The 288,358-nt window shown below is 41.3% G+C and overlaps 1 protein-coding gene and 1 non-coding gene across 23 annotated transcripts; both read left to right on the forward strand.

Moving 5' to 3' along the window:
• Positions 1-1,428: 1,428 nt before the first annotated feature.
• CYRIB (CYFIP related Rac1 interactor B) lies at positions 1,429-157,336 on the forward strand. 22 transcript variants are annotated; one of them, XM_069465977.1, is made up of 14 exons: positions 1,567-1,765; positions 37,034-37,086; positions 98,780-98,818; positions 121,297-121,379; positions 122,292-122,374; positions 129,290-129,411; positions 135,072-135,177; positions 141,203-141,339; positions 142,403-142,480; positions 144,871-144,987; positions 145,784-145,863; positions 147,821-147,947; positions 149,387-149,457; positions 154,740-157,336. In XM_069465977.1, exons 5-14 carry the CDS (start codon positions 122,302-122,304, stop codon positions 154,801-154,803), a joined length of 975 nt encoding a protein of 324 aa, XP_069322078.1. In that variant the 5' UTR covers positions 1,567-1,765; positions 37,034-37,086; positions 98,780-98,818; positions 121,297-121,379; positions 122,292-122,301; the 3' UTR covers positions 154,804-157,336. The 22 variants fall into 22 exon arrangements, with proteins under 22 accessions (XP_069322086.1, XP_069322085.1, XP_069322077.1 ...); XM_069465985.1 differs by lacking the exons at positions 1,567-1,765; positions 122,292-122,374 and adding an exon at positions 1,429-1,520 and having other exon boundaries at positions 98,750-98,818; XM_069465984.1 differs by lacking the exons at positions 1,567-1,765; positions 122,292-122,374 and adding an exon at positions 1,429-1,520.
• LOC138382280 (small nucleolar RNA SNORA25) lies at positions 131,771-131,897 on the forward strand. The gene has a single exon (XR_011233369.1). It is a non-coding gene; the product is annotated as a small nucleolar RNA SNORA25 (small nucleolar RNA).
• Positions 157,337-288,358: the final 131,022 nt, after the last annotated feature.

A 288,358-nucleotide genomic window follows, 5' to 3' on the forward strand; every position in this document is an offset into this window, starting at 1 on the left:
TCGGGCTGTTTGAGGATGAAGTGATATGGACACAGTGTTTGGTAGCACTTCTAAATGCTCGGAATTATTAATGCCCATTTTGTAACTGGCTCAGCTCTGATTCCAAATCATTTTCCTGCTTCTCTTCAAGTTCACAGTTCAGGACCCAGCTGTTTCCAACCTACTTCTCACTGCCCAATGCAAGGCGGGCATCAGTTTCCCTCCTTTAGGGGTTGGGGCCCTGATGCTCACAGCAGCTTAGAACCAGCTCAGAGAGTCCTGTTGAAATGGCATCATTCCAGTGCCCCCCACCCCCTCCTAGCACCTGGCATGGTCAAGACAAAGGGCTCAAGGCACCTTTGTTAAAGAAGCGACTGGATTGGAATCAGGTAACTCAGCATTCACTATGATTTGGGCACACCCCGCAGCCCCCATAGCTGGAGGTGGAGGGTGGAAAGGCAATGTAAACTTTTGATGTAATCCTTTTGATGCCTGTCCAGAGGACAGAGGAAAAGATTATTCTAGAGAACACTGTCTATATTCCTGAGAAATGTGGCTGAACTGCAAGATAATGATAGGATGTGCGGAGGGCCAGGGAGCAAGGCAGAGGGAAGAATATCAGTTTCCTAGGCACGTCCTGTTCCATGAAGAAAAACGCATTCTTTGCCTTTCTAGACTAGGGGAAAGATGGGGTCTCCCATAATATCGAGAAACTGGAATTAGAGTGGGGAGGTCTTTATCCGGGGATTTCTGTACTAAATTAAAAGTCCTTGTAGAGCCACTCAAGGTAGCATAGACAGCCGCACTCTCTGTCCCCCATCCCGTTCTATTTTTCCTCCTGGCACTCAGCACCACCAGACCCACCAGATATTTTACAGTCTGTCCCCTCCCCCCCCCCCGCCCCCGCCCCTCCCAGGCAGGGTTTTTGTTGTGGTTCCCAGCTGTGGCCTAGAACAGCCCTGACACTTAGTGGGTCCAACAAATATCCGTAGAAGGGTTGAATGAATGCTCCGACAGCACATCCTCTTACTGACCCCGCTGCGAGGTGAGCCGGGCAGGGACTGTCATCATTCCCTAAGTCCAGCTGAACGGGAAGCGCACCCCGGGACAGGAACCTGGTCGACCTGAAGCCCTGGAGCCTCGGGTTCGAGCTGGAGCCCTGGCTGGCAGGCTGTGACCTTGGGGGCCACCCTGCGCCTCCCAGAGCCGGTTTTAACCGGATTTCCCCCTCCACACCAGGAGGGCGATGACTCCCCACCCCCCAGCGCGCCCCACGCAGCCTTGGCCGGCCTGCTGTGACTTGCCCAAGGTCACCACAGCCCCGAGGCCTCAGCTCCCCGGCTCGGGTGGGCACCGCCACATGGGCGCCGGCACCCCGGCCGCGGGTTTTGGGGTGGGGGCCGGCGCGGGGCGGTCCCGGGGCGCGGCGCGCGCTGACGCGGGGCCCCCGCGATGCGGCGGGGACGGGGCGCGGGGGGAGGCGCGTCCGCGAGGCGAGCGTCCTCCTTTTGTGCGAGCGCCGGCGGCTCGGCTTCTCGAAGGTAAACAGCGCTTCCTCTTCCTCCTCGCTGAGCCTCTTCCTTTTATAGTTATTTCTCGCCTGGCACTCGCCGGGGCCGCTGCTGCTGCTGCTACCGCCGCGGCGGGGGCAGCTCGCAAACCTGTGGCGGTGACGTGAGACCCGCCAACCCGGAAACGGCGGCGGCGGCGGCGGCGGCACCGGAGGCTCCGAGGCTCCTGCGCTCCCGCGCCCGCGCTCCCCTCGCCCGGCCCCCCGGGCCGCCAGGTACGTGCCGGGGCTCCGCCGGCGCCTCCGCCCGGCCGCCCGGCCGCCCGCGCGCGTGCCCCTGCAGCCGAGGTGCGCCGGGGAGGGCGCGGGGTGCGCGCGTGATGGGTGCGGGGAGAGCTGGGGGTGCGATCCGGGCCGCGCCGGCCGGGCGCCGCTGCGGGTGCAGAGGGGGCGCCGCAGGACGGGGCCGTCCAGGCTGGCCAGGGTGGCCGGCGCGGGGGGCCCTGAGGAGGCACCTCGGGTGGGCTGGGGGCGGCGGGGAGACGCGAGGGGAGCACGCAGCGGGGCCGCCGCCCGGGTCCACCCAGCTGCAGGGAGCGCGCAGGGGTGCCCGGCGCAGCCGGCGCGTCCTGCGCCCCGAGGCAGGGGGCGCTCTGGTGGGGGTGGCTGCCCCTGGGCAGGCCCTTGCCACGAGCCAGGTGAGGGCGCAGGGACTGACCCCGGCGCAGTGCAGCCCCCAGCTAACTTCCAGCAGGGATCGGGAAGGCCGGTGGCTGTAGAATTGAGGAACTAGAAGGGGTGAACAGACTCTCCGCTGGCCTCAAGACTTCCTCCTGGGGTAGCCACCCGCCTGTGTTTAAAAAGCACTTCCTCTTTGCCTTTTATCTTTTAATCATCTTTCATTTCAAATGGAAGTTCAGTGTTAACGGGTGGATGCCCTTGCATCCCGCAGGGCTTTCCCACGTACACACACAGTGGGTCTGGAAGGAACCTGTGTGTCCTTTGAAACCTGAGTCCTGTGTTGGGGGCAGGAGGAAAGAGGAACCGAGGACTTCCCTTACTGGAGCGCCCCCCAGCCCCCTTCCCCCACCGTGGGTGTCTTTGCTTCCCTCCCTGCTGCAAGAAATGGAGGGGTGGGGAGGAATTGAGTGGGAAGGAGGCTCTGAGGGGGTGTGTCACGTGGATTTTGCACCTATCTTTAATTCCTGGCCCTGCTATTTACTAGCTGTGTGACCTTGGGCAAGCCGCTTACCCTCTCTGAGTCTGAGGCTCCTGTCAGTAAAATGGGCTGCTGTGAATGGGGCCTTGAGAAAATCAGCATGGATTTCCTGGCTTGGCCAGCGTGCGGTGATGGAAAGTGTCATTGCCAGTCACCTTGAATTTCTACATCGCCAGCACCTAGAAGGGGTGCCTGGAGCACGCAGGAGGCGCTCTATAGATATCTATGAAATGAATGGGTGGGTGGTGAATTTTGAGAAGTGAGCTGGTGTGCTTCCACATTTTTGCTTCCTAGCTCTGTAACATCCATTCACCATCCCCAGAAAGCCACATTTGCCACCTGGGCTTGATGGACTCCACCCTTCCCCCAGGAGAATGGTCTTGTGAAAATATTGACTCCCTGTGAAAAGGAACTTAAACCCTGACTTTGAGACTCTCCCATTCTTGAAAGAGTGCATGGGGGGAAATAAAAGGGAAGCAGCTTTTTGGTTGTCACGGCCAGATGACTGGCTGAGGCTGAAATGGTTTCCCAGGCATGGGGGGTTCCTGAAATGTGGAGGAAGGTGGGAAGAGGTGGGCTTCCTACCCTGGTGGGCATGCAGGAGGGGTCAGCTGGCCTGAATTTTCCTCCTGGGGAGGTGTGTTATAATTTGCATTCTCTAGATCCTTTTTGGGCTTTCAGCATGGGGAGAGGCAGAGTGTGTGATGAAAGAGGTTAGAGTGGGTTCATGTACAGGGACACTTGGAAATGGCTTTCAGATAAAGGCCCAGTATGTGTTTCTGCAGGTCGTTTTGGGAGATTTTCAAGGAATTTTGCTTTCTCTGACAGCCATCCCTTCTCCTCCTTTCCCAGCTCCCAGAGTCTCCTGTGTACCTCTCTTAGGGTCCTTAGCTATGTGGGTACACCGCTCCCCCACCTCCGGAGGGCAGGAGTCTGGGAGCTACTGTTATTTTTAACAGGCAACAGCAGGCACCTCTGTGCAGTGACAGGCTGCAGTGTGAGCATGTGCGGGTTCATTTTTAACTCATAGAGTGGCCACCGTTACCTGTGAAGGGGAGATATTATTCTCATTTTACCGAGACTGATTGTCTAGGAATTTGGCACAAGACCCTCAGCCAGGAAGGGGCAGATTCAGGGTCCTCACCTAAGTCTCAGCCTACCAAGCTCAGACCCTGCTTCTTTCTGAACGATGTTTGTGCTTCCCCTGGCACCTGACAGGCTGCCTGGCACATGTCGGAAACTCAGTACGTTTTTTGACAGAATGAACAGAAGAGCAGTGGGTTCCCCTTTGCTCTGTGTGGGTGTACATTCCGTTTCCTTCTCAAGGTCAGCACACTGGCCCCTAGGTGACCTTGAAATTGTTCTCTGGTGGTTCCTCCCTGCGTGGAATCCCAGTCCCGGATAGCTCTTACATCAGGGTCCAGAGACCGATGTTCAGGAAGGATGCCGAGGGACGCCAGTGCCAGGAGGTTGTGGCCTCACTTGTGCTCAGCGTTCCTGCCATCTCTTTGATTGAAGAGACCATCATTCATGTGGCTTTGGCGGTCTGGGACTTGGCTGTCTTCAGCGAAACCATCCTCCAGGGAGCATTGTAGGCAGTGTTGTATAGGTGAAAACTCAGATGTAAAATTGGTACACTTTACCCACTGGCCATGCAGCCTGAGAGGTCGCTGCCCTCTCGGTACTGACTTTTCCTCATCCATAGACAGGCAAAATAATCCCCACGCCCATCTGTCTCACAGGGTTCCTCAGTAGGAGACTAACATCCAAATTCAACCTTAGTTTTCTTTCTCGTTGTTCACGTGCATGAAACCAAGTTTCTTCACCTCTCGGAGCCTCAGTGTTCTCATCTGTAAAATGGGGGAAATATGTCATGGAGTTGTGTTGCTTATTGCAATAGTGTAAGCAAAGCCCTTAGCATGGCCCTGGTTCCTGTTAGGCAACCAGAAAATGGTGATCACCATCAGTGATTATTATTATCATCTTCAATAATAGTGACAATTGCTGTTTCCTTGGCCAAAGTATAGGCATTTCAAAGGCCAAAACGACGTCTTTTATTTAACTTGAATTGGAGCTTCTTGAAAGAAGTAAATTGGGGGCACAAGGAGATGAAAGGGCTAATTTTATTCTTTTTTCCTCTCCCAAAAAGGGACATTTGATAAAGTCCTGCTGAAGACATACTTCTCATCTTGTTTTTCAAGCATATCTCAGGGTAAAGGGTCTCCCTGCCCCACCATCTTGTAAGGTCAACTCTGTGTGCCTGTGACACTCATTTCACATCTCACAGCTTCCAAGTGGACTCCCCTCCGCTGAGGCTCTCCTCCTTCCCTAGGCTCTCAAAGGGCCAGAGCTCCCGTGGCCTTGGTAGAACTTTGGGAGTTAAGTCTTTGATAGTCTTAAAAGGGGTGATTGGCCTCACCAGGTTGAAAGAAAGATAACTTTGTAGCCAAGGATGCTTGAGGTTAACAACAGTTATTATTTTTTTTTTTTTGTCTTACTTTTTTCTACTTTTAGAAGCAGTGAGGGTTTTGGGGCCAGACTGCCTGGGTCCACACCCTGGCTCTGCCATGTACTAGCTCTGTGACCTTGGACAAGGTGTTTCCTCTCTCTTTGGGCCTCCTTCATCTTTCAAATGAGGAATAATAGTTGCCACTTGGAAGTGCTGTTGCGACACTCGAGTCTGAGGTCGTGTGGAAAGCCTCCCAGGAGAGTGCATGGCACATGGTAGGTGCCCAGCACACGTCTGCCTCCCATGATGCTGCTTCTGTCCCTCCACTGGTCCCATTGTCCTGTCCCCCCAACAGAGCTCCAGTTCCCCTTGGGAATTGAGCCCTTGGCTGGCAGGTTATTCCTAGATTGAAGTTGGAGCCTCCGAGCTTTCTGAAGTCCAAGTGCGCTATTTTAATCCAATTGTTGACTGGGGGTTGTATGGCGCTTCCCCTGAATGGAAAGATAATTGTACCAGAGCTCGTCAAGAAGAGTAAATGGGGGAGTCATCGAGTTTACATTCTGTCCCATTGATTTTTTTTTTTTCTCCTTTTTGAAGACTTACTAGCTGCCATCTGGTCCTTGAACATCATGTTCATAAATATATAAATAATCGAAGTCGACGAGGAGGTTTGCTTAAAGAAGTGTTGCTGAGAGTGATTTTTTATAAATATTTAAGATAATCTGAAATCATTAAAGGAATTGCGGGGTTTATTAAGAAACTGAAAACGTGTTTTGGAAAGGTTCCTTTTCTTCCCAAGTTGAATAAATGTCGAGAGTAGAAGCACGAGGGAAGAGCACTTTCTGAGCGTGGACAGGACCCATGGGTGTGGGTGGGCAGTTGGTCTGTCTGCCCCTGCTGCCCGGGGTGGGCAGGCGTGCGGTCACTCGTTTGTGGTTGGGGAGACGGGGGAGGGTGAGGGTCTCCAAGTCCCAGGGCAGAGGACATGCCTCAGCGTTTCTGAAAGCGAGGCAGTGAGTAACATGGGCCAGGAAGCCCCCTGGCGGCTGCACATTTCACATCCGCCTTGTGAGGAGTCAGTAGCAGGCTTCTAGGAAGTTCCTAAGGTGAATCTCCTTTGGTTAATGATGGGCTACATTTTAGTGAGTCCTGCTAAGGCCCCCAGTTTGGGAGGCTTCTAGGTGCTGAAAGCCAAGGGATGGAGGAGGTGGAGGAGTTGCAGATTCTGAGTGGGCCTGGGTGGGCGATGCCCCTGGTTCGTGGAGCACACTTTGAGTAGGGTGGGCGAGGAGATCATCTCCTCTGACCCCCTCCCCCTCATCCATTCAGGGTGGATGCTGAGATGCAGATCTGAACATGCCCCTGGGGGTTCCTGTCACAGCTTAGCAGAAGGGGCAGGCGCGAGAAACACGTGACATAACATCAAAGGCCTAGGGTAGACTTCAGTACAGGTGACAGTGGGAGCACGAGACCACCTTTATCTGCCAGCAGTGCTCAATAAGCCCAGCAGGGCCCAGGCACCTGCTGAGGTGGGGCTGGTGGCAGGGAGGGGTGGGGAGAGGCGGTGTGAACTGCATAGCTTTCTCTCACGTGATTGAGGTCTGGAAGGTCTGAGTGGGAACCTCATGCCCGGAGTTTCAGGCTTAAGCATCCAGTCCTCTAATGTAAACACATGAGGGAACTGGGACCCAGAGGGGGAAGCATCTTGCCCAAGAGGCAGAGTCAGGGCTGGCGCACCGATCTGCTGTCTCCCAAGCTGGCTGTTCCCACCGCTGCGTGGTGCCTGCCCGTCTGCACCTGGAGCATGCTGGGGGCTGGAGTCCTTCCCCAGCTCAAAGTGAACCTCTGCTCTTGCCCTTCCTTTGGTAGGGGACTAAGTCCTTAAATCCACAGTGGAAAAGAAGGCCTAACATGGGGAAAGTGACAGCTTTGGAACCAATACACAGCCTGCCGGGGACTAACCCTCTCTCCATCCTCTACCCCTCCCACACCAGTGTCATTTGCAGGGGAAGGGGAGGACTGTGAGGGCAGAGTCATGCAGAGGAATTGAGGATGGGAAGGGCACGGGCAGCTGGAGGAAGGAAAGCTCTGTCCTTTCCTCATCTGCCCAACAGTGGCTCCTGCTTCTGACTCTGTCTGGCCACTTTGAGCTCTTTGGAATTTACACCTAGTGCCTACTCAGCAAATCCTATTGCATTGCAGAGCTGAAGGAACCCAGGCCCCCCTCTCAGCACCAAGTGACCTTGGGCAAATCACATCACCCTGCTGAACCAGAATTGCCATTGGTGCAGCTGGGCCAATATTACCTGGCTCCCTGGGGTGTTTAGAGGATTGAGTGGGATAATGTGTATAAAAGCACCTGGCATGGCCTTTAGTAGAAACTCTCCCCACGCTCTCCCTTCTCATATTCAAAGACGGGAGGAGGGCGAGGTGAGGGGTGTGAGAGCTGGATGATTTGTCCAGTGCTAATTTTTGGCCGGGGCTATCATTCTTGCAGAGATACAGTATACATTTGTTGTGAGGGGCATTTCTTTAAGATGTTTTCAAACTGCTGAGGTGGCTTTATGCCAAGCGGAACACTCTGCAACCTTGGTGGCTGGCACCTTTGAAAAGGGACAGTGAGAAGGTGGAGTGAGAAGCTTGGACCTTGGAGCCATGTCTTGGTTCAGACCTGACTCCCTAACTGCAAAGTCGTTTGTGCATCGTATAACCTTCCCTAGCATCTCAATGCCTGTTTTCCAGCTTGTTTTGGCTCTTAGGTTGGAAAATGTCTGAATGTGCCTGGTGTAGGATCTGGTGTTTAATAGGTGCTGAGTAATTCGTTCCCAGTCCACACAGCTTCAGGGCTGGGACCCAGGGCGTGGAGAGTGTAGACTAAAGGAAGTCTCTTTACAGGCCCCAGCTTTGTTCAAAACCAGAGTTGAAGTAGAATGCAGAAGACGACGTGAAAGTGAAACTTGGGCAATCACTTCCTAAAATGTCTGCTTTGCTCCCCTGAACTCTGCTTTTGTGTACTGCCCTGTGCTCCTGGGGCACCGGAGACCAGCCAGCGTGCAGACAGATCAAACAGGCTTTCGAATGAAAGAACCAAATAGAGATTTCTGAGTATTCCGAAAAGTGGTATTTTACAGTCATTCCTGAACGTGACTTCCTAGCACTCAAGTTTTTAGTTCACAAGGGAGGAAGGAACAAGATCCCCCCTGCCATTCAACAGCAGCCATTAAGTGAGCACCTACCGTGTGCTAGGCCCTGGGATGGATCCATGTGGGGAGTGAGTACCACGTGTCCCACGGCCACCCAGCACACGTCCCTAAGAGGCCTGAGCAGCTTACAGAAGGAAGGAGCGTAAGTTTGTTTTCTTGGGCTAACCCAAGCCCAGCCCTCTAGGACCGTTCTTCTCACTCAGGAACCAGAAAAGCTTTCTTGGCAGGTTTGGCGGTGGGATCGCAGGGAGAGTCATCAGACACCACGAGGGACACACCAGCAGGTTGATTCTCGGGAGAGCAGGAGTCAGGGAGCGAGGCGACATTCTTGACCACCTGTGCAGGTAGTTACAGCCCAGGCAAAAAGCCGCTCTTTGCAGGGTTCCCATAAACATCATGTGGTGGGTTCCTGTGACTTTTGGGGTTGCTTTCTTAAGTTTTGGTCTCCTTTATAGTAATAATAGCTTTCCCTTATGGCACGTGGAGCACATGCCACGTGCTTTGTATATTTTATTTCTTACTGTCACGATAACTCTGCGAGGCAGGTAATACCCCCACTTTACAGACGAGGAAACTGAGAAAACTCAGAGTCTAGTAAGAAGCAGAGCTGGAACTCGGATGTCCCAGGCCAGCCTCAGTGCATCTACCGTGTTCCCTACCTCCCGCGGGTCAACCTCCGACATACCTGGAAAAGTCTCCGAGTGGAGTTGTTTACCCAAGAGCAGACACTGCTCCTGCTGGACGTGCTAGGAGAGGGGGTGGTTTCTAAGTGGGCGTCGCATAACGACGGGCATCTCAGCAACCCTCATGGCCAAGGACCACGGTGCTTTTTTTTTTCACTCAAAAAACTTTAAATAATGTAAAAGTGTATTTTGCCTATTGTATCTATTTGCATTTGTTTCTTTTTTTTTGTATGTTGTACATTGTACTTTATATTGTCCACTGCTGTTTACATCATACATTGACTTGATGTTACTATACAATTTTTTATTGTATAGAAAAAAGATGAAAAAAGTGAGGGTAGGATGTGAGCCTATTGTATGTTGTAATGCATTGAGGACATCTTCGGAGTGTGCAAAGTTGTCCTGATACCCAGGGGTGGGTTACATAAGACGCAGTGGGCAGGAAAGAGATAGCTACTCTCGGCCTAGTGAGGCCTGATTCAGTTAACTAATTAATTAATTAATTAATTAAAGATAGGGTCCCGCTATATTGCTCAGGTTAGCTTTAAACTCCTGGGCTTAAGGGAGCCTCCTGCCTCAGCCTCCCAAGTAGCTGGGACTACAGGCATGTGCCACCACACCTGGTAGGTTTTTTTTGTTTTTGTTTTTTTTTAAATAAAAGCCAAGTCTCTGTGGTCACAGCAGCACCTAGATTTAGGCCTTTGACCACTTTGTCACTGTTGCTGCTCATCTCAAGTCTGTGGTTGAATGCCCCATCCTGGAGTTGATCTCGAAGGGCTTTGGCCTCTCGAGCCCATGGGGGACCCCCCGCCCCCCTCCACCTTTGCATTTGACTCCATCGTCCTTGAGGCCCTACCTCCAGGTGGAACTTTCTGGAAGCAAATGAGGGATAAACTAGCTATGACCTTTGAATGTCCCTTACCCATTTCTGGACCCCCTCTCCCCTGTGATTGGGCTTGTGGTTGAAAAATGCCTCTCCAGATAAACTCATCTTTCTCTCCAGACCTTGGACACCTAAAACCGAAAGAAGAGGAACCTGATCTTTTGTTCCTCCATTATCTCTAAATAACTGTTGGGGGAGGAAGGAGGGAGTATTTGGTTCCACCTGGGGGCTTATTCTCGAACTTATTAAGAGGCTCCTCTTCAGCAAGGAGAGTTGAAAAGTGCCTGAGATTGCACATGCCAATGTGCGGAGACCAGAATGTTCCGTGAGTGCTCACTCTAGAGAAAACCCAACAGGTGTGCCTGACCGCACTCCATGATGCCTGTGAAAGGTGTGTTGCCTCCTAGCTGCTGTGAAGCCACCATGTGTCTTCTTGCTGGTGGCCGACAGGGTCCCTGAATGGCCCTTCTGGGCAACTGTGGCAATTGATGTCAAGGGACATGAAGATCTTCATAACCTTTGACCCAGTGAACCCACTTTTGGGAATCTCTCCTAAGGAAACAATAAAAAATATGGACGAAATGTTGCACAAAGATCTTTAGTTCAGTTTTTTACAATAACAAAACAAATTGGAAATAACCTAAATGTCTGACAGTCATCATGCACTTAAATCAGTTGTGGTGCAGCCACACAGTGAAATACAACACGGCCACGTCAGGGCCATGGAGGCCGTGAGGAGACTTAGGAAAGCCGTCAGTCATTTATAGGAAGCAGGATGTCAAGGAAAGACACCAAAACGGTGTCAGAGGCTGTGTTAGAGGATGAGAACATGGATGCTTTTCTCTCCCTTTCCCTCTTTTGCACATTTTTCTGTAATGTGCTTATGTTACTTTTCCTGGAAGAAAACCTCCTCCTCTCCCCTTCTCTCTTCTCTTTTCCTCTCTGTTCCTCTCTCCTCTCCTCTCTTTTCTTTCCTTCTTTTCTAAGAAACCTAGTACCCTATTGTTTTCAGGGAGGGAAAGAAAACCAAAGTTTAGATCACTTCATAAACTATGTACGACAAAACAGATCAATTAATAAAACTTAGGCCCAGGCATCCCTGAGGTAAAATAAGGACAGGTGGCTGGGTACGGTGGCTCACACCTGGAATCCTGGCATTTTGGGAGGCTGCGGTGAGAGGATCGCTTGAGGCCAGGAGTTCGAGACCCCATCTCTACACACACACACACACACACACACACAAAAGAAAAAAAATTAGCAGGGCATGATGGTGCGCACCTATAGTCCTAGCTTCTTGGGAGGCTGAGGCAGGAGGATCGCTTGAGCCGAAGAGTTCAAGATTGCTGTGAGCTGCGATCACACAACTGCACTACAGCCTGGGTCACAGAGTGAGACCCTGTCTCTAAAAAACTTAAAAAAAAAAAAAAGTACTGACAGGCCCAATAGCAGACAGGGAGCAATTCTTTTTTTCTTTTTTTTTTTTTTAATTGTTTTCATCATCTAGTCCCAAATGTCAAGCAATTCTTAAATATAATAGCCACCATGAATCACACTCTCCTAGACCTATACAGAAGACATTATTAATGCCATTTTATAAATGAGGAAACCTGGGGTCAGAGAGAGGTCATGAGATTTTTCTAGAATCTCATCACTTCTTCCCAGGGAGCAGCAGATGGGATTAAGGAACCTAGAGACACCTAATACCAGTAACTCTGTTCAAGTCCTAGAGAAATTATTTTCTGGAAAATGTAAGAAGAGCAAGAGCTACTGATGAATGATGGCCAGGTGTTTTCTGTTTGGGGACATCGTGTAAATTCCAAAGCGAAAATGCACTTCGGTTCGGACGGAGGGAGCCGCTGCCGTCCAGTGTGTTCTCAGTGGAAGATGAGCGACCTCATGTCTGCAGGCACCTGAGTGTTCCCCCAGCTCCTGCCCGCTGCCCGTCCAGGGGTGGGGGAGAGGGACCGCTTCTCAAACCCCCTGCTTGTGCTCTGTGGCTGGGATGCAGGGCCAGGGAGAAATGGGTGCATCCGCCTCTGAGAAGCCCTTAAGGAGCAGACAAAGGCGCCTCAGCGGGTGGCTGAGCTGTAACCGTTTATGGGATTGCAGATTTCCAGACAGTCTCTGTGGTATTTAAAATGCCGTCTTCTCTCGAGTTCTGTGTCTGTGATGCGGCCCACTTGTCATCTTTGCCTGTGTTTTGCAAGGATTCTGATTCGAAGCTCCTGGGCCATTTTTTAAGGGGAAGCACAAAATATCGAAAGGTACCTGGTACGTAGGTACCAAACGTATGTTTGATGAACGAGCGTCTGGATTTCTTTTTCTGCTTTGGGTGGACAGTTGAAATTGGCCTCTTTTTAAATATCTATTTCACACCCCAAGATCTATCATTTTTAGGTGTGTATATTTGTGATTCTGTGATTAAATGCAAAAGGGGGACACATCTCAGCATCTCAAATAGGTGTTTATTGAGTGTCCAGAAAATCCCTAGGTTTGCCCTTTGCCCCTCTCTGCCCCTTCCTTACCCCACATCTGAGCTCTATGGCAACAGCGGGTCATGCTGCTAGGATGAATGAATGAAGACCGAACCTTTAGCTACTTGCTGAGATGGGCCCTGGGCTCACCGAGCCGAGTCGTGCCTGTTCTTGTCCTCGCAGTTTTGAGGGTCAGAGGAAGAACATAAAGGAATCAAACACAGCTGAATACGCTGATGGTAGAAGTTTCTGCCAGGCATACATCATCTCACTGAATTCTCATCAGAACCTTGCAGGAGATTCAGTTCAACCCAGCAAGTCATTGTGGGCGGCTCGTCGTCGTCAGGTGTGAAGCAGTTCTGGTAAAAGGTTTGGAACTCAGGAGGAGTTGAAACCTGTGGCAGCTCCAAGATTTTAATCACCTGAGGGTGTTGGTTCCATCTGCTCCTGGGGTACTTGGCCCACATGGGATTAGTCTCTGCATTGTGTTAACAGCTCTGTTGCTCTGGCGTGTCATGTCACTTGTCTGAGCCTCCCTTCCTTCCCTGTGGGACAGGAGTCCCCAGAAGTCCTGATGAGGTTCCAGCTGAGTATCACAGGAGGCCCTTGGTAACCAATGTCTTGGTGGTCCCTGCCTTGTGGTCCCTGCTGACCACACTGGGGGGTGCTGCTGCCTTCCTGCCCGCCCAGAGGGGTGTGGCTGCTCTCTGTGTGGTAGGTGGGGTCTTTTCTAGGTCTGTCCCTATTTTCCTCTGCCCCGCCTGCTTCCCAGCCCCCCACCCCCTATGCTATTCTCAGAGCATGGGACAATTCCTCTGTTAGGGTGAATAATTGAGTGTTAACTCTAGGAACAGACATCTATGAATAGATGTGCGGGAAGAAAGCGTTTTTGCCAAGTTTGAGCTGAGCTGAGTATTGTCAGCGCTGAATTAAAGATGAGCTTCCTGGCTCTCTCTGTTCTACTTAGCATTGACCAAGCACCATGTCTTGAATCTTTAAAAAAAAAAAAAAAAGAGAGAGAGAGAAAAAGAAGGAAGGAAGAGGAAAAAAATCCAGAAAGGGCTTATGTGATAGAAAATAAAGTATAATAACACTACCTTACAGCTGTAGAGTACTTTGTGTTTATGCTTTGGCCTTGCTCCACTAAACACTGTCGATCCCAGGGCTGGGCCATTTTCTGTTTTAGATCCACCGGCCAAGCTCACGGTAGGCCTGTCTCCAAGACAGTTTGTAGAGTGCATAATTTTTTTAGAAAATTGAAGCCCAGAGAGGTTAAGTGATTTGCTGCACAGTTGCACAGCTGGTCAGGACCAGAGTTGGGACTTATTTTCTCAGCCCTGGTTCTTGTTAAATTCCACTTGCAGATGCACTTCAGGCTGGCAGAGAATTCGAAGGTCAGAGGACACATCTTAATTCATAAAAAGAACATTCACTGAGGCTGCATCCTGCCCTTTATTCGGAAGCCTGGTGTTCCCTGTACTCTCAAAATCAGCCTGTTCTGGTGGTGGCCACATAAACTGTCCTCCCTTCCCCTACCCCACCCCTGTGTACTTAAGCATTTTCTCATTTGTATGACGCCCGCTGGGTTTCCTCCAAAGATCCCAGAAGCCATATGGGGCTGTATTATTGAGTGAGTTGAAAGTCAGGGTGGGGCTAGGGCTGAACGAAAGAAGACATTGGTCCTTGATGAGTGAACAGTCTGTGGCTCTGTTAGGCCCCGAATCGAGTCTCCTCTGGAGCAGCCATACTTAGTTGTTCCAGCCTTTCCGTTTTCTTGCATGTAGAAATGGCCATTCGTTCACCAAACCCGTGCAGCAGAGACCTCGCTGTGTGCTGGGTGCAGTGCTGTGGGTGCTGCTCCTCACAGTAACGCTGACGCGTCCCACCAGCTGGCCCGTGGTGTCGTGCTTGGGTGCTGTGCACCTGCAGCCTCAGGGTGCCGGGTAGGTGGGCTCCACCAGGAAAGCCCCTGCACCCTCTCCCTCCTCCCTTTTTGGGCCTAGTGGGTGAAGACCTTGCCCTCGGTGTTTTCTTGTCTTTTCCATTTTCAATAAGCATGTATGAAGCATGCACTCCGTGCCAGGGTTTGGGTTAGGTGCCTGGATGTAAAGATTAACAGGATGCGAGCACTGCCCACAGGGGGTCCCAGACGGTGGGAAGAGATGGACATAAAAACAAATCGTTGTGTTAATAGGAAAAGTGTTAAAATTATGAAAATTTTAAAACATGCAATCCTGTGTAGTGCAAGTATAAAGAAATGCACAGAAATGATAAATACCAAATTCAGGATAGTGCTTACCTCTGAGGATTGGAGAGAGGGGTATGATTGGGGTACCCAGGAGACTTTGTTTGTATTCACTAATTTTTATTCCTTAAGCTGGATGGTAGATCCAAGAGGTGGTTTTATTATTCTTTATGTGTTTTTCATATACCTTAAATATTATACAGTAAAAGTTATAAAATAGAGTTGTGAGCAAGAGGTTATTTGGAAACTCTAGTTTGGAGAGGTCTCTAACCAGATACGGATGTTTCTCTTTGTACTTCTAGCCAAGCACAGGGCCTGGCAGGGCTCGTTCCCTCAGGAACTGCTAACTGCCTGGAGGAGTTGGGGAAGGCCTTATAAAGTAGGTGACAGTTTGAAGTGAGTTTTGAAAGGAGCAGCATTTCAGACAGAGGGCACAGCAGGGGCTAAAGCAGGCAGGCAGACAGCATTCACACCTGTGGGTGTGAATGGCTCACTTTGGAGCAGTCCTTCAACAGTCTGTTTTGCCCTTGACCATTTATACTCAGAATGGTTCAGAATCCAGGTTGACTTGCAGTTGACTCAGGACGGACTCCACTCTGGTATTAAAACCAAGCCAGTATCCAGACAGCGCTTCCATGGTTATCGGGGCTTCAGCACTGTGAGAGATTGGTCCAGCCCAGGGAGATTGGCTTCAGCACCAAGCCCAGAAAACCCTTGGTAAACCAAAGGCTCCAATAAAGCAGTAGGACCTGCATGGTGGGAAAACTGGTGAGAGAGATGGTCTTGCCCCAAAAGAGCCAAGCCTGGGCCCACTGAGTGTTGTGAGGTTGCTACTGTCTGACATTAAGGACTCATCTGGGAAACCTTGGTGGGGAGGAGGCAGGAGGGCCAAGCTCTCTGTTTAGTGGCTTGGGGAATAATGTATATTCAAGATGATTTTCTCTGAAAACTTGCAAAGCCAGCAAACTCCCAGGGGAGCTAGATGAAAGCACCAATGTGGAATTTCATCAGCAGCTCTTAATCAAAGACATTGATTGTTTTCTGGGCCCCACTGGTGGCTTTCCCATTGTTGTCCTTAATTGTGGAAATTTGTTCATTAGGGTTTCATTAAGGCCGGCCCCTTTTGATCTCTGGGAGGTCATCCACTTCCTTGGGGGGACATCCTTAGGGCTCCCGGGATCCTCTTGCCTTTGTCGCTCATTTTCAAATTCAGGCCATACCCTCACTCATGTTTCAAAACAGGGGTGCTCCTCCGCACCCCAGGTCCCTGCTTGGAAGAACCTAGTGTGGGTGAAGCTGTGGTTGGAAGACACCTGAGCCAGTGTCTAGTGCAGTGGCCAGGTGAGGAGACTGAGGCCCTGAGGATGAGCTGACAGTGAATGTTCTGGAAGAGGCAGCCTCAGCTTCTGACACCTCTGTAGGTACCTCTTGTGATCTGAGCACAGGTTCTTCCTTTGAAGCCTTTCCCCTGTGAACCCGAAAATCCACAGCGTTTTTAAATGCAGTCTTGACAGGCTGGGTGACACCAGTGGCAGGAGGGGGGAGGGGAAACCACATTAGCTGCGTCGTGATCTCTGGCTCAGCCCAGAGGAACTTAGCACGTATCCCCCACCGGGGACCAATTAATTCTGCAGGAAGTTATGGTTTACATTTCACCCTGGAAACTCAGGCACTGCACACATTTATTTGCTCGGCCCTCAAAGCGTCCTCCTGAAAGTTTTGTTTAATCACAGTCGTGATTGAAAACTCACAGCATTTCCCCCTGATTTTATTAGCTAGTCCTTACCCACATTTCATCTGCTTTCTCTTAAACACTCTTTTTGGGTCTGTTTTTATGGACCCTGAATAAACACAAATCCTTGACTTTAATTAGGAAGCTAGCAGTGGCCAAAAAGGGAGGCTCATTCTGTTTCTCTTGTACTGTGGATGTTGAAAGGAGAGTGAAGGGGAAAAGGGGAGCCCCCAGTAGAAAATGGAGTGGTCTAGGGGTGTAGAATTGTGTGGTTTCCACCCAGCACCCCATCTCCAATAGACCACATGCTTTGCGTTAGCTTAAGTTACATCTTGAATAGATCACTTGGCATTCCTTGCAATTTGTTCATTCATTCATTCATTCAACACAGGGACACCAGCTTTTCATAACACCATTTCGTGATCGTACCTCAGAGGGCAGCAATTTTGCCTGTGTTCACTCCTGTATCTCTGTGCCTAGAATAGAGCATGTTCAGTACATATTTGTTTAGTGAATAAATGAATACCTGACATTCCATCATTGGAATCCATTTCCTTCTTTTAACCACAGGTTTCTGTCTTCAGAGTAGCTTTAAAAAAGTACCCAGGGGGAGGATACATTAGGTCCCCAACAATAAGGTGATCACAGGAAGGCAGATGGAGCTCTGTGGGCCCTGGGGAAAGGGAGAGCTAAAAGCTGGCTGGGATGGAGAGAGTTGGTTTGGAAATTGGTATGAAGAGAATGAGATTAGAGACTCACCTAGTTTTGCTAGCATTAAAATGTTGGACAAGTCACCCAAGCTCTCTGAGATAAATTTTCTAATCTGCAAACTGAAGGAATGATAATGCCAGATTCTTACCCTAAGAGTAATTACTCAAGACAGTCATTCTGCTCCCAGTGTGTGCCAGGCACTGTGCCCTGGGGATGCAGTGGTACAGGAGGAGGATGAGTCCCTTCCTCATCTGCACCAGGGGGTTGGCACTGAGAGAGAGCGAGCCCTGATGCAGAGTGCTGTGGTGTCAGGAAACCCAGGCTCCAGCTGGAGAGATCACAGAGGGCTTCCCAGAGGAAGTGGCATCCAAAAGGGCAGGCGGCTGTGTTTTATTACTCTTTAGATTCCTGGCTCTAAGCAGAGTGCCTCACACACATCCGGCATTCAGTGTGTGAATGATGAAGGAGCAAATGTGTGTAAGAGTGTTTCATGAGCCAGAAAGTGTGGTGCAGACGGTAGGTGTTGGTGTGATGATTTGTGGAGGGCAGAGTAGGGGCACCTAAGACAAGCTTCATCCTCTGGTTTCCTGAGGACCAGCTGTTGGCCAAGAGCTAGGGTCTTGCCCTTGAACACAGCCAGCTGGGTGACAGCGTCAGCCTCTGCCTCTGGTTGCCTCACCCAGGGAGGCCAGCTGGCCAGGGCTTGACATCTTCAGCCAGTCCAGTAGCCCATGGCTCTTCCTAAGAGGGTCCAGCTTTGGACACCCAGGCCTAGTTCTCAGGACTGTTCTAGGGCTGGTGGCTGACCAGGGAGGTGACCCACTGGGAGGAAGCGTGCGTGTGTGTGTGTGTGTGTGTGTGTGTGTGTTTGTGTAGAGAAATGGAGTGATACCCAGTGAATATTAAAAAAGCCTGGAGCACATACTCACATTGGTAACCTCCAACCCTCCATTGAACTTGCTGTCCCCAAAGCAAAGCTGGCTCTGTTGTTATCTTCTTCTGCAGCGACCGAACTTCTGGAGGTGAGGGACAGCAGTAGATTCATCTCTGTGACCCCAACAGCCTGCACAGGGCCTGGCACATCTGAGTCTTGGGACAGTTTACTGAATGAATGAATGACTGAATGAATGAGCTTCAGATAATGGCAATTAAGTTATCCAGAATGTATCTGATGCTGAATGGCTTTATGCGGTAGGAGAAAAAGGATGTTTCTGGAAATGACCTTTTGCTACTACTTTCGATCTTTTGCAATAGCAGATGCTTGAAATCCTGCTTCACACTTGCTCTCTGTGGTGAGATGAAGAAACACTTCCTTTGTTCACACTTGGCTCTGGGGCTGTGTAGACATGCAGAGACCTCTCCCTCACTTCCGCCCGCCTGGGAGCCCCTGAGTCAATCCAGGGGACCCAGAGATAGTGAAATGGGGCTCATGGATCTGCATTTACTTAATTCTATGGTTTGGTGGGTTAGCAAGTCTCACGGACACTTTTTGTATTTTGGGGTGTGCAGCATCCTACCCAACACCCAGTCTTGGAGGGAGGCAAGGCTTTGCCTCCCAGTGTGGAAACTGAGGTGGACCAGATATTCTTTCTTGCAGCCTCTTGGGCACCAGCATATGATGCCAGCATGGCCACATGGGCACTGCCACCTTCGGCTTCAACTCTGGACTGAGTGCTACACAGACACAGGGGCACTTAGAGGTCGTTCACAGCTCAGAGTCCAGTGCAGGTGGCAAGGGTCCTCAGCAGACATCCTGTGGCATGGCCATGGCCACCTTTTCCCTCTGTCCAATATCCCTTGACCCCTTGTCCAAGCGTGGTTCTCCAACTTGCCTGTTGGTTCTGGGAATACCTTATAGCTTCTCATCCAATTCATTTTTTTTCCATACACTAGTCATAGCTGATTTCTCTTGTTTGTATTCTGTACTCCTGACTGCTGTGTTCCGCTGAGGCTGTCGTGAGGCACCCTGTCCCTGCCATGGTCACGTGGTGAGACAGGGGAGCTTGCTTTGGGTGCTTCTCTATCTCCTGACACCCACCAGCCTGATGCCTTGAAAACCCAGGCTACTGTGGTTCCATTCAGTAAACATTGAGCCACCCCCTGGGTGTCAGGCACTGTGCTAAGCACCAGGATGCAGAGATAAAGAAGCCTGTGTGAGCTTGCTAGGGCTGCTGTGACAAAGTGCCACAACCTGGGAGACTTACAGACATTTGATGTCTGAGATCAGTTCTTGGCAGTCCATCCCTTGGCAGGGTTGGTTCCTTCTGAGGGCTGTGAGGGAGAACCTGCCCCTCTCCTAGCTGCTGGTGTTTGTGGGCAATCCTCGCTGTTCCCTGGCTTGTAGATGCATCTCCCGGATCTCTACCTTTATGTTTACGTGGCGTTCTCTCTGTGTGTGTCTGTCTTCACATGGTTGTTGTCTCATAAGGACACCAGTCATTGGATTTAGGGCCTATCCTCCTCCACTGTGACCTCATCTTAACCAATTAGATCTGCAAAGACCCTACTTCCAAATAAGGTTACATTCTTTGGTGTTGGGAGTTAGGACTTTAACATATGAATTTTAGGGAGACACAACTCAACATATAAAATTGATAATTCCAGCCCTTCAGAAGCCTTCAGGCCAGAGGTGGAGACAGACACACAGTTGGGTCATTCTTTCCAGATTGGTGGGAGAATAGGGGTGGGCAGAGGAGCTGTGGTTTCACAAGGAACTCCTCACCCTGACAGGGGACCCCTAAAGAGAGGTGATGCCTGAGCCAAGGTCAGTAGGGCACAAGGAGTGGGCTAGGCAAAACGGGCAGCGGTGAGGGTGTACCTGCAAGATGGCTCAGCATGATCCACCAGGGAGGCAGTGAGTGCTGGGTGGTCACCTGGAAGGGAAGGCAGAAGCCAAAACGTGGATGACTGGAATGTCAGGGGTTTGCCAATTTTTTCTGTAAATAAGAAAATAGACTTTGGTGGCCATATGGTCTCTGTTGCATCTATTCTGCTGCACTGTTGTGCCTAAGCCGCCATCAGCAATCCATAATGCATGGGCATAGCTGTGTTAAAATAAAACTTTATTTACCAAAACAGGCAATGGGCCTGAGTCGCCTGTGAGCTATAGTTTGCTGACTGCTGTCGTATGCCATGCTGAGGAGTTTGTACTTTATGTTGAGATTATAGTGAGTATATGTACTTATGTTTGCTGGTAACAGTGAACTCAACTCAAGCTGGCTTAGCTAGGAAAGGGAACTCATGGAGATGTATAATTGAAACTTCCAGGGGTAGGACAGGCTTCAGGTGGGGTTTGATCCACGTCCTTGCTCATTTCTCTGCTGTTCTCTTAGCTCTGCCTTCCTGTGTGAGTTTTATCCTCAGACTGCCTCCCTCATGGTGGTAATGTGGCTGCAGCCATTCCGAGCTTTACATCCACATCTCCTGCCCAATTCCTGCTGGACCAGCTTAGGTTGTGTGTGTACCCTGGAGCCAATCCCTGTGGCCAGGACACTGCCTTGTGCCGATTGACTTCTGGCCCAGGTTCCCTTTTACTTGAACTGCTCACTGGCAAAGCATGAGGACTAGAAGACTTGCCTTAGGCCAGCCAAGGGCTTAAGAGATATATGGATAGTCCTGCCCAAACCACGTGGCTGATCCCCACCAGGAGACAGTGGGGTGTGTCTGCTCTAGGGAGGATTGTGCGCAGAAGAGTGATGCAGTCCGGTTTATGATTTCTAGAAAAATCACGGATGTTGTGACATTGTGGAAGAGAGGCAGGCTAGAGAGAAAGACGCCATTAGGAGATTGTTTCTAAGGGTGTCGTAGCAGCAGTAAGGCAGCGGTGCTGGACATTGAGAAGAGAGAATGGATTCAAGAAGTACCGTGGAGATGGAATTGACAAACCTTGGCATCATTTAATGTACGTGTTGGGGGGGAAGGAAGACAGAGTTACCAAGAAGTGCCCATGTGTAGCTTGAGAGCTAGGAGGCTAGATGAAGAGCACATTTTTACGGGAGGACGTTGAGTCCTGTAATGAACAAGATGAATGACAGGGTGCCTGGACCCACCTACCCTGCTCACCCCAGCCTTGCCCACCCAGAGCAGGCCCCATCTGTGTTTTTAAGAACTTAAGGACAGCCAGGAAATGCTGTGTTACCATAGAGGAAAGGTTGCTCTTCCTTCTTACCCTGAATTCCTTTCATTAATGATGTCTGAATCCGTGTTATCATGGGGTTGTTTCTCACTCTTTGACAAATGGGCAGGATGCCGAGGAGATGTTTCCCTGAACTCTCCATTTTTCATATGGTGCCAGATAGTTTAAGAATGTAAATAGGATCATACCATCCCTCTGCTTAAAACCCTCAGTAGCTTCCTGCTGTTATTTAAAAACTAAACAAAACCCAAGGTCCTGAGATCCCAGCCCTTGCCTTCCTCTGAGCTCTCTGCCCTTCCTCCCTGGCTGCAGCCCACTAGCTTCTTTCTGTTCACCGGTTTCATGCTGTTCCCTCCACCTGACGTGTTCCTGACTTTTTGCAAAGCAGCCTCCTTCATCCTCAGTTTCAGTCTTTCCTTCTCGGAGAGTCTTTCTTGTAGATCTCGCCTTTACTCCATCTCTGTTCCTTCCCTTCAAAGCCCTCCTCTCGATGTGCATGGAGTGTGTGCAGTTTATTCCCCTCTTTATTAGGTCTCCTCCCTGGAAGGCAGGGACCGCATCTCTCTGGTCCCTCCCACGGCTTCCCAGAGCCTGGCGTGGTCCTTGGTGCTTGGTAAGTACTTGCTCAGTAAATGTTCACCAAATGAAACTAGGCTGGCTGTTCAGCCATGTCTTAGTCCATTTTCTGTTGCTTATAACAGAATACCTGAAACGGGGCAATTTATAATGAAAAGGAATTTATTTCTTACAGTTACGGAGGCTGAGAAGTCCCAGGTCGAGGGGCTGCATCTGGCGAGAGCCTTCTTGCAGGTGGGGACTCTGCAGAGTCCCGAGGCGTTGAGGGTGTCACATGGCCAGGGGGCTGAGCGAGCTCACATGCTAGCTCAGGTCTCTCTTCCTCTTCTTATAAAGCCACCAGTTCTCCTCCCAAGATAACTAATCCATTAATCCATGTATTGATTAATCCATTCCCAAAAGCAGAGGCCCTATGACCCAATGACCTCTTAAAAGACCCCGTCTCTCAATACTGCCACATTGCAGAGTAAGTTTCAACATGAGTTTTGGAGGGGAATCCATTTGACCAGTATTTATTGAGCACATACTAAGTGCCAGGCAGGCACTGTGCTGGGGCCTGGGGATGCAGTGAAGAACGAGAGAGACACAGCATTTGCCCTCCTGGAGTTTTCATTTCAACTCCTCAGCCTGTTCTGCCTTTAAACCATGTTTTGTTCTCACCTATTCATTCAGTCATATTTGCATTCATACATGTATGTATGTTGTATATATTATGTATAAAATAGTTATTTACTGAAAACCTATGTGCTATAGGTAAACATGCTTATATATTAAACATGTCTATATATAAACATATAAATATATATGTCTATGCCATGTATATATAAAACAAGCATTTATTGAACGACTATAGGTTCAAATAAACATGTTTCTATATAACAACGTGCACATATAGTATGTGTGCATACACACACACTCACACACACACACACAGTGTTTGTGGAACATCTACTTGGTGCCCACACTGTGCCAGGTGCTAGGGAGAGCACAGCCTAGTAGACGAAGTGGAAAAGAAAACACTGTCTTCATAGACTGAGCAGTGCCCTGATATTGGTTAGGACAAGGCAGAGAGGTGGCCCTCTCACTCCCTCTGGAAGATAATGGCGTGGACTAAGGGTGGATATCAGGCCCACGGGGTCCTGAACACATCCTGCCAGTAGAGTGGGAGCGAGTTCTGGTCACTCCTTACAGATTGATCGAGGGGCTTGGCAAAATCAGAGATTGTCTGGGGACCAACTTAATTTGAGTTCTTTTAAAATAAGCAGTGAGATGGAAACTTCAGACCACCAAGAACCGTCTAGGTCCACATTAGGAAGTAGAGACTGCCTTTCATTGCACAACCTGCAGCTGCTGTCTGTGTTGCCAGTGTTGGCAATGTTTACGGGTAGTCTAGAGGGTGAGAAACCACATGAAGTCTAAGGCCAGAAAGGCTCTCGTGGTTCTGCCAGTAAATACAGAGACCCTGTTTTTCAGAGACCCACTGAGATACAGTGCAAAGAGTAGAAAATACATACAGAACTTCTCTGTGGCTTACGTTTTTAAGTGAGTGTGTAATTGATGTTGTAATAAAAAAATTAAAATGAAGATATATAAATGTTAGGGGGGAAAAGGCAGAGAACCTGGTTTTTTTCCTGGTTACCTCTGCCTCCTAGCTGTGTGATGATGTTGGGCTGAGATTTCACTTCTCGGAAGCTCAGTTTCCACTTCTGTAAAATGGGAAGGTTGTACCAGAAGCTCTCCAAGGTCTATTTTGAAATCAGCTCTCTGTACATTGCAATTATGATTGCAGTCAGTTTATGTTCAGTGTCAAGAGAAGTTTTCTTCATAGACTTTTTCTTAGGGCTCTGGCTGAAATTTACACAGGTGGCTGTTTTTCAATTTAAAAAAAACTCCCACTTTAATTTACATAACAAAGACTTAAAAAACTCAGAGCCATTTTCTATCTGAAGTAGGTTTTATAAAGCTTGGGGGAGGGCTTTGATAAGCATCCAGGGCTGCAGTCCCCACCCCTAGGCAACCCCTGGGCAGCGACCCGGTACCTGTCCGTGGCCTGTTAGGAACCAGGCCACCCAGCAGGAGGTGACCAGTGATCAGCTGGCCAGCCAGCAAATGAAGCTTCCCACCTGAGCTTCCCACCGCCCCCGGGGTCTATGGAAAATTGTCTTCCATGAAACCTGTCCCTGGTACCAAAAAGGTTGGGGACCGCTGATCTAGGGGTAGAGGCTGTGTTTATGAGGTCCTGTCAGCATTTACTTAATCCCCATGGGGTGCAGGGGCTTCGACCTAAGTGAACAGGATGTGGGATATAGAACATGAGGGGTCACCCCAGTCCTCCTCACAGAGGTTACGGTGCATTATTACAGTGTAAACTGGGATTGTATTATAAAAACACCTGGTGTTTGGAAACACTGTTCAGATCAGGTAGCATGAGCAAATATCTGGAGATGAGAAGGATCTCAGTGAGGTCAAAGAACGTTCACAGGTCCATGTGGCTCAACCAGAGGGTTTGTGAGGACGTCAGGGCCAGGGAACACTGGCGCCGTAAGCTGTGTTAAAGGAGCTTGCATCACAGTCTGCAGGCCCTATGGAGATTCGTGTATCAGGAAAGGTGGCCGGTGGGAGGTGGAAGGTGAGAGACTGGAGGTCTGCAGTGAGGGAAGAATGTTCGGTTGCACAGAGCAGAGGGGTGGGGCCTGCAGCCAGCCTCCCAGGTGCCATCCACAGCCGGACCTGAAATGGTAGCTGGGGCAGGAAGTGGGTCCTGCCTGGTAGCAACCAGCAGCCTCTCATTAACCCGTTGAGCGTTGTATCAGTCAGTGCTCTGGGTTGCAAGTGGCAGTAACCAAACTCTACCTGAAGTTTAGAAAAGATAAGTTACGCATCAAGTAACTAGCCAGTTAGGCCTGGCTGACCCAAGGTCCGAAACCATGTTGACCAGCTTTTGTCTCCCTGTCTCCTGGCTCTGCCTTCCTTCCTCCTTGTTTCTCATCTGTCTTTGAGATGTCAAGAGGCTGCTGGCAGCTTGGATTCAGGCTTCCATCGGCTCATGTTAGCAACTCTGGGTTGTGTTGGGGGAAAGGTACTCTCTTCCCAGTGGCTTCTGCCAAAGGGCTGAGGAGGTTAGGGTCCCATGGCTGGCTTTGAATCATCCACTGGTTCTGGATGGTTCCATGCTTTGTCCGTTCTCTTCTAGGTAATGTGCCACCCCTGGAGCACATGAGAGGACTATTAGGGGATGCCCCATAGGAAAACTGGGAGCCGTTACCGGAAGGGGTGTGGAGGGCGGGCAGGCAAGATGTCAGCTGGGCAAGGCAGGGAGCACAGCGCCCTGTTTCCTTTTGCCTGATGTCCTAGTCTGTTTTCTGTTGGTTAGAACAAATTATAGGAAATTGGGTAATTTATAAAGAAAATGAATAAATGTCTTACAGTTATGAAGGCTGAGAAGTCCCAGGTCGAGGGGCTGCAGCTGGTGAGGGCCTTCTTGCAGGTGGGGGCTCTCTGCAGATTCCCGAGGCGTTGAGGGCATTACATGGCCGGGGGCTGAGCAGGCTCACATGCTAGCTCAGGTCTCCCTTCCTCTTCTCGTAAAGCCACCAGTCCCACTCCCATCATAACCCATTTATCGGTGACTGGATTAATCTATTACCTCCGACCACCTCTGAAAGGCCCCACCTCTCAGTAGTGCCACATTGGGGACTAAGTTTCAGCATGAGTTTTGAGGGGGACAGACATTCAAACTATAGCACCTAGGGAGGCTTGTGTTGCAGTGGTGAGCTGAGCTGGGACGGAGGGAGTGACCTAGAGGGAGGAAGGTATGGGCAGCTCTGCGGTGTGTCTTGGGGCCACTGCCACGTGGACCAGTCTCCCCTTCTCCCCCTGCCCCACCCCTCCCCCTCTCCCTCTCTCTTCCTTCAGCAAGCAAGCACTGAGATTTGTCCTTCTTCTCAATCTTTTGTTTGCATTCTTCATGCCCCTACCTGTGGCCAGGGGTGAGGGCCAGAATATTAACACTGGGCACCAATCCGCCGAGTACTCTCTGGAAGCCTCCACAGAGCCTGACTTTAATTCTTTTCTTGCTGGATCCTGGGGGAAGGTCTGGCAGTGCTCGGGAAGAGGCACTTGGGGAGGGGGCCCCTCTGGGCAGCAGCTATTTCCCAGCCTGTTTGGAAGCATTTCAGTATTTTAACAACTGGGACAGCCGTGCTGGTGGAAGCAGCTGAACGCTGCCTGCTGGTGTGAAGGCCCTCGGGGTGGGGCTGGGTAGAATGCCCCTCACTTCCATCCCTCCCCCACCCCTGCTCATTTTCAGCGGGCCTTTCAATTTTCCTTTTTTTTTTTTTTCTTTCGTGGAGGTCGATGGAGAAAATTGGAGGGCGATTGCTGTGGAAATGGCGGCTCCCCAGGCCGGCGGGCGCTGTGCGGTTGGTCGTTCAGGAGTCGCCGCCTTTTCCTCCAGGCCGGCCACCTCTGCCACACTCGCTCTCTTTGCTCCTGAGCATTTGTTTTTCTGGGAGCAATTCAGGTTTATAGGCCTTGGAGGGTGTGCAAATATTTGATTTTAATTAAGGAAGTCTGGAATGGGGAATAGAAAAAGGTTACTTCTCGTTTATTATTTCTGGGGGTGGGGGGATGTGGTGCCTCCGGCCACGCGGTCGGTCATCATTGCCTGCGGGGTGGACCAGACACCCAGGAGGGGAGGCCAGGCAAGGGGCAGTGGGTCAGCTGGCCCAGGGGCCTGGGGGAAGACAAGGGGGTGAACACTTTGGAGCTTGGGTGGGCCAGGATGGGGCATGGAGAAGGCGATGAGAAGGTACTGCCACCTGGGTAGTAGTACCTGCCGCCTCTTAGTACGTGCGAGCCCGCCAGCTGTGGTGCCCATCCCATCCCTTTGCACAATCTCACCTAGTAATCCCCAGCACAACTTTTCATGGTAAATTCCATCATCTCCACTTTAAAGCTAACGAAACTGAGCCCAGAGAGGTTAAGAAACTTGTCCTAGTCACTCAGCTACTACGTGGCAATCCTGGTATGTCAGGCTCCAAAGCTGTGCTAAAAACCACCACCCTGGAGTGCTTGGAGGGCATTCCAGAGGACCCCAGGGACTAGTTTGAGGAGGATAGGTGGGGTCCTATAAATTAAGAATCCTGGCATATGAAATGAGGTTCTATCCTGACCAGCAGAGCCTGTTTGTTGGCTGTAAGGGGGAGGAGAAAAGGGTGTTGGTGGGGAGGGAAGTGGCAGTGTCCTGGGGCACTGGGAGAATGAGCCAGGAGCCCAGAGTTCCTGCCCCAGCCCTGTCCCCGGACCATGGGGCCTTGGGTAAGCCATCCCACCTCTAGAGCTGGCTTCTTCTCAGTGACAGGAGGGTAACAACCACAATAGTAGCATTGAGTGTGGGCTTCCTAAGTCCCAGGTGCATGGATTAGGGCTCCTGTCCTTGGATGGCCAGCGTGTGGCGGGGGAGGAGGGCTCCCTGCCAGCTCTGCACATGGGATGGGGAGGTCTCCTGGGGACCTGGCAGGTGCTCAGCCAGGTGGGGCAGAGCAGGGAAGCAGCTTGTGTCCCAGTCTGGCTTCAGGACCCTGCAGCCTTCTGAATGTTGTCCCTGCAAGCCAGAGTGAGGGACCTGCTAAGAACAGGACTTCTTGGCACAGCCCTGCGCAGTGCTTCTCTCTGCGGCAGTCCTCCTCATCTTGGCTGTCAGCAGGATCACCTCAGGCATTCAGAGGAAAAATAGAGTGTCTCCAGCTGTGCAGCACCGGCACCTGGGAGTTGTCTGCAAACACCGGTTGCCAATTCTGGGGAATGGTGTTTTGAAAAAGCTCCCCGGGTGATTCTGATCAGCGGCTGGCTTCTCCTGGGACCTGCTGCCGGTTCCTGCCAAGTGGGGGATGTATTTGTTAGGGCCCAGGAGGGGGCCGGGGAGGACTGGCCTCAGGGGGCCTCGCAGCTGCACCTGCCTGCTGGAGGGAGGGAGGGAGGCTGCCTCTGGTGTCCTCTGCAGGCCAGCAGGGTCTAGCAGGGTGGGGCATTGTGCTAGATGCCTCCCTCCCGGGCGGTCCCCAGCACCCCATAGTCCCCAAGACCCCAGAGCTGTCAGGGAGCACAGGTGAGCACTGGATCTCTGCCCCTGGGGGCGTGTGGGGCCACGCTCAGGGTGACCTGGTATGGTAGCTCCCACCCAGTGCCTGCTGGCCCGTGCTACCATCTTTGTTTGTTTTCTTTTTATTTAGCAGGGTATTTTGTATAATTGATACACAAAAATTGCACATATTTAATGTATACATTTTGATGAATTTGGACATGTGCATGTTTATTACCTAGATTGTGTTGACCTTGGTACCTTCTGATGGGACTTGGTGACAGCCATCCCCACCCAGGCCTGGGGACAGAAATGGAGTTGTGAGGAGCCCAGCTGAATAGCCGTGATTGTTCAGAATGAGAATTTAAGAGAACAGGGATTTTAGAGATCAGCTGAAATGATGCTCATGTGTGTACTTTTGTGGTTCAAAATCAAATTTTTCTAGCATTTTTACATAAATTTAGCTTAGCTGCTTCTAGAAAAATCCTATTTCTTGAAATTCTGCTGTGGGCCACTCATTTCACTTTTCATGCTTTGTTAGTAGTAAATTTTTAAAGATTACAGGTGAAGAAATGAGCTTCCCAGGAAAGTTAAGTGCCATATTAGTAAATGAGTTAGGATTTGGAGCAAGGTTTGTCCGACTTCAGAGCTCATCCTTGTGCACGGCGCTGGCCACTAAAGACCCCGATCCCACATATGTAAAACCAGAACTAAATTGTCCTCATATGGTAGCCATTAGCCACATGGGGCTGTTTAAGTTTAGATCCATTAACATTAAATAAAATTTAAAAATGCAGTTCCTCAGTCACACTTAGCCAGAGTTCAAGTGCTCATAACCACGTGTGGCTGGTGCCACGGTGTTGGACAGGGCAGATATAGATCATCTTCACCACGGCAGAAGGTTCTGTTGGACAGCACTGAGCTGGAGTGACCCCATGGCACAGACAGGGCTCCGGGGCCTGGCCTGGCATCAGAGGATGGTTAGAGAAGGGGAAATTGCCAGCAGACTGTTTGACCCTGTTCATGTCGGGGTGACCGGCCATCCTGGTTGAGGGGTTTCCCGGGACCGGGGACTTGCATTGCTAAAGCTGGGAAATTCCCTGGCAGATGGGAGTGAGTCGGTCACGCTGCTCCCTACACACAATATCCACATAGATGTCGTTACTGTGCTCAGGGCCAGGACACAGATAGAAATGCGCACTTGAGTTACTCCAAGTCCAGTGGAGAAGCTCCATGAATGGATGATCGTGTCCGTCAGGTATAGTGTGAGGAGCATTCTGGGAGACGGGGGCACCGAGGTGGTGTGTACCAGCGGGGCGCCCCTGTCTGTACGGCAGTGTCCCTGGACTGGGGCCCGAAGCCCGGGAAGCGGTTAACCAGGTGAACTAAGGAAGTGGGGGGAAGCCATGTCAGGGAACTGGGTAGCTGGTCCCACTCTGTTGTGATCCTGCTTCTGACCCTGAGCAAGTTCTTTCCTTCCAGGCTTCAGATTCCCTCCCTATAAAATCAGGGAGTTGGACCGGCTAACCCAGAAATAATACTCTCTACAAATGTCACTTTTTCAAGTAATACTGATACATCTTTAAAGGTGACACATCCTCACACTGAGAAAGTATTTGCTACTCAGAGAACTGATGGACAGTAACTCCATTAGTGAGCTACTGTCCTTGTCTCCACTTAAAAAAGGGTGGGGCTAAATCAGTCTACCTCCTGGGGTGAGGTTTAACTGAGGAGGTGTTGGGATCTGGCACCTGGTGGCTATTCAGTGCACAATAGTGTCTTTCCTTCCTCCTCCCACCTTCGTATTATGTTTATGAGATCGATGGTGTGTTGAACTGGAAGACCACTTATTAAAGTACACAACAATTAATATTACTGTTTTAAACAGGTGATTGGTTTAAGGCTTCATAATATTTATTTTGAACATTTATCAACGTGCTAAGCACCTGCTGCATAGTTATTCCCATTCCCCTCACAAAAAATATCTGAGATTTCTTGGGGTTAAAGGCAAATTTATTATTTGGACATAGAGTTGCAAGTGCTACAGCTTCATTAAAAGACACTTTTTAATATGTAAGCAATAGATCGTAATACTGTGGAAAAATGTAAGATGTGTGTCTTAAGCTGCAATCAGCCTATGCCAGGAGAATGGTTAGGCAAAATGGTTAGAAACTGTTTTTATTTTTGTCGTGCATCAGAATTTGATTCTGAAAATGGTTCATAGCTCCGAAAGAGAAGGAGGTTTAAGGGAGATGATAATTAATAAACTCCATTGCTGTATATTATCTTTGAAAGAGAACTGCCCAGTATACCAGCAGTATCTCCCCAGATCTCAGGCCCTGGCTCTGGTAGAAAAGTGTACTTGGTGTTGTTCTTGCTTATCCTTCCAAAGGAGGCTCCCAACTAATAGTCCTTCAATCTAGAAGGTTACAATCTCAGGAAAGATAATATGTGAATAAAAGAAGCTCTAGTAGACACTTTATTCCTTCAACTGTTAGTATGGCAAAATATTTGAAATTAACCTTGGCTACTTTTGAGGGCAAAGAAAACCGAAGCCAGAAAGCTTATGGTGGACCCTAGAATCAGTTATGCTATCTGCAAAGAATCCCAAAATGTGTATGGGATTCACCTGCAGTGAAGGTCAAAAGTACTTTGTATATTCCTGGTATTAGAATTGTAAAAATTTGTTACATTTTTAAAATGCATATGTATGTGCGTGCACCCACTTTGCCAATTAGTGCTCGTTATGATTGGGAAATTAAACAGCGAGAATGTGTTTAAAGGACATGCCCCAACCCCAGTGTGTTAGCTTCTTTTCTGGACTGGATACTTGGCAAATAATACACGTTGACAGAGCCACAGAGAACCTGGCTGATATAAAAGGACACATACTGAATGGATCAAGGGACACTTTAGAAAACTCCAGCATAGGGGATGCGTTTATTTTCCAAACTACATCTTTGGTTCTTCATGGTGCTGGAACGAGTCTGTGGAGATGGTGCCTACAGCGGCGTGAGGCTCCAGTCTCTAGGGATCCTCTCTAGCTCTGTTGCACTGGGGGTTGCAGATATGGCAGTTTTTCCAACAATGAATTCAAACCAACCAAGACAAATTAGAATCACTTGTGTGAAGTCTGCCCCACAACCATCTCACAGTAGTAATTTAGTGCATGGCCGACCAGAATGTTAAATGAAAACATGAGTTAGAGAAGTTTTAATATTCAGGTAATCTGACCATCCAGCTATATAACATACTATAGACAAGGAAATTAATAGTATAGAAACTAAGATTAATACTACTAATACAAGGTGCCCACACTCAGGAGCCTTTATGCTCTCATTGAAAGAGTCAGGACAGATATTAGGTGATAATTCGGAATGGCGTATCCGGGGCTTCGGGAGGAGCGTAGGACTGATGAGAACCACAGGAGTTATCCACAGCTATGGATAACTTCCCATTTCTAATTTTCTTTCAGGCCAAATCTTTAGGGCTCCACTGTGACCTTATCCTTTGTGTGTCCTTGCCACCCTGTAGTTACCTTTGTCAGAACCCTTGTCACCCTGGGTTACGGTAGCCAGTCCACACGCATCCCTCGAAGGTGGGGACTGTCTTTCCTCCCTCTCTGCCTGGCCTATGATAGTCAATCTTTACATTCTTATGGCAGGAATCAAACCATTCACTCGCCAAAGGCCTTTGTATGATCACTTTTTACCTTGTTATTGACATATATACACATAGAGATGTGCACATCATTATTGTTTTTGGATGTGTGTTTTTTTGTTTTTTATTTTGGGACTGGGTCTTGCTCTGTCATCCAGGCTGGAGTTCAGTGGCATGGTCATAACTCACTGCAGTTCCAAACTCCTGGGCTCAAGCACTCCTCCCATCTCAGCTTCCTGAGTACCTGGACTACAGGTGTGCACCACCACACCCAGCTAATTTTTAATTTTATTTTTATTTTATTTTTTTTTTAAGAGATGGGGTCTCTGCTGTGTTTTTCAGGTTGGTCTTCAACTCCTGGTTTCAAATGATCCTCCTACCTCAGCCTCCCAAAGTGCTGGGATTACAGAGGGGAGCCACTGCACCTGGCCCAGATGTGTGCTTTTTTTTTTTTTTTTTGTTGAGACAGAGTCTCACTTTGTTGCCCAGGCTAGAGTGAGTGCCGTGGCGTCAGCTTAGCTCACAGCAACCTCAGACTCCTCGGCTTAAGCGATCCTACTGCCTCAGCCTCCCGAGTAGCTGGGACTACAGGCATGCGCCACTATGCCCGGCTAATTTTTTCTATATAGATTTTTAGTTGTCCATATAATGTCTTTCTATTTTTAGTAGAGACGGGGTCTCGCTCAGGCTGGTCTCGAACTCCTGACCTTGACAGATGTGTGCTTTTGAGTCCAATTGATTCAAAACATGAATGGCAGATTTTGGGAGATGGAAGGCCTAAAGAAATGAAACGTAGCAGAGTGTTAGCAAGTGTGAGTCCTGAACCAAGCACAGCAGAGCTTCCCATGTACTGGTTAGAGGTATGCTTGGCACTCTGCAAGGAAAGATCAGGACTGGAGTAATTCATCCCAGCAGGGCAAAGACATTGGGAAATGTTCTTAATAAAACCTCTTTGTTCTGATTCAGAAATTGTATTTTTTTCAAACAAATGTTTCACTTCTCAGAGCTGAGGGATAATGTGAATATATATAAGAATCATCTTTTTGCCCAGATACATTGCTTACACTGTAATTCTAGCACTTGGGAGGCAGAGACCAGAGGATTGCTCGAACCAAGGAGTTCGAGACCAGTTTGAGCAACATAATAAGCCCACTGCCTCACCCCATGTCTACAAAAAATATAAAATTTAGTTGGGTGTGGTCGAGTGTGCCTGTAGTCCCAACTACTTGGGAGGCTGAGGTAGGAGGATCGCTTGAGCCCAGGAGTTTGAGGTTTCAGTGAGCTATGATGTCACCACTGCATTCTAGCCTGATACAACAGAGTAAAACCCAATCTTGAAAAAAACAAAACAAAACAAAACAAAAAAAACCAAAATCACCTTCCTAATTCAAGCTCAGAGAGTTAGATGTAGGGAGAAGTTGGAACGAATGGGTAGATAAGTTACCTATGCAATGATTGTATTTAGTATTCTTTAATAAAATTATAAAAAGGAAGTGATTTGCTTAAAAGTCTATTCATAAGTTTACCCTAATAATTTTTTACATTATTGCTAGATCCTTCTAATAGTGTGAAATAAATTTCAGCCTAGTTTAGAAAAATGATCATGAATTCAGAATTAAAAGAATTCTGAATACTCATTGCAAATAGCTAATGTTTATTGCATATTTACTATATATTAGCCACTGTTCTGGGGAAAGTTTTATTAAATAAAGCGATTAATGGTGGTTGGAAATATTACAGAGCTCTTGAAATTGCATAGGATTATGGGTATAAGTTTATAATTTTATTAACAGGGATCGCATGAATCATGGTAAAGAAGAAAACAAGCGATAAACAAGCCAATAAAATTACAAGATGAATTCACTGAGGGGAAGGAGTCATTATTTAAATTTTTTTTTGTTTAATTAACATTTATTGTCTTCTGGGTAACAGGCACTGTTAGGTACTTTTACATCTGCTATTTTATTTAATTACAAAGAGTTCTTCACTTCCGGATAAGATTTCCCATGGGCTTTCTTTGACTAATGAGTTATCTTGGCCTGGTGCTTCTCGGTCCCAACTGCACAAGCAAATCACCTGGGGAGCTTTGGAGAACTGTGGTGCTGGGGTTTCATCCTTAGAGAGTCTGTTTAATTGTGCAGAGCTGGGACCTGGCAGCAGTATTTTTACACACTGGTCAAGCCAGAGATGTCATGTCATTTGCAGAAAAAATATTGACTTACACTTTTCAGCAAAAAGCAACTGTTGTAAGCTTCGGCAGTAGAAGTTTTACCTATTCCACCTTCTGCCAGGTGGAATAAGTAAACACCTGTTTTCCTTTGTCTGTTTCCCATTAAGTGGGATGTGAGAAGTGTCAGAATAATGATTGAATGAAGCAGGCTACAAAATCTCCTAAATGTCTCAAACCCAGAATTTGCATGTGCTCTTAATTTGTAGTCTGGTTTTTGCTTTGTGGTGTTTATCAGAAACATCATGCCAGTGACTTGCATAACAAAAGTTGTTTTTTTTTTTTTAAAGAAAAAAGGAAACTATTTAAGGAACTTCTATACTGAGGGTAATTCGTTTTAATAAAATACATACGTATGTCCAGAGTACAGATCTGTGAATAAAAGAGTTTAATAGGACACAGGGAATTGTAAGGAAATCTTTCTTTTGGTGGAGGGATTATGGGCAGAAATATCTTCTTTAAAAATCATCTGTGATGTTCTAATAAAGTTGTTTAATAGCAAAACATTAAAAACAAAACAGAAAGGAACTAAGTGGTTTGGGAGGCTCAACTTTTCTTTAAAAATTGTTATAGCATTAGATTACATAATAAAGAATTAACTTTAAAAATGATCTATAATTTAAAATATATCCAGTCCCTAAAAAAATTCCTGGTCACCTTTGTAAATAGACTTGCTTCAATGGGCACTTTTAGTCCTGCCTAGAAAATCCCAGGAGTTATCAGAGTGTGGTGTAATTGGAGGTCAGATAAAGGAAAGCTTCCATTAGACTTGCCAACATTAAGGGTTTTCCCCTAAAATAAGCGACGTTCATCAGGTGTAGTAGTACCAGGTGCAGGGCACACTAGGATGACCAAACCATAGCATAGCTTACAGTCTCCTGGAGGAAGCAACAAGGACACAGATAAATCCAACATTTCTCAGCTGGGTCAAGGGGCTGGGTGGGAGAAGGGCGGAGTCCATTAGAAGGCTGATGGTGTATAGGAGCCCAGGGTGGTTTTTAAAGAACCACATGACAAGTAGAGGACAGCTCCCTTCCTTGAGTCACTGCCCGGTCACTCCCAAGAGGAGAAGAAAGAGGAAAGAGGGGGTGCCCATGTGGGGTGATTGGGATTGCCCTGGAGCAGACTTGGGGACTTCAGCATGCCAGTGAAAGGGCAGTCAGGGAAAAAGGACCCCAGAGTCAGCCTTGAGAGCTGGCAGGGACCACAGAGGCTACCCTGGCAACCTCTCCCCCACCCCCCAGTATCCAGGCTCATCTCTGTTTCCACCTCATATGCTTGCTTGGCCAGGTGAACCTGCAGTCTAACCTGTGGGCTTCGCATGGGCTATTCCCTCTGCTTGGGTCCCCTCCTGCCTCTGACCAATTCTAACTTGTCTTTTAATTCTCAGCTTAGATATCACCTCCTTGGGGAAGCCTTTTGTATATAACCCATGACTTTCCATCCCCTGCTGAGTTAATTAAATACTCTTTACTGTGGTGCCCAGTACCTGTACTCACCCAGTTGCAACAGTCACCTGTAGTTGCTCATACTAATCTCCCAAAGCTCCTGGGGGCCTGGGAGGATGGTTTACTTCCTGGAATTATCTCCGTGGCCACAATGCTTGGGGATGAGTGTCCTTCCTTTGTTGCCAGCTGCAGGTGACTTTGCCAAAGTCAGATTATCCACGAGGCTGAGAAGGGCTTGGAACCCATGCTGTGAGTCTAAAGGGGAGACAAGATGTGGTTTCTGGAGCTGTAGTCCAGGTTCTCTTTGCCCGTGGCTTGGAAGTGCAAACAAGTCACCCTTGTTTCAACATGCCCACTTTCCTTCTGTCAGAGCCATACTCTGTGTCCTGGGTTTGTGTCTAAGTGGTGCAGTCATCGACTTACTCTTAGTATTCTTAAAAACAAATAAGAGTTTTGGGAGGGTGAGTTAGTGTGTTTTTTCCAATTTCTGTCACTTTGCCCAAGGCGCTAAAATGTCTCCCAAATGAACAACTTGTGCCCATTTTCTGTTTTGTAAATCTGGTCAGAATCAGAGGAAAGAAAAAACATCCTTACTATAACTGGACGACGTCGCAAGAGGAGTCAGGAGAACAGTAATCATGAGTCTGGGCGCCTGCGTGCACGTATGTGTGTGTATGTACGGTGCGGTGTGCATGTGTGTAGAGCGTGTGGTATGTGTGTTGTGTGCACACATCTTAGGACATAGCTTGCCAAGTGTGCTTAGATGGTTCTTAAATTAAACCCTGTCTTTCTTTGGCCACCGAGTAGTTCTGTAATCATTATTTAAAAGGGAATGTGAAACCACCCTGATAGAACAACAAGAATAGCAGCAAAAGGAAAACCTGTGCTGGCAAACAAAAGGAGAGCTGGCCAAAGCAGAAGTGGTTGAATTATCAGCAGACAGTGTTCTCCCACGACAATTAGACATGGCCCCCAAGCCTTTTGTGAATAAAATGAGGCTGGTTAAGTGGCTTCCGGTAGTTTCAGCACCCGATGAAAAGCAAAGACAAAACACTAAGGCAGCTAAAGATTTAATCAAAATAAAGGCCAGGAAAAAAGGCATTCTATTTCTCTTCTATCCATTAATAAGAGTGTCTAGCCACTGCAGACTTTACTCTGATCTTCACGCGAAATGTTGGTGAATGCGTTAAAATGAGATGTTTAAGTATGGTTTTATGAAAACTCTCTTTGATTCATAAGCTTTTGTTGCCATAAGAGATCTTTGAGGGTGACAAGGCTGGTATAATGTACGTATTTGTTTTCCTTTCTCTGCAAAGTAGAAACCTAAAACAGGAAGTGATTCAGGGGGCAGAATGACTAAGACCAGTTCCAGTGCAAGTTGGGCTGAGCATTTTGCTGGGACCAAGACTTGCCTCTGCAGCCTAGGGTTCCAACATCCTTTATCTTAGAATTCTGCATCTCCAAGGATAGCTCTGGCCTCACCCTCTTCCCCTGGGACGACTCAGTCCAGACAAACTGTCACTCAGTCATAGGCGTTAGGTTTGAGTCTTGCTTGTTGTGCAACCTTCAGCAAGTTACTTCTCTGAATCTCCACATCTTTATTTGTAATACACAAGACTATTTTGAGCATTAAATGAAAAAAGTGTGAAACAGTTCTGTAAACTATAATGTTTTGTATAAACGCTATTTGAAGTTGTTATTCCCAGACCACGCCTCTAGTATGGGAAAAAAAATAATAGTGGCTCAGATTTACCGGGGGCTTTTTGTGTGCTAAGGACTGTTGTAACTTGCTTAATCCCTTGTTATCCCTCTTACAGGAAAAGAAACTGAGGCCTGGAGTTTGAGTAATTCATTCAAGGTTACCAAGTTGGTAAGTAACAGAGCTGGAATCTGACCATGGCCATCTGGTTCCAGAGCCTATACTCTTAACCACTTCACTAGAAAGGAAAATTAAAGTGGATGGTAAAGGTCAGGTGATGTAGAAATAAGAACCTTCTGCCTGTGTTGAAATCAGAACACATATGCATTCTTTCATTCACTCCATGAATATTTGTTGAGAACCTATAGGTTATCAAGTCAAATTAATTTAAATAAGATCCATAATTTTGGAGGGAAAACATTTCTAGCCTGCTATCATCGGTAATAAGTATAATAGCTCATATTTATTGAATATTTACTATATTTAGACCCTATGCTAAAACTTTACCCAAATTAACTTGTTTAAGCTTCACAACAGCCCTACAAAGTTGAGGTTCAAAGAAGAGAGGTGGCCTGGTATGGTGGCTCACACTTGTAATCCTAGCACTTTGGGAGGCTGAGGCGGGAAGATCGCTTGAGGCCAGGAGTTTGAGACCAGCCTGGGCAACATAGCAAGACCCCATCTCTACAAAAAATAAGAACTTACAGGGCTCTGGTGTCTTGTGACTATAGTCCCAGCAACTCAGGAGGCTGAAGCAGGAGGATCACTTGAGCCCAGGAGTTTGAGGTTATAATGAGCTGTGACTGGGCCACTGCGCTCTGGCCAGGGTGACAGAGCTAGACCTTATCGTTAAAATAAGTAAATGAAAAAAAAAATAAAGAAGTAACTTGCCCAAGGGCACTCTGTTGGTAAGGGCTAGAGCCTGTATTCACATCCAAGCAGTCGGGATGGAAAGCCAGTGTTCTTAACCACTGCAGTCTGGTCACCTCTATTGGGACCCTCATGGAAAACCATCAACTCTTTGAGCTTGGGTGCCCTCTACCCTTAACAGGGTACTTTTATTTTCTACCTCTTCTTTTCTTGTGTTTCCTGGTCTCCTCACTGCCCTCCATTTGACTAGTCAGCCTCCAGTGAGGCTTAATCATAGAATGGGGACCCTCGGCAGAATGCTACGCAGCAGTCTCTGCTCAGGCATGCTTTTAATTTTTATTTTGATCAAGCTATAACTTATATATATTTGTATATTATCCTGTAAAATGCACAAATCTTAGTCGTACCACTGGATATATTTTTAATATGTTACACCCATCTAACCACCACCCAAATCAGGATATTTAATATTTCCATCTTTCTAGAATGTTCTCCATGCCCTTTTGCAATTTGTAGTCCCCCAAAGATAACCACTGTTCTGACTTCTGTCATCTTAGATTCATGCTTCTACCTTCTCCAGATCCAAATATACTTGCTTAACAAAAACAAAACAAAGTAGAGATAAAAACAACACTTTAGATAGCATGGGTGATCCTGTCATTCCACCCAACAAGCATCTCTCTTGGAGTGAGTGTGAATGGCAGACTTGGATCTGCTGTTCCGTCTGTTGGTCTTTGTTCCCATGGCTTTTCAGAGTGTGAGCATCTTGTGCCATCGAGTGTGTTTCTCATATTTATAGATTTTAATTATCACACAAGATGGCCCCTAAATCCAAGCCAGCTATTTCATATGGTGCTCAACCTAAGAAACCAAATCCAGTGCTGCAGTAAAAACTGGCTTTCTTGGACTTCATGAGAGATGGTCTGTCTCCAACATGAGACCTTCTTGTGGGATTTTTCAAGGGGAATTTTGATTCCTTTTAATTTTAATATTGTACACTGACTTTAGAAGCAAACCCTGGAGCAAGATGCAATTTTAATGTGACTCGAACTCAAGTGTGGGTAAGTGGTTATGTTAGATTTGGTGACCTGGAACACTTCTGGCAATGTGGTGAACTGAGCTGGTTTGTGTGAGTCCTTCCTGATACGAATGCACAGTTGATTGACATGTCAGAGTTGTATCTAGGGGAACTCATAAGAAAGGCAAATCCACAAGTGTCAAAAGTGAAGAGAGAATTTAAGCCAAATGGTTTCATGTGAGCTGAAGCCATGACCACTCCTGGGGCTTTTGTACCTAGGTATAGGCTATAGAGTCTAGGGGCTAAAGTTTTAGTGCCACAGGGGGTCTAGAAATGAGGCCTGGGCTCAAGGTAGACTTGAGTGCCGTGGAGCCTTGAAGATCTGACCTCTACATGAAAAGGGGCTAGAAAAACTCCACTGCCTGGAGAAATAGAGAGAAAGCTTGCCTTGAGTGGAGGAAAGTCACCAGCAAGAAATTAAAAACTAAGGACTGTGCCATATGTAGTTGTGGAATCTGTATCTTTATTATCTATGAAGTATGAGACCCTTCAACCTGAAAAATTAATATAAAAATTGGTCTAGTACCATGAAAAACCCCTACCACAAACACAAAATCACTCCATAGGGATATTTCAACAACCTGTACCTAACAGGACTCCCACAGAAAGAACAACCTTCGCTGAAGATGAGTTCACAATGAAAAGCTATAAACTATTCAGGAAACAAACTGCTCCAAGTGGGAAGTAACAAACACATCTAAAGGAGACTATACAATAGTATATTTAAGATGATCAGGAACTAAAGATGATATAGAAATGTAAAGAAAGATGAAAAAAGAATAGGTTGATTTGAAAGCTGCCAAATTTAAAATGAAAAATAGTCATTAAAATTAAAATCTAACAAAAGTGTTAAATGACAGATTAGATATAGCTAAAGAGAGAATTAGTGAGCTGGAAGACAATAATGATGGTTAACATTTGTTAAGTGCATAATATGTGCCACTGTTTTGTGTACTTTACTTGCATTAATTCATTTAATCCTTAGAACACAATTATGAGGAGGCATTATTATCATTATCCATATTTTATAGACAAGGAAACTAAGACATAGCAATTTAAGCCACTTGCCCAAGGTCACACAACTGGTATTGGAGCTAAGATTTGATGCCAGCCTGTCTGGTGTGGCTAGAGACTGTATTTGCAATTTACTACACTGTGGGAAATCACCAAGAGTAATCACTAAGTGATAGAAAGGTGGAAATATGAAAGAATTGTAAAGAGACAAAGAGGGTACTATTTATGTCTTCAGTGAGGGACTAATGGAGAAGCAGTATTAGAAGACATAGGATGAGATATCCTTTCAGATCTTCTCCATCCCTTAGATTCCAAGAATTTGTGACCAGGTCAGCATAAAGGGTGAAACATTCAAAGAAGGGTAGCACAGCCTCAGTTTCCACCGTAGTGAATTGATATGCTGGTAAATGTTTACAGCAATCTCTCTGGGGAAAGAAAAGAAGCCCTGATTTATAGCATTTGCTGATTCCTTTGGTGTAACTACTTCCACCGTGACTAATTTCAAACTACCAATATGATGTCACTGAACATGGAGTTTGAAAGAGATGAATACAGTCAGGACTCTTGAGCCAGTATGAACTGGCTCCAGCACACCACTGCCTTTGACATTTATTTTATTTTAAACTCTGATCTCTGGGTTGTGCATCCAGGGGTGGAATTTTCAGAAAGTAGTAATGTCACTTGTGATATCACAGGAGCAAGAAGAGACAACGGGACAGGAGTGGAGCTGTTGGTGAGAGGGAAAATTAGTACAACCTCTTTGAAGGGCAGTTGGCACTGTCTCCCAACATTTTAACTGCACATGCCCTCTCATCTTGCAATTGCACTTCAAGGATTTTGTCTTATAAATCCTGTCATTCCTATAGTTACACATGTGTGTGAAGATGCATGTTAACATACATGCATTGCAGCATTATTTGTAGTAGACCCTGGAAGCAACTTAAATGTATGTCAATAAGGAATTGATTGAATGCTGTGCCACTGTTTAAATAGTAGGTCATATATGCTAAGAAGAAATGATTTCCAGGATACGTTCTTAATTTCTTTAAAGAAGGCAATATACAGGAAAGTATATGTGGTATCCTCCCAAGTGTGGAAAAACAAAAGAGTGGTATAAGTGCTTATACATACCCACCCACACTCGTACACATGCTTGATTATCCCTTGACTAATACTAGAAGGACATTAAAAAAAAAAAAAAAAAGGGGGGGGGAACAAAGAGAATTCTGTGCTGGGAAAAGCCAAAGCCGAGGGGATTGTGGGTCTGGGGTAGGTGGAAGATTTCCTGCTGTATGTCCTTTTATTTTTTTTTTATTTTTTGAAATTTTAAGCATAAGCATATATACACTTTTTCTATTAAAAACAAATTAGTTAAAAAAAAAACTTTGTGCATGCAGGGGTGCAATTTTCAGGAAGTAGTAATGTCATGTATGATATCACAGGGGCAGGAAGAGACAACAGGACGAGAATGGAACTCTACCCTTCTATTTCCCTTGCATTTAAAAACAAAACAAAACAAAATATAACTTCCCATTTTTAAAGGAGGTCAGCACATCTCCTAGGTGGGGTTGCTAATCTCCAATGGGAAACCAACATTTACCAACCAAGCGGCAGGCACCTGTGTTAGCTGGCTTAGTTCTCACACATCCATAGCGCGGAAGGTGCCCGACACTATTTGGAACATAGAGCTGCCCAGGAAATGTGTGATAAATGATAATCCCGTTTTCAAGAAGAGGAGAGGCCTGGTGGTTGTGCCAAGTCCTATGGCATGCAAGTACAGGAAGTGGAATTCAATGCCAGTCTTAAAGGTATTTTAGAAACAGGGGTAACCCAGCTGCTTCTTAGAAATCTGAGTTATCTGGAAGGCATCTCAAGCCTTTTTCCCTCCTGCCACTAAATCCCTGGCACCTCTCTTGAGACCTCATAGAAGTATTCTGTCTATTAATTTTTTCAACTGTAAGATTCTTTGCTCTGGAAAGTTGGAGCTGTGTTTCTGGACCAAACAAATAGCTCATATGCTTAGAAACAACAAAGGCAAGGAGAATGTGTCCCGCGGTGTCCTTCTTTTTAGAATGATTTTATCTTTACAACTTTCCTGTGAAGTATGCATCATCAAAGGTCTAAGAGATACTTGCTTCTGTTCACTTGAAAATAGTGACTTTTAGGGCCTTTCTTAGCAAAATAGATATTCCCAGAGGTGCTTTTATGTCGTCGTTGTTTTCAGCAATCAGCCACGTTTCTAATCCATCGTGAAATGTTTTATAGAACCAGAGGCTTTCTCTCTTCCCTCTGCCTTGTTATCCTTTGGAAATAAATTCAGTAAGTAGGTTATTCATCTTGAAAGGGCTGTTGTTATGATGCTGTCCTGATTTGATCAACAATAATCCAAATGGGCAAGAAAAGTGGAATGAACACTTAAGCTTATAGAATCAAAATCACATAAACTGACCTGGGTATTATGTAAGAGTGTAACATCATCTGTAACATTCAGATGAACTACTTGCAAGTGAGAGTTGTTTGACCTTGGCACTTCGTTGGTCTCTTGAGATGGTATTTTGTGGGCTCCTTCAGAGAGTGCTGTTAAGCACTTTAAGTAGCATTGGCCCTATGTGCGATGTGGGCTGTAGTGGTTTTAGTTTACTGCAAGAAGAACGTGAATCAACAGTGTTATCTGACTCCTCCAAACAGTAATTCTATCTTCACTGCCTGAATAGAGATTAGAGAGTAGGTTTAAATGCTATTGCTGTGTGAGGCCTTCCCTGACCAACTCACTCTTCCTGTGCTCATATTGCACTGTGTAGTATTAATATTTAATTAAAGCAATTATCTTATTGGCTTTAAATAATTGCAGTTGTTTATAGCTATCTGTGAGTGCCTGGAAAGATGGCACAGATCGTCTTGCCTTACCTGGGTATAGCCAGTACGCAGCATATGCCACAGCACTTTGGATTTCATGTCAGGATTCTGTCCACCTCGAAATAGAATCCCAACTCACACTGGCTTCCGCAGAAAGGGGATTTGTTGGTTTATGTAATTGAAAAGTCTAGGGATGGAACCTAAGGCACGGAGGATCCAAGGCTTGCAGTGTTGCCAAGGCTTACACAGTTTTTCACTGTTTCTTAGTGCTGTCTACATTTAATTTTGGATTGTGGTGCAAGGTGGCTGTTGGTGGTTCTAGGAGGAGGTAAAAAAGACCACTTTCCCAGTAGTTTGACAAGTATTAGAATTGAGTCTCACTGTCTCTGATTGGTCTTTTCTGGGTAACCTGTACATTCCTGAACCAATCCCTGTGGCCAGGTGAATGCCATGCTCTGGTTTGCCATCCCAGATCGACTGCCTGTCCCCCTTAAGAAGCTGTGATGGGGTCTGCACCTGTGGGCACAAGGACTGAGAATGAGGGAGGGCGGTCATCTCCCAGGGAAATCAGGGAACCATTTGTGAATGGTGGGTAGGCAAAAAGCAAAGCATGTCCAATATAGTAGGTTTTTAATCAGTGTTTACTCGGTGAATGAATTAACAGATGAATGAGCAAACAAGAGCGTGCTGCTGATTCTGTAAGCTGGTTATACAATACCCGGAGTGAGGTTTGAACAGATGGAGCCTTTGCAGAGAGGAGGGATAGGACAGGGCCCTGGAATCAAGTCATATAAGGATGCTATTAAATTAGCTGAAATATTTAACAAGAAATAGGAGACAGAAGAGACACATGATAGCTGTTTCCAAATGTCTGAAGGGCATTCATAGAGAAGAGACATTTGCTGGGTTCCCACTTTATGTCATAGGCACTGGGTTAGACACTTTAATTGTCATCACCCCACTTCTATTTTCATTTTATTAGACAACCAATTTATGTTGATTATAGAAAATCCAAATATGGACAACAAAGAGAAAAAGGCAAGTCCTCCTAATTATCTTACCACCTAGGGCTAATTGCTATGAGTATTTTGGTATATGGCCTTTCAATCTTTTCTCCCTGTTTATAGTTGCATTTAAAAAATTTTAAAGTTAATTTCGTTAATTGTGTTTGTCAGAGAGAGAAACTGTGGCTCAGAGAGTTGAGTAACTTGCCTGAGGTCCCAGGCCCTGGCACTGAGGGCCTGTGCACAGGAACTCTGTTAGGCCCCGTGTGACCAAGGTGGATAGGGCTTCTGCTCCCAGGGAACTTGAAGTCTGAGTTAAATCATGGGAAGTGTGAGGACATTTTTGCAGGATCTTTCATTCAGTGATTTATTCAGCCACACTCCAGGATGTGTCAGTTAGGATGCTTTGAGTTGCAAGTGACAGAAATCCTCGTTAAATGGGATAATTAATAGAAGCAGTGAAGTGGTTCATGTAACCCGAAAGTAGAGAGGTGGGATAGGTTTCAGGCACACTTTGATCAGGGTTCCAGCTTCATTTCTTTGTGATTCTCTCAGCTCTGCACTTCTGTTCCTTGGCTTTGTTCTCAGGTTGACTTCCATCATCGTAGTGAGAGAGGAAAGAGCTACCGTCTTCTCCCCAGAGCCACTGAATAAATTTTCTGTGCTTCCTTTGGATTGGATCATCTCAGGACATACGTCCGTCTCTCAACCAGTCAGGGTGGCAGGGGAAATAGGATAACACTGATTGGCGCAGACCATTCAGGACCCGTCCCTGGAATTGGAGATGAGGTGTGCGTGAGGGAAGGATGCCTCTTGTCGGGGAGGAGTGGAGCAAAGATGTTGGCAAAGAGGCAACAACAGTCTTAGTGGGCTAGATCACCATGCAGAGATGAGTAAGGCATTACCTCTTCTCATTAGAAACTCACCTTCCAGTGAGCTTCCTGAGGAAAGGCGTTTGCATTTCTTGGATGGTAGGCACTTTGCATGTATTTTTGTAGTTCTCGTAATATCCCTGCCAAGTAAGTAAGTATTTCCATTTTCCAGATGAGGAAACAAGTCCAGAGAGGCAGTCACACACCTGGCAAGCAAACAAGGTCTGTCTGTGGCTGTGGCTCTCACACTACTTCCTCTCCTTTTTTGTGATAGTGGTAGAGAAAATAGATCTGTGGTCCCCAACCCCTGGTACCTGTCTGTGGCCCATTAGGAAAATAGGGCCGAGCATCACCACCTGAGCTCCGCCTCCCCCTACAACCCCCCCCCACCCCCGGCCCCCCGCCTCCTTCCATCCGTGGAAAACTTATCTTCCATGAAAACCGGTCCCTGGTGCCAAAAATGTTGAGGGCCGCTGAAATAGATCATTAATAGAGACCCTAAAAAGATTGGTTTAATGACTCTCCTGCAACAAGCAGGGCCTTGGGAGTAGCCACTGCTTTTCATTTCAGGCTTTTGTTAGAGGAATCCTGCCTGCTGTTTTTCTTTAACCAACTATAGATGGGAGGAAAACTCCTCTTCCAGGTTCAGGTAAACAACAGAAAATTGAATGAGCTTCTGAGAAAAGTAGAACCATTGTTAACCGACAATGCCTCCGAATGCCATTAGGTTTTAAAGGAATAGAGTAGCTATTATGCAATCGTATACAATGCTGCTTTCCCTTGGGCCCAAGTTCACTTGTGCCTTCAAAATACAGAATACTGTTTTTTTGGGTGGTTTATGTAAAGCCAGTGTGATTCCTAAATTAAACTGCCAAAATGAGGGCAAACAAGCTGGGTTTTCTGGTTCTCTCCAGACTCTGCAGAGACATAACATCTGACAGAGCAGGAAGATGATTTGCTGAAAATCGTTTGTGTGCTGCTGGCAGAATGTGTTCATACCGCTCCCTGCGTCCAGTGTGTGTGTCCTGCACTTCGCTGCCAGGTGACAAGGCTCTCACTAGTTCATAGGTCTACTGACCTCACTTACTTCCTTTCTACCCCAGCAGATATAATTTCGTCCTGGGAGAAATTAATCAAAAAGGGGGAAATCCAAATGGTGGTTGATGACAAGTTGATGAATAAGGTTTTCAACTTAGATTCTGTGCTTTTTGAGTTCCTGTGTCTGCTTTTTTTCTAGGTTATTACTGATGGTAATTAATTACCTATCCACATTTCTATCAAGTTGTCTGTTTTGCTTTGGGGCTTGGGGATAGAGAGTTGAGCAAAGCATGGTCCTAATTACTGACAGCCTTTAGTGACCCTCCTCTAACCATATTTCCCCCCAGTCTGTCCAGGTCACTATAATTTTTGGGTTCTGAATTACTCTGGGCCAGGCAATTTCTTCAATTGGACCTTGGAAAAGGTATAAAGTAAAAGTAAATAGAACATGAGAAAGGTCTAAGGGTAAAATGCATGGGCTTAAATGTCAGGTAAAGACCAGAAAAACAGGGTGACCCCTGTGGTTGTCCTTAGGGATGAGATTTAGGGGCTGTTTGTTACCACAGCATAACCTAGCTCACCCTAATGGATGTAACTGCTACTGTCACAGAGGAAGCAAGATTCATGGACCCTGGGAGCAGGCATGTGTGTGCGCATGCATTCGTGTGTGTGTGTGTGTGTGTGTGTGTGTGTATGCAATACGAATATATTTATGCCAGTATATGAATTGTGCTGCCTCTATAACACTGGTTCCCAAACTTGTCTGCACATTAGAATAACCTGATAACATACTAAATGAATTAATTCGCAAGCTCTGGGGGTGGGACATAAGACTTGGTAGTTTTTTAAGCTCCCCAGGTGATGTTCAGGAGACATTTCTCTATGAGAATTGTAATAACAATATCATGATTGTGATGTGAAGAGGAGTGGGGATAATGGTAATGACAGTGGTCGCAGCCATCACTGGGATTTACTGGCTATTAATACATGCCAGGCAGTACCCCGGGCGTTCTACAAACATTGTCACTTCTAATCTGCGCTGCACTTTGCAAGGCAGCTCCGGAGGCGGAGGCGGCTGGAGGAAAGGAAGGGGTCATACCCTTCTAACTGATGCCAGCCACGGAATTGGCTAACCCAGATTGTCAGGTAAAAGACCAGAAAGATGGGGTTGCTGGGTTTTCCTTGTTGACCCCAGAGGGACCATTGTGGTCATCTTTAGGGCTGAGTCTGGGGGTTCTTTGTTACCATAGCATAACCTATCCCATCCTGACAGATGCAGCCATCCTTTTAATAACCGCAGCAGATTCAGGAGTCCACGTTCAAAAGCGTATTTTGCAAAGTTGTAAATTGAGGCTGAGTTTCCTTTGGCTTGTGGCTTGGACAGAGAAAAGAGTACAGCATACCAGGCTATTAATCTTGGGCTGGTTGATTCATCCATCAAAACCACTTTATGTGTCTCAAGGAATCAGGTTAAATAAATTAATAAAATATTACCTTGTGTTTTTGTAACACTTCTCAACTGAGTGCACAGTGGTATGCAAGCTGCTTGCCGTTGTTAGTCATTTTCTTATATCCTAGAAGAATTGTTCATTACCTTAAGGTAAAGAGAGAAACTAAGTTATCTTGAAATGCTTATCTACTGTCCATATAATTTTCTGACTGGAGCATTGATGCGTAGGTGGGAGTTTGGCCAGGAAATGTGGGAGTGTGGGGGAAGGTGTTCCTCGCAGAGAGAATGCCATGGGCAACCGCACAATAGCAGGAAATAGTATTTACAGGAACTCTGTAAGCAGTTTAGTATTACTACCAAGAAAGATACCACTCCTACCAGGTGCGGTGGCTCACACCTATAATCTCAGCACTTTGGGAGGCTGAAACAGTAGGATCGATTGAGGCCAGGAGTTCCAGACCAGCCTGGGCAACCTAGCAAGACCCCATCTCTACAAAAAATTAAAAAATTAGCTAGATGTGGTTGTGTTCACCTGTAGCTCCAGCTACTCAGGAGACTGAGGCGGGAGGATTGCTTGAACCCAGGAGTTTGAGGCTACCGTGATCTGTGATCACGCCACTGCACTCCAGCCTAGGCCACAGAGCAAGACTGTCCCCCCCAAAAAAAGAAAAAAACAAAACGCCCCTCCCACAATTATAGGTGGTTGGGAAATCCCGTAAAACCTGCATTTCCACTTATTTCTTCATCATGCAGCACATCCATCTAATATCTTTTTAATAGTGGAAGTGATTTTTGTTTTATGAGGGCCAAATAAAGATAGTAATTTAATCGACCCCTTTTTATCCTGAAAGATCACACCAGATGCCATACCAAATGCTGCATACTGCTTATTAGTAGAGATATTTTATAGAATGTTGTTAATGCCTCAATGACCCAGACTAATTTTTGGAAATGAGCTCAGCAGTTCTCAGACAGGGTAGACATGAATCCCTTTGACCTCACCCTGGGCCCAGACTCCAGGACCGGGGGATTGTGCTTCTGTGAAGCCATCCTGGGCTCTTGGACAAGTTCCTTAACCACGTGGGCCCTGCATTTTCGTAAGCATAGAATGTTGGATTCAAGATGAATTCCAAAGTTCTTTCCACTTCTGAAATTAGGTGATTCACTCAGGAACTCTGATGCAGGCACTGATAAATACAAGTGGCCTATTAAATAAAAATGCTAAATAAATACTGAAATGGACACTATAAACATTTTCTCCAAGTCTGTGGGTTGAGACAAGACCAGAGCTTGGGCAAGATAACATTCTCCTCTTTGTCTTCCTCTGTGCATAACAACTGGGATGAAGGATGCATGCTCATTAAACCTGTGTTCTAACATGAAATCAGCACCAGGATTTTAGAGAGGAAGCTAGCTAAACCAGTTACACTTCTTCTCTTGGACCATATCGGTTATTGTTTCTTAAAGGCTCGTGCAGTGTCTTTCCTTCTGTAGCCTCAAAAAGTGACTGTGAGAAGCTAAGCTCTTGCACACTCTTAGTTCATGTTTGACTTATTCCCCTTGTTCTGTCTAAACTGTATTTAAAATATTACACTAAGTCACTCAGCTAGTGACCTGATCATTTAGGCTACTTTGGGGGGTGGGCGTTAAATCTTACCTCTTTGTGCCGATTTTCTGAGTCCCTTCTTCCAGGGCTGTAGCCGTGTTGGGGATTCAGAGTAGGATTAAGACCCTAGGCCTGTGCTGACTCGGGCTGGACTGATGCCATCTCTTTGACCAGCTGCCACTGTTTATTGAGTGCATGCCTTGTGCCAGGCTCAGTGTTCTCACTGGGGATACAGTGGTAACAAAACAGTGTGGCCTCTGCCCTCCTGGAGCTCACGGTGTTCAAGGAACTGCACAAATACCCATCCAGTTACACTAATGATATGTGCCGTAAACAAAAAGCACAGGGGCCTGGGAGCACTCCCAGCAGGGGACCTGACCTGGTTTGCTCCAAGTGGCAAAGGCACAGACATGATGAAGAGCCTGGCAAGCAACTGGGGCTGGAGGCATTCAGAGCAGTGTGCGACCCCGAGTACAAGGTGGGACTAGGTGAAGAGGTCAAGATTCAGCCCACAAACAGCACTAGATTCCCTGCGATTTGGTAAAGTGAAGAACGAGGCTTCCCTGGACATATTTTCCCTGCCCTCTCTCCCCTGCCCTGACCTCCCGAAGCTGGAAGGAACTCTTCTTGCTATTTGTTTGTTTGTTTGACAGGATCTTGCTCTGTCACCCAGGCTAGAGTACAGTGGTGACATCATAGCTCACTGCAACCTGTAGTGGGGACTACAGGTGCCACCATGCCTGGCTAGTTTTTCTATTTTTTTATAGAGACAGGGTTTCACTCTTGCTCAGGCTGGTCTTGAACTCCTGACTTCAAGCGATCCTCCCACCTTAGCCTCCCAGAGTGCTAGGATTACAGGCGTGAGCCACCGTGCCTGGCCTCTTGCCTTTTAATTTTATAGAACATACCATCTGTATCCTTTATTTGGCAGTTGGGTGTTGCTTTGTATTGGAGTAGTGTGCCTGTCATCCCCAGGAAAGGAAGGTTGTTTCCTATACTCCATGTGTTCCCCCAAGTACGTGACCCAGGGTGGAATGGTTGATCAATTGGCCAATGAAAATGTGTGACACATCAGTTAACCCTATACTTGGGACTGCTGCATCTAATGCAGCAGATCAAAAGAAGACTCAGGACTGGGGAGAACAGTAACGTGTAACTGTCCCAAGTGCCCCTTTGTGTTCAAATTCACCAAAACTTCTGTTGATTGAGGCAATTAATGGGGGAAATTCTATCAACCTGGGAATAGTTTAATAGATATGAGCTTGTACTTAAAAGTTCAAGGTAAATTGGCTTTCCTTTATTTGCATCATTATTACCTAGTTTTCTTTCTGCCTGTGTGAGTCTATTTTCATGACTAGAGTAACTGCCAGCCAGGAGCCTCTATCTGCTTCCATCCCTCCTGCCTTTTGCTGTGCTCTCCATCTGCCTCTCTCCCATCTCCCTTGGCCACCTCTGCTTCCTCTTCTCTCTCACTTTCCTCCTGTCTGCACTCTTCCCTTTTCAAATACCATCTTTCTGGACAAACAAAATGGTTTAAAATATTAAAGGAAAATAAAAAAAGAATATATATATATGTTTTTTGAAACAGGGTCTTGCTCTGTCTCCCAGGCTGGAGTGCAGTGGCATCATCATAGCTCACTGCAGCCTCAAACTCCTGGACTCCAGGGATCCTCCTGCCACAGCCTCCAGAGTAGCTGAGACTACAGGCCCACACCACCTTGCCTGGCTAAGTTTTCTATTTTTTGTAGAGATGGGGTCTTGCTATGTTGCTCAGGCTGGTCTCAAAGTCATGGCCTCAAGTGATCCTCCTGCCTTGGCCTCCCAAAGTGCTGGGATTGGAGGTGTGAGCCACCACATCTGGCCAACAATATTATTTTATCCCTAGTCTCACCCGGTTATCTTTGAAGTTTTAACTGCTCTGATCCTTTCTACCATTTCCCATTGAGGTACATATTATATATTAATTATATATGTAATTTTATATTCCATTATATATGTAATGTTATCACATATACAATCTAATATATATACATAAAATATACATAATCACATATGTAATTTTGTGCTTTGTTCTTTTGATTTAATATTCACACTTTTTCAATCAACAAATGTTAGCTGAGCCCCTACCATGTGCCAGGCATCATTCTAGGGGCTGGAGACACATCAGTGAACAAACCAGACATAAATCCCTGCTGTCATGAAGCTTAGGTCTAGTTCATGGAGAGAGACAATAAACATAACACAAACTATGTTAGGAGGTCATAACTATTTTGGAAAACACAGAATAGTGCTAAAGAAGATTGGAAATATTAATTTATAAAATATTTTCTCATGTTTTTACCATTTTCTAATATACGTAGTAGTTGTATATTATCCTTGATGTTGATGGATTATAATTGATTGAGAACCTTAGGACTATATAACTTTAAATCTGGAGAGGACTTGGGAGTCATTGAGAACAAACCTTTCCTTTCTGAGGTGAGGAAACAGATCCAGAGAAAAGAAATGACTCGCAGAAGATCATATAGCCCCTAAATAGCAATGCAGGGACATTTAAATTTTAATTAAAGTGATTTTCATTAATTCTGAAGACAGTTCTTTCAGAGCCCAACTATGCTGTTTCCTGATTGTGGGAAATTTGTTTCTGGTTTTTATTATAAATGAAATTTATTATAAATAATGCTGCAATGAGCAGCTTTATACACATACCATCTTAATGAAAGTAGCAAGTTTATTAATAACAACAATAAATAATAGAGAAAGTTAATGTTTTTTGAGCACTTACATTTGCTGGGCACTATGCTAAGTGCTCTGCATGAAATAATTTACTTCTGACAATAAGTACCATTATTTTTTTATTTTACAGATGAGAAAATGAAGGGATTCAAATGTAGGCCTGGGAACAGAGTCTGACTGTCAGCCTCTGTGGTATAGAACCTTCTGAGTTTGAATATTAAATCAGCAAATGCCAAAAAAAAAAAAAAAAAAAACCCAAAAAACAAAAATAAAACCAAAATAAAGAAAACCCAGCAAATGTCAAAAAAGCATGATAATCAGTAACATGCAGTTACTTGAGAGTTTACCAAACACTTAAGCTTTACCAAACCTTTACATATTAGGTTTAACTCTACGTAATTGCTGATTTTTAATAGCCAACACAGTTTGAATATTGGCAATTTCATAAGTTGTACCTATTATTTTAGTTAATCCTTACATTAGCACAGTGAATTATGTGATTATTGTGCCCGTTTTATAAATGAGTGGTGTAGCACTTTGGGTGGAGCTTGGACACTGGGGAGGATTTAGTTAATATTTTCAGAAAGAAAAGGAAGGGGGGTGGGAAGCAAGGCAGGTGGAGTGATTTAGACAAGACTGCTGAGACCTGGAGTAGAATCTTGGCTCTACTTCCTAGTAGCTTTGTGACCTTGGGCAAGGTATTTGAACTCTTTGTCCCTCAGTTTTCTCATCTGAAAACAGGGAGTGATAAAATCTCTTTCATAATGTTGTCTTAAGGACTGGATTGTAAATGGCTGGAAATCATTTTGTACTCTACCAACAGAAACTAAGCAATTGATCAGAGGTGTTGGTGGTAATAATTCCTTCTTGTCCTCACATTTCAAACGAAATCCTTTTCTCTTTCTTCTAACCATGGTGTTTCTGTAAAACACCCACAAAAATAATTTTTAAATGGTATTGATAAATCAGTGACCCTAAACACAATTAGGGATTCTCTTTCTCTACAGGTAAGTCTTTCATCTAATTCCCACGATGTGCTCTTGTAAGGTGGGTAGAACAGCAGAGATGAACCTTCTGTCTGGGTTTTGGGGTCCTAGTGGGGTGAAGCTCAGTAATGAATGGTCCACTCAGCCATTCTCCTCCTCGCCATTCCTTGGGGGCCACCTCTCATTTTATGGCATCTTGTCCCCTCCTTCAGGTGACCTCCCTCCTGTGCCTGTGCCCTTCCTGGTGGAGAGTATGGGACTGTCAGAGCTGAAAATGCCAAGTGGGTAGTCCTTTGTGCTGTGGAACCACACAATGGGCTGAAAGAGTTGTTTGTGGAAAGGGCAGCACATCGTGAGCATGCCCTCTTGGATTTTTCTGCAGCCGGCGAGTCTGTAAATGGAGCAATGGGCTTGGGCTGCAAACTGCTTACAACATGAGTTAACCCTGGGGACCAGTCTGTCCCTCTTGGGAAAAACCTTGTCGCCTGATAGGGCTTGGGAGGGAGAAAGGAAGGTGGGCAGAAAGTCTTTTCCTCTTTTTCCCATTTAAATCTCGGCAAGAAAGCACACTCTTCATTTCTGTCGCCTGTTATCAGCAGCAGATTCCCGATTTGAACTCCGAGGCATCGTCCTTGCCTCGTCACACTCCAGCTTTTCTGATTGCAAACAATTTTACTTCTCTAGTTGATGGGAACTCTAATAAACTCCAGGTGGTGAATGGGCGGTGGGGAGTACATTTCTGCAGAAATACAGCTCCAAAGCAGTACAAACACGGAGGGAAAAAATGGGAAGCTTGTCAAGAGGAAGTGCTATAATAAAACATTTTACCTTTATTGACATTGACGAAATCTCCCCATTAGCTGAACTCTAGCTTTATGAAATACTTTATGGTTTAGTTACACAGCCGGAGTATTACATAGCCTTTAACAACAATGTAGCTGAAGTTTCTTTATTAAGGAAGGATGATTAAGATTCACTGTGCAATGAAACACAGCAGATTACAATTCAGTATATGAACCATTTTTATAAAAATATGTCTTACCTTTACATAGATAAAGACATAGAAAAAACATTTGGAAGGGTGTCCACATGGTGTGGGTGGTTGGATCATGAGCGTTATTTTTTCCTTTTGCTCAGATGTACTTTCAAATTTTTGCTACAACATGTATTACTCATATAATAGGGTGAATAGGGCACTGGGCCCCCCCATTTACTGCTTAGGACCCTCTCCCTTTTTTACCTAATCAACATATTTGTGGAGGGTCTCCTAGGGGCTGGGCACCATGGCAGGGATTGCAGTGGGTGCAGTAGCCCCTGTCTCTGCCTTCACAGAACTGACATTTTAGTGAGAGTTTTTCTTTTTACTTTTTAGTTAAAACATTTTTAAGCTAAAAAATTAAAGTACTTATAGTTTGTGATAAGTGCTGTGAAGGAAAAAAAAACAGTGACCTGCTAGGGAGTGAGTGTGGGGATGTGGGGTTTGCCTTTAGGAAGGGTGATGGGGAGGACCCCTTTGACCCTGAAGGCCAAAAAACAACCACGTGAAGAGACCAGAAAGTATACTCAAGGTACAGGGAGGGAACAGCCAGTGCAAGGCGGTGGGACTCTTCCCTCCTTCCTGGCAAGGCTGGGGAAATGAGACCTGGAGCTGCCCCACTTCTGAGAAATGTGTGATGTTTGGAAATGTGATGGAGGCTCACAGGTAAACCTTATAACTCTGGGGAGATATGGCCATAAGGACAGCTTTATGGCTCCTGAGAGATTGGTTAATGTTTTGCTAAATAACAGGAAGGTGTTGGGTTTGATTTGTTGCCTTCGTACTTTGGGTCTTTTTGAATAGCAGCGCTGATGTCATCTTTCAATGCTGGATGAGCTTGAGCCCTACCCAGGGGATTCCCAGGCCTCTTTTCCCTGTCTTTGTCCGCTTTCATTAAATATTCATTGGCTCCTCATCCATAAGGTAACATTGGGGTCCCTGCCTGTGATGGAAATGTCTGGAAGGTGTCTCTTTCCTCAAGGATTCAGTATTTGTTCATCCTGTGAAAAGGAACAAAAAGTCATTGGTAGAATTCCCTGACTGTTCAAATGAGGAGTAAGAGTGGATACAGAGGCAACACAACCTATACTCTAGGTGCTTAAACATACTGAATGATGTATTTGAGTTAAGCATGGCAGCAAATATTGATAGAGTCCTTTCTAAGGACAACTGGGCAATGCAAATCAAGAAACCATAATAATGTTCAGATCCTTTGACGCAGTAATTACAATCCGGGGAACTTATGCTGAGGTCATAGGTTTTTTGTTTGTTTGTTTGTTTTTGTTTTTAAGGGAGAAACAAAGAAAACAAAGATGTCTATATCAGCAGTAACAGTCAATAATGACAATGTTTTGGGGCTTTGAAAGTCTAATCCTATACAGTATTTCTGAGAGCTTCGCAAAGTTCCTGTGAGGTAGATAGAATCTTAGCCCCATTTCACAGGTACGAAGTGGAAGTTTTGAGAGATCAAGTGAGTGGCCCCAGTTCTGTCTGGCAGATTCAGGCTCTGAACTCCAGCTCATGCATCGTTGGCTGGAGGGTTTGGTCAGAAACTCAGGGTACAGTGATGGGAATCAAGAAAGCGTAAGGAGGGAACTAAGACTGAAAACAATTATTGAGCTTCATCTATTCCTAGTTCAGCCCCCAATGTTTTACAAGTTTTATCCGAGTTAATCCTTGCAACAAATTTGTGGGGAAACTGAGGCTCCAAGAGGATGAATAACTTGTGTAAATTGTAGAGCAGGTTTCAGACCCTGACCACACAACATCCAGAGCTTCGAGGTGATTTCAGCTCTGCTGTATTGCCCTCTGTTTCACAAGGATGCTTTGTGGAATGAGTGAATAAAAGAATGAATTGATGAGAGGGGTTAGCACATGAGAACCAGCTCTCACAGAGAATTAGACCTCAGGATCCCAGTGGATGACAAGTTTTTTTCCACAGCTCTGCAGTTTCTACATTCAATGCAGCAATAGTTGCCCAAGCCTATCCCAGGAGAGTTGCAGCTTCTCTGGGCCTTGAGGCCACACTTTTCCAACACCTTTTGCCTAAAGCCTCTCTTTCCTGGCTCAATTCATCCCTTGAAAAATGCCCTGAGCCTAGTGAGTCTAGGGTAAACCAGGCATGGAGCGTGTGGACCTTTAGCAACTGAAGGAAACTGAGCTATTTCAACATGATGAAATATGATAAATGTGACTGTGTAGAAATATGAAAAAGTGTTGGGAAATACTTGCACATATCTGAAGATACCAATTCAAGCAATGTGCATTTACAGGGATAAAGGTTGGAATGGGGATGAAAACTGTGTAAAAGTGTTAGTATCAGACGGTGTCACACCATTCATTTAGCCTGCCAAGTCAGGAACCTCGGGGTTATGCCTCACAGCCCATTTCCTCTTCCCCCAGATTCAACTAGTTATAACCTCCTGTAGGTTCTATCAATACATCAGTAAGTATCTTAATTCTGGTGCCTGTTCTTCATCCTCACTACCAGCTTCGTAGACCAGGGTCTCATTATCTCTTTCCTCCACCCCACGGAAGCCTCTTAACTGGTCTGCTGGCCTCCATTCTCTCTACCACTGTAGCCCATGTTGGACCCTGTAGTCAGAGTGATCTTGATATAAAACATATCTGATTATGTGTCTCCTGTGGCTAGAAGCTTCTCTTATGGTTGCCTTCAGAAAGCAAGTTCAAACTCCTTAGCATGGCATGTGAGGTCCTTTACAATCTCAGCCTGTCACAAAGTCCCCTCCCTGTGGCCCTGTGCCTTTTCTTCTTGGCCCTTTCTTCTTCCTTTCAAGACCAAACTCAAAGGTCCCAACCTCTGTGAAGCCTTCACAGCTGTCCCAGGGAAAGTTGGTTCCTCTACCCTCCTAAATTATAATGAGTCACGCTGTAAGTACAAGATTACAGCCTGTCCTCTCACTAAACTCTGAGACCCTCTGGAGCAGGGACCTATTGTCTTACTGTCCTCCTCCCTGGACCCTCAGCACGGTGCCTAGGATATAACTGAGGGGCAAAAATGTGTGTTGATTGAATGAATCAATGGTTGATTAAATTTATTTTGTAACATTTTAAAATCGATTTAATAATAAAATAAGAATTTCAGAGAAAACAGCACTTAAAGAAAGTAACAGGATCTTCTGAAATTTAAGAAAGTAGACAGAGGCAAAGCAGTGTAAATGGAGAAACAGACAAACTGGGGAGGTGACAGATTGGGTTTGAATCCCGGATCTGGCACATCCTGAGCCTCAGTTTCCTCATTTATAAAATGTACAGTACTATATAGGGTGGTTGTAAAAAAGGAAAAGAGGAATGCAAGCCAAGGGCTTAGTACAGTGCCTGGCACATTGTAAGGCCTCAAAAAAATGCTAGCTAGCCACAATGATTAAATCATCACTGTGAGGCTGGTGCTCTTATGTAAACATTTTTTTGTGTGTGTGTCCTTTTGCTTGTTTTTTCAACAAAAAACTTTTAAAACTTTGTCCTCAGCTGAAATGTGATTACATTCATGCAGAATGATGAAGAAAGGATTATGGAAAAATAAACTCAGCACTTCTCCTAGGATCTTGTTTTCTGAGCCAGCTCCCTCTTTCAGGGCCTTCCCACATGGGGTTGTAGAAGAATTTACTCTTGAGTCCTCGCATAGGGTGGGAGTGGGTCTAGCGCTGAGAATGAGAAAGGTGCCTCTGAGAAGGGTATTCTACACTCCTCACAGGACTCAACCTATTTTACTAGTATCACTCCCCAGTGGACTATTTTCCAGCACCATGTCTGTGTTGCTCTCCAGAGATAAAATTAGGACCAAGGGATGAAAATTTTCGGTCATCAGATTTCTGCTCAGTGTAAAAGAAGAGGTTCCTCAGTTAGAAGAAGCTGATTAATTGCAGTAATGAGCTCCCTATCATTGGAGATATTCGAACTAAACTGGATGTTTATGTGTTGAGGATACTATGAAAGATTTTTACTTTTGGTGGGAGGTTGGGTTAGAGGTGTGTGATTACTCAGAGCTCATGGCTAAGGGACAGGGCATATGTATGAACTCGTCCTCTGGTTCAAATTGAGGACAGTGCTCTCTGTGTACAGACCCAGGTTATCTAAGATTGGATGTCAGTGTGTCAGACAAATGGAGTAAGGTTCTTGGATTATGAAGACTTTTCTATCAGCATCAATGTTTGCATAACATCAACGCTTTCTGTTTGATTGACATTGATGAAAATTATAATAGATATAGTATAGAAACTCCAAATCCTCATGACAATTAAGGTAAAAGTCTGAAGTCCAGGACTCTTTCCCTTAGTATGTGCCTTGAAAAAGCCACTTAATCTCTCCATGACTCTCTTAACATGTTTCTGTTTAACATACTGTATTATATACCATTTGGTTTCCATAGAACTCAAGAGGAAGACAAAGGCTAATAAGTAAGGTAAGGGCTACTGTCTTTGGGGGCAAGTAGTGATTTATTGGCTACATATAGTAAGGCCCAGATAGTTCTTGGGATCTTACCTATTTGACTAGACCTGCATTCATAATCAGGATTTCATAGATAGGCTCCCTTGTTCCACGAATCTCCTGAAATTGTATGTAATTTGTGTACATAAATGTATTTTCCTGGGGAGAAAAGTCCATACTTTTATGGGATTTTCAGTTCGGCCTGTGATCCCAAAATATTCATCATCATTTACTTTCATCTTGGTGATCTGCTCAGCAGTCAAACTGAAAATAACCCTGGGAGATTGTAATCTTTTACACTTTAGTGTTAAGGAAAAAATCCAGGAGTTTTATAACAGGAGTAGGATGAACTAGCTAGAGGGGATGTTTTGTTTTTGTATGTAAAGAGGGGGAGGGAACATTTATGTTCAAAGAGTGAAAGGGGAATTAGGGATATAATCAAGAGGCTGCGCCCTCTTACACATTGAAGTTCTCTGCCCACTAGACATTGCCCAGAGTCGACCCCAGAACAAGGGTCTGATTTATCATAAAGTTCTGTGCATACGCTGCGGGTCTCAAATAGTGGCGTCTGATTTCTGTTCTCAGACTGATCATTTAACACCTCCCAAGGGCGTCTGCCTGATACCATCGCAGGCGATAACGGTGCACCTCTCAGTTCTGGGGAGCCTGCCAGGCGCATCTGTCGAGTCGGGAACCGCGAGTGAGGCTTAGTACCTGGCCAGAGGGGGAAAGGCGTGCCAACTGGCCCAGCCATTTCAGGCGTGGGGGTGGTGAAATGTGGCAGCTTTCCAGGCTTCCGTCCTGCTCTGCGAGTCCCAAGTTCCAGTTCCTGCCATTTCCAAGCTCGCTGGCCTGAGGAAGGTAGCCGCCACCTCCGAACCTCAGTTTCCCATCTGTACCATGAGAAGGCTGGAAGACCTCGACCCACCCAGAAACTATCTTGGCGCGAAGGTGCTGCCCCTTTAAGGAGGCCGGAGGGTGCGGACAGGCTGGCCGCACCGCCTTCCTCTCCGCGCGGCGCCTGGCCGACCACCTGTCTCCTGCCTCGCCCCGCCCCCTTCGGAGGGGCGGGGAGGAGGGGGCGGAGAAGGAAGGCTGAGGGTTTACCTTGCGGGGCGCGCGCGCGGCGCATGCGCACGGCCGGACAGGTCCGCGGCGCCCTCACTTCCTGGCATTCTACCCTCCCCCTCCTCGCCGTTACCCTGTACATCCGGGTCACTTGCCCTCCCCACTCGGAGCCGGAGCCGGAGTCGCTGCCGCCGCCACCGCCGCCTGGCTCATCGCGGCTCCGCCACAGGGGCAGGTGCGGAGGGGCTCCCGGTCCGGCCGCCGCCGCCGCTCCCCCGCTCCGGGCCCGGGGCTCCCCCTAGCGCCGCTGAGGAGTCGCCGCTGCGGCTCGCGGAGGGCTCGGGAGAGGGGCTGAGAGCGCCTGGAGGCCCGAGCGGAGGGTGAGTGATTGGCTTTTACCATTTTATCCTCTTTACTCACACCCCTCGCCGTCCTGCTTCGCGACCCCATTTTGGCGGAGAGGCGCGTGCGGTGGGGCCCTCGCCGGCGCTGGGCTTCCTCCTCCCCTGGCACGCTGGGCCCGCCCCCGGCCCCGCGGCGCCCCTAACCCTTCCTCCCCGGCCTGGCCCCAGCACTCATTCATTCGGATCTTCCTTTCTTCCTCCCTTTCCATCCCCTTGCACCTCCACGCGCGTGCTCGCTGCCCCCTTCCACCCCCAAATCCTGCCGCCGTCCCCGACTTTTGGCTCCCCAGTTTGTCCCCCTCGCGTCGACGTTTGCCCCCTACCCCAGCTTCTATCACCCCTGCCTCCACCATCCCTGCCTCCTCGCAGCTGCTTTTTCTGCTTGCCCCCTCCATGTGCTCGTCCCCAGATCCACACCCCCTTCTCCCTCGGGCTCGCCACGCCTCACCCGACACCCAGCTCTCTTGGTCACTGGCGTTGAAGTTGGTATCTTTACTGCTTCCCATCACTTCGTTTTCCACCTGCGCGGCCAGACTTCCAACTTACGTACTGCGTTGACCTTTTAATTCCCAGCGTTTGAAGTCCAGATTCTGAGTCTTAGGGTGTGGTCTTAGTGTGTTTCCAAAACACACAATTTCTACTATAATTACCCAAATCTATGACTGTCAAACTTTAGTGGAGGTGGCAGTTGCTGTGGGGATTTTTTTTTTTTCCTAACCTCATGGCTATGCTGGGCCACACTAAATACCTTTTTCTTTTCCTTATTTTCCCCCCTGGAAGAGTGTCTGTGATAGATTAATTTTTCTCTGAGTGTAAAATTTGGCAGAAAATTGTTATTTTTTTTTACTCCTCCAGATTCCTCATCACTGGTTTCCTTGACTGATTTGCAACATTACCTGTTAATACTTTGCTATAATGTTTGTTGGTGAGACTTTTTCTTGTCTCATCTGTCAACATTTATTGAGTGCCCCCTGTGTGCTGAATACTGATGAAATGCCTGAATATGTGCAGTACCACAAAGTGCCATTCTGGATAAGACAAAGATTTTTGGAATTTGCTTACACCTTTTTTCCCTTTCTGTAAGTTTGAGTTTGCCACCTTTTTTACTCTTTAATCTTTACGTGAAAAATGTGTATCAATCAATTTTGTGTTCTTTTTAGCCTTACAGTTTGGCAGACATTCAAGAGGAATGTTTTATACAGCTAAAGGAATTTCAGTCATTTGGGTGTTTGGTGACTTACTATTGCAAACCATTTTTGACTAATGTACCTCAAGAAAAACACACTGATCCGTTTAATTCTTTAATTGTGTTTAATAATAGAAACAGAAGCTTTGTGTCTAGAAGGACTTGATAACTGGGGCTTATTTGATAGCCCATTTGTGAACTGTTGCAGTTAACTGAAACTGCCTAATCGGCATTCATAAAATGAAATGACAGCATTTTTTTTTCATGTGACTTTCATAGTCCCATAATATTGAATCCAAGGGAGGTTCTTACTCCTAAAGCACACCTGCTTGCATGATGATGCTATTGCTGTCAATATTTATGGTAGCATTTTTTCTGGGGAGCTAGGTATTAGAAAGGCACTTGCTGCTTGTCTCCATTTAGGTTTTGGATAACCACTGAAAATTTCTTAACTCATAGTCAGGCTTACTTTTTTTTTTTGGCAGAGCTGTTTTGCTAAATAATAATTAAAAACATTAAAAAAAAACTTTAGTAGTGATGTAGTTGTTTTCAAGGCAACTCTTGTTTTGTATAATGTTGTAGGATGTATAGTATGAACTCTACTTTAGGTTATATAATTGGATAGAGGCTATGTTTTTCTCTTCTAAGAAAGTGATCATTTGATCAAAGGGAGATGTGATTAGTAAGTTGATTCTAGTTGCCCCAGCAAAAATATAACTTCAGATCCTGAGTAAAGCTAAGTCAGTGCAGTTTATTTTTGATAGATGACAGGTGATCTTTAACTTAATTGAACTCAAAATTCATTTGTCTGAAATTTCCAAAACTAAATGGGTTAAAAAATTACATGTTAATAAGTAGTGCTCCTCCTTAGGTTATTGACTCATTTGAAATGGTCATTTATCTTTACATAGCAAATAACAGTTAATGGAGAAGTATAGAGAGATGCTTATTTTACTCCTAGTCTCCTTGGGAAAATACTGGATTGCCATTTATGACATTACTTAATTTTTATTAAGTCTTGATGCATTCAACTAGTTTAAGAGCCTATAATTTAATTTGCACTGTTTAAGGAAAACAAGACTACAATATTTGGAAATATTTAATTATGTTGTTAGTGGCATGCTTCCTATTATTTTTGGTCTCTCCTTTTCTGTAACACCAGAGTTTAACACAGTGCCTGCCTGGTGTATAGTGTATTCTCAGTAAATGTTTTGAACAATTGAATGAATGGTAAGGTCAGAGAGTTAGACTATGACAGCATTTTGTGATTATGTGGCAAAAGTTTTGGAGAAAGATGTTGATTGCTCTGAGCTGCAGTTTTCTCGAGTATCTTATATATTTTGAAGACTGCTGTATTGGGTTATTTAAATTGCTTTGAGATCTTTGGGAGAGAAAGTACAATAGACATACCATTTTGTATTATGCTTTAGTTCATAGAATGGATTCATTTATTTAGAATGGGTATTTTATGTATATATCTGGTCAGCATTCATGAACAATAGTCAATTCAGATCATTTCTTATGCATTTAAAGTTTCTAAAAGTCAGCATAAAAGTTTTTGGATGTATGAGCTCATCCTATATTATGATCAATTCACTAAATTAACCTGGCTCTTAAATATTATGCTGTAATATTGAACACCTACTGTATGCCAGGTTCCTTATTAGATTCGTTTTATGACAACCTTGCAAGGTGTAGATTGATTTCTAGTTAATTCCTAATTAACATTAGGAAAGGAAGGCTCAGAGGGTAACTTGTTCAGGTACACTCCCAAGTGGCAGATGCTGAAGACTGGCATTTTAACCCAGGCCAATATGACTCATCCTCTTTACTTACTATTTCAAGGTACTAATTTGAGGTCTTCTGTTTTATATTTATTTAGAGAGCATATTAACAGATCTCAAAACTTTACTTTTTTTAGTCACCACACAGGATAATGTTCATTTGTTCTGTACTCTCCCATGAGCACGTACAAGATTAAAATTTCCTGCTCACTAGTCACAGCTTCACTCCTTTCCTACTCATGCAAGTAATTGGAATGCAAATGAGTTACATTTGTAAAACTTTTTAAACAAGGAAATCTTTCTTAGAATTTTGATTATTTAAATATATACATTTCTTGTTACACACCCTCACATCTGGATAATGGTACCATGGGTGAGAATGATTGTTTTCAAGGATACTGTGTGATTTTAAGTGGAAGACCTAATGCAAAGATATATTTTTATAGGTGTTAAATTTATTTTGACAAGATGATCTTCAACATAAAGGTACTATTGTATGTGACACTATGAAGCTTTGACTCCTGTACAGTTATTTTCTGGTATGCAGTAATCTCTATTTGGTGTATTCTAGTTGATGCATTATATATGGTATATGTTAAATCCGAGACTGATACACACTCTTTTCACTGTGTCTAGAACATTTCTTCCAATCATATATTGGCATGTCCTTGTCCTTAGATAATCCAGATTATACTGAGTACTAATTTAGATCAGACATTTTCAGGAAACATTTGGTAAGAAAAAAATTATGACATGTTCCCAGATAGTATTATTTGATGATTACTTACACCATTTCTCTGTTATTAGCGAATATAATGGAGAATTGAATGCATTAATTTAAATGAAATCTGAGATCTGCTATGTCTTGAGGTAGACTTTTGTAGTTTGTTGACTTGTACTCTTATCAAGAGATTCTTCTCATTGTAAAATTTTACTGTGTATTGACAAAAACATTGCATTTAAGTCCTGGCTTGCTCTTGTCTGCTATCGTGAAGATCTCAGAGTATAAAATGGGAATAATAATGTCTCTGTTACATGCCTCATAACATTGTTGTGAAATTTTTGTATTAATTTCAATGCAACCTAATAGGGAAGGCAAGATATAATTTTATTAAAGTAATGCATTTCTAAGTCAAATGATCATTTAAAATAATATGGGTTTTGATCATCTATTTGTTTGACACCTGGCACAATATTGGGTATATGGATTGCCATTAATTACCCAAATAGTTCTTGAGCACATAAGCGGAATTATATAACAGTGAATAAATCATTTATAATCCTTCCTTGCGGTGGAATAGAAGGTAGAGAAAAATAGTGTGAATTCAGTGATATGTGATACATGGGTACCTATTCTTATTTTAAGGAATCAGGATAAAACCCCTGTTGTAAAGCCATCTAAACTAAGACCTGAAGAGTGGATCAGTCAGGCAAAAGGGAGAGTGCATGGAGCTAGAGCGAGGGGCAAAAAGCCTGAAGATAAGTGAAGTCATGTTAGAAACTACTGGTTCTGTATGGCAGGATCGTATTATAGAATACATAAAGGAGAGGTGGGAAAAATGAAGCTAAAGAGGTAGGTAGACAAGAAGTAAACTGTAAGGTCAGCTGCATGAGTCATGTTAAGTTCAGTTCAGTTTGGACTGAAGGCAATGGGGAAACTATTATAAGATTTTAATGGAGAAGAGAGAGTGAAATATGTCTTTTCTAAAGATCATTCTTACTCGGCTTTTGGAGAATGGATTGAAGGTGAAGTAAGATTGAATACAAGCAGACAAACTAAGAGGCTGTTACTGAAGTCTGGGAAAGAATTGATAGTGATCTGTGCTTGAGTATTGGCAATGGGGGGGGATGATATTAAATCTATAAGATTTGATAACTTACTGAATGTGGGCTCCATTGAGTCACTAACTTTGCTTCCAGTGGTAGAATAGGGAATAAAGTTTCTCCCAAAGGGCTAGGTGCAGCTTTTTCATGTAAAGTTGAGATGTTGCCTAGGGCTAAGGCTAAGCCATATGTGTTTTCAAATAAGCATTTTTCCATTGATTTACCACATTCTTAGTCATTGAGTATGAGCTGACCCACCCTAAAATAGGAGTATCAAGCTGGAGACTTATGAGGCCTCCATGAATCAGGTATTCGGTTTCTACAAGAGCCCAAAAGCAAACTAATAGCTACTTTTCAAAAGGGGTAAACCTGATAGCTGTGTCAGGGAGACAAAGTGTCTAAAACACCAGGGGGTACCTCCGGGTGGAGACTACTTCCCTTTGCCAAGTGCTCTAATCAGTAAAATCATGAATACAGAGACTTGTAGCTCAAAATGGTCATTAGGATTGTGGGGCCTCAAAACTACTAGAACTTCTTTACCTACAGCCCTTCTTAATTGGAAGAACTCTCCTCTCTGGCTCTTACGGGATAGGGAAGTACAAGCATATAACAAATCAATTCCTACTATATGTTAAGATGTAGAGGCAACAAAAGTACATTGAAATGGCCCAAAGAACTCCACTCATAAGTCATACTCATTTCCCTAACCCACTGTAACCCCTGCCCAGACCCTATCAACTGTATCTGGGTGTCCCCTCCCCACTGCAGGACTAGAAAGGATGGTGACCTGGATGCCAGTATTCAAGAGAACCATAAAATTTTGAGTCCCTCCCTAAAGTTATGTGGGCTGCCTCAGATGGGTATGTCTGGCCTTAAGTTCCTTTTGGGGATCAGGGAGACCTCAGCTCCATCTCTAACCATCTTTTTCTTTAAAGCAGAAGAATTTGGGATACAAGTGAGAGATCAACAGGTATGGAGGAAGAGAGCAACTTGCTGCCAGTAATCAACTTGGTGGCATTAAATTAAAGTGAAATATGAGAAAACCACCTTGGGGTATAAGGTGTGAAAGTACTTTGCTTTCCTTATATCCAGTTACAGTTCTTTACATTCACTTTTGATCATTCCCTTACAGTTTGACTAAAGGAACTTTTAATGTTTTTGGCCCACCAGAAGCTCTGTAGTTGGCAGCAAAGCCATCCTTTACTTACACCATCTATTTTAGCTGGGGTTGCGAGGACGTTCTTGGCTAAGCTGCCACAGCCACATTGCCTTCCACCCTGGGGCCATGGAGCTTGTTGCCCCGTTGTCATGATACATCCCTTTTTCCACTAGTCCAGAGGAGAATGAACAACCACCAAGGCACCATTTGAGTGGCTAATTTCCTTCTTGCTTCTCACTGCTCGGTTTCTAAACATTAATTCAACTCCTGTTAATTAACAAATAGGACAGTGGGGGAATCCTTATTCCCACCTTCTCCTTACCTGCCACTAGGATCACTCTCAGATCCCAAGATGTCTTCTCATTTCCCAGAACTCAGTCTGCTGGGCCTTTATCTTAGAAAATCATGGTTCTGTCAACATCCCATCCGTGTTGCCCCAAACTGTCAAGAACCATGAAGGTCTGAGATTTTATCCTATTTGCAAGCTAATAAGTTACCCTGTCACATTTTCACAGATGCTGATAGAAGACATGAAACTCCTGTGTCAGAGATGAAGGACAGTTTATTATTCCCTGTTATGGCAGTTAGCCAGAGTGTTAGCATTTATGCTGGTTTTCTGATCCTCAATCTCTACAGGATGACATGAAGAGGGCCAGGTAATACTTGGACACAGTGAGTTACGTTATTGGAGAGAAGCCTTCAGGGAACCCAAATCTTTTCTAATGGGCAGTAAGTATGCTTGCCCCTTGCTCTGGAAGGATACATTGTATTTATTATACTGGTCTGTAAGCATGCCTGTCCTTTGGTCTGGAAGGAGAAACTATCTTCATTTTTTGAGGTGGTTTACTACAGGCATCCTTGAAAAGAAAGTCTACAGCAAAGAACAGTTGGTACCTCTGCTTGTAACACACATGCAAGAGACCAGAGTAATGTTTCCCAACATCTGTAAATTACGTATCAATCTGGCCTGGCATGTAATAAGGACACAATAAGTCTTACTATTGGTGCTGTTCACGTCTTTGCTCCGTTTTTTGGGGCAAATCTGTATGTAGTGACCTTGGTGGAATTTTGAGGTTTTCTCTAAGTCGGCTGCTCTAACAACATTTATTCAAAAAATAATGACTGACATGTTCAGACATCTTTTGGTTGAGAAAGTTCACATGTGGTCTTTTAAGAATTTCAGGGACATTAAATTAAAGTTAAATATGAGAAAACTACCTTGGGGTGTAAGGTATGAGATTACTTTGCTTTCTTTCTGTCAAACTCCATTTCCCTACTTTAAATTCTCCCAAATTCTCTTCTTTTTTTTTTTTTTGAGATGGAGTCTCGCTTTGTTACCTGAACTTAGAGTGCCATGATGTCAGCCTAGCTCACAACAACCTCAAACTGCTGGGCTCAAGTGATTCTCCTGCCTCAGCCTCCTGAGTATCTAGCATTACAGGTGCATGCCACTACGCCCAGCTAATTTTTCTATTTTTAGTAGAGACAGGTTCTTGCTCTTGCTCTTGCTCAGGCTGGTCTCAAACTCCTGACCGCAAGTGATCCTTCCGCTTTGGCCTCCCAGAGTGCTAGGATTACAGGCGTGAGCCACCACGCCGGGCCCTGGCAAATTCTTAGAAATGAAGTAATATTTGTTAATTCAGCACGTTTTTAAGGGTGGCTTCTTCCCCTTTATATAAAGGGGCAATGTAGATGTAAGAGAATAAGATAGGCTTGCATAGTTAGTGAGGGGGAGGTTCAAACTAGCGATTTATTTTTCTTTTTTTCTTTAGGGAGCAGGGCTCCATTTTATCTATTATCATTTTATAAATTTGTCCTTCCAGTTATTTTCTGTAAACAAGTATTCTAAAAATGTTATTTTGAATGCTAACTTTTCTTGCAGAAGATTATTTGTTACATTTTAATTTTTTTTGACTTAAATACCTAATGTGTTCTGGTTTATCAAGTTGTTTTAAAAACTACAGAGAAGTCCACTTCATTTATTCCATTCATTTGGGTTAAAGTGTACATGAATTAAGAGACTTGGAATCCTAAAATCTTCTAGCTGTGGTGGAGCCAGCTCTGAGTTGCTAGTGGGTAAAAGCAGGTGGATGCCTAAGGACGGAAGCTTTTTCTTAGTAGTCTTTTTTTTTTTTTTTTTTTGGTTTGAGACAGAGTCTCACTCTGTTGCCCAGGCTAGAGTGCTGTGGTGTCAGCCTAGCTCACAACAACCTCAAACTCCTGGGCTCAAGCGATCCTCCTGCCTCAGCCTCCCGAGTAGCTGGGACTACAGGCATGTGCCACCATGCCCGGCTAATTTTTTCTCTATATATTTTTAGTTGTCCAGCTAATTTCTTTCTATTTTTTAGTAGAGACGGGGTCTCACTCTTGCTCAGGCTGGTCTCGAACTCCTGAGCTCAAATGATCCACCCACCTCAGTCTCCCAGAGTGCTAGGATTACAGGCGTGAGCCACCGCGCCTGGCCTGAAAGTAGTCTTTTTGATAATTGGGACTTCTATATTAAAATGTGAATATAGTTAAACTAAAGCATTTTCTTTTTATTTATAGAACAATATGTTGAAGCAGTAGTCAAAATACACAGCCTGGGGTTGACAATTCTTTGAAATGGGTGTGCCAGAGTTCCATTATAGTGTGTGTGAGATGGTGACAGCTGGCCAGTGTTCTGTCTTTGGTATGTGGCACTGACCTCTTAGTAGTCTGTTAGCGTGTGTCTTTTAAGAACTTTGTTTTAGCTGATTTTCATTGTTCTTGCTTTATAATCAACTTTTAAAAATAAGGTATATTGTTTTATTAAAATGAAATTTAATTTTTTTAAACCATTCTCAGTTTGTGTAGTTTGGTTAGGTAGTCTGTATATTTGAATATTTTTAAAAAAATATTTAAGCACATCAGAATTTTTCCTAGTTGTAGTCTACAAGCTAAACTTTTTGTGAAGTTCTTTTACTTCCTCTCTCAGATCCCTTCTAGGAGGGATACTGTAAGTCATCTTTTCAAGAGTTAGTTGAGAATAGTGGAAAGGCAACCACCAGGAAAGATTTCACTCACTACTTGCCTTCGAACCCCTTCTGTTTAGATATGACCATGCTGAATTTCTATCCAAAGAAGGTTCCAGAGCAGACTCTGGATAGTTCTGCTTTCTTTTTTAGCCTCTGGTATAGGAATATACATATACATAACATATGTGTATGTATTTTTGTTTCTGTGTATTTATATTCCTGTTACGATCCTGTATAGCTGGCAGACGTAATGGGGAAAAAAGGCCATAATGTAGCCTTTTGTTTTTTAAATCTTTCTTAGTAAAGATGTGGGGCTAGTAGTTAATCAGGTCAAAAAGATCTATTCTCATGACCCTTAGAAGTATAATACTTTAATAAAAAATAGAAATCACCTGTAGTACGGATAATAGAGATAAGTAGTATATATGCTATTTCGTTGTGCCATTTTAATGTATACTTTCATTCAATATGGTTTTGTTGTTTCACTGAGTTTTGGCTTTGGCATCTAGAAAAACCCAGTAATTCCTTCAATAAACATAACTACTTACTAACTTTTTTTCCACTATTTTTTTTTAAAAGCAATTTTATGGGGTTATACTTTACATACTGTAGAATTCAACCATTTTAAATGCACTAGTCAACGACTTTTTAGTAAATATACTGACTGAGCTTTGCAGCCATTACCATAGGTTCAGTTTTAGAACTTTGTCTATTAACTCAGTAAGATCCCTTGAATCCTATTACAGTTTATCTTCATTGCTACTCCCAGCCTCAGGCAACCACTTACCTATCTCTATAAATTTTTCCTTTCTAGGAAATTTCTTATAAATGGATTCATACAATATATAGTCTTCTGTGTCTGGCTTCTTTCATTTAATGTTTTTTGGGTTTATCCATGTTGTTGAGGGCACTAGTAATTGTTCCTTTTTATTGCTGAGTAGTTTTCTTTTGTGTAGATATGCCATGTTTTGTTTATCCATTTATCAGTTGATGGACATTTGGTTAGTTCTGATTTTTTGGCTGTTATAAATAATGCTGTGAACATTTGTGTGCAATTAGGTGTGCAGCTGCTGTATATTTTCATTTCTTTTGGGTAGATGCCTAGGAATGGAACTATTAGGTCATATGGTAAATTTATATTTAATTTTACAGAAATTGCCAGACTATTATCCAACTGTCAGTACAATTTTACATCCTGCCAGGAGTATATGAGGATATCAGTTTCTCCAAATCCTCCCAACACTTGTCATTATCTTTTTGATTATAATTATTGTAGTGGGTATGAAGTAGTATAGCATTGTGGTTTAAATTTGCATTTCCTTCATGACTAATGATGTTGAGCATCTTTTTAAGCCATTTTATATAAGCCTGTTTTAGTGAAATGAATATCAGATCTTTTGCCCGCTTTTAATTGGGTTGTTTTTTTTCTTATTGAGTTGTAAGAGTTATATATATATATATATATATTTGTATATATATTCTGGATCCAAATCCTTTATCAGATACATTATTTGCACATATTTCCTCTCAGTTTGTGGCTTGTCCTTTTGTTTTCTTAATGGTGTCTCTTGAAGTGTAAGGTTTTGAATTTTGGTGGAGTCTAGTTTTTATTTCTGTTAAAAATTATGCTTTCTGTGTCATATCTAAGAAATCTTTGCCTAACCAAAGGTTGTGAGGTTTCTAATTTACTCCTATGTTTTCTCCTTTTCCTTCTTCTGCTTCTCTTCCTCCCACCCCGCTTTTTAGAGAAGAGGAGGTGGGGATCTCACTCTGTCATTGGGGAGTTAAGTGGCACAATCATCCATAGCTCACTGCAGCCTCCAACTCCTGGGCTGAAGCTACCCTCTGTCTTAGCCTTCCGAGTAGTTGGGATTACAGGTGTGAACCACTGTGCCTGGCTATTTTCTTCTAAAAGTTTTATAGTTTTAGCCCTTACATTTAGGTCTGTGATCCATTTGTAGTTAACTTTATGATGTGACTTAAGTTTTGAAGTTCATGTTTTTGCATGTGGATACCCAGTTGTCTCAGCAACATTTGTTGAAAAGACGATCCTTTCCTCTTTTTGTATTTTTGTTGATAATCATTTGACCACAGATGTATGGGTTTATTTCTGTACTTTCATGTCAGTTTCATTGATTTATCCTTCTGCTAGTACCACATGGCTTGATTACTGTGGCTTTCAGATGAGATTGGGCGTGTTCAGGGTGGTGTGGCCGTAGACTACTGTGGCTTTCATACCATATTTTAATAATGAAAATTCTTATAAAAATATGTGCTCTTATGTTTATAAAAAATTGAAACAATATAGAGGAGTAAAAGAAGAAAGTAAAAATCACCATCTAGGTAGTGATTGTTTTGGTGAACATCTTTCCAGGCATTGTCACACATATATACATGTTATATGAGTACACACACGCTCCACATTTATACATAAAGATATATCAGTATTTGCTCACGCTCATTGTTATTGTGTACTTTTTGAGTGAATACACTTACTGTCAACTTTCTAAGAGATAAATGATTATTTTTCTTACTCTAGGCACCTTTGTAATTCTGTGAGATTTTACTGACATAAATTTCTGAGAAGACCAAAACCTCTTTGGGGTAAGAACTACGAATGCAGTTTTCTTGGTAGCATGTTTAAATGAAATTTACTTCTCACATCATCTGCTGAAAGATGACTTTAAAACAAATTTTTATATGTGTGCTCTGAGAACGGATAGCAAACTATGTGTGAAACTTTGACAACATTAATTCCCAAATCCAGTTTTAAACATTTAGAGTGTTCATAAATTTACTCTTGAGCATTAGATTAACTTTTTGGCAGTTGGTGATAATGAGTTTGGAGCCAGTAGATATATATGTGTGGTGATACAGAATTTTATTTGCTGTTGTATGAGGACTAATCTCCACTGCAAGCTTAATTTTATTGTGTTAATAAAGGAATAACAATCTTTGTTCTTTTACACTTTGTGAATTCAGCCTTGTGACCCTTGATGAAGCCAGAATCTGAAATACTTTCAGCAGCCATCTTGGAATTGTGACTGAATTCTGAAATGCTTCTCTTCTGCCAGTGTAGGTTAAATCCCATTGTTAGGAACTCCTCTGACATTCACATTTTTGTTGTAGTATGATTTTATATGATGAATACATAATTTAAAATCACATTTAGAATTGTAACAGCTGTAGGAGACTATATAGATTATGCTTAATTTTTAAAAAGCTGAAGTTTAATCTCTGGCGGTGGGGAGCCAGCAAAGGTTTTGGGTTTGGGAGTGACATAATGATACAAGGTTTTAGAAAGACCATCACATTTGGTTTAGTGAAAATTTGTGCTAGATAAAGGGATGCTTAATTTAGGTGAGAAACTGGATTACTCAATGAAATTATATAAATGAGGTAAGTGTTTTAATACAAGGTTTTTAAAAGTTCAAACTTGAAATAAATTTTTAGATGACAAATTAACAGAATGGAAAGTGTTAACACTGGCTAAGTCTGGTAAGATTGTGAATTTTTATTTTCTTCCTGCTTTTTATGGAAAATTTAGAAAATATATGTAGTAGGATGCTAAAATGGAACTCTTTTATTCTGGATTTGGCCCTCAGTAGATTCACATTTCTAAAATGAGTTGTAAGAACACAATGCAGGTCTTGTAAAAGAGAGCCAGAAAATGGATCTTGTGACTTCTGATACCTACCCCATCAGTTGGTATAAAAGGATCAGAAAGTTGGAAATTAGAAAAGAGTTTTTGACCCAAATTGTTAGAAATTGGAAGAGTTTTTAAAACCCAGTGGTGGTATGCTAGGAATCTGTCCTAACCTCACCCCCATTTTTGTGGGGGATGGGGAGTGCTTCCCCTCAAGTAAAGGGGAAGGGGATTTATGGTGTCTACTTGAAGAGGTTAATGTGTAACTCTTGCAATTTGGGGGACACAATGGATTGATGTCTGTCTAATGCTGGAAAATTTAAAGGGTGAAAAAGAGACTGACAGTATGGCAAAGCGAGGTTGGGGGCGGGGGGGGGGGGGGGACTGCCAGTCCTTCCAAAGTTTTTTGGGCCAAGTGATCCATGTTTCCCATAGACCACATGATGGCTACTAGTGAGAGAAAGCCCAAAAGAGAAGGTGGAAGGGTAGTGGGATGGGGCTGGATTCCCAGAGGGGATGCATTGTCCTGTATCACAGGAATTATAGTTAGAGATCCCCACGGGTAGGGTGAGTGAGCACCTCCAACCTCCAAGGAACCCCTGAAAGTATTCTTTGACATAATCAGCTTTAAACATTTTTTGAGCCATGAGAGTGTCTAAACCCTCTAATGATAAATAATTGCCAAACCCAGGGCTAGCAGGGTGAAAGGGAGAGGGATAGAAGCACAGTCGTCTCGTGCTGCACAGGGCTGTCCTGTAGCAGACAGAGCCGAGAAAGCAGAGACCTGTGACCTTGAATGAAAAATTTTGACAATTATACTGTAGATCCTTCAGTTTCTAAACTCAGATTAACTTGAAAGTGACCAGAAGTCATGGTTACTTGCTTAACTAAAAGTTCAGGGACATTATTGCTGCAGAGTAACTTCAAAAGACAGTGGTGGACAATAAGTTGCTTTTTATGGTTTCAGATTCTGCTTGTTGAGTTTAATGGTTACAGTTGTTTTTCTAATAAGAAAAATGTCAGTGAAAATGAACTTTTATGATAAGAATGTGCTCATTGAAGTGTTTTCTTGTGGATAAAATGGCATCAACTTTGGACATCCAGATCTGTTCTGGAAATAGATCAATCCCTTGTTAGCACGTGACATGAGGTAAAATTTTTGAGATTTTCCTCATCTACTTTTTATAAAAGGAGTAACATCACCTGTTTTGCAGTGTTTGAAAAAAATTATGGTCTGTAGCAAAATGTGTGATACATAGTAGGTATTTACATATATTAGCATCTTTTCTTCATCTTAAAGCAAATGTTTCCTATAATTTTAAGTGTTTTTGTCTTTTTTATATGTGTTCTACTTCCTCAAAATGTGTTCCTTAACAATACTAAATAGAAGTGTAAGGGGTTTAGTATGAATACAGGATGTGCTATCAAGGATGTAAGAAATGTTCTTAGTATAGCCAAAAGTTCAACTTTTGATTTGAAATGTGAAAGATTTTCAGAAAGCATAAAGACTAGTTTTACTGATGTGTTTGTGGGAATGTATGAATTAAGGGACTAAAGAAAAGGTAGACCCACGTGGAGAATATTTTCATTATTGTACTTCGTTGGAGTAATTTGGAATACATAAAACAAAAGAAAGATCTTATTGCAAAGAGAACACTTTGTAAAAACCAGTATCTTTCTTCTGTTCTTATATTCTCAAAATGTGCTTCATTTTTCTTTTTCTAGAAAATTTTTTCTTTATTTGATATTTTAAAAATAATTTTGGTGTTTTGTCATCTTTCTGGGTATTCTATTTAATATTCACATTTTATACTTTGAAACTTAAAGTTTTCTTTTTAATGATCTAGGTACCCCTTAAATGTCTCAAGAAGCTGATTTTTATATACCATCACTAAGTTTTGAGTATCTTTATTGTTTATATCTGTACTTCAGAGTTACTTTTGTAACATAGTTACGTTTTGCTTATTTGTAGGAATGGCTTTAAATTAGGAAGAAAATTATAGTTATTTTTCTATTTGAGTCCAAGATATTCTTTATAATTTATACAAGGGTCCTTAGTTTCAAGTAGCAGAAACTGACTGGCTAATTTGGATGGAAAAGGAATTTGTTGGGATGATAACAGTTTGCCCACAGAATTGGTGGAGAGACTAGGGATCCAGAAATGAACAATAACCAAAAAAGGCTCACCAGCAGGAAAATACAGCCCAGATTATGTTGCAGTAACAGTCTGGTTAGGGTACTGTGGCCACTGGTCTCTTATTGCTGCCACTGTGAGTCATTTTTCAAGTGTCTTTGGTCTTTGGACCATTCTCTCTAGCTATTAAGTGTTGGAGTGTAGCTGTAGTATGTGTGGTCTGACCTTGTTCCTGAACTCCACACTTCTGTATCCACTGCTTTCTCAACATCTTCCATTTGATGGGTTATGGGCCTCTCAAATTTAACACGTTCAAAACTGAACTCCTGCTCTTATTTTAATCCCCACACCTGCTCCTTTCCATCCAGGCAAGTTGTCTTATAGAATGTTCCATAATCTATCTGGGTTTGTCTGTTTTATGTTTCCTCATCAATAGAGTCAGGTTATACATATTTGACAAGTATATTACATAGGATAATGTTGAGTTCATCCCATTGCTTCATATCAGCAGGCATATAATATCTGTTTGTCACATTTTTGGTGATACTATGTTTGATCCCTCATTGAGGACGATGTCTGCCAGATCTCTCAGTTGTGAAAGGTCTCTGTATGATAATACTTTTAGACCATGTGAGTATCAGGTTGCCCAATAGCTTAGCATAGGAAAGGGTGGGCACTCAAATAATGGCTGTTAGTGTATATCGGAATAATAGCTATCAGTCATTATCAAAAAGTTATGGAACAAAAAAACTGTAGTGTTTTAGTTTTTTTAATACAGTAGAGGAAAGAAAAGTAAATGATTCATTATCATAAATCTCAAACCCTGAAAACAAGCTGATTTACTTAGCATCAACACTCATTCCCTGATTTGGAATGTAAAAGTAATAATAATCGATGGCTGTATATAATCTAGCTTTTTAAAAAAAGTACAAGACTAATTGCTAAGAAAAAGGTACATTAGGAAGGAGGCTGGAAGTAATGGCTAAAATAAATATTGATAAGGTTAACTTCAGTGATCCAGTACGTTCTCCTTGTCCATCATTTAGCGAAGATCATATTTTTTTCCATGTTTATTATTTTAGTACCTTCATTTTTTTTTATTCTTACTGGTACCTTTTATTTTTTTAATTTTTAATTTTTTTGAGGCCAGGCAGTGGCATCATCATAGTTCACTGCAACCTCAAACTGGTGGGCTGAAGCAATCCTCCTGCCTCAGCCTGCCAAGTAGCAGGGACTACAGGCACCTGCCACCATGCCTGGTTAATTTTTCTATTTTTTATGGACTGGGTCTTGCTATGTAGCTCATGCTGGTCTGGAACCCTTGGGCTCAAGTGATCTTCCTGCCTTGGCTTCCCAGAATGCTGGGATTATAGGCATGAGCCACTGCTCTGGCCTGGCACCTTTTAAAATATTTTCCCTCTTAATTCAAGGAAGCAAGACATACTTCTCAAATGCCTGAAAATTTGTCTTTTGTTATAAGAAATCTCTCTCTTTCTCTAGATACAATAAGTTCCTAGAGACTACAAATGAAATAGTGAACTATACAGTGAAATCTAGTATATGTAGGTGCTCCTACATTTGGTGAAAATGAAATGAAAGAGAAAAGGGGGAGATTTAAAAATGTACAGATTTTTATAAGGTATTTAGTGAATGAGCAGAATAGCAAAAAGTAAAACATCTAGGATGTGATGAGCTAATGGTTTCAGAATTTATTTTAAAAATCATATTTTTCTACTTACCTTTTCAAGTCTGAAATATCTAGGTGGAAATTACTGATGATATGAAAGTTTGTAACACAGCAGTGGAAGTATGGCTGTGGTACATTGATTCTGTTTATAGGTGATTATCTGTTAAAAAGTCATTTAAACTAAGATGTTTACATCTAGGAAATAAAGATCACACAATATTAGTTTCTTCCCTGTGTAGCTTGAGGAAGTTTTAATTTGATTTGCTTTTTATTCTCAAAATACTATTCTTAATGTTTTGAGAATAAAAACACTTCATATACTGTTTTGAGCATGTGTTACAAAATAGTATGTGTTCATGTTGACTGTGCATTCAGGAAATGATAATCCTTTCTTACTACAAAAAGCTGCATAGGCAATATACATACATATGCCAAAATCTGGAAATACTGAATGTTTTCCACTTAATTGTCTCTATAACATCTCTAAAAGTTAGAAAAAATAAAGTTACAAACACTAAAGAATTAGCAACTTTTTTGAGAAATTAAATGAACCTATATGATATGATACTTTTATAATTGTGTGTATTGATGTTTTTGTCTGTTGAACCTATTAGATATCATGTGGCTACTAGTGAGTGCTTAGGAGAAATGCCTGTAAGACATGTAGGGTAGTTTTTGAAAGAGAAGGTAGACACAGAAAAGACCTATTTCATCCCAGGATATTTTGTAGGTTGGACTACGTGTGTTTTAAAGATAAAGCTTTAGCACATGAATATATACTCTGACCATTGAAGAGTAATTCTTAGATAGTACATGTCCTTTTTTGAAAGTGTTTTCCTCTGATTTGATTTGTAAGTTCAGACTTGAATAGTCAAAATTTGGAATTATCTAAGCTCTCCAAAAAGTAGAAATAAAAGAAGGTCAAACAGATTAAGGTTCAAACACATACAACAAACGGGATAGCAATTTGTTGAAGGAATTAGCATGGTTTTGTATTTAGTGGGACTGAAAAACCTTATCCAGTGTTCTGTTGCATTCTTAATGTTTCCTCAGTCTCAGTTTAACAAATCCTTTTTCTTAAGGACTTTAGTATTATTTCATTGTTATCCCTTTTTTAACAATCAGGTAGTATTTAATATGCCTCTTTTCCAGTTTAGTGGATGTGCTAATACAAATCCTAAAATTAAGTTATCTTACTTAATTTAGAGCATATGAAAACTGTCTTTGGAAGTTGTTAGTGGTAGTCGTGTTTTTAAATATACAAGGCAAGTTCAAGCATCATCACTTCTCTAGCTTTCTCTGACATTCTCTTCTAGACATAATTAAATTACTTCCTCATCTGTTTTCCTATAGCAGTTTAACCACAAAACTCTAGTACAGCATTTTATTTAATTATATTGTATTGTAGTAATTTGTTTACATGTCATCTGATAGACTATGAGCTTCTCGAGGGCAGGTCTTGTTTTACTCAGGATTTTGTACTCTGCCTTGCATATATCTGGCCTACTGGAGATCCTTTATTGATCTTTGTTGAATTTTGAGCATATTCTTTAGGTTATGTGACAAAGCTTTTTTTTTTTTTTTTTTTTTTTTTTTTTGAGATAGAGTCTTGCTCTGCTGCCCAGGCTAGAGTGCCTTGGCATCAGCCTAGCTCACAGCAACCTCGAACTTCTGGGCTCAATGAATCCTCCTGCCTCAGTTTCCTGAATATCTGGGACTACAGGCATGTACTACCATACCTGGCTAATTTTTTCTATTTTTAGTTGCCTGGCTAATATTTTTTTTTTTTTTTTTTCTGTTTTTAGTAGAGATGGGGCCTTGCTCTTGGTTAGGCTGGTCTGGAACTTGTGACCTTAAATGATCCTCCTGCCTCTGCCTCCAAGAGTGCTAGGATTACAGGCGTGAGCCACCACGCCTCGCCAAAGCATTTTGAATAGTCTTTTAAAAATCAGCTATTTTGTTGCTACCAAGACATGCAGTAGTATATTATTACATATCAGATATCTGGTATCTCTCCAAAGTGGTTATCTCTGCTTAATATTGCAATTGAATAATTTTATCAGCCCAGAAAAACCGTATCTATAAAACCACTGTGGGCACTTCAGAGTTTTTCATTGAAGGTTTTGTTGTTACTTTAATTTTTAATAGAAATTACATATTTTTCTAAATTTTGTCAGTTATCCGCTACCAATACATCAACTTATCTTTAACTCTCATTTTCGCAAACAAGTCCTTTTAGCAGTCTTTTGGGGCCTTAACTCTAGACAAGTTGCAGTTTTTCCAGTCTCCTTACATCTATTATCATGTTGTTTGCTTATTCACTCGCTCAGCATATGTACATTGGAGACTGGGACTGTCAGACATGGTGCTTGGTGCAGGGGGAGTACAGTAATAATTAACAGGCTGTGATAACCACTTTAGTCACGGGAAAGGGTCAGACATTTTGATGAGTGATACAATGTGCTATGGGGCCTATTGGGAAGATCTTTAACCCACACTAGGAATATACTCTCTTACACTGTCCTGTTTTCTAAATTTCTATTATAATTGTAGTTTGTGACAATAATTAGTGTCGACAGAATTATTGTGGACTTGTTACTTTTTATGTATGTAAACATTATTTCCATAGGAAGCTGTTAACCTCTTTCAGGATAAAGATTGCCTTATTTCTTTGTGTATCAAGCACTGCTAGAGGCAAAATACAGTTTGTAATAATGCCTGTTGAATTGATGGACAAAAACTCCCTAATGCTCTGGTCCTACTTAAACTGTTTGGGTTCTCAGAAGTGTAAGGATGTAATAACAGCGCCCATGCATAGAAGGTGCGGTTGGCTTAACATGACAGACAAGACCTGGGAAAAGAGCCAGACAACATAGTAATAGGTATCCCTCGTTATTTATTTGAGTCTAAGTGCATAGTCTACTTTGTAGGTTTTTTGTTTTGTTTGTTCAACCTTTTAAAAATGTTAAAAATCAGTCTTAGTGTGCAGGCAGAACAAAAACAAGGCCATTGGGTTAGGTTTGGTCTGTGGGTGGTTTGTGGACCTCTGCTTTAGATAAAACAATATTGTCACATCTGGGGTTGGTTGTTTTTCCATAAAAAGTGTCTTGATCTAGGATTGGACAGTCGTGACTGTGTGTTAGAATTATTGTGTGCTTCTTAAAAAGACAAATGCCAGGAGGTACCCTAGACTTGGTGAATCAGAATCAGGCATGTATAATTAAAAACAGGGTGGTGTTCCATGGATGGTTGTGATGAGCAGCCATCGTACTGGCCAGTGGTTACTAGTAACATACAAATATGAAGTAATACCAGGGTAGGGTGAATTTTCTAATAAAACTAGAGCTGAAATTTTTAAAGAAGTATAATTACATTTTTTATGAAGCTGATTTAACAATACATAAAAAGATATTTAAGAAAAAATTTGTAAATTTGTTTTTAAATATTGAGTCAACCTGAGATTTCTGTCCTATGGCATTACAATTACTGAAATGTACTAACTGGAAGGATGATGTGTAGATATGTGATTGGATTTCAGCATTAGAAGGATCATTCTAGTAACATCAGAGACGATGAGTTGAAAAAAGGTTAGACTTGGAGCAATGAGACCCAAAGGAAGCTACTGTAGGAGTCCTGGCTTGACTTGCTAGTACGGGGGTTGTGGGAGTAGAGTTAGTAGATGGATGAGAGAGAGCTGTAGGAAATAGAATGGTTAGTCTTTCAGATCTTAGAGTGTGGGTAAGAATGATGACCGCTATTTTCTAACCTGGATGGATGAATGGTATTGGTGTATACATCAAGTTCTTTAAGATCATAGCTCAGATCTTATGCATTCTTGTATTTCTAGAACCTAGCATAGTATCTGCCACATGGTAGATGTTTAATCAGTGTTGCTAATAATAGCTACAATTCACTGAATGTTTCACTTTGTGCTTTTTGGTAAGTACTAAACATGCATTCTCATTGAATCTCATTTAATCTTTACAACACTGCTGTAAGGTAAACTGTTAACTTCATTTGACAGATGAGGAAACTAATGCTAACTAGCTATGTGACTGTGAGTCATGGTACCAGTTGTCAGAACTAGGATTCAAACTGGGATCTGACTGGTTTCAAAGTCTCTAGATTAAACCTTTTCCACCTCTATGTTAGGCCGTTCCCCTTTGTTGTAACATACTTAAGTACTGCACATTAGTATACAAAAGACTTGAAAAATACATTTCATGTCTTTTAAGAATTTATCTTCTCTCAGGAATATGACTAATATATGAAATACATGAGTAGGAGTGCACTATTGGATAAAAATGCTTTAGGATTGCAGAGATTGATGTGAGCTGCTAGTGTATTAGGCAAAAGCCTGCTCAGAGTGGGAATAGCTTTAAACTGGACTTTTAAGGATAAGAGCCTTTTTACAAAGAAGAAAGGAATGCCTTTCCAGGAGGAAGAAGTGGATTTAAGGACTGGAATGTTAGGGGTCTCTGCTCAGAGGACTCTAGTAGCATGTGTTGCTAAGGAGTAGCCTGAACCCAGAATGGGGATTCCTAAGTGTGCCAGTTTGTGAATATACCCTGAAAGATATTTGGAGCTATTATAAGTTTTTTAGTAGGGCAATGATAAGATAAAATTAGTGTCTCTCAAAGTGCTTGACTAATAAGGTACTCAGGTATTTGTGTAAGAGAAATAGAGTGGAGAGAAAACTAGAAGTAGGTTAACCATTCAGAAGATTATTGCATTAGTTATGAGTAACATTATAAAAACCTGATCTAGAGAAACGACAATGAGTAAATAAGAATCGAGGAGAAATTGAAAGCAATGGAACAGAAACCTACTTAGAAGAAAGTTGAAATAGGAGACTTACATTTCAGAAGAAAGTAGAAGATTTGCATTTTAGTACTGATTCTGCTCAAATTTAACCTTTCTGGGTCTCAGCTTTCTCATTTGTGAAATGGAGTTGAGACAGAGCATGATTTTAAATTTATTTATTCATTCATTCATTTATGGATGGGGTCTTGTTCTGTCACCCAGGCTGAAGTGCAGAGGCATGGGTTTAGCCCCCTGCAGCCTTGAACTCCTGGGCTCAAGTGATCCTCCTGCCTCAGCTTCCCAAGTAGCTAGAATTACAGGAAGGTGCCACTACACCTGACTAATTTTTCTTCTTCTTCTTCTTTTTCTTTTAGAAACAGGGTCTTGCGGTGTTGCCCAGGCTGGTCTCAGACTCCTGGCCTCAAGTGACCCCTTGCACCTCAGCCTCCCGAATTACTGAGGTTATAGGCATGCGCCACTGTGCCAGCTATGTGATTTTAAATTTAAATCATAAAGCTTTATTTTCAGCTTTAAAATTCTTTGACTCTGTGGGCTTTTCTCTTATCAAACTACTTAAGAAATCACTCATAGACCAAATTTCAAAATTAAAATATAAATATGAATATAATGGTAAAAATGTCTAAGTTCTAAAGCTCTGAAATTATGGGCCTTATATAAGACCATGTTGACATAAGTATTAAGAAATATATCTAACATAGTGTTAGATAATAACTTGTCTAACACTAAATACGGATTGGTGTTATAGGAAAAATTGATGGACTAAAGTTCTAAGTCTATTTTTATAGAAGGTAGTAGTGATAGCTTTTTGGAGACTCTAGACCAGGGGTCCCCAACCTATGGTGAGTTGTATAATTATTTCACTATATATTACAGTGTGATAATAATAGAAATAAAGTGCACAATAAATGTGCTTGAATCATCCTGAAACTATCCTCCCCCTCCCTGGTCTGTGAAAAAATTGTCTTACATGAAAACAGTCTCTGGTGCCAAAAAAGTTGGGGACCACTGGTCTAAGACATTAGATCTAGCCTGTAGATTACAGAGTAAATATCAGCATACTTGAGAGTCACTGAGGTCTCGGAAAGTGCAGATTCTTAGTCCTAACCCCCTAGAATTTAGTAGGTGGTTTGTGGCAAGCCTGAGAATCCACATTTTTAGCACATTCAGATGCAGATGGTCCCATGGACCTTTTTTTTTTTTTATTTCTTTAAGAAACAGGGTCTCGCTCTGTTGCCCAGTGGCACAGTCATAGCTCATTGTAACCTCAAACTCCTGGGCTCAAGTGATCTTCCCGCCTCAGGCTCCTAAGTAGCTGGGCCCGCAGATGCATGCCAACACTCCCAGCTAATTTTTTACCTTTATTTTTGTAGAGACGGGGTCTCGCTCTGTTGCTTAGGCTGGCCTCTAACTCCTGGGCTGAAGCAATCTTCTTGCCTTCCGAATCACTTGGGATTATGGGAATGAGCCACCACACCGAGCCTGTGGACCATTTTAAAAACAGCTTTATTAGTGCCTAATTGACATACTGTATATCAAATAGCACATATTTAAAGCATACAGTTTAATGAGCTTCAACATACGTAATCAATCACCCATGAAACCATATCTATCACCTTCAAAAGTTTCTTCCTGCCCCTTTGAAATCCATCCACCCTACCTGCTTCTAGAACCCAGGCAACCACCTGTCCACTTTCTGTCATGAGATTAGTTTGCATTTCCTAGAATCTTATTTTTTTCTTACAATTAATTAATTAATTTTTTAGATACAGGGTCTTGCTATATTGTCCAGGCTAGAATTTCATATATGAGGACTCAAACAATATGTGTTCTTTTATATCTGATTTCTTTCACTCAGCATAATGATTTGAAATTTATACATGTTGAATATATCAGTGATTTGTTCCTTTTATTGCCGAGTATATGGAAATACGACAATTTATTTGTCCATTCTTTTGTTGATGAATATTTGGGTTGTTTCCGGTTTGAGGCTATTACAGGTAAAGTTGCTGTGAACTTTAGGGTATGATTCTTTGTGTAAACATTTGCTTTCATGTGTTTTGGATACATGCCTAGGTGGAATGACTTGTGTCATATGGTAAATGTGGATTTAACTGTTTAAACTGGTTTTGCATTTCCAAAGTGTATAGGAATTCCATTTGTTCTGTATCTTCAGCAGCACTTGGCATGGTCAATTAAAAAAATTTTTTTAGCCGTCTACTGTGGTTTTAATTTGCATTTCTCTAATGACTAACGATGTTGATCATTTTTTCAGGTGCTTATTTGTAATCCACCTATCCTTGGTGAATTGTCCTTTGAAATCTTTTGCCTATCTTTAAATTGAATTGTTTCTCTCATTAAGTTGTAAAAGTTCTCTATACAGGCAGTCCTCACTTGTGCGGTAGACTGTAAAAATGCCTATGTAAGCTGAAATCATGCAAAGCAATCTTAGAAATTATGTTGTTCCATGACTTGTAAAAATTTTTGGCAAAACCCACTCTTATTGTTAGTTGCAAATGTATAGGGTAATGGATAAAATAGCAAAACTAATACTTTCTTAGAGTGGAGTAATTTAAACATTGAGAATTAAAGTGTTTTATTTCTTTGTAAAAAACTTATCAAGAGTAGTTTGGGCCGGGCGTGGTGGCTCACGCCTGTAATCCTAGCACTCTGGGAGGCCGAGGTGGGCGGATCGTTTGAGCTCAGGAGTTCGAGACCAGCCTGAGCAAGAGCGAGACCCCATCTCTACTAAAAATAGAAAGAAATTATATGGACAGCTAAATATATATAGAAAAAATTAGCCGGGCATGGTGGTGCATGCCTGTAGTCCCAGCTACTTGGGAGGCTGAGACAGGAGGATCGCTTGAGCTCAGGAGTTTGAGGTTGCTGTGAGCTAGGCTGACGCCACGGCACTCACTCTAGCCTGGGCAACAGAGTGAGACTCTGTCTCAAAAAAAAAAAAAAAAAAGAGTAGTTTGAACAGTGCCTGATTTCTTCTTCCACATTGTATAACTTGCAATGTAGAATGAGTATCATTTCTAGGCCTTGGACAAATTATTATACTTTTTCCAAAGTTTAGGTCAGCTTTCAATATTTTATCCATTGCACTTTCAATGTTACAAATATATCCAGGAGTTCCTTTAATATAAAATTTTGGCTGGCGTCACTTCCTCTGAGATATCGTCACCCTTTTCATCACACACACTCCTCATTTATGTTGATAATTTTGCCTTCAGAAAGTTCCTCTGACTGCATATTTAGGCTCACTGACGGCGGCATTGTCAACATTCTCAGTTCAGTGCTTTCTTCTGTAACTCCATTTATGTTCCGTTAGAATTTCACTTCTAGTGCTGTCACTTTTGGTTTTTTGCTGCACTTTCATCTTTGTTGGCAAATTCCCACTTTTGATTATCCATTTTTGTAAGGTGTCACCTGGGTTTGTCACTGGTAGATAGTGAGATAACACAAGTACATGCTCCTCAGTCTGCATGTAGTGTGAATAACAGGTATGCAGTGACCAGTCACTGACAGACTTTGAAAGAAGTGATGTGATTGGTCACTTATCAGGATGTAAAATGTTGGAGAAAAGTAGAAAACTATAAAGTATTTTGTATTTTTAGTATCTTTATCATTACATTTTAAAAAGACAAAAACTAGACATTTTAGAAAAAGTATTTAATGCTTTGTAGTCTATAATAGTAATGATATGATAACATCAACTTATATTTTAGAATACTTATGTGTCAAGGACTGTTTTGAATGCTAAACGTGTTTGTTTATTTAATCCCCACAGTAACCCAGTTAGATGATAAGTATTACTATTATCTCTATTCTACAGATGAGCAAACAAAGGTAGAGAGAGAGTACCTTGTGCAACGCTGAGCCTGACAGTTTGCCTCTGGAGCCCATGCTATATGCACACAAGTGCTACTCAAAGTGTACTTTGCAAACCAGCACAGGTTCATAAAGTGATTGTTGGCAGTCTGCAAAGAATTGGAATTTGGATTTTGTAAGCTTTTAAAAAATTTCATTTTCCTAGTATTCTAGGTTTTTTCCCTAGTAATTTTTACGAAAGTATTAGATTGTGATGGATGGAAATGTTCTAGCAGTACCTGTAGTCAAAGAATATACCTTGGCTTTCATGAAAAGATTGGCTAATGAATGTGTGCTCGCGTGTGTGTGTGTGTGTGTGTATGCATTTTAGATGTTTTTATCAGGAATTTCAATTATTTGAAGAACTTGTTCTGATTATAATGGGAAAAGAGGGCTTTTACCGTAATTGTAACACCTTGGGGAAAGGCAAGGTTTATCTCAAGAGCTTCTGCTATATTTAGGCATCATTTTGAAAGTGGAATGGATTCTTGAAAGTCAGAGTATTAAATTATAGGATGCACTTTTGTGCTTTGTGTGTAGCTTTATCAGTTTCCTTAACGGTGCTAGGAAGCACACTTGCTTCCTGTCACCATAAACATGACACACAGATTAGGAATTCATTGAATCATTTTACCTGAACCACTCTTTAACATGCTTCATCAGTTCATCTTGTTGATTATCATATAGAATTGTTTTTTTAAAAAAATGACTTGCAAGAAAAGAAAGGCAAATAAAAAAAACTTTGTTTTTATTTGAATGCACCTTCTCTATTCCCAGTCCTCTCCTTCCCCAGCCCCAGAACATGACCTAAACTCTCCTGCTAGCTTTTGAATGCTTGCTTATTTGCATTAAATTTTTAAAAATATTTCATGCTTCATACGTATAAAATATAGGAAACATATGTAGGTTATAAAGCATTAATAATCATTAAGTGAAAGTAAATAAACTTACCACTAGTTTAAGAATTGGTAAGCTCCTTTGTTCTTCCCTAATACAGTCCCCCATCCCCCCTCCCCCCAGTAAAGTGTTCTGAATTTTATGTATATTACTTTTATAGCTTAAAAAGTCATGTATATATATTTCCCTAAATAATATATATTTTAGTTTTGCTGTTTTTTGAGCTATATATGAAATCTGTATGTAGTCTGAGACTTCATGAATTCATTGTTTCTAAGATTAATCCTTCCTTGTTCTTGTAGGTGGCTCTAGCTTATTTTTACTGCTAAGTTTCCATTGTGTGAAAAAGCCACAATTTATCCATTCTCAGCAAACATTTTTCTCCTCTACAACAAATAATACTGTTTAGAACATGCTTGATGCTTGCTTGCTTGTACATTTCTTATCATATTCACGTATAAGATTTTTTCCAAGTCTATACCTGAGAATGGAATTGTTACATTATAGCATATACAATGTTTAAGTTAACAAAATAATGCCAAATGTTTTCTGTAGTGATTATAACAGTTTATAATTTCACAAGTTGGGTGTCTAAGAGTACATATTGATACACGTTCTTACTAACACTTGATATTGTCAGGCTTCTTAATTTCTACTAATCTAATAGGTATAAAATGATATTTTGTATTGTTTTAGCTATAAAGCGTCAGGGTTGAGAATTTCTCTCCAGGGTTGAGAAGTGTTTATTTGCTTTTTGTGTGTGTGTTTTTAAAATGCTGCTCCTGTCTGTGGTCCCTTTTTTTTTTTCCTCATGACAAGTTCTCACTATGTTGCTGAGGCTGGAGTGCAGTGGCTATGCACAGGTACAGTCAAAGCGTACTGCAGCCTCAAACTCCCGGCCTCAAGTGATCCTCCCACCTCAGTCTCTTGACTAGTTGGGAATATAGGTAACTAGCTGAGAATATGGGTGCGTGCCACTGCATCTGGCTATGTGGTCCTTTTTTTGTTTTGTTTTGTTCTGTTGTCTGGGCTAGAATGCAGTGGCATGATCATAGCTCACTACAACCTCTGTCTGCTGGGCTCAAATGATCCTCTTGCCTCAGCCTCCCGAGTAGCTGGGGCTGTAGGCATGCGCCATCACACCCAGCTAGCTTTTCTATTTTTAACAGAGACAGGGTCTAGCTGTTGCTCAAGCTCATCTCAAACTCCTGAACTCAAGCAATCCTCCTGCTTTGACCACCCAGAGTGCTACGATTATAGTTGTGAGCCACTGTGCCTGGCTTGTGGCTAATTTTTTAATTTTGATTTTTGTAGAGACAGGAGCTTGCTCTGTTGCTCAAGCTGGTCTCAAACTCCTGACCTCAAGCTATCCTCCTACCTTGGTCTCCCAAAGTGCAAGGTTTACAGGCATAAGCCACTGAGTCCAGCCATGTAGTCCATTTTTTAAATGAATTTCTTTGTTTTGTTCTGCCGAGTTTAGGAGTTCTTTAGGTACTAGTCCTTTCTCTATGTGTTGCCAATATCTTCTCATAGTTTAATGGTGTATGCATTTATTTTCTTTGTTGCTCAAAGAATGCAGTGGTGCCATCATGCCTCATTGTAATCTTGAACTCCTGGGCTCAAGTTATCCTCCCACTTTAGCCTTCCAAGTAGCTAGGATTACAGTGGCCTGCCGTAACACCTGGCTAATTTTTTTAATTTTTATTTTTGTAGAGATGGTGTCTTGCTGTGTTGCCCAGGCTAGTCTCGAACTCTTGAGCTCAAATGATCCTTCCAAAATGCTGGTATTACAGACATGAGCCACCATGTCTGGTCTATATATTTAATTTCTTTAAACTATCTTGATGAACAGGTTCTTGGTGTTAATGTAATATCAATTTTTTCATTTGTGGTTAATGTTTTTTAAATCTTATTTAAATTAAGCACTCCTTCCCTACCTTAGGGTCATAAAAAAACATTTTATATTTTTTCTAAAACTTTGAGTTTTGCCTTTTACATTTAAGTATTTAATACTGTGGTAATTCATTTTTATGTATGATGTAGGATAGGGATTTTATTTTTTTCTATATGAATAATCAACTACCCCAGCCCCAGTCTCCTCCTTTCCCCAGCGGTCTGCAGTGTGGTCCTTAATATTTACCTACTTTTGAAATGTGTGTGTATTTGTTGCTGGGCTGTGTATTTTGCTTTTGGACAGTTCTCTTTTGTTTGTCAGTTTGTCTTTGTATCAATACCATTCTGTCTCAATTACTGTAGTTTTATTTTGTGTCTTGATATATCATTGGACAAGTTGTCCTACTTGATTCCTTGAGATTTTGCTTTTTCCTGTAAATTTTAGAATGAGCTCATTAAGTTCCACAAAGGAATGCTTTCAGGAGTTTGGTTGGAAATGCATTTAATATTTATGTGAATTTGGGAGAGAATTGTCATCTTTGTAGTATTGCATCTTCCTTGTTATGAACATGACATTTTTTAATTTACAGCTTTGTATAAAATTTTATGGTTTTTTTCCTGTGTAGATCTTGCACAGCTTCTGTTAGATTTATTCCTAGTTCCTATATTGCTTTTTGCTATTGTAAATTTGTGGGACAAATGATCTTTTCTGCTTTTTACTTGAAACTAGAATTATAAATATTTTTTAATTGATAATAGTATTTAGCTACCTTGTCAAACTCATGAATTCTAAACTTTCTGGATTTCCTGTGTGAACAGTTATAATTGTGGGAAAATGGAGATTTTATTTCCTTTTAATTTTTTTTCTTACCTTTTGACTCTTTCTCTTGACTTTTAACACTGGCTAGGACCTACAATACAGGGTTGAATAGAAGTAATGATAGTGGTCATCCTTGTCTCATTTCAGATTTTAAGGGCAAAGTTTCTAATATTCCTTCATTAAGAATTATATTTATTGCAAGCTTTTGGTAGTATTAGATAACCTTTTATCCTTTCTATTCTTATCTTGCTAAGTTTTTTTTTTAATCATAAATGAGTATAGCTTTTATGAAAAGCTCTTTATGCATCTTTTGAGGTAATCATATGGTTGTTTTCCTTTAATCTGTTAAAGTAGTGAAAACAGTTAGTAGATATTCTAAATCAGCCTTGCATTTCTAACATAACCCAAACTTGGTTATGATTTTTTTTTCTTTTTAAGTTTGAAATAGCAGTGGCTGACTAGGGTGGAGATAGTGGAGGTGGGGAGGTGATGCAGCAAGGTGAAAAGCCGGAAAAGATAGCTAGTTCAGTGCTAGTGCAGTTTGCAACTTCACATAGTTCTGGAGCATATATATTTTTAGCAGGATGTATAAATTCAAGTAAGTATTTATTTGGTCTTTTCTAAAATTCACCCTGGAGCAAATACTGTTTTCCTTATGTGTAGAATTGCAAAGCTTTTTTTCTGTTATTACCTCTCAGTATTTACTATTCCTTTAAAATTACATCATGCATAAATTTTATGAGGGATTTTGAACATACAGGTAGATTAAAAGAAAAACACTAAAAACTCAGCTTGTATCTTTTAATTAGCATTTAATTTTACAGAGTTTGAGCCTATACGGCTGCAAAATAGGGTACTTATTTGTTTCACAGAATATATCTTTTTATTTTTTTTGGAGACAGAGTCTCACTCTGTTGCCTGGGCTACAGTGCCCTGGTGTCAGCCTCGCTCACAGCAACCTCAAACTCCTGGGCTCAAGCAATCCTCCTACCTCAGCCTCCCGAGTAGCTGGGACTACAGGCATGCACCACCATGCCCGGCTAATTTTTTCTATATATATTTTTAGCTGTCCATATAATTTCTTTCTATTTTTAGTAGAGACGGGGTCTCGCTCTTGCTCAGGCTGGTCTTGAACTCCTGACCTCAAGCGATCCTCCTGCCTTGGCCTCCCAGAGTGCTAGAATTACAGGCGTGAGCCACGGCGCCCGGCCTGTTTCACAGAACATATCTTAAATCTCTGGAATCTTTAGGTTGGCGTGATTGCAGCACCTGCTGTCAGAATGCATTTTATAATCTCTCCTTTGCTGTATATTCCACAACATCCCTGAGTTGAGCTATTAGAAAAGTCCCATTGCAGGGAGTCTAGTAATCAGGGCAAGATAATTGACAGTAACCAGGAGATCCAGAAGCAAGAGGGTTCTGTATAGTGTTCCCAAAGCCTGGTGATCATCTTAATCTGGTTCTTGCCTCAAGATTTCCTATTACCCTGTTGTGTGTTATTTTTTAAGGAGTCATTTTTAATTTTACAATAAGAATTAGCAGGAGAATAGTATTTGTTTTACACAAAGTCACATTTACGGTATAGTGTATTCTAATAATTCTTTTTTGAATTAGATTGTTTTCTGAAAAATAATTCTCCCTCCCCATGCCTCTCCTCATCTCTGTCCCCCTGCCCCAACTCCCTACCCACTATTCATGACTAGGGGCAAGCTACTTAACCTTTTAAAGCCTCTCATTTCTCATCTTTGAAAATGGACTAATAATTTTATCTTATTAGGTTTTCAGGCTTCAGTGAAATAAATCATTTAAAGTGCTTAGCATAGTATCTCAGACATAATAAGAACATGAAAAGACAGCCTGGTGGAAAGGGATAATTTTAAAAGATCATACCTGACGTACATTTATATTGAGTGTCTCATCCAGGAAATTCAAACATCATAGTGATTCTCTTACAAATAAGTAAGGACTTAATAGAAAAACGAGAAAGGACTAGTTAAACTAATGGAGAAAAAAATAGTTGACTTTATTAGAAAACAGTGAAAAAGAAGGCACTTGTATATGTATGAAGCTCATGTCAAGGATGCTGTGAGATTGGCCCATGCCTGGTTCTGATGACAGTATATAAATTGGAATGTATCTTTGAACAGCAATTTGACTTTAGTTATCAAGACCTTGACATATCCTAAAAAATTTTAAGTTATTTCAACAAAGATCTGTATTGGTCATAGCTAGGGTAATTATGCAGGGTGTTCACGTGGTTTTCTGCACATGGGATGCCATGTCTCTGGGTGTGTCAGGCACAACATAGACCTGTCACTTTTGTGATCGTGCGTGAGTGTAGGCATTTGGGGCCTTCTGGCCACATTTTAGAGCAGCACCTGTGTGGTACATAAACCTTCACTAGCACTTGTTGCATATTGGTAGTCAGGAGAGCTCATGTCAGTACAGTCCCTGGTTACATAGGTGTGTACAGCAGTGTCTTGTCCAGACTGAGCTCCAGGCATCCTTTGAGGTGATTTCTTACTTGTCTGCCCTTCCAATCTGACAGAACCTGATGTGGTGATCTCATCTGAGAAATTTGGGGCAAGGGTGCCTGGTATTGGCTTAGGCATGTTTGTGCCTTGATGTCCAGGGATTGTCTGTGAGTAGGCAAGAGTGTGACCCTTGTGTATAGGGACACATGTATGCAGGGACAGAGATTTTGCTTGCTGGGGGTCCTGAACCCCAGTCTGGGTAGAGCTACCTTGTATAGTTGTTCAGGTTATACAAAAAAATACTAGTTTATAAAAATTTTGGTGTGAGAATGGGATAACTTCTTTTTTTTTTTTTTTTCCTCTCTCTCTAAATGTCAGAGTTCTTGGTCGGACTTGAAAACACCTTTAAATAAGTCCTTGGCAACCTCCAAATTACTCTTGGTGATCTTGATATCCTTCTGGCCATTCTTAGGACCAGAGGGGCATATAAAAAATCACCTTGGGGTAACTTCTAATCTGCACAAACTCTTTATGTGCTTACGGAAGTCCTGGACGTAGCATTATTTATAAGAGAAAAACCTGAATGTCCAACACTGGGAAAATGTTTGAAAAAATATTTTATACCATATGATGTAATGGTACATAATGATTAAAAGTGATATTTTGAAAGAGTAATGATGTGAAAATATTGCTCATGATATGAATGATAAAAAACAGGACAAATGTAAAGAAATAGTGTTCAATTGTGTAAAAATATGCATGAAAGAAAAATTAGAAGAGAAGAAATCATTAGTTAGCCTTGGTTGTGGGATTATAGATAGTGATATTCATTTTTTCTTTACACTTTCTTTCTCTAGGTATTTTGTATAGTGAGCATGTATTATTGCCTTTACAATAAAAGGGAAAATTAAATTTCTAAGAAATTTTTAGAACCTACAAAAATAAAGTCATGTTCTGAAGGCCCAGCATTACCTATTCAACTGTTAACTGACAATTTCTTTCTTTCTGGAGGTCAAATAATTTTTTTTAGGGCAATGAGAAGCGTTGATATTTCAAAGCTTCAGGAGCATGAGTTTACAATAGAGATTAAGAATTTCTTGGTATTGTCAATTTTATTTTATTCTTCATTAACATTTATTGAGTGGTTTGAGACAGAAAAGCCACTCTTTCAACAGTAGAACCTCCAAAAAGAATGATTTTAAAAGTCATGCCTATTATTAAGAGCAGAGCCAGAATAAATTGATGCATTGTCTACATTCTCCATTTGTGAATATAAAGACATTAAACAGGTATTAATTTGCCTGCTGCAAATGTTACTGAAAGTTCAGCACTTGTCTCTGAGGCCGCATCAGAAGAATGAGGACAAGTGGTTTGAGGAGCAGGAAAGAGTAGTTTATTAATTTGCTGGCAAGTGAGGTTGGCAGACTGCTTTCTCAAAGTACCAATGTCCTTGTATTGTCCATTTTAAATAGCTAAAATATATTGATATTGATTAATGACATAATATCAAGATTTGTGATATATATACCTTGATATTTGTTTCTATATAGAAAATATAGTTCTGGATTTAGCAAGGAGAGAGGCTCTTAATGTAACCTTTGTACTTTCTTCTGATAAAACCATTTTGTGGTAGTAAGCATGGTGCAGAATGGCATAGAAGCCCGAGGTTTTCATTCAGGTGTTTGAGCTCTGGTGTGTCTTAGGCATCATTTTCTTAAAAATACTATACTTGAGATGATATTGTCAAAATAGAGAAATATGTATATATTATTGTAATTTTAACATTAGATAAGGTAATGACCATGTTCAACAAAACTAGCATTTTCATTAGTCTGCACATACTCTTTGAGATTATTTTTGCTGTTTTACAAATAAAGGAAAATCATGCTCATATAACTTAATTTAAATGAGTGGAAACCTCTGTTTTACAAATTACAAAACAAATGCTGAAATAATAATTTAAATAAGTGAAAACTCAACCCAAGTCTGTCTCATTTCAGAACCAGTTATCTAAACCATTTTATTGTGTTTCCTTAATGTTATTAGGGACTATAAATTTTTTTCATATTTGCTTACTATTTTGCCTCCTTCTTATAAGTCATCATGGTTATGTTTTCCTCTCTTGATGTCATTTATGTACATTCACATTAACTGTTAAAACATTTTTGCCTGTTATTTTTAATTTTTATATAACTGATCTTTCCATTTTAAATTTCTTATAGTGCTTCAAATTTTAGTATATTATTCCTTCAATAAGTAAGATACTATTTTCTATTTTCTGAGATTTATTAATGGTTTTGAGAAATTAAACTCTAATTCATCTGCAAAGTGTAGGCTAAGAAGGGTCTATTTCAATTTTCCATGGGGTTGTTTCAGCTTCATTTATAAAATAAAGTTTTCCTCGTTCGTTGCCCTAAATGATATTAATACATTTCTCACTTGTAATATTCTTCTTGAACCTTCTACCTCCTTTTCCTGCTCATCCAAATCCTGTCCCTTTTTCAAAGTCTGTGTCAAACAACAGAGCTTCATAAAATCTTTCTTGACACTTAATTTCCATGCCCTACTCCTAGCTGAAAATAAACTCTCTCTTCTCGTAGTAGCCACAGCACTGTATGTACATGTTTCTCCCTATACATTTTGTTGAACATTTAATTGCCACAGTAAGACTAGATAATTCTAGAGAACAGTCTTTTTCATCATAGGATCTCCTTATCTATTTTGGTAGTATATACATAGTATACTCTCTCATAAATATTTGGTTTGGTTCTTTTTAATATTTATATATTAGGTTATTAAGTTTGAAATGTCAGATTTCCTTAAGTATTAAGTTTGACAGTTGATATCTCTGACATTTCACTTTGACACTTCTTGTTTTATTTTTATTTTGAAGATACATCCTTATTCTTTCAAACACATGATTTGGCTTGTGATTATCTTTCAAATTTTTTTAGAGCAATTTTTGTGAAACCATGGATAAGTCAAAAATTTGAGTTATTTTCAAATATGAGTTCCATCGTGAAACCATCGCAGCACAGATAGCTTGAAATATCAACAAAGTGTTTGGGAAAGATGTGGCTAATGAGTGCACAGTACGTCGATGGTTTGAAAAGTTCCATTCTGGTGATTTTAATCTTGAAAATGAACCACGTGGGCAACCTGAGACCAAGGTGGATAATGATGAGCTGAAAGCTGTAGTAGAAGAGAATCCATCTCAACCTGTGTGTGAATTTAGCAGCAAGGTTTGATGTTACTATTCCAACAATATTGGACCATTTGAAACGAATGGGCAATGTAAAGAAGCTGGATAGATGGGTTCTGTATGAATTAAACGAGTGTGAGAAGAGAAACCATCTTGAAGCTTGCCTTTCTTTGCTGTCACAGCATACAGGTGAACCATTTCTACACTGTATTGTTATGTGGTATGAAAAATGGAATCTTTTTGACAATTGCAAGCATTTGGCACAATGGTTGGATAAAAATGAAGTGCTGAAACACAGTCCAAAACCAAATATTCAGCACAAACAGCTAATGGTGTCTGGTGGTGCAGCACTGCTATTTTCCACTACAGCTTCGTGAAACCTGGTCAGCCGATTACAGTGGATGTCTACCACAACCAATTAGATGAAATGGTGAGGACGCTTGCAATTAAGCAGCGGAGATTGGTCAATAGAGACAGGCCAATCCTTTTGCAAGACAACGCTTGGCCACGTGTCACACAAACAACGCTGCTGAAACTACAGAGGCTGGACTTGGAAACTCTGTCATCCGCTGTATTCACCAGACCTTGCACCAACTAACTACCACTTCTTCCAGGCTTTGGACCACTTCTTGCAAGGAAAAACATTCAGTTCTCAATAAGCTATAGAAAACGCCTGTCGTGATTTCATCGCTACTGGCTCTCCAGGCTTCTTCACTGCTGGAATAAACAACCTACCATTGAGATGGCAAAACTGTGTCGATAGTTTAGGCGCATGCTTTGATTACTTGTACTGCCTCTTGTTGGAGATATAATCTAAACTTTTGATTTGAAATCAGACATTTCATATTTAATGACCTAGTACAATTGGAACTATTCTCACTTCACTAGTTCCACACAATTTTAATTATTAGTGGGAAGTACTGGTCATTCTCATCTTTTCTGTTTTTTTGAAAAAAATTTTATAGACTTGCATGTTTCTTTTTTCCCAAGTGAAAAAAGAACTTTTCTTAAGTTCTTAAGTTAAAATTTATTCATATACTTGTTGGAGTTAAGTCATATACACTTTTATAATATTTGTTTTCTGATCTAGGAACATGGGCAATAGGCCCATTAATTCAAGTGTTCCCTTTTTCTATTTCTGAGATGGTTTTTAAGATTGCTTTGTGTTTGGCAAGGGAGGCTTAAAGAAATTGAGTTCCATTAGATTTTATCAAACACCCAAATGAAAGAGGAATGCAATCTAGGTTGTGTAACCAGTTAGGTTTATGTACCATCATTTGAAATACTGCAGCGCTATAAACATGGTTGATGGACTGTTCTGAAGTCATAATACTTCTGATTTATCTTTGCTGGAGGCAAAGAAATTTTAACACTTACCCAAAGAACCTATAGATTTGTAGATTTTAGAAGCCTGGATTATCCAGTTTAAATATGAGTTAATATTTACTATTTATGACCTAGTACTTGATTTCTAAGGGTAAATACAAGTGTTTTATTATGTCTTGGTTTATTAAGAATTAGACATGACAGTTGAACTTTTCCCCACGGATTTATGCAAGTGGCACTGGATTTTCTCCTGTGGTTTATAAAAGTGGCCAGCCAAGCCACTTGTTTTGTTTATTTCTCTGTGATTGCAGTGGGCCTTAGGGAAGGAAGTTTTGTCTTTGGCAGAAAAAGCAAAAAAGTGTTTATTCATTCCACTTGTAACACTGATCTAAGAGGAGCCTTTGAGAAAAACCAGAGTAGTTAGACTTTGAACATAAGTAGGGTCACTCCCATTCATGTCCTAATTGATACAGAAAAGTGAAAGATTAAGGATTAACATAATGGACAATGTGTAGTTCTATAACAGAAGTTGAAAACTGATGGGTTGTCAACCAAATGCAGCCTTCAGACTGTTTCACTTGGCCTACCGAGTGTTTCTAAAACTTACATTGCATTAGTTATTAACATCTAAAATCTGTTTCACATGAATATCTAGTACTGGATCACCTGCATTTTTAGCATGGCATTAATAGCAGTGGCACCATTTAGATAAACGTACACGTTTGTTTGGCCTTAACACTTCTATCTAAGGTGGCTCCAGACAACCCCATATGTGTTTTCACAGCCCTTATTTTAGAGCCTCTTGAATACAGAAGGAATAGTAGATCTAATAATGCTAATACAGCTGAATCTTCAACTTTGAGTTGATAATAGATGTGAGGAATTTAGGTAGTGAGAGTTTGGTGGAAGATGGGGTATACAAGAAAGAGTAGTTGAAGAGAAATCTAAGGTTTTTAACCTGAGCAACTGGAAGGATAGAGTTGCCATCAGCTGAGATGGGGAAGGCTGCAGGTAAGTCAGGTTTGTGAAGGCTGTAGGTAAATCAGGTTTGTGGTGAGAAGGTGAGTTTAGTTTTGGATATGTTGAGTTTAAGGTGTGTGTTAGAACATGCCATTAGAAATATTGAGTAGGCAGTATCTGTATGAGTGTGGGGTTGGAGAGAAATGTCTAGACTGAGCATATATGAGATACATAGATGATATAAAGCCACGAGACAGAATGAGATCACAAAAGGATTAGGGGACTCAGGACTGAGCTCTGGACATGTCAGCTTTCAGGAGATTGAGAGAAGAGGAGGAGATTAAGTAAAGGAGATTAAGAAGGACCATCCAGTGAGGTAGGTGAAAAGAAAGGGAGTGTAGCATCCTGGGAGACAAGTGTCTTAACCTAGTTTCACCCCAAAAGCAGAGCCTGAGACAGGGGCTTTCTTGGAGGCAGTTTATTTGGAGACCTGTTAATAAGAAACAGAAGTTGGAGGACAGGGGCAAGTGAAACAGGAAGGAGGGAAAGTCAGTCCAATGATGCATTATTGAGCTGGTCACTTCTGTGAGCAACTGGGGCTTGATCTGAGGAAGCCCTCTGAGAAAACAAGAAGAATATACCTTTGGGTGGGAAGGTGGTATTTATTTACCAGGTGTCATCCCCCATGGATCAAGGGTTGTCCACGATGTTAACAGCTTCAAATTTCCAGGTTTGTATATGTCTCTGAATGGCCGAAGAATTCCTGTAGGCATCTCTTATTACAAAGCTGCAGAGCAGAAAGTGAGCCACAGATAGTACAGCCAAAGGGAAGTGTCTCAGCTGGAGTGAAAACAAGAAGCCACAAGAGGCGCCCTCCACAGCTCACCCGCTTATACCCTCCATTAAGTGTTGGCCGTTAAGTCCAGCCTACTACAAAGCTTTCATGGTGGTGGCCGTAGTTTTTACAATAGATTTACAACAGGAGAGCTAGTGGAACAATGTTGATAGTTAATAGTTCTCCACCAGTCATTCTAGATTTTTCCAACCTTCAGCTAGCACTTCAATAGGTTGAGACTTTTTCCTGATACAGTGATCCAGACTTTCTTCTCCAGCGGATCAGTGTCCTTATTTCTTTATTCTTTTTATGTCATAGTTGCTGCAGCCACCTGTTTAGAGTTATCACTGAGCATGGCAGCACCAGTCAAATCCCCTTGGTTCTTGGTATATTCCCTCCTGTGCCCATAGTGAGCATCAGCCATAGGTCCTCTTGGTTGTGAGGGTCAGTTTACAACTGGCCTCCCCATGCCCACCGCCACATGGTAACTGCTTCCTTAGCATGCTGGTCCAAAGTAAGGAGTCCAAGATGACCAGGTGATAATTATTGCTCCAGAATGCTGCAGAACGCCTTCCTGTGTCTCCTGGCAGAATTTCCTCTCTCCTTCCCCAGAATCAGAATGTCTAATCCAGTGGAGCCTCATTTTTTTCTTTTAAAATCTGTTGGAGACACAGCACCACATTTCAGCCTTTGGAAGATAGTGTAAGATCATTTATCATCTTGAAAGATGGTACTCTATCCACTCAAAATGTTACCTAGCACTTTTATACGTAGAAATTGTATGTTTGTTAAATCCAGAACTCATGGGTCATAGAATAAACAATTAGGGAAAGAAGTTTTCACATAAAGGTGTCTAGTTCCGTTAGTCAAATGTTTCTTCTCATTCTCTGTGTGAACTAAGCTAGTTTGTTATAGTGGCTATAGTTGCTCTTAGTTGCAAAGTTATAATATTTTTTATTTTTATTGACCGATTGAGACAGCATCTCGCTCTGTCGCTATAGTGCAGTTGCATCATCATAGCTCACTGCAACCTCAAACTCCTGGGCTCAGGCAATTCTCCGGCTCCGTCCCAAGTAGCTGGGACTGTAGGCTGTGCCACCACACCTGGCTAATTTTTTTATTTTTTGTAAAGATGGCGTCTCACTCTTGCTCGGGCTAGTCTTGAACTCCTGGCCTCAAGTGGTCCTCTTGCCTCCGCCTCCCAGAGTGCAAGTATTATAGGTGTGAGCCACTGTGCCCTGCTGCAGTTATAATTCATTCTGAAGATTTTATTTTACCTCAAATTGTTTTAGGCTTAGAAATAAATAGTAAAACCAATCCTAGAGAGGAATTTGTGGTTCACTTGAGTTTTGCCAAATGTGCCTCTGGCAAATAATAGGTTATTATTATGGAATAAGGATTTTAGTACCTGGAGTAAAACCAATTTTTAAGACATTAAAACTGAATGAACTTAAACTGTGGTAAGAATATATAAATATGCCTCTTTTGATAATTTTAGGCCCTTGCTACAAGAATAAAGAGGAAGTACTAATTATCCTTCCCTTCTTATCCCTTGCTTCATAAGCTATGATGAGAATTGTGTACTTTTCTTGGTATACCTGTTAGTCTTCGAGTGTATTGAGGGTGACATCTAGGTTGTCTTATCATCTGTTGATGTTTTCCAGGGCTTACCATGATGCCTTACTTTTAATAGGTCCTTTATAAATGGTGGTTGAGTTAATCCAAGGAGATAATGTGTGTGTTATATATATAAAAATGAATTATGTGTGCATAAATTTGCATGTGATAGCATTCATGAATTTTGATGTTAACTGTAATAAAATCTTGTTTAAAGTATAATAATGTTTTAGACTTTCTTCCTTTTTTCTTTCTTTAAACAGACAGAAGGACAAGGACAGAATCACCAGCACTGGCTGAAGGTAAATATGTCTTTGGGGGAAATGATTATTCAAATATAAATGAAAAGTTGTGATTTAAATAAAAACCTACATTGACTACATATAATTTAAGGAAAATGTTCTTTACTCAATATTTAACTACTATAAATGTCTTTAGGAAATATCTATTGTTTAGTTTCTGAATTAGAATAGGAAGTAGTGGGGAAAATGTGAATTAATTAGAACTTTTTTTTTACAGCTTTCTTTCAATAGGAGAGGTATGTGTTTATCTTTGAATTCCTTTTTAAGTCATTTTAGCTATTCACCAGTAGAGTTGATCAAGAAAGGCCTTAGCAGCTTAAAATATGGGTATATACGTACATATGTATTTTTGCATTGGAAACTAGAAGGGATGATACTTTTATACATTATTTTAAATAAGAATTCTACCTGTTGATTTTGGTTCTTTTATTTAAATCTTAGAAGTAAAGGATACTTTAAAAAAAGTAGTTATCATTAAAGGATCCCATATACTTAAACATTTGTAGTATTGCAATTATTTGAATTATAACAAGTTAATAAGTATTTGAAAATGTAATTTTTTTGTAGACATACCTCGTGTTCTTCAAGTGCAAATGATCAGTTTACAATCTCTTTCTGTGCTCTTCCTAGTCATAAACAGGGGATATTTACATCTCAAAACTAGCCTGTCATGTTAGTAGAGCTGATATGGCAGTTATCACAACAGTCCTTCGGAATTGTCATCACCTCACCTACTTTGTATGTTACAGTGCAGGGGTTCTTGATCAGTTTTTGTGCCAAGGACCTTTTTGGTAATCTGATGAAGCCTGTGAATCCCACTTCAGAATATGATTCTAATAATGATTCATGATTTTATGAAGTAAAATACATAGGATTAAAAAGGGGCTGGGTGCAGTGGCTCATGCCTGTAATCCCAGCACTTTGGGAAGCTGAGGCCAGACGATCACTTAAGCCTAGGAGTTTGAGAACAGCCTGGGCAACATAATGAGACCCCATCTCTAAAAAAAGTTAGCGGGTCATGGTGATGTATGCCTGTAGTGCCAGCTACTTGGAGGATTGCTAAAGTTCAGGAGTTCTAGGCTGCAGTGAGCCATGATCACATCACTGCACTCCAGCCTGGGTGACAGAGTGAGACCCTGTGTCTTAAAAAAAGGAAATGAGTTATTTTGAAGTACTGTTAAAAAATATTACAAATATAAATTTGTGATAGGGTAATATGTATGTTTTCTCACATTATTATACATGTTTCTCACATTAGAGAGTGTTAGTGAATCTATTTACTATAATTTTAAATAGTGATAAGTCTGTAACAACTGTCATATAACATTACAATATCTGTGATTTCTATTAATGACAAATTCATAGGTATTTCTAGTACTATTGTGGTTTGTTGCCTACAATCTTGATTGAAGGAACCGCTTATTTTCATGTAGCAGTTAATTGAAAGGTTCCCATCCATTCACAAATTGCTGAATTCTCTGTTGACCCCTGATTAAAAACCTTGGTTAGTGAAAAGTCAGCTAGATCGACCTTTCTCCATCACACTTATGTGTAGTTTTTTATGTTCTATAATCTTAAAGTAGTTAAATATCCATTCCTTAGAAATAGGCTATTGGTGTAGGCTAGAAGTTTGTGAAAAAGCTTAGAAGAACTTCTGTTTGCTGGTCAGTAATAACAGAAATAAGTGTTAAGCCAAGGAGAGTTCCTCTCTTCAAAGAACTCACATTCTACTTAAAGAAATATGAAGTAAATATGTTTAAAAAAAAATCAGTATGAGATGCCAAATGTTTTTAACGAGAGAAATGTCATCATTGCCATAGGAAGGATACAAATAGTAAGTGTTCTGAGGCTTGTGTTCTGGAAGCACAAAAAAAGGTAAAGACTTGCAGAAAGTCACCAAGTGTTTTGAATTTCCGTTAGCAGTATGAACTATACAGCGATAATGTGCCAGCCTAAGCTAGAAAGAGCCTGGAATGTTGTCACTAAAATTGCAGTGCTTGTCCAGCACCTGCTAGTTGACTATAAATAAAGGGAATGGAAGATCTGTTGAAGTTTGGTTGATAGCAAAAACAGCATTAACAGTCGTTTTGAAGGGGACTTGGTAGGGTATCTGACGTTTGTTTTTGTTTTTATTGTTGTGGGGTTAGTGGTACTTGATTCTTTCTCTCAGTATGATCTGGCTGTGATGCCATATTTCGAAGATGTTCTGAAAAGCTGCACTGCCAGGGTCAGTGGATTAAACTCCATTTTTTATTTTTTTTATTTTTTTACTAATTTGCTGCTTTTGCCCAAGTCACCAAGTTTCTCTAGTCTTAAGTTCCCTTTCATAAGATCAGGGAGTTAAGCTACATGATTTCAAGTCATTTTACAAACCCTTTTTTCTATCCTTTCTCATCTCCTTTACTTCCTTCTTTTCGCCTTTCTCTCTCCCAGCAACTTTAGACATATGGTAATGAAAGTTGTTTGAATCAAAATGAAGTCACTAGTGTTAAGAAAACCCTGACACATGGGGCCAGGAAAGGCCATGAAGAGAGGGTTCTCATGCTTGTATACTTGATAAAGACAAAAGACTCTACAAAAACCACAACCTTGAACAAAGACCATTGCAACCTTACACAAAAAATATTTCTGCAAGGACATTTGCCCAGCAACTGCCTATCCAACCTCAGACTGATGTCACCCTTGTTATTGATCTTTGTAGCCAAGGATAATTATTTCAAAACAATTATGTAATCCTTCTGATTTTTTTTCCTTTAAAATCCTTTGTCTTCCTTTACCACTCTGAATACGCACACATAGTTTACTGTGTCATGCATATTTGCATTGCAATTCTCTATTCCTAAATAAACATTTTTTCCTTTAGAGAGCCTTCCCTGTTTGTTATTTAGGTTGACAGTAAAAATATTCAAAATGGTTTAGTGATTTGAACTTTAGCTTATATAAATATTTCCCTCGTATGCTATGTAAAACTGTAAAAGATGTAGTAATTAGATTGGCATACTTAGTTCAAAAAAGTTGATATGATATACACATACTGCATTTGGTCTTTATAAGGGTTTCAGAAATTCATTTAAAATTAACATATTCCACAATACTAGGAAAACAATAGGTTAGTTTCTGTTCTTTATAAATCAGCCCTTTAAAAAAAAAAATCAGCTTTTACAGTGTCATTTACTTGGACTGTAATGAGTGACCTCTGCTGAAGTCTGTTGAGCATAAGAGCTACTGATTTATAAATGTAGAAAATCATTCAGGTACATATCTTATCAAAATTTGTATCACCAAGAAGAGAAAGATATATTATTTTTTATTTTTGTATTCTGTTTGATTATGATGAGCCTGAAAGAGTTATATTTAAGGGAATAATTTTAATTTGAGTTCATTTAAATTGATTTAAGTTCAAGAACAAGAGAAACATTTGTGCTTTTTGTAATTTCATTGTATTAAATTCCTTTGTGTGCATAGCTCAAACAGAAAGATCTGACAAACTACAGAGAACTATTTGAGAACATTTCTTAGTTAGCATTTATCTTTTTTACCTAATCCTACTTTTTTCTTTAAAAAATTTTTTTTTCTGTGAGAATTTTTCTCCCTGATTGAGCAGTTTTAGTACTGGTATTAAATGTCTTTCAGGAGCACTTGGAATTTTTCTTAATTATTTTTGGATGAATTGTATGTGCCGTAGTATGTTACACACAGTAAGATTTCATTTACTGACTTAACATTCATTTAGTACTTAGAGCATGCAAAGCCCTGTGCGGGATGCTTTAGATACAAAAATTAAGATCACACTCAGAGAAAAATGGCCCCAATGCCCTTAGTTTCTTTAGCTTATATGTTTAAGAAGGTCTTTGTTTTAAGTATTTCTTAAAAAACCACTCCTAAACAGTTTTCACTTTCAGAAGCTAAATCCTTATAATTGGTAGACAGGAGATGACTTGTTTGTAATTTTTTTTTTGCATATGTGAGTATATATAGTCTCATGGGTAATTTTCTTTTGACCTCACTGTACTATATTTTAGGATACTTCAAATGTTTAATGGTTTTTCAAGTAGGACAGGGATTGTTTGTTTAGTTTGGTTCCAAGAGGCCCATAAGAATTGAGACCAATGAGGAGAAATTAACAAGTGGGAGAATTACAGTTTAATACAAAGATTATGTGGTTCTTGAGGGCAGAATTCATGTCTTAATTTTGAATCATTCAATCATTGGCCTAAGTGTCTTTTTTCTAAAAATTGACAGAAGTCTAAAATTTAAGTCATGCAGAATAACGTTTAAGCAGAGGCTAGATGGCTACCTGGCGTGGATGTTGTAGAATCAATTTATATAATACTAAGGTTAAATGGCCAAGCTTGAGTCTTCCATTTTAGCGTGGATGGTCCCTTCCTTGTCTAAGATTCTCTTATGCATTGGTGATTGGATATAAAGTCATTCTGCCTGATGTCTTTCCTCATCAGGGACTATTAATGTTGAGTAGAGCCCCCAGTATACCCCAGAAATTAAGGGATGCTTCACTTCAGAGAATACTTTATCTTTTAACTCAAATTATGAGAGAAAGAAAGTAGAAGAATGAATTTTAAGAACCTCTTATCCATTTCAGGCATGGTGGGTTAACTAGGAATGCTACTTTATTTCCATATGCCAAGTTCTGGCAGATTTCCTCCCAGTTCAGGCCTCCTGCTTCCCCCATTCCCTCCTTTTCCTGTGAAATCTTTGAAGGGAAGAAAGAATGATGGATGGTACATATTTCGTCTTTTCACTACCGTAATGCCTCCTTACCTGGGAGTGAGGCCTTGAGTTCCTTGCTCTTTTGCTGCTATTTGGTGACTGGAAGAGGCATCAGAGACTGTCACTCTTCAGGGCTGGCATGTTCATGTGTAATGGATGAGAATGTCTCTGTAGCCCTTAGTTACTCTCTATGCAAAAAAAGAAATACAAAAAAGTGCTAGGCTGACGCCACAGCACTCGCCCAGGCAACAGAGTGAGACTCTGTCTCAAAAAAAAAAAAAGTGCTATTTCTGAGGATGACTGTTGGTCTTCAAATCAAGGTTTTAAGGATTTGGGGTCTTAATGTTGTAATGTATAAGAATATGAGAAAGAACATTGAAGATTAGTTTAGTTCATTTGTAGTAAAGAATATTATGGAAACATATCATTGCTGTCTAGGCTAGCTTTAATGTGTTAGCAATAAACCTTTGTCTGCTACTCTTGCCCTTGATTTTCTTAACCTTTGTGAAGCTTATATTTGAATTATCACTTGGTAGGTAACACATTCCATAAGCCTACTTCCCAATATATAAAGTTGCACTTTGTTTCATTGGACATAAAGCTACTCCTTTGATGGGATGCCCTTAGTTTAGGTATTCTCTTTTTTGATAAATAAGCTTTTTTACTTGGATTGTTCATTCATTCATTAATTTGACAAATGTTTACTGGCTAGAGTTTCAACAATGAAAATGATTTAAACTTCTTAGGTGTTTGAAAGAACTTTTCTATGAAACTCATTGAGGAATTGACATGTTCTATAGTTTATAAACTGTTCCAAATAATAGAAAGAGCCTATATGTAAAATAGGCTTTATAGCAAAACCAGACAAGAATAGAGAGAAAAATTATAGGTTAATCTTATTTACGAAATAATCCAAGGTGAAATGTTAGCAGACCAAATCTAGGAATATATGTTTTTTTTAATATGACCAAATAGACTTGATCCCAGGAATGCAAGAATGGTTTAGCAATAGAACATGGATTCATGTAGTCTACCATATTCATAGATTAAATGGCAAAATGACTGATATTACAAAGAAGGCAATTCTGCCTCAGAATAATGTATATATTTAATGTAAAATCAAATCAAAGCCCCATCAGGTTTTTTTGTCGAATTTGATAGTCACATGAGTGAATAAAAGGCCAAGAATAGCTAAGGCAAGTTTGAAGATTATTATTTAGACAATAAGCACAGACTACAAAGAAATGATGAAGAATTGGACTTTTATGACACATGATACCGTAAAGTTAAGACAGAGAGTAGGAGAAAATATATGCCATGTATATAAGCATCAAAAGATTAGTATCCAGAATTTTACAAAAAATCCATCCATCCATCCCTCTCTCCCTCCCTCCCTCCCTTCCTTCCTTCCTTCCTTCCTTCCGGGTCTCACTTTGTGTTGCCCAGGCTGGAGGACAGTGACACAATCATAGCTCACTGCTGCCTTGAACTCCTAAGATCAGGCAATCCTCCAACCTCAACCTCTTGAGTAGCTGGGACTACAGGTGAGTGCCAGCCACCATGCGTGGCTAATTTTTTTTTTTTTAATAAAGAAGGGGTCTTGCCATGTTGCCCAGGGTGTTCTCAAACTCCTGGCCTCAAGTGATTCTCCTGCCTTGGCCTCTCTAGTTGCTGGGATTATAGGAATCAGCTATCATGTCCAACAAGTATCCAGAATTTCTATTTAGAGTTCCTAAAGGTCAGGAGGAACAAAAAAGAGGGGTGGTATGTTAGTAAGAATCAAGTTAGGAAAACATGCCACTTGGGTATTTCAAACAATTTAATATAAAGGATTGGTTACAAAGGTATTAGGCCAGAAGAGCAAAAGGAAGAGGGGGTGGAACCGAGTAGCAAAAAATAAGAAGTGGTAATGCTGCTACTGCTGCTACTAAAGATATAACCTGCTACCACCATGGGGTTGGAACCTGCAGGCTGCACTTGCCTCTAATTTTAGGATATTGGTTACTGGGCTCACCCTGTTCACACCACTGCTGCAGCAACTGTTAGCGTGTCCTGATCAGAAGGGTCTCTCTTCCTCCTGCCTTCTTCTCACCCTCCAGCATCTCCTATTGACATAATTTAACAGGAGCCCAGCTAGCAAGGATGTCTGGGAAATGTTTACAGATTCTCAGCTCCTGCAATACAAAGTAGTGGCAGTACAGTCCAGTTCTCAGCCCCAGCGATACAGGAAGGTAGGTTTGGGACTGAGAGATACATAGTAGAGAAATAAGTGGCATAGGAGGTAAAGGAAATGAATATACATTGCTCATATGGCATTTTTTTTTTTTTTTTTTTTTTGAGACAGAGTCTCACTCTGTTGCCCAGGCTAGAGTGAGTGCCGTGGCATCAGCCTAGCTCACAGCAACCTCAAACTCCTGAGCTCAAGCGATCCTCCTGTCTCAGCCTCCCGAGTAGCTGGGACTACAGGCATGCGCCACCATGCCCGGCTAATTTTTTCTATATATATATATTTAGTTGTCCATATAATTTCTTTCTATTTTTAGTAGAGGTGGGGTCTCGCTCTTGCTCAGGCTGGTCTCGAACTCCTGAGCTCAAACAATCCGCCCACCTCGGCCTCCCAGAGTGCTAGGATTACAGGCGTGAGCCACCGCGCCCGGCCTCATATGGCATTTAAACATACAAAGAGGTATACATTTTTACTGGTAATTAAGAAAATACAAAATGAAAGAGTTCACAATCTAAAAGTTAAATTTGAGGTTTTGGAGGATGGGAAAGAGGAAATCTTTTACCAGGGAACATTGAATTGATAGAAATGTAATACTCTGGAGAGTAATTTAGCACCACCTAATAAAGTTACAACTGCCTTTTTGTTTCTAGATAGCTATCTTGCAGAAACTTTTGTATGTGGGCATAAGTATATGTATTGTGTGTTTAGATGTGTAAAGTATAATTTGTTAATAGTAAAAAATTGAAAGCAATCTTATTGTCCATCAGTAGGGGAATAAATAAATAAATTGGTTTATTTGAATAATGAAATAGTGTATAATAGCTAAAATGAATGAACATGGATAATTCTCAAAAATTCAATGAGAAAAGGCAATTATTTTCAGAGAATTTGCATAGTTTATCATTTATGCAAATTGAAAAGCAGAACAATACTATGTTGTTTATGAATGTATTATCTTTGTAGTAAAAATTGTAAAATATGTTTGGAAAGGAAGTATGATTTTAAAGATACTGATTACCTTAAGAGAACAACCAATGGAGTGAAGGGGAAGAAAATTTGTTGGGAGAGGTTGAGAGGTTAACTGCACAAAAAAAAGTGGAGAGGCCATCTGAAGCAAATGTGGCCAAAGTGTCATAACTTTAATCTGGGTGATAGAGTATGTGAATATTATTATTTTTTCTCTGCTTTTCCTTATATTGGCATTATTAAAAGAAATAATTAAAAGAAATAGCAAACAAGAAAGAATTAAGAATCAGCCCCTCTGGGAACCCTTATTTGCCTTACCAAGGTTGGATTAGGTGTTCCTTTTTCTATGTGTTCATAGTGTCCTTTGCTTGAAGCATGCCCACACTATCTTGTCTGGTTTCTTCCACTTGTCTTTGAATTCCTCAGTGCCAGATATTCAGTATCTATCACAGTGATTGGCAGACAGGTGCTAAGTTAAAGTTGTTTGATTTAAAACAACTACCACTGCCAGGTACTGTAAACACTAGATATAGAAGTATTTGAAGTTTTATATAATGATAAAATATTTTTAATTAATCATCCATGTATTATAGAATGTATATTGAAAAGAATTCTGGTACCTGAATTCCAGTCCAGGCTTTTTTGCGGGCATCTTTAAATAAGTCACATGTGCTCTCTGAGTATCAGTGACTTTACATTTTTAAATATTTTAAATTGTTGATTCATACAAAAGAATGTATATACATTATTTGTAAATTATAAAGCCTAAAAATAGGGCCAGGCATGGTGGCTCACGCCTGTAATCCTAGCATTCTGGGAGGTTGAGGTGGGAGGATCGCTTGAGGTCAGGAGTTCAAGACCAGCCTGAGCAAGAGTGAGACCCCGGTTTTTCTACTAAAAATAGAAAAAATTAGCCAGGCGTGGTGGTGTGGGCCTGTAGTTCCAGCTACTTGGGCGGAGCCCAGGAGTTTGAGGTTGCTGTGAGCTAGGCTGTCACCATGGCATTCTAGCCCAGGCAACAGAGCGAGACTCTGTCTCCAAAAAAAATTAAAAAAGACTAAAAGACTTCACGAATCCACCACTAACTGAGGAACTAGAATAATATCAGATCTTTGAAGTTGCCCTATGTTATGATTGTCTCCCCTCAGAAATAACCAGTATTTTTAATATGCCATTTAGTTTAATGGTATCCTATTATATACCTATATATGCTCTATAAATAGAGTTTTCTAATTTAATTTTCTTCAACACTTTGGTTTTCCTGTTCATCTGTGTTATATATAGTTAATTGCACAGTATCATAGTTCATTGGGTGAATATACACATGAACTTCATAAGGAATGCCAGGCTAATTTCCCAAAGCAATCATACCAGTTTCTACTTCCACTAGCAGTGTGCCCATTGCTCTTGCCTCTTATGTCAGTCACAGGTGGGGAACCTGCGGTCTTCTGATTTCAAGATTGTTCTTTTTTAAGCACCAGAGGAGGCATCTTTCTCTGCTGCACCCCTTTTAATAAAAGGACTTGTTCTGTAAAATTTGGATCAGGCAAAAGGTTACACTCAAGGATCCAGAAGGTCACTTGTGGCCCCAAAGCCACAGGTTCCACTCTAGTATAATTTTGAAATATATAATGGAATGAAACATTTAAAGTACTATATTTCCAGAATTAATCATTATTAAAACTGTTGGCATATATTTATTTTGCAGTGCGTTATATAAAGAAAGCCATAATCCAAATCAGAATGCTACTCCAAAAAAAAAAAAAAGCATAACAACTTTGATAATTAAATGTGACAGTGGACTTGTGGGTCAGGCTTTTCTTTTGAGTTATTGACATGAAATAAAATTTATTATTTTGTATTCATGGATTCCAAAATAGTATTAAGTTTAAGAAAATTTAGAATTCTATTTTTGTCTAATGATAACCTTTTTTCAGTAGAAACTTTCATAATTCCTTATAAAATAGATCATTTTGAGTTTGTTTTGTGTGTTTCTATCACACACCATTCTAGATACTCATATATTAGTTACCTTGGAACTTTGTACTAGTCCTTCTTATACCCTTTGTACCTGATGCAAGGCATTGTAGCAGGAAGCGTTTCTTTGCTTTCATGTTCTAAATTTGAAGCTCTGACATTAATTTGCATTGGTGGTTTAACTTTTAATTGCTGGAGGCATGGAAGAGTAGCTGAAATAAGATTTTTCATTTTAAAATACAAAGCCTAAGTGTATCCACTAGATGTCAGCATTAGGAAAGATGCAGTGGAACATCATAGGCTCATAAGCAGAAGCAATGTGTGAGATTTAGTTTAACAAGTCAACTGACTTGTATAAAGTCACACATTTTGTGATAGAGTCAAGACTACAAATCAGGTCGCCCAATTTTCATTCCATTGTTCATTCTTGTCACATTTAAGTCAAGTAACTTTAACTGCATGTCATAAACTAGACTAAAATTAAAATACATTGATCTTGCTGCCGTGCCAGTATATCTAAACAAGAAAAAAAAAAAAATGAAAAAAAAAAGTAAAAAAAAAAAAAAATACATTGATCTTGCCATTTGCTAGGGATTCCAGGTGAGATTTTAGTACTACTATGATGATGTTGTAGCTGGGCACCCAGGAAAACCTGAATCCTGCTGTTAATCACTCTGTTTCTTCCTTTACATTTCACAAAGGAAGGAGAATCAAAGGATCACTTTAGTAATTGCTAAACTAATAACAGTGGGTTAGGTAGAACTTCTCTGGTGTCAGTCACATTCTAACCAGGAAAGCAGAAACTGTTTTAAAACTGAGAATTTAATAAATGGATTTATTTATACAGTGTTAGAAGCCTGAGCCAAAAGAGGTTAGTGAGGTAACTTAGATATTAATGGAGATCACAGGAAGCAAGTTACTTCTGGGGCTAGGGGAACATAAGGGAAGAGATGGATTAGGGAGAATTAGGAGGTTGAAGGGGGACCCCATAGGGCTGTGGAGTCTCAGACCTCTGAAGGGGCCAGATACTAAGTACACTGCTGCTAGGAGTTAGTTCCACAAGAAGCTAGAGCTATCTTGCTGCTGGAGGTGACAGGACTTAAAAAACAGAGGTACCTTCTTTCTTAACACCTTTACATTTCCTTACAGTGACATTTGCTTTCAAACAATGATGGTGCAGTTTCATAGAAGCAGTTCAATAAACAGACTTTGTACAGTATTTGAAGAGGTTGTTGCCTGAATATTTTCTGAAGCAGACTTAATAAGTGAGATTTTTGATAGGATTTAAATTTTTTTTTTTTTTTTCAGTTTTTACTCTTTTAGCTTGTACTTGCTATTTTCTGCAATCATTTGAGACGTGTTCATCTGCAAACCTTAGGTCTAGATATGTGGCAATGGAGTGAGGTACCTGGCCTTTCACCTTTGATTGCTTTTCTCTAACTTTAACATTTTCTTTAAATTTTTTTTTATTTTTAATTATGGGTACATAACAGTGGTATATATTTATGGGGTACATGTGATGTTTTGGTACGGGCATACAATGTGGAATAATTAAGTCTGGAAATTTGGGTGTCCATCATTTCAAGCATTTATCATTTCTTTATTTTAGGAACATTCCAATTCCACTCTTTTAGTTATTTTATAGCTTTAACATTTTCTGTGGAGTAGATCGATTAGAAGAATCTTTCAGTGCTGATTCGTCATACAGTATTTCTGTAATTGCTCTCTAAAAGCACGTCAATTTGGTTACTTCTTCAGTAGGTGGATTACTTGCTCTGAAAGAACCATTGCTTAATTAGTAATCTTTTTCCATTGGCATTGTTACTATCTTCAAAGTACAGTTTTCTTTTTTAGGTTAAACAGCTTTTTAAAACATATAATGGCTGCTGATTGTGTACATGACAAAGCAGTTCCAGAATCTCTTACATATATTGTAGTATCTCTTTAGATTAAGAATTATGAAAGCAATTCACTATGTTTTTGCTTACACAGAATATTATATTTTGTCATATTATGTTGTGTCATAATTGCTTTCTAAACACATAACTGAAGGCTGTGAGCAAAACTTAAGCCTGTGGTTCCTCAGTCACCCCTGGGCTTCATCACATTCTGTTTACATCATCGATGACAATTGTACCATATTTTTCAGTACTGATCTTCTATTCTGTTAATTACTTTTTCAGATTCACTGTACATGTTGTATGAGAACCAGAAATTTTTTAGCAGATGAGTAAAGCAGGAACATAATTGAATTCCACATTAATCTACCATCTTCTCAAATTTAAAGATTCCGGCTGTCTCCACAGGTCTCAATATCTGATATATAAGACTGAGAAATAGCATATTTAATATTAAGTTATATTTTCATGCACAACAGAACATAATTCAGGAACATACTATAGTAACATATTTTCTAGAAGACCTTTTTGCCTACAATTTAAAGGTTAAATATTAGACCTTGTTACTCTTCAACACTAAAAATGCTTGGTAGTTTTTACTGATCATTATGACAACCTTTCTGCATTCACACAGTTTTAGTCACCATATATTTGAATGTGTATGACATTGTATTAAAGTATTCTTCTGAAATTTGTTTTGTAATTTTATTAGGCGGAACAAAGTATGTTTGGGGTATCTCCTTTTTTCTCTAATACTTCATTGTATTTCTTTCTGTCCTTTATTAAGTTGTCTGGGTCAAAGGTGATAATGTCATTATTGATTTTGGAATTTGTCCTCCTTGTGAAATTTTGAGGGGGAAGAATTGATATTATGCTTTTAATTCTTTCTCAAAAGGTGGAGAATCCCTAATAGGACTTTGTGGGAGGACTTATGGTCTAAAGGGAATTAAATACAATTTAAACCCACATTTTAAAGCTTATTGTGTTTAATGTTAGGTACACTGTTCAGTTTTACAAAGATTAGAAGTATGATATAGGATAGTCTTCATTCTTATTTGTGTTTTGGAGCCACATTTATGGCTGTACACAGGTGTACCTCAGAGATATTTTGGGTTCAGTTCCAGATCGCTGCAATAAAGTGAATATCTCAGTAAAAATTAGTCACGTGAATTTTTTGGTTTCCCAGTGCATAAAAAGTTATGTTTATGCTGTACTTTGGTTTACTAAGTGTGCGATAGCATTATATCTAATAAAACAATGTACATACCTTAATTTAAAAAATAGTTTATTGCTAAAAACCGCTAATGATCAATTGAACCTTCAGCTAGTCATAATCTTTTTGCTGCAGAAGGATCTTACCTTGATATTGATGGTTGCTGACTGATAAGTTGGTGATTGCTGAAGGTTGGTTGGCTGTGGCAATTTCTTAAAGTAAGACAACAATGAAATTTGCCACAAAGATTGAGGTCTAATCTTTTCATGAAATATTTCTCTGTAGCATGTGATGCTGTTTGATAGCATTTTACCCACAGTAGAACTTCTTTCAAAATTAGAGTCAGTCCTCTTAAACCCCACTGCTGCTTTATCAACTAAGTTTATGTGATATTCTAAATCCTTTGTTGTCATTTCGACAGTGTTCACAGTATTTTCACCACGGGTAGATTCCATTTCAAGAAACCACTTTCTTTGCTCATCCATAAGAAGCAACTCCAACATCAGTTCAAGTTTTATCATGAGATTGCAGCATTTCACTCCCATCTTCAGGCTCCACTTCTAATTCTAATTTTCTTGCTATTTTTATCATATCTGCAGTTATTTCTTCCACTGAAGTCTTGAACAGCCCCTCACAGTCTTCCATGAGGGTTGGAATCTACTTTTTTCGAACTCTTGTTAAGGTTGATATTTTGACCTCCTCCCATGAATTATAAATGTTCTTAAGGCATCTAGAGTAGTGAATCTTTTCCAGAAGGTTTTCAATTTACTTTGCTCAGATCCGTCAGAGGAATCACTATTTATGGTAGCTTTAGCCTTATGAAATGTATTTCTTAAATAATGAGACTTGAAAGTTGAAATTACTCTTTGATTCATGGGCTGCAGAATAGGTGTGTTAGTAGGCATGAAAACAACATTCATCTCCTTGTACATCTCCATGAGTGTTCTCGAGTGACTAGGTGTACTGTCAATGAGCAATAATATTTTGAAAGGATTCTTTTTTTCTGAGTACTATGTGTCAATAGTGACATAACTAAAATATTAACTAAAATATTCAGTAAACCATGCTGTACTGTACACAGATGTGCTGTCATCCAGGCTTTGTTGTTTGAGCATAATTCTTAAGGGCCATAGGATTTTCGAAATGGTAAATCGGCCTTGGCTGCCACTTAAAGTTACCAGCTGCATTAGCCCCCAATAGGAGAGTAAACTTGTCCTTTGAAGCTTTGAAACCAGGCATTGACTTCTCCTCTGTAGCTATGAAAGTCCTAGATGGCATTGTCTTCCAATATAAGGTTATTTTGTCTGCATTGAAAATCTGTTTTTTAGTATAGCCATCTTCATCGGTGATCTTAGCTAGGTCTTCTGGATAATTTACTGCTTCACCTTGCAATTTGATATTATAGAGGTGGATTCTCTCTTAAACCTCATGAACCAACCTCTGCCAACTTTCTTCTGCAGCTTTCTCACCTCTCTCAGCCTTCATAGAATTGAAGAGAGTTAGGGTCTTGCTCTGGATTAGGCCTTTAGGGAAATGTTGTGAGTGCTTTGATTTTCTTTCTGTTCAGAGCACTAAAGCTTTCTCCATACCAGTGATGAGGCTACTTTGCTTTCTTACCATTCCTGTGTTCATTGGAGTAGCACTTTTAATTTCCTTTGAGAACTTTTCTTTTGCATTTAGTAATACAGCTTGGCTCACTGGTGCAAGAGGCCTAGATTTCTGCCTATCTTGGCTTTCCACATGCCTTCCTCACTAAGCTTTCAATAGTTTCTAGCTTTTGATTTAAAGTGAGAGACTTGTGACTCTTCCTTTCACGTGAAAACTTAGAGGCCATTTTAAGGTTATTAGTTGGCCTAATTTTAATATTGTTTCTCAGAATAGGGAGGCCTGAGGAGAGGGAGAGAGACAGGGGAACGGATGGTCAGTGGAACAGTCGGGACACACACACACATTTATCTATCAAGTTCTCTGTCTTTTGTGGGTGATGTTCATGGTGTCCCAAAACAATTACAGTAGTAACATGAAAGATCACAGATCACTACCACAGATATAATAATGATAATGAAAAGCTCTGAAATATTGCAAGGATTAACCAAAATGTGACCCAGAGACATGAAGTGATTACACGCTGTTGGAAAAATAGCACCAATAGACTTGCTAGACCCAGGATTGCCACAAATCTTCAATTTGTTTATATATATATATATATATATATATATATATATATGAAAAGCAAAATCTGTGAAGCTGAGTGAAGCTAAATGCAATAAAACAAGGTATGCCTGTAATGTTCTTCGTAAGTTATTTTAGCAAACTATAGACTTTCTTGATAGGCATACATGTTATCTGCCAATCTATTTTCCTGATATTTAACATACCAAAAGTTCTTAATAGTTTTACATAAAGCTATTGTGTATGTATTATGTATGGCTTTTACAAAGAAAGAATGAGAGAAGACTTGATTAATGTGGCTGAGAAGTTAGTTTTTTCTGAATTCAGATTTTTTTTGTTTTCAACTCAGGAGAGTTTTCAATTGTCAGTATTTATTTTGAACTCCGCCCCCTTGGAACTCGCCTATAACTTTAAAGACAAATTTTTGTTTTCTCTGTATTTTTTAACCCTATTTTCACGCTAATCTGTGTATTTTTTTTTTTTTTTTTTTGAGACGGAGTCTCGCTCTGTTGCCCGGGCTAGAGTGAGTGCCGTGGCGTCAGTCTAGCTCACAGCAACCTCAAACTCCTGAGCTCAAGCGATCCTCCTGTCTCAGCCTCCCGAGTAGCTGGGACTACAGGCATGCGCCACCATGCCCGGCTAATTTTTTGTATATATATATTTTAGTTGTCCATATAATTTCTTTCTATTTTTAGTAGAGACGGGGGTCTCGCTCTTGCTCAGGCTGGTCTCGAACTCCTGACCTCGAGCGATCCACCCGCCTCGGCCTCCCAGAGTGCTAGGATTACAGGCGTGAGCCACCGCGCCCGGCCTAATCTGTGTATTTTTAATCATGAGTTTATTCAACAAATATTTAGGACTACCATCCGCATGCCAGGAATTGTTCTAGGTGCTGTGAATATAGAGTAGTGTACAGGAGCAAAGCTCCTGCCTTCTCAAGAGTTCACTATTCAGTGGAAGACAGAGTAGATAGATAATACAAGGAAGTGTGTTAGGTGGTGATGAACATCAATTTGGGAAGGGGAAAAAGAGGAGCATGGGGCGGGGATTATAGATGGCTTATTATTTAAGGAAGCACTCTATGAGGGACATGCAGTAGCTTGGCATTTGAAGGTCCGTGGAAAGAGCATTCCAGTACAGGGAAAAGCAGATACAAAGCTTCCAAGGAGAGGGAAATCTTGCTGCGTTAGAGAAACTGCAAGCAGGCTGTTGTAGGTAGATGGATGTGAGTGCAGTGGAGAGGGAGGGGAAGTGAGGCCAGAGTGCACTAGGGACAGATAATGTAGAGTTTTGTAAGACCTGGTAAAGGATTTGGATTTTTATTCTGAGTGTGTGGTAAGTCATTGCATGGTTTTGTGCAGAGAAAGGAGGTAGTTTGATTTATATTTTTAAAAGATTGCTTTACTTCTTATGAAAAGATGTTGTAGGAGGAGGCCAGGGTAGAAGCAAGGAGACCAGTTAGGAGGCTCTTGAAGTAACTCTGGCAAGAAGTGAGGGTGGCGAGGACCACAGCAGTTTGGCAGTAGAGGAAGTGAGATGTGCTACCCTTGAAGCTAATGAGAAAAGTGTGTGGACAAGGACGGGGGAGTGTCAGTTCCCTCTGATGTTCCTGTCAGGAGAAGTAAGGTTTGAGGGCTTGAGTATTGACACTGGGATTAGCAGCATGGAGGTTACTTGGTGGCCTTCCCAGAGCAACTTTGGTGATTTGGGATGGGGGCAAAAGCCAGGTTGGAATGAGTTTAATGGAGAGTGAAAGGAGAGGAATAAAAGATGCTGAGTGTTGATGACTCTTTTTAAGTAATTTTGCTGCAAAGAGAATAAAGGGAATTGATTGAGAGCTCGTGAGTAAAATAGAATTAAGATACATTTTTGTTATGTCTTAAGGTGGGAGAATTAAATGCATGCATGTATGCCAGAGGGAACGGTACTGAAAAACAAAAAAAATTAGGTAGGAAGGAAGCTCATGAGAATGTATTGTCCAAAACGTCAAATGAAGAAGGTGTTTCAGGAAGGAGTGAGTGATAAACTGGGTCAAAAGCTACTGAGTCCAGTTAAGTTGAAGTGTGAGAATTATCCTTTAGATTTAGCCAGATGCAAGTTTTGGTGACCTTGACAGGGACAGCTTCATTGTATTCTTGAGCGTAAAAGCCAGATTAGAATAAGTTGAAATAATGAGAATGGGAAAAGTGGAAAGAAATAGCTAGATAGCTCATTTGACAAGTGTCACTAATAAAGAAGACAGAAAAGATGGTGTCCTAATAGAGGGGAGTGAAGTCCTTGAGCAGACAAAGGCGAGTAGGAGAACCAGGGCCCCAGAGGAGAGGTTGTCCCTCAGGAACAGGTGCAGAAGTTGCAGTGTGGTTTTACTGATGAAGAAAGCGTGTGGAAAAGGAGGTAGATGTTTCCATGTTTTGTGTGTAAAAAATGTAGTGAGGTCATTTCTTGCAAGTGAGGATGGAGGAGGGGTTGTTGGAGTTGGAGGAGATTTTTAAAAAACGTGTGAATGGTCACCTGAGAAGGTGGGAGAGTAGATTGACTAAGGATATGTAGTGTCCTTGCCAAGCAAAACTAAGTGTGCACTTCATGGTTGTGGTTGTATGTTGAAAGCAGCAGCTCCCAACCAGGCACTTTTTTGCCTTCTAGGGTACATTTGGCAATGTCTGGAGACATTGTTGGTTGGCACAACTGGGGGCAGGGGTAATAGGAGGTATCTAGTGAGTAAAGGTCCCAGATATTGCTAAATATCCTGCAAGACACAGGACAACCCCGAAAGCGTGTAATTGCTTGGCTCAAACATCAGTAGTGCCCAGTCTGAGAAACCCTTCTTTAAAGTGATAGTGGTCAGTGTGTTCATGAGCTTTCCTTCCTTCTGCCTCCTTCTCACTGCCCACCCACAAATATTTATCATTAATAAGTTTATCAGCTGGATGTGAGGAAAACTGACACCAGTCATTCAGATTGTGTTAAGTGTGCTGAAGGAGTAAGTTGCTCGAAGAAGTAGAAGATGATGGGGCAGCCAGTGCAACTCCTTTTGAGAAGGTTGGCAGAGAACAGTCTCTCTAAAGACGTACCATTTGAGATGAGATCTGAAGGATGAAAAGAAGCCAGCCAAGAGCAGACAGCATTACAAAGTCCTTTGAGCATAAAAGAGTAAATGAAGTAACAGTGTCTTGAAGGAAGTTCCTAGAAAGACAGAGGAAATAGTATGGTAACTGTAGCATACAGTTGTTTCTGTTGGCTTGTTATTCTGTAAGGAAACTTCCAATGTTTCATGAGGAAATGGTCTAATGTATTTATTAAGTGCCTTTTGTTTGCTTAAAAATATATTCCACAGACTGCCGGCCAGGAAGGATAATGTTTCTTTCTAGATAAGTTGTCGACATTGAAACAAATGTTTAACATAAGGACTCATAGTCACAAAATTGCACTAGCAATATTACAAACTCTTGAAGTAAACTATGTCTGGTTTCTGTGTATTAAATTTATATTAAATTTCTTTTTAGATTATTTAGTAAATATTTTTAGTATTTAATTTAAATCCAAGGATTACAATAAAAAATAAAAGAGAATTCTTTAGCTTTTTCATCCTAAATTCAGATAGTAAGACTTACAGTTTATTATTATTGTAAATGATAATATTAATTACTTACTTGAAAGCAGTGCCTCCAAAATATACCAGTAGTATTTGAGGTCAAGTTTTATATAATTTGTTTAAAAATCTTACACCTTTTGGTATCTTTCCTATCAAATTTATTTATTCATCTGAAACTTAGAAACCTTATTAGATTCTTTTAGATGCACGTAGCAGAAATCCAACTCAACTAAATAGCTAATAAGAATATTATTTAAAAGAAACTGGGGTGTCTTAAAAGCAGAGGAAAAGCAAACAACTGAACTGAAGGAAATGGCAGCTTGAACTTGTGAATAAATGGAAATTAATGACTCCAAGATACTTTCTGGAACTCCCCACTGCATGTTGGCTTCATTCTCTTGTGACAGACTGGTGTCCTCTGTGGCAGGAAGTATGGCTGCCACGTATTCCCATGCCTCACATTCCACAGGTTTGCTACTGGGAACAGATTATGTAGCTTAGTCAGGTTGCTCTAACAGCTGCAACAGTCATAGCAGCAAATAAGCTGCCAGGTATAGAACTAAATGTTGTGCTTGCATTAACCCGTGCAATGATGTTAGGAACTCTCTGCACTGGATGTTTTTCTCATACACCTTTGACAGCTAAGAAAACTCAGGTGTGGAGAAGTTAGGAAACGACTAAAGTCACAAGGCTTTGAAGTGGCAGAGATGGGTTTTGAACCCAAGCAGTCTGGTATCTACCTGAGCTGACAACCACTATATCATATTTGTTGAAATTAGTCACAGTGAGGGGATAGAGAGGGGGGTTTTTTGTTTTTGTTTTTTTGTTTGGTTTTTGGCTGAGTTAAAATATGGCAAGATAGGGGTATGGTTTTAATTTTTTTGTTTATTCTTATAAATATAGGAGAACTGATAATGTTGTAACGGAACTATTTCAGATCTTTGAAAAATTCCATGCGTTTTTGTACAAAGAGACATGCATGATGTGGGTTGCCTAGGTAGCATCTGTCCTGTGTGCTATATGGTGGAGGGAATTTCTGCACTGAGCAACAGTTATAGATCAGTGGTTCTTAACTGGAGGAAATTTTGCCCCTAGGAGATGTTTGACCATATCTGGAGACATTTTTGGTTGTCAAAATTTATTGGGCGTTGGGAGGACGGGGTGCTACTGGTATAAATGTGAGATAGAGCCCCACAGCAAAAGAATTATCCAGCCCTAAAGGTTAATAGTACCAAGATTGAGAAACACTATGTTAGATAAGCTGAGCCATTTCGACCTAAGTGTCTGTGTATGTGATAAAGAGGTAAGAAATTCTAAATCATTGAGAGCTTTGGGTACTGAATAGGTGAGGACCAAGTATAAAGCAGTGTAGGATCACATTAGCCTGGGGTGCCTGGAAAGAAGAACTAAAAAGTGGAAGAATTTTTTACAAAAGGGGTTGTAGGAAAAGGGAGCAGACCAACTTGGCTTGTTAACGTTTTCACTGAAGGGTAGACTGTGTGCACACAGTACGAAGTAAGGAAACCTAATCTAGCTCTTCTTTATCCATCCTGTACCTGATGATAGTTTCCTGTTCATAGAATAATTATAGGACAGCATTTCAGCAATATTATTGACAAAAATGGACTAAAAATTGGCTTTACTCTGATTTATAACATTGAAATTTATTTATAAATTAAAGACTGATTTGTGTTAAAAGAAATAGAACCATTACTGTTTTTAAAAAGTTAGTTTGTGATTTTGGGGTTATAGCAACAGCTAACGTTTATTTAATACTTTCTATGTGCTAGGCACTGTGCTGAGTCAGTGCTTAGTCCCATTTAACCCTTGCAATAATACTTTAAGATGGTTACTATAATTGTCTGTGTTGTACCAGCCCAGAAATGAGTCTCTGAGAAGTTATTAATAACTACCATCCTTCTGGTCAAACAGCTAGTAAGGTACATTTGGAATTCTGGTTTGATTCTATAGGTTAAACTCTTAAAACCAAATGGTTTGCTGCTTTTCTCCTGTTAAATACAGTCCTTTCTCATGTCATATTTTCTATCTATAGTTGTAGTTTTGATAACCACTAGGTAATTTTTTTAGTCTCAGTTCTTGTTAGTGAGCAAATTTATGTATGTTTGGAAAGAGATACTCGATATATGTTTGAAAGCTTTTAAAAATTAAAGTTGTGAAATATTTCCAAATGGTTTCTTGAAAAACCTATTGAATAAATTTAGTAACCAATTTGAGTTAATTATTTGGATGTGATGATTTAGGAAAAATGCTTATCCTTTCCTTAAATATAAAAGCTTTGTATTACTAAACTTTTTGCAATACGTAAGATAACTATTAAATATTTCCCTCCCAGCCTTAATCTCTCCTAATCTTATCACGTAAAACATTGTACAAAATCAGACCATTGAATTTCTGTATGATAGAAATATTAATATAAAAAAACATAGATTCCTACCTCTTTCATTGGGGGAATATTGTTTCAAAGGAGAGGGACTGTTCAGTATTTATCATACTTGAGAATAAATTCGATTGCTTTAACATTTTGTAAGAAATGTGTGTTCTGTCCATCAGACTTTGACCTCCAAAGCAAATAAATAACTGTTGCACATATGTATTTATTTCCTCTTGGGAAGCTTATAGTTAGGGACACAGGTGTTGTTGGGGAGTGGGTGGAGGAAGGGAGAACAGCACAGGTGACCAGAAGTACTGATTTTTTTTAATGCTGCTTGTTTGGGGAGTGACAAGTTGTGTTAAAGGTACTGTTACTTTTATGTTTTGTTTTATTTACATTTGCCAGCAGCTGGGTCTTTGGAGAAAAAGCACTGGGATTGGAGGGAGGAGGGAGGGTGTAGGTAGCTGTGATACCATAGTTTGCCTTCCCTGTTCTTACTCCAACTTCCAGGTTTGAACCTGGTTTCCTGGGTGTTCCTGACACAACCTCCCACCTTCACGCTCACTGTGTTATGGCAAATTCTTGAGCAACATTTATGCCGATGCTTTATTTTTACTTTTTTTCCTCTGCAAACTTACTGGGTTGTGATAATTGCTGGCTCTCTATATGCTTGTTTGCTGTGTTAACTTTTAAGTTACATACATTTTAGAGTTGTGTATAGTTGAATATTCAGTCTAAGAGTTAAATAATAAAATTTTGATTAATCTTAGGAGATAGAATATGTAAGAAATACTGGTTTATGTGTGGTGAACTTTTTAAATGGGTTTAATTGATAACTTTCTTCAGTCTTTAATGGTTAAATGTGGTTTGAATACTATCTTCTTTGTATTCCCAATAGGATTTGATTCTGGAAGAAGGAAAAATATCCCTATTCATCTAAAAGCAGCGGTCTCTATATTTACTTGAGAAATCTAGTTTTGGTAGTAATTTAAGTTGAGAATATATACCTCAAAAATTTTAAAGGCATAACACTTAGATAGTAATCAAATGTAAATATTGCAAGTTATATGTAAAAATCTAATCTTTTCTTCCCATCTTGCTTTATGTAACTTTTTTGATATGTGGGAAAGAGGGACAGGGGCTATAAACTCAGAGCCAAATGTGCTTTTATTTAAAGTTCCAAATTTTCAGTGCCAAAAGCACATAAACCTGCACCTGTTGGTAATTATGAGCAAGCCAGCCTTTGCCGAATCCCAGGCCTCTGCTTAAAATTTTTTACTGGAACTAAATGATGTTGCCATTTTTATTTTTAGGTTTGCTGGCATGGGTAATCTCATTAAGGTGCTAACCAGGGACATAGACCACAATGCAGCACATTTTTTCTTGGACTTTGAAAGTAAGTCTCTTTAGCCCTTCACAGCTGGTGCATAATGGTAAAGGTGAAAGATTAATTATATTCACACCACAGTGAAGGCCAGTCAGCATATTTGTTAATTATGGGATTGAACAAAGGTTGCATGATTTTTTTTTTCTTAATCGTAGGCAAACATCACCATCATATGTATAATTCTTTAGTTTTTCATTTGCTAAAATCATGTTGAGTCTGTAGCCAGTGCTGTCCTTTCATTAGTCCATGAAGCAAGTAGCCTTATGATGAACATTCTAATAGTATGCTGTAGTGACTGTGTCAGACAAGCCATTTTATAATCCTGTAATAATTTTATTAAAACTAAGAATTGTGCTGCATATCTGGAATCAAGACTTTAACCTCTACAAATTAATAATAATCCAAATTTCATTAGAAATATATGCTATATTGAACAGCACGCAGGAAGTAAGTTTTATATTATGCTGTTTTAAGATGAGATGCAAAGGTGAGCTATGGCCAAACATCTTAATATTTGGCTTTGAAATAAATTGTTGTTTCAGTGCTATACTAACAAGATTACACTTGAATAATTCTTGATCAGAAATTTCTTTTTCAGAATACTAGCACTATTGGAATACTTAAAGAATTTTTCATTATAAGGCCATTAATGAAACTTGTCTTGGGAGAATTTTGAGAAGAATTAGAGCAACAGTTGTGCCATTGTGTACAGGAAAACCACATTTCACCTCTAGGTCCTACATATCAACACCTTGAGAACCTGGTTTGCTGTCTTCCAGAGCACAGTCTGGGTAACCTGAAGGATGAATTCATGGCCTAATGAACATTTTCCCTGTTACTTTTTTTTTTTTTTTTAAGTCAATTTCAGATGTTCTTTTTTATAAAGGGATATTTTCTCTTTTCTCATTCTTGTCTTGACAGGTACCTTAACATGGGGAATCTTCTTAAAGTTTTGACATGCACAGACCTTGAGCAGGGGCCAAATTTTTTCCTTGATTTTGAAAGTGAGAAGATGATTTTATATCTATTTCTCTTTGCCTGCAGTAGACTGCGTTTGTCTTGCACTAAATGAATGTTTCCACTTCGCCATCTTTTTAACTGCTTTGCATGACTGAGCTATGAATTGAGGAAAATTTCTGGCGCCTTCTAGAACTGGAAGTCATATTTTATAGATTAAATTGTGATGATAAAATGTCTTTATTTGAGCTTTTATAAGAGATTTCATATCTCTTAGTTGGAGATTTATTGTATAATTTGAGATATTCTCTAATGAAAACATTTTTATGAAAAAATTTTGGTGGAAAGGACAAATACTACTTCAAGATTTATTAACAGAAGCAATATTTAGGGAAAAATTTTATTGTAGTCAAGAAAAATCTACTAGGTTTCAATTACTCTAGGTGCATATTTAAATATTTTAAATACAAATCTGTTCATGAAGGCCATTCAGAGCTCAGTAATTTGGGCATAATATTAAAAGGTAAGTGTGAACCTAAATTATTTAATCTTTGCAGATAATTTGAAAAGTTAAAAAATTTAATGTATTTATTTCAGGAATTCATTTTTTCTAACTCTGAATAAAAAGAAAAATAATGGGTTCACAGACCTTTAAGTAATTTGCCTTCTGTTTGTTTTATGTTGCATGACCTATTGTAATATGGTCTAAGAGTGGCAGGTAAGTGTCATTGACCTCGGTGCATGTTGCAAAGCTTTTGCTTGTTTTGGCTGTCAGTATTGCTTCAGCTTGTCTGGTTATCATATTGAGAAAAGTGATATTAAATTGGTGTTTTAGTGTGAATGTTGCTATTTTAACTGATCATTAGAAAATTGTTAGGAAAGGGTGAAGAGGTTTTAAATCATGTGATTCCTTACATTTTTATCTGAGGTTAAAACATTTGAACAGATTTTAAAATATTTAAAATTTAAGACTTTTTCTGATTTTAAAAACAAAATAAACAAATCACTTAAAGTAAATCCCCAGTCATTATCTTTTCCTTCAACTTCGGTTTAGTTTTTACACAATTCATTCTATTTTATGAATCATTTATATATATTTTTCTTTAAACCCGGACAGTTGATATGAATACATCAATTTATAGCTTATCTCTACTTTATAGAATAATTTGTGGTCTCTGATATATTCTACTTTTACTACATTCCTATAAGCGAACTTTTACAGTTTGGATACTGTGTGCAGTTAGTAATGAGTAGTGATGTCAATATCAGGACCAAATTAAATTGTTAGGTTTTTAGGAGGAAATGTTATGAGTGTTAGTTTTCTTGACCCTTCTCAACAATTAAGCAGTGCTATTTTAAGTGCATGTTTAGCATGACTTTTAATCAGCTTGGGGATGTTGAGCAGATTGCTGACTTGAAGATTATTCTTTCAGGTGAGGCAACTTACACTGGAGCTGTATTTTAGTTTATTTGCATTTGTTTCAAATGTGTTTTTTTTGTATTTTTCTGCCATCCTGTCTCCTTTTTCCTCTTTGTCCAAATTCCTTACATTTGCAGAATCTTGGCTGTGATACAGTCAAGATCTTGTTCAAGACTTGGCACTTGATCTTTTTATAAACGTAGCATTGTATTGTGGTCAAGTGGGAAGCATGAATTTAAATGTAGTATTTAAAAGATTACTTGGTCGTGTCTTTCCAATCTGTGGGGGTGTTTGGATCATTATTAAAATTTAAATAGCTAATTTAGTGGCAGGAAAAGGTTAAAATTGCTAATAACAGCAAATTAATAATACAGAATTACATATTAAATGTTAACTTCTTAAAGGCAGATACAAATTTTAAAAATGATGCTTGTTGCCTATCTCAGCCAATGTAAAACTTTTGGTTTGATACTTACTGGTATACTGTAAATGAAATTTAACGAAGATATACTGTATACCAGGCTAAAGTTTGCCCACTGTTATTTCTTAGATTTTAAAATGTTTTCTTTTGATTCTAACATTGGCATTTTCTTAATTTTCTGTCTCATCTGTTTGCGTATTTTTCTTTCATTTGGAAATATGCATTTGTAAAAGCTTGACTTAAATTAGGTTACTGTAGTGGCCTTGGCCCATTGGATGTGTCCTTCCTTACACTATTTTATACCAGACTCTCAGAATTGCCAACGTAGTTGATTTGCCAGTTCCTGGTGACTACTTAATAAAGCCACAGTCTTTTAATGAAATAGTGTAATTAGTATTATATTGTTTATTTCTTTATAGATGCACAGTAACGTCCAGGTCACCAGCATAATTTACTTATACTATTTTCATCATTCTAATTGGTTACATCTAGCCTACTTTGTCTTCATAGTGGGCAACTATAGAAATAATTTCATACATAATTTACCTGGCTTTTTGCATCATATTGTATACAAATTATTTTAATGCATTTGACATGGGATTTAATGGACTCTTTAATGGAAGACTGTCTTTAATGTAAACCATTACTCCCTTAACTTACTTCCTTATCCCTGTAACTGCTTTTCACTTCAGTGCAACAAAAATTAATGGCTTGCCTCCTGTATATCAGCCAGTAGGTGCTGAGGATGTAGAGATAACTAAAATACAACCTCTGCCTTCAAGGAGCTCTTAATCTGGTAGGATAGATAGAAATGCAAACTCACTGGGCATGGTGGCTCATGCCTGTATTCTCAGCACGTGCTCTTTTAGAGGCCAATGCAGGAGGATTGCTTGAGTCCAGGAGTTTGAGGGTCCAGTGAACTATGCTTACACCACTGCACTCCAGCCTAGTCAACCAGAGCAAAACCCTGTCTCTTAAAAAAAAAAAAAAAAAAAAGGGCAAACTTATAGTTTTATTTACATTCAGAGCATAGCACAGGAAGGTATTAACTTAATCTAGCAATGAGTAGTTGGGCATCATCATGGAAGACTTTCTGATGGTGATGTTTGAATTGGGTTTTGGAGGGCGAATTAGAATGTTTCAAGCTAGTTCAGTGAAGGACAGTGTAGAAAGGAGGAGCAGCATAGACAAAGGCCACAAGGCATGAAGTGTCATTCTGTGTTCAGTGAAACATTATTTTTTACTCTAGATAGAGGGATTTTTTTTCCTTAAAAAAATTACTCCTGTATGATAAGGTTTCATTTTGATTTTATTTAATAATGGTTTAATTATGATATAATCCCAGAATTGCTCCAAAGCATTTGGCAGCACTTACGCTAATGGCAGCATATAAAGAACACTGAATGGTGGGGTTGAGGGGGGAGGACCTGTATAGCCTCTTCTAGTTCTTGGAATTTCTTCCTATATTATAACAATGTTGTTAATTTATAGCTCATTCTAATGACAGATCTTTAGCCTGAGTAACTACTGTGTCTACTAGCTCATTAAATTCTAGTCCTTGGGAGAAGAGGGACTTTTATTTATTTTTATGTCTTTCCCCAAACTTAGCTTAGTTCTTTTTAAATGGTAGAAGTTCTGTACATATTTGTTAACTAGATTTATTTATCTGCAGGTAGATGAAAATAGAATAGAGGTAGTCATTTGTAAGTGAGAATAGAATCTACTTTCTCTGATTCTTTGTTACAGTGCCTTTCTATTGAGTCATACATTTCCTTTATTTCTTGTGTCTTTTGTGTTACCTGTTTGCCCCATCATTTAGAAATATTGGGACCCACTATATTTTTTCATTTATCTCTTGCATATTTTCAATTTCTTTTGTCCTGTACTTTGAAATATCTTTATTCTGGTTGCACCTTTTTTATATTTATTTTTCTAACATGGTGTAGGATTCTATTTGCTTAGAGATCAAAGTGCATAGTAGTCTCCTTTAATTCATGGTAGAGGCTTATTTATATCTCTTTACCTTCTCATTCATTCAAAAAATATTTATTATAGAAAATCTAGGTACTCAGTTTACGTATATACTGATGATATGTACTGTACATTTTGGCTCCTGCCTTGATGAAACTTAACAGATAGATTGCAAGTATTTATTGAATGAGTGAATATAAGATTAAAGCAGAAAAACCCCTTATCACAATTATAATTTTTATGTTGACTAGCTTTTTATTTTTTTCCTTTCATAGCTAATCTTTGCCTCCTTTTGTATCTTAACTTAAATTTTAGCTGTTGTTTTTAGTGACTCCACTTCTACCCTCCACCCTATAGGAAACTGGTGTGAAGTTATTTATATACTTAATTTTACCTTTAAACAGTAAGAACAATTGAAACATGCCTTAATTTCCTTTGAACAGCTTTTAAAAATAAGCTCCATGAATAATCAGTATGTCTACTCTCAGTGGTATATACATTATTTTGCTATCAGATAAATGTCTTTTTGTTAGCTAAGTGCTACATTTTTTTGTTGAAATAGTAAAGTCATTCTTGGCTATGAAAAATCAAAGTGACAAGTCTTGGTTGCATTATATAATACCATTTTTAAAAAAATAAATGCTTTATTTTATACAGTCTTTTTCCCTCCATAGTATTTTACCCTTTTGCATGACATGCTTCAGTAAGTTAGTGCTTACCTGTCTGCTTTTTTCTGTTTGTCTTCATTTCTACAGCAGTCTTCAGCAGCTTTCAAAATTATAAATGTGACTTTCCTGTGACAGTCTAAAAAATGTTTAATCAGTGTGGTGCTGGGTATTTTTCCCACCCTTCAGGGGGAAACTTGAATCTTCTCCTTTATTTTTAAATTTCTTGGTACTTATTAAACTTTTACTAGTTATTAACCACTTACAAGGTCTATTTAAGTCTACTTTATAATGTTTTGTTTGTATGTAAGTCTCAGTGTCACATTTTTATGTTAACAGCTAGTCACCACACCAAAAATACATAGTTTAATATTTTCGAACTTCACAAATACTGTTGATATAGATAGTTAAAATATTGTCTTTTGTCATGAATTCCCACTTCATGAATTCAAACTATATTATATGTCTACTATTGATGTTATGTTTGTAGTTCCACAATTCCATATGAAAAAGTATAAAACTGTCATTTTTGCATGTAAAAATTATTTTTCTCTAGTGCATCCGGTGTAAGTATAAAAGTTATGAGGTGTGATTTTATTTTTAAAGTATATGTTTAACGACTACATTAGAAAATATGGTCTGGCTAAATGTGAAAACATACTACTGCTAAATTATAAAGCCCGGTTTTTTTTTTTTTTGGCTAATCATTTAGCTACAGTATTGCTATTTGTTCCTAGTAATACCTTTGTAGCCTTGGAAAGAGAGTCTTTTTAATTTTTCAATTGGCTTCTTTTGTGTAATTATTTTGTCAAGGTATTTCCATTCTAACAAAATAATACATGATTTCTGAAAATTGAAAAATAAGGGAACATATATGTGAACAGATTCTTTAGTTGGCTTTGCATATGAATGTTACTTTATTACTGTTGCTATAGTACTGTTTTGCATATGTTGAATTTAAAATTTGGTACTGTAATTGTTGGTTTTTTAAAAATATGTTGTATATTTTTGACAAATTGGCAGGTTTAATAGATGGAACTGAATTATGACTTGCCCCAAGCACAAAATAGTTAGGCATCTTTTTTAGGCATCTTTACACCTAGGTTCATGTGTGAACTAAGTTTCTTTTAAATTTTCTAAGTAAAGGAATAAAGAGATCATTGTATTTGTGGGGAGGCGAACTGGATGCAGAAAAGTGTAGATATTAGTTTTATATAATTGGTAAACAGCGATTTGTCGAAAACGTGCTTAATGACTTATAAATTTAGATTTCCTCCATTCCCCTCGTAAGAGAACATTTTAGCATGGAGGAATTCTGCCATTAAAATTCTTCTTTACAACATTATGGTAATCATGTTTATCATTTTAAGTGCTTTATGCCTTATCTGTAGTGTTGAATGTGGTGTAGTTGGAAAGATTTATGAACAACTCAGTTTCCTCATAGAGCTCCCCTTTTTTAAAAAAACACACCAAATATATTAAATAAAAAAGATTTGTCCTCAGAGAAACAAATGACCAAGTTATTATTAAAAGCGGGATTTCTGTTAATTTGAATTAAGCAGAGAGAAATCCAGATTTAGTCATACATTAACATATGTTTTGTGGCTAACACCACAGGTGGTGAAAATGCCCATATGTTTGTGTCCCTGATTATGCTTTTTGTAACTAATTCTCCTTCCATTTTTCCCTTACTCCCAAGTGTGTAGAGACTCAAATTTTTGCTTTATCATTTCAAAATTTCAGTAATAATGTTGTAACATAGCTTAAAGTATCTAGTTTTCAGCAGCTCATTCTGGAGCCATTTTGTAATTTGAACTCCTCTGCTCAGGAATCCTGCCCTTGCGTTCGTCAGCAGAAAAGTTCTATGGTACTGTCTTGGGTTTGGTCTTAGTTGTGTATATCCTCCCTTATTTAACCTATATTGTCATAAATATTAATACGGAATTTAAAGTGATCCCTAGAAAAAGGGAGTATTTGAAACTATTCTTCTAAAATTTTTACTTTTTTGTATCATAACTTAGTCTAAAAGTTAAACTTTACAAGAAAATAAAGTAGTTTCAATCTTAAACTATAGATGAACAAGATATTTTAGTAGGCTTTCATTTCTATTGCATTAAAATAGATGATTACTGATGCATTTATAGTCAGTGATAGTGATGAATGTAGTAGAAAAGTGATGATCAAAATTAAAAATTTTTAATTATAATTCCCAGATTGTTTTAAAATATCAAGTCATAATTTGTAACTTAAACTAAATAGTAATGTTTGGTGTTCCCTTGCTGCTTTGTGATATTTATAAACTTGAGGCTAGTTATTTAAACATGGAGCTTTGGAAAAATTATTGGTCTTTCCTGAGAAGTGCGAAATTAACATTGAATAAAACGTATTTATCTTTGGAAAATTGGATTGTTAATTGCTTGGAGTTATACATGTATTTAAAAAATTCATGTCACTGTAAATTTTCTTGTGCTTTCCTGCTGTTTAGATGCCCAGCCTACAGAGTCTGAGAAGGAAATTTATAATCAGGTGAATGTAGTATTAAAAGATGCAGAAGGCATCTTGGAGGACTTACAGTCATACAGAGGAGCTGGCCATGAAATACGAGAGGTAAATCACATTTATGTATAGGAAGCTAAAACTTACTGGGTCCCACCTCTTTCAAACCTCTATTGTTTTCTAGACTTTAGAATTCTCTATTTCATATTAAGTATTATATTTGAAGGACGATCACTTAGCATTATTACAGAAGTGGTTGCAGTGATACGAGGGTAAAAAAGAAAACGATGTTCTACAAATGGGTAATTTAAGTATATTAGAGAAAATTTTATTTACTTTCTTGTTTGCTCTCATACCTGAAATTGGCAATATCCACAAGGAACTATTTATACTTTTCTTTTTGCGAGGAGAGAACATAACTTCTGTGGCTTTGTTCTGCCAGTCTGTTTTTTCTATTCCTCCTAACCTTCCCAGGAGAAACTTGAAATCATCCTTGCAATGTGGACACCACACTCCCCACTGACTTTACACCACAAGGCAAATGTTTGGTGTGGTCTGCCTCAGCTTTTCTCTCCCAAACCCCCGAACTTAAGGTTTCCATTCATCTCTTTTCCCATTTTTAGAAAGTGTGTCCCAACTTCTTTCCAAGATTAGCTTGTTTACCTTGTTCTTCATCCTGTTCTAGAACTTTACTCTTTTAATTATTCCTTCCCTTCTCTTACAGACATCATCTTTGTTCTTTTACTAACTACTTCTTCTCAGCATACGTGTAGATGTTTTATACTACCAAAGAAGCTCCATAGCTTGGGACCTTAACCTCTCTTTTTCACATTACCACATTTCTTGAAGGCAGTGTCCACACTGTGTTTCTTCATTTCCCCCCACCTCTGCTTCTGCTTCTGTTATTTTTCTCTATACCAAATAGTGCAGAGGTCATCAAGGACCAGTCTTTGAGCTTGCAGTCCATATCCAACTTGAGTTCTCTTCTGACACTTGGACTACCAGTGAAGGCAGAATAAAGTGCAGACCCCAGAAGACAATTCAAAAGATTCTTTGGTCATTGACTGGTTGTTTAGTTTAGGGAGAAGGGAGAGTTAAATGATTCTGTGATTTTTATTTTAGATTAGGAGATAGTGGTATCAACAGAGGGAAATTATAGATAGTGTGAATTCCATTTCTTCCCTCTCCTGCACTGGACAGCTTGTTCCCTGCATGTCTTGCACAGATACACTTCCTTGTCTTTGTTTCTGTCTGGAATGCCCCCTTTTTTTTTCCCCTACCCTCCTTCAAATCCAGATAACCACCTACTTCTTACTCTTTTGCCCGGGTACTTTATGCACATTTCTTTTAGGATAAACATCATTAAAAAAAATTGGTATTATTTGTTCATCTCTCCAACCACTTTACTGCCAGCTTGAGGCTTGAAAAGGGTAAACCTGGTTTTTTACATACTTTGGTATTATCTGTACCTAGTACAGTGCTTAGTAAGCAGTTAACTATTGAAGAAATAAATACGAGCATTTTAGATTAATCGTGACCATATCAGCTTAAGTAAAACCTTAAGATTTTAGTAAATCAAGGCATGTAACCATTTATGTGAAGTTCATGTTCTCTGAACATTTAAACATATTTTGAAAAGTTAAACATTTATGGAAGTAAAAGATTTAAATGAAGTAAGCAGGATCTCAATGAACTAATTAGCAAATTGTTCTTTCCCTGCAAGTCACACCAGTTATTCTAAAATGTTTGAAAGCGTCTGCATGTTGATTATTAGTGCTACAAGTTACTTTTAATTATTTATAAGTGTTGGCTCATTAGACCTTTTTTTTTGTAAAAAAAAGAAAGAGAAACAAAAGAGACAGAATCCTGCTCTGTGGCCCGGGCTGGAGTGCAGTGACTCAATCATAGCTCAGTGCAGCCTTGAACTCCTGGGCTCAAGCAATCCTGCCTCAGCTTCCCGAGTACCTGCGACTATAGGTGTGCGCCACCACACCCAGCTATTTTAAAATTTCTTTTGTAGAGACAAGGTCTCACTATGTTGCCCAGGCTTGTCTGAAACTCCTGGGCTCAAGTAGTCTTCCCACCTCAGTCTCCCAAAGTGCTAGCTAGGATTACAGGTATGAGCTACTGCACCTGGCCTCATTAAACTTCTTTAAAGTTTGTCTTGTATTTGAATTCTTATCCTCTGGTTATAATTGTCTCCCATAAATAATAAAGAGAAGTATTTTATTCACCATAGAACAAATACCATTCATTATCTATTTGTTTTTTTTTCCCCCGTTAAGGTAGAACTCTTTAGAGTTTTTTGCAGTACTTCCCATTGGAAGGGTCATTCTTTGCTTCTCTGTGTGGGAAGGCTCCCTACAATAAAAAATAGTGTCTCTCCCAAAGTCTGTATGTAGACTTAATTCAATGCATATTCAGGTGTAATCCTCTAGAAGAGAGTACAATGATAGGAAATTTTTTACATAGCACATTTCAAAGAGGGCTTGTGGGGCTGTGAAACCAGGAGCATTTAATGCTATGACCAAAGATTGGAGTTCTGTATAGGGATGCCATAATCACGCAATAGTGCTATTTCCTGAGGAGATACAAGATGTCACCATGTATAGTTCATTCATAATGTTTCATGATTAGTGATGAGAGAAAGTAAACATGTGTCTTAAAGTTTAAAAGAAAAAGTTTATATAGAAAAACAACACTGAAGAATGCCAAAATATAAGGAAAGAATAAAAAGCAATGGTAAGAGATTTACCTTACCAGGCTTTGAGACTTATTTATTTAAAGGTACCATCATTAAACTGTTTGGTAAAGGAAGTAAGGCAAGAGAAATAGGTAAATAACATTGATATAAAAAATAAGCTAGAAAACTCTTTAAAAACTGCAGTTAAATCTACAGTAGATAAGGGACAAATGTATAGTTTTTTGAGCAGTTGAAGAAATTTTGATTGAGAAATTGATGTGTGGGTTTAATGATACAAATAGAAAAGATTTCTGAACAGTAGAAAACAAATTAGGAAAGAAAGGTATACATGAAAGCTGAATGAATATATGCCAAATATACAAAGAACTGTTATAACTATCTTATGTCAATATTAACACTTAATGTTGCTAATTAATTAATAAGACTTGGTAGAGCAAAAAGCACAGCCAATAGAAAAAATGTTCAGCTTTGCTAATAAGTGCACCACATCACTGTGGAGAAGTTAGATGTATTGTAAAACAGTTGTCTTTTTGGAAATCAGTTTGGTGGTATATAGGATGACAGCAATTAAATTATTTGTACTCTTGCACCAGGTGCCTATATTTTAGAAAATATATTCCAAACAACTATAATTGAAGAGGAAATGTAAGTATAAAAGCCTTTATGGCTGCCTTAGTCATAGCAGCAAAACTGTGGAAGCAATTCATAGAGTTATTGTGAAGATAAAATTAGATAATCTATGTAAACAGCATAACACAGTGCCTGACACAAAGCTAATGTAAACTTACTATGTTTTATTACTATGCTAATGTGTGGGATTATGTATATTTTAGTTTAACATTTTATTAAGCATAATTCTAAAATAGAATAAAGTTTAAGATAGAATCTATTACATAAGCAAAGTTTATTGTCTAGAATAAACCACTAGAAAGGGAGATAGGAACTTTCCATTAAGGTTGGGATGTGTCCATGAGAGTTTTAACATTTTTGAAAATGAGTTTTAAAACGTGCTCCGTTATAACCTCACCACTGACATTTACTAAGTGTCCTTTTGCATATTGGGCTGTAATGGGTATTGACCAAAACCTTGTTTAACGGCAGAGAAACTGATGTGAGAGGAGAAGGAATCAGAAGTACAAAAACCACAAAATGTTTGTCAGAAAAGAGCAGCCAGTATCTTCAGCTCTAAATCTAGGCAAGGAAGGACAGGGAAATAGCTCTGTTCAGTTATGAAAATGGGTGACATTTAGTGGAACTTTTTTATATTATGAGAATGAATTGACATTTAGAAAATCATTGTTTCATCCTTGCAAGAAAAGTTGGATAGGCTCCTTTAAGAGAAGAAAATACAATTTTAATTTTCATCTGTTTGCTTATTTACTGAATAATACATCAATAAATATTTACTACTTCATGTAAATCATTATTGAGTCTATACTTGAGGCTAAAAGGATTTTTCCCATAAATATTAGCATAATATCAAAGTCCCTTTGAAATGTTCATATTAATATATAATTTGAAGCAAAGATTGTTACATATTGTAATGTCAGATTTTGTTTAACATTACAATATTTTTAGATAATCACATGAGTAGGATTGACTTCAGGTACTTGTTAGGTTTAAGAATCATTAAAAAAACTGTATAAACATCAAGAAAATTTGAAAATAGTGGCAAGCTTATAAAGTAAATTGCTTAAGCAATTGATGCTATTTATTTAGTTTATAGTTATTAATTTATTCAGAACATCCTTTAAATATATGTGAATACAATTTTATTTTGCATTCTTGTTTTTTGTTTTTGTGTAGGCAGAGTCAGTACATCCTGATAATGTTCATAAGCAGGCCCCAGCCTTGGTTATGAATTTCAGCTTTCAGATGGTGTGTTTGAAGACGTTAGGGGAAGCAAACCAGGTTGTTGAGAAAAGCATTAAGTTCCATAAAGGATTAAGAGAAACATCTGTAGGCAAAAGGAAGATAAAAGCAAGAAAATGTTTCTTTGGGACTAACTCTCTACATTCAGAAAAGATTGCCTAATGGTTTGAAAGACTGAGTTTAGAAAAAGACATATTCATGTTTATGTTAAGATCTGTGGGTTGTTTTGTTTTTCATCCTTTCAGATTTGAAATTAGTTTTTCATCTTCCTATTCAGGAAATCCTGAGAGAACTTGGAATCCAGAATAAGATTTTAGTTATAGGGAATAAGTATCTGTGACAATTTCTAAATCACATTTTCCAGGTTGATCTAGGAGGATCTTAAGTGTTAGCTAGTTTTCTTAGAGCTAGTTTGACCCTGGAATTCAAGTTATTATTACTATTATTATTATTTTTTTTTTTTCTTAGGGACAGGGTCTCACTCTGTTGCCCAGGCTAGAGTGCAGTGACACCATCACAGCTCACTACAACCTTGTACTCCTGGGCTTAAGCAATATGCCCGCCTCAGCGTTCTGAGTAGTTGGGACTGTAGGCATGTGCCACCATGCCTGACTAATTTTCCTCATTTTTTTGTTGAGACAGTCTTGCCGTATTGCTCAGGCTGGTCTCAAACTTCTAGCCTGAAGCGATCCTCCCGCCTTGGCTTCCCAAATTGGTGGGGTTACAGGCGTGAGCCATTGAGCCTGCTCTGGAATTCAAATTATTGAAAGCTTCTTGCCTGTTCTCAAAGTTGGCATCTTCATATGTTGCCTTGCTTTTTTTGTTTCTTTTTATTCTACCAAAATAGTTCTTTGACAAAGAAATACTATGAAATCTTGACTGATACGGGAAACAATATGAAGTATTTTCTTTTGTGGATCTAAAAGGCACCAAGGCTTAATATATTTAACAAACATATATTGTATCATTTTTCATTTCATTGTAGCCATATCTACTGCTGTGATAACTAAGAATGTATTCTAATAAGCTAAAGTATCCATGGAGTTAAGGCCCACTGTCACCATTCCTGCATCCATTATTCTATAGTTTATAGATTATACCAGGGTTTCCTATGTTTGCTAAAACCGATATTTTAATGTAACAATGAGACTGTTGTAATTTTTAAAAATCTGTTTTTATTCTTTGTATTTTGAAGGCAATCCAGCATCCAGCAGATGAGAAGTTGCAAGAGAAAGCATGGGGTGCAGTTGTTCCACTAGTAGGCAAATTAAAGAAATTCTATGAATTTTCTCAGAGGTTAGGTAAGTTGAAAGTTTTGTAATTATGACTTCCTTAGTGAAAAAGACGTTCATTTGTGTCAGAAGTTATTTAGAGTATTTTATGTTCACAATGCTGAATTTGGCTGAATATCTGTTATATAAGTAAAGCAAGCTTTTTAGATTCTAAGATTACAGAATGATCTTATCATTCCTGTCAACCCAGGCTTTTGATTTATTTAGACCATTTTTCTCCAAAAATTGTACTTTCCACTAGGAAATCTCTTTGATTTCTTTGCATGCTAAAGGGTCCTCGTATAAGAAATCATTTGATAGAATTTCTCTCCACCTCTGCAGTAAATCCTTTCCCATATTTGGGGAACTAATCCTCAGGCCCTTGGGTTATTTAAATTTTGTGTTGTTAAAATCATTGCTAATTATGCTCAGTTCATCTAAAACTGTAGGTAAGAAATAGGAAGCTAATGATATTTCCAAAGTTATCCAGGGAGTTATTAAAGCAAAAAGAATTCAAAACAGTTTGCTTTTTCCTTTGTATGGGAAAAATTATTCAAAGATTGGAATTGTGTCTTCAGTACAAGTAAGCAAAATTGGAATTCCATTTCTTGTAGGAGGAGGAGGCAGAGCAGGTAAGATTTAGCCAGTTACCTCCTTTTGTGATTTGAAAGTTGTAAATTTGAAGGACTTCACTTTTTGTAGTTGGTGGGTGTGGGGGAGGAACAGTATAGATTTGTGTCAGAAATTTGAACCATTTAAATTTTATTAAGTTCTTAACATGTTTCAATTTCTGAATTGTTTAAAGGTGTGACATATTCTAAATGAATATATATCACACCTAATAAGAAAGGCATACTGTAAGACTGAAGTCAAACTTCGGGCCCTGGAGCTAAAATTTAAACCCGAGATGTAATTTGTTTGGCCCACATAGTTTAAGTCTGCATCTGCTTTGGAAAAGTCACTAGCTTAGACAATAATTGATCTGCATTATCAATGGGCCGGAGCAATTAATACTTGGCAAACCACCTCTGTCTGTATTAGTTAGGGCATGTGCGTTCTAGTTTGCAGTAAGTCCTTATTGCTGCATATTTTTTTTTATATCTAGCTCTTTATTTCTTTATATTTTTTACTTGACCATTTGTGTTTATAACCTATGCTTTAAAGTTGAAGTTCCATTTAAAAAAAAAAAATGCCTGTATTCTAAAAAAGTAAGCAAATTGCTATTTTTTCTTGATGTAATACAGACTGTTAAATGTAATGTTAAGACAGACAGTAGTTGGGATAGAAATGTTTGTATAAATTATCCTTTTACTAGAAATAAGAATTTTCATTTATTTTCCCAATCATAAAATTAGTTCTCTTGCAGTATTTGCCTTTCAATCAAGTACTTGTATAGTCTGTAGCTTTATAACCTTCTGTAACCTTAGCCTTGGTCTTTTAATCTTGCTTATCTTGACTACTATTTATTTAGAGTTTTTCTTATGTTTCCAGTTTCTAGCTACATTTGAAGTTAAATTGTTTTAGAAGGTGCTCAGGTCCTATTAAAGCTCATCTTGGTCTCTTAGCATATGCCAGTGAAAAAAGAATAATTCTAAAATACATCAAGCCAGTTGGACTTGAACGTTATCTTATATTTTAACTACTAGAATTAGTCTAGTGATGTGTGTTCCATCATGGGTGCTATTCCATTTTGGCAGAGGGATATAATAACATAGATAAAGCAAAAAGCTATCAATTTTCATGCTGTCACTTGGGAACCTGAATCTTCATAATTGTAGTCTAGGGTCTTCTGTAAAGTTATAAGCAGAGTACAAATTTAAGATCTGATATGTTACCCCTCATCTCTTGGCCACGAACCTGGTTAATAATGTTTCTAGTTCCTGGTTAACAGATGCATATCCTTGCATGTATATGGTAGGACTCACTTAATGTTTGTTGAATGAATGAGTGACAGGTTAATGGGCACAAATATCTGATATATTAAATATGTATTGGATATTTAGAAGCAGCAGTAATAATGGATTTTAGGCTTTGGTGACATATGGCCTGTGCTTGAATCCAGGTGTTTGTCACTTCTTAGCTGTGTGGTCTTGATGATACAACTTAACTTCTTTGAGTTTTGGCAACCTGTCTGATAAATTCTCTACATTATGTTCACTAAACCTCTCTTGTTTCTTCGCTTCTTACCGTAACTGTTGAGCCAGAAGTGAAGACAAATACCTCAGACAGCACAGGGAGCACCACACAACTATCAAGTGCACGTAGTCCTTCAGAGTTTTGCAATTCCAAGGAGAAGATTATTTGGCCTGAGCGCTGTAGAGATACCATGGGTCATAATCCAGAGGAGGAACTCTGATCCCTTGACAGTTTTCATATTTACAGAGGGACAGGGCAGGGATCACCTGACTAATTTGGAAAATACTGAGTTTTGCTGACAGGGTTTAACCATGCTGGCCTGGGAAACTTGCTGTGCTTGCTTATTTCGGTCTCTGAGGCCATGGACCCTTCCCTGTTGAGGCAGCTGCCTGAGAGAAGGTTGTGTGCTCAGACAGTGGACAAACTACTTTGTCATGCCTCAGTCTTCCTGGTGCTCTAGGAGCTAACTTTAGGGACTGTCTCCAAGGGTCATAATGAATAACTCTTTCCAACATATTGGTGTCTTTTCACTGGGCTTAATCTATCAAAATCTATTTAAAAGACCCAAAAGTGAACATAATTATTGTGGTCATGTCTGTTGGCTGTCTTAAATCCTCCATAGTTCACATCCTTGGGTTCTCTGCAGAGGATTCAAGGGCTGGCATTTAAGAGTAAATGGGTGGGCTGTGCACGGAGGCTCATGCCTGTAATCCTAGCACTCTGGGAGGCCGAGGTGGGTGGATTGTTTGAGCTCAGGAGTTCGAGACCAGCCTGAGCAAGAGCAAGACCCCATCTCTACTAAAAATAGAAAGAAATTATATGGACAGCTAAAAATATATACAGAAAAATTAGCTGGGCATGGTGGCACATGCCTGTAGTCCCAGCTACTTGGAAGGCTGAGGCAGGAGGATTGCTTGCACCCAGGAGTTTGAGGTTGCTGTGAGCTTGATGCCATGGCAGTCTAGCCTGGGCAACTGAGCCAGACTCTGTCTCAAAAAAAAAAGAAAAAGAGTAAATGGGTGGCAGTTGGTGGGAATAAATGGCTTGTTGTCTTTAAAGGGCAGGTCTCTGCAGGGGCCTCCTGTTCCTGATCATGTAGTTGTTCCCCCCTCCTGTTGTAGCTTGTGGACTAATTTGTCATCTTCATTATTTCTCCCAGTTGTCTTTTTCTTGCAACCTTCTTAGATAGCTTTGGCTCCTGCACTGGTCTACCAGCTGTCCTTTATTTCTTCCAAAATTTAGGAATTAGTAGCCCATTAATTTCCTCCATATCATCTACATTTTTAAAAATCATGACTACATTGTTTTGTTTTAAGAGCTTCATTAGAAGCTAATCCACAGGCCATCTCTTCTTTACCTCTCTTTCATCCAGAAACCTGGGTCACCATGTGTGAGATTCATTGCCTCCAGTTTCTCTCTTGAGGAATTGTAGGCTGGTGAGACTGTCTGTGCCAGCACAGGCCTGCAGCGTGAGGCTGATCTAGCTGCTTCAAAGGCAGATTAACAGCCTTGTCATCTTCAGTTTCTCTTTCATGATAGATCTACCATTGAGGGCTTTAGCCATTCATGGACAGAAGTCCTGCAGCTACTGGGCACTGGCCATCCCAACAGCCAAGTGACCAGACTCCGTTCCCCACAGTGGTAGAGCACTTGGAATGCTGAAATTAACCCTGCGACTTGATAAAATCTAGCCAAGTACAAATTTCTTTTTTTTCTTTAATAGCCTAGAATAGTATTTTATAATAATGGTTTTCAGTGTCTCTTAAGCTTTGCTTTCTACTTACATTAACACCAACACATGGAATGAATCTTGGGAGAAGTAAATCATTTTTTCAAAATAATGAATATTGTTTTCTTCTTAATTAATCTTCTTTATACCCACTCTTACACCTGTCTAAACCATCTATACTCCGCAATCCATTCTCTGCACTGAAGATGAAGTGGGGTTTTAAAATGCTAATTTGATTATGTCACTATTCTGTTTAAATGCTTTCTCCAAAACATTAGGATGTCAAGGCCAGAATGCTTAATGTGGCATACAGATTGTGTGTGATTTGTCTTAGCGTTTGGTTACTCTCCTCCTTGCCCTCTCTATTCTACCTATATTGGTCTTCCTGCAGTTCTTTGACTATGTTATGCTCTTCTCAGCTCAGGGTCTGACTTCTTTCCCTTTCTGTGTGTAAACTCCTGCTCATCCCTAATGAATACTCCAGTCCCAGTCCAGAAGTCACTTATTCAGGGAAGTCTTTTCCTGAGCCTTCAGTTAGTAGAGGACCTGTTTGTATACCTTTCCACTGTACCATGTACCAGGTACACCTTTTCAGCAGATATATCACAGTAGTAACTGTTCATCTTTCTTCTCTCTATATAATAAGGCATAGGGAGCATGTCTGTCTTTATCTGTTTTCCCAGTGTCTGGCACAGAGTAGGCAGTCCATACGTTTTCTGACTTACTGAGGAACAAGACAAAAGATAATAGCTGTCATTTGTAGTTATTGTGTAGATGAGAAATAATGTCTGTGAAGTATCTAGCTCAGCACCTGGCACATAACAGACACATAAGAAGTACCTACTATTATTTATAATTAGTAGATTAATATTTTATAAGGCTACAGAAGTAATTGGTACTCTTGGTAGTAATCAGTGGATTAATGTTTTATAAGGTTACAGAAGACTAAGCAGAATGTTGCTTTATTTGAGAGACCGTTTATTATGGTTGAAAGAATAGAGCTTGGGAGTCGGAAACACCTGGCATTTACTGGCTATAACATTGGGCTCTAACCTCAGTGAAACTCACTTTATCCATCTGTAATACTCATGTCATGGTTGATCGTGAAAGTTAAAATGAGAGACTACATAACGTGTGTAGTACAGATGCTGGCTCATATTTAGGTCTTCATAATTAGTTGAGTTGGGTTTTTTTATGTTAACGGTTGATGATCTAATTTATTAATAAATATTTGTTTATTAATATGACATTAATTTGGTTGTAATGTCAGATCACCTTTTAATTTTGTAAGCTCTTGTTTTCTCTGATTAGAATCTAGCATTGTTTGCCAACTCTATAATCTGTAACTGAATTAGTTTGATTTCTGCAATATTTTTGAACTGAAATATCGGTATTTACATTTTTAAAAATAATTTGTTTTAATAGATTTAGAAGGTACAAGTTTTTTTTTTTTTTTTTTTTTTTTTTTTTTACATGGATGAATTGTATAGTGGTGAAGTCAGGGCTTTTAGCGTACCTGTCACCCAAATAGTGTACCTGTCACCCAAATAGTGTACATTGTATCCAATAGGTAATTTTTGAAGTATTTCTATTTTTAAGCACTGTATTTGTTAGTCTGGCATTCCAAAAGTAGCACTTATTTCAAAGGGACCACTTTGCTCATATAGTGAATGAGAATACATACATTACAGTACTGAGATGCCAAGCTCTAAGACACTTGAGAAACTTACTAAACCAAAATTTTGTTTAGTAACTAAAAGAAATGGCATATTCAAAGTATGAGAAGTTAGTAGTTCATTCATAGCCATGTACAGATTTGACTGTGTGGACACAACACCATTGAAGAAGTTACTCAGTTGTAGGTGACAATTACCATTTCATAAAACCGAATTCTAGGAGTGATAAAAGTAATATAAAATTTGTGCTTTGATTCAGGTGTTTAATTCAAATTTACATTCTGCTTTATTTTGAATCTGGATTTACAGAATTATAAACCCTTGAATTAGTCCCTTTGAAGTTTTTATTCTATTAAATAGTGTTGTTTGAGTGTATGCCATACATTAGCAATGGCAAACTTTAAACTTCTTTATTTTGATTATATTTAGATCATCTGTTTTTTAAAAAGAGCTTTTCTGGGAATTAAAATTATAACACTTATGAATTGTTCACTTTTTATCTTTTTTTCTTTAGAAGCAGCGTTAAGAGGTCTTCTGGGAGCTTTGACAAGTACCCCGTTTTCTCCTACCCAGCATCTAGAGCGAGAGCAGGCTCTTGCTAAACAGTTTGCAGAAATTCTTCATTTCACACTCCGGTTTGATGAACTCAAGGTAGAATTTGCTGCTGGCCCTGATTGTTATGAAAATCATGAGTCTTTCAATAAGTACTAGGAGGAAGAGCCTGGAAACCTTGATAAAGTGTATTTAAATGATGTGCACTGGACCTTGATAAAAGAAGAAAACTCGATTTAAAAATTATGGCAGGTCTTTTTATGTATTATATAGCAAATAGTAAATCACCCAATATTCAGTCTTCTTTTAACTTTGTTTTATAAAATCATCTCTGAAAACAATTTTTAGTTTCTTTTCTAATATTTTTTTCTTTTCTGCTCATGCTCATTTTTCAACATTCTTTTATATTAAAATGTTAAAATTGTTTTCTTTTTCCCCCCTCCCTCCCTCTTCCTTTCTCCTTCCTTCCTTTCTTCTTTCTCCTTTTCTCTCTTTCTTCCTCTCTCACTCTTAGTAGTCTTTATAACTATGAATATCCTGTTAAAAGAAGTGAGTGTAAAGGAATAAACACTAGATGTCTTATGAGGAGACCTGAGTTCCAGTTTAGGTTCTGCCACAGGAGGCAATTAATGAAACCTTGGGCAGGTCTTATGACTTTTCAGGGCCTCAGATGAAAGAGGGGGATTCCTAACGTTAACATTTTATGATTGTGTCATAGACAACTATTCATTCTCTTGTTAATACTTTGAGCACAAATGATTTGTATGTAAAATTTTAGTCTGTGTGAGGATTGCTCTATTGACCATATGCACATACTTTTATTATAATAATTCAAAACAAATGCTTGTACATTCTTTTTAATTTATATTTATTTAGTAATATCATTTTTTGATAAACAAGCTTTTAGTATATTATCTTGAAATTATTGAAAAAAAGAAGAAAAGTATACTCTAAAAGAATCTGTGTAGTTTTATATGTTTAGTAAGGAATACGTGTTTGTTATAAGCCATCTTGAATGACCCTAGTTTTAGTTCTTAAAATGATGCTACAAATTAGGGAAAGTTTCATACTAGTTAAAACTGTATTTGGTAGATTTTTCACTTAATTTTTACATTAGCATTTAGTACGTAACACGTTTTTCTTTCATAAATGTCTTTTTTAGATGACAAATCCTGCCATACAGAATGATTTCAGCTATTATAGAAGAACATTGAGTCGTATGAGGATTAATAATGTACCAGTAAGTTAATGCTTTGAGTTAGGGGGGTGGTAAGAAGAATAACTTCAGCTCTCAATCTATTGATTTTATTCTTTAATTTGTTCATTAAGATAATGCTAAAGCTAGTAATAAAGTTAGGAATTATGAGCAGCCACAGCTGTGGGAGGAAAGAGCAAACTGTAGCAAATCATATGGTGGTTTACCTGTTGTTCCTCTCCATCTCTAAATTCCCATGACTACTTCAGTAAAATTGCTTTTCTATATTATATAACATTGATGCTTATAAAATTTCTCTATGTATTCTCATTCTTAACTGTACAAAAATTTTGTGAATTAATGGTTATGAGTTTTTTGTCCCCATATTCTTAGAATGAAAGAATCTTGGAGAGCAGTTGACCTGGGTTAAGAGAAATACCTAGTGCTGGCAGGAGGGGAGAGTGAGGTCATGGACCATTGGCACATGTGTGCCTGGGAGAGCTGTTAGAGAAAATGGCTTCTGTGCCTGTTCTTGGCTAAGATAGCACCTCTTATGGTTTCTTTAGTCCTGTTAACCTCTTGCCATCCTCCAATTAAGCGGTTTATTACACTTTTCTACCTCTAAGGGGTTAAATACCGTAAGTAAAACCTTAGATAGAAAGAAAATATTATCTTGTTCTCTGTGTATTTTGAGGACCTACATTATGCTAATTGGTGTGAAAAAGAGAGAAATTTCAAAATCAGCCCCAGCCTCTTGCAGATAGTTGATTAGAGAAATACTGTAACAGCATAAGAAGTGGTAAGTGGCATAAGAGATTTAAAATAGAAATACCAGAGGAGACCATTCACTGTTTTTTATCATTAAATAAATATTTTATGAAGTGGTTGCTCTAAGACAGGCACTGGGTCAGAGGAAGAGATTTCTTTTCATGAAACATCTGTTATTTGTATCACTTTGGCTGTGCATAGATCAATTCCTGTTGTGAAATTGACCTTAACATCTGTCTTTTTCATACCCACCATATAAAATAAAATAAAAGCAAAACAGTCAGTCCTCTACTATAGCAATCCCTGTCATCACTCAAGGCCAAAGACATTAATGTCATCTTTGTGCTATCTTTCACCCTCAGTAATTATAGGTAAAGCCAATTGTTTTCAAGTGAAATATTTCTAGAATCCCTTCTCCACCCACTTTTATCTCTTATTACTTCTGTCCCAACTGAGAACTTACTTCCTACTCTCTTTTTGGCAGTTATTCTATAGCAGCATAACTCATTTCCTGACCTGTAGTCTTTTTCTTTTTTGGTACAGTCTGCGCACTATCATCAGTTAGTTTTCTTTAAAAAATTGACTCTATTGATTTTTTTTTTTTTTTTTTGTTGAGACAGAGTCTCACTTTGTTGCCCAGGCTAGAGTGAGTGCCGTGGCGTCAGCTTAGCTCACAGCAACCTCATACTCCTCGGCTTAAGCGATCCTACTGCCTCAGCCTCCCGAGTAGCTGGGACTACAGGCATGCGCCACTATGCCCGGCTAATTTTTTCTATATAGATTTTTAGTTGTCCATATAATGTCTTTCTATTTTTAGTAGAGACGGGGGTCTCGCTCTTGCTCAGGCTGGTCTCGAACTCCTGACCTCGAGCAATCCACCCGCCTCGGCCTCCTAGAGTGCTAGGATTACAGGCGTGAGCCACTGCGCCCGGCGACTCTATTGATTGTCATTCATTTCTTCTAGCACTCTAGTGACTTCCCGTTCCCTATGGAGGAAAAAAAATGAACTTATGCTAGTATTTCAGGCAATCTATAATCTGACCCCAACCATACCTTTCACTACTTGCTGCCCGTTTTTACACCAAATATGCTGAATTACACTCTACTGAGTCACATGAAAACATGCTCTTTCCCCCTGCCAGATTGGAATGCCTTGTTTATGTGCCCAACGTTACCTGCAAAAGCCTAACTCTTCTATGAGTCCTTCTTAGTTTCTTCTAGTCTAACTTAATCTTTTTTTCATGCCATTTTTCTGTCATCATCTGTTAGCATTTTATTGTGAATGTTGTATGGATACTTGTGTGTTCCTAAGGACAGGATGCAATTTGATAATCATCTTTCTGGCCTCCATAGCATTTATAATTATCTCTTGTATATAGTAGGCAATCCACCACGGTTTTACTTAAATTCCTTAATATCATTTAAAATATTTTTAAAGAGGTTAATCTTTTTAAAAATTACTTAATAGCATTTGTAATTTTTTATCTTTAAAGGGTATTTAAGTACTATTTGCACACGAGGGTCTAAAATGTAATTTGTTAAGGGTATGTATTAGATTAATTTAATAAGTATTAATGAAGTAGGCACCCTGCCTTGGTCCTTTTATAAATGTTATCATATTTAATAATTTATGAACTAACAGGAAATGCTCTTACTTTCCAACACAGGCAGAAGGAGAAAATGAAGTAAATAATGAATTGGCAAATCGAATGTCTTTGTTTTATGCTGAGGCAACTCCAATGCTAAAAACCTTGAGTGATGCTACCACAAAATTTGTATCAGAGGTAAGCATTGTCTAGGAAGTTATTCTTTGCATTGTTGTTCTCTTCCGTCTGTTGCAGACATGATGATTTTTAGCAAGTCCTATGGCTTTAAATACCATCTGGAATCTGACAGACTCCCAGATGTACACATCAGTGATGGCATGGCCAAACTAAACCCTTGGTTAGCTTTTCTAACCCTGACTTTTCTTTAGTCTTTCTTTTCTCAATTAGTAGTACCACTGTGCAAGCAGAAAACTAGGGGCTGCTGTTCTAAATTCCATTCTTTTTCTCACTCCTTACGTTTACTCCATCAAACAGTCTTATTGGCTCTCCCTCCAAAATACTATATATCATGAATCTGAAAACTTTAACCCCTTCTCTCACGACCTATCCAGATCAGACCCTCATATCTGGTTTACTGAATTCATGTTCCAACCATTCTTACTTCCTTCACTCTTGCCCCACTATTGTCCTTTCTCCATAGAGCAGCCAAGTAATCTTCTTAAAATATAAACATTCTCTCCCTCCTCTGCTTAAAATGTTCCCAGTGACTTCCTAGTCCAAATACCTCATTCCCTACAAGGCTCTACACCTCTGACCCCTGTCTGTATGGTCCAGTTGTTCTCACCCAGCTAGAATATAAGTGCCTCTTGGAAGGGCAAGGAAACAGTGCTTAAAATCTAGTGAATTATTTAGAAAATTAGGAGTAGGATCCAGATTTTAAAATTGCTAATTTGTCATGTTATGCTAAATTTTAAATTATATTTAAGTAGTAACTTTGTCACTGACTTTTTTTGTTCTCTATCCACTTTTACAGAATAAAAATTTACCAATAGAAAATACTACAGATTGTTTAAGCACCATGGCTAGTGTATGCAGAGTTATGCTCGAAACACCGTGAGTATGAGCTGATCCTTTTCACTTTTAACAGTACTGTTGAGATTGGTATTTCAAAACATGTCCAAATATGAACATGTCTTATTTGGAAGGTGGAAATTAAGTATACCCCAAGTGTTAATTATTTTTATATGAACAAAATTAAAATAATTTGGCAACTTAACGTAACTTCTGGTTAAATATAAAGGAGAGTTGGTCTTCACACCAGTCTGACTAACATATACTCTTCAGAACATAAATGTTGTGATATTTGGGGGAGGGGAGGCAGGGATGGGGAAGAGCTTTGAAGCTCCTCAGTTATGCTTCTCATAAAGATTCTTTGTCCGTTTTTATTGAAGAATCTTGCCTTTTTGCCACAGGGCTAGAGTTATGCTTCCATGTATCCAATTTTTTTAATATCTCAATATAGTTCTCAGTCTTTATTTTTTTCAACACAAACCTGAATTCCCTTCTGAGTTTTTCTTCTCTCTAAAGCATTTATGATATGTAACACAATGTGTTCTGGATGAATTTTCCTATCAGCAGGCAGAAAGAATCCCTCCTGGATTCTTGAATAATATAATCATGTGCCACATAATGATATACATTTAGGTCAACCATGGAGCACATATAGGATGGTGGTCCCGTAAGATTATAATGGAACTGAAAAATTCTTATCTCCTAGTGGTGTTGTAGCCGTCATTAGGTTGTAGCACAAGCCAAATATGTCAAATTATGAAAGAGGCAAAAATTTTAGAAATTCAAAAGTTTATAAAGTAAAAAAGTTACAATAAGCTAAGGTAAATTTGTTATTGAAAAAAATTTTTTTGTCAGTTTAGTTTAGCCTAAGTGTATAGTGTTTACAAAGTCTGTAGTAGTGTACAATTAATGTTCTAGGCCTTCACATTCACTCACCACTCACTCACCCAGAGCAACTTCCGCTCCCGCAAGCTCCATTCATGTTAAGTGCCCTATGCAGGTGTACCGTTTTAAATCTTTTCTATTATATTTTTACGGTATCTTTTCTATGTTTAGATACACAGATACTTAGCATTGTATTACAATTGCTTACAGGATTCAGATAGTAACATGTTGTTCAGGTTTGTTGCCTAGGAGCAATAGGCTATATATCCCCTATAGCCTACGTGTGTGGTAGGTTATACCTTCTAGGCTTGTGTAAGTACACTCTGTGATGTTCACACACTGATGAAATCGCCTAGGGACACGTTTTTCAGAACTGTCCCTGTCATTAAGTGAAGCCTGACTATGGTTTTTGCTACATAACTTTTGTTTTCCTAGCACTTTTTATTTTCCAACTCACTATTATATACATCCTCTTACTGGAAAACCTTATAAAACAGGAGGGCAACTGTCATCATAATCCTCCTCCTCACTTAAGGAAGTGAGGTCTTGGGAAATGAAGGGACTTATGCACAGTGGCTGGCCCCACCCATGTGCCCAGATGTCTCTATCCTGGTTCTGTACTTGCTCTGCTGTGCCACACTTCCTTGTATGTACATAAAAGTTCTGTTTTCTTTTTCCCAAATGAGAGAAGAATATGATTGAATTTTAATAAGACTCAAATCCAGTAATGCAATAATGTGTTTAGATCAAGTTAGCCCCTGAATAGCAAACCTATGTGCTCTATTAAGCTTATGACTTTTTTCCTCATATTGATGGTATCAGCCTTTACATAGCACCTGTCCCCAGACTTTTACTTAGCTACTACTTGTGATTCTGTAAAACTGTTGCTGTCTGTCAAACTGAAGGGGTAATATACTAAGGTGGGTACAGATAGAGATCAGAATATGTGGGTGATGACTGCTCCACTCACCACCTTCTTATCTCTCTGGGGATCTCATTGTGGAGAAGAGGGTGTAAGGTTAGCATCCCTTTTAGAGAGCAAAGGGGTAAGTTGGCATCTAGTGAAAGTTGAATCAACTCAATAAAGCGTTTTGTTATCTTTTCTACACTCCAGGGAATACAGAAGCAGATTTACAAATGAAGAGACAGTGTCATTCTGCTTGAGGGTAATGGTGGGCGTCATAATACTCTATGACCACGTACATCCAGTGGGAGCATTTGCCAAAACTTCCAAAATTGATGTAAGTTATATATTGTTTTATGTATTTTCAAGCAATTTCTTTACATGGAAACCATAAGCTTTTATTTTATTTAAATAGCCAGTAGGCTGGACTCTCGCAGAACTCAGATTTATAGTTTGTGTGATAATGGTGGGTTTTCATCTCCTCTGTTCTCTTGCTGTATTTCTTGTGGCCTGTATACAGAGGGAATGATTGATGGGTGACTGTATTGTTTTTAGAATATCCCCTTGTAAGATCCTTGCACACATTTGGCAATATAAATAGATAATTAGATATAAGAAATTTTATAATCACGTCCTTTAATTCCTTTGGCTAAAGGCCATTTCAAACAAAAGGTTCGTTTCAAAATGCATATAAAAGGTCAGTAGTGGTGCTCCAATAAAAAAAGTCAAAGGCTTCACTTATTTTCCCTCCCTACCCAATCATAATAATTTGTGACTATAGAGAAGTTTCTGCTTTCCTTGTCTCTGTAACAGTTTGTATTAGAAATTAAGTATTTGTCTGATTTCTCTATTTTGTAGTTTCTCTGCTCACCTTCTCACATCTAGTTCATCAGTGTTTGGTGAGAATTGTCTTCCAGTCTCCCTTTCATAGCTGGTTCAAGCTCTTAGCATTTAAGATCTCGATTACTGATTGCTGGCCAATCTTCCCTTCACGCATATCTATCATGTGTAAAAAGAAATGAGTGAACATATATTGCATGATTACTATGTCCCAGGAATTTTATATTTGTTCTCCCTTGTGATTCTGAAAATACTCCTAGGATGTAGGTGTTCTATCTTTTACTGACAGAGCGACTATAGTTTAGGAATCACTAGTGAATAGTCAAGTGGGGGGCTGAACCCACATCTCTCTGGCTCCCACAGGCTGTGTTCTTTCTGCTATGTTATGCTTTTTAACAATAACCAGGCTAATATTCCTTAAATACCACCTTCATTGAGTCAAGTCCCCGCTGCCTGGCATATCAGTTCCAGCTGAGTCATCCTGGCCTTCAGGGCTCTCTCTAACTCTCATTTCAGCCCTGCAGAAATTTCTGTCTGTCTTCAGTATGTGACACTTCATTATTTTCACCATGAGGTTCTTTTACCTGGAAAGTTCCTCTTTTCCTTGCTAACATATCCATTCTGTCCTTTAAATTACTACTTAGCACCTTTTCCAGGAAGTTTTCTCCTTAGGAAGCCCTTTTCATTAGTGTGGGTGGTACTTAAGTTTGACTGACTTGGTTCTCAAAAAGTCTGTTTCACTGACAAACTGAAAATGCTAACACTTGGGTAGGTTTCTTTTTTCTGCTCTAAGAATAATTAATTTGACATAGCATGCAATCTCTTGAGTTCCGTAATTGTGATCCTGATTTATTTTAAGTTTATTTTACTATTTTGAAAATGAATGTTGTGTAAAAAAATGGACGTTTTACTTTTGCTGTTTTCTTTTTTCCTTAGATGAAAGGTTGTATCAAAGTTCTTAAGGACCAACCTCCTAATAGTGTAGAAGGTCTTCTAAATGCTCTCAGGTATGTATATGTGCATGTACATATATATAGAAAAACATGTAAAGAAAATAATTGATTTATGTGTATGTAAAGAAAATGCTTTTAAATGTGAGTAGCACAACACATATGAAAGTAAATATTCCATAAGGGTTAAACAAAACAAAATAAATGTTCAAACTGGAAATACAAAGATCTCATTTTGCTTACTTGTAATCTTGCTTCTAAATAGTGGTTACAGTATTTTATAATGAGAAATATATGTATAAATGAGAATAGCAGCTTCATTTCTTGGTTGACGATTTTAGCTTTTACTTTTTCCTCTTGACACAGGGACTGCTTATTGCTTGTTTTCTAATAAAAGTATAATACATGCTAATTATAAATAAAATTAAGATAACATAGGAAAATTTAAAGAAAAAGAAATCATGTAATCTCACCATCTTGTGACAAACCACTATTAACATTTTAGAATGTAGCCTTCCAGAGTTTTGTCTTTACATACGTAATCATTGCTCTATGTAATAGTTATCGTTATACAAAATAATTCTGTCAAAGTATCTTATAACTAGCTCTTTTCCCTTAATATAATGTAATACAGTGTAATTTGTTCACAAACACAGATCTGTATTATTTATGTATTTCTTATAATGAAAATAAAGCAGTCATTATTTGATGTCTTCTCAGCTTAGTTTTACTTGATTTAGTTACTGAAGTGCCTTAGAATGCTGAAATATGTTAAAATGAAAATCTCAGCATTTATAACTTCTTGACCATAGAGATTTAATTGGTAGTATAATTTCCCGGACATAAAAGATAATTTCCCATTACTTGATTATATTGAGTTTAAACACAAAAATTGCACGAACCCAGAAATATTTATATAGAGACATTTATATCATAAAGCAAAATATAGGCTGTGTCATTCAGCTGAGTGAACTATCAAATGATTTTATTAAGATTATAAAAAATAGGCTGGTCCAAGTGCAGTGGTGGTTTATAACTAATTGATCACAACCAATTAGTTATGATTGGATTCCTTTGTTCTTTCTCCAGTCTCACTGCTTCACTTGACTAGCCTTTTAAAAAAAATTAAAATTAAAAATAAAAGATTATGAAAAATGATTTTTAAAAGATTATGTAAAATGCTGTGTAAGTAGTGACTGTCTGGATAAAGGAGACCTATTACAAATGAATATCAGAAAGATTAAGTAAGGAACATCATTATAATGTCGATCATAAGCCTGGTTTCTAGAATTTTTTACTGTTGAAGTTTTTACATTGCATACTTCAGTGGTTTTACCAACGTTTATGTTATTGTGAGTCTTTCCTACTTGGTTCGTTTCTGAACACTCCCTGTGTCTCAGTCAGCCTGACTTTTCTCCCAGGCATGTTTCTTTCTGTTTGGTCAAACACTTTGAAGCCAGCAAGACTTCAGGAAGTCTTTTGTTAAAACTTAGAGGTAACTGAGGTCTAGGAGGTTTTAGTATTATTTCTTTACCTGGAAGGAAGTATTTAAAAGATTAATTTAAAAACTCAGGCCTGGCGCGGTGGCTCACGCCTGTAATCCTAACACACTGGGAGGCCGAGGTGGGCGGATTGTTTGAGCTCAGGAGTTCAAGACCAGCCTGAACAAGAGCGAGACCCCGCCCGTCTCTACTAAAAATAGAAAGAAATTATATGGACAGCTAAAAATATATACACAAAAAAAAATTAGCCGGGCATGGTGGTGCATGCCTGTAGTCCCAGCTACTCGGGAGGCTGAGGCAGAAGGATTGCTTGAGCCCAGGAGTTTGAGGTTGCTGTGAGCTAGGCTGATGCCACTGCACTCTAGCCTGGGCAACAGAGTGAGACTCTGTCTCAAAAAAAAAAAATAAATAAAAAATAAAAACTCAGAATTTACTATTGTTTTCTCAGAGCTTAAGGGTAGTTCAGTCTCTTTTTCTTTAAATTGGGGCAAAGGAGGGCAGTGGTAGTGAGAGGTGGAGTTGTAGTGTCCGCCACAGTGATCTGCGTGTGAGGGAGAGGGAAAGAAAGCACCATAGAGGCAAGAGCCACCCGTCAGTTTTGTTAAGTTTTCTCTCCAAATATATGGTGGAAAGTAGAAAATAAAATTTTGTTGTAGAGACAACTCTTGAACTGTTTTTATTTAGAGTGAGCATATTCTGTGTCTAGTTGTAATTTTTTCAACTGAAAAGTTTTGTAAGGTTAATCAGTATACTCGAATGCTATGTGTGGTTGTGGTTATAGTTTGTAACACTTTATATCACAAAAGTTACAATGCATTTTCCAGTATAAGACCTTATTTAATCTTCACCATGGCTCTGTGAGGCAGGTAGGTAGCTATGGGGTGTTCATATTGCCTCCATTGTAGAAGCTCAAGAGTTACCTTAAACTCTGAGAGACTAAAGATTATACAGCTAGTAAATGTTAGAATCTGTTTTCAAATTTAGAATTTCATTCTTGAAATCTCCTATGTGTTATACTTCTTTCTTAAGTCTTAGGTTTATTATGCGATTGAACTTTAGTATGCCTCAGAAGCCCCTGGTTATGAAAAATGCAGATTGCCAGGTCACCACCTCCAGAGAGTCTCTTTAACTAGGTCTGAGTTGGGACTGAGGCACATTCATTTTAAACAAACACCCATGCTAATGTAGATAATGCTCATTCTTTGAAAAACATTGCTTAAACTAAATCAACCTAGCGTTCAGTATGTTTCACTGAGAGCAAATCTTAAGAAAGCATTTGGTAACCCCCAAGGTACTATGCAAATGTTGTTCTTTACACCTCTACAAAATCGAACTTAACCATTGTGGAATTAATGACCAAAAGATTTTAAATGGGAATATAATTGCATGTATGTGTATATATGTATATATATATGTTTGTTTTGAATGCTTTTCTATAGCAATTGTTTATATGGTACCTTCAGCTTATGGTATGCTAATAAGAGAAAGCAACAAGTTGTGTCTGCATTTTGCAGGTGGAGAAATGGAACCAAATGTCCTTAATGAGTAAGAGGGAAAGATAAAAAGAGAGCTAGAGTTGGGAGTTCAGGTTCTGTGCTAGATAATTGTCTTTATTAAATTTAAGAACAAAGGTAAATATAATTGCTTTTCTTCAGTAGAAAAAAGTCGTATGTACTTGGAAAAGGACATTGTGAATAATACCATACATCGTCATACATTATTTTCACATACATTAGATGATATTGGCCTTTTCTTGATAAAAGAGTGTGCTGATGTAATATACTCTAGATTGGCTCTATTAAAGGAAGAATCTGAGAACTGCTGGAAGCTGCAATCACATCCCACAGAAGGAGAGAGAACTTAGGTCATGGGTAGAGAGAACTCTCACAGCTCTTTGAATATCACAGTACATTGTTGAACAGTAATACTTTTAACTGCAATAGAAATTTTACTGTGCACATTATTTGGCTCTTTCTACTGTCCAGTAGTGTAAAGGAGAGGGGGAGAAAAACAGAAATGAAGGGATGGATATTGAGAACTGTTACTTCCTGACATCAGTAAGATTATATGTAGTTAAACATACACTTTATCTACATAAATAAAACAGGTTAAGTCTTTGCCACATGACTTACCATTTCATGTAAATATTCCTTTATGGGTTTTTTCTTTCCAGCCTGGCAGCCTACCATGTCTTTTTTCACAAATATTTATTAAGCACCTATAATGTGCCAGGCACTCTGGTCTATTCAATAATATGAGAACAGTTTGGAGGTAACTTCTGAGTAACATAGAGAGTATATCAGGTACTTAATAAACATGTTTGTCTCTTTACTCTCTAGAGATTTACTTGAGTATAGATATTTTCTTTAGTTTTTAAATTGATTTGAAATGAAACTAATAGGAACTGAGTTTAAATTTCTTTAACACAGAAAGATTGTATGCAGCTGCTCAAAATGATCTAGTCCTTAAAGATTATATGTGGAATTCTTCTAAACCAAATGAATCAATCTGTCTGGATTATCTCCAGAATATATTCCACATTCAAGCATTGCACACCTGTCTCCATTGCTACTAATTTGGTCCAAGCCTTGAGCGTCTCTCACCTGGTCCTAAGTAACAGCCTTGGATGTGTCCCCCTGCTGCTGCTGCTTCTGCTCCTTTAGTTTCCCCCAATAGCCAGAGGGATCCTCCCCAAACAAGTGGAATCACATCACTCCCTTGTTTAATATCCTCTGTTGACTTTCATTGCACTTAAAATATTCTCCAAACTCCTTACTATATGTGGCCTCCAGGCTTGCACTTGAGCTGGTCTTTCCCTGTCTCTGTAGCCTCTTGTACTTTCTCCCTTTGCTGAGAGGCTGTACCCCTTCTGTGATGTTAGTGTATCCTCCTTTCTCCCTCTGCTGGGTTGTAAGCTCCTAGAACAGTGCCTGACACATAGTAGGCTTGCTTATTGGATTTCTGCTATTTAAGGGAATCATATGATGAATCCTCTCATAATAATTATTCTAAGTGAAGTGATTCTTTTGGATCCTTAAATTGGATTTGCATGCTTGTAGCAGAACACACTTGCCTGGAAATATGGCATGTAGAGAATGGAGACATTTTAGGGATGTGACAGCTGTAGGAGTTGAGGTAAAATACAGAGTAGGATAGGGGTTTGCAGACTTTTCTATAAAGGGCCAGAGTAGAATAGGGGTTTGCAGACTTTTCTATGAAGGGCCAGAGAGGAAGTAGGTATTTTAGGCCTTGTGGGCCGCATGGTTTCTGTCACAGCTACTCAACTCTGCCATTGTAGCAAGAAGGTAACCATAGAATGAATCAACATGGTGTGTTCCAATAAAACTTTTATATGTAAGCACTGAAGTTTGAATTTCTTATAATTTCCACATTAACACAAATATTGCTATTCTTTTTATTTGCTTTCCGCCCAGCCACTCAAAAAGTTAAAAATATATATATGCTTAGCTCACAGTCCATGGAAAAATAGGTGGTGGGTTGGATTTGGCCCATGGGCCATAATTTGCCAATCTCTGGGATAAAGCAGTTATTTCCCTCTGAGTGAGAAGTTACAGCTAATTGTTTACTCGAGAGTTTAACCAATCATTTCAACAAGGGTAGTCATAACTAAGTTAAACAGGTATTGGCTATTCTGTTGGAAAAGTAGTGAGGAGGACAAGCTATGCAGAACCTGAACAGGGTTAAAGCTGCAATGAAAAGGCATGATTTTTTGAGAGAAGATCTACCTGACCAATTGCTCATTTTGTTATAATTAAAGAACTCGATGCAGACTTTTAAAAAATTCCCTAAAATTAATCTTTTTTTTTTTTCCCCAAGGTACACAACAAAACATTTGAATGATGAGACTACCTCCAAGCAAATTAAATCCATGCTGCAATAACAGTTCTGGAATAAGCACCTGCTATAGACAGAAGACAGTATTCTGCAATGACTGAGAATGCACAGTTTTTTAGTGATTGCAATTACTATCTCATTTATTCTTGCTTTTATTTCTTTCCTCTGTTCCTCTTCCCTCTTTTTTAATCATGTTCTTGTTCTTAAGAATTCTTTTCTGTGCCAAAATCAGTAAAGTTACATTCTGAGAGGATATTGTCCTTTCAAACAGGCCATCTAAGGCAGCTAATTATGCATTGCATTGGGGTCTCTACTGAGAAAAATTCTGTGACTTGAACTAAATATTTTTAAATGTGGATTTTTTTTGAAACTAATATTTAATATTGCTTCTCCTGCATGGCAAAACTGCCTATTCTGCTATTTAAAAACCCTCAATGACTTTATTTTCTACTGCCGCTTTTTTCATGTGCAGCCAAATTGAAAATGTTTAAATTAACTGTGTTGTACAAATGGTACCCAACACAGACTTTTTTTAAATTAGTAAGAGTTTTGTTTAAAGTTTTGAGTTTGCATTTTGACTTTTTTTGTAAGGATGTATGTTGTGTGTTTAACCTTTATTAACTAACGTTAAAAACTGTGATGTGTGCGTAGAATATTACGTATGCATGTTCATGTTTAAAGAATGGCTGTTGATAAAATAAAAATCAGCTTTCATTTTTCTAAGCGTGGCTTGGTTTACTGATGTTTTGTTTTCAGGCTTCAAAAGTTTTCCCCTTGTATGTTTTTATGGAATGCATATACACATTATGTAATTTTTCCTTCTTTTAGGGGACAGCTGGGTCTTTTCAATAGTATTTTTCTTCATCATTATGTACATAATTTTAATTGCTTTTAAAATTTTGCTAAGTATATTAAGAGCAGTGATCTTGTCATTAACTTGAATTTTATTCTTGATTTATACTTGTATGGATGTAGTAGTAGAAGGAAAAGCACTTCTTTATTCTGCTTGATTCTCAGTTCCCAGAGTGAAAGGGTAGCAACGCAAAGCAGAGCAGCCCTTTCATACTGGGAGGAGAGGGAGTATAAGAGGGACTTTGCCAGGAGAAAACTGGAGGCTGTGATCTCGTTAGTGGTAGAAAACGAACATGTTTTTTATTTTAAGAGCATAAAACCTAATTCATATAACCTAAATCTCGTGTTTGGGAGAAGCTGCTTAAATGTTGTCTAGTGCAGCCATGCCAGTGGTTTAGTGAGAAGATTATCTGAGGTATTATACAATTAAAATGGTTAACCAGGGAAGAGAGTCACAGAGGCTTCCATCACAACCTTCTGGCTTGATAACAGCTGGATCAGGGCACACGCAGCCCTTCTTAACTGAATCCCTGCTGACCCCTCTGGCCTCCTGCTTGCTACTTTCCCACTTCATGCCCTGTTCTTCAGCCAGACCTCAACTGCTTGCCGTTCACAGATTATTCCACCTCCATAACTCTGGTCTGGCTGGTCCCTGAACCTGACATTGCCTTCCTCCTTCATGACCATGTGATGAACACCAGCTCTCATCTTTCAGGGATCAGCTTGTGTTACTTCCTTCATGGCGCCTTCTGGATGACAATGGGCCATGTCCTTCCAGGCATCTTCTAAGAATATTGTCATGGGTTGAATATGTACCCCCCTCCAAAAAAAAAAAAAAATATGTTCACCTGGAACCTATAAATGTCACCTTAACTGGAAAAAGGTTATTTGCCATTGAAATTAAGGATCTGGAGATGAGATCATTGTGGATTAGGGGGGGCCCTAAATCCACTGACAAGTGCTGGTAAGAGAAAAGAAAGGGAAATAGACGGAGCGGACGGCCACGTGAAGGTGGAGGCAGAGATGGGAGCAATGCGTCTACCTGCTAAGGAACGCTAAGAATTGCTGGCAGCCACCGGAAACTAGGAGTGAGGCATGGAACGCATTCTCCCTCAGTATCTCCAGAAGGAACCAGCCCTGCTAACATCTTGATTTCAGACTTCAGGCCTCCAGGATTGTGAGAGAAAAAATTGCTGTTGTTTCAAGCCACCCAGTTTGTGGTAATTTGTTACGGCGGCCCTGAGAATCTAATACAAGTTTCTCACAAAACACCTGTGATATTTAACTGCACTTTTGGATGTCTTTTCTGATTCTGTAAGAGGTGTAGTGTCTGGATACTGAAGAGATAGTATGAGAACTTGAGAGAAGGGACGTGTCTGATTTTCCTTCAGTGTCCCAAGGAAAGATCTGGAACAGTACCCAAATTTGGGTAGCTGCCGAATGAATGTTTGAGTGGTGTGAATGAGCATAAATAATAAACAATGATGCAGCTGGAATAGACACACTGCTGTGGCCTGTGCAGTTAACAGAGTTCATGCTCCGCATCTTGTGAATAAATGAAAAAATCTCTAGCTCGGGGGTTAGCAAACTGGTCTATGGCCCAGTCTGCCCACCGTCTGTTTTTGTACTGCCTGTGAGCTAAGAATGATTAAAGGATAATATTTTGTAGCATGAGAAAAATATATGAAATTCAAGTTCCAGTGTTAATAAAATTGTATTGGAACATAGCCTTACTCATTTGTGTACATATTATTTATTGCTACTTTTGCACCATAACAGCGGAATTGAATTGTGACAGAGACCGTATGACCCTCAGGGCCTAAAATATTTACTAACTGGCCCTTTGTAGAAAGAATTTGCCTATCCCTCCCCTAGTCAAAAGAGCAGGTTTATTTGAGAACCCACTGTGATAAAAGCACGGTGCTGCGGTGTGAAAGCATCTCTGCTGCCAGAAGATGGATTCAGGCATTCAATTGAGGTCTAATATTTGCCATTCGGACAGCCCAAATAGAGAGCAGGTAGACATCTTCTCTGCCAAGTCTGATCTCTACTTGTAATGTCTGTCCTTGGAGTGTGGGTAAATCCTTTGAACCCCTCTTATTTCCAAGACAGATCTGGTCGGTGTGTCCTTTCATCCTGTGCCCCAGCCCTTGTGCCTTCATGATGTAGAGTAATCCATTGTAGCATCTCTTCTGCTAAACCCATGATTATCTTTCACCACTGTCCTATTTCTACAGCCCTACACGTAGGTGAGTGAAACTTCTCAACTGGCTGTCTTCTCACTTTAAAGATTTGGATTAAAAAGCATTCTGGGCCGGGGGGTATGGTGCATCACACCTGTAACCCTAGCACTCTGGGAGGCCAAGGTGGGACAATCACTTGAGCTCAGGAGTTCGAGACCAGCCTGAGCAAGAGTGAGACCCCATCTCTACTAAAAATAGAAAAATCAGCCAGGTTTCGTGGTGCACACCTGTAGTCTCAGCGACTTGGGAGGTTGAGGCAGGGGGATCCCTTGAGCCCAGGAGTTTGAGGTTACAGTGAGCCACAATGACACCACTGCACTCTACCCAGGGTGACAGAGGGAGACTCTGTCTCAAATAAATAAATAAATGCCTTCTGGACTATTTCTAAATTGCTCAAGTATTTTAGACGTGTCATAAGAATAATTGGCATCTGTGCTCATATTCTAGGTCTTTTGGGTTGAAATGTCATTCTGATTCCATTTGAGACTGCAGTTTCAGAAGTTTTTATAAAAGAATCCCTTACAGAGCGTATTTCAATAAGTTGACATCATAGAAAATGTAATGGAAAGATCTGCATGAAGAGTCAGGAGACCCAAGAAGAGACCTCTCGTTTTGAACTCTATCTTCCTCATCAGTGAAATGAGAGAATTGAAACATGATCTCCAGCATTGTTTGATTCTCTGTCATAGACAACATGTCTCATACTTACTGTCTGCAAAGGCAGTGGTAGTGTGAGTACTGAAAGACGGGCTTTAGTCAGTGCACTTGAGTTTATTCTGGTCTCCTTTAACTTGGTGTCACTTTGGGCAAGTCTATGTGTCCTAATTTTAAAATTGGGAATAATCAAAATACCTCTCCAGAGTGGCCTTAACAATTATACTAGTTAATACCCATAATGTCCTTTGCATACCAGAAGTCTTACTCTGACCATCATGACATGACTATGTTAAAAACCACAGGTACCATATCCGTTAACATGTATTGTTTTTGATTTATTTCTAGAGTACTCAATGGCCCTAGTTATAACTACTTTCCTTAGTCAGTGTGGCTGCTAGGCAAACCTGCACAATTTTAATGAAACATTTAGAGATCTTATAACTTTTATTAAAAACTTGCTGTGGGATAGCATCAGTTTTCTAAATGGGCAGGTGATGACCTGCATATTTGAAACTAAAACTGGCAACACACCAATTTTAAAAATCAAGCCCCAGTATGTGATACATTTCTGTAGTGAGCGTGTTCACAGGCAAATCTTTATGTCAGTGAATATTTAGTTGAGTATCCATAGAGAGCCGCGCATGGCCTGTGCCCTAGGGACTATAAAGATGAACGAGAAGCCGCAGTTCTGGGTATACAGAGGGTGTTCCAAGCAGAGGAAACCACATGAGTATAAGCAAGTGTTGGCATATATTCTCCAGTACACGATGTGAATGTTCTAGTGACGTGAAATAACCATGATTTTTTGAGTATTGTTTTTTGAAAATTTCCTAAAGACTAATTTGTGATGTTATCCACTTGCTAGCTCTGTGACCTTGGAAGCTACTTGATGTCACTGAAGCCTCAGTTTCCTGTCCTGTAAAATGGACAAAATGAGATGGTTGGTTGAAGATTAAATGAGATTTGGGTGCACAGGTAGCTGTGCCTATGGTGGAGCTAGCGTTCCGGGTACAGCACCTTCTGAAGTGGACATCACACTCACGTTGTCAGCTTTTCAGAGGTGAAAATTAACAACCCCTGTATCTGTTAAAGCATGTGGTAAATCCACTTTGTAATACCTGGTTGACATTTAAAGGTGTACAAAGCAAGCCTTTCATATCCCGCTGATGCTTAACCCTGTGAGGATCTTGAGGCCTTTGGATATGCTCTTGCCTACTCTTCCCGAGAGCCCTCCGCCCCCGAATTTCCCACCTCCTGCCTGGGAAAGTAGTGCTGCTCCAGCAATTTGCTTGCCAAAGGTGGAGTCCCCAGTGGAAGTCCAGCCCTGAGGATGCCCGTCTTCCTGAGGTCTTTGTAACGCCCACCACAGCTGGAATTAACAAGCTGATTGTGTGGTTCTTGTTGAACGCTTGCCTCCCGCTCCAGATTGTCCATCCATGAGAGCAGGACGGTGGCTCTTCCCTGCACTGCTGTATTCCCAGTGCCCAGACGTAATGTGTCACTAAGTTACACAGGACCGCGGAAGATGCTAAGTATAAAGGAAAGCTAAGGTGGATTGAGAGTGTTGGGCAGAGGCACAGTGTGCAATTTAACAGGGTGGACTGGGTGGGTCTTGTCCCAAGTGAGCCAGACTTGAAGGAGGGAGGGCAGTTTTAACAGCGAGGCTACCTGGGGAAAGGCATCCCACACAGAGCTGAGAGCAGGAGCAGAGGCCTAGGGCAGAGAGTGCTGCGGGTTCGAGGAGGCCAGTGTGGCTGGAGCCAGAGGTGTAGTGGGGTCTGATCACATCACAGTAGGACTGATCACAGTGAGACATCAGAAGGCTCAGAGCGAAGGAGTGACGTGAACTGATACATTTGAAAACGTTCATTCCTACTGCTATGCCAAGAACAGACTGATGGGAGGTGAGACAGAAGCAGGGAGATCAGTTAAGCAGTTTTGCTAATTGAGCCAAGAAATGATGGTGGGCATGGCAAAGGATGTGGTGACAAGTGACCAGATTCAGGGTATATTTTAAAGGTAGAACCAACAGGCTTCCTCCAACCTGGATGTGGGAGGTGAGAGGGGAGTCGAGAATGATCCTAGCCTTTGGCCTGAGCTCCTGGAGGGACGGATGGGAAGGCGGTGGGTGAAGCAGATTTTGCAGGATTGGGGAGATCATTTCCAGGCTCAGTAGGCACTGTCTTCAACAGTTGAGGGGTGCATTACATTTATTGTGCACTTCATTTCTATTATCATTACATTATAATATTTAATGAAATAATTGTACAACTAACCATAATACAGAATTGGTGGGAGCCCTGAGCTTGTTTTCCTGCAACTAGACAGTCCCATCTGGTGACGGGCATCTAATGCCACCACTGATCCGACAGGAGGCGGAGCTCAGGTGGTGATGGGAGCAATGGGGAGTGGCTGTAAATAACAGATGAAGCTCCACTGCCCCCACCCCAGCCCACTACTCACCTCCTGCTGTGCCACCCGGTTCCTAATAGGCTACGCACAGGTACCAGTCTTCGGCCTAGGAGTTGGGGACCATCGCCTTAGAGGCATCGGCCAGGCCGGTGGGGGAGGTTCTAGTCCCCTTTCTGGCTTAGCTGGCTTTATGACTTCCTTGGGCCCCGTCTTCCTATCTGTAAAAATAAATCTGTTCGGTCCCACTTCACACTTGGAAACGTGGCTAAGGCAACATCGGCTTCCAGGCTGTGCCCGGCTGCTTTTGGGAATCTCCATTTAACATCCTTTAAGACATGTGAGTAAACAATGAACTTCTTTTAAATTATTTGTAGTTGTATGTACCTCATGGTTTTTTTTTTTAAAAGGAGTGTTTCTGAGTCTGTAAGAGGAGTGTGCAAAAATAGACTTGATTGATTTGACGGATTGGACATCTTTGGCAATGGAGAGTAGAAAAATATATGTGTTCTTACTTCCCCACAAGGAGTAGCCTGTGTCAGCACTGCCCAGTTAGACAAAACTCAGAAATGCTTAGATGTGGCAAAATATGGCGTGGTGCTTCTATTTCCAGAATAAGGCTTTCCAGGGGTTGGTGGAAGGTTTGCAAAGATCCCTTTACCAAAAACTTTATTTTTCATGTTACAGAGGATAATTTGATGATATTCACACAATGTATTACATTTTAACAAGCAAGCGTATATATCTATACCTATATATCCATCATCTATCTATCTACAAATTTTTCTGCAAGATAATTTATATGTATGCATAGGACTGAAAAGGTTAAGTACCCAAATGTTGGTATTGGTTATATCTGGGGCATGGAATTATGAAGATTAAAATGTTCTTCATGCGTTTAGGAAAGAATTTTTCTTTAACCATTGTTTTGATTAAGTGTTTTTTTTTAAAGACATATCCTTGCTCTGTCACTCAGGCTGGAATGCAATGGCGTGATCATAACTCACTACAGCCTCAAACTCCTGGGCTCAAGGGATCCTCCTGCCTCAACTTTCTGAGTAGCTGGAACTACAGGTGCAAGGCACCATTCAAGGCTAATTTTTTTTTTTTTTTTATATAGACAGGATCTTGCTATGTTGCCCAGGCTGATCTTGAACTCCTGGACTAAGCAATCCTCCTGCCTCAGCCTCCCAAAGTGCTGGGATTATAGGCTGTTTACTAAATTTTATCATTAGAAAGGAATATATAAAATGATCCTGCTCAGAGTGGGCAAGCCCAGGTGATCTGTCTGCCTCATGAGTGCTGTCCTAACAAGGTTTATTTCAAGTCTTAATATCAAGCAGTATGAGGACAGAAAACAGGCCTGGGTCTTCACTGGTTGCCCTAGAGTGAAGTGACTTTCCGACCACTGTCTGAATCTCTTTTATGAAATGTACTGTTTCTTGCCTTATATACGTAACAGTTGTGTTGCAACAATGGATGTCCTGATTGTTTTTCTAGGCACCTCTGATTTGAAATATTCCAGGAACCTTTGAAAGATCCAGAAATTCCATTGTTTTGGCACCTGCTCTCCATCTCCCCCACCTGCCTCCCACCCTTCGTGTCTCGAGCATCCTGATATTTTTGTTGCCAACAATTTGGGCTATATAAGGAGACCTGGCTATTTCCCATCTTAAATCAAGACTCTCCAGCTATCTCTTGCCATGGCTTTCAAACTTTAGCTGCATCAGATCACCAGGGGGGCTCACCCCGAGAGTTTCTGAGAAGTGGGGCGCCAGAGGTGCATGTCTAACAGGCCCCCAGGTGAGGCTGCTTCTGCTGCTCTCAGGATCACACTTTGGGAGCTGGAATGCTGATTCACTTCAGCTGAATGAGCTTGCGTGGAGGTAGCTTGGAGCCTGAGAGCGGAGGGGAGTCTGTCCTTCTCTCCAAAGCCTGACCCCTCATCTGACTGCCTGCACTGACCCAGAGTCCCTCAGTGTGGCTCCTCAGACCTGGGCATCATCTGCACGAAGAAGTGCTTGTTCTCTGTTAATTCCACAGAGAGGCCCCAGCTGAGCCAAAGTAACTGCACCTGCGGGTTCCAGGGACTCTTGGATGAGGGTTGTTTGGATGGGAGAAGAAACTTCCGGTACCTGAGTATAAAGCCCCCTGAAGTACATCCCAGAACAGTTCCATAGAAAAACAAAAGCTGGCCAGACGTGGCGGCTCACACCTGTAATCCCAGCACTTTGGGGGGCTGAGGCGGTGTGGGGAGTGGGTGCTGTGGCCTGCCAGTGCACCGGAGCAGGCTTCCCGGAGTTGAACGAAGAGATGCGGCGGCGGGCAGATGAGACGTGCTCTTTATCGTCCAGGGGATGCAGCAGCAGCGAGAACATGGTGAGTGCGTATATATGGCTCTGAGCAATAGTGGCAACACGCCATGGGGAAGCGTGATCATGTGGGTTCACACAGGAGATAACACCTTGGTCACATAAGTGTGCAGACTCGTGCCTCCCTGGAAAGCCAGCGGAAGACACGCGGGCAATCATTTTAGTTTGGCCTAAGAAACCTATTACCTATACAAATGAATTTCCCTTGCAGGCGGGAGGATCATTTGAGCCCAGGAGTTCAAGGCTACAGTGAGCTGTGATCATGCCACTGCCTGGGCAGCAGAGTGAGGCCCTGTCTCACACTTACTGAGTGCTTTCTAAGTGCCAGCCAGGCACATGACTTGTCTTAGCTCATTACAACGACCCCAGGAGGTTGACTAGTGTCATTCCCATTTTAAAAAATTAAGAACTTGAGGCAAAGGTTAAATTGCCCCTGACACACTGCGAGTAAGTGGCAGAGCTGGGGTTTACACTCAGGGCAGCCTAGCTTTGAAGTCTGCAGTCTTCACTTCCATGTTGTACTGTCTTTCTTTTAAAAACAAACAAACAAACAAAACATTACCACCAATAAAAATCAGCTTCAAAATCTTTGAAAAAAAAGTGGTCTTTATTGCATCTCTCTGCTGCCCCCTGCAGTTATACATTGGAAAGCAGTTGCCACCTGAGTTTCTCCCTCCTGTACTCTAGTGAACAGAGCAGGAATAACCAACCTAGCAACAGGGAGTAGCCAATGGCTGGGCTGGCAGAGCAGGGGTGGGGGCCACAGACATCTGGCAGGGACAGCTCCAGGGTTGCTGGGCTTTGCCCTTGTGGCCACTACTAGTGCAACTGATGAGACTGACCTGGAGTTCCAGGTTTCAATGCAACAAGCTCAATCCAGACCTCCTGTTCTCTCCTCATTCCCAAGCTTGCATTTGTTCTCCATTTTCCTCCCAATCTAAGCTCTGGGTTTTGAGCTATGGGCCCCACAATGGCAGAGGTTTGGTTTTCCCTTTGTTATGGTCTGAAAGTTTGCGTCTCCTTCAAATTCCTAGGTTGAAGCCTCAAGCCCCAGTGTGGTGGTGTTTGAAAATGGGGCCTTTGGGAGGTAATTAGGACTAGATGAGGTCATGAGGGTGGGGCCCTCACGGTGGGCTTAGTCCCCTTAGAGGAAGAAACACCAGAGAACTTGCTATCTCCCTCTCTCTCCACCATGTGAGGACACACTGACAAGGTGACTTTCTACAAGCTGCCAAAATGGCAGCAGTGACCACTAGCTTAGGTCATAACACTCAACCCCCTCTGAATTCTTGGAAAGCAGTCTTAAGAAGGACAGGTACATACAAATAAGCTGAGACTATGAAGACTGGAATAAATATCTAACTCTTTAATGCCTAGACATTGATAATGTCTGCAAGCATCCACAACATCCAGGAAAACATGACCTCACCAAACAGACTAAATAAAGCACTGAATAACTGATGAATATGATAGCACATACTGATTTATTTCCTGTCCCAGACTTGGTCCTAGGCCCTGAGAATATTGTGAATATTGTGATAATCAAGGCAAAAAAAGGGCCGGGAATCTTATATTTTAGTTGTTTGTTAAAACAAATGATATATTAGTCCTGTGATTTCTGTAGCAAATGAGTGCAAACTGGATGGTCTAAAACAATAGAGATTGATTCTCTCACAGTTCTGGAGGACAGAACTCTGCAACCAAGGTGTCAGCAGGGCCAGGTCTCCCAGAAGGCTCCAGGGCAGAGCCGCTCCTTGCCTTGTCCTAATTTCCGGTGGTTGCCTGCAAGCCTTGACATTCTTTGGCTTGCAGCTGTATCACGCCATTCTCTGCCTCTGTCTTCACATGGAATTCTTCCCTTGTGTGTCTTTGTCTCTGTGTCTCCTCTTATAAGGACCTCAGTCCTTGTATGACCTCTTCTTAACTAAATACATTTGTAGAGTCTTTATTTCCAAATAAGGTCACATTTTGAGGTTCTGGGTAAATGTAAATTTCCAAGTGGGTAAATTAATATGTGAAGGGGTGTACATGTGTGTATTGGGTTCGGGTGGGAGGTTGCCATAAAACTGAGGACATGGGGAGTGGCCCACTTAACACCATTGAAAACACTGTACTGGGCACACATATGCAATCTGAGCTTCTGCACGTTGGGCTACCAGTTTGGGATCCCTTCTGGGCCAGAGCAACATATTGGGATTTGTTCCAAGTGAAATTAAAATTCACAGGAGACTCTGGCTGCTGGGTGGGAAATTGATTGGAAGGGAGCATGCATGGAGGTAGGTGGAACATCGAGGAAGTTTCTCTAATTGTCTAGGTACTATATGGTATATTTTAAAAGGTAGAAGCTTGAAAAGTGAGTGTACTGAATGATAGTTTAAATATCGCAGGAATACAATTTTTAGAAACTTTATTGGCATAGCAGATCACATCCCTATGGTTTAGCTATTAAATGACAGCAGCTAGAATTTCCCAGTGAATTTCTAGTTTATGCCAGAAGGTGGCAGCATTGTCAAACAGCAGGGAGCTTGATGGGGCCAGTCACTCTTTGCTTCATTTGCTTTGGGACCTATTAAATTTGGGGCAAATGTCCTGTCTCCCACCCAGGCTCTCCTATCTTCCCTCCCCCATCTTTCCTTTCCTCCCCCTTTCAGCTTCCTCTGTGCTGGGTTCACCTGGAATGGGCTGGGAGAAAAGGGACGACGACAGAGAGGCTTAACACTGGTTTATTTCTATTAATACATCCTCAGAATAGAATCTCCCTCTTACACACTACATTGATTGTACTAAATGGCTCCCTTAGAAATCTCTTGGAGGTAAGACCAGAATTACGGGGAACATAGAGCTATTTTCAGTATTTCAGAAAAGCTACAACTTGGTCACATGTTAATTGCTTATACTTGGATTATTATGGATTCTGTGATAAACCTGATTGTCTCATGCTGAGCAAAGGCCTGGGTTGGGAGTTTTAAACATCTTTCCATAAACAGGGAAGTATTATTTCTAAATAAATTCAGCCAGGCAATGAAACTCTTTCAAAATATTGGAACCTTGGTCAACACGTAGGAAAGCAAGAGTGGTGAAAATCTCGGGGTTCGCTATCTCGGTGGAAGTGTAAAGGTTGTCTTCAGACAAAAGACTGCTCTGGTTGGGGTGGCGGAGATGACCCAGAGAACTTGGGTGTGGAGTTGGGTGGGTCACTAGCTTTGCGACCTCTGGGAGATAATGCAAATCCTCTGAGCTTCATTTTTCTCATTCTATTGGGTTGTGGTCGGATCACATTAAATAGTGTATATGAACAACGTAGCACAGCGCTTGCACATAGTTAATGCTCAATAAACTTTTCTTGAATGACTTGGACTAGCGGCAATAGCAATATGGAGTTTTAGAGGTTTGCTGTGTACCTGATATCGTGGCCACAGTGAGACTCAACAGCAGTGGGTAGAAACAACAGAAGAATGAGATTCTCTGGTCTGAGACATTTAAATTACTATTTTTAATTTTTAGATATTCTTGGGCAACTGAACACTTTTGAAAACGCCCGCTTGCTCTAGAGGGGTGGTGAAAAGTAACTGACATGTTAGGCTTGATGACTACTTTGCTTGCATACCTCAAGCACGTGGCAGAGTACACGCCATCAACCCTGGACATTGAGTTGTAATAGAAGAAAGGGACACACGAGTGCATCTTTGCATTTGGATACAGTTAGGCCTTGCTTACCTGAGGTTGCAGGGAGGGCAAGTCTTGCTTTTAATCTCTATCATCCTGATTGTCATAGAGGAAGCAAGACAGTGATTTGCTGCCATTATTCACCATCTCTTCTGAGGACATGTATTTAGCCTGTCCTCAAACAGTCGAATAAGATAGTTGATGGAGAGAGGGCGTGTGCGAACGTGAATGTGGAAAATGTTGGCACCACGCCTTCCCCTTTAGCTTTCTTCAGGAGGGCAGAGGGCAGGAGCGTGTGCTTCCTACCTGCCTCCCAGGTGTGCAGGCGGTGGGGGCAGGATGGAAGGCTTCCAATCATAGCAGCTCACGTCAGAAAGGTGCTGAAGGGCTATCTTGTCCAACCAGCCTTTGTACACTTGAATTCCTTTTATGATGTTGCTTCAGGACAACATCAAGAAAATCCCCAAGTGGGAGCTGAGACCTTAGTTCCCCTGCACCACTTGGCAGTGCCTTTTCCTTCTCAGGAGGAGCCTCATTGCTCAAGCTGTGCCTTTTGTTCATTGTTCTTACTTTGAGTACTTCAAGGCCTTGCATTCCCTGTAGACGCAGCTCCCGTCATTTGAATTCTAATAGCATTTTTCCCATAATTTATAATAGTTCCTTTTTTGATAAATATGCTGTCTAATGGTTCTTTGTTAAAAAGCCTCTTATTTAACTGAGAAACTATACTGTTGTTTCTGTGTGTGAGTATGTGTACATTTCTGTAAAAGATTAGCAACCAGCTTGTCATGGAGTTGTTACCCATGGTTTATTACGTGTGTACAAGGTACCAGGTGTTGGGGATACAGAAGTGAACCAGACAGAACCCCTGCCATGTGGAGTTTGTTTTAATAAGCTGTTTTCTCAAAAAAAGATGAAAGAAGATTGTATTATCTGTTTCTGTGTAACAAATCACCCCCAAGTAGTTTAAAATAACGAATATTTATATTTCCCTGTTCCCGTGGATCAGGAATTGGGGAGTGGCCTAGGTGGGTGGTTGTGGTTTGCGGTCTTACATGGGGTGGTAGGTGGATGTTGGCAGAGGCTACAGTCATCTGAAGGCTATGAGAGGCTGGAGAATCAGTTTTGAAGATGGCTGTCTCCCATGGCTGTTGGCAGGAGGCCTCAGTTCCCGTGTGGCTTCTCCATGGACGGCTTGAGTGTGCTCACAATATGGCGGCTGGCTTCCCTCAGAGAGAATGTCAGAGAGGGAGAGAGGAAAACCTTGTGATGCCTTTTATGACCTACTCATACACTGTCAACTGCCATATGGTATGAGTCATTAAGCCTAGCTCCTACGTAAGCTTTATCTCTTAAAGGGAGGAGGCACCAAAGAATTTGTGGACTTATTTTAAAACCACCATGTAGGTGTGTAACTATGCCTTTATACATCTCCAGGGGCCACGATTCCCTCAGGATACAAAAGCGGGCCCTTCTGCCCACATATTAATTAATTAAACAAACATTAATATTTATCGAGCACTCACTATTTGCTAGAAGTCCCAGTATTGGAACATCCCTTTTTCTAGCTACACTGGGTCTCTGGAAAGAGTAAAAATACTTTCACCCTTGGTTGACAATTTGAAAGGCCAGCGTAGTCATTTTCTAGAGTGAGAGAGAAATAGACCATCTAACCAAGATAGGGGTGCACTCCAACCACTCGCAAATTAACAGCGCAATTGTACTTGATTCGAGTATATTCTGGGTCTCTTTTTATTTGGGAAATCCTTCTGCTTTTGTAAAGGTTGCCTAGCAACCACAGCTTTGCTCAGTTCACACCAGGAGTGTTTGAGCAGAGTTGCTCAATAGCATTAAAATTCACTGGGTTTTTCAAGCAGCAGAAAAACTGCCAGATGCTGAGCCCTGATGGCCACCTGGCAGTGCAGAGGGAGCACAGGAAGGTGGGAAGACCCCAGGAGGAGGAGAATTTGCCTAGGTTGTGGGGAGCGATGAGCAGACATGCCGGCATTCCTCCTTACGGGTGGCTAGGGATGGCATCATTCACATCTCAGCAAGGATAACATTTGTTTGAAAATGCCCTTGATGCTTGCTTCAGCAGTGCTGACACTGACGTGGGAATGACAGAGAAATAGAACATGGCGAGTGAGCCCCTCCCATATGTGGACGTTCCACAGTTTCATGATTTGCAGTTTACAGTTTCATGAAGCTATAAATTTTAGGATGCTGGCACATAGATAACTCAAATCAACCTACTTCCAAAAATCTGTACTGGCCTTAAACCTAAAAATATGATTAGAATCCTTTCTAAAAATGTGTTTTGAAAAAAAATTAAATCCAATAAACATTTATCCAGCACACGCTATAGGTAAGACTCTGGATTAAGTGCTGTTGAGATGAAAAAAAATTGTTTGGCACCTATAATTCATTCATTCAGTCATTTAGTCAATGAATATCAAGGTTATGATTTGCGGGGTACTCTGTTAGGCACTAAAATACAGACATAAATAAAATAGACATGTTCTCTGTCCTGATAGTAGTATGTTCTAATGGGGCTTACGACATAATGGGGAAGAGAGAAAAACCCAGGTAGCTTTCCGTGGGAAGGAGAAGGGAAGAAGGACTCTACAGGTGAAATGAGGATCCTGACAGCTGCACAGGAAACCTAGAGCAGCCTAAATCCACCTTTCCGGAGGCCTTGCTGTGAATCCCATCCACGATGGGTGGATTCTTATTTAACAGACTTATTTACAAGCCACACTAGCCCAAGGTATCCAGTTGGGCTACCAGAAATAAAACAAAACGGCAACTCTCTCTTACTTACCCACATTGATTATGTCACTAAAGCTTCATCTCTTTCCAAGTCCCTCCCTTTTATTCAAGGAGGGCTCTGAAATTTTTCCCATGGGCTTGCAGATTGCCATTCCCTGAGCACTGCAGGCCTCTAGTGAGGAGGCGTTGAAGGCTCGTAAACAGTGGAAAGAAATGATCAAAGGTATCTTTAATTTTCTGACAGGGCATAAAATGACTTAAAGTGGAGTGAAATTGGAATGAAGAAATGTAATATAAAGAGACAGACTGGACAGATATTTTACTTTACTTTTTTTTTTTTTTCTTTGAGACAGAGTCTCACTCTGTTTCCTGGGCTAGAGTGCTGTGGCATCAGCCTAGCTCACAGCAACCTCAAACTCCTGGGCTCAAGTGATCCTCCTGCCTTAGCCACCCGAGTAGCTGGGACTACAGGCATGCAGCACCATGCCTGGCTAATTTTTTCTATATGATTTTAGTTGGCCCACTAATTTCTTTTTATTTTTAGTAGAGACAGGGTCTCACTCTTGCTCAGGCTGGTATCGAACTCCTGACCTCCAGTGATTCACCCGTCTCAGCCTCCCAGAGTGCTAGGATTACAGGTGTGAGCCACCGCAACCGGCCATTAATGAATATTTTTTTTTGTAATTCTTTTTTTATCTCCTTCATTGGCTTATTTGCTATAACTTGGTTTTGTTATTTCAGAAGTTGCTTTAGAGTTCAAGTCATGTTATACCACTTCATGTATAGTACAAGAAACTTACAATTGCATAATCCCTTTCTCTTCTTCTAGCTTTATGCTATTTTTGACATAGATTTTACTTGTAGATATGTTATAAAATCCACACTACATTGTTATTATTTTTGCTTAAACAGATTACATATTTTATTTAATGATATTTAAATAATAATAAAAAATCCTACGTGTTTGCCCATGCAGTTACCACTTCCAAGGCTCTTCATTGGATTGTACAGATCCACATATACCACCTAGTATCATATTCCTTCTGCCTGATTTCTTTTTACATTTCTTGTAGTGTGATTCTGCTGGTGATAAATTTGCTCAGCCTTCAAATGCCTATAAATGTTTTTATTCTGACTTTGGTTTAGTTTGGTTTTGAAATTATTTTAGCTGTATAAAGAATTCTAGGTTGTACCAATAGTTTTTCTTTCAATACTGGGGATGTTGAGATTCTTGTATCTGTGAATTTATAGATTTCATCAAATTTGGACATTTTAGGCAAATATTTCTTCAGTTTTTTCCCTGTCTCCTATGACTTTCCTTTAGAAACTTCAATTACCCTGTTTGAGGCCAGACCCTTGTTCTGGGTTGCAATTAAGTTACTTGGGAAAGGATTCTGTTGAGTGTTGCTTTTAAGGTTTTCTTCAGGCTAGACCAGAAGAGCATTTAGTCTAGGGCTAATTATTTTCCACAACTGAGATAAGAAGACCCTCTGAGTATGTCATCTACTGCTCGAAAATCATATAGCTTTCAAGTCTAGCTTGGGGAAAAGGCACTATTTATGACCTTCTGTGAAGACTGGGGCCTGTTTCCTGTAAACCTTTTTTGGTATTTTTTCCTCCCAACCTTGGGTTGTTTCCTCACTACAAGTGCTCATCAGCTGAATACTTGAGGAGAACCTTCTGAAAATCTCTGGAATTTTTTCTTTGTTTAGCTTTCTTCTCTCTGGTAGGTTGTTCTGCAAACTCTAGTTACTTTTGTCTCCCCAGACTCAGCTGATTTTTTAAAAAAATTATGTATTGGTTTATTGGTTATATCTATTTGTAAAACTTTGTAGTGGTTTCTCTAGGCATTACAATTTATATACCTAAATTTTCACATTCTATAATATTTAGAGTAAATATTTCATCACTTCATGTAAAGCATAGCAGCCTTACACCATGTAAGACCCTTTAGCCTTACATCTGGTGTTAGGAGAGACCTATGTATTATGTCTAGTACGTTGGAAACACCCCAATAGTAACATTTTTGCTTTCAAGCATTATACGTATTTTTAAGAATTTAAGAGGAGAAAAAATAGTCTACTATATTTATCAGATTATATATATTATGCTGTTCCTTTTCTAATCCTAAAGTTTTATTCCCTCTGGTATCATTTCCCTTCAGCCTGAAGAACTTCCTTTGGCAATTAATTCTCTTAGAGCAGGTCTGCCAGTGACAAATCTCCTTAACCATCCTTCATCTGAAAATGTCTTTATTTCACGAGATTTTACCCATATACTTATTAAACCTGTGCTTTTATTTACTGAAGATTTTTATTTCCATCGACTCCCTTCTTTTGTGGGAAGAGACTTGAACAAAAAGAAAATTTTATCACTACCATAAATGGAAAATCAGTTTCCCTTGCTATATATCATGACAACTAGAAGATATATATATATATATGTACACACACACATATATGTATACACACACACTGAAAATAAAACATTACTAAATTCACTCTTGCTGGCCAGCCACTGAACATGAAATAAGTTCTCTCTTTGTGACAAGTTCCATTTGGGAAATACCTGTTGGATGGGTGGATGGATGAGCGAATGAATAAAAACAGACTGTTTCTGCCTCCTCATTCACTGGATAAAGATTTATTGAGCCTGCGTTCTGTGACAGGCACTGACCTCTCTCTGAACGGCTGTATCACGGGACAGACGGGGGCTGGGCCTGCGCAGCACTGTCACGTGGCAGCTCAGCGGGGAGGAGCGGAGCCAGCCCGAGCGTGGCTTTGAGGGGCAGAAGCCACGGTAAGAGGCAGACTTGAAAAGCTGCTCACTGGAAGGTTGTTGGAGATGAAGCCCTGTTGCCAGCTGCTTCAGGCTGTCCCTCTCTGTCTGCAGCATCCGGGTCCCCCCCTGCAGCTTGACCTCAGCTGGGATGGGTAGTAGGCGCTGCTTCCTGTGATGTTTGGAACCGTCTCTTAGTATTCTGTCTGTTCCAAACATCTTTACTTAGCATTTACTGAGAGCCCGACCTTTTTCCATCCAAGGCCATTAGTTTTATCAGTGGGCTCTGTGTGTGCTCTTAGTTGGAATACATCCCCCCTGAGTCAGGGGCAATAGATCATGGGCTCCATCATTTATGGCCTATAAATTAAAGGGTGGCTGGGAAATCTGGCTTCTGTGCCTGGCTGCTCGCTTCTTACATACACAGTGTCACTCTTTTATCGGGGAAGGGTGGGGGCGGCTGTTCGGTCTCCTTCGGAGCCCCCTGAAAGACAGTATTTACTGGCCGTGGAAACACCTTCACCGCATGTTTATTTCTTTGAGACACTCTGCCCCAAGCTCATTGGCTCCTTGTTCTCGTCTCTGTCCCGAGCTGTCTGGGCGTTTAATGGCCCTGGGTGGTATGCTCTCCACATTTCCAAGGCTCCTCAGTGGCGGCAGAATACACTTTTAAAAACCCCACCACACCCAGAGTGTCTGGGGTTTCATAATGGCAAAGAGTGGCTGTCCTCGGCACTCCCGAGGTTGCATTCCGGAGACAGGGCGTTCCTGCCTTTCCACGGCGGCCACAAGGCTCCATTGATGGCTGGGACCGTCCCATCCTTGCTCCTTGAGAGACGCGGCACCACGCTTGGGGCTCCCACCTCCCCAAGGCCAGTCGCGTCACCTTCGAAAACAGACGCAGAGCTGGAGAGTTGTTGGTTTCAGGACGAGCTCTGCCGTCCTAGGGAGCTTGTTCTCAGAGACATCTCTGCCAGGTTCAGATTTCGGAGAATTGTGCTGTCTCCGTATTTGGAGCCCAAGTGTTACCGTGTAAGCATTTCTAAGGCGCCTCAGTTTAGCCCCTACTTGCCTCAGATGATCCAGGAGGGGTGGGGACACACTAGCGCGTGCCTGTTGTGATTGTAAGATTGCAGAGTTCGAGGTATGTTATGGGTCACTAGTCTAACCCTTTGCCAGATGCAAGAATCTACACCCTGACATCCCCGACAAGTGTTCCCCCAGCTTCAGGCTGAAGGTGCTGAGCTGTGCCTGGATCCCAGCCTCGGTAAGCTGTTCACTGCCAGCTGGAACCTCTCAGCTTCTGCCAGGCCTCCCTGAAGGCCAAACTGCGAGGACCCCTGCTGTCCCAAGGCAGGAGACTTTGAAAAAACTCTGGATATGTCCAGTGAAACTCAACTGCAGGTCCCACTTAAGCTGCTTGTCTAATCTGCATCTTTTGCCAGTTATCTGGTAACTGGGATAAAACTTTGTCCTGATGCTAGCCACCCACCCCTCCCTTATTCTCTGTGCCCAAGCCCTTATTTTCATACTATATCTCCTTCCCATCCCCGCCTTGCCCTTGTGAGATCTTCCTCCTTAGGGCCTGTAGCCTTGTCCCTGAGCCACAGCCACAGCCAGGTCTTGCTAGCTGCTGATGGACCTCCTAGATGTAGACTTGTGTGGAGCAAAACTTGTTTGTGTTTTCTTATTGCTTTGTATTCCTGTGACTGGCGGTAACCATGAGCTAGCACCCATGCTTAGGGAATATTCCCGGCACCAGAATCAGCCTGCTGGGTTAGATGCTTTCCAAGGACTTGTAGCTCAACCCATGCACAAAATGTTTACTTTCAAATCCTGAACCACCCTGGAGCATCCACCAGTCTGTACCATCTAGCTGCAGCTGATTGTGATATTCCTAATCACCTACTGAAAAATGAACCTCCTAGGGTGGAAAATGTACTCAATGATAAAATATGCTATGTATTGAATAAATGCCATGTGCCAGACACTTTGCTATGCACTGTATAGGTATTAGATTCCCCAAAGCCTATGAAGTGGATATTATTATTATTGTTATTTTTCAATTAAATAATTAATTGAGATAGGAGTCTTGCTATGTTGCAGACCTCAAACTCCTGGGCTCAAGAGATCCTCCTGCCTCAGCCTCCCAAGTAGCTGGGACTACAGGCTTGTGCCACCATACCTGGCCCTGTTGTTATTATTCTTCCTAGCAGCGTGACATGACTGTTCAGAGCACAGGCACTGTAGCTGGACTACCTGGATTGAAATCCCAATTCTGCCACTTTCTAGTTAGGTTCCTTGGATAGGTTACTTGGTTTCTTTGTTTTCGTTTTATCGTTCATGATATGCGGTGACTGACAACTGCTTCGTACAGTTGTTAGGAGGACTAAATCAGTTGATGCATTTAAAGCATTTAGAACAGTAGAACAGTGCTAACTAGGCCCAGAGATGTCAAGTAACTTGCCCAGTAACACACAGTAAATGGCAAAGCTGGGCCCCTCTGGGTCTGAAGCCCCTCCCTTCCTCTGCATCTCACTGCACCTCACTTCCCAGCCTTGAAGCCTGTGGGTTTAGCCTGGGTCACCTCTTAAATGGCACCTCTTTGCAACAATCAGAGCCTTGCTTTCCCTGGTTTTGAACTCACCATGCTTCATCTGTAAAGACCATGTTATTTTTTAAATATATTTTTAAATTTTTTTTGAGACAGAGTCTTGCTCTCATGCTGGGGCTAGAGTGCAGTGGCGTCATTATAACTCACTGCAGCCTCAAATTCCTGGGCTCACGTGATCCTCCTGTCTCAGCCTCCTGAGTAGCTGGGACTACAGGTGCATGCCACAATGCCGGGCTAATTTTCCTGCTTTTAGTAGAGATAAGGTCTCCCTTTTGCTTAGGCTGGTCTTGAACTCCTGAACTCAAGCAATCTTCCCTCCTCAGCCTCCCAGAGTGCTGGGATTACAAGTGTGAGCCACTGCATCCAGCCAAAGACCATGTTATTAATCTGCTCATCAAGAAAAAACAGTTTCTCTGGTGTCATGGCTAACAGAATGGAACTAAGTTTGGGGACACCTGGATCGGGGATGAGGCTCTGCCACTTCCCAGCTGGGTGATCTTGGTAAGCCAGCAAGCCTCTTCCACCCTCAGTTTTCTCATTTGTAAGAGAAAGAATAAAATCTACCTTGCAGGGGTGCAGTGGATTCAACCAGATGACATAGATAAGAGAGTGAGGGTGAAATAATCTTGTTAACTTTAAGCTCCAGTTTTCTCATTTGTAAAGTGGGACAATTGTACCCACAGGTAAAGATCCAGTGAAAAATCCACGTAAAGAGCCCAGCATTCTGCCTGGCACAGAGTAACTGCTCAGTAAATGCTACTGTTGTCATCATCGTTGAGACGTCCTGCCCAAATGTAAACAGTATTTGGTTGTTTTCCTCTGATGAGGGGCTTCAGGGAAGGCATGCGTACTCTACCCTCCCCTCCCGGACAAGATGGTCCAGGAGGAATGAGTGGATTTGCAGGATGGTTGCCCGGCGTTAGCGCGTGGAGCGTGGCTGTGGAGCAGATTTTGCTTCTGCTCGCAGATAACTAGTCTCCAGGGGACCTCAAACCCGTGACCCTGTCTTCATTAGCCATGTGAACTTGCTGGCCCAGTCTGCCCTTGGCAATAATTCCTGCCAGGTCACAAAGAATATCTTACCCCATGAGCCTTGAGTTAATAGCAACCTTTGACCCTATTCACTTAAAAGGTAATAAGCAACAGAGCCATTCATTCATCCAGCAAACATTTATCAAGGGACATTCTTGAGTTTCTTAGTCCATCATGACTCAGGGTGCATGCTGCCGACTCTTTCAGGCGGCCACATTCTTCTTGAGATAAGAACAAAGTCAGATATCTGAGTTTTTCGTGTATTGGGTCATTCATCACCTTTTCTCTTCTCTCCACACCCAATTGAGTCAGGAACTCACATTAAAAGGGCTTTGTGCTGATGACTCTGAAAAAACCCAGGGCCCTGGTTCCCCTTCCTTTATGATCCCATTAGCAGGCTGACAGTGACGGCCATGCGAGGGAACTGAGCACAAGAAAGCATCACTGACAAATGCAGAACACATGTTCGCTGTCCCAAGGATGTGGCACTTCCTTTACCCGTGCAGGTCTACTTAATTCAGTTCAGTGCAGCAGGTCTGGGGTACGTGCCCATTTGCTCATCCATTCAATGATTCATTCGTTCGTCAAACATTTTCTGAGTGTTGTCTACAGGCACTGTGCTGTACTGCATACTGGGCTGGAAACAAAAGAAATCTCTAATGCTTCCCCTGCCTGCATTCTAATGGAAGACACTGTTTGCATTTGCAAAACACCCGGAAGAGAACTACATGCATAGGGGAGAAGAAAAAATCATTTACTTCATTTATCATTCATGCATTCATTCTCTCAATTTATTAATTGCCAGCTGTATGTCATGTACAATGCTAGATGCTGGTACCTGGAGATGAACAACACAGACATAGTCTCTACCCTCATGGAAACCTGGGAGACTGCCTTAGATGGGGTGATCAAAGAGCACCATGATTAAGCTGAGGTCTCTACTGTGAAGAAGAGCTAGCTTTGCCAAAAGTGGGGAAAGGGCATTCCAGGTTGTGGGAAGAGCATATGCAAAGCCCTATTGTGGGAAAGAGTTGCGCATTTTTGAGGAGACATTTTGAAAACAGGCTAGTGGGGTTGGAGAAGATTGATGGAGGGGAGGATGACAAGAGATGAGTTTGGAGAATTGGGAAGGGGCCGGATAATGCAGGGAGCCTCAGCAGGCCATGACAAGAGTTTCGGGATACATGATATATATATGAAACATTACATTTTATTGTATTGAATACAGTTTTATTATAATATGTAGGTATAATTTGATTTTCGATAGTAAAGGAAAACTCTTGAGAAGTTTGAAGCTGGGCATTGTCATAATTCAATCCCCTGTGCGCTTCTGACATGTCAAGATTTGTGCTGAGAATTCTAATAAAATGAAAACTACAGAGACTCACTGAATTTAAAAACTGGTCCAATGTCAGTCACCCCCATTTCGCAGTAGCATTCAGCAAACTGAATGTAACCAGTTGCTCCAGTGTGTGGGACAGACAAACATTTTTCTTGACCATGGGGAGGGAGATTCAGTGAGAGCTGGAGATAGAAGCCCCATGCATGGGGTGAGATTTGTGCGGGACCTCCTGGGATTCAGAGAACAAGGAATGCATTCTGGAGAGCAGAATAAGCAAAATGAAGGGGAAAGTGTAAGCAAAAAGAGAAAGGATACTTCCTCCCTTGATGTGTTACCTCATTCAGCCTCCACGACGTCCTTTTGAAGCAGGTATTATTTCCCCTATTTGCAGATGAGGAAACTGAGGCACATGAATGTAGCCAACCAGGGACACTCAACCAGTAGGTGGCAAGGATAGTTGTCCAGAGTTGGAAAGGTTTTCACATCCAGGTGGGGTACCAGAGAGAAAACCACCCTTTCTCCTGTAGCTGAAGAACACTGTGTTGGAGAAGGAACTGCCGCCATTTTGTCCGCTGTTCATTAAGGATGGCATTCCTGGTTTCCACCTGGCAATGCTTGGGGAAGGGCCACGAGTGGGCTCTGTTTTAGGAGCAAACCCACCTGGCCGTGTGGCCAGGGCTGACTGGCTGGGCCATCCAACTCTGGTGCCTCTGACTTTCGTTCCTGTGACAACTCTCATCAGTGGCCCTTTTATGGCTAGGACTGGAATCGCTTGGGCCTCTGAGTCCTGGTGAGCATGGGAATGTTGTCTTGGCCATTTTTCCCTTTCTAGATTCTAGGAGGTTCCTCTGAGCATGGGCTCAGGAGGACGGCGCCTGCTTTCTCTTGCTTCTCATCCCAAACTCATCCCTGAGTCCCGCAGGGAGACAGAGCCTCATGTGCCATTTTTGCTGCAGGGCCTGGGGTGCTTTTCTCCTTGCTAAGACAGCTCCCCTAAGCAGCTAGTCTCCCCTTTCCTCCCAAGCCTCACTGGCTGACCTTGTCTGGGTGTCAGGGGTTCTGGATGCTCCACATCTCAGCCAGGCTTCAGGGACTATTTCCTTGGCTGTGAACCCTGGGTCCCCTGTATGGGCTTGCCCACGACCCATGCTTGGCTTAGTGCTCTGCTGCCACAGTCTTGAAATTCTTAGTCATTTTAGCTTTGAACTTACGTTTTGTAAGTGGAGTCCGGCGGGACCATGGGACATGCACTTGAGCAGAGGAGAGACACACAGCGTGGGTGTCCATGGTGCCTCACCACGCCATTCACACTGGCCAGTTCCAATGTCCGTGACCGTGAGCATGGAATTCTGGTGGACCTGCAATGCTTGGGAGGTCAGCATGACTCAGAGTGTGTCCAAAGCAGGCCATTTGAACTAGAACTGACTTGGAATGCAGAAAGCAGGCAATGGCATTTCAAGAAGCATGAACCACCAAGGAATTCTATCTTCTCATCTCTGTTCTTATTTGTGCTACTTCCTCGTATTAGTCAACCACTTATGCCAAGAATGATGGCTGATGAAAGGCAAAGATTAGATGAGCCAGTTTCCTTTCCTTATTTACTCCTCAGTAAACCAAAGGTAGAGGGCACAGGTAGACTGTGCATGTATCAAAAAGTGAAATAGAAACAATTGAGCTAGTTGCATGTTGTTTCCATTGTTCTGGTAAGAATGAATTGTGAGCTACCAAATTCAAATTGTATAATTTTGGTGATTCTGTTTATGAATTAAATGCTCTTACATTTGCATGTAAAACTGAAATTGTACAATATAAAGATGAACAGTAAAATTGGCGCCAATAATTTAAAATTTAAGTATTTTTTTCTTAGAATGATATTAAATAGCAAATGATAAAACTTACCATGGCTAATTGAAAGAGAGACCATGAAGCAGAAGAAAGAAGCTCTGTATTTTCATTTCTCTAAGGGCACTTTTTTCCTGCTTTTTGAACCAGGGGCCCTGTATTTGCATTTTGTACTGGGCCCTACAAATTGTGTAGCCATCCCTGCATTCAGGGCTAATCTGATCCAATGTTTTTGAGACGTCTGACCAGCATGGCAACATTACTTATCTGGGCATTTCTTTGGCCAGGCTGAGAATATGGCAGAGCTTGCCTTAGTTCTTTCCCTCCGATCACTTCTCCCTTCCAGGTACCAGGCATCCCAAGATAGACAGACGCACCCCCTGTTCTGGAGGAGTTTACAGTCCCGTGAGGGGAAGTGACAGGTGATGTTGCACAGGGATCCCAAGCAGGGTGCCATGATATCTAGGGAAGAGAACACGTTATTCTGCTCTATTTCCCAGAGCCTAGCACAGTGCCTGGTACAGAGTGAGTGCACCGTACATATTTGATGAATGAACAAATGATACAATGAACATGAAAGTGCCTTAGATTTTTTAATTTTAAATTTTATTCACTTATTTTTTTAGAAACAAGGTCTTGCTCTGTCACCCAGGCTGGAGTGCAGTGGCCTAATCATAGCTCATTGTAGCCTTGAACTCCTGGGCTCAAGCGATCCTCCCGCCTCAGCCTCCCAAAGTGCTGGGATTACAGGTGTGAGCCACCGTGCCGGGTGGAAAGTACCATATTAACTGCTGAATACTGTAGAGACAGTAGGGTTCCATTAACGGTGGGGGAAATAGAGGTGGTGGAGAGTATGTTGCTTTTCAAATGTCAGCCAGAGCAGAGCAGTGTAGACTCTCCTCTGTCCTCATGAATTTTAACTGATTTTTTTCCTCCCTGCACTTTTTCAGGAGTTGTACTAGTGGGGTTCTGTGCTGAGGGTGAGGGATGCTGCCTGATACCAAATGACTGAAAATAATTCAGTCGTTCCTTCTGCAGATATACACTGAGCACATATTAAGTGCCTGGCTTCATTTTTGGACTGGAAACGCCAAGTATCCAGGGAAAGAAAGGACCTCGCAATCCTTGAAGTCCAGCAGTTCCCAAACACGGGCCCCCAACTGGTGCTGGGCAGTCATGTTTTCCTGGTTTACAGAAGAGTGAGGAAAACACACTGAGGTTTAGAAAGCAAAGTTTGTGAATATAAAGGATTTCTTTTATTCTGAGATCATGTTCTTCCTTCTCTTCTCTCTTGTTAACATATGATTTTATTTTTGTTTTTGTTTTTACAGAATGACTACAATAGTAGATAATTGGATTAGTCCTAATATCCATTGTTGCCAAAAAGTTGTCAACTCTCTGTAATTACTCTGATTTTTTTTTGTGGGCAAAATTTTATTGGTCCAAGAAATATAGAATCTAGAAAACATCCCTGTCATGGAATTCCGATTTCTCTGTACCTGAGTCCCTCACCCAGCAGCACCGCTATCCCGAACGAACACTAGTAATAATCCTTCCACAGTCTAGGGAACTCCCTGCCTCTTTGTAAAAATTATTTAAAAAACTTCTTTAAGTTAATTACTTTTAAAAATCTCCCTATAATTTCTAATACCATGTCTCTATTCTTCCATATGAACGTATTCACTGATTGACAGATTACTTGACTGACTTTTCAACCATTAGCTAAAGTTTATTAAGCATGACCTAAGTGCCAAGCAGCCTACCAGGACCTGGAGACACAAAGATGAAGATGACAAAATAGCCCTTCATATCTTTGAGGACAACTCCTATGCCCCCTGTCCTCTCCTCCCCCCTTCCTTCCTCCACGTGTCTCTGCTTCAGACCAATCATCTCCGGTCTTCGGCCCCCTTTCATATAAGAAGGTATGAAATTTCTACACCATTTGGATCTATCTCCTCTGAATGCCTTTCAGTTTATTGAAATTTCTCTTTAAATAGTTTCCCTGAAATTGAGATACACCATGTGTGGTCTAATTAGTGAGGATTACACAAAGACTTTCACCTCCACTATTATACTTTATTATATTCCCATTAATGCAGCCTGAAGAGCCATTCATTTTTTTTTTTTTTAGCAGTGGCAACACACCATTAATAATAATAGTAATTGCTTATATGGTGTTTTATATATGGCAGTCAATGTTCCAAATACCTTACATGTACTAACTTATTCAGTCCTTTAAATAATATTATGCATAGTTACTATTATTTTATAGAAGAGGAAGCTGAGGCACAGAGAGGTAAATGGTTTAGGCCTGAGTCTTTAGGAGATAGAGTGTCTCAAGAATGGACAAAATGTCTGAGAAGCAATGAAAGTGCTTGGCTTAGACCCCCAAACCAGGATGAGATTCTCCCAGGTTGGAGGAGTTGAGAGGAATCTCCCCTGCAGAGAAGATCCAGGCAGCATTCCAGGGAGGGGACAGGATTCCTGGGAGGAAGCGCTGAGTGGTATTCAGGGCAGATGGCACCCGAGAGAGCGTGGCTAAGGATTTGCGTGGCCGAAACTTGGCCCAGAAGCAGCATAGAGCTGTCCAGCGTGGAGCACCTGTGGTTGGGGACATGGGCATCTTGGCAGTCCCCTATGTGGACAGAAGATAATACTGAGGCTGCCCTCACTATGTAAGACCCCCAATCTTGAAGTGACCCTATTAGGGGACTGTTCCAAATGACTGAGGTGGTAGCATTGGGGTTTAACATAGAAATTGTTTTTTATAGTGCCATATTTGTGGGACACAAGAAGGGAGGAGGGAAGAAGGAAGGGGCAGAAGGAAAGAGTGACAGAGGGAAGGAGGGAAGGGAGGAGAGAAGGAAGGAAGGAAGGATGGAAGGAAGGAGAGAAGGAAGGAAGGAGAGAGAGAGAGAAAGAAGGAAGGAAGGATGGAAGGAGAGAAGGAAGGATGGAAAGAAGGAGAGAAGGAAGGAAGGATGAAAGAAAAGAAGGGAGGAAAAGGAGGCATGGGAGATGGGAGAGGAAAACAAACCCAGCTCCCTGCTTTGGGTCTCCCCTTTCTCCTGGTTCCCATACTTCCCTCAAGGCGAGCAGTGGCCTCAGCTGTTTTATTGCACGAGTGAGTGAGGACAGGGCTGTCCGCAGATAGTCGTGGAGCAGGGACACCATTAGCTGCAGTGATTTATTGCAGGTCAAAGTGCTGCTCTTTTGTGCAGATCACAGAAGCCCTTGAAGCCACATGATGAATGAGAAGCCAGGTACCTCAAGGGGAGACGCTCAGGGCTGGGGAGCGGCTCGGCCACTGGACAGAGAAGGGGCCGGGGACACAGGATGGAGCTGTTCTCATTTTGCCTCTAGACTAACGACCAGGCCAATGACTTTGGATGGGTTGCTTCTCTTTGGGTCTTGGTTTTCCAATCTGTAAAATGAGGGGGCCGAGCAAGATGATTTTATTTGGAGGGGGTGTCAATTCTAATATTATCCTGTGCTCATTATCATTAGTGAATAACACCACCACCCTGATATTCCCTTGCATCCGTGCTCTCTTAGCAGGGACAGTGACTGCGGGTCGTGCTGTCTACGTCACCCTGCTTGCGTCCTTAAACCTCCTTTTCTTCTAAACCCCAAGTCTGTCATGGAGCCTCTGAAACACGGGCTCACTTCATGCTCTGGGCCCTCGCCTTGCTACTCTGCCACCAAATTCACCCGCTTCCTTCTTCCTGGGCATCTTTGAGAAACGATGTGAGACTCTTTCTACTGTCTTGGAGTATTAAAACCTAACCTCTGAGATCGAGGTATATGATAGACAAAGGTACAGGTTGGTTATGAGAGGAATTTCTTCATTTTCCCTCTTTAGTCATAACTGATTTAAGACATTCATTTTATATTCAAACTAAAGCAGCTCTATGATGGAGTGACATGCACAATTCATGTAAAACTTTAAGCTAAGACTGGAAATTTCAAAGAAGCATCTTCCTTCCGGGGGGGTAGATATCAGGACAGAAGTCAGGAGTTCTGAAAGCAGGGAGCATTAGTGCTTTGGCTGGGCACAGTGCTTTATTCATGCCTATAGTCCTAGGATTGTGGGAGGCCGAGGCGGAGGATCACTTGAGGCCGCGAGTTCAAGACCAGCGTAAGCAACATAGCAAGAACCTGTCTCTACCAAAAAAAAAAAAAAAAAAGAAAAGAAAAGAAAAAGAAAAAGAAAAAAAAAATTAGCTAGGTGTGATTGCACACACCTGTAGTCCCAGCTACTTGGGAGGCTGAGAAAAGATTGCTTGAGCCCAGGAGTTCGAGGTTGCAGTGGGCTATGATTGCATGTCTGCACTCCAGCCTGGGCAACAGAGCAAGACCCTGTCTCTAAAAGTAAATAAATTAGTAAGCAAGAGTTTTGAGGCAGTGGCCTAGAAAAGAAGCAATATTTTCCCAGTGTAGTCTGGGGACCACCTACCTAAAAACATCACCTGGGGATGCTTGTTAAAAATGCAGATTCCCAGCCCCCTACCTAGATCTAGGAAGGCAGTGATTCCTATGTACACTAAAGGCCAGCTCAGTTTAAAGAAAAAGACTCAAGCATGGGCAGTGGTGGAGGGCGTTTCAGGCTTGCAGAAGGCTGGGAACGAAGGGGGCTTTGACCCTGAAGAGCTGATGTCTCAGACAGCATCTCTGGAAGCATGTGGCGTAGTGCCTGCAGCACACAGCAGCTACTTCAGGGGCATCTGTTCCCTTCCTTCCCTCCTTGCTCCACGTGTGCAGGGGGGACCCTGGATGTTTGCATATTGCCCTCCCCTCCAGCTGTCCCCAGAGCTCCAGGGGCGTTTCTGCAGTCCTTCCAGTTCAGGGTGACCTCCCTCGGGTGGCTATCCAGCACCCGTCAGCCACCCACACTCGTGCAGCCTCAGCAGACACCCCTGGCCTATTTCCAAGACTCCGAGGTGGCTACGTCCCCTCTGAAGGACGGTGCTGCATGGAGAGGTGGTTTTTATCCTGCTCCTCAGCTGGGCCCAGCTGTCTCCAGCTTGGGAGGGACCCTTTACTTCCAGCTCTTCCTCTGTTCCAGGATAAAACCTGATGTTCATGTCAAGGTTTCTAGACCACCCCGGGCTCCAGGCTTTGTTGGAAGAGGACTTAGAAATGTCTTGGCTCTGGACGCCACTTTATGGAGAGGGGAAACAAGGTCCAGCACAGCGGGGGGTGACGCCTGGAAGGAGCACGGGCTTTGGAGCCAGGCTGACCCTGGGTTGGATCCTGGCTCTGACGTGACCTTGGACACGTTGATCCTTGGGCATCAACACCTTGTCTGCGTCATGGGAATGATTTAACCATCTCAACAGGTTCTTGTGAGGATTAAACAAAATGGTGTGGATGGGTGCAGTATCTTAGCTCTGTTTGCAACCTTTGGAAAGACGGAAGGTGCACTTCATTACGAGGACAAAGACTGTACTATGATGTGATCGTGCATGGAGGCAGAGTGTAGGGGAGGGCCAGAGGGAGCTTTCCTTCTCACTTGGGTATGTCGTCCACGCGTTCCCCTCCCTGACCTCTCTCCCTCGTTCCTTCTCCCCCAGCAGCCCCTTGGTGCACCCTCTGCCTCTGCTCTACTCCCCACCGAGATTTCATGCTTTGGGTCCATTGGTTCTGTCTTGCTATTTTTGATGCATAGGGTAGAAGGAGACCTCATATGAGCCCCTTTTGTAGCTACAGTGGGGGGCAGAGATGAAGTGGGGGCAGACGCAGGGTGGGAGGAGACTTTCTCTTGTTCAACAGTGAAACATGACAGGGCGCGGTGGCTCACGCCTGTAATCCTAGCACTCTGGGAGGCCGAGGCGGGTGGATCGCTCGAGGTCAGGAGTTCAAGACCAGCCTGAGCAAGAGCAAGACCCCATCTCTACTAAAAAAATAGAAAGAAATTATATGGACAGCTAAAAATATATATAGAAAAAATTAGCCGGGCATGGTGGCACATGCCTGTAGTCCCAGCTACTCAGGAGGCTGAGACAGGAGGATCCCTTGAGCTCAGGAGTTTGAGGTTGCTGTGAGCTAGGCTGACACCACGGCACTCACTCTAGCCTGGGCAATAGAGTGAGACTCTGTCTCAAAAAAAAAACTAAAACAAAAACAAAAAAAAAACCGGTGAAACATCTACAAGACAAATATTTTTTGCTAATATCGATCACCTCCTATCACATACTTCAGTACAGTATTATATTAATATTAAGCCTGGAAACACCCTTCCAGGGAAAGAATGGGAAGGATAAAAAGACCCCATCTTCTTACGCGGGCTCTGTGCCCAGTACCCGACACACAATCAGCCAGCATTGTTAATCGCAGCAGTGATGAGAGCAGCGGCATTTGCAAGGGGCAGGTTGAGGTCCTGAACTCAGCTCTCTAGCATTCCAGAACAGAACAGGGAGGCGGGGAACCGGTGCGCTGCTCAGGGGCCCACATCACGCGACCTTTCCCCCTCTGCTTCGTCACATCACTACCCTCTGTTTCTGACTCTGATCTCCTGCCTGCTTGTTAAAAGAATGGTTGTGATTGCATCGGACCCACGTGGATAACCTAGGATAATCTCTCCGTCTCAAGACCCGGAACTTAATCACATCTGCAAAGTTCTTTTGTTGTATAAAGTGACATTCAGAGATTTCAGGGATTAGGACAGGGACATCTTTGACAGGGACATTGTTCAACCTACCACAATGTCCAAGGAACGTTTTGAGTTAGTGCACTCTCAGGGGAATCTCTGCCGCTTTTATTTTATTTTTTATCTTTGACACAGAATCTCGCTCTGTTGCTGGGGCTAGAGTGCCATGACGTCAGCCTAGCTCACAGCAACCTCAAACTCCTGGGCGCAAGCGATCCTTCTGCCTCAGCCTCCCGAGTAGCTGGGACTACAGGCATGCACTGCCATGCGTGACTAATTTTTCTATATATATATTTTAGCTTTCCATATAATTTCTATCTATTTTTAGTAGAGATGGGGTCTCGCTCTTGCTCAGGCTGGTCTCGAACTCCTGAGCTCAAAGGATCCGCCCACCTCGGCCTCCCAGAGTGCTAGGATTGCAGGTGTGAGCCACCGCGCCCGGCCTCCTCCGCTTTTAAAACCTACATTCTGGCCTGTTTTTTGCAGTTATTACTTTAGAATGAGTACCCTAGGACTTGCTATATGATGATAATTGCTGTATTTATTAAATTCTGACCCCATATGTGGCACAGCTTCAAGCTCTTTAGTACAACCTTGCTTAACACTCACCACACCTCACGGACTCAGTACTACCATTATCTTCACTTTTCAGGCGAGGAAAACACGGCACAGAGAGGTTGAGCATCGTGCCCCAGATCAGGAGGCAGGAAATGGCAGACGGGGGCCCTGGCTGTCTGGTCCCAGCCTGTGCCCTTCACCACAAAGTCACCTCCCATGGCTGTGGCTCCAGGAGGACAGAGCCTGAGTCTGTTTTACAGATCGTTGTTTCTGCGGTGGGTGTCTATATGGTGCCTGACCACACTAGGTACTAAATAAACATGCTACACCAATGAAAGCATAGAACACCAGAAATCAACGACCTGATCGTTTTTCTGAGTGGAGTCATTAAGTGAGAGAAAAGGAACTGGGTATGTTAGAGAGATTTGAGTACTAAACCCAACAATTAAACTAACTGGCACTTTTGCTAACTTCTCCAGTATGCACGAAATTAAACTTTTTCTCTTTTACTAGAAATTTCTATTATCTGAGCATTCTGGTTAATAGAGTGTCCAGTATGAAGTTCTCCTTAGGATGAGGTCATGGTCGTGACTCATGATGGGGACATAGGGCTTGGGACTGGGCCCTTTAAATCAGTGGGTAGCAAGGGCCCCTTGTCTCTCTTGTGTCTCATCCTTGCCTTTGTCAACTGCTTGCTTGTGATGTCCCTTCTCCCCTGGCTGCCTCCTTTGCTGGAGGCTGCTACACCCACATCTGTTTGCTTCGTTGCAGTTTGGCCCCAAGAACCATATTAGTCTCAGTGCTTATATGAAACCAACCCCAGGAGTTTGGGGCTCTAAGCTCATTTTCTGTTTAGAATCTTGCAGCCTCTTACACCCCTGGGGCTCTCAGTGGGTAATCTGTTCACTCTCACTGAAGAGAGTGAATAAAACATGTCTGATCTTAGCGCTATGGTCAAAGGGCCAAATGTGGAAATGCTACAGGGCTCCATGTGTGTGCACGCAGGTTGGTGGTTGCACATTGGGGGGTCACAGGAGGGAGTAAGAGAAAAATCTTTCACTCCAAATAACTTCTTCCAGTGGAGTCTGAGAGGTCCCCTCTCACAACAGGCTTTGCCTGGCCATGCCTCCCTTATTGTGCTGATACTCTCTGGGAAGGTACAGAGTTTGAAGATGCTAATAGATCACACCCATGTTACTGCTCTGAGTCTAGAACTTATTAAGAAACTGGGAGATGAAACAGGCAGTTGGAAGTAAAAAAAAAAAAAAAAAAATCAACGTAATTATTGTTAAGACCACATTGGAGAATACTGCTGTGCTGTGAGCCTCTGATACTCATCGACCTGGGGGCAAAGCCCGTGATCTTGCTTGGTGGCTCTCTGGGTCTCACCACACTGGTGGGAGGGCTGAGCCTGGGACTTGGGAATCCTTAATGTCATACCAGCGCTTCTCACATACCAACTTTTTCCTTTTGCCACAATATGGGTTAAATCATGCCTGGCCTTCTTGCATTCAATGCTGTTCAGAACCCCATATTCCCTGGTAAAATGTTTAATACTTAATTCTTCGTTGCCACAGGGCTGGTAGATTATTTAATGAGGCAGGGGGTGGGGTGAAGGTAAGTCGGGTGAGGTTGCTACATGGGTCTGGGCTGAGAGGCTCCAGGAACCTCCATATTCTTTGGGGCTGTGGGTTTGCTAACCTGAGCCACCTCCCTGTGCTCTGCAGTGATACCATTCACGTCCAGCAGGTGGAGATGTTACTACACGAAAGAGTTTTGGACCGTGACTTGAATTGCCACCGCCTCCCTTTCTTAAAAAAAAAAAAAAAAGAAGGAAGCTTTTTTTTTTTTTCCTTGTTCCTTCTTTGAAAAATGGGGAGAGAGCTTTCGAAAAGGATGTATATGTCTAAGCTTTAGGTAAGATTTAAAATGAATTTGAAAGAAACCATATCCTCTTCCCAGGCTTGTGCTATCTTTCCTCTCTGCTGGGTTCAGCAGTATCCAGGGCCCCTGGCTCCCTCTCTCCTTCCCTTCCTTTCTCCTTCCTTCCTTCCTTCTTTCTTTCCTTTCTTCCTTTCCTGTGTTGGCACCACTTTAGTGATTTAACACATGGAATTTTAAAACAATGTAATATAAATCAGGAAAGATTACATTTGTGCTTGTTAATTACACATACAATTCCATTTCAAAAAGTGCATAAGAAAATAAAAAGGACTAAAAGGAAATATGCCAACATGTTAACAGTGGTTTCCTCCTTGGTAAGTAGGATCATAAAGAACTTTTTCTTTTTGTATTTTATTAATTTTATTTTAAAAATTATTGCACAGCAAAGTCGACTTACATTGGTACGCAGTTCCATACATTTTAACACAGGTATGAGTTTGCGTAACCACCACTTGGCTACCTTCTCTCCCCCTCACGCGGCACTCTCGGTCTTTCCCAGTTCTCCTCTGGGCTCCTGCCCATGCCTTAAGTGCCCGCGTTTCACCTTTCTTTCTTAAAGTAGCGGCTCTATCTTTATGGTGATTTCATTCACTTATAAATTGTGTTATAATTCACTTTTATGCCAAATGGCCCCCAGACTCTATTTCTAATCCAGATGTCTCAGTGCCACTCAGTGCCACCACTTAGCTGTCCCGTAGGTAACTCACACACTGCGTGTCACCAACTAAAGCCATTGTCTCTTCCTGCTGCGGGTGTGTCTCACTCACACCCCAAGTCTCTGTTAATGGTGACCTTGGAAACCTCAGCTCCTGAGCTAGAAACCTCAGAGGCATTTTCATGCTCTTTCTGTTGCCTCCTGCATAAATCAATTGCCAAGTCCCATGTGTTGTGTGTTAGGTGTGTCTTTTGATCCATTCCCTCATCCCTATCCCTGTTGTCTTTTGCCCTAATCTGGGCATAAATGTCTTGCCCTGGTTCACCTCAAAACCTCCTAACCGGTGTCTTAGTCTCTAGTTTCTCTTGTGTCCCACCCGTCCTTCCTGCTGTCAGTATGGGACTCAACTTCATCAGACAAGATGTGATTATTTCACTCCTGCACTTAGCGCCCTCTGATAGCCACGGGAGGGCAATCCAGGGTGCTCCCTAGCGCTTCCACCATGGCCCCATGAAACTTCATCCTTTGCGTCTTCTTCTGTGGTCCTGGCCAGCTCCCCGCATCAGCTCCGTCACACTGACGGGGCGTCCCAACGCTCTGCTTGGGGGCCCTTGCACGTCCTCCACCCCATTGTCAAGAATTAGTTCAGAATTACCTCCCCCTCCACAGCTGTCCTGGACTCTCTTGGGGAAAATCTAATTGCACTTTCTTTTGATCTCTTCTGCATGCCGCCCATTGTGGGTGGGAGTTATTCCCTAGCAGAGATGATCAGAACCTAAAGAATCTTGATAATATGAGACATGGCCGGAAAATAACAGAATGAGATAAAGGCCAGGAGAGATGGAATAGGGACTGAGGGAGGAAAATGAAGAGGATTGTGGTGGGAGCTGTCATGTAATGAACACTTCTGAAGTGCCAAAGGTGGCGTGTGATTGGTCTTATGTAGTCTTCACAGCAGCCGTAAGAGTCTATTTTTCAGATTAGGAAGGTAAGGTTCAAAGAATTTGAGTAACGTGCCCAAAATAACACAGTTTTGTAGGAGTCCAAAGCTTTTGTGATTTGCAGTATAGGAAGCTTGTCCTCAGGGTGCTCATCCAGTTGGCTCTTGAGGGAGCAGTTTCTAAGTCTGAACATATCTTTCCTTTGGGGTATTGACATAACCCGTAATCATTTGCTAACGGTGTACATTTTCCCTTTGGATGGTTGCCAGCACTCAAACGAAGCCTCTTCAGCACAAAGCCTCTAATATCCCTTGAGCCAGGAGAGATGTGAACGCCAGCTCGGCGGGGTGAGAGCAGGCATTTGCAGCTGTTGCCCAGCCTTCCTGCTCAGAATGATCCAATGCCCAGCTTGGAACAGGGAGCAGAGTATGAGCCTCCTAAAGCGAGGCCACCTCCTGGTCCTGCCGGAGTCACTCCTGGCAAATAGTGTGAACTTCCAGAATTCTGGACCTATCTACTTTCAAATGCAAGAATTAGAAAAACCAGTCCAAGCTGAGAAGGGCAGGAGTATAAGCTGGTGGACCACTCTTAGTCCTGGGATCCAGGAGACCCAGTTTCCAGCTCCAACGTTCACCGGCTCTGGGTTTGGGTGGAGAACTTAATGTTTCTGGGCCTCAGAGTTCCTGTTTGTCAGATACAAGTCATGATGCTCACCCTGCACGTGAGGATTTCATGAGAATGTAGTATTTGTAATCAGCAAATTGCATGTCTGGCTCCCCTTGAACTCATGGAGGGAAAAGGACTGTCTTCTTTATCTTCATACTTCTTTTACATAAAAAGAAAGAAGCAATTAAGAGACCATGTAGGTAAGGGCTTCATAGGTGTTAATAAATATAAAATTTTCTCTTTTAGGATTCTGAAGATAATACTCTTTTATGTTAAATCATTCATTCATGAATATATTCATTTGTTTTCAATGATTTTTTGTTGATCACTTATTGTGTACCGGACAATGTGTGGGTTCTTGGTAGACAGTGACAAAAAAAAAAAAAAAAAACAAAAAACAAACAAGCACAGCCTCTACTGTCGGGAGATTAAAGTACTAGTTGGGTGCATAATCATTACACAGACACATACATGCACAAGTACAAGCTGTGGTGAGTTCCAAGAAGGAAACCCAAACAGGGAAAATGGATGAATGTGTTGGGAGAAGAGGCACGACTGGGTTTGCAGAAGGTGGGTAGGGAAGGCATTTCTGAGGGGTGCATCAAAGCCGAGACCTGAATGATGAGTGGGCCGGGGGAGCGGGGGAGGGTGGGCACGTGGGGGCAGTGGGCAGTAGGCAGCCCACGCTGAACTGATTGTAAGATAGGTGTTGTATTGATTCCACTCTAGGGACATCAGTTCTGGAACTACCTTTTATTAAGAGAGTTTCACAGCATGTGCTCCAGAAGGAATTGCAGAGTAAGGCCCCAGGCCACAGGCAAGCTGGAAGCAGAGGCTTTAAAGTCATTACACAAGGATAGCCGCATCTATACAACCGATGTCAAAGTCCCCAGGGCCTCCACGGAGACAGAGGTCTCTGTCAAGGGTCTCGAGGCCATGTGCAGGAACTGCCAATAACAAAGAGACTTCTGTTCTCTCTGCCGTGTCCTCCGCCCTGGCCCAGAGGCACAGCCATTCATTTGACCTTCCTTCTGCTGTGTCTGTGCCGAGACCCCCACTCCAAACTACTTCAATGGCAGGAGGCGGCTGGGAACAGCTGGGAACTGTTGTTAGCTTCTGGCAACGTCCTGGAATTTCTTCCTTGTGGATCCTGTGCCCCTGAGCTGCTGGGGGCCTCTGACTTGACCTGGAGTTGAACTTAGCTGAGGGGTCCCGGGCTAGGAGTTGCCTCCTTGTCAGCCCTGGAGTGGCATGATATTGCGCAATCTTTCCAAGAAAGCCAAGGCTGCCTTTTTAGCCATTCCTGGGATGGGAAGCCTGTCAGAGGCTACATACTCTGCAAATCCATTCATTCATGTTTTCCCAGGGCAGGATAGTGCAGAGCCAGTGTCCAGATAAGACACTTGCTTTTGTTCACAAACACCCTGAGGAGGTCCCATAAGAGATAGCAACGCTCCCGGTGGGGACTAGGCAGAGAAGGGTTGCTTCAGATAAGGTTCTGGTTGAGGATAATTGCTGTGTCCAAGGGAGGAGGTACAAAACATCCGTTAATGGGGTTTGTCCAAGGGTGAACTTTTCATTCACAGAATTGGAAAACGGGGAGTTGCAGCAATTCTAGTCTAACCTCTTCTTTTTAGTAACGAACTATAGAAATGATCCCTGAAAGTATAGTCTTTAACCCCTTCTTTTTAAATGCAAGTAAAAGAGGCTAAGAGAGGGGAAGTGACTTTAGTTAGATCACACAGCAAGTCAAGGGTAAAGCTCTGAGTAGAATTTGGAGCCTCTGATCTGGAGTCCACTGCTTTGAATTTCTGGGTCCCAATATTTCACCTATCTTCTCATCTCTCTATGTATTTTTTTAATTCATTGACTAACCTATCCATCCATTTATGCATTCCTTTATATACTCATCGGCATTGATTAGAATACCAAGATGACTGACGGCTCCTCAAGGAGGATAATGTAACGGAGGAGATACCCACGAGTGCACAGCTGAGGGCTACCCAGCAGGGTGGGAGAGGTAGAGATGGGCACTGTCATGGTGGGAACGCAGAAGTTTCATGGGGAAGATGGCATTTAAGCTGAGCCTTAAGGAGGAAAAGGATTGCATTTGTTGAAGAGGACAAATCCTTCAGCACTATACCTCCAGAAGCAGCGTGAAGGATGGATTGAAGAAGCACACTGTTGGCACCAAAGAGACTAGTCATGATAGCCAATTCATCCAACAAACGAGCGATGCACACTTCATGCCTTCACAGGCCATGCTTGGTGTTGGGCTCCCTGGGGATATCAGGGTGGAAAGATCTGGCCCTTTTTCTTAAGGAATTTGCCAAGACACAAGTATACTCAAATAACATAATAAAAAGGCAAAACTAATATGGAACTAGAAAATGTGAGCGCTAGATTTCAGCCTTGCTCTGGCATTGACTTGTGTGGTGTTTTGGGACCTTGATTATTTCGTCACCTGTGATGTGGTGAGGCCAGACCTGCCCTGCTGTCCCAGGGAAGGGGACGGGCAGTGGCCACCTCGAGCCTATTCTTTCTTAGTTGTGTGACCCTGAAAAGTCATCTTCTCACACTGGTGTCAAGCGCTCATCTTTAATGTGGGGGCAATCAAAAGCATTTCCCCAGGGGCGGGGGCGGTGAGGACTATCTAAACCAGCTGCGGAGAGTGCAGAGCTTGCTACCTGGACCACAGTCAACCTCAGACAAACGCTCATTGTTGGCTCCACACTCCCGTGGCTCTGGCTGCTGTTTATTTATTTATTTTTTGGGGGAGGGGGTAGATGGAATAAAGACAGATAATCTACATGAAATCTCCTTATAATAGGAAATGCCCTCCATAAATGCTAGGGGAACTTGATGTAGATTTCTATATAGAAGAGTCTGGGGACTCTTAAGGCCAAGAGCAGGGGGGACACAGGCCTCTCCTTGTGTCCTGTCTTTCTCCTGGTTCCCCGTCGCTGCTCAGGCCTTGGTGGGCTCCCTGGATGAGCGCACTCCTTTCCCGGAGGCGTGTGGAAGGTGACAGACACGAACACAACCACAGACTGTCCTTGATTTTCTGGGACAGAGACAGCTTCAGACATTCTGCCTCATTCTTCTTATGGGGAACTGTCAGCTGGTTCTTGGGTCAGAAGATGGGTTCACCGTAGGTTAAAATCAGGTACAACCAGTGACAACTACTTTTCTCAAATCACTCAGCAAATGTTTTTTAGCCTTTCTCTTCCATTGTTCTCCTGTCCACCGCTATGGTTCCAGCCTTGCTGCCGCCTCCCACGTACTGCACGCCTTTTTCACTTGCTCTAGCACCTGACTGTTCTTTCCCGCTGCTGAAAGAACCTTTCTGCTTTGGTCACGTGATTGCTGTGGAAGCAAAAGACGCAGAGAACTCCTAGGGGCAAGGAGGCAACTGCCCCTTACTTGGCTGAACTTTGTTCTTATGGAGAGATTCTCTTACTCTCACTTTGCTTTTATAAGGACAGTTATTTCATTATGTTAATAATTCTATTGTTTTCTGTAGAAGGATGAAGGACAAACACCTGACAATTCAAGGCAGTGCCTATACTGTACCCAGCTTTTCCAGCTTGTCCATGACAAACTCCATCAAGTATCATGTGTGATTCAGAGCATGGACTTTCAATCCAGACTGTGTTCAAATCTACCTCTGCCACTTACCAGCTGTGTGATCTTAGGCAAGTTACTTAACCTCTCTGTACCTCGATTTCCTTATCCACACTTTGGGAATGATAATACTCCATACTTCACAGGGTTATTGTGAGGGTTAAATGAGATGACACATGCAAAGTTCTTAGGACTTTGCCTAACGTAGTCAGTAATGCTACCCATTCCAGAAACCTCCATCTTAGCTACATTCATCTCTGTTAAAAGTCCCAAGCGTGCTTTCGACTTTCCTGCCTCTGTGATTTCAGCTGCTCCTTTCACCTGCCTGCAATGATCCCTCTTTCCTTTTGCCTTTATCCAAGTGCTCCTTGTCCTCTATGGCTGAGGACACTCAGGAAACGGTGCAGGGCCTGGCGTCAGACAGAACCTCACGTCCCACTGTGGCCCCACAGCCGAGTTACTGTGAGAGGTCACTCGGCCTCTGTGCGTTTCAGCTCCGGCCTGTGAAGCGGAGATACTTACACGGACCTTGTGGAGTTGCTGAAAGAAAAATTCTTAAATTCTGGCAGGTAGCAGGTATTTAATAAATGATAGGTATTATTAAGGCTCGCTAGCCTTCCTGCCTGAACTCCCCCCACTGAACTCTTCTAGTAATTATTGATCCTACCATTTATCTGGTCATTCATTCACCACGTAGTGCTTTGTATCACTTCTTATTTTTTTTCTTTTTTGCTGCTTGGAACAAATGTTGGAATCTTGTGGCCACTTAGCTTTCTAAACATACATAGCACCCTCCTTACTGCATTGGAGTTTCCTTGAGGGAGGAACCTGCACAGACATTTCTAACTTGACCAAAGTGTAATGTGCGATTCCTCCATGCTAGGAGCTTGGTGAGGTGCTTGTTTTTCAGACTTCACTGGCTTTTCGCTGTGGTACAGCAGGGTGGGGCAGCCCAGGGCTTTGAGGCTGTGGCTCTCTCGTGAGTGTTTACTTTTTGTATCTTTACCCTTTGGGTGCTGGACTCCTCCACCCGGCTTTGAGCTTTTCTTGGCTGCCTCATTGACCAGCTGTGAGGCTGACACCAGTCCGTGAGTCCACATCTGGGTCACAGCAGATAAGGGATCGTTCTCAGAACCAGCATGGTGATCACCGTGTGTCTTGTCCTCCTCATTTTCTTGTTGGTGAAACATGTGCTTTACAATTGTGTTCTGAGAAATAGCTCAACGGTCGTGTGCCCTGAACATTTCCTCATGTGAGATAAGGTCTGGGTGTCAGCTCTAAGGAAGGGAAAAGGTACAAGAGAGAGGAGTTTCTGCTCAGCAGGAAGATTTCCCAAGCAATGACACCACCTCTGGCAGCAACGGCCTGGAAGCTGAGCTGCCTTGGTGCAGATGAAGGCCGAGTTCACTCCCAGAGAGTGGAGGGGCTGACAGCACTGCCCGGGCATCCCCTTTCATCCCAGGCACGCACCTTCGGAGAGGTGTGGGAGCTGCTGCACCTGGAGACTGGCGCTGGAGCCAAAGCTGTCCGTGCTCTGGGGCCTCAGCAGTGGGGCTGGTGGCTGCGACTGGCTGGTGGAGCACACAGCTTCTGGATAGACATCCAGAGTCCACGAGCCTGGTCTTGGCCGTCACTTCCTCACTGTATGGTGCTGGGCATGTCACTTAATCTCTTTGGACCTAAGTTTCCTGCCTAGAAAATAAGTATGTTATGTCAGTCATTTTTAATGTCGTTTAAAAAAATCATCAGAATGCTTTTAAGTTTTTCCCAAGAAGAATCGTCTGCATATTCTGTTTATAAAGCAGATAAAAAAAAGCAGCTCTGTGTAAAGGAGTTTGGGCCACCAGGGGCCTGTGCCCCAGCCGTCTCTTGTCGTGTCCCACTGCCATGTCTGTTCCCTGAGGTACATCTGGCAACCTTGGCTTCGCCAGCACAGTTTGAGCCCTGGACTAGCCATCCTCGGCTGTCTGTTCTGGGCTGACCAGTCTGCTCAGGTGATTCCGCCCATGGCAGTGGTGATGGCAGAGCAGTGCTGGGTACAGGGGGAGGGTGGGGTCCAAATATTTAACCATATGACCCGATCCCAGACCAAGCAGAGAGGACACTGGTCAGGGTATGTTGATTGAATATCAGTCCTGCTTTTGTATCAGAATCAGTTGTGAAATGTTCTCAAAATGCACTCTCAGGGGTCCATCCAGCTTCACTTGAATTAAAATTTGGGGCTATTATTTTGAAAAATATCCATAGGAAATATGTTAATAATAGGTATATGCACCTCCTCCTCCCAACAAATAAACATACAACCCCAAATCAAAACACTAGAACCTTGATTCTGGAACTTTGGTTGGGTGGATGGTCTCTAGGAGGCATGGACAGAATGAAGAGGAACTTAGTTAACTTTGGGCACAGTAAGGGCAAGAAAAACCCCAATAATATGATAAAGTACGTACTCTGGGGTAGGTTCCACGACATAGGTGGATTTTAGTTTCCTAGTCCTGTTTTAACAAATGACCACAAACATAATGGCTTAAAAAGTAACCCTAGAAATTTATTCTCTCTCAGTTCTAGAGGACAAAGTCAAGGTGTCGGCAGGGCCACACTCACCCTGAAGGCTCTGGGGGAGAATCTGTCTTTGCCTCTTTCAGCTTATGGTGGCTCCTGTGTTCCTTGGCTTGTGGCCGTGCAACCTCCATCTCCCTTTCATCTTCACATACTCTTTTCCTCTTCTCCCTTTGTGTCTCTTCCTGGTGTCTCTTACAAGGACACTTGTCCCTGGATTTAGGGACCACCTTGATAATCCAGGATGATCTCACGTCAACAGCCTTAACATAATGACATCTGCAAAGACCCTTTTTTTCAAATGAGGTCACATTCGCAGCTTCTGAGGGTCAGGCTGTGGACGCGTCTTTAGGCGGGTCCCATTTGTAGAAATGAGTAAAGCTTGGGTTCAATGCATGGGGGTAATTTGCCTGTGGCCACACAGCTGGTGGTGGCAGAGCTGGGCTGGGACTCACCCCCAGGCCTGCTGTATGTTCTGCTTGCTACACAGAGTGTGTGGATCCGGCAGACAGGGACAGTCATTGGGGCTGGCTTGCAAGACTCCGCCTCGCCTACAGAGGGCGCTCATTTTCTATTACTGAGGTGGCTATTGACTCCCAGGCCTTGACCTGCATTTTTAGGGGGGTGGTGAATTAATCTACCTGCCTCTCTGTCTTTAATACCATGCAGGAAATGTTGGACAAATGGAATTATAAATGCCTATAAGAAGATAATGTTCTCATATGCCCATGATCCTTCATAGTGGAAATGGTTAGTAATAGTGCACAGACGCTATGGATAAGGGTTATGTGAGAAGGCAAAGCTTCCTCTGAGAGACCCATGTTCCTGCCTCCCTTCTTGCCCTAGCCACAGTCTACTCGAGGGACTTCAGATCCGTCACCCTGACTCCATTTCCTAGCACATGAAGTGGGGCTTATAATTCTCTTCCCAGGGACCTCACAGGGTGCTTTCATGCTTTGTTGATCTAGAGGGGTCCTGTCAGAAGGCAGGGGAAGCAAAAGATAAAATTTCCAAGCCCCTCCCAGCCCTAGGGTTTTGGGGAAAAAATTAATCATATTTTACACCAGCAGATGTAAGCACGTATTGTAACTGGGAGGGCAATATGAAATAGAGGACAATCATGCTCTTTTACTTGGATTAGAGCAAGAAACGTTTTGCTTCAACTTCAATTAGAACGACGGAAGTCAGACAAGAATCCCTTTGTGATGTCAGGGGACGTGTTTCATGGGAATGGGGTCTGAGAGAGACTTCTCAGAGGAGAGTTTGGGAAGTAAGGACTATGAGGTGCAGAGCGGGTGGGAATGAAGGCTGATGAAACAGTCTGACATAAGGAAGATTTTCCAAACTGCTAAAGCTGCAACACCTTGCAATGGGTGACTTGGAAATATGACAGGGCCTGGCAGTCAACAAAACAGAGGCCAGATCCTTAACCCTTGTGTATTATCTGAAGGTCACTCTGCCTCATATTTACCCAACTTGTGTAGAGCCTGGGATTTGGAGTCAGACAGACCTGTGTTAAGTTCGTCCATTGTCATTTACCAGTTATTGACCTTGTGCAGGTTACTTAACCTTGCTTGGCTGTAACAGTGATAACAGCACTTCCTGAGGCCGTGTATAAGGATTAGATGAGTCAAGGTATATAAAGCACTTAGCACAATCCTTGGCATATAAGAAGCATTTAGAAGTTTTTATATGCATGTGGGCAACCCTGTCATCCTTGTTCATGCCACGTGAACAGTTTGGAAAAGCTCTGGGCTGGGGCAGGGGAGTCTCCATGCTGTTAAATGTAAATGTGTTCAGCGTTTTAAAATGAGGGCAAATTGAAATGGAAGCTGCTTGTTTTTTGCTCAAACAACATTAAGTCGAGGCTCAGCTCCATGGAGCGTCAGGAAGTCCTCCTTTTCTGTGATGGTGGGTCTCAGGCAGGGTGTTGGAATGCCGCTGCCCCCTGACTTCCTTCTGCCGCTTTGCTGACTGCCCACAGACAGCCAGATCCCAGTCATCTGAAACACCACTCAGGAGGCAGGAATTTGCAATCCGTTCCAAGCTGGAAGTGACTTTCATGTGACAGGGCTGCACTGCTCTGTGACTCTGTAACTAATTTTCCCTGACCTGGCGGCTCTCCAAATTCCTAGGATGTGATCAATTGACTAAACCACTTCAGGTCCGATTCAGGAGAATGCTGTATCTGGAATCTGGTGTGAGAGCTCCCAGCATGTGGAAAACGCAAGCTCCAAGTTTCTTTATGTTTGTCTCTACTCTTTCCAGGCAGCTCTTGTTAGGTAAGCAAACCCTCCGCGTCGAAAGAAGTTGTTTAAGACAGAAATCACAGCTGAAGTTCATTGACTGAAGAGGTCATTGTAAGTGGCAAACAAACTTTTGGCTTATCTTTATTGACCTGAAATAAACGGAACTGAACTGAATTGCCTTCAACATGTTTATGTGAACATGTTTGGAACATTTATTACCCTAAAGGTGGGCTTATAAAAAGAAAGTTGCCGTGTGAATCCAGACACCGGTTTCTAGCATTAGCTGGCCTCCTAACTCACTGTGAAACTTAGAGCAAGCTGCCTAACTTCTAGGGAAGGCAATTTCCTTATTTTTAAAATTAGTTGGGTTTACAATTCTTTGATGTGTTTTAGAGTGCTAGAAAAATTCACTGTTGATAGATCCACAGTAGACTTTATAAGGATCTTTTATGTTTGTATACCGCTTCATTCTTTCATTTGCTCTTTAGGATCTATTGAGCTTGGCAGGGCCGGTTGTGTTACCCCAACATATAGACTAGGAAACTGAGGCTCAGATAAAATGAGTGATGTGGCCATGACTTCTTGGCTGGTGAATGGAGGAGGTGAGGATACAACCCATAGCTCCTGACATCTAGTCTGAGTTCTTTCCAACCTCGACACATACGATTGTAAGAAACCACGACCAACCAGGTCTCGTCTCTGTCAAAGGCAAAATCCTGCTCAACTTGGTTCTTCTGGATCATGATCTGACCTCAGGTGGCTCTTCACAGGTTATCAAATGGAGTTCAGTTTATAATAAAATGCATTACATGTTGAAAATGCAGATTTCCACGGGGAATCTTACAACGAGGCATGCGAAGGAAACACGGGTACGGGAGGAGTTCAGGTTTGAAATCATGCAGACCTGGGAGGGCTTCTCTGTCCCACTATTGACTGGCTGCCCATTTATCTTCATTTTCGCGTCTTTAAAATGGGCATTATAACATCTAATGTTTAGGATACTCACTACCTTAATTTTTTTGCTCTATTCATCTCAATCATTTGCAAATGGAACATTCTTCATGCATTACAAATGATGTCACATAAGAACATTGATTGATAGAAAGATGATTGTAATGTGAACCAAATGATACAAAGTAGCATGCTTTGTGTGAACTAATTTTTATCTGAAAATGAAAAATAAGGTTTACAGTGAAGAGAGAAAAATGACCACATAGGGATTAACAGTGGTTTTCTATAGGTGGTGGGACTACAAGGGCTTTCCATGTTCTTCTTTTTGCTTTTCTGCTTTTACTTAAATATCTAAATTGACCATATATTAATGGTAATCAGTTTTAAATAGTTATTTCTCTTAAAGGTGTAAAGGTGATGGTTCTATGTGACTGAAAAAACTTGGATAACCAGATAACCAGCTTTCTTCCAGGTGGCTGTTGAATACACTGATTCCCAAATATTTTCAGAACAGACACAAATGATGTCTTCAGGAGTAATTGTTAACCCTCTTTTTGCTCAATGAACACAGCCCCAGTTCCAGAGGGTCAGCGGAATTGAGGAGGATGCTGTCAAGCACGGTTGTGGCCCGGACTTCACACCTGCTGCTAGCCCATGCCAAACAGTCATGTTCTGAGCACAGAGCGTGATGACACTCACCTGCAGGAAAGGGAAACGGGGCCGTGGAGTTGGTCTGCAGTCATGAAGTGGGAGGGTGCAAGGAGCTGGCGGTGCCGTGCCATGGTTCCACGCCAACAGGTGGGCCAGCCAAGCAAGGAGGAGGCAGAGCAATGCAAAAAGAATGTGTGTTGCTCTTAGTAATGTGTTATGGGGCCCCAGCTGTTGGATAAGTCCCTGGGCAAGATGCTGTGACAATTTGGTGAGAACCCACAGTCCCTGGGCTCAGGTCTTACAACACGGAGGATCCTGATGGGAGTTTCCCCCGAGCTCAGCAGTGAGGCTGGAAAGAGGACAACAGAAAGAAAATGGTGAACACACCTATCGAGGCACCAGGTGAACACAAACACTCCTGCTCAAAGGTGTGTTTTTGTTACATTTCTCTCGGTCTTGTCAGGAGCAGACAGGGGAGTACCTTTCTTTGCTATCAGTAAGCAATGGTTCCCCCAGATTGGAAAATGAGATAACTTTGTTTCACAGGACAGGCACATTTTTATTGTAATTTTTGTATTTCTTCCTATGATTGGTTTTTGTTTTGTAACAAGGGATATTATTTTCCCGTTTCTGAAAGTTACAGTGTTCTTTTAACAATACATTGATCTAAGTAACAAAAAGGGGGTCACTTAAAATGTTATTGATAATATAGTTAGTGTGGAAATGGAAAAAAATCTTTAAAGGATGATGCAAACAACTGAAATATGTCGCCACTGTTCTTCACTGGTCTGGGAGTTGAATGACCTAGGACTCTGCTGTCTCACCTACCGACTGGGGGAACACAAGCCTGTGGCTCCCAAACCTATCTGAGCCTATCTAAACACTATCAGACCTAGGTAAATGTTGGGATTTCCTGGAAGTGGGGGAGTTTCAAAAACTAATGTGGATACCTGTTTTCTAACCCAGAGATACCGAGTTAATAGGCCTGGGGTGTGGCCTGGGCTTTGAAATTTATAAAAGACACCCAGGTGATTCTAATATCAGGCCCTTTGGGAACCATTGCCACAAGCAAGTTCTTTGATATCCCTGAGCCTTAGTTTCCTCATCTATAAAAGAGCGTGTTGAGTGTCCGCTAAACAGAATCTTTCCTGTCCTCCATGTTCTTAAAAAAAACCCAAATGCTTTCAAGTAAACGGGGTGGCCGGACAGTAGGAGATGCTGGGTTCTAATGGAGAAAAAACACGCATGCAGCCGCGTCTGGGGCTGCTGGTGCAAAATGGGGAAGGTGGGACAGAAGGTGGAGAGAAAAGAGTGTCTAGCAGAAACTCTTTCCGCCAAGCCAGCTTCATTGATAGTTCGTATTTTCAGATTGAAATGGTGTGGGGTGGGGCAGAGCTGAGATTCGGATCCAGGAGATATGGGCTGCCATGAGCTAGAGGTGAGAACGGGGGTGTGTGTGTGGACAAATTGGCTTGTTAAACCCCTTCTGTTGCCAAGGCTTCCCCCCACCCCCAGTCCTCTCTTGGCTTTTTGCCAATGGATTCTTCAGACGGTCGGTAGATGGCAGTAGAGGCTTTTGAATTGGGACTTTTGGGTCTCTTGGCCCACCTCATTTCACCCTCCCACCTTGGCGTTGTTGGGAATGCTCCCCTGGAAGGATTCTCTGCTGCCTGCAGAGCTGACAGCTGCTGCCTGAATTTACTCATCTGTGAGCCACAAAGGGGCAAAATTTAAAGGAACAGCGCTTCGTACGAGTTCACAGTTCAACTAGGGCAGGGCACAATGGGACCAAGCTGGTGCTCAGAGCCCAGTTACTTATTGCCTCTTTCACTGGGGTCAGACCTCACCTGTGTTTGATGTTTGGCACATGTTCCTGCAATGATGAATGAGTACGGCAGGCTGGGCGTGTATAACAGATAGGACTTTTAGGGTAAGAGAGCAACTTGGTTTAGGGCAAAACCAATTTCTGGGAGGGATTTATATTTGCACATTTATAGTTTTAAAGAGTATTCATATACATTAATTCATTTCTTCTTTGAAACAACCCCTTGAGCTTGGTAGAAGTGGACTTGTCAGTTTCATTTGTTAGAGGAGGAAGCTGAGTCTTGGGGTAAATAGGAAAGTGATCTGTTTAAGGTCATCCTGCTAAAGTGGTGATCAGAACTCAAACTCTAACCATTGACCCTTTAGTTCAGTTCTCTTTTATTGTTTAAGGCACAACTAGAATATCCCACATTTGGATTCCTATAGGTACTTGCTGGGTTAGACATTTGAAAAGTCTTTATCATTTACTCACTACGTGTCAGGCACTTAACCATGTTCTGGGAATACAGAGCTGAAAAATAAATAACTATCCTTAAATACTACTTTACATGTTCTGGGAACTGTTCTAATTACTTTAAAAATAACGGCCAATTCAATTCCTTATAATAGCCCTTTGAAGTATTAATAGATACTGCTTCAACCCAATTTACAGATGAGGGAACTGAGGTGCAGAGAAATCCTGTAACTCACTCCAGATCACACAGTAAGTAGTGAAGCTGGAATTCAAAACCAAGCAGTGACATTCTTTTTCTTTTTAAAAATGGCTTCAATGAAGTATAATTCATATACTGTATAATTCACCCATTGATAGTGTACAGTTCAATAATTTTTAGTATATTTGACAGAGATGTGCAAATATCATCACAGTTAATTTTAGAACATGTTTCATCACCCCCAAAATAAACCCTATACCGGTTACCAGGTGGGCAGTGGTAATCTTAAAAGCCATACTATATTCTATCACCATGGATGACACATGGTTCCTGCCTTTCAAGAGTTCTGTTGAGTTCACAGCATAGATAGATTATGATACTACAGTGCAATAAGCATGATATCAGTTGATGCCCAAAGAGCAAATAGCTTATAGTGTAATGCAGAGCTTCAAAGTAAGGACTTTTACAGAGAGAGAGAGAGAGAGAGAAACAGGGCTTGAATTTTTGGCTTGTAATAGAGCTGTGGATTAATGCATCAAATCCACCTGGAAATTAAGATGATGTTCATAGAGTGGGTACATAGAGCCTGTATGCTGGGATTGGTTACTGTGATGTTGCCAGATTGGCCAAAGGTCCCCTCAGGGCCTTTGGGGAAAGTGAGGGGGACGGCTGGGGGAGCCAGGGGTGTGGGCACAGTCTGGGCTAAAGGGACCCCGAGTGCCTGGTGTCTGGGTGGCTACGAGGAAACTCTGTTGGCTTCACTGTCATTCCCCGGGTCAGCCCAGTGTGATGCACACACCGATGCAGTGGCAAAGTTAATCTAGGAGATGTTCATCTTGGAAGATGCAGAAACTTCCAAGAAGCAGCAAAAGGACCAAATGAACCCACAGCTGGGTTTTCACTTGATCCTTGTATAGTGTTGCCTCAGCTTCTCAGGGTTTATGGTGTTTATAAAGATCCCCAACAGCTGGCTCCAAACCCAGCTCCTGAGAGAATCGTTTCTGGAATAGCTCCGAAGACTGCATTTCAGCTTCAAGAATGGTGAGAAAAGTACAGTTGAAAATCTCATTTTAATAACTTCATAGTAATAATAATAGCTGCCATTTATTGAATGCCTTACAAGTGCCAGATGGAACGTTAGTTTTTTTTTTTCCCCTCACTTATTTCACTTCAATCGCATGATAAATCTGCCGGGGTCACATTCTTACCCCCACTTTAGTGGTGATTAGGATCAGAAGACAGGAGGTAGTTTGTCCAGGGTTCACATAGCTGGAAAGCAACAGGGCTGGAATTCTAACCAGGGTGACCAACCCATCCTGGTTTGCCCAGGACTTTCCTGGTTTTAAGACTGAAAGTTCCGAATCCTAGCAACCACCTCAGTCCTGGGCGAGCCAGGATGGTTGATCAGCCTAATACCCAGGTCTGTTGTGTTCTTTCTGCTGTGCCATGTAGAAGCTGAGACACTTCCTCGAGCCCCTCTCGTGGCAGTAATTCGTGGTTCGGGCTCCTCTCTGAACCCCCATTGGGACGTGCCATGCTCCTCCCTATCTGTCCCCAAGTGCCCGCTCCCTTGCACTGCTCAGAGCTTGTCTCCTGCCAGCTGTTTCCTGGCCCCCTCAAATGCCTGCTTTCTCTGGTGATAGTTGCTCTTGTTTTCGAGTCAGCTTTTTACCGTTTATCTGTTTGGAGCTTCCACCAAGCACCCAACCCACTGCTGGCTACAAAGATCTGGAGACTTGGGCTCGAGTTCCAGCTGAGCTGCCTCCTGGCTATGCCCCGGGGGAAACCACCTCACCTCCCTGGAGCCTTTGCTTGCTCATCCAAGACCCGGACGATAACTGTACTCACCTCCCAGCACTGCCATATTCTTTAACTTAAATGCAAGAAAGGAAAATTGATTTTCCACCGAAAAGGCAGTGTGCATGTTGGCTGTCATTACTGTTGGGTGACTTCCTACCTTGCCTGCCCACCTCGGGAAGGATAAACGAGTTGGTGACAGTGTGGACTCTGACTTAGCGTGGGAGGTTTCGGAACCTGCCGGCCTGGCCCCCTATCGATTGTGTGTCTTGGGTTTCTTCTCTGCCTTTTGGAGATTTAAGAAGAGGGTTTGTGAGTGCTTGGTGAATTAGTTTGTGAAATGCTTAGTCTTGTGTCTGGACTGGCTTCCAGATCGAAAATGGGGTTGGAACCATGTGTCTGCAAGTTGGCCTACTACGCACACCTAGCACCCAGAACGCTGGCTCCAGCACTGGCAATGAGTACTGGTGGCACCAATGAATTAATGAATGAATGTAGCACAACAAATACTGAATGAGAGATGGGGGTACATTAGAATGGAGGGTAAAATTGCTTTGTAAAGTTAAAAATCTTCAACGCAAACAAGCTGAGTTCTCACAAACCACCTTCAGTCTTTGCTAGTACAAGGTGGCTCGTGAAGACACACATGAAATAAATAAATAATGCAAGCATTTACATGGTTATCTTTTCATCTTTAGTCTAATTCTTTTCCCTCTTTCCCATCTGTTTGCTGTGGCCATTTCCACATTAATCCTATCCTGGCTGATCACCACTTGTCATCAGCTGAGCATAGAGTTGAGCCATTTTTTGTTACATCTGTTTCAGAAACGTGTTAGTTAGTTGTTTTTTCCCCTCCTCAAACCAATCCGGAACTCTTGGCCATTTTCAATTATTTGTGTTCTATCTTATCTCACGGGTTGCTTCTGCTCAGTCTCCTTTGCTGGTTTCTCTTTTCCTCCCAGACCTCTCACATGGAAAGCCCAGGGCTCCACGCTGGGCCCTCTTTTCTCTGTCTGTACTCCCTCCCATGGTGATCTCATTCAATCTTTGGGCTTCAATTATTGTTATATCCATGACTCTCAGATTTGCATCTCTGGTCTGAACTTCTCTCCTGAACACGTATATTCAACAGCCTATAGGGCATCGCCACTTGAATTTTTAAGAGACATCAAAACTTACCATGCCCCAAACTGTGCTCTGACCTATGTCTTGCCCACCCTTCCTGACGAGGGCTGCTCCATCCTTCCAGTTGCTCGGACCTCAAACTTTGGAAGCATCTTCTACTCCTCTCTGTCTTTCATCCTCACTTCCAATCTGCTGGCAAACTCTTTAGTTTAACTTTAAAATTCCATATTTCCTCGATACCAAGATACAGATCATGTCACCTTTTAATGTATCCTAATTAGGAATGTGTCCCACAAACAGTGGCATCTTAGATTCAGTGAGATATGACACAGCCAGCATTTGGCCATTTCTAAGCCCTCCACAGTGAACCCTCTGGTCAAAGTCACCACCACTGCTCACCTGGATGATGGCCGTGGTCTCCCTGCCTCTCCCTTACAGCCTGTTGTCTATTCTCAAGTGACAGCTAAGGTGAATCTCTCAAAACACAAATTAGCTCAAAACCTTCCAGTGACTCCTCATCTGATACAGAGAAAAGGCTGATGGCCCGATAATGGCCCACAAGGCCCCACATGACCTGGCCTCTCTTCCGTCTCTGACCTCACTCTCCTTTATTCATCCGACTGCCTTGCTTCTTCCACCACACTTGCTTCATTGCTGTTCTTCAAGCAATTTGGACTTATTTGCACCTTCGGGCCTTTGCAGTGGCTGTTCCCACTCCTTAGAACACTCTTCCCGCAGATACCCACTTGGCTAAGCCTTTTGCCTCTTTTGTGGTTTGCTCAAACATCATCCCATCAATGAAGCTTATGCTGAAGGCTCCTATTAAAATTGCAACTGCCCTAGTACTTATTCCCGTTCTCTGCTCTGTGTCTCCCATCACACTTGTCACCCTGTAGCACACTTTACAATTTACCTAGAAACGTCTGTCTTCTATTGGGAGAATGCAAGCTTCACCACGGCGAGGATTTTTGTCTGTCTTACTTACTGATGTATCCTGAGCACCTAGGGTGGGTTCTCCTAAATATTTATTGAATGAGTGAATGAATTTCAAATTCAACAAAAGCAGAAGTCAGAAAATAAAAAGTCGTGCATGCAGGCTCATTGGACACACTGGTGTGGTTTGGATGACTACTATGTTTTTCCTGCCTTCCTTCAAAATAAGACTCACCAAGCTGAAGCTGTTCTTGAAAGCAGTGGTGGAGAAGGCGGTGGGAAAGACGGCTCGTGAAAAATGTCAGCACCTTTAGTGAGCTTAGGTAAGTCAGAAGCTGGGCGGCCATGTGTGGCTTTCATTAATCACCCTCTTCACACCACATCAACACAAGTGACGACTTTTGTCTGCACCTCCTGCCTTCAGTGCCGTGATATATGGCCTGGGGAGAGTCCTGGGCACTAATGGTGGAAGAACCTAAAAAGATGAATGCTCACGTCCTGGCCTTTGAAGGAAGAGTTAATCATAAAGAAGGGTGGATGGGCCATGCAAACCTGCACTGGCTTTGGCCTCTCAAGCTTGACCCAATGACCGTTATCCTGGAAGAGATGGCACTTGTGCATAGCTTTGTGACTGGTTGTGTGGCATGGTCCCCTGAGAAGTCAACTGGAGAGAGGGGCAGGTAGGGGCAAAGATACGAGATCAGGCAAAACAGTAAGACTCAGAACCCTCTACCGTGTATATCTTCTCTCCTCTTCATTTTCCTCTCCCCTGACAGGGGCTGCAGGTGAGAGTGTGGATGAGTCTCATTTTGCCATTTTCTGTACCCTTAGGCAAATTATTGATTCTTTTTAGCTTTTGATTTATAAAGTGATAATCCCTTGTAGCTGTATACAATTTTAGATATCACAAATGGTTTTAACACTTGTTAGCTACTATGATCCTCTCAATTCTATAAGGTCAGGGAAGATATAATTATCTCTATTTTACAGATGAAACAAACCCCCAAGATTCTGAGAATTCAAGCCATGTGTCTGAGGTCACAAGGCTTGTAAACAGCAGAGATGAAATAAAACTTCAGATCTTCTGTTTTCTACTTCGTCTAAAATTTCAAGAGTCTCTCAGGCATTCAGATCTAACACATGGACACTGAAGTATAATAGCTAATGATAACCATCCCAGGAAAGATTTTCTGAAAATCAGAAAATACAGGGAGAACTTAAAGACAATGGTGACCAGAAGACCTGAATCCTGAGTTCGTTTCTTCATTTATTCATTTCACAGGTTTTTTGAGCATCTTCTTTTGTGCTGTGAACTGTTGTAGATATTATATTTGAATTTTAGGCTCTGTGGCACCTGAATCTCGAAACATCTTTGTGAGGTGGGGAAGGGGATTTTTCAAATCCTGCAAAAAGTTAACCACCCACTTTGGTATTTATTGTGGCTCTTGAACAAACCTTAGTGGGTTTGTAGTTCCCAGAAAAAGCCATGTCTTTGCTGCCTGTGTTTAGGATGCCTTCCCTCAATGGCTGCTTTCTACCTCTGGTCCCTTTCTAAGACCCAGCTCAGACATTGCCCATAGATAAAACCTATCTCGATGGTACCTCCACATGTCCTGTAGAATTGACCACTGTCAACTGTTCAAACATAGTCACAGACTTGCAGTCCTTCCTAACATTAATTCATACATCTGTCTCCCTCTACTAAGCTCTGAGCATCTTGAAGGAGAGATAGTATCCATTCAGAAAGTTTCATAAAGTGGAAAAACAGAAACAACCCAGACACAACCATCATTTACATTTTCAAATACTTCATTATATTTTAATCTAATGTATGTTTAGATATATTATTTTGCTAAACCTGAAATCATGTGGCTTTCTTTTGTCTCTTCTAACAAAGGTGAATTTCCCTCTATATTTTAATGCTTCTGAAACTGGGATGCATTCTATAATGATATGACATTATTATTGATATCATAGTATTTATCAACATTCAATCTTGATATTAAATAGATGGTGAATCTTAAAATAGATAGCATCTAGAATTAAGGAAATAATGTGTATGAGCATTTTTGTGTATTTGTATATTATATTTTCTCAAATGCATACATATATATGTACACGCACTCATTCTGTAATGTGCTTTGGCCACATAATACTATATTGTAAGCATTTTCCCATGACAGTAAATATTCACTGAAAGCAATTTTCATGTCTGCCTAGTATCCTAGTCTATGGATGAACCACACATTTTTTTTTTTTTTTTTTGGAGACAGAGTCTCACTTTGTTACCTGGGCTAGAGTGAGTGCCATGGTGTCAGCCTAGCTCACAGCAACCTCAAACTCCTGGGCTTAAGCGATCCTACTGCCTCAGCCTCCCTAGTAGCTGGGACTACAGACATGCGCCACCATGCCCAGCTAATTTTTTCTGTATATATTTTTATTTGGCCAGATAATTTCTTTCTATTTTTAGTAGAGACGGGGTCTCACTCTTGCTCAGGCTGGTCTCGAACTCCTGACCTTGAGCTATCCACCCGCCTCGGCCTCCCAGAGTGCTTGGATTACAGGCTTGAGCCACCGCGCCCGGCCGAACCACACATTTTTTGGTTATAGTTGACCCTTTGTGCTATTTCTAGTTTTTTACTATTGTGTGTAATTCTTTGATGAACAGGTATCTACATATATCTGGTTATATCCTTCAGATAAACCACAGAAGTAGCATCACTAGTCCAAAGATACACACCTTTTTCATCGGCCAGTCCAGGACAGGTGGTCCAAGCAGCCCCTTTCCGCGCCACCAGCCACACTGTGCCTCAGGGCCACCTTCAGAGAACGGGTAAAGAGCTGGGTATTATTTGCACACCCCTCGCTGGGGACCTGAGGACACTCAAACGCTTTCTTTGAAAACAGAACGCCTACAGTTTTAAGAAACACATTCAGTCTTTTATATTAGATGAAATTAAAAAGTAAAATTGAAGCAAGACTTATGGTGACCCTATTCTTGAGTCCAAATTACTTAGTCCCGAATGCTGCTACAAGCTCAAAATTGAGACCTAAGTCCCTGAGTCCTGAATGCTATAAGCTGAAAGTGGTCCAAAACCCCGAGGCAGGTAGGAGACTAACCCATCCAGGCTGACTTAGGGTAAGTAAATATAATAAAACAAGGGAGCAGCTTAAGTTTGATAAAATCATGCTTAATTCTAGCACTTGAACATTAATTAAGCACGTTCCGTGTGTTGGCACCGTGCTGGTCCTGGGAACGAAGTGATGAACAAGATCCAATTCTTACCCTTCAGGGAGCTCAGAGACGCGTGGGAGAGTCAGAGTGGTGAATGCATGAATTTAAGAAGGTGTCCCAGTTGTTTGGTTGGGTTTACAGATGGCAATGAGAGCAAATGAGAGGAAGAATTACTTGCAGATGGAAGAGGAATTGCAGATTGCATTCAGGAAAGGCTCCAAGTGAAGCTAAAGCGGAGACTGAAGAGTCTAACACACGGTGAATGCTGAAGGCATTTGATTTCCCTCCCTTCTCCATCGCTTGTCCCAAACACACCCCGTTTATAATTTTTACTGCAGTCTCGATTATGCTTTTTCTAGGAAGACACCTTTATATTCTTCATCATATTAACACCCTGGCCCGTGGGGAGATGCAGACCAATGGATGTCTATTTTTTTGGTTGTCAACGAGAGTAAACCTGGGAAAACCTCAGAAGCTGGGATGACACTGATTAAGAACGGCTCCGTTTTGCAGGATGACAAGGTTGCTCCTGCTTCAACATATTTGTGCCCTGAGATAGTTCAGTTTTGCTAAGATGGCAGAAAGAGAGAGAGTCACCTTCCAGAAAGTGCCCCTGAGGTGTGGGAGCAGATGTGAACATGAGTCTGAACAGTTTAACGAGCCCGCACGGGGGGATCACACCCGGTAATTTACTGGGACGTTGATAAGACATTCCTTACTCAGAGGTCACTTGTCTGGCCACATGAGTTTTGTGACAAACATCTGAGAACCAGGAAACGGGCAAAAAAAAAAAAAAAGACTCAGAGGTGACAAAGTTAATATCAAAAAGCCCGTGCAGTAACGTGCTTCTGCCTTTGGCATAGAACTTATTTATTCTTACTTAAGAAACAGTTCTAACTTGGCAATCTGGTTTCTCAAGACATAGCAGATTAGATACAGAAAATTAAAAGTGTGAAGAGGAAGGGGCTGCACGGTTCAGCTCAGGCAAGCTGCATAAAATCCAGGGACCCTGGCAGAGAACAACCAGTAAAAAGCAGAGAAGACTCAGTCAGTGCCAACCCTCTGGTGTTTTGTGCAAGGACAACAGTGTGTCGTATCTCAGTAATTCCTATGGCTGTTACAGTGCGATGAATAATGATCCTCCGTCACTGAGCAGGACTAAAATCATGTTTAATATCCTAATTTACAAAGCTAAGAGAGGTACAACACTTTTCCTTCTAAAATAGCTAAGATATTTAATTTGTACTTAATTTTTTTTTTTAATTTGGAAAAACGATTCATTTGAAATAGCTCTTTCTTTCTTTCTTTTTTTTGAGACAGAGTTTCGCTCTGTCACCTGGGCTAGAGTGCCGTGGTGTCAGCCTAGCTCACAGCAACCTCAAACTCCTGGGCTCAAGCGATCCTCCTGCCTCAGCCTCCCGAGTAGCTGGGACTACAGGTGCACACCATGACGCCTGGCTAATTTTTCTATTTTTAGTAGAGACAGGGTCTCGCTCTTGCTCTGTCTGGTCTTGAACTCCTGAGCTCAAGCGATCCTCCCACTTCAGCCTCCAGAGTGCTAGGATTACAGGTGTGAGTCACCGTGCCCGGCCCTCTTTCTTGATAAAACTAGATTATTGAAGTATTACTAGTCCTTCTGTCTCAAAAGGTAGTTACTGTCAAGAGGCAGAGTGGAGGTCTTCTATGTGTAGGGAGTCTGTAGAGCCTGAGAAGGAAGAGAATGCAACAAAAAGGGTGAAGGCAAGAAAGAAGGTATCAACTATAAGCAACTCTGAGTAATAGTGGGTTGTGGCTTCATGGAGGTTTCCAGGGAGCACTGGGGGAGATAAATTTGGAGACGGTAACAGAGGTCTCATCCTGGAAGGCCTCATATGGCAAGGGAACACTGAAGGGTGTTACGCAGGGAGTGAAGGAGTCAGATATACATTTTAGAATAAGCACTTTAACCATCACAGCGTGGAGGGTAGCGTGAGTATATTAGATGTTTGACCGTTTTGTCCACACTCCAGAAAGTCTCCTTTGTCCCTAAGCAGACAGACCAGGAGACTGACTAGAAGGATAGCCAGTTCTTCACTTGTGGTCTGCTCAATAAATAGGTTAGATTGGATAGGCTTTTGGGCATTGGGACGCGAAGCTCCATTAGTTGTTGGCACCGTTATCTTGGACAAAACCTTTCTTTCCCCAGAGCTTTTCTTTCTTGATCTATAATATGGAAACCATAATCCCTGCCCTTCCTTTCTCATGGGGCTTTTGTGAGAATCCAATAAACAAGGGATAGAAAAGTGCTTTATAGTACATATAGTACATAATATTATCCTTTTTTTCCCCCCCATTAAAAATATTTCCTGCAGAGCCAAGTACTGAGCTGGGCATAAAATAAGAGTATGATAAACATGTACTTGATTCACTGAATTCTGAAGTACATTTGGATCTTATGTTGGATAATCTTGCGTTGCCCTCCAGATCCATTTATCACCCTTCTTCACCTGCTCTGCCCCAGGAAACTGACCTTTAGCAATTATATCATCGGGGCTCCCTTCTTCTCTGGTTTCTGGTTGGGTGTTGCCAGTGGAAGGAACCTGTGGATCAGGGGACAAAAGGAGGAGAGAGAAGTTAAGGTATTTGGTTCACTTGCTCACCTTCTGCAGGGCCATGTTTGGCAGGAGCTCTTTTCACCACCCAAGTTTGCAGCTCCTGTTGGGGGGCTTGTGCCCACGCTTTAAGTCCCCCTAGATTTGGTAACTGTCCCTCTTCAGGCCTCACTGTGACAAGGGCTCCCCACCACTGCTTGTCCCTGGGCTCTCGACTGTCCACTGCCTATCGTTCCTGCAGGAAACTCTCTTCCATTTCTCTTTTGAGTGTGTCATCTGTTTTGTGGCAGGATCTTATCTATGCCGACATCATAGGACTTGGTATTATATCTCAGTTTACATTCATGGGAACTGTTTAGAGGGCCTCTCTTGTGGTTGAACTTTTAGCCAGTTTGGGGCTTCTGTGCTGATCTTTCAATTCTCCCCAACTCTGTGGGATTGGAAACTTGGAGATCCCATACTCAGTGCTTCACCAAACCCAGTTTTCTTTCCCTTCTCTTAAAAATAATTTTAAATAGGCTTTATTGAGATAAAATTTCCATCTACTTTGGAAATGGAAAATGCATCTCTTTTCAAGGTACAGTTTGATGACTTTTGAAAAATGTAGGCCGGGCGCAGTGGCTCACGCCTGTAATCCTAGCACTCTGGGAGACCGAGGTGGGCGGATCGTTTGAGCTCAGGAGTTTGAGACCAGCCTGAGCAAGAGCGAGACCCCATCTCTACTAAAAATAGAAAGAAATTATACGGACAGCTAAAAATATATATAGAAAAAATTAGCCGGGCATGGTGGCACATGCCTGTAGTCCCAGCTACTCGGGAGGCTGAGGCAGTAGGATCGCTTGAGCCCAGGAGTTTGAGGTTGCTGTGAGCTAGGCTGACGCCACGGCACTCACTCTAGCCTGGGCAACAAAGTGAGACTCTGTCTCAAAAAAAAAAAAAAAAAAAAAAAAAAAAATGTATATGCCAATATAACCGTGGTGACAGTAGAGATATAGAACATTTCCATTAGTGGAAAAGAGTTCCTTATTTCTCTTCCTACTCAATACTAGCCCTAGGCAATGACTGATCCAGTTCTTGTCATTATATATTAATCTTTTTTACCAATCATATTAATAAAATCATATAGTACTTATTCTTTCATGTTTGGCTGATCTCTTGCTTAGAATAACGTTTTGGAGATTCTTCCATCTGTTGCAGGTATCAGCAGTTTATTCCTTGCTATGTGTTGATTCATTCACCCATTGGTGGACATTTGGGTTCTTTCCAATTTTTGCCTATTATGAATAGAGCTGATACGAACACTCATGCAGTGTTTACAAGTCTTTGTGTGGACATACTTTCTTTTCTCTTGGGTAAATATCTAAGAATAAAACTGTAAGGTTGTACATTAAGTGTGTGTTTAGCTTTATAGGAAAGTGCCAAACAGTTCTCCAACGTGTTTGTGTCATTTTACATTCTCACCAGCAATGTGTGAGAACATCAGTTACTTCCTCGTCAGTGCTTGTGTTGTCGGTCTTGTTAGTTTTAGACATTCTAATGGATACGCAGTAGTATCTTATTGTGATCATAATTTGCATTTCCATGATAACTAATACTTTTGAGCATTTTTTCACATCCTTATTGGCCATTTGTAGATTTTCTTTTGTGAAGTGTCTACTCAAATGTTTTGTCCTTTTTGTTTTGTTTTACCTGTTTTGCTTATTATTGAGTTGCAAAGTTTTTCTATATTCTGAATACAAATTCATCGTCAGATATGTGTTGTGAACTTTTTTTCCCCCGAGGCTTGCCTTTTTATTTTTCTCAAAGATATCTTTGAAAAGCAGAAGTTTTACATTTTGATGGAGTCTAACTTACACATTTTTTCTTTAGTCTTCATTTTTTTTTTTTTTTTTTTGGTCCTAAGAAAACTTTGTCTAACCCAGTGCTACAAAGATTTCCTCCCATGTGTTCTTTATAATTTTAGTGGTTACATTTAGGTCTATAATACATTTTGAGTTAATTTTTGTGAGTGGTATGTGGTAAGTGTTAAGGGTCATTTTATTTTTCCATATAAATATCCAGTTGTAGCACCATTTGTTGAAAAGGCTATTATTTTTTTTTAACCATTGCATTACCATGGCACCTTGGTAAAATATCAGTTAACCAGTTCAAGAGTCCACGTCTTGACTCCTTATTCTCTTGCACTGATTTCTATGTCTACCCTTATGCCAGTACGACACTACCTTTATTACTTTAGTTTTATTAATATAGTAATTCTTGAATTCAGGTACTGCTAGTTTCCAACTGTGTTCTTTCTCAAAATTGCTTTGACTATCTTAGATACTTTGAAATTCTGTATAAATTTAAAAACCAGTTTGTCAGTTTCTACAAATAAAAAAGCCTGCTAAGATGGTGATTGGAATTGTGTGACTCTATTGATCAATTTGAGAGTCATGGCCATCTTAACAATATTGAACCCTTTAATCCATGAACATTAACATATCTATATATTTAGATCTTCTTTAAATGAAAGTTTTTGGGTGTACAGGTCTTGCATATAGTTTAAATTTCATGTTTATGATGCTATTGTAAATGCTGTTTTAAAAACTTTATTTGTAGTTGTTTGTTCCTGGTATAGAAATACAATTTTTTATTATTTTTAAACTGCTGGCGTTCTATTCTACAACCTTGCTAAACTCATTTCTTAGCTCCAATAGCTTTTTATGTTTGTAGATTCCTTAAGATTTTCTTCACATATGATCAGGTCATCTGTAAATAAAGGAATTTTTACTTCTCCCTCCCCAATATGTTTGCCTTGTGTTTCTTTCCTTACCTTATTGCACTGCCTATGACCTGTAGTAACATGTAGAATAAAAATGGTGAGAGCAGACATCTTCACCTTAGTTCCAAACTTAGAGGTAAACATTCAGAATTTCATTATTATGTATGATGTTAGAGCAGGTTTTTCATAGATGCTCTTTATCTGCTTGAGGAATTTCTTTCTATTTCTGTTTAATAGTTTGTTGACAGTTTTTTTTTTATCATAAATAAATTTGACTTTTGTCAAATGCTTTTTCTATACTGATGGAGTTTGTCATCTTTTCCCGTTTATTCTGTTGATATGGTGAATTGCATTTATTAATTTTGAATTTCGAAGGAGCTTTGAATTCCTGGGGTTGGCAGTTTAGACATCGTGTATTAAATGCCTCCCAAGCTGAAGTCCTGGCTTCTTTTTGATTCAACTGTAAGGTTGCTTATCTTTGGGGCCCTATAATTGCACACATAGCGTAAGACACTGTCACTTGATATGCAAGTGGTCTGGTAGAGCTGTCCCTTCTCATTGTTCTCATGGCCCCCTCTTCTGACTTTTAGCAATATATGTTTTACACCAAATGACAATTGTTACTTTCCTTTTTTACCTTAGCCTCTTTCCCACTAGATTTGCGCTTTCTAAGAGCTGAGCCTTTGTCTTTTTCATTTCAGTAATCCTGCCGCCAAAGGCATGATAATATTAAGAATAATAACAATAGCTATGAAGAGGTATGTGGCTTCTATTACCTCTAATCCTCCCAAGAACCCCACTAGCTTGGTCTTCTTAGACTATATTGCAGATGAGGCTCAGAAAGTTCAAGTCTTTTGTCTCAGGTCACCTAGCTGGTAGGCCCAAATCCATTATTCAAAGCTTATTCTCTCTCCACCTTGTTGCAGAATCCCTTACATGGTAGGCTATTAAATAATCGTTTGTTAACCGATTAGCTGAATGAATAAATAAATGAATGAGCTAAAGTAGCCTTTCTCCCCTTTTTCATGAATGGAACAGGTCCACCTAATGAGAAAAAAAACTCAGCTTGGAAACTGGCGGGCTGGGAAGGCAGGAGGGAAGGGGAGCAAAGGGGGTGGGGAGTACTTGCTAAAAAAAAAGAAAAGGAAGTATCAACTATAAATTTACTTGACAGGGTTGCATCTCTGTGGCTTAGACGTTGGCCACTTCATCTTGGCATGATTATTATATAACAGGAGGATGGAGAAATGGCCGGAAAGTATTGCTTCCTATTACATAACTCTTACTATGTGCCTGACAGCATTTCTGATAATGAGAACAGAAAGTATGCCTCTCTCTGAGAGAAAGTCTTCAAGCTTCTTGCAGGAGAATTATCCTGGCCTTCAGCCGTTTAGAGCGTTAGAGCAGTGAGTGATTTCCTCAGACAGCCTCTGGGACCCCAGTCCGGGATCTCTGCAACCCCCAACCCCAGGAAATGGCTAATATTCACATTCCTCATGAATACTTTTAAGATCTCCTACATATGTGGTCCTTTACAGCCCAAAGAGGGACGTCTGGTGGAGGATGCACTAGAATATTTGAGTGTTTGTCACTAGGTCAAATTGGCCCCAGCTAAGGTGGGCCATGTGTTTTTGCTTCCTCAATTTGGTGTTTTGGTGATAAGAAATTGGAACAGTCTTAGAAGAGTTCCTACTTGGCTGGTTTGCGTTTTGCAAAAACCTGTGTGATACAACAGGCATTACCTTGCAGGCTCTGCAGTGGCCTCTTATCAGATCATGCCGAGGGAGCGCAGCCACCTTTCTCGTCAATTAGGGTCAACCTTCAGAGCACCCAAACCAATAGTGCTTTCGGTCTGTGCCACTCCCCTTGGACAGAATAGATTCTCTTCAATGCCCAGCAGTTGTTCTGTGTCAATATGTGAAACCAAATGAACACATGCTGGAATCCTCCATTGTCTTTACTCCTACATGCAACCCCCAGCAACATTTGGAGGTTTTGCCACCTTTCAAATCTCTCTAGAATCCAACCACTTCTTACTCTCTGCTCTGCTACCTCCCTATGCAAGTCTCCCGTCTGGTTTTCCTCTTTTTGTTCTTGCATCGCTGGTGCCCATCCATGATGCAGTGCTGGAGTTAACATGTTCAAACTTATAAATTAAAGCATGTCACAAATGCTGCTGAAGCCTCCTCATGTGTTCTGTTGCATCATGGGGATCCCACCTCCTCCCTGTGTCCTTATGGCCTGATGCGATCTGGTCCTGTCCACCCTTTGACTTTATCTCCTGTCGCTCTTGTTCCAGACATGCTGGGCTTCTTTCTGTTCCCCAGACACACTTTGTCTCAGCCACTTTGTCCTCGTCCTCCCTACCACTTGGAAAGCTCTTTCTCAGGATCCTGGTATGGCTGGTTCATCAGTTTTCTGGTCTCATCTCAACTATTGTCTCCTGCCTTGCTACCTTATCTAAAGTTGCCTCTCATTCTCTCTCTGTCCTATTACACTGTTTTATTTTCTTCACAGAACTTACCTTTATCTCCATACTTTCATCTGTCTCCATTTATTTCCATGTTTATTGTCTATCTCAGGGGTTGGCAGACTACTGTAGGTCAAATCAAGCCTGCCTGTTCTTGTAAATAAAGTTTTATTGGAACAGTGTTGACCCATTTGTTTATGCATTGTCACTGGCTGCTTTGGCTCTGTAAGGGTGTTGCTGAATAGCTGTGACAGAGACTGTTCTGGACTGCAAAGCTTAAGATATTTGCTATCTGGCCCTTTATGGAAAAATTCATTGATCCCTGCTCTATCTCCCCCCCCCCCACTGCTAATTCCCAGCACCTAGTATAGTTCCAGGCACATGGTGGTACTCAACAAATACTTGTCAATTGAATTTAATAAATGGAGGAACACAGGACATTGTGACTTGTTTTTGACTCTAGGTGTGGATGCCTTTTGAGGCTTTATGTCTTGCAGGCAAAAGGGCTCAGGTGCCATGTGTATGTTCCTGTGCACATGCACATTCGTGAGTCTGGGAATGAGAGAGTAGCAAAGCACAATGGACAGTATGAGGTTCTACATCCACACACAGCATTCCAAACCTGGTTCTGTCACTTAGTGTTCATACAGCCTTGGAAAAAATAGTCAACCTCTTCTGCCTCAGTCTCTTCACCTTGGAAAAGAAGAAACTGGTACCCACCTTTCATGGTTCTAGTGAGCATCATAGGGATAACATTGACTGACTTTAGATGTCTGGCCAAGGTGTGGAATGTGTAGAAGACTATGCTTAGCTTTCTTGAAGTAGCTGAAGGAACAGAGTGGAATGGAGTCCAAAGTATAGACACCACCATTTTGACAATTCAGTTCAATTCAATCCACTAACCCAACAGACATTGATTAAGCGCCTCCTATGTTTCAGGCACTACACTATGTTCCAGAAATGTAGACTCTATCCAAGAATAGCTTAAAGGCCCTCAAATTCTTGAGTAGCTATAGCTAACATGCACAAGGCCAAGAGTTACATGCTGGGGAATGCAAAGACCAACAGGACACAGTCCCACCCATGCAGGCCTTCTGATCTGGCAGAAGAGATCAGAGAAGTTCACCTGCTACACCTAACAGTGGAAGGTTAGAAGAACCATAAGAGATATGCAACCATCAAAGAAGATCTAAAGAAGGGGGTATGACCACGTTAGGTTTATTTTTAGATTTGGACAGAGAAGTCTATAGTCTTCTCTTTTTCTTTATATAATCTCCAGTCCCCTCTGATTTTATTTTTAAATGCCCTTTGTTTATATATCACCTACTTTGATATTTCAAACCTTAAGTTTTTTCCTAAGTAGGTGAGAAATATATAGTAAACTTAAAAAACTAATAACATAAAGTGTAATTTTACTCTGTCTTGAGGGAAAGAGAAGCAAATTTGTGATTATTAAAGGCACAATATATATTTTTTCTTAGGTAAGAAAATGGAGGGATTGCTTTAACCCGGCTTTGGGTGTGTGTTTGGTTAGTCACTCGTGGCTCAATTAGGCAGGCCCGTCCCCATCTGTGTCTTTCACAGCAGGTTTTGTGTATTAACTGAAGCATGAGACTAGTATGATCACCGTCATGGAGGCTACTTGAAGAGCTTCTTCATTCAGTCTCTTTCTTTTGAAAACATATCAAATAATTTATAGATAATATGCTAGGAACTGAAGATACAGAGACGAACACTCCAGATTTTAAAATTCTGAATTCTAAGCTCATTCGATGCCATATTGATTTCTTATAATCAAAAAATTAAGAAAAATATGCAAACTAAGAAGCTCACATCCTCAGCCATTCATTGGGCACAAACTCTGCATAAGACACTAGATGTTGGAAATATTAATATGATCAATTAAGAATGGTTTCTGCCCTTTAAGAACTCATAGTTTTGTGGAGGATATTGATGGGTAAATAGTCAAGTACTACAAAGTATTTTAAGTATTATGATTGAGAGTCAGTATACTTCCTGGGTTTAAAATCTCAGGTCTACCCTTGACAACCTGTTTGGTCATGAGCAAGTTATTTTGCTTTTCACTACTTCCGTCTCTGCACCTGTAACATGGAGATAATAATAATGTCTAACTCAGTGTTTTTGAGACGTTTCCAGAGAAAACAGTGCTTGGCACACAGCAGGTGATCAATAGATGCTCTTGATGATGGTAGAAGGAATCATGTGGACCTAATGGAATATAATGTATGGGGGCAGGTGTTCAAACATAGGGTTTCCTGCTATTCAGAAAGGATCTTTCCTAAAATTTTCTCTTGTGATCTAAGAATGATGTTTCCCTCCTGTGTAGTGAATTGGTCCTCTGTGCTATCTAGCCACTCACTCTCCCTGGTTTTTTCTTTCTCTCCCTCACTGGATTTCTCAGTGAGTCCAATGAGTTGAACATATTTCTGATTTTCCCTAAGGGATGCCTATGGAGATGGCAGTTGTTTAGAAAGTTAAATAGCCATTGTGCCATTCAATTTCCATTAGCAGAGACATTTGAGACTTCAGTGTTTTCGCAGATGGGGGGAGGGTGCAGGTAGCAAACTGCATTCACTTTGCATATTCAACGGATGGGGAGTCACAGTAAAGTTCGTCAGCACTCAGGCATTAGGTTAGCTTCAGTCATAGTTTATTAACCCATGGGAGGACACAGTGATTTTCACATCCCATATAACCTGGTATAATATATTTCTAGTAAGCTATGGATAGAGAAGAGAAAATACATTCATTCATTTTCTAGTCGCTGAATTGCAACTACGTGCCAAGCCCTATGGTACACACTGAGGATAATGTAGTAATTGAGACCTTTTACATCTCATCTCCTGCCCTTGTAATAATGCAAAGAGATGTCTAGTCCTTATTGTTGTTGGGGAAAAGATCAAATGATATTAGTTTAATATCTTCTGTGTTGAACTTATATGTAATTTTTCAATTCAGGTCAATCCAATTCATTTCAGTTCAATTCAACTCATCATTTACTGATAGCCTAACCTGATCCACTTTGAGAATGATCGGTTAAAGACCAGGCAAATGTGCCTTTGGGGGCTTGCCTCAGTATGACGAGTTTCTGTGTGTAAAAATCGAGGCCAGACTTTTTGGGTTGCAGGTGGCAGAAACCTAGCTCAAACGATTTTAGGCCCAAAGGAAAGTTTTGGGGATGGCTCATATAAGAACAGAGAGGAGGGCACTCTGTATTCAGACCAGAGATAAGTGGACTATCACTGAGATTTGCTCTCCTCACATGTTGTCTAACCTGTCTGCCTGCACGCCAGCTTTGTTCTCTGCTTCAGTCTGGATTTTTATACCTGGTACAGGAATGTGGTGCTGGAGTCCCACTTTCCATTGCTGGGGAGCAACTGAGACTATCGCTTAGGTCTTTAGTTGTAAAGTACCAGGGAAGGGCTCTGCTTGTACCAGCTTAGGTCATCTGCGGCCGATGTCCAATTAATAAACGACTGCCTTGGCTTTCATGATTACCCATAGACGCCTACTGCATTCGCCTAGCCCTTGGAAATGCGGAAGAGGAGAGGTTCCCAATTAACTTCAGATTATGTCATTAACTTCTTATCTGATTAAAAAAATAATGCATATCCTCCCTAGAGAATTTAGAGAATAAAATTTAAAAGTACAAATAAGTACACTCACACTCTACATAATGATATTTCAGTCAACCATGGACCACATGTATTACAGAGGTCCCATGAAATTATAATGGAGCTGAAAAATTCTTACCGCCCAGTGACATGGTAGCTGTTGTAATGTCATAGCACAATGTATTACTCATATGTTTGTGGTGATGCTGCTATAACCAGATCTGTGCTGCCAGTCATAAAAGTACAACACATATGATCATGTATATATAGTACCATAATACTTGATAATAAATGACTATGTTACTGGTTTGTTTTTACTATACTATACTTTTTATTGTTATTTCAGAGTATATTCCTTCTACTTGCAAAAAAGAAGTTAGCTGTAAAACAGCCTCAGGCAGGTCCTTCAGAGGTGTTCCAGAAGAAAGCATTGCTATGATAGGAGATGACAGCTCCATGTGTGTTATTGTCCCTAAAGACCTTCCAGTGGGACAAGATGTGGAGATGCAAGACAGTGATGCCAATGATCCTGACCTTGTGTAGGTCTAGGCTAATATGTGTGTTTGTGTCTTAGTTTTTAGCAAAAAAGCTTACAAAGTAAAAAAAAATTAAAAATAGAAAAAAGCTTACAGAATAAAGATATAGAGAAGGAAAATATTTTTGTACAGATGTACAATGTGTTTGTGTTTTAAGCTGTTACTACAAAAGAGTCAAAAAGTCCACAGTAGTATATAGTAATGTCCTAGGCCTTCACATTCACTCACCTCTCACCCACTGGCTCACCCAGAGCAACTTCCAGTTCTGCAGGCTCCATTCATGGTAAGTACATTATATAGGTGTACTGTTTTTAAAAAATCTTTTATGCTGTATTTTTACTATACCTTTCTATGTTTAGATATACACATAATTACCATTGTGTTACAGTTGTCTACAGTATTCAGGACAGTAACATCCTGTACAAGTTTATAGCCTAGGAGCAATAGGCCATACCATATAGTGTAGGTGTGTAGTAGGCTGTACCATCTGGGTTTGTCTAAGTACACCCTGTGTCTGCACAATGACGAAATTCCCTAACTACTACACATTTCTCAGAACGTAGCATTAAGCAATGCATGATGTATTCCCAAAGGTAGTTTTTAGTACAAATTTTTCTCCACCAAAAAGGAATAATACTATATTTGCTTTTCTGTAATCTGTTGTTTTCCTCTTTGCAATATATATATATAGCATGAATGGATTTCCACATCAAAGAATTCTCCACAGCATGACTTTTAATAGCTGTTCAGTATTTGGCTGTCTGGATATATCAGAATTTAACCTATTTGTTGGTTTGGATATTAAAGTTCTTTCTAGTTATTTTTCCTGGATATTAACAAATCACTGTTAGCATCCATCTAGCTAAATCTTTGTATAGGTAATTTAAAGTAAAAATCTAATTAATAGATGTATCAAAGCATACGCATGTTCAAAAACTGGAGGCTATATATTGTGAAATTGTCTCCTAGATAAGTTCTATCACCGTTACCTGCTGCCTTCTGCTGTTTCTCATGAGCATTCCTGAGGAGTTAGGGAGGATGCGGAGAGCGAACGTGGGCTGGGCAGCCGTTATTGAGGGCAGCTTAAAGGAGAGGAGCTGCAGGGGAGGACTGAACCCCTTTTGTTATTTACCAAACTGGAGATCATTTATTAATGAGAAGGGCAGCATCTCCTTATTGAGAAGTGTAGCCACTCAAGTTATCCACATTAAAAAAAACTCTTATTTAAAATGTATCAGAAAGTAAAACACACATATGAAAAAGTAAGACAAACTTAACTATTATAAATAATTCCAAAACAAACATGCATGTAACTCTATCCATACTTATGGTTATTAGAAATGAGAAAAAATCAATTTGTTTTGCTGAGTATCTGTGCCCAAATATTCCATTCCCAGTGCCCCACAAATCTACCCTGAGTCCCTTCCAGATCAGTCACCCTTCCCGAGAAGTAACCGTTATCTTGTTTTTAATGGTAATCACTTCCTTGTTGGATTTTATTTTAAAAGTTATAAATAAGACTCCCATTCATGGCAACATAGACAAACAATACAGAAGTTTACAAAGTAAAAGTTTAAAATTTCTCCTGGCACCTGTCCTTTTCCCAGAGGTGGCCATTATTAACAGTGTGGGCTCTGTCCTCTAGACCAGTTCTAGTCAATAGAACTTTCTGCAGTGATGAAATGTTCTATTCTAGTACTGTGAGAGGAACTGTTACAGGACGAACTAGCCACATATGGCTACTGGGCATGTGAAATGTGGCTAGTGTGACTGAAGAACAGAATTTAAAATTTCACCTAATTTTAATTAATTTAAATTCTAATAGGCACAATGACGAGTGGTTACCATAGTGGACAGCACTGTTCTATATTTTTGAAATGCTTTCTCATATGCTGGCACACTGAATCCTTGCAGTATCTTACCCACGAGGAAAGGTACATCTCGGTGAGATGAAGGGCTAGTGTTTACGGAGGTCCCTTCTCGACACTGTACTCAGTGCTCTTTCCACATTACCCTTCCAGACATAGTCACCGACACTGCAAAGGGCATCTATCACGTGATGTTTTAAAAACTCATATATGTCTCAGCCTACAGTTTCGGCTGGAATTTGAACAGCTTGCTCAGGGTTCTGTGTGGTTTGGTTTCAAAAAGGATGGGGTAAGAGCTGATGCTTCCTTTCCCCAATGACCTTTGTTCTCTGGGTCTACATTTCCACGCAGCTATTTTTAAAAGTTGAATTTTGTAGCTCTGTAGTCTTGTGTTATCACCAAAGTGATCTCACTTTTAAAATAATCGTCATCTCTTTCTTCTTTTGAGACAGAAAGATAAAAGAATGGAGGACAGTTTCTGAGCATGAATTAAATGGCATATTTTAAAATTGTGGTTCATGATCTTCTATTTCTCTGCCATCAGGCTTATGTTGAAAGAGCTTGCACCAGAAGTCCCCAGACCTGAGTCCTGGTCCCAACTCTGCCCTAGTAGCATGCAGAGGTCATCTGCGTAATAACTCAGTGAATTATAGATCAGGAATTGGTTGGGAGAGCTCTAGAAGCGCCACCTAAAACACTGAGGATGAAGGTATTTCATACTTATGGATTTCCCATTCTTTACATAATTTCCATTGCTCTTGCCAAACAACTGAAATTCTCTCCTCCTTGGACAAGAAGGTAGAGGTGGTACGATACTTACCTTGATGACCTTAGCTCTTGGCGACCTTAGCTCTTGGCAAAATAACTCGCCCAGAGTAGATACTGAAATATATATTCCATTGATCAACACTTATGTGCACATGTAGAAAGAACATTCATTGGATATCAAACAGGTGGTGGTGGGGGGAGGGGATGGGTAAATGCACACCTAACGGGTACAATGTGCACTAACTGGGGAATGGGCACACTCATAACATTGACTCAAATGGTGCAAAGCAATTTATGTAACCAAAACATTTGTACCTCCATTATATTCTGAAATAAAAATAAATGAATGAATGAATGAATAAATACATAAAAAGAGACAAGAAAGGAAGGTAGGTAGGAAAAAAGAGAGAAAAGTAGGAATGAAGAAAAAAGGGAGGGAGGGAAAGAGGAAACAGGCCTTTAGTGACCAAGTAATTACTTTCCATACCTTATCTCATTTTTTATTTCCTCCAACAACTGGGTAAGAGATATATCGATGAAGAACCTGAGGTTCAGAGTGGCCAGGTAACTTGCTGAAGGCCACACAGCTGCCAAGCAGTGGCGTTTCTGCTCTGTGGCAATTCACAAGGCTAGAACCCAGATTCCCAGATTATTGCGTCCATTCCTAAGGTTGGTAAGAATGGTGAAATCAGCGTCTTTGCTGAGTACCTGTGCCCCAAGCGAAGCTCCATGGATGACTTGAGAAAGATAAAGGTCTCGGATCAATTCTTTCCTGCAGCTCTTTCTTTCCCCGACATCAAGCAAATCTTAAACCAGGTTCCTGGGCTGACATTCTCATGCATATGGATTTGCAGAGGGAGAGCTTTCTCAGCAGGCCTAGGGAAGTATATTAATTTCACAGAGGCCCCCTCAGCAACTTGGAAGGGCTGTCCCCTCAACCATTTAATCTCGTCTTTTGTCTGAGTTGAGAACTGGCGTTTTTTTTCACCTTCAAATATCACCTCCCCTTTCACTTCCCCCTCATCAAACTCTTTGTTGTAGATGATTAGGCCGGGAGGGGAAAAGGCGGAGGCCCACCAAGCTTGGGAAAGGCCAGAGAGGGAGGCCTTGCAGGAGGTGACCCACTCTTGGGAACCCCTGAACTCTGAGGCCTAATCCCCTGTAATGACCTGTGTCGGAGGGAATCTTTGTGCAGCTGATGAAAGGAAGTGGGCTTGGGGACAGGCTGTGCGCTTCTCACCCACGGTTCTCAGAGGGGTTTGGGTTGCTTCTAATGACTAGGCAGGGAGAGGACACACTTAGCTAGAAATCAGCTGCCTGTCACAAAAATGGGGTGACAGAGAGGCTGCAGGATTCCAGCAATTTTAGATTTAGCCTGCACTCTCTACCTCTTTGGGACACCCTTATCCCCCTCCCCTATCCTTTGTGGGGAGCTGCATGGACCCACACTTAGAAACCAAAACCTGTAACATGGTTCTGACATCACAATCCAGATCTATAAGGGGTGAGCAATAAGTGACTTATTGAAAAAATTCAAAAAATGATACAATAAAAAAGAGCAGATGTTTTGAGATAGTACAGTAAATTATTTGAGGGGCAGTATGTTGGCACACAGACTGAGGTTTGAACCCAGGCTTAACCTTGCCGAGATTTGGTTCTCTGTTTGTAGTGAGAATTGGAGATAAAAATCCCTATCCCAGCATAGGTTCTTATTAAATGGTGGATACTCAAATAAATCCGAGCAATCAACTAGTCTAATTCCTCACTTCTTGGAAGAAGAAGGTGAGCCCCAGAGAGGGCAAGTGGCTTGGTGAAGGTTGCACAGCAAGCTACTAGCAAAGCTAAGAGGACAACACTTTGCTCTTGCTGCTAAAATCCAGTGCCATCAGTGTAGCTCTGTAATCAAAGTCCGTCTTTATTTTAAAAGCTGGATTTGTGGTGCATGCACATTGGGAGGTAGTATCATGCACATCTGAGAGGTTTGAAAAATGACTATGCATTCCCTTTGGAATGTTGTGATTGTATTTCTGGATGGTGTTTTCTTTGGAGCAGAAATGAAAAACCATAATTTTTTAACCTGAGAGCTGACATGCCGAGTAGTTACTACTGCTTGAACATTAAGTGGCGTAGAGACTAGCTCTGTTTCTGGAAAAAAAAAATATGAATGAAAAGAAAGCTTGCAATTATAGCCAGAAAGGAGCTGTTTGTTTTTGTAGCCAAAGGCCACCCAAATCAAGGATCTCCATTTTGATTAGAAATGAATTTGATATGATTCCTTTAATTGAGTTCCTGGCTGGTCTGAGTTGCAGGGTTGGTGGGGGGGAGGGGTGTCTTCCATTTTGTATGATGAGTCAGATACGTTGCTCAGGTGGAGGTTGTCAGAGACTTAACAAATGTCCACTAACATAGCCACATATTTATGATGGTACCTAGCCCCTGCATGATCACCTATAATTCTTCTGAGGCTTTGAGAAGAGAATTTTTATCACATTTTTCAGATGAAGAAATCAAGGCTCAGAGGTAATACGCCAAGTGTCATTAGCCTGGGAAGTGGCTAGGTGGGAACGGAGACACAAATCTTCTAATGTTACATGAAGCAGCCTTTGTGCTCACCTCAAGAGTGGGTCTATCACCCTGGGCTCACTGCTTTGGGGGTGGAGGGGTGGAGAGTAGGGTTTGCCCTGTGCTTCTGGACAGTAGCTCAGGGTGGCAGCTGAATGATTTTCCTATCCACACACCTAGCCTAGTGCCCATTCTGCCTCTCCTCTCTTCACTCAAGACAGGACGTTCATGTGTGCATACTGGGCTCATATGACCCTCTGGGATAGCCCTTTCAACAATTATGTTCCCTTAATTTAGCCACAATATGGGGATTCTTCTAGGTCCTGATTCCTGGGGTCCTAGTTCCTGCATTGTTCCTCTGTTCCTATCATGGGGCTTTAGCTTTGTTCCACCCTTTAGCCAAAACTTCCTGCCCTTTCTTTCTTGGTCACAGAAATCTGATTTTGTTTAGGCGTCCACTCTCTATGATCATCAAAAAAAGCTGACCTCAGTACCATCTCAGGTGCAGGGAGTGACTCCTGATTGGCCTAAGCCAGTTATCATGAGACCAGTCACTTCACAGGGATTGGTTTAGTCATCATCATGTGAACTCATTTTGGCTAATGAGACATGAGTGGACGTCTGTGCAGGGGCTTCTGGGAAAGATTTTCCTTAACTTCAGAAAGGCATGTTGGGTGCTCTGCTGTTGCTCCTGAATACCGATGTGCCTACATATAATGATTGCAACTGCAGCTCCTGTTTTGGGGACCATAAAGGGTGCGAACCTGAGGAGAGCATGCTGAGCATGACAGCATGGAAGGTTGGAAGTCACCTGGGTCATTTGTGAAGTCACTGAGCCACTGAAGTAGCCATCCCTATTAGCACCCCTCCTCCAGTCATTTTCTTAGGGTTTGAGCCACTGGATTTTTTTTCCTATTACTTGTAGCCAAAAGTATCCTCCTGATAAATAAAACACAGCATCCCAATAAATGGTCTACTTGCTTGCTCCCTTCCTAGGACTTGCTTTTGATGCCTTCACATTCTCCCTTTCTTGAGCCCCATGACCTCATTCAATATCTCAAGGGAGGAGCCGGGACTAGGGCTGGAGGGGTCCCTGGGAGGGGAGTGAGTTTACAAACAAATGCTGCCCTTCTAGTACCTTATCTTGTGTCTAATGGTTCAACTATCCACAGAACTTGATTTAATGCCTTTTGATAAAAAAATTAGCTTGTGAAACAAAGTTGAAAAGTGCTACTTTTGGAAAATAGACCTTGGACTGAAGTCGTGACCATCCTTGCTATTTCCTGCTTGCTGTTCTTCCAAGTAAACGTCTGTCATAGTCTGTTTGGGCTGCTATAACAAAATGCCTTACATTGAGTAATTTATAAACAACAGAAATTTATTGCTTATAGTTCTGGAGGCTGGGGAAGTCCAAGATCAAGGCACGGGCAGATTGGTGTCTGGTGCGGCTGTTCTCTGCTTCTAGCTGTGTCTGTACATGGTGGAGCTGGCAAACAAGGTCCCTGAGGCCTCATTTAGAAGGGCACTAATCCTATTCATAAGGGTGAAGCTCTCATGACGTACTCACCTCCCCAAAGTCCCACCTCTTAATACCACCACATTGAGGATTATGTTTCAACATATGAATTTTTTGGGGGTACAAACATTCAGATCATGGCAACCTCACTTTGTAATTGTCGTAAGTCTTATCAGAATGTCATCTCCTCTCTCCTGTCCCCATGTTTGCTGCCCTTCCCTATTGCCACTATAATAAGTATGAACAGAATTGTCTGCCTTCTTGACACTTGTCCTTTCCTGCCAGATGGAGCCTCCACCATTGCTAATGTCCTGATGTCATTCTCACTGCCCAACCTGCATTTATGGACTAATGCCAAGCATGTCCCCACCTACCCTATCTGACTGAGATAATAGGCCATATGGATTGAATTGTATCCACCCTCCCAGTTCACACGTTGAAGCCCTTATACTTGAAGATAGAGCCTTTAAAGAGGTAATTAAGTTTAAATGAGGTCATAGGGTGGGGCTCTAATCCAACATGATTGGTGACCTTATAAGAGGAGAAAGAGACACCAGGCAGGCACACACACAGGGAAAAGACTGTGTGAGGACACAGCAAGAAGATGGCAACGTGCAAGCCAAGGAGAGAGGCCTCAGGAGAAACCAACCCTGCTGACACCTTGATCTTGGCCTTCCAGCCTCCAGAACTGTAAGAAAGTGAATTTCTGTTGTTTAAACTACCTGGTATGTGGTATTTTGTATGGCAGCCTTAGTGGACTAATACATAGGCCATGCCTCATGTTCCAGATCTGATACCCAGACATCATTCAATCTCTTCCTTCATTTCTTTCTTTCTTTATTTAATTCATTCATCATTCAGAGAGATAGCATAGCATATTGTGAAATATCCCAGTATGTGTTCCATTGAATATCTGCAAGATATTTTGGGTTCTGAGGTCATATAATATATAAATAAATCTCTACTTGCAGATTCACAACACACACTTTGACATTAAACACTCTGAGAAGTAGTGCGGGAGAGAACCCTGTAGAAAGTGGTTTAAGCAGCTATTTACAACGCTGAGATTCGACTCCGTAGCTCTTTGCTGACTAACACCTATTAACATCCACGAAGCATGTGGTGAGAAATATTGATCTTGTTTTTCAATGCAAAGACTTGAAATCATACAGCTCTGCCACTAACTTTGTGAAACTTAGTTTTGCCATCTGCAAAATCAGGCTAATAGTCACTATTTGGAGTATTGTTTTGAGGATCGAATAAGAGAATCTATGTAAAATGTTAACACAGTGTCATGCTATTTTTATTCCTCCATCCTCTTCATTCATTCATTCATTTATTTGTCTAGTCAGAATTCAATAAGCACTTACTTATTGAGTGCCAAAGTGTACAATCCCTGCTGGATGGAAATATTCTCAGTTTCTTGATTTTCTTGCTTCGTTAAGGTGTGCTTAGCTCTTGAAGACCTAGGAAAACTCAACTTACACCTTTTGCAAATCTTTTCCTCACACCCTGCTTTTATAAAGGATGACATATGATTTCAGAGCTCCTCTGACTTCATCCTGTCACTGGGTAGGCAGGCTAGCTACATCTTATTAAGTGTGTAGATTCTCTGTGGGCCCCTGCCGTTGTGGAAAGTGAAATTCAAAACCTCCAGTGGTGCAGCTAAGACCAAGGGAGCAGGTGCCAGGTCAACCCACATCATCGTCCATGCCAAAACCAGATCTACTTGGTCACAGATGGGAACATACTGTGGGGAAGCTCTGCTGTGGATCTCTTAGCCTCAAAGTTCGTAAAAGCTCAAAGCCTTTGGTAACTTTCATTTGGTGTGATCAGAATTAACGCTGATGAGTAAATACTGTTCTATGTGAATCACAATGCAGAGTAAATTCCACCAAGTTGGAAATTACCAAGAGAGTCGGTGTTTGCCAAGTGCATTCTTTGTGAGAGGCTCTGTGTTAAATGCTTTACTTGCATTGCCTCACTGAATCTTCACTAATAACCCAATTATTGTCACTATTCTACAGATGAGGAAACTGAGGCACACAGAGGCTAATATGCTCAAGCCACATAGCTAGAGAGTGGTGGAGCCAGAATTTGAGCATGGGCAGTTTGACTTCAGATGGTAGGCTCTTAACCACTGTGGTCTTCTCATTGTAACTAATTACTACTACCTTCAGTTTATAGATGTGGAAACTGAGGCTCAGAGGGGTGAAATTATTTGACCAAGCCACACAGCTAGTAATTGGCAGAGCCAAAATCAGATCCCAGGTCTCTCTGGCTCCAGAATGCTTATATTTTTCATCATGGAACAACTTCTCCCTTTTGCATGGCGATATATGCAGCACTATATATGTAACATGGAGTATCTGGTTGCAGCCTTGAAACGATGCCATGCACTGCGGTTTATTAGTCCCCTATCTACAGAGGAGTCTGGTTTATTAGTCCCCCATCTACAGAGGAGTCTAACAGAGTTAAAGTAACTTGCCAAGAGCATGTAGCTCTGTGTATGGGATCCTAGGTTCCCATCCTTCCCCCATGGGTTGGCCTCTTGCCTGAAAAACTTTTTCCTACACTCTTGCCCTTGCTAAATCTTATGCATCACTTAGATCTTAACTCAAATGCTACTTCCTTAGGAAAACCTTTTCTGGCCCTCTAGACTAGCTCAGTACCCCCTTTGTGGAGATTTGTGGGGCATCCTTTAATTTTCTTTCTCACTTTTTAATTAACTATTTGTGTTATTATTTTGTAAATACTTGCCTTTTGTATACATTTTGGGGCCAAAGGCCATATCAGTGTTGTTCAATAACATTGCCAGTGCTTAACCCAGTGTTCAGCATAAAGCTGATGCTCTAAAAATGGTAGTTATTATTGTATATAAGACACATATATATGCATATGTGTATGTTTACATATAAATGATAGTTTTAGATATATGAGTATCATGTGTGTGTGTGTATGTGTGTGTATATATATATATATATATATATATGAATGATAGTCATTAGGTCCACCCAGTTCCTTCTCATTCATGCATCAATCACAGAGACATCAATTGGCAACATGATTGTTGTAGCTCCTGATTACTTGCTCTTGGCAGACATTGCCAATCAATCACTGTACTCTTCTACTGAGACCCAAGGGAGCCTCCAAATCCTTTTCAAGGCAGTGCTCCAGGCAGCCACTATCAATTAATTGGACTTGGCCCAACCAGTGAAACTTGGACATCCTGAGTGAGGAAAATATTCTCAGATATTACATGCAACTGTCTTTTTCTGCAATTGAAATCACCGAGGGAACTAAAAAATACTGATACTTGGTGTCCTCTTCCCGAGATTCTCATTAATTGATGATTATAATGAGCTGAGAACCACTAGCTGATCAAACAGTGTCTATTCTGATCAGTTCTTGTCTGGGTCCCGTTTTTCCTTGTGTCATGCAAGTTCTGTTTATTTTCTTTTATGTAGACTGTGTAATTACCATGGCAGATTGGGCATTGGAAATACAGGGTGATGGAAAAATTGGTCTTGATTCCTAAGTAGCTCTCATACTAATGAAGGAGACAGACATAAAGAACTCTTGAAGCTGGCAGATCGTTATGAGTTGATTTAGGGATGCATAAAAGTACGGTGGAAGACTGTCAGAGGAAGAAATAAATTCTACCTGTGAGGATTTGGGAAAATTTTTTGGAGGAGATTGGACTTGAACTAACTCTTAAGGTACAGATGGTTGGAAAACCATGGTAAATCCAAATTGTAGAAGACTTTGAATGCCAGGAAAAGCTAAGCAGAGCCAATGAAGTAAAGGAAATGACATAGTTTTCAGAGTTGATCTTCAGGAAATAAACTTTGGCAGCAGGATGGAGGACACATTGGAGAAGGATGATCGAGACTAGAGGGTTGGTGCAAAGTCTCAAGTCTGATTCATGGCTGTGGACATGGGGTAGAAAGGGAGAAATGATACACCTACATGAATTGGAGGTGGAAAGGGATTTTGGCAATATGGGAGAAATACTGAATATAACTTGTAAGGGAAACCTATGCAAATTAATTGTGTACTTGCTGTTACTGCTTTGCATTATACTGAGAGCTCCTTGAAAATAGCAGCTACCATTTATTGCATTCCTAAACTGGCACAGGGACTGTGTTAAATATTTTACACACATCTTCTCATTAATCCCCATAACTATCCTACAGAGTATTCTCTCATGTTATTTCCATTTTGTCGATGAGGATACTGAAGTTAAACATATATTAAATAACTTTCCCAAGGTCACAAAGCCACTAAGTGGTGGGGTCAGAATGCAAACACAGATAGTTTAACCCCAGAGCACACACCTTGAACTGTGATGATTCTGTCTTAATTATTGGTCTGTTCCAGTGGTTCTCAGTCAGTGACGATTTTGTGCCCCAACCCAGGGGGCACATTTAGCAATTTCTGTTGATAGTTTTTGTTGTCCCAACTAGAGGGTACTGTTGCTGCTGTTATTTAGTGAGTAGAAGGATTCTGCTAAAAATCCTACAATGCACAGGACAGTGTCCACACGTGTCCCCGCCCCTCCCCACCCCAAGAAAGAATTATCCAGTCCCAAGTGTCAACTGTGCTGAGGTTGAAAACCCTGTTCTGTTTCCAGGACCAAGCTCAGTGCCTGGTACATAGTAGGCTCAATCTACATGTTTGTTGAACTAAATAGAACTAGTGAGCATGCATTCGTATGCACATATTTAAACAAATTTAAATATACACGAATAGAGATCCTTACAAATGTACATACTTTAATCCTGACGTATTCTCCTGATCACAGAAATTTCACTGTGTGTGTCATCTTTATTTCTTGTCAAATCTGTAGTTTTGGGGTGATGCTTCTCATTTATCCCATTCCAAGTCTTATCTCCTGTAATTATGCCGTCTCCTGGCTTGGCCATCGTCCCATGGATAGGAATTTCATGTTAAATCCTCCAGTTGTTGTACTGACTTAAGAAAGATTTGGGGTTTTGAGTGTTTTTCTTTCTTGTTCCTACTCCAGCCTGTTGGAATTCATTGCATCATCCCTGTACTTTCCTAGCGTGATTACATGATATGCTAGCAGGGGGGGGCTCAACATCTACTTTGTAGGATGGGCTGCCCGCTCTGGCCCACCAAAGAAACTCCCTAAATAATCAGATCCATGTCAAAGCCCACAGAATAAAGTGGTTGTGGCTGGAAGCCTCGGTTCCCATCCAGAAAATGACATATTCCTGAACTTGGGTGATGTGGGTTCGGAAAGTTCTATCCTGTGTTGCAAACCAAATGGACTTTGCAAATCCAACCTGATTACATTACCCTATATCAGATTTCCAGCTGACAGCTGTTGCTCAATCTTCTTCTACCCCCACCCCTGTTATGCTCTGGGATATTTTAATTTTTAAAAAAATTTTTTAATGATGGCCACTTAAGAGCTTTGCTCATTTCCCCAATTCCTAAATTCCTCATTTTCAGTCCCTTCTTTCAAAACTGTCTTTGGCACAGCTGCAATTAGGGAGAGAAATCCCTAACTTGCATGGCCTGTTTTAGCAATAGAACCATTTTTGGGAGAGGGCTCTGGAGTAGGGGAGTCATCTGGATCTGCAACATGTGAGAGGTCAATTAGCTTCTTCAGTGAACCCTAAAGTCTGGTCGTGGGAATGGACTGTGTTTGATCCAGCCAGATTCTCCAAAGATGCACAAGAAAAGTCTAGTGAGTGTGGAGATTCCTTATCTGCCTACATCTGCACTTCCATTTGACCTTTCTGGTCTTTTAAGTTGTTGGACACTAATGTACATCATACATCTACTGACCCATAAAGGCAAGTGTGAACACCTGCTGGAGCTGCAGAAGTCACCTGAGACCATTCTGCCACCTGTTGCTCCAGATACGATTTTATTTGATAAGTGGTGATGGTATCAGTTAGGATGCATTATATTACAAACAGTAGGAAAACAAACAAACAAACAAAAAAAGAACTGAAAAGTTCAGAGATAAAGCTTCAGCCTCAGATAATGCTGTCACCAAAGACCTGGTTTCTTTTCATTTTCTGCCTGGCTTCACACTAAGTCTCCTCCTTTCTTTGTTCCCAAGAGGCATATCAACAGCTCCTGGAGTAATAAATCGCCTTGTCTCATCTGGGAAATATGAAAACTTCTTGCCCTGAAATTTGTCAGCGTAAGTCTTGAGGTTCATTCTGAATTGGCTAAGGTCACAGGATTGTTCTAAGCCAACTCTCTGGCTAGGGGATGGAATGGCCTAAGTTGTGAGCTCTGTTCCTGGAGAGCAGATAGAAGTCAGACCATCAGGAAAGATGGTGGATGTTAAGGAGACAGCCAACCAATGCCCACTATGAAGTTTATGCTTGGTCTTCTTGGCATTCGAATCTCAGCAATCTGTTAAAATAAATGGCTTGGCTTGCTGCCTTCCTTTGTATTTGAGGAGTCCTCATACCATATTCCAGACTCATGAAACCCGTTCACTACCACTGTCCACATCATCACTGCCCCAAAGTCTAGACCTCTCTCTTTGTAACAGGACAGAAAGAGTGACGGAATTTCGACAATGATCTTAACTTTGAAGCATTTATTCTTCAGGGAAATTACTAATGGAGATGTATTCATAAATTCACTCATTTGTATTCATTCAGTCCTTTATTCTAATACCCCTTTATTCTTCATTCTTTTGTCTGCACATTCATCCCATCAAAAACCATGTATTAAATATCTACCATGTGCCACTCACTGTGCAAGCTACTTAGATACAAGGATAAACAATAAGCTAAGCCCAAGGAGTTCAAAATCAAGTAAGAGAGACAGGCGCATAAACAATTAACAGTCATAAGATATGTCTGGTAAAATCACAAAGAAGTCTCTAAAAATAGCTACTTTCCTAATCTCCAAATCACTGTGCTTTTTTGTGTGTTGATAGTCTAGTGCTATTTCCTACCTACTTTCCTTGTGTAAACGTCCTCAACTTGTCACTATTCTTACCCTACTTATGACTGTTGTTTTTCTTTTACTTAGCAAGATCATATTGCACTCTGCTCCTATGACTCCATAAAATTAATAATAAAATAGTTTAGTTGCATGTACACCTGAGGGCACCTTAATAAATGTATGGTTGATGACCAGAAGAACGTTGATGCTTTCTAAATAGTTTTTCAATTTCACTGTGGCAAAGACTTTTCATTGAACAGGGAGTTTTTGATTCTACCGTTGCTAGGAAAGCAAAACCTATGTTCTTATTTAGATTTTTAAAAGTAAGCTATTTGCTTCCTTTCTCTTAAGGAAGAAATGTTAAGAGTGACACAGAGACAGTGGTGCAGTGGAGAAGGCATGAAATTTGGGGTCAGACAGAACTAAGTTTGAACCCCTGCTTTTGCCATTCAGTAGCTCTGCTGCCTTGATTGCCAACTCCTGGGGCCATATTCTTTTTCCATAAGATGGGACCACAATCCCTACTGCACAGGAGAGTGGGGAGGATCACATTAGATTACGTGTGAGAGCAATTAGCACGGCACGTGGGGTACAGCAAACTTAGTAGTAGTTCATTTCCTCTCTGTTTCTCCTTTCCTATTTATTTCTTACTGTAATCCAAAACGTCTACTTTCTATATAGGATGGGTCTTGGAGGTCTTGGGGAGGAGGGGAGCAATCTTTGAGCAATGACTTTTAGCATGTTTTTGTTGATGGTTTTATTTTGTGATATAAATAACTATGTAGTTAAAAAAGTTTGAAAACAAATATTCAGCCTGTATAATTTTTATCATTAATCATGTATGTTACCATGAAAATGAATATAGCAAACAATGAGCTATTATCTTTTCAGGCAGAGTGACATATTTTGAGCACTTATAGCTTATGAAGCTCTCTGTGTCCTAGTTTGTCCCTTAGTGGTTTGTAATGTTAGCAGACCCACAAAGAAGTAACTATTGTCATCAAATGTAATGAGAGAAAACAATATTTATTCAGAAGCCTCTATGAGCTAGGGACTGTGCTATGTGCTTTCTGCTTTCACATCTATTTTTTTAATCCTCCCTAATAAAATATCCCAGATTCTTGGACCTCAATGTCAAGAGAAGAATGCCATATTGCTGTTGCCTTTGCAAGCTTTTCGGTTTCATCACCGGTATCTTTAGCAGTTGTTGTGGGAAATCTCTCCAAAAAGCCAGGCATAACAATTGGTAATGCTTCACACATAATGGGCCTATTTACAGATGAGGTTACAATTTGCTTCTCGTATCCATCTTGAGAAATGCAAATCTTTACATTGCCTGTTTATTTATCTAGACTTCCACTTCCATGTTCATTATACAAAATCTGAATTTGTAACCATTTAAAAATCTACTGTGTTCACAAAAATACTATACTTTTTACAAGCTGCCATTTCAATATTATTTTCTACTACTTTTCTACAAGTAAGACAAAAATCCATGAATTTAGCTGACACTGGAGTTCTGTGGTGCTTGCTGCCTGAAGAGAGTCTTATAAGTTCATCCACTTCTCTCCATTTTCTCTGCCACAATTCCACTCACTTTTATTTCCTACTGCATTGCTCCAATAATGGGAGATGTTTTGAGTGCTTACTATGTACCAGACACTGTTTGGGGTGCTTTACACATGGATTGCATTTAATACTAAAAACATCTTTGGAGAAAGGAATTATTTGCATACCCATCTTTAGATATAGAAACTGAGGCACCAAAAAAGTTAATATTGTTTTTGTCCGCAACTTGTAAGTGACAGAGGTAGGACTCAAACCCAGGCAGGCTGACTCTAGAGTTCCCGCTTTAGACCACCACCATTTTTATCACTCCAACATTTGTGCAAGTTTCCTAACTGATTTCCCTGCCTCCACTCTTGACCTTCTAGGAAGCTTCTCGACCCTGCTGCTTGATTAAAGCTCGTTCTGTATACAACACAATATTATTAACTATAGACCTCATGCTGTACATTGGATTTCTGGACTTATTCATCCTATATAACTGCAAATGTGTTCCCTTTGACTTACTTTTCCCTTTGCCTCCTGCTTCCTGTACTAAGAGGGTAGATTTTAGGTGCTCTTACAGTACAACAAGGAAAGGTAACTATGGAAGGTGATGGAAAGGATAATGTGCTTGACTGCAGCCATCATTTCACTGTGTGTGTGTGTGTGTGTGTGTGTGTATTAAAACATGTTGTACATCTTGAATATATACAATAAAAAATTCATGCTTATCATATCATCCTCTTGCTTGAAATTCTCAGTGGTTCTCCTCCATTTAAGTATAAATTCCAGAGACTCCTTACCATGGGCCACAGGGCTCTGCACAGTCTGGCTTTGTCCACCTTCCAGCCTCATCTTCCTATGGTCACTCTTACCCTGTGTGCTTTAGGCCCATGAGCCATCCGATTATGTAGTGTTCTGGCCTCCCACAAGGGTCCTTGCAAAAGCAGTTTTTCCACCTGGATTGTTCAGATTGGTCTCCTTGTATTCCGAGTTTCAGATCTTACTGCCATGGCTCTCTCCTGGCCTTGAACAACTGTGACCCTTCTATCCTTGTTCTCTTCACATCTCCCTGATTCTTCCTTTCCATCTCCTTTGTGGGCTTCTTTCCCCTTGTATCTCAGGGATCCACCACCAGCTCCAGCCCACCTCCCCACTCCCCCACCCCTTCTCACTCATAAACTCTTCTGGGGTTAAGCAAACCCATGGTTTAAACTAATGCTGCTGTGGATTATTGCCAAATCTCATTCTCAAACTCCAGGCTGGTCTTTCAATTCTTATAGAAAGCTGACTTCTAGATGTCTCTTCTGGAAATGTGCCCGAAGACCTCAAATTCAGTGTGTCCCAAACTGTGCCCCTTATTGTGTAAACTGTTAATCGCTCCAGTATTTCCACAGTAAATGGCTTTTCCATCCAATGAGTCATCTGTACCAGAAACCTCAAAATCACCCTTATCCTTTTCTTTTAGTTACCAGGCCTTTGAGTCCCTGTCAAATCCATCTTTAAAGTGTCTGTTGAATATGCTTTGTCTTCTTCAGTCCTGTTATCTTTGACCTGGTTCAGGCATAGATCCTCTCTTTTCTGAAATATTTCAAAAACCATCCAAATGGTTTACCTTCTAGTTCATTCCCCATACTACCCCCACCAGGAGGAATCAAATCAAAGGGCTCAATTTAGTGTGATCAATATATCTGAGAGGCAGGAACACTCAGTGAAATAGAAATGGTATTGATGTATGACCAGTAGCATGGTGATCCAAGTTCTTCTGATCTGGTCTTGACTACTTCACTGGAACCCCCCCCCCCCATTTCTATGTAGAGAGTGACAATAACAATAGAGAAAGCCATGGTGGCAGTAGCTGCCACCACCACCTTCCTACAATAACCTCCAGAATTTATGACACTTTGACTATAAATTGTGCCCAGTTCAAACTTGTCACACATCTTATTTAATCTATACATCCACTTGGAAGTGACCTTTGATGTAGCAATGGATTTTAAAAAAAATCCATACTTTTCTAACGGGAACAGATTCTCTTTGGGAACCCACTCCCATTGTGTGTGGTATTGACGGGATTATAACTCAGATGCACCCCCCCCCCCCCCCCCCCCCCCCCCCCGGCAAGGGGGGTGTGGGACTCATGCAAGGCCATGTGGACTCTCCGCTGGGACTTTAAATCTTAAAGATTGACATAAGAATGGAGCAAAACATCAGGGGCGCATTTACTTCTGTGGTGGCTCCTCAATGAGATGGTTTGGTAGTCTTTTTAACCATATCCTCAATGCCATGCTCGTGTCTGTCCTGATGTGTGTTCTGTTTCCAAGACTGGCTCTTTAGCCTCTAGTCTTCTGTCTATTCTGTGAGCTGCCTAAACATCTCATCAATAAATTCCTTTTCTTCTTCTTTATCCTCTCTCCTCCTCCTCCTCCTCCTCCTCCTCCTTTAGCTTGAATTGGCCAAAGTGGATTTCAATTTTCTGCAACCAAAGAACCCCAACTAATGTGGAAATCATCTCATGAGAACCTTTTGTTTTAGAGATGGGAAAACAAGTTACAGATAGTCTCTCTGTAACTTGCCCCAGGTCATATGGTAAGTTAATGGCAAAATCTGGACGAAAAGGATATTTCATCATTCCTAGTCTAGTATTCTTTATAACATAGTAGTTAAAGATTGGTTCCTAGGCCCAGAATCCCCTGGTTCAAACACTCAGTTCCACCACATATTTTTCTGTGTGATTTTGGGTGTGTCATTTAATCTCTTTCTGCCTCCATTTTCTTACTTGAAAAATGGGGGTATTAATAGCACCGACCCTATAGGACTGCTGTTTAGATTATATAGCTTAATATTACATGTGTAAAGCACATATTTACAATATCTGGTACATAGTAAGAGAAATAAATATTAGTAATTACTATTGTTATTATTTCCACTGTACCAACTGGCTACTTACGAATATTGTTGTTGTTCTAAATAGTTTGTAATTTCTAACACTGGCAAAAGATACTTTAATTGCATTATCTAAGTTTTTATTATTCAAGGAAGTCTAACTAAGATATCAAAAGTGCCTCTACAGTAGTTCACCAGGAACGGTGCTTATGGCTTGGTCGTTGATAGTTTATTCTTTTTCTCTTTTTACTCTGGAAAAAAAAGTCATTAAAGAAGACTGTTATTTTCTTCTTTTTTCTAACCAATGAAAAGGACATCAAAGTACAGAGTGTTTGACAAGAGGACCAGTTGGTTCCATTCAGGGGCACATTATGAATTGTTCATTTTTGACAGGGGGAACAATTCATTACACTTTGTTTATGTAGCACCTCCCCAGGGTCCATTTCTAAGTGGTTCACAAAAGGCTTATTCTCACTGGAACACACTTGTCCTTCAGGGTTCCCAGGGACTGAAGATCATGTGTGCAAATAAAATAAACTCACCCTGAAGGCCAGTAATTTAGATTAATAAAGAGCTATGTTTATACAACTCCATTAAGAAAATTCTACATGGCAAGTTGAACCCAATTTTCTCAGGCTGCACAACCATTTCTAAACAAGACTTGATGAAGAATGGCTAGTTTGTGGGTATTCACAAATAAGGAGAAAGTCTTTTCATAGTCTTCTTACCCCAAGACTCTATTTCTGTGACCTCCTGTTTTTCAGGAGGCCATTCAGAGGTTGAAGCAGCTTAAATCTGAAGATTCTGTGTCTGCAGGAACCCACTCAGGCCCTCTGGCCATCCACGCCATCCTTCCATCATCCATTTGTTCACGTACTCGTTAGAAAAACCACTCTCAGGTACATGCTGGCACTGGCACTCTAGCTCCTTTGCTTATATCTAGTTCCTCCAACAGGAGAGACGGGCAAGGAAAAGGCACATCAGGGTTGAGAGAGACCTACGTTATACAATACCCAGGAGCTTTTATCTTGACACTCGTAACAGCCATGTGGAATAAGTAGGGCTTAATTTTAACCTCTCTTTCCTCTAAAAGAATCAGTCCCCAGAGCAATTATTAACATAACTTTGAAAAGTTATAAGACTTGCCCAAAGGAAAGGAAGCCCCTATTTACTGGGTACCTCTTATGTACAGGACATGATGTGAGAGGTTTTCTTGTTCATAATCCTTCTGCATTGTCCAGAACACACTGTGCAGTGTGTGTGTGTGTGTGTGTGTGTCCACTTGATAGACTGAATGAAGAACAGGAGGCATAGAAAAGTCATGGAATTGCTGAGGTCACTGGGAAGTGGGCGGCTGAAAAGTCTCTGGTCTTCCTGTGGTCACCTCCCCAGAGACCACATAGGGTCGAGACCCTTACACACTGGCAGCCCCAGACCCTCTGGGACATCCTGGCTTTCTTCCTCTTTTCTTCCTACATTTCAAAGAGAGGGGTCGGAAAGGAAAACCACAGCACCAACACAAATAGCTGAGGAAGGGCCGGGACGGTAGAAGGGCTCTTCGGAGTGTGTGGCTGTATAAAGATAACATTTCCCACGAGGGCTGGGGAGCCCAGGGGACGTGTGCCTTCCCCAGGGCTGCCCTTCCCACTGGCATTCCCTGACCAGGGGTTCACCAGCCTTTCCCTTCTTAGTTACACCCTCACTCAACGACGGGGCTTTGTGCTCTGAGAAGTCTTTGCAAACTCTTTTAAAAACTGTGGTGTTGTTCTCTTTTGGCTCCTGTGCTGGCTTTCATTATTTTCTTTCCTTTCTGGATGTCTGCCTCACTTGAATTCAATTACTGTCTCTATTTAAGTGATCCCAGATCTGTACTTTCAGTGCAGGCCTGTCTCCGGAGCACCAGCCATCCCACTCACGAAGGTGCCCGGTGGCCCTCAGCGTCGGAACCTCTCTACCAAAGCACCCTACTCTTGCATTCTCTATTCCAGGGAACAGCAACATTCAGCACCTAGTGTTTTCTAATCAAAGTTAATTCATTGACTGAATGTTGCTGATTGACTTATTGATTGTTATTGATTGACTTATTCCACAGTCTTTTTAAATTGTTTTGAGTACCTACTTGAGTATCAGGCAATGTGCCTAATGCTGGTGTATAAATCATAGAACACAGAGCCCTAATCTTCATGAAGCTTCCAGGCCATGATGGCATGTTGTGTGTGTGTGTGTTTGTGCATAGGGAGTGTAGAGCAGTGAAGAGGATGTCACTGGTGCTGTGATAAAGCAGCTACACAGAAGAGGAGCTGAACTCAGATAGGAGGACGTGTAGTTAGTGGTGGTGGAGAGGCTTCCTAGAGGAGACAAATGGATCACTTGTTCTTTCTCCCAATTACCTTAAAATTTTGCCTCTGTTGAACCCTTTCTCATGCTTAGAGGGTTATTCTCATCATTCTCCCCTACCTAAATCCTGTCACCTCTCAGTTCCCCGGTCCCAACTGCAATACTTCTTCCTTGAAGCTTTTCCCAACGCCTGCAGGGAGAATTGGTCAGACTTCTCTTTGCGTGGTGTTTATTCTCCCATTATAACTCCGCGTTCTTCTTGCTGTTGTATTGCGTGTCTTCCACATGTGTGTCACTCCCTTTAGGCTGTGAGCCCCTGTACTCCTTCCTGTGCACCTCTGTTGCCCTCCCTGCTCCAGCACCAGCCTCCATGCTCAGACCGAGGCAGACAAGTTTATCGTTGTGTGTGTTTGTCAAAAGGGGTGTGGGGTACACAAAGATTCATCAACACTCTTCCACACTGGGGCCAGTGAGATGCTGTTGGCTGGCAGTTAGTGACAGGGTGGACAGACCGATGCTACCTGGACCAGAGAGCGATTCTATCATGAGACCCAAAGCAATGGAGCTACTGGCCACCTTATGGCCATTTATAGTCCAGTGGCTGGTCCAAAGTAGGCCCTCATTGTTTCTTGGACAAATGAATGCATTTAGAGCAAAGGTATGGAGGAGGAGGAAACCCTTCTCTAATAACTGCTACTGTTGTTAGAGTAGAGCAACCTATCCCCCACTAACTACTACTACGAGTGGCGGTGCTCTGACCTTAGGTGTACTTAAACATGCTATGGATTTGAAACTATTTCTCTGGAAGAGAGGAGGAATTGGAAATACAGGTAACATACTTTAAGGGTTTACCCCTTATGCTAAGTACTCTCTAAACACTCATCTAATCTAATCTTATCCTCCTATAGATTGTAGGAGATAGTGTTATTATCCTTGCTTTAGAGATAAAGATACTAAAGCTTACAGAAGTTATCAAAGTATCAGAGCTGAAATTTGAACTATGATTTGTCTTAATCCAAAGCCCATGTGTTTTCAGGATGCACCCTGTCATGATTCCAGTTCATTAAAAGCTGAAATATGTATGTAGCTAAAGATTCAACCGTTACTTTTTTCCAATGTCATTCAATGTCATTTCATTCCAGGTCCTCCCAAACCTTTTAATTGTTGTGGTGAAGGAAATCTCAAACCTGTTACATATGAATTTATTATTTTTATATTTTACATGTTTTAAGAAATAAATTTCCCAAGAAATGAGGCGGCCTTTCGGCTGTCTCTGACAGGACTGTGTCTTGGTCTGGGTGATGCTGGTCGGTCAGCATCTATGGGATGTCAGTTCTCACAAGCTCTGTCTGTGGCCACCATCAATAAAGCCCTTTAAGCAGATCTGTACATTCGGGGGCCGGCTGGCGAGGCACGTGCCATGAAGCACCCCTTCCCCAATAATCAAACTCTTGTAAGCTGCGTTGAATGAGATTCTTTCTCCCGGGAGCAGTATATGTTTGTTTGTTGGCATGGTCCTAATGACTTAAAGAAAAATGCCGGAAACCAGTCCTGCGCTCTTCCCTGAAAGGAACATTGGTCCTTTGTTCAAGAAATGCATTTGTGGAACGGCTTCTGAGCAAGTCCTTGGAATTCCTCATGGTTTATATGTCTTTGTAAGCTCCTGGCATTGAAGAAGCAAGGTTTTTCTTTTGCTTTTTTCTCCCCAATGAATCCAACATTGTATTGAACACACTCTCCCTCCGTTTTGATAAAGCCAACAACTCACAAAGCCAACTTGACTGGAAAGAGCAGGAACACGAGTAAAATTCGATATCGTTGTGGGCTGTTTGGCGTTAAAAGGTTAGGGGTGTGGGTGTCGAGGCCAGAGCCCCATTTTCGCTGCTGTTTTTTAACTTTCTCTTTGTTCAGGAATAGCATGACATTTGTTTTAGTAACTGCAATGCTGCTCAGAGATACAGTGTTTAAAATTATTTTCCACGGCGCCCTCAGACAGTCTACCTTTTGATTTTTTTAGTTGGCCCATCGGCCGACTTCAAGAGAGGCGACAAGGGTAGCTCAGTAGGTTAGGGATTTATAATAAATGGACCCGGGCTACAAACCTGGCTTCCTTGACTTCTCTCTTTGTGATATGGCGACAGTTCTTCGTCTCTCTGAACCTCACTTTCCTCCGTATACAAAATGGGAATAATGAGGCTATTTACCTACATGATTGTGATGGGGGTTAAATAAGATGACATGATCACACCCCAGGTGCTTAACAAACAGCCACCTCCCACTTCCCTTCCCTGCTTTGTCTTCCTTGAGATGTCAGCATCCTGAGTGGCAAAGAAGTTAGTAGACAAGTTACATTAGTTTGCTCAGGCTGTGGTAACAAAGTATCGCAGACTGGGTGGCTTAAATGACAGACATTTATTTCCTCATAGTTCTGGAGGCTGGAAGTCCCAGATCAAGGCGTTGGGAGGGTTGATTTCTTCTAAGTCCCCTCTCCTTGGCAGTACATGGCTGTCTCCTCCCTATGTCCTCACATGGCCTTCCCTCTGTGTGTGTCTGTGTCCTAATCTCCTTTGCTTGTAGTGACCCTACTCATACTGAATTAAGGCCCACCCTAATGACCTCGTTGTAACTTAACTACCTCTTTAAAGACCCTGTCTCCAAATAAAGTCACATTCTGAGGTACTAGAGGTAGGACTTTAACATATGAATTTTGGGGGGAGGGGATACAATTTAGTCCCTAACACAGGTGGAGCCTGGTTGGTACCAGTGAAAACCTATGGAAGATTCTGCCTGAAGAGGACCAGTGAGTTCCCTGTTATCCTCCCTTCTCCTCCAGTTTTTATTTGGCTTAAATCCCATCTGAAGTCTCTCTGCCCCAATTAGCTTGAAAGTCCTTTGAGTCCAGCAGGTTGCGGTCACCTTTTTAGCTCCAAGCTTGTATCTCACCATGGTGAAACATGAGCAATACTTCAGAGGCTGTTCATGTATCCTGGAATATGCAGCACTGCACGCCTAGAATACAGTGAGGTTCTCAGTAAATGTTCATGCATTCTTTCAGCAAACATGTTGTGCGTGAATAATGCAGTCTTTGCCCTTGAGGAGCTCACAGTCACCGGGGGAAAACAGACTGATAGAAATCTTGCTGACGAGGAGACATAATTTCATTGAGTGTGACAGAGGTAGTGGAGAGGGCTACAGGAGCACAGACAGGAGGGGTTCAAGTTTGTGAGGAGAGGCAGGTGGTCTAGGAAGCCTGGAATTCTAGGGTCTTGCTACTGAAAACGTGGCCCACAGACCAGCATCACTGGCATCACCTAAGAACTTGTTATCAATGCAGCATCTCAGGCCCAACCCCAGACCCATAGAATCAGCCTCTGCCCTGCTCCTGGGCTTATAGCCCAGACATTGGAAACGAAGGTGCCCATAGGGGATAGAATATAGATGAGTACAATAGGTGAGTGTAAGAAAAGTCATTTAGCCCTTAGTCTTATTTTATTTCCCCACACTTTTCCTAGAGCTATGATGAGGTAGAGATAGATGGCAACAAAAGGTAAGCGCTCTCCCTTCCATACCCTGGAGTTGTTGTTGGAGATAGCTACCCAGTTGGAATTTTTCTCCGTCCACCTTGCATCTAGTGTGGCCATTGACTAGCTCTCACCAGTGACGTGTGAGAAGAAATGATATATGTCCTCTCTGGGCTGGGGCTTTTAAGAAGCAGATGGGATTTTTCGACTCTCACTTTCTCCATTCTCTGGCTGAAGGCCAAATATGGAAACTCTAGGGACTGGCAAAACCACAAGATGAGAAGATCTTGGGCCCCCGAATCTTCATGTGGAGGAAAGCCATCCCCATCGACTATTGCAAGACCATGAAATAAACATTTATTGCTTTAAGCCATGGATGTTCGAGGATTTGCTAGATATAGCAGCTAGTGTTCCCCTAACTAATATACATGGACAGAATATTTACTATAAGGAGAACAGCAACATAATTGCAGTAACAAAGGGAACTGACACTGAGCTGCAGTGTTGATGAGGCAATAGGGAGTGGTGGGGACTGTGGTGAGGGAGACTGTGCCTTCCCTGTGCAAGCAGGATTCACCTCTGCCTGATCACTGCCTTGTAGAAACAAACATAGGCTCAGTATTATCAGACTTCCAATTTTAAAATCCTGACTCACTTTAAAAAAAGTCTCTTCCAAATAAAATGTATCTATGGGATCCATCTGCCACATTGGAAGCCAGATTGCATATTCTGCACACCAGTAGATATCAACTAGGCCCCTTGTTGCCTCCCTGTTGGTGCCACAAATGTTCTTGCAGATGAGGAAGCTGTGAGGGTGTCTGGGACAGGGCATTGTTCCGGGTAAGCACACATGAGACGTTTGTTGTACGATTAATCCGGCAGGGCTGTTGGTGAGATTGCTGCTGCTATCACTGGTGTTTATGCAGCTGCTGCTGCTGCAGTGTAAATGTTATGTACTATTTTGTCTCTCCACAGTCATTTTTTTCTTTCATTTAATCCTTCCAACACCCTTGAGGTGTTATCAGCATCCCCATTTGCCAGAGAAAGCCCGAGGCACAGAAAAGGGGCTGACTGCAAGGCACTTGGCTCACAGTGCCGGAGCAGTCTCGCCTCCAGCCTTGCGACTCGAGCCTGGGGAATTTCCTAGGCCGCCTTGTGTGGCAAAGGCCCAGCTGAACACACTGGAGATGGTCTAGGTGCAGAGGGCCAGGGTCAGGTCACCTTGACCTGCCAGCCTGATGACAGACTCCATGATAGGAGTTTTTGATACTGAGTGTGGGACGGAGGGATTTGAAGGTAGGGAAAGAGGAATCACTTATTTCTCCCCTTTCCCCTAGATGAGGGGATATGGCACCCAGCACCTGGGCTGGTGGGCATTATGTTCCTTCTCTATGGCTTAGCAGAGAATTTGATACCTTTTAGGGAGCTCTCAACATCTCTGAAGCTATTGGTGCCCCGGGATAAATATCTGTAACTTTTTGGCTGTGTGGCCACGTGCAAAATCACTTGACCATTTTGAGACTCAGTTTCCACCACTGCAAAATGAAGACATTAGAACAATACTCATGACAAAGGGTAATCACAGGGCTCAACAGGAGAACTGGTGAGGGCTGTGCTAGGCACAGAGTAGGGCCACCATAAACGTGCATCTAATGACCAGCAGTGTGAAAGCATTTTGTTGATGGCCCTGAATGAGCTGTACACACGACTGATCATAATTCTCCCTGGGCTGGGGCATCCGCCAGCTTGCTCATGAATCTGCCCCCAAACTACCAAGCCTGGGCTGGGGATGCATTTCTGGATGCCCAGAGGCCGGCTTTGCAAAGAGAAGCAAACAACAGTGTCTATTCACAGGCTCGCCGCTCGGCCTGCCAGAGCCCACGAGGGGTTTGGACTCAGAGAGCTATTGAAGGGAAGCCACAAAGACACGTTTTCTCCCCTGCGGCCTGGAGTGAAGACAGAGCGGCCCAGGCACAAGAAGAGGGTTGTTTCCCATCAGCCGGCAGCCGGCAAATTCTGTCAAAGCAGCTGAAGGAGAGAAGTCATCAAAACACCCAGGAAAAACAAGAGCTGTGGTGCGGGCAGGAGCTGGGAGATAAGGAGGCTGCCACCGGGCACACTGGCCCCTTCTCTGGGCGCTGGCAGCCACGCTCCTGCCATTGTCTGGAACCGCCGGCTGTGTTGATGGGGCCTTTCTTCTTTTTCTTCTTAAAGAAAGGATTCATGTCAGAGGAAAGAGAGTTTGTGTTGTATGAACAGTGACTGCCAAATGAAAACCTTTGGTGTTAAAATAGTGAGGCCCAAATTCAAACTGGCCCTTTGTCCCTAGTGTGGAGAAGACGGGAGGGGCCCCTTCCGTTTCGGGCTGGCTCCCTCCTCTCCCCCCTCGAGGCCGCGCCACTGGGCTTCTGCTGCTGTGTCTGCCGTTGCAAAGTGGAGGCCAGGCTGGCTGTCCCTGCTCTGTGGCCAGGCCCTGCTCCTGTCCCACTTCCCAGGGGGGCCTCTCATCCTCATGGCCCTTGTTCACGTGGTCCCTTTGCCCTGCCTGGAGGGACCCTGGCATGTCCAACACGCACCTCAAATTCAACATGTGTAAAATGGATCTTGGTGTCTTTAACCCCCATGCCCTGCCTCAGAAGCACCTCCGGAGTCTCCACGGTGGAGAGGATTAAAGGGAGCCGTCCACCTTAGGGAAAGGGGACGAAGGAACCAGCGGATTTATCTTAAATCTGAGCATACCATATAATTGTCCATGTCAAAGAACTGGGGTGGGGGCTGATGAGAATTGCGGAGGTAGAAGCCCCTGGCTCCTTCCCAAGAAACTCCTTGGAAATGACGATCCTATCCCATCATTCCTTCTCCCATGTTTCCATCCTGGTCCGTGATACTGGTTTGGATGGGATCTGTGCAGAGGTGATGTTGTTCAAACCATTTCTCTCCCATTGTTTTGCAACAAGAATTTATTGAAGGCCCACTGTGCATCCATCACCATCATCCAGGTGATTACAGGACCCAAATACCTGTAAGCAAGACCTCAGCCCTGGTAGACCTAGATCAGCTGAACCCGCAAGAGTCCTGCGCTCTGTCCATGGAGAGCCACGGCTCTGAGTGTGCTTTGGGAGCAGAGATGGCTGAGCAGGGGTTCACCCAGGCTGGTTTGGAACCCAGAGAGTGTTCTTCTTTTCTTTTTTAAAATTAAAAAACTGGGAACCCTGTTCTTTTTAAAGGAGGATAAACTTAAAGTTGTAATCTCAGGGTATATATGTATAGCATCTTCTTTGACTTTAGCAGACTGAAGAGGTGAGGAAGGTTAGTTCAGGTCAGGGATGCCACTTGTGCAAGGAAGGGCATTTTGCAGGGGTGGCCAGAGGGCAGCTTGTCACTCTATGTGGTCAGTGCATAGTGTAGATGGTGGGAGGAGACTTAAATAAAGGTGCCCGGAGCTTAGTGGGGGATGAATAAATCAGAGTTCCTTTCCCTGCTTTCCTTTTTCCTGAGCCTCACCTAACATGGTCTGTCAAATCACACTCACTGTCAGTTTGCTGTTACTTTAGTAGATGGACTATAGTTAAGACTTCCATTTTTCCAATTAGTGTTTTAAATGATAAGACAATTAAATACACCTCGTTAAAAATTGACTAATGAAAACACTATTTTCCTTTTTCCCAGAATTAAATGCTATTAAATTTTTCTTAGATATTCTTCAGAAAGCTTTATGTATACATAAATATGCATATGTTTTCTTCTTTTCAAAGTAAATCATAAATACTCCTCTGTCTCTTGTGCTTCATTTAATAAAGTGACAAAGAGATTTTCATTATCAGCATGTAGAAATCAGCCTCATTCTTTTGAATAGCTGCATAGCTTTCTGTAATGTATTTAGTCTATCTTCTTTTGTTTTCAGTAATAGTCTATTAAAATTTTGCATCAGTGAATACCATTACGTAATTTCTTTGCAAATATATCTGTAGAGTGTATTTCAGGAAGTGATATTTCTTGGTTAAATGTTGTGTGCATTATCATTTTTGAGAGATATTGCCAAATTGTCTTCTAATAGTGAATAGCTGTTTCCCCTCACTCTCATCAATACTGGATATTGTCAGACTTTTTAATATTTGCTGATACAATCAGAGAAAACTGGTATCTCATTGTTTTAATGTGTATTCCTTTAAGTATGAATGAGGTTGAGTATTGTTTTATTTGTATTAACTATCCCAATTTAGTCTTCTCTAAAATACCTGCATCTATCTTTTCCTATTTTTCTGTTTTAGACCTTATATCTGTTTTTTACTGATTTTTAACCATATGTTTGTGGTAGACAGCCATTAAGAAGGTGCCCAATGCTATTATCCTCCTGATAGTCATCACCTTGTGTAATACCCTCCTCCAGAGTGTAGGATGGACTTACTGACTCCCTTGCAGTGAATTCAGCACTGCAAAAGTGGTGGGTGCTGACTTCTAATATTGGGTTATAAAAAGACTGTGGCTTCTGCTCTGGGTGCTCTTTCTCCTTTGCTGGTGTGCCTGCCATGTGAGTGAGCTGGGAAGAGAATCTTCCAGCCCCAGTCAAGCCTTCAGATGACTGCAGCTCCTGCTGAAAACTCGACCGAAAAGACTAGAAAAATTAGAAAAAGAAAGATTAGGTTATTTTGCTTATATTTGCGATTTTGATCTCTTTGATATATAATACAATACTGGGTAATCCAGACAAGTATAGGGAAATGAGACAGATCTGCATTCAGTCTCTGATCCTGCCTCCTATTGGCTGTGGCCTTAGGCAAGTTAAATTACCACCATAAACCTCAGGTTCCTCATAAAGTTGCTGTGGGGATTAATAGGCAAATGATTAGCACAATTCATATACACCTATAAAAACAGATTGAACACATCTTGCAAGGGGAAAGACCTACCTATTTAAAGTTACCAATACTCTGAGGATACGGGTGAGATGCTGGATTCAGGCTGAAATAAAAATATTACTTCAAATCAAGGAATGCTAACTTCCTAAGAAATAGGACCTTATTTTGAAACTAGCACTATACTATATACTTTTATATTCAGTATTTTATATCATCCTCACCATACCTTTTCCAAATAGGTGTTACTATTAATATCTTCATTTAACAGATGGGGAAACTGAGTCTCAAAGAGGCTAAATACCCTGTCCAGGATCAGAAGAATGCTAAATAACTTAGCCATGATTTGAACTCAGTTCTGTCCAATTTCAAGTTCTATGTTCTTTGTCTTTCTCTACCTTGCTTTATCCAATTAAGATAAAATTCATCAATGCAACATATTTACTTATTATTTGTGAAGCTATATCCTAAATTCATCATTTATACTTCAGCTTTCATTTTCAATTTTGAACAGGTTTCCCCTTCAACGCAGAATCTCGCTTTATTCATCAGGCTGTGACAGAGTAAGTCAGGCAGAAGTTAGAGTGATTTAACTTTGGCATTCACAGGCTCTAGAATAGCTAGTTATAAATTTCTTCCCATCCCTTCCCCTGAACACTCTTTGGAAACTAAAGGATTGCAACCCGATCCTGCCTCTTGCTCTTTGATGCTCATTGCATTCTTTTTGGATTAAAGGTGTCCAGTTTCCTTGGGAGGCATAAAATATGGCCATCTAAATGAGGAGAGTGTAAGCCCCTTCAGTAAACTCCTTAATGGGAGTTTTTATGGGATGTATTTTCACCTCATTGAGCTTTTTATTTCACTAAGAGTCTTTCATCCATGCAAGCAGGTGAAGAAAATGGAAAAATGATGGCAGAGAAAAGAAGAGCTTTAGGAACATGAAAAGAAAGAGAAAACCAAAAGAAGCTCTCCCTACATTTGTTTATTTTTAAGATCTTGCAAGCCATCAGACCAGTAACAAAAGAGCAAAAATTTTTATCCTTTATCCTACTGGGGGATCTCAAATAGGCCATTTATTAAGAGAATCAGACAATTTATTTAGACTTTGATTTCATCATTCATTTATGCATCACCATTCATTCATTCACTCAATTGTTTGAGCATCTACATTAGAAGTCTTGTCTTTCCATGAGCATGACCTGTATTTGATCAATTAATCAAAAAGAGTTTAAAAAAGGGAACCATTTATCAAAAGTATACATGTATATTTAAGTATTTTTTTAACTTAAAATTTATTTCTGTATATTTATTCACCCATCTTTTGATACAAGGCCAAGGCTATTTGTGTATTGGTTTTAATACTTGTGCAAAACCAGATACCAACAGCAACGACAAAAAACACACATACCCATAATGTGTCATCTGTGTTTCTAGCTCTAATTTCTTTAAAGTAGATCAGGAGCTTAAAAATACTTTTGAAGCAATTTGATTTTAGATTTTAACTTTTGATACTTTTTTCCCTCTAATATTTTATGGTTTTGTTTACAAAGAATTTTTTTTTAGCAAAGAATTTTTTAAACCAACCTATGTTTAGCCAATTTTTCCAAAGAATTAATTTCCAACTTAGTTTTCATAGAAACAATAATTTTCTTTTTTATACTCAGATTCCACAGGTTTACAGATATTTCATTAAATTACATACCTATAACATTAGCTAACTCTGAGGGATTATGCTGTTTTCAGTGCTTGATCTGAACTCACTTATTAATTGTCACAACCAGCCAGTAAGGCTAATAATATTATTATCTTCATTTCCCCTGGGAGAAAATGAAGTTAGCTGGCTTGCGAAAAATATACTGATGACTAGTGCTGAGCATATAACTCAACAGATGGTGCACAAGTGTGTGACATTAATAGTATGCAGCACACTAGCTGGAGCTCTCAGGTTTGTGGACATCAACCAATATGTGTGCACAAGTTAAGAGTGACCTGATGAGTCTGAAATAGGAGAATGCAGTTAAGAGGACTCTTACTCTAATGAGGGAGAGGGTGGAGTAATGCAAAAGAATGCATTTTTAGGTAAACCAACTTGATTTTGAATGATAGTGCTAACAGTTATTACCTACGTAACTCTGAGAGCCTCAATCCTTATCTATAAAATGGAAATAATTATACTTTATTGGGTTATTTTCTCATTTATTAATTCATTCAAAATTTTTTTCTCAAGCACCTTCAAATGTGCCAGGCACCGAACTGTTATAAGATTGCATACATGGATAAGCATTAAGTTTTCCTACCCTCATGGAACCCGCATTTTAGGTACAGAGAATAAATAACTAAATAAATATGAACAGTCAGAAATGCGAGGAAGGTAAACAGGGTAAAATGACAAAGACATATAGAGTGCAGGGATTGTTCATTCATTCATTTACTCACTCATGAATGCTGCCAACTAAAATTTGTTGAATATTAATATTTATCAAATATTTATTATGAGCCAGGCATAATGCAATGAAGAGTAAGATAACACAGGCAATTAAACTAGATACTATAGCATCAGGGATGTAAGGGTAAATAGTAGATACTCCCATATCTCCCAGAAGTTCAGCCTAGCTGGGAAAATTAATGAGTAAATCTTACAGTAAACACTCTGTCGAACGAAGTGCAAAAACTATGAGAGCTCAATCTGTCATGAGATCAGAGGGAATAAAATGGAAAAAGAAAAAAAACTATGAGAGCTCAGTGCAGGGAGAGATGAACCTACTTGGGACAGAAATAAAATGGATGAACATTTCATGTTCGACAAAAAAGCAGACTTTGATGGTCATGTTAGATATGAGAAGTCTGCAGGGCTATCATGAAGACTGTGTACTGCCCAACTCCAGGAGGCACCCTTCAGAGACTATGATATAAATGGTGGCCCCTGTAATTGTGCAGCATACAACCTCCAAATACATACCCTAAGGTCCTACCAGAGGCTTTGGACATATTGACTTTGATTAATATTATTTTATATTGAATTATCAAGGAGGGAGATGGGGGCTGGAAAAGTGATCACTTCAGAGTTAAGGAATAATTCTGGTCCAGTGGAGTAGATGGCAAAGAAAATAATTATAACTGGACCGATAGTTTCTATCACAAATGTGTAGGGCGATTCAGTTTTGTGGGGCCTGAAGCTTATATACATTAGGAACAATCTTTAAGAAAAAAGGACAATTAGAAATATAAAATTGTCCATAAGGCTGAATATTTATTTGGAATGAGAAGAGATATTAGAACAAATTGCAAATTATAAAAAGTCACCGGGAACACACAACGTGGGGACCTATCCACGTTTTCTTGACACTCATTATTTCAGCAAATGCCTCAGGTTCCTACTGCAAGCACTTGTGCCTCTCCTCCCAAGGCCTGAGGGCAGTAGGGTAGAAGTGTGTGGGAGGTAATGCCTCTGGGAACCAGCCACCCCTAGATGGTGGAGGATGAATATTTTGCTGGAGGATAAAATACCTGTTACGTGGGACAACTGTCAAATGTTTCCCACACAAGCTCCTAGAATTTCCCACTGGAGTTGAGCCCAGTTCCCACAGCAGTGCCTTGCCCAAGAACACATTCTTTATCAGCTACCTTCCTTTCTCTCTCTCACTTCCTCACTCCCCTGCTGGTACTTCCTGGTCAGGACCAGCTACATAATTTTCAGGATCCAGTGCAAATTGAAATTGTGGGGACTCTTGTTTGAAAAATTATTAAGAATTTCAAAATGGTAATAGCAGAGCATTAAACCAAGCTCAAAACCCTTCCGAGCACAGGCCCTGTGCAAGCGCACAGGTTGCATGCCCAAGTACCTGGTCCCACTGCTGGTATCCTGTCCCACATAAAACATTTGCACTTTCCCTGTCTCAGGATTTGCTTCTGGGGAAACTCAACCTAAGACACAGGGATATTCATAAAATATCTCAAAATGAAGATGATAACTACATTTTTATTAGTTAAATGCTGACCCACATTTATAATATTTTTTTTCTAATTTTTTAGCTATATATTCCTAATATTTTGGCTATATATATATATATATATAAATAATAAGTGTTGTAAATTACTAATAGCTTAGAAAAGTTTTAGTGTCACAGCCCATTATTAATAAGTCCTGTACATTTTAAGATTGTTATCAAATTTTGAAAAATTCTCAAGTTTCCTTCATACATGAGCAATCAGATTCTAGGGCACTTCTCATGTAGTAACTAATCTTAAATGTTCTTTTTATTAGTTTCTATTGCTGCTTTAAAAAAATTACCATAAATGTGGTGGGTTAAAACCGCATCCATTTATTATCTTACAGTTCTATTGGTCAGAAGTCCAACACAGGTATTGTTACTGGAGTAAAATCAAGGTTTCAGCAGGGTTGAATTCCTTTCTTCAAGCTCCAGAAGAGAATCCATTTCCTTGCCTTTTTCAGCTTGCAGGAGCCACCCATGATCCTGGGCTGGTGACCCCCGTCCTCTGTCTTTAAGTCCCACAATGTTCTGTAGTTGTGTCTTCTGACTTACTCTTCTGCCTCTCTCTTCCATTTTTAAGGATTCATATGTTTAGATTGGGCCACCCAGATAACCCTGGGTAATCTCTCCATTTGAAGACTGTAACCTTCATCATATTCACAAAAACCATTTTTTGCCACATAAGGGAACATATTCAAAAGTTCCAGGGGTTAGGAAGCAGGCATCTTTTTTGGAAAGCCATTATTTTGCCTACCACACTCTCTTCATTGACAACGCTTATTAACAGGTTTGTCCTTGATGTCTTGTTTAGTCGTGTATTATGGATTTATTGTTATCGTCGTCAACGTTGGTTAGATCAGCAAGAAACTTAAATAGTTTTCCAATGCGTTTATAGGATTCACTCCGGTTTTTTAATTGGACTACCAAACTGTTTGAGAGCCTATTAGACTTTTTTTTTTTTTAATTTCAGCTTATTATGGGGGATACAAAAGTTCAGGTTACATACGTTGCCCACGTACCGCCTGTCCCCCCAAGTCAAAGCTCCAGGCGTGTCCATTCCCCAGACAGTGCGCATTGCATTCATCATGTAGGTATATACCCATCCCCTCCTCGCATCCCCCCCCTCCCCGAGTCAGCACCTTCAAGCGTGACCATTCCCCAGACAGTGCACAATGCACTCATCATGTAGGCATGAGCCTATTAGTCTTTTAAATTTTTTTTCTCTTTTTCTTAGTGAATTTACTACCTTAGTATGGTCTGATTTTTTTTTTCCAGCAATTTACTTCTTTATGTCAGAATAAATTTTATAGGTTTTTATCACTCTTCCAAATTGCTTTTATTTCATATTCAATTTTTTATCTAAATTTTCTCTCCATTATTTAATATCTAAATTTAAAGATGACAAAATATACCTTTATACATATTCTCATCAGGAATTTGTCATTTCTTACTTTTTTATTGATATGAAATAAATTCCATTTTGCAAATAAAGTGACACATTAACAACTCACTTTCCCCAAAGCTATCCTGAAAATGCTGACAGTCACAGCAATGCCACTGGCATGAAGGGAAGTATAGGGAAGGAAGAATTTCCTAGCTGATTCCAGTTAAAATACCTTATTTTTGCCAATTTTCAAAAATGTAGGGATATGTGAACACCCTGTTAGAGCTCCTGCCCATTACCTGGAAGGAGCCTAAGGTGTAAGCTTTAGCACAATGTAAATATATATCAGGTGCTGTGGAATGCAATGGAAGGGAACCTGATACAGCCTGGAGGTTTCTAGAAAGACCTGCCAGAAGAAGCCTATGCTTAAGCCAAGTCTTAAAGAACGGATGGAATTTAGCCAGTCATGGAAAGAAAGCAAGGGGCTTCTGGGTAGAGGCTGTGATTTGTTTAGGCACAGAAGTGCGAGAGGAGTTGTTCAGTGTCGTGGAGGAGGAGGAGGGGAGGGTGAGGAGAAGAGTCAGCTGACGAGAGAAGCGTGAGGAAGAGTGTGGGCTTCATCCTGAGGACAAGAAGTCCCACCAAAGAGTTGTAAACAGAGATCACAGAGGGCTGGATCTATGTTTTAGGGTCATTAAGGTCCTGCCTTAAAGAGAGTTAGATGGGGGAACAGAAGTGACTGCTTTAATGTCTTTTTTCAAAGCAAATGCATAATCACTATCCCTGTAGACCAAGGCTATCCAGTAGAACTCTCTGTGATGATGGAAACGTTCGATATCTACACTGTCCAATGTGGCAGCTCCAGCTACATGTGGCCACTGTGCATTCAACATGTGTGACCAAGGGACTACCATTTTAGTTTTATTTAATTTCAACTGTTAAAAATCTAAACAGTCACACACATGGCTAGTGGCTACCACATGGGACAGCATAGCTCTAGACCTTCAAAGAGAAAGATGATGGGGTAGACGGGCTTATTCATCTAAACTTAATAAGAAACTTCAATTTTCAAGGAATTATTTTGGGCATTAGAAAGAATTTAAGCAGTATAGGACATAGGTGGATGCCAACTTAACGGAACTTAGGATCAGGATAAGGCTTTGTGTTGATAGGGCTGAGTGGATACTAAGGAAAAATTCAGGATGTGTAAACAAAAAGTAGCTATGAGGATGGATATTTGTTGTAACACTTGTACAGAACCTAAATATGCAAATGTAAAGATTAATTAAGAAAATGACAGCCTCATCTATGCAATAGAATAATATAAATAATGCCAAAGCATATTTATTTTAATGGAAAGATTTTTATGATATGGTATTAGTGGAAAAGCATATTATAAAATGGTCATTAAAATTTTTAAGGAAAATATGCTTAGAGAAAGATTGGATGTCTATACATAACGTACAGATACGCAGAGTTGTCATATCTGAGTTGAAGGCAATTGCTTCATTTTTCTGTCTTCCTTTTTTTTTTTTTGCCATATCTATATTATCATATTTTTCTGCAATGTGTGTGTATTGCTTTTATAATAAGAAAAATAAGAAAATAATAAAAGTAATTTAGTTTTTAATTCTTGAAGGAGTGAAACAGACAGCAAGATCTATTGTAGTTCAGAGAGAAGGTATCCCAGCAGGTGAGGGAGGGGGTAGGTGGGGAAGTTTTCTCACTGAAGATGAACTTTGAAAGAAAAGGGGGACAGTAGCGGGAGAAGAAGGAAACAAACATTTCTTGAGCATTTGACTCTGTGCTGAGTGTTTATATGTGTTATCTCCTTTAACCCGTGCCATGACCAGATAAGATATCTACCAACATCATCCCATTTTACAGATGAGCAGATCAAGACTCTAATAGGTTAAATTACCCTGTAAGCAAAATCAGAATTTTTGAAGACAGAAGACTGCGGATTTGCTTACTGGTGGTTGCTAGCTTTTGCTACTGGGTGAATTTCATAATGTGCTGGCTCTCATTCATATATTTATTTGTGTAATGAATGTGTTTGTGTAATGTTTTTGCAATGACTAGACTAGGAGCTCCATGGGAGCAGGGACTGTGTGTGTTTAGTTCAGTACTGTGTCTAATCCCTTAGCAAAGAACTTGGTACACAACAGGCTCGCAATTAATACTGCTGACTGGATGAAGCTATACTAGGGACCATTCATTCCTGTATTTTTAACCCTATAGATGGCTTGGAAAGACTCAAATGAGATAATAGGCCTAGCAGGATTTTGTAAACTGTAGAATCATGTACACATGTCATGGATTTTTATTTCTAAAAACTTTCCTTTATTGGCTTTTTTCAAGCCAAATAAAAATTTTTGGAACAGCCAATGGTACTCCTGCAAAAAGGAGATTTAATCTAGAAATTCTTGGAAAGCAGCAAGAAAGCATTTATTCGGTCCTAAACGGAGTTCTTAGGAGGCTTTTTTTTTATTCTTAATCAGAACATCAGGACTTATTAATGGATATCTTTAGAAATGTTTCTGAACCATCTCTTATTGTAACCAAACTGTGAGATAAATTGAGACATCTGAAGTGAGACCTATGTGTTATTAGTTACACAATCATTTATTATCAGCCCCTAACACAAATATTAAGAAATGTCACCTTTCTGTGGTCAAGCTACAGGAGGCTGTTGTCCTCTTACAGAACTGGGTGAGGATGGGGGAACAATCAGATACATCCTGTGTTCCCATAGGACACCATTTATCAAATTGCTAATCACATTCTGAAAACTTTATTTTTACTTTTTTCCCTTGCCGTAGTGGCAAGAACATCATCTTTGTGTCAGGTAGACCTGGCTTGAAACCGACTTTGTCACTTTTCAACTGTATGACTTCAGACAAGCTTCTTGCCTGCCGTCAACCTCAGTTTTTCCAATCTGTGAGGTAGAAACAATCATGCCGAACTTGCAGGATGAAATGAAATCGTGTGTACAGCTTGCCTGGCAGAGCACTTGGCTCAAAGTAACCTTAGTAAATGTAAATTATCTACTTTGTCTATTTTCCAAATTTATGGTTGGCAGCCAATAGACTTTTCTAAACAGAAACTTGTTCTTCAGAATATCAGAGAATGAAATGATTTAATGGAAGCCAGATGATCTTATGGGTCAAAAAGTGACTTCTGGGCCTGAGGCTGGAGTCTTCAGATTATAGATTAGAATCTATAGTTTAGTGCAGCAGAAAGATCCTAATAACATCTTATAGAATCATGGAGGAGAAGTGACCTATCCAAGGTCTTGTGACTAGTGGCATACATGGTTGCATTCACAGTACATTTAAGGAAGCCTCTCTGCAAATTGTGTGGGACATTATTGGATCCTTAGAAAAGCTATTTAGGGTAGAATATAGGCTCTCAGTTACATGTTTGAGTGTCTGGGACAATAACCCCCTTCTGAACCTTAGGTGCTTAGCTTAGTCGATCTGTACATTTAAGTACTACCTCCCTCTACAGAGAATGCAAAATTGAACTTTTGAGAGTTAGGAAGTGCAAGTTTTTCCAAAACCAAAGAGGTGAGGCAGACACACTCAATGGTTGGTATTCTGACAAGTCTGAGTTGCTGTCCACCTCCAAAAAGTCACTTTGGAACCAATGGACAGGTATGCCATTTTTTAAACTAAATAATGAACTCATGTATGCATTTATTCATTCATTGGTTCAACAAAAGCTCACTTTGCCCAGGCAATGAGTCCGACACTTTGTTAAGTGTGGAAGTCACAGAGATGAACAAAACACATCCTTTCTCTAGGGAGATCACAGCCTGCTCTTTTCTGAATCTTTCTTCTTCCTTGAAATTCTTCCAGGGTGTCTTAGCCTGAATTTTGGGAGGAGCCTCCCAACAGAGACTGCACCGCTCACCTCCTATTGAGAACTGATCTAACCACAGTGCTGGAAGACACAGTGACAGTCCTGTGACTCCTTCCTTCACATTTCATGTTTCCTGTACACGACTGGGTCTCTGTAGATGCCATTTCTATTCTTGTCCCTACTTCTATTCTTGTGTTTGCATCACCTGAATAGGGCTCAGCACCTCTCTTCACTACACCACTCTCTCCCTTCCCAAGTCAACTCCATCCTTAGTGAGTTTTTAATTTTTAGTTCAATATTTCATAGTGAAGATGGAAGAGAAGATTAGGTTACACCACACATCACCCAAAATACTTGATAAACATTTCCACTCCACCATGTTCTTTTCCATCAAGTCTTTTCCCTTGGCTACACACTCCCTGAGTCCCTCCCTCTTCCCTTCTGCCTCAGTCGTCTTCCCCCTGCACCATATCTCCCCAGGTTCATTAGATCTGGTCCTTCTCCTGTCATCTCATCTCCAATTTGCATTCTTGCCACCTTTGACCATGTAACACCCTTCTTAGAAGGAAGTGGGGAATTGGAAATAACAATTTTTTTTTCCTGGCCCAAAGTAAGTATATTTTCCTGTTCTACACATGGGTTATCTCAGACAGAGAAAGCAAAATCACTTAGGAAGGGTTGATTCCTGTATTCTATGGAGCTTCCCTTCTGTCTCCAAAAGCATTAGTTATATATATTCCTATTGAAAGTCTAGTACATTGAAAATTAAAAAAAATGCCTTTGGGTGCCTGTTTAGAATATAGACTTTGGTGTCAGAAACACTCTGGATTCAACTCTTGGACCTGCCACTTGCCACCTGGGAAATCTTGGGCAAATGACATCATTTTGCTAAACTTCTGTTTGATCATCTGTAAAATGAAAATAATAATACCATTGAGACATGGGGACCATGGGGCTTCTATGAGGTAATGGAATGACCCTTAGTTGGGCACAGGATACTGACGGTCCAGGTTAGTGGCAGTAGTAATCAGGAATGATGTCACCGAGTAGACGGTGACATTAGCACCTCTATAGGAATATTCCTGTTTTTGTAGCAGCAACTTAGCCAAGTCCTATTGTGCACAAAATATCATGAAAACATGAACTGCATGTTTTACAAATCTTTTAGTGCTCTTAAATGAGGTGGCATTTTAAAGCATATGTTGCAAAGTTGGTTGAAGGTTTTTTTTTTTTTATTTCAGCTTATTATGGGGGGTACAAAAGTTCAGGTTACATATGTTGCCCATGTACCGCCTATCCCCCCGAGTCAGAGCTCCAGGCGTGTCCATTCCCCAGACAGTGCGCATTGCACTCATCATGTAGGTATATACCCATCACCTCCTTGCACCACCCCGCTCCCCAAGTCAGCACCTTCAAGCGTGACCATTCCCCAGACGGTGCGCAACACACTCATCATGTAGGCATACACCCATCCCCTCCTCCCACCCCCCACCTCAGTCTGATATCCGATTGGTATCATTCCCAGGTGTGAATTTAGGTGATGATCAGGGAAACTAATTTTCTGGTGAGTACATGTGATGCTTGTTTTTCCATTCTTGAGATACTTCACTTTAATAGAATGGGTTCCAACTCTCTCCAGGAGAACCAAAGAGATGTCGTATCACTGTTATTTCTTATAGCTGAGTAATACTCCATGGTATACACATACCATAATTTACTAATCCAATCATGAATTGATGGGCATTTGGGTTGTTTCCACATCTTTGAGATTGTGAATTGTGCTGCTATAAACATTCAGGTACAGGTGTCTTTGTCATAGAATGACTTATGTTCCTTTGGGTAGATGCCCAATAATGGGATTGCTGGATCGAATGGTAGGTCTATTGAATCTGTTTAAGGTATCTCCATAATGCTTTCCAGAGGGGTTGCACTAGTTTGCAGTCCCACCAGCAGTGTATGAGTGTTCCTGTCTCTCCGCATCCACGCCAACATGTGTTGTTTTGGGACTTTTTGATAAAGGCCATTCTCACTGGGGTTAAGTGATATCTCATTGTGGTTTTGATTTGCATTTCTCTGATGATTAGGGATGTTGAGCATTTTTTCATATGTTTGTTAGCCATTCTTATATCTTCTTTTGAAAAATTTCTATTCATGTCGTTTGCCCACTTCTTGATAGCGTTGTTTGATTTTTTTCTTGCTGATTTTCCTGGTTGAAGGTTTTTTATAACATATGATTATAACACATGACCTGTCATCATAGAATGAATGGCTTTTATGAATGCAGTGATTTTTGGTTAAATGTTACCTAGGGGCCAATGACCTGACTGCATGTCAAGCACCTGTGCCTCAGCTGACCTCATACAGTTTCCCAGCACTTTTGGGTATGGTGCGCCAATTCTTAAAGCTACATTACTACAAAAGAATAAAAGATGTATGTGATTGTGTGTGTATGTTGTGTATGGGGTGTGTATGCATATATCTACTTTCCTTGACCTTACCAACATGCCCTAAACTCTGGTGTGATTTGTGCTTTTACATCTGTACTCTTAGGAAAAGCCCACGTCTCCCTTGTCCTTTGTCTGTTGTGGAAATGTGGTATTATGAATGTGATGGAATGGAAGAAATGTTGCCATCCGGTAATCCAAGAGGGAAACAGTGGGGCTGGGCTAACTAGGTGCACTTCCCAGGAGGCTGTGCATGGCAAGGAGAGCCATATGTTGGGAACACAGGCTTTGGAAGAGGATGTCTTGAAGTGCAGACCTGACAAAATGGCAGAATCTTGTGATGTGAGAAATGATATTCCTCTGCTATTAACCCCCAAATCTTCAGTGTAGTTCCTAAAAGCACCAGATGTTTGGCTTCAGTGGATTCTTTTGATCCTGGAAATTGGCAGAGAACATAACTGATACAGTAGATTTGGCAGTGGGAAGGGAGATTTGGGAAATTCATATGAAAGAGCCTGATTTTAAATATATTTATATAGGAGGGGTAGGGGTGTTGAGTTAGGTTTACTTAAGTCTCAGAGCTTCTAGGGGACATCTCAATTACACTTTTTATAGCATTTTCACTTTATATAGTGATTTTATATTCTGCCACAAAAACAAAGTGTGAGATTCACAAGGCAGGGATTTCTTTTCTCTTATTGCATATAAGTAAACTGAGGTTCAGAAAGAGTAAAAGATACATGCAAGATCATATAAGTGGTAAGTAGCGGAGCTAGGTCTAACAGCAGACCAATCATGGTATTTTATGGATGTAATGACTTCTAGTCCAAGCTACTCTTGGACACTTAAATTTCCTTAATCATCATGTCAACCCCTGCCTCCATGGATCACAGACAAACTGCATGTCCAGTAGCATCTTTCTGTTTCTCTGGACTGGTGATTTTCTAATCCTTTTTTCAATGTCCTGACTTCATGTGTAAGTTTCAATTTCAGGTATTTGGATTTGATGTAGATGTGAGGTCCGTACCTCACACATATCCAAGGTCATATTTTCTTTCCCTATATTTGCGTGAAATCCAAATGCCTGGCCATTAGGGTGAATATAAAGTTCTGATACTCCTTGGGGCTTCCGAGGCTTACGTGCTTCAATACTCAGGTGTAGTAGAATCTCCTTTGCATGCTGACACCCCATGATTTCCCTTCGGTGTTGCAATTTTGGATGAGGCATCCAGGTAGGGCATGATGAAATGGCAATCTTTGTCTAAAGACGCAAAGGAGGTAAGGTGGAAGCTGTGAGGAGCATTTCAGGCAGAGGAAACGGTGAGAGCAGATCTCTGAGTGGCAAGTATGAATGTTGTATTCCAGCAATAGTATGGAGGTCGGCAGAGCTGGGACAGAGTGTGGGAGCACAGGTAGTTAAGATCAGAGATGTATTGCGGGGGGTGGGGGTAGACAACAGATTGTGGAGAGCTTTGTAAACCATTAAAAGGACTTGGCTTTTTCCTTGAGATGGGAAACTGTTCTGAGCAAAGGAGTGAAATGAATGGACTTATTTTATAACAGAAGTCCTCTGGCAGCTTCATGGGGAATGAATCCGAGGAGTGAAAGAGTAGAAACAGAGAGACTATACTATTTAATAGAAGGTTATTAAAATAATTGAATTAAGCCATGATAATGGTTCCAACCAGGGTGATAACAATGGAGGTGGTTAGAAGTGGCAGATTCTAGATTTATTTTGAAGGTGGAGCTACTACACGATTTCCTGTAGAATAAATGTGACACCCCAGAGAAAGAGAAGATTTAAAGTTGACTCAATGGATTTTGGCTGAAGAAACTGAAAAAATTTCATGGAATAAGGAAGAATTTAATGGGAGAGCAGATTTAGGAGAGATAGTAGAAGTTTGAACTTGGATTTGTTAAGTTTGAAATGCTTATTCATATCCAAGTGGAGGAGGCAGTTGCTATAAGGATCAAGGTTGAGACAGTCAGGCTTGAGATTTAAATCTATGTATAGATGATACATCGAGCCCCACAACTGGATGAAATAACCAAAGGAGTGAGTCCAGATAGAAAAAAGAAGAACTCTAGAGAATAAGACCTGGGGTACTTTATCCTTTAAAGTTTGGGTTGAGGTTCCGCCATAATAGTATGAGGAGCTCCATAGACCTGATTCCCAGCGAAACTGGTGAAAATTATATAAAAATCTTCAGCCACTTAAAGTCTCTGGAAATAGCTCTAAGGACATACAATTTGTCTAAGGACAAATTAAGAAACATTTATTCAAAAAAATAAAACTGCACAGATGAAAATCATGTAACCAAAACATTTGTACCCCTATAATATTCTGAAATAATAATAATAAAAAAAATACCAAATCTCAGTAAGAACTGTGAGAGTCTGTGCTAGCTGAGCCAAGATCCACACTCTTCCTTCCCCATCTGAGCTCAGCAAGATGGAACATATGCTCCAGACTGGTACAGCCCCAAACCCAGAGCTCCCCTCTCCCCCAGGTCTGAGTTGGAGGACTATATTTCCCGTCTGTGGAGGTAGGACATCTGCATTTCTCATATCCTAGCTATCTGTTGCTAATCCTAAGTTCTGGGCAAGTACAGCTCAGAGCTAGGGATTTCCTTCTTCCATCCAGCCCCAACTGTGGAATGGAGGTTTTACCTTGGGAGTAGCACTGCTGAGAAAACCTGGGCCCTGATTTGTCCTTGCCCTAGCTTGGGGTGAGGGTTCCATGCTGAGAGAGGCAAACCAAAGAGTTCTGGGGCTGATGGCTCCTCCCCCACTCACCAAACACTCAGTTACTAAAGTGGGGGTCACTCTGAGAGAAGCACAAAATCATCCCACTCCCAGTACCAGAGCTTGGCTCAGAAATTTTGCACAGGGGGAAAAACAGACCATAGAACAGAGAGTTCCAAATCCGTGCCCAGATGAAATTACTATATTTGCAACAGACAGCAGAGAAGTTCAAGCTCAAAGTCACTCTCAAAAACCGTGAAAGTTGTGGTGAAAGGCAACTGGGAGGAGATTGATAGGTTCATTGGAGTTACAGGCTAAACTACAGATTTTTTGTTTGCCAGACAGAAATAAGGAAGAAATAGCTAGGAAGTATCCTCCTGGGGTCAGAACAAATCTCAAACACTAACTTTCAGAACTATTCCTTCAAAGGATGAATTTGATTTTCTCAGGCTATGAATCAATTTATGGCTTTTTCTCTTCTCTGATTTAAAAAAACATAAAATAATATGTACATAATGTATTTTTTTGCTTATAACATATAGAAATATAACATTTTTCCTAATAATTATGCAAATTTAAAAGACACAAAATTATATAAAGTAATAATTATAAAAATGTATTGCCAAGTTTGTATTATTTATAGATGCAATATACATAATAATACTGCATAAAGGGGGAAGGTAATAAAACTTTAGTAGTTTTATTAATAATTCTATATCTGGAATTAAGTTAATATAAATCTGAAGATGTTTTTGATGAGTTAAGATATATATAATAAGCCCTAGAGCAAGCACTAAAAAAAAATCTCAAAAATTTAGTGAGGAAAATCATTAAAAAGAAAATAGTACATTAGAGAATATTCACTTAATGCAAAATAAAGCAGTAAATGAGAAATAGAGGAGCAAAAATGACATGAGACATATAGAAAGTAGGAAGTAAAATGATAGACAGAAATCCAACTATATCAATAATATTATAAAATGTGAATGGATTAAACAATACAATCAAAAGGCAAAGATTGTCAGAGTAGATAAAAAATTATGACGATACGCTGCCTACAGGAGACATACTTTATATTCAAAGATACAAATAAATTGAAAGTAGAACAATGGGAAATGATACATCATGTACATGGTAATGACGAGAAAGTTGGAGTGTCCATCAGACAAAATAGACTTTAAAAGAGATGTCTTGTTACTAGGGACATAGAAGGATATTTCATAATGATAAAAGGTTCAATTCATCAGAAAGAGATAACAATTATGAACATAAATGCTTCTAAGAAGAGAGCACCAAAATACATGAAGCATAAACTGAAAGAAATGAAGGAAGAAATAGACATTTCAAAAAAAAAAAATAGTTGGGAACTTTGGTATCTCACTTTCAAAAATGGATGGAACAAGAAGGCAGAATATCAACCAGGGAATAGAAGACAACACTGTAAACCAGTTAGACCTAACAGAAATCTATAGAAAACCCTACCCAACAATAGCACAATATACATTCTTCTCAAGTGCAGGATAGACCATATGCTAGGCCATAAAACAAATCTAAATAAATATAAAAGTATATAAATAACATAAAGCATCATCTTCATCTACAGTGGTATAAAATTAGAAATAATAAAAGAAAGAGGCCAGATGTAGTGGCTCAGCCTGTAATCCTAGCACTCTGGGAGGCCGAGGCAGGAGGATTGACTAAGGCCAGGAGTTTAAGAACAGCCTGAGTAACATAGCAAGACCCCATCTCTACAAAAATAGAAAACTTAGCTGGGTGTGGTGGCGTGCCTCTGTAGTCCCAGCTACTCAGGAGATCGAGGCAGGATGATTGCTTGAGCCCAGGAATTTGAGGTTGCAGTGAGCTATGATGACATCACTGCACTCTAGCCTGGGTGACAGAGCAAATTAAACAAGAGAACATCTGGTTCTTTAAAAATATTAACAAAATTGATAAATATTTAGATAAATGGAGCAAAAAAAAATGAGCAAAGAGCCAAATTACTAGAATCAGAAATGAAAGAGGCAACATTACTTTTGACCTTATAGAAATAAAAAGTATTGTATTCCAATAAATTGGACAAATTGGGTGAAAAGGAAAAATTCCTAGAAAGCTACTGAAACTGAGTACAAAAATAGACAATCTGAATAGACCTATGACAAATAAAGAGATTGAATTAGAGATTGAAAACAACCCACAACTCAAAAACCAAAATATAAATAACTCAATTAAAAAATAAGTAAAGGACGTGAATAGCCATTTCTCCAAAAACGATTTACAAATGGCCAAAAAAGACATGGAAAGATATTCAACATCACTATTCGTTATGGAAATGCAAATGAAAACCATAATGAAGTACCACTTCACTCTCACTAGGATGGCTATGATTAAAAAAAAAAAAAACAAAAAAGAAAAAGTAATAAATGTTGGTGAATATGTGAAGCAATTGGAACCCACATACACTACTGGTAGAAATGTGAAATGGTTCATCCATTGTGGGAACAGTTTGGTAGTTCCTCAAAAAGTTAAACATAGAATTCCTATGTGACCCTGGAATTCTACTAAGTGTATACCCAATAGAACTGAAAAGACATACTCAAGAAAATACATGTACATGCATGTGTGTGGAAGCACTATTCACATAGCCAAAGGTGGAAACAGCCCAAATATTCATCGACAGAAGAATGAATAGACAAATCATGGTGTATATGCACAATGGAATATTATTCAGCCATAAAAAGGAATGAAGTTCTGTTACATAGATGTATGAACCTTGAAAACCTTATGCTAAGTGAAAGAAGCCAAACACAAAAAGTTGCGTATTATATGATTCCATTTACACGAATATCTATAATAGATAAACCTATAGAGATGGAATGCAGACTGGTGGTTGCCAGGGGCTGGAGGAAGAAGAGAATGGGGACACATTACTTAATGCGTAAGGGTTCTTCTTTGGAATGATGGATGTTTTGAAACTAGATAGAGATGGTGGTTGCACAGCATTGTGAATGTTCTAAATGTCCCCGAATTTATTCATCTTGATAAAATTAAGACAATTTTATATTATGTGAATTTCACCTCAATAAATTATTTACAAAAACAAACCCAAGGAAAAGCCCAGTTTCAGATGGCTTCACTGGTGAATTCTACCAAACATTTAAAGAACAATTAATACTAATTAATTCCAAAAAATAGAAGAGGAGAAAAACTCTTCCAAAAAATAGAAGAGGAGAAAACACTCCAGAATTGATTCAATGAGGCCAGTATTACCCAGACAGAGATCACAAAAAGGAAAACTACAGACCAATATATCTTATGAATATGGATGCAAAAATTCTCAACAATATACAAACAATTTCAGAAAACATTTCAGAAGAATGATACACCATGAGCAAGTCAGATTTATCCCAGGAATGCAAAGTTCATTTAACATATAAGAATCGATTAATGTAATATATCATACCAGCAGAATACAACCCCCCCCATATGATATCACAGTGAATGTGGAAAAAACATTTGACAGATTCAAACACCATTTCATGATAAAAATATTTGACAAACTAGGATTAGAAGGGAACTTCCTCAACTTGATAAAAGGCATTTATAAAAAACCCACAGCTAATGTCATACTTAATGGTGAAAGGCTGAAATCTTTCTCCCTGAGATTAGGAAAAAGAAAATGATATCTGCTTTTGCCACATCTATTCAACATTATACTAGAGGTTCTAAGCATACTATTGGTCAAGGAAAAGAAATGAAAGACATCTAGATAGGAAAGGAGAAAGTAAAATTGTCTCCATTTTCAAATGACGTGACCTTGTATACACATAATTTTAAGGAATCCACTACCGTACTATTAGAACCAAAAAATGAGTTCAACAAGGCTGCAAGATATAAGATTAATATACGTAAATAAATTGTATTTCAAAACACTTGCAACAAACAATTTGAAATTGAAATCAAGAAAACAATTTTACTTAAAATAGTATCAAAAAGAATAAAATAGTTAATAAATTTAATAAAAGATGTGTGAGACTTATACTCTGAAAACTACAAAAAGTTTAAAAAAACTTATAATTTAAAGATTTAAATAAATGGAAAAACATTTCATATGCAGGGATTGTAAAAATATTGTTAAGATGGTAATACTTCCCAAATTGGCTTAGAGATTCAATGAAATCCTTATCAGAATCCCAGCTGGCTTCTTTGTAAAAATTGACAAGCTGATCCAAAATTTCATATGGAATTTCAAGAGATCTTGAATTGTGAAAACAGTCTTGAAAAATAAGAACAAAGTGGGAGGAATCACACGTACTGATTTCAAAACTTACTATAAAGGAACAGTAGACAAGACAGTGTGGTATTGGCACAAGTAGAATCATAATAGATCAATGGGATAAAATTGAGAGTCCAGAAATAAATCCATGTGTCTATGATCAACTGATTTTCAACAGGGATACGCAGATGATTCAACAGGGAAAAGAGTAGTCTTTTATAGGAAAACTGGATATTTCCACTCAAAAGAGTGAAATTGGACCCTTATCTCACATAATATACAAAAATTAACTCAAAGTGAATCAAAGATCTAAATATAAGAGCTAAACCTATAAAACTCTTAGAAGAAAATATAGGAACAAATTTGCATGACCTCTGATTTGGCAACGAATTCTTAGATATGACACCAAAGGCATGAACTACACAGGAAAAATAAGATAAATGAGTCTTCATCAAAATTAAGAAATTCTATGCTTGGAAAGACAAAATCAAGAAAGTGCAAATACAGGAATCGGAGGAAATATCTGCAAATCATAAATTTGACAAAGAACTTGTAACTAGACCATATAAAAATTCTTACAACTTGATAATAAAGACAAATAATCTAATTAAAAATGGGGAACAGATCTGAATAGACAGTGCTCCAAATAAGATATACAAATGGCCCATAAACACATTAAAAGATACTTGACATCATTAGTCACCAGGGAAATGAAAATCAAAATCACAATGAGATACATGTTCACACTCACAAGGATGACTAAAATTAAGAAAGTCAGATAATTACGAGTGTCGATGAGAATATGGACAAATTGGAACTTTCAAAAACTGCTGGTGGAAATGTCAAATGGTGCAGTCAGTTTGGAAAACAGTCTGGCATTTCCTCAAACGCTTAAACATAGAGTTACTGTATGACCCAGGAATTTTACTCATAGGTATGTACCCAAGAGAAATGAAAACATATGCCCACATGAAGACTTGCACACAGGTGTTCATAGCAGCATTATTTATAATACCCAAGAGGAGGGTATTATGACATCAACTGATGAATGGATAAACCAAATATGGCATATTCATACCATGGCATATTATTTAGCCATGAAAAAGAGTGAAGTATTGATACATGCTACAACATGACAAACCTTGAAAACATTATGCTAAGTAAAAGAAGCCAATCACAAAAGACCACATAGTATATGATTCCGTTTGTATGAAATGTCCAGAACAGGCAAATCTATAGAGACAGAAAGTAGATTACTGTTTGCTTAGGGCTGGGGGAAATAGGGAGTTAGGAGGAAAGAGCTAAAGGGCATGAGGTTTCCTTTTGAGTTGATGAAAATATTTTAAATTTGACTGTGGTCATAGTTGCACATATCTGTGAATATACTAAAAGTCATTGATGTGTACACTTTAAATGGGTGAATTGTATAGAATGTGAATTATGTCTCAATAAGGCTCTTATACACAAGTAAGTTGGTGGTGAGGAGGAAGATGGAGCAAAGGGGCTGAATAGAAGTGGTTAGTGAGGTCGGAGAGAATCCAGGAGGTTGATGTGATCTGGGAACCTTCTAATACAGTATAAGGAGTATTTCCCTGGCTTTAGTCTGAAAGTGGTGGAGAAGCATCACTTGATCGAAGTGTTTACAACAATGAGGTCAACTGGAATCCTCTTTTGTGATTTGCTACAACGGAAATAGAAAAAAGGGACAGAGGCTAGAGGCAGAAGAGAATATGTGGGCTTTGCATCTAAATGCTTCTATTTCCTTGGTCCAGTAGTGTGCTAAGTGTTAGTAGAGAAATGTACAGGGTATTACACGAGTTCAGAGAAAGGCCTAGGGGTTTACAGATGGTTTCTCAGAAGAGGTGCTAACTGAGCCCATTCTTGAAGGCTGGGTGGAAGTTTGCCATCAAAGAAGTGTGAAAAAATAGCATGAACAATGGTGAGAGGTAAGAAACATTATGACGTTTGTGGGAATTAAAAGCAGCTTGGTGTTAACAAACTAAAGAGCAACTGTAAGAGGCAGGACAGAGACAGGGCAAGGTCAGAGAGGGCTGGGATTCCTGCGTAAAGAGCACTTACTCTGGTTTATCCTGCAGGTGATGTGGGACAATCAAATTGTTTCAAGCAGAAAGATCAAATAGGCAAACAGCTCGGTAGGCTGTGTGTAGGACGGATCCACAGTGGGCAGGGGTGAGTGGGGTGGTGTGAGACCAGCTATGGGGCTTTTGTAGGGTGCCCCAAACTAGGTCAGTAGGTCAGTGGATAAAAGAGAACAAACACATAGGGCGGCAAAATCATTAAGATTTGGTGACTGAGAGAAAGTAGGTGATGACTGTGTAGATGATGATGACTTTGACAGAAATTAGAAACATAGGAGGATGGACAAGGTTTAGGATCCTGAGGTACCTGGAGGACTTATGGGAGATGGTGGAGCTGGAAACACAGTCTTAGGAGATACCAGTATATATCTCCATTGTTGTTAAAACAATGATAGTAGATTACATTATCCAAGCAGAGTATCTGCGGAGAGAAGAGAACTATACAAAGAACTTAATTCTAGTATTCAAAAAGTTGGGAGAGAAGAAGGAGGTCATGAATAATAATGAAAAAGAATGATTAGTAGGAGATCTAGCAAGGGAAAGGGAGTTTTAAAAAACAATCAGTGAGTGGCCCACAGTCCAATGTAGCAGAGAGTCCAGTTAGAATAGGACTGAAAGTGTTCATTGTTTTGGCAATATCATGGCCACTGGAGATGTTTGTAAGAGTAGATCTAGCAGAGTGGTGGGAGGAAAGGGAGATTATTGTGGCCTGGCTAGGAAATGGAAGGTGAGCAGTGGGACAGCAAGTGAAGGTCACTTTTTCTGGAACATTCCAGAAGAAAAGTAGAGTAGAAATAGAGTAGAGGCTGGAGGAAAATGTTAGATCCAGAGAGTGTTCGTATTTTAATATGGAAGGCACTTGGCTATGTTTCTGGACTCATGGGAGAGAACCCACAGGAATGAAAGACAGTAGAGGCCAGAGAGAGGGGAAGGGACAGAGATCTTGAGGAGGACAGGTGGAGGGGTGGCCATGAAGACAGGCCACACGTTATCTTCTGTGCTAGGCTGAAGAATGGCCCCCCAAAGATGCCTGTGTCTTCATCCCCAGAACCTGTGAATATTACCTTATATATGGCAAAGGGACTTTGCAGATGTGATTAATTAAAGATCTTGAAATAGTGAGATTCTTCTCAACTATTTGGGTGGCCTGAAATGTAATCACAGGTGTCCTTACAAGAGGGAATCAAAGGGAGATTTTTTTTTTTTAAAATCACAATTATTGTTTTCATCAGGAAAGTCTTTTTTTTTTTTTTTTTGAGACAGAGTCTTCACTCTGTTGCCTGGGCTAGAGTGCCGTGGCGTCAGCCTAGCTCACAGCAACCTCAAACTCCTGGGTTCAAGCGATCCTCCTGCCTCAGCCTCCCAAGTAGCTGGGACTACAGGCATGCACCACCATGCCAGGCTAATTTTTTCTGTGTATATTTTTAGTTGTCCGTATAATTTCTTTCTATTTTTAGTAGAGACAGGGTCTCGCTCTTGCTCAGGCTGGTCTCGAACGCCTGAGCTCAAACGATCCACCCGCCTCGGCCTCCCAGAGTGCTAGGATTACAGGTGTGAGCCACCACGCCTGGCCCAAAGGGAGATTTGACTATGGAAGAAGAGGTGACAACGTCACCACGGAAGCAGAGGTTCAAGCCACCCGCAAGAAACTGATTCTCTCCTGGATGTTCCTGAAGAACTAGCTCTACCAACACTTGATTTTTAGCCCAGTAGGACTCATTTTGAATGTCTGACCTCCAGAATTGCAAGAGAATAAATTTGTGTCATTTTAAGCCACAAAGTTTGGGATAATTTGTCACAGCAGCAATAGGAAATTAATACATCTTCTGGTACTGGAGGGAGAGAGGATACAGGAATAATTCTAGGAGACGGTGGGCAGGAGTTTAAGTTGTGTATACCTAATGGCTTCAACTTCTTTTTTGGACTAGGAAGCCAGGTTATATTCTAAGGTGTTGGGGATAAGATAGGAAAGTTGAAAGGAAAGGTCTTGGAAATAATGGGAGAGGCTACTAAACTAGCAGAAGAAAAGGAACTGACCAGGCCTTGATTCCCAGAGGTTGAGTGTGTGAAAGATGACATCCTTGCTCAAGGGATGGAGAGGTGACACTGTGTCACAGCCCTGGGATCTCCCCCTGCTGCGCTTGGCCACCCCAATACAAGAGCAAAGAAGGCGATTGTGAGTTAACTCAGGTTTGGGATTTTGCCAGGTTGTGGGAATGCGGGAATGGGGTGGTGGAGAGACGGTGGCTCTGGTGACTGTCCTGACTCCACCTCCCACCTTGAGACATGTGGAGCCTGGAGAACGAGCAGCTTCCGCTCCAGAGGGTCACAGGGGAGGAGGGGAGGCAGCTCCCTCAAGTGCTGCCGGGTCGGGTTTAAGTTACAGAGCTGAAAAGGAAGAATGAGAATTTGATGGAAAGGTTGAGGTTAAAAGAAAACACGGTTCTGGGGAAACGGTGGGACTGTCTGAGAGGGAGAACACTGTGGGCTGGGAGGGGACACACTGTCTGATAGTGCAAAATGGTAGGGGATGAGAGAGCAGAAAACCCCTGGGAGGCAAACGCACGTGACACGGATGAGAGGCAGCTGGGATTTGCAGCTTGTCGTAAGGCTCCAAGGCGTTAGCTGGGGTGGGGCTTTGGGACGGGCACGGCGGAGATCTAGAGCAGGCAAGTCTAATTACAGTGGGCTCGGCCCCGGAGGGTGAAGGGATGGTGTTTAAGTCCTGTGTGGCTGGAAGATTTTGACTATGAGATTCCAAGCCCCACTGAGCCTGCTTTTCCAGGCTTGGCTCAAATCCCACTCTGGCCAACTGGAGCTCAGAGCTGACCCTCATTCCCTGGGATCCCATGGTCAGATGCTTTAGGGGGCCTTGATTCCACTGCGACTCACATCCTGTTCTCCTGAACAGTCACAGACCCGCATTGTTCATGCGGTTTTGTGTCTCCATGCCTTTGCCTGTGTTATTTGCTCATGCCAGAATGGGCCTTGGCTACCTCGTCTGCCTGGTGAATTCATCTCTGAAAACGTAGTTCAGCTGCCACCCCTCCAGGAGGCTCCCCTGATGGTCTCTACCCCCAGCTCCTCTGCCCCTCTGGAGAGGTGCCCACTCCGTCCTCTGCCCACCTGTGCTTTGCCATACTCATGCTGGTATATGGAACCACACGGCTTCTCTTTGTCTGCCTTTTTTCCCTCTCTCACCTAAGTTCATTGTGCCTTAGCCTCCTTTGTATGCCCAATACTCTAGAGAGATCTGCAGATGAACTGAAATACACATTGAGGGCTGTTATGTGACGGGGAAATCTGGTCAGAGTGCCAGTTGGGGGTGTGGGTGGGAGGTATATACATGCTTTAAGCCCATTGTAGCCTCTCTTGGTAGAATTACCTCCTTTCTCCAAAACTAGTTGCTTAAAAACTCTTTGCCCAAAGTATAAAACCATGATGCAGATTTGTCTTTCCCGAGGCCAGCCCTGTCTGATTGCTGGGATATTTCAGTGTTTTAAGTGGAATCACCCCCATGTCCTCACTCTCTGCCCTGGCCAAGCTATTTATTTATTTCCTTGTCCCTTCTTCACATCACTCGCCCTCCTGGATCCCATCACCTGTTTTCCTGGGCGTGAAAGCGCTGAAGTTTGGAGAGAGGCCTAAACTCTCTGCGAACCTCATGTCAAATCACATAGTTTCAGAAAACCCAGATGCAGTTGGAAATTACAGTTAAGATCCCATGGAAAATAAATGACATGAACAGCTGAAAACCCCACCTCCACCATCCCCAACTCTCCTCCCCCTGTTTTTTATGTTTCCCCCGCTGCCTCTTCAGAACAAAATTTGTTCACTGGGGACACGAAACTCGAGACTTGCACAAGAGTAGGGTGTTGATTTGGTCCATCCAGGACGGCAGCTGCTCGAGGGGGGTGGGGCAGCAGTGCGGGCATGGGCAGAGCCCTCTGGAAGTCCTCAGGAGAATTGCTGTTGGAGGGTCCTTGGGGGCTGCCCCCTCCCGTTTTGCGCAATCTATCTTTAGAGAACTGCAAGTTCATTTCTCAGAAGGGCCCCAGAGCTGAGACGACTTCTAAACGGACAAACCACTTCCTGCAATCTTTAACTGAATTGGGGCTGGGGGGGCGGTGTGACCATTGCAGGGGGCCTCCATTCAGCCTCGTCCCCCCTTGTGTCTTTCCACAGCCCACCCCTGGCTCTGGGCCAGGAGAGATGGAGCAAAGAGTGTGCCCTGGAGGACTAACGGGAGGTCGTGAGCCAAAGGAGCAGCCTTGCTACCAGGGGCTGGTCACTGAGGGGTCTGGAAAAGGCGCAGGCCCTGTCCTGATGCCCCATTTCATCCCAGACCCGTCTGCACTTAATCTCTGAGCAGCGACGTGGCACAACCCTTCTCCCACACACCCTCCCTAAGACGGGGATCAGGAGGCTCTTTAAGAAAGGAACGGCTTGAAGCCACTCAGAAATGGCTTCAGGTCTCCTAGTGGTGTCAGCATCAAACGGGTTACCAAAAGGTGAAGATCCCAAAAGGACCCTTCGAAGCAGCTTGGTGCAGTCTAGAAAGATAGACCTTAAACACAAGCAGACCTGGGTTCAAATCTTATCTCCATCACTCAGTATAAAGTACCAAGAGGCCTTTGGCAGGTGTCAACTTCTTTGCACCTTAGTAAACTGCAATAATAACAGTAACTACCCTGGAGAATTGTTTCGAGATTTGCATGAGATGATATATATATACACATAATACTCATTTCAGGGCTGGGGATATGCAATATGTCCAATATATGCTACTTCTTATTCCCTCAAAAATAAGAATAATAACAAATCTACGTTGGGGAGTTTGCTAAGTGCCAGGCCTTAGCACTAAACATGCATTATCTCATTTGATCATCGTGATGACCCCGTAAGGTCAGTTATTGTTTCTGTGGCTTTACAGAGTCTCGGTGGGATTCCGGCTCTGTTCTTTCCCTCTGTCTGTGCTTTTCTTCATCACACCTTTCTGGATGCTTCTTCCTCGGGTACCAGGGGCAACTCTCCTGCGGCTTCAGGAATCCAAGCTCCCCACTTAGTGCCACACTGTTCTTCCTTCCCCATCCCTCTGGCTTTCATAAAAAGTGCCACCTGGCCAACATTCCACACCTGCTGAAGCCTGAAGTCAGCCAGGGGACGGGGGCTGAGGAGCTAAGTCTATGTTGGTGGCTGGGAGTAGAGCTGCCACATTCTGAAAAAAAAGTACAGGACACCTAATTAAATTTGAATTTCAGATAAATGACAAATATATTTTTAGTATGTGCCTGCTCCAAACATTGCATTGCACAGACTTTTGCTATAAAATTATTTGTCGATGATTTAAAATTCAAATTTAGCTGGGCCTCCTCTCTGGGAGAACATATGTGGTGTCCTGTGTCCTGTGGCAGCAATGCTGGCCTTTGGTCAGATGACCCCAGATCCAGTCTGTGCTCTGTCAACAGCTCTCTATTCTTAGGGGACTCCCCTCGCTTTTCTAAGTCTCAATGGTATCCTTTTTAAAAAGGGCATAATAAATCTTTCCTAGCGCTGACATTTAGTGACTGAGCAGCTGTCTCGTGCTGGCCAGTACAATTTCACGTCCATGATTTCAGGTAGCATTTACTGAATGGTCAGTGCTGAGTGGTGGAGACTGAGGGATTCCTGAGACATGGCCTTGGCTTTGAGCTAATCTTAATCTGGTTGGGGGATAGCAGAGAGGTAGCCAAAGAATTGCAAACAAATGTGTAGTAGTGGAGTGCGTACTCAGTGATCAGAGAGGCACGGAGGAGGCCTGCTTAGCTCTGCCTGATGTGGGTTGGGGAAGTTTCTTAAGGAGCTTAAGCTGGGTCTTGAAGAAGAATATAATTGCATGGCCACATATTTTCTATGAACCCCACTCTCTCTTCTTACATAACCAAAAATTATATTTTTAACTGTTAAATATGCTAACATTTTCCTACTTCAGCTTAATGAACCTTCCCAGTTGATTAGCATTCTGCACTTTGACAGGTGCTACTTATTTGAGCCTCTAAGTATCATTATTCTCATTTTACAGAGGAGAAAGTTGAGGCTCAGCGGGGTCAAAGAACTTGCCCAAATAACATAGCTGGTAAGTGATGAAATAAGAATAAGACTTGTGACTCCAAACTATCTATGAGCCTAAGAAGTCACTAAACTTTCCAGGCCAACCTAAAATCTATAGCCAAGAGGAAATAGGAGAATTGGGGTTTTGCAAACCTAAACTGCAAGTGGAAAAGGCAGCTGGATGTCATCTTAGAGGCCTGAGCTGCATTTCTGAGCCAGCCTTAGATGTTCGGCATTCCACAGACCACCTTTCTCCAGCATGGCAAGGTGGAGGCAGGCACCAGGGCCTTTATTGTGTAATGAAAGGTTATCCGATCACATCGGTTATTTGATCATAGAGCTCTCTGGTGTTTCACTTTGAGCCAAAACCTTGGAAATGCAGAAAATAGATCCAATTGCAAGCCTGACCTTTTCTACACATCAAATGCTGATGGAGAAAGGAGCTAGAATTGCTCCTCAAAGATAATTCTCTCTGCAATTCAAAGGAGAGCCTATCAGCTGAAGTGTGGAAGGGACTACTACCCAGAGAGCTTCCAGGGTTTCCGAAGGCAGGTGGTTTGCGTCCATCTTCCATCAAGGGGGCTGCTCACATAATGCAATTGCTTTTAACTTTGTCTTATTCTCATGTTCCCTCTCTTTTGGACACATACGGATATGTTACAGACGCAAACACATGCGCACACATTAATATTTGAAACACATCAAATTTGGAGAAATATACTTTTGATATGAACGCGAAACAATCATATCCCATGTGTTATGCACATAACTAATTCATGGTATTTGCAAATAAATCAACAATCTCTTAGCTCATTCATTCACCAATGCATGAATTAGTTCATACAACAAATACGCGATAAGCACCTATTTTGTGCTAAATTCTATGCTAGGTGCTGGAGGAAGGGAGCTAGGGATAGGTAATGTTAAATCCAACACATCTGTAGGGCAGCTGGCAGCGAAGGACCTGTGCCATTGCAGCCACATGTACCTGCATGTGAAACTGGACTCTGCCATTCATTAGCTGTGTGTCCTTGGGAAATTCATTTAACACTTTGAGTCTCAGTTTCTTCCTCTGTAAACAGGGGCTAATGATAGCTATTTTATTAGTCTTGTATGACAACCTTATGACTGATTGCACCTTAGCATTATACCCATTTTATAAATGACAACTTTGGCTCCGAGAGGTTGTTTGCTGTGTTGCTTAAGGTGACACAACTAGTGAGTAGCAGAGCTGAGTGTTGAAGCCTGGTCTTCAATTTCTGAGGGTAGTATTTTTTTCTATTTCTTCCCAACTCATTTTTTTAAGCCCAATTAATTTATTAATTAATTCCTCCTTCAAAGCTATTCTGCAAAACATTTCTGTGTTCTAGCACCATTATCTGTTATGAACAGACTCTCTGGAGTCTGTTTATTCTAAACTTTCAAGATGACAACAACTACCACGATAAAATTAAACTTTATTTTTCAAGGAGAGCACAGTCATTGTAGAACGTTAAGTCTATGCAAACCTCCTCCTGTGAGTGATAAATACAACTTGATACCAAACAGTCTCTGGACCTTAGGGGGTGGGTGAAGGTACCCACCCTCTTCCTACCAGGGAGTCCAGCTCCTGGAGTGTCCCAGTTTGGTCTTTCAGGTTTTTCTGTTTCTCTTGGCAGTTCACTCATGAAACCATAATCTCTTGGCGCTCTAGTAAAGAAATGGTGATTTTAGCCATCGCCAGCTATGTGCAGGTAATCCCAGACACTGGATCGCTGCACTGAATGTATTCCAGTCTACCCAGAAGATGGAGAAAGCAGCCGAAACTCAGTGTGGACTCTGTTTGTTTGTCTAGTTAGCCATGAAAGTCCATCTCTTCCCTACCAATAGAAAAGTCTCTCTTTGGGAAGAACCGCACATTTATGAATGTGCTTCTATATTAGCTTGAATCAGGCCTTAAGATTGCATGGTGCATGAATATACACGTAGTGCCATTAAATCTTCGGACTAGAAGGAACTTCAATATCATTTTCTGGTCCAATGCTCTGACTGATATTTTGGGTCCATCTTCCTAAAATCCTATCAAGTATTTGAGCTGCAAAGGGTCCCATTTTGGTTGCTGTTACTAGTGGCTGGTCTGGGAAAAGCAGAAGCTGTCCCCATGCTTCAGTTGACATTTAAAGTGTCCAGGAAAAAGCTCTAGAATTTTAAGAAAAAAATTAATGTTCATTTGCATATCTAACACATAAATATATTCTTATATGATAATAGAGTAAAATATCACAGGTAAGTCTGAAGTCCCCTTTGGCTGTCATCTCAAAACTTCTGAACTTTTCTCAGAGGAAATCAATATTAACATTTGGGAGTACATCTTTCTAGAGCTTTATCTGTGTTTTTATATACATGTTTGGGTACCTTGGTATGTATATGTTTTAACCTTAATTAAATCATTTAATTTCTCATTATGATATTACTCAGATTTTTCTTTGAAGTTACATACAGATCTACCCCATTCTTTTTAACCGATCCTTAGTATTCATTAATGGAGATGTGTCCTAGTTTATTTCACCATTCCTCTATTAATAAATATTTATGTCATCTCTTTTTTTCCTACTATAAAAAAATCTTGTAGGTGGCTCCTTGTGCAAAGAAATGTAAGTGTGTTTCTCATGTGTACATGCTGAGAGGCAGAATTCCTATGCCTTATTTCTGCTTGTAAACTGCAGGGATAGGAAATTTGCTGGTCCCTGAAGCAGCACCTGTCCTCCCCTTGGAAACGTGTTGTTCTTAGAGTGAGCTGAGAGGCTGAAACCCTGTGTTAGATCAGACTGAGTAGAGGATCTATGCTCTGCGCGGCACAGGTCTAGTCAGTTTCTCCTTCAGATTTGATAGCCTGAGGGGGAGGGAGCAAAGAACAGTGGATTCATGAGGAACTAAGAAGACAGCTCCAGGCAGGTCAGATCCCAACAGGAAAATCAACAAAGTCCGCATTTTTGACTTAAAATGATGTACCTCACTGTGGATAGTGCCTCTGCCGGTTTCCCATTGTTCCCCAGCCCGTTTCACCGAGGGTGACCCAGAATCACAGAATCTAACCTGTATTGTTCGAGGTGTAGGAGAATTTAGAAGCCACTCTTTGCAGCCACTGAATTTTAAGGACAGAGACATTGAAGCTTTCTGAGGAGTCTTTTGGACTTTGGATAAGTAACTTTACCGTCAGTGTGCCTGTTTCAAATCACCTGTTAGAGGCTGTGATGATAGCTGCTCTGCTTGGCTATAGAGGTTGTTGAGGAAATGAAACGAGATAATAAAGGTGAAGTCTTAAGTAGGGCCGAAGGGGGCAACTGTGGCATAGTGTTTAAAAACAAGTGCTCTGGAAGGAGAAGAATTGATTTCAAACCCTCTTGAGGCTGAACTGCGCGCAGGGCCAGTAGAGCATTTCCAGCTCTGGGCAGAAGGGGGCACTCTTGCACTTCCTCAAGATTGTCTTAACCAGCTGAAGGGAGGGGACAAATTTTTGTCTCTTTTGTCCGGTTTAGTCCTTGAGTCACCGGTCACTGTGGTGGTGATCGGTTACATTGTGTCCATTTCCTGGGACTGACCATTTCATGACTTCCCCAAATGCGAAGGGTCCTGGCCCCGGTTGGTTTGGCCAGTGTCTTTTTCCAGACAGATAGGAGCTGACCCAAATGGCCCAAGTGGTGTGTGAAGAGTCCAGCGCAGCAAACAGCCATCCTATGGCACAGATCGCACCAGGGACCAAATCGCCACCTCATTTCTGCATGATCTATGTGCGGTGGCACGACACACTCAGCGGAGCTCTCCTGCCGCCTTCCAGCGGTAATGGAAGAGGCAATGTGGATTATGGGTTCCAGGAGATAAAATTTTAAGACCCCAGCTGGCTCGGCAACGATACCTAGTTCTAACGACACTGCTTAGTTATGGGAAACCATCACTGAGGGAATGGGCCCATTTAGTATCATCCCCCATCTTGTCATGAATATCAGAAGCCCTGAAGACAGGCATGAAAAATGGATAAAACACATTTGGCATCTGGGGTTTCCAGAAAGCGTAGCCAGGCCTCTATGTTATGCTGTGTGCTGGTTCTAGGCTGGTTAAAGGTATTGACATTGTACCTCTTTATGGCTATTGCTTTTAACTTTTTATTTTGCCAAAATTTCAGACATTAGAAAATTGAGAGACTAGTACAAGGAATTTCCGCAATGTTAATAATTTGCCAACTTTGCTTAGTTTAATATGTTTGCACCATATGTTATATATGCCATATATATTTTTTAACATAATACCATGTGTTTTTGATATAATTCCATGTATGTTTTCTGGAATTATTTGAGAGTAGGTTACAGACGTGATGCTCTTTATCCCTAAATCCTTCTGTGTGTACTTTCTGAAAATAAAGACACTTCTTATATAACCACTGTTTTTTTTTTTTTTTGAGACAGAGTCTCGCTTTGTTGCCCGGGCTAGAGCGAGTGCCATGGCGTCAACCTAGCTCACAGCAACCTCAAACTCCTGGGCTTAAGCGATCCTACTGCCTCAGCCTCCCGGGTAGCTGGGACTACAGGCATGTGGCCACCATGCCCGGCTAATTTTTTCTATATATATTTTAGTTGGCCAGATAATTTCTTTCTATTTTTAGTAGAGACGGGGTCTCGCTCTTGCTCAGGCTGGTCTCGAACTCCTGACCTTGAGCAATCCTCCCGCCTCGGCCTCCCAGAGTGCTAGGATTACAGGCGTGAGCCACTGCGCCCGGCCTATAACCACTGTTAATCATCAAAACTAGGAAACTAACATTAACACAAAACTATTACCTAACCTATAGACCTCACTTGAATTTACCAATTATCCCAATTATCTGTTATCATAGCAATGGAAAACACTGGTATTTGCGATTCTTTCATCTTCTTTAATCTGAAACAGTTTTCTGTCCAGAGATTTTTTACAGAATGTTCCTCAATCTGAGTTTCTCCAACATCTCCTCGTGATTCGGTTCAGGTCGTGCATTTTCAACTGGAATGTCATAGAAATGATGTTATGTTCTTCTCCATGCATTGTGTCAGGAGGCACATGAGGTCTACTTCTCTCATTACTGGTGATGTTGACTTTATTTGATTAAGCTGGTGTCTGTCAGTTGCAGTGAAGGATACTATAAAGACTTGTTCAAGCCTTTCCCTCTCTAACTAATAACTATCTTGTTGGAAGATACTTTATTATACAAACATTCTGTCACTCCTCACACTTTAAGCCACTAGTTGTATCATACATAGATGATTCTTGCCTGAATCGATTATTATTATGATGCTTGTCAGATGGTCATTTTCTATTTCCATCATTCTTTCCACATTTAGCTAGTTAGCTTTTTGCTATAAGGAAGAGACTTCCCTCCTTCCACATTTATTTACTTAAAATACCTCTCCACAATGGTTCAAACCCTTGAGCACCTGTAATATGAGATGGTAGACAGGTCTTAAAATTGTGCTTTCTAGTTTATAAAGAACGTTAACATTCATTTTTCTCATTTGTTCTTCACAGACTATGTGGAAGTTAGCAGGGTCCTTCTATTAAACATGAGAAAACTGAGACTTAAGAAAGGTGCTCGATCATCACTTGCGTTACCCTGTATGATTGGGAGTTGATTTTGTGAGCTCCCCAAGAGCAGGGCAGCTGTGTTAGTTACATTTGGATCTTCTAAACACCCAGCCCAGCAGGTGCTCAATATTGGTTTGTTATATGAATGAATGAATGAGTGAATAAATAAATGAGTAGGAAAACATTCTGATCCTCTAAATCCCTCTTTTAGCTTCTTCTTGATTTACGCAGCTTTCTTCTTCTCCTGTTATAGTAAAGCCTAATATTGGAACGTTCCCTGGGAAACGAGGAAAACTATTATGCACTGAGACCTAGAACTTTGCTGAGAAGACTGAGAATGGGCAAATAACAGAACAGACTGGGTCTCTGTGTGTCCAAGAGGAGAGAGGACAGCATTTATCAAACTGGAAAGGGCACAGAGAATGGTAGGTACTTCCAGGTCCTAAAGATAGGTTTTTCTAACAATCCCAGTGAGGGAGAGTGGCAGGCAGACCTGTCATTTTAACTCTTGTCCAACGTCCGAATGCCATTAACCAGGCTGAGCAGGAGGTTTCTACCAGCTTCCAGTGGGACTCTTCTGGAACCTGGTGGTTTAGTGGTTTCCATCTGAACTCTGGGAAAGCTCAGGGGCTCCAACTGACTTTGTTTGCTTGTTTAAGGCTTTAGCTCCAAATGTAGCTCAATGTGGGATACTGAATGAACAAGAATAAAAGTGAAATTAAAAATAATTCCAAGACATATTCAAGAACATGACTGCAGAGTGTTAAGGAGACTTGGGCACCAGGTTATGTCAGGAGGAAGGATGGGCCTATGTACACTCAGTTCCTGTGAGGTTTTTATTTTTAAGTTCACATATTTCAAGGGGTGACTGATCTTTGACTGAAGATCCTCCTGTCTCCTTTAGTCTAGGCATCAGTTTTCTACATTGTATATAGAGTATATTAGATCAAATAAGGGCTTGACAACTTTAGAGCTATAATAAGTGAAATGGCCCAGAAGTAAGTAACAGTGAGTGGCAGGAGTTGGAATGAAATGGAGACCATCTGCCCAGTCCATGGGGACAGCTGCCATTCAGCTCCAGCCATTTGGGAATACAGACGTGGTGTTGCCAGATATTTATATTTTTAAAGGAAAGTAAGAAACACATTTTTTTTTTCCTGTATGTGTGAGGTATCCTGATTTATAATATAAATGACCAATATAAATGTTGGTACTACATAATTTAAAAAATGCTGTACAGTTCAAACAAAATATATCTGCTAGTTAGATTTGAACCTGTGGGCCTCAGGCTGACATCAGGACAGGCCAATTTCTAAATGACTTTTTTGCTCCAAAATGCAAAGGTCAGTGATTCTTATCAGGCAGATTTCCAAGTATCACCTCCAGCCTCACCTTCTTGCTATGATTTGTTGAGATTTGGGGGAGGGTGGGGCGTGGCCAGAGCAGTGTTTGTCCTCTGAATCCATTCAATATGTCTTTCTCCTCCTGGTTTCACACCTTCAGAGCAACAAACTTCTTTCCTCTTTCAGGGCTGGTAGGCTGCTCAAAATGAACTAATGGACTTCAGAGAACATCCCTAGTCTAACACATTAATGAAATCAAAATGTTCTTACTGTGTCATTTTTAAAAAGGGATTGTATTCCATCAAGAAGCATGGGTGGCCAGCTCAGGGGATTGCAGCATGAGTTAATGGTGCCAGGGTCCCGTGCAGCCATTTACCTTTGCTGTATTTGGGGAGTGTAGGTTGCACCCATCTAATAGTCTTTGGAGTCTATCCCTTTGGTCACAAGGAAGATTGGGGAAATGAGAGGAGAGTGACTTAAGGTCAAGCCATTCCTTCTTCAGGAAAAGAAACTCAAGATTGTTTTCTCAGTTCTTGATGGGTCAGTTGAATGATTTCAGTCATGTTAAACACACAGGCTGTTGCTCTCCCCATGTACCTCCACCCAGGCCACGAGGATGGGGGGTCTGTAGATTTGACTTGACCCAGAAGCCTACAGGGGGCTCTAGTGCAGACCTTTGTGGAAGATTTGAAGGACCTTTCTGTGTTTGTTCTTACCCCAGAGTGAGCACCAGAGTAAAGGGTCTGGTTCTGTCACTCCTTTGCTCAGAACAGCAATGGCTGTCATTTTATTTACTCTAAAAGCTTGAGGTCCTTACAATTGCTTACAAAGCCCCACCTCATCTGACACCTCCTTACACATCACTTCCTACTATTCTCTCTCCTGTTCACGGTGCTCTTCCCACGCTGACAACTACACCGGGAACACGCCTGCCTTAGGCCTTTGCTGTTCCTGCAGACAGTCACATAACTGACACCCTCGTCTCCCTCAAATCTTTGCTCAGATGTCCTCTTCTCCAGGAGGCCTACCTTGTGCCCTGTGTAAAATGCAAGTCCCCCCCAACCACTTGTCTCTGCTCTGATTTTCTTGATTTCAGTTATTACCTTCTAACAGACTATGTAATTTACTTGTTTATTATGCTTTGCTCTGTCTCCCTCCTCTAGAATACGAGTCCACCAGGGTAGAGTTATTCATTTTGTTTACTGATGTATTCCCAAGACCTAGAAGAGTGAACACTCAATAAATGCTTGTTGAATGAATCAATGGATCTCATTTTCTTGCCCTGCTGATCCACTGGGGTGTTACAAAGAGGCAGGCACCAATGCTAAAACACAGCCAGGAGATTCCTGCCCTGCTTCTCAGGGGTGGGCAGTTCTCAGGGGCGAGCTGCCCATTCACCTTTTGCTGGGAAACCGCCCTAAAGGAAGGAGGTTATGTAACCTGAAGCTTTTCCTAATCGGTTGTACCCTGGAAGGGTGAGGCAACCTGACTGGTCAGAAGAGTGTCTCCCACCTACATTTCTCCAGCTTCCTGTTCTAGGAATGATTAGCCACAGCAGCCAGAGAGAAACCAACGGAAAAACAAGTTTCCTCCAATCTCCCTCTGCACCTTGAGCATTGAGGTTTATGAAGATTATGGTAAAGCTTATCCAAGAGAACTGTGACCGCTGCCATGCCACGGCTCCTTCCCCTGGCTGGTGGTGATGCAAGGGCCAGAGCTGAAAGCGGGGCACTGGGGTATCCGGAGTAGGGGACCTCAAAGGGAAAAAAAAACATGCATTTTGAAAAAATATGAGCTGCTCTGAAAGATCCAGCCTAGCAGCTTCCTGAAAACGAACCACATTTTGTTGGTTTCCCATCCCCTAACTCTCCTTCTCCTTTCCAGCTCTCTTCCTCTACTCTCCACAACCCCCATGAGAAAAAAATAATTGTCTCATTTCCAGACTAGATTCTGTTGCAAAGAGATAGTCTTGGGGGGCCAGGATTCAAAGTCAGACATGCATTTGGAATCATGGCCCTACTGAGGCTCCGTGTTCCACATCTGCTTGGGACACGAAATAGCTGCTGTGTTTGAAGCTGCCTTTTGGAGTAGAGGGTGTGGCAGGATTTCAAGTGAAAGGAAAATTTGGTGCTCATGTGGTGTCTTAGGTGCAGATAATAGCTGATGCTTTCATGTGCTTGCTAGTTGTCTAATGTGCCTGTTCAGGAACTGAGCAATTTGTAGCAGAGGATTCACCAGCTAAAGGAGCAGAAGAGATGATTTCCTGACTTTACTGTGTTTTCTTCTTTTAGAATTTTCAGCTAGGTTCTGAGTTTAATCAGGAGAGTTCAATCTGCAGGTCCCTGGCATTGTAATTCAGGGATAAACGGTTCTGCAACCTCAAAATTTTCTTTGTACTGTTTTTAATTTTTAAATATTTTTATTAATTGTACCAATTTTATTAAATATTAGTTTTGTTTTTTTGAGATGAAGTCTCACTTTGTTGCCAAGGCTGGAGTGCAGTGGTGTGATCATAGCTCATTGCAGTCTCGAACTCCTGGGGTCAAATGATCCTCTGGCCTCAGCTTCCATGCCTGGCTAATTTTTCTTATTTTTTTTAGAGACAGGGTCTCGCTATGTTGCCCAGGCTGGTCTTGTACTCCTGGCCTCAAGCAGTTCTCCTGCCTCAGCCTCCTGAACTGCTAGGATCACAGGTGTGAGACACTGTACCTGGCTATTAAATCTTAGTTTTTTTTTTTTTTATATTACTCTCCATGTTGTAATTTTTTAAATATACATGTTATTTGTGACATTAAATTTATGTTTAATATAATATATTCAGTAATATTGATCTTATAGTACAGTATAAATATATAGTGTTAAATGCAATATATTTAATACTAGGGGAATACAGTGCCATTCTTTTAAAAAAATAAATATCTTTTTCCTGTTCAATAGTGCAATAAAATCATGTTAGGGATTTAGTTAGGAGAAATGCCTTAAACAAGCAATATTTAAAAATGGGTCAAATATTAAATAGTCCCAGAGACTGGAGAGGGGATGTGGCAAGACCTTGGAATGCTAAACAAATTTGTGTATAAGTAAACTTCTTATTGAACAAATTTTTTTTATAAAGCAACATCAGAAATGTATACAAATCGTAAAAGTACTGCTTGATAAATTTTCAAAAATAAACACACCCAATATCTAGCACCTTGCTCAAGAAACAGCATGTGACCACAGCTCCAGAAGACTGTCCTTGCTCCTTTCCCACCACTACATCCCCCAAGGGACAGAAATGCTACCCAGACTTCTAATTCAGCTTGTTTTTGAACTTGATATAAATGGAATCATAGAACACATACTCTTTTGTGTCTGGCTTCTTTTGCTGAGCATTATGTCACATTTAGCC

The sequence above is a fragment of the Eulemur rufifrons genome, chromosome 3 (assembly GCF_041146395.1).
Source record: "Eulemur rufifrons isolate Redbay chromosome 3, OSU_ERuf_1, whole genome shotgun sequence".
NCBI classification, from domain to species: Eukaryota; Metazoa; Chordata; class Mammalia; order Primates; family Lemuridae; genus Eulemur; species Eulemur rufifrons.

Coding starts and splice junctions, on each gene's coding strand:
- CYRIB (XM_069465985.1), top strand. CDS start 121,307: ATGGGTAATCTCATTAAGGTGCTAACCAGGGACATAGACCACAATGCA. Junction 135,178..141,202: donor TGAATTTTCTCAGAGGTTAG/GTAAGTTGAAAG, acceptor TTTTTTCTTTAG/AAGCAGCGTTAAGAGGTCTT. Junction 147,948..149,386: donor CCAAAACTTCCAAAATTGAT/GTAAGTTATATA, acceptor TTTTTTCCTTAG/ATGAAAGGTTGTATCAAAGT.